Source organism: Talpa occidentalis, unplaced genomic scaffold, assembly GCF_014898055.3.
Source record: "Talpa occidentalis isolate TD23 unplaced genomic scaffold, MPIMG_talOcc4v2.1 talOcc4.17, whole genome shotgun sequence".
NCBI classification, from domain to species: domain Eukaryota; kingdom Metazoa; phylum Chordata; class Mammalia; order Eulipotyphla; family Talpidae; genus Talpa; species Talpa occidentalis.
The window spans coordinates 54,270,920-54,539,923 of NW_023601754.1; the positions used below are offsets into that span (position 1 = coordinate 54,270,920).

Below are 269,004 nucleotides of genomic sequence, written 5' to 3' on the forward strand. Positions count from 1 at the left end.
TCCTTTTCAGACACTCTGACTTCCGAGAGGTTTTCTTTGGATGACTCCCCCATACCCTGCCCTTGCTCAGGCTGGCGAGGGGGCTCAGAGGCTTGGTGGGAAAATAGGTGGGGACACAGAGGGCCTGTGGGTGCCTGGTGCTTGCCCTGTCCCACCCTGGGGTGTTGGACTTTGGTCAATGGGAGACAGTGTGCTATGGCCAGGAGATGTCTGGGCCTCAGACCTGGGCTTGAGTCCTGGCTCGCCAGTGCCAAACCTTGGGTCCAGGGACCCTTTCTTAAAAGTCGAGCTTCCTGAAAGCCCAGTTTGTGGGTTCACTCCTATATCCCCAACTGCAGGACGGTGGTAGGTACCTAGTAGGTGCTCAATAAATGCTGCAGAATGAATGAAAGGGGCCCAAGTCTGCCCACCTCCCCGGGCCAGTGTGGGGAGTCCAGCGGGTGTGAGCTGGCTATGGTCTCAACTGTGCAAGGGAATTGCTGGGGCGAGGCTTCTGGGTGCCAACCACCACCCTCTGGATGCTCCCTCTGCCTGGGGTTGGGGTCTGGGGATAGGGCAGGGGCCAGAGGCTGGGTCTGGGGTGGGGGCAGTGAGGGACCCGAGGCAACTCACCATCTTACAGGTGGAGAGGCGAGAGGCTGATGGCAGAGACACAGGGAGAGGGACAGAGGAGGAGGTCACACCCACAGCCCCACGCAGCCTCTGGGCTGAGAGGCCCCACGCCTGAGCCTCTGCGCGTCCGTGCCAGAGGCGGCCAGGGTTGCCCCACCCCCACCCCAAGGAGGCAGGTGCAGAGAGATTCCTGCCTCTGGGACCCCCGTGGGTCCCGCCGCCCTGAGCTCGCGCAGCCAGCGCTGGGCCGACGCGGGGTCCTGACAGTCCCTCCGGCGGGGGCGTGCGGCGCCCAGCGGGGCGCGGGGCGAGCGTCGAGGGTCCCTCTGGGGCGCGGGCGCTCAAGGCCCCCGGCCGCGCGGCCCGGCCCCGCAGCCCCCCTCCCTGGCTCTCCCCGGGGCGCGGGCAGGAGCCGGGGTACCTGGCGGCGGCTGGCGGCGGGCGGCGCGGACCGGGCGGCTGGGCGGCGGCAGGCCTGGGGCTGGGCGCGCCGCTTTATATAGAGACCCGGGGCGCCGGGGTGGGCGGGGCGGGCGGGACCTGCACGCGGGCGCCCCCGCCCCTCCCGCCCGCCGCCGCGGCCCGCCAGGGGGTCCCGCCTGGGGCGCGCGAGGGGGACCTGGGGCGGGGGCCGGGCCGGGGGCCGGAGGCGGGCGCCGGGCGGGTCGGGGAGGGCAGACAGACGGGGGACGGGGGCGCCCAGAGACCGCTGCGTCGGAACAGGGGGCCAGGTAGCCCCGGGCCGGAGCCGCCCAGACGGCGCTGGACATTGGCCCTGGGAACTAAGAGGAGGTGGGCACAGGGGCAGGGACAGACCCTCCATGGAGGAGACATGGAAAGAGCGGAAGGGCGAGTTGGGGGGAGGGGAGAACCCGAGCCGGCAGAGGCTGGTACTGGGGCCCGCCCTTGAGGGTGGGTGGCCAGGAGAGCGGCTGGGGCTCAGGCGGAGCCGGCCCTTGGACAGAGCTGAGCTCCCCAGCACACCCGGGCAGCTGTCCCGCCCAGCCCAGAGCCCTCGGCCCTGAGGCCGACCTCCCCAGGAAGCCAAGTTGGAGCCGGGTTCTTGCACACCTCCTCAGGTGTGCAAGAGGAGGGGCCCCTTCTCGCCTCCCTGGTCCTGAGAGAGTAGTGGCCACTCAGCAAGATGCCCCCACAGGGGTAGTTCCCTGAGATACCCTCCGCCCCCAGGAGGCCAAGAGGGAAGGGAGTGACCACGCTAGGGGTTCCAGTGGGTGTGAGCACAGGAAAGGGGGTGTCTACTCCATCCAACGTGCCCTGGGGCAGCCGGTCACCCACAGTTATACCCATAATCTCCCAAAGACAAAAATTCTTAGACCCAGGGGCACCCACCCAAACACCCACAGAACCACACCCTAAGAGAGTTGTCTCACTGTCACTAAATCACCCCAAGAAAGAAACCCCAAAACTGACCCTTTCCTGGAGAAGACGCCTAGCTCTGGTGATAGAGCCTGGCACCTCCCCACTCTGGTCTGAAGCTCCATTTCTCCTGCCCAAAATGGGGTTCCTTCTCATCTCACAAAGCTGCGGGACCACGCACCCCGCAAAGGCAAGCTGTTGTTTAACTCCTCCACCTCATGCCTCCAATCTTCCTGACTGCCTTGGGGAAGGAGGTATTGGAGACACCCCTCACTCAGTCCCCAGGAGCCTCCAGGGCTGGGGGAGGGATCAAGGGGCCCATGACAATTGTGGGGGCCCCTTCTGCACCTGTATACAGAGCATTCTGTAAGGACCCAACCACGGGAGGGACTCAGAGGGGAGAAGGGCCTCGTTCGGGGGTTCAGGGTCCTCCAGCCCAGCCTAGCCCACATTCCCCATGTGGCTCTCCAGAGCCGCTTGGCCCACCAGCTCCAGCTCTACAGCGGCTTCCCCCGTGGCCCTGGGATGAGCCGTGGACCCTCCAGAAGATCCATTCTCTTTGCTGCCTGGGTAACCTGAGTGCCAGTGCCACCCCACTGGCGGGGGGGAAGGGGCGGGGCACGGGTGTCACCAATGAGCTTGAGCTTTGACGCCTGGCAAGTGCTAAAAAATAAAAAGCAGCAGCTCTTGCCCTTGAAGACTGCCCACCGTGTCTACACAGACATCTCGTTTCCCTAATAAGCCTTTACCGTGCGACAAAACAAAACAAAATTCAACTGAGCAAATGTAAAGATCTCATTGTCTTTATTCAATGATTCACCCATCGGGCCGCAGCCAGGCGGGCAGCTAGGGGCTGAAAGGCTTTCAAAGGCAGAAGGAGCAGAAAGGAGGAAACTGGCGCTACAGCACATCCTTCCCCCTGACAGCAGGAGACAAGAAAAGCGAGTGGATGATGGCCTGGTCGCTGGGGCCGCCTGACTGGTGCTGAGCGAACAGTCCTGTCGAGCTGCTGGGAGAGCCTCTTTCTGGGGAAGCCTGGCAGCCCCGGGGGCGGGAGGCTGCCCAGCTCCCGAATTGTCTAATAAAGCCAACCAGATCTCTTAACAGCCACAACAAGAATTACTCCATTTCTGGGAAGGCCGAAACTGTCATTAAGTCTCAGTTTTGAGACGTGGGGCTTTTAAGGGAAGCAACTCTCTCCATTTAGGTCCTGGTGTTTCGAACACAATCTGTGCAGCCGCCCGGACTCCGTGTCCTCGCCTCGGGGGGAGGGCAATGCCAGCTTTCGCCTGGGCTCTGGCGGGCAGGGGCTGCCGGGCAAGAGGGGAGCGCTCAGTGGTGGTGCTGCCCGCGTCCCGCCCGCGTCCTGGGTGCCGGGGGTGGGTTTTGTATTCAGGATCTCACGGAATCCTCTGAGGTGGCACTTACACGTCTGCCTGTTACAGAGGAGGAAAGTAAGTCTCAAAGCACCGAGGGGGCAAGCCCGAGGTCACGAGCTGGGGAGAGGTGAGCTGAGTCGGGTAGGGATGGAATGAAGAACTGGGACAGTGGGGGTGGGGGTGGGGATCTCTGGGGTGGGTGGCAGTGTGAGATGGAGCCCATGGACCCTCCCTCCTCAGGCCAAGGCCCGGTCCATTTGCCCTTCCACTTTTTTGCTCCCCCCCAACCACTCCCGTGCCCAGGACTGACCCAGGCCAACGACAAGTCGTAGGGGTGCTGGGGAAATTTTACCCACCCTTCTAGTTCTTCTCATGCTGGTTAAGCAAATTAGTATCAGGCAGGTTAGTAGGAGAAAAAGAACCAATTTAATTACACACATATGGAGAATTTACATGGCTGTAATGGGGCAGAACAAGAGCTTTTTATTCTTGAACTGTAAACGGGATGAGGGCCTGGGGCACCAAAGAGGAGGAGGGGTCTCACGTGACAAGGAAGGGGGGACGCCTGGGGGCTTCTGGGACAAAGACCAGATGCCCTGCCATGAGATAGGTGTCTCCAAAAGAAGGTTATTCTGCAGATGGCCCTAAACCTGGGTAATCATTAAACATTGAGGTAGTTAAGGTAGTGAAACCTGTGGGGCTTCGCTCGACCTTAGCTACCTATGCCAAGGTGATACATTTGGAAAAAGTCCATTCTGAATATCTGGGGGGGCGGGGGGGGGGAGCCTAACCTGTGGGGTCATCTCAGCTCCAATCCCCACAGGCTGGGTGGCTCCCAAGTGCATGACTTGTCTTCTCTGAGTCCTTTGCAGGCAGATCATCAGGAACTGGGGCTGCCAGTGTCGCACAGTACAGTTGTGCAGGTTGCTCACTGCACAAGGGTGCCCCGCTGAGTGGTCCTGTCCCTCTGCCCCCCAGGGCTGTATGTGGTTGGAGGAAGGACATTTTTCCTGCCCAGTGCAGAGATGTGGTAGGAGCTGCTGGTCCTCCTCTGCTCTGAACCCCCAGCTCACTCCTCGTGCAATGCGTTGATAATGGCCTTGCAGAGAGCTGCCCAGAAAATGCTCATGAGGGCAGCGAGGTGTTGGCTCAGCCTCAGCTGGAGACCCTCTGCCCATGGCCTATCTTCAGGGGGACCCACTGCCACCGTGCTCCCCTCCCAGCCTTGTGACAGATTCTGGGGCTGGGGCCAAGGCCGCTGCACCTCTATTCTTCCAGCAAAATAGCTGAGCCCATGGGGGGCGGGAGTTGATAGGTAGAATGCAGCTATAGGCCCCCCACCTGCTGTGGTGCCGAGATTCCATTAGACTCCCCACTCAAGGGCCAAGGCAATGTCTAGAAGGCACAGGAGTCTGCGCTCAGGCTGGCTCTGCCCCTCCGCATCATCTTGGGCTGGGCACGCCCCCTCACTGAGCACTACCCCCCTTTCTCTGAAGAGGTTAGCAACACCACTTGCAGAGAGAGGGTGCCTGGAGGCGGCTGGTCTGAAAAAAGATTCTGTGACCTGCAGGTGCCTTTGTGCAGCGAGGAAGAGAAGGGGAGGGCTTGGGAAGCTCTCTACCCCGCCACAGGTCCCCAGCTGCTGCCTCCCACTGGGGGGACGAGGGCTGAGGGAGTGCATGGGCAGGAGAAAGGCAACCCCAGACCGGCAGACCAGGCTGGGTGCTGAGCAGAGAGCGAAGGTTCATAGCTATGGATGGGTGGTGGGGGCAGGGGCAATCTTGGCTTGGCCATGGCGGCAAGATCTTGGCCAAGTTTGCCCCCTTTCTGAGCCTCAGTTTCCCCAGGGAAATGGCAGAGCTGGGGCTGAGCCCTGCGATGCCCTCCTCCAGGCTTCGGGGGTGGGATGGTCGGCAGAGCGAGCCCCACATAAACACAGGCAGCCTACAACCTGTGGGCCGGGCACGAGAAGCTTCTGGACTTGGGTTCTGAAGTGTGGCCGGGCCTGTGTTCCAGCTCGACCACTGGGACTGCTGACCAAACACGGCACCATTCAGCGGCTCCCACCCTGCCTAGCCACCCACCCTCCATCCTGCCAGGGAGACGAGCACCCAGGACGGGCACAGCGGGGAGGCCAGCTGCGCTGGGACCAGCCCTGTTGTCCTGGCGATGGCGCGGGGCCCAGGCACCCCAGGCACCCACGGGAGCAATTAGCAAGTGTAGGAGGTTTCCATGGAGGCAGTCCTGAGGGGTGCTGCTGGCGCGGGAGGAGGCAGGGCCGGAGGGACCTTTCTCCTTTGTCCCGGGCACACTGGGTCTTTGTCTGCCTGGTTCTCTCTGAGGCCGGAACCAGGACCATGGGTGGGGGGCAGACTTGGGTTAGAGGCCCTCCCCATCCCGACCCCCGGGGTCCTGAACCAGCCCAGGGGAAGGGCAAAATAGGGACTAGAGCCCCACTCCTCGGCCAGCCTCCCTGTGGGGGCCCTCCTCCCACCGATGTGGGAGCCTACCTGCTCCCAAGAGGCTGGGCCAGGGCTCACATGGGCTCCTGATGTTGGTAAACACCTTCTTGGCAGCCAGCGGGCAGCCGGGCGTGCCCCTAGGCAGATTACGGGAGCTAGGACTTGGGGAGAGGCAGCAACGGAGTGAGGGCCAGGGTCATCCTGTCTAGGGCATTTAATTCAACTCCATCCAGGCTTCTGCACAGTCAGACTTTATTCCAGGAAGCCCTTTGGGGTCCCCAAGTCCAGCCTGCGGCCTTAGCCCCACACGCTATCAGCACCAGCTGCGATGTTCGCAGGGGCCCAGGTGCCAGGACAGCTTTGTGGGCTGATGTGGGTCAGGGCCCCCGGCCCCCGACAATGTTCATGCCACAGTCCACAGGAAGGAAGCTGAGCCCCCAGATCGGGGCCTTCAAGCGTGGCATCCGTTTTCAGGGCTCGTGTCCATCGTTCAGGCGATTGAGACCTGGGCGCACTGAGTGCAGTGTCCTCAGAATCGGGTGTCCAGGAAGGAGGTGGAGCCTCGATGAGACCTGGGGGGGCCCTGGAGCGGGGGACCCCGGGCCCGAGTCAGCAACCCATGGAAAGTCTTGCCACGGGTCTGAGGCTTGCGCTTGGGCTCCTCAGGGGGCTGCACCACGATGAGGGGTGTCTCAGGTTTGGCGCTTCCCTGAACCCCAGCCAGCTGCTGGGCCTCAAAGATGGCCTGTGCCCCGGGCAGGCGGGCCTGGGGCCGCGGTGGTGGCCCGGACGCCGATGCGGGAAGCTGTGCCAGCTGGGTCCTGATCTCCCGCTGCAGGTCCTGCTCGGACAGGGCCACGCTGTGCACCTGGGAGGGGGCAGTTGCTGTTGAGTTTGCCCTGCCTGGGGGTGGGGGCGGGGGCAGGAAACCGTGAAGTCCCCACGGGGCGGGCAGCACACAAACCCAGGAAGTGGCTGAGGGCTGAGGCCCTGACAGCCTGGCTAGGGGGCCATCGAAAGTCACTTGAGGCCTGGGGTTTGCTCACTGCTGCTCTCGGGACAGGAACCGAGAGGGGTCCACATTCTGACTTCCTGTGCTGGGGCTCAGTTTCCCCAATGGTGCAGCAGGGGCCGGGCACCGGGAGGGCGGGCAGGGGCACACACCTGGGACATGAAGACCTCCTCCTGCAGCTGTGCAGGCGGGATGGTTCGAAGGGCCCCGAGCGTCTCCAGGAGCCCGGGGCAGGCCAGGCGCTGTTCTGAGGTGCCCAGTGCCAGACGCACTAGCGTGAGCCCCACACGGAACAGCACCTTCACACCTGCGGGACAAGGGCTCGCTCAGCAGGGGGCCAGCACCCCAGTTCTGCACCTGACCCTGCCCTCCGCCAGATGCCTTCCACCCTGCTGTCACTCTGGTGCCTCCTGAGCCGGGAGGAGCGACTGAGGCACTGGAGGGTCAGTCTCAGCAGCTGCCGTCCCTTCCCGGCTGAGCATCTGCCAGGAGCCAGGGGCTACAGATAACGGGGGCTTCATGCCAAACCCTCTCGGGCCTCATTTGGTTCCCACAAGGAAGGGGCAGGCGGAACCTGCAGGGCCTTTCCAGCTCAGCTCTGTGACTTTCTGATTCTGGATTCCACACACAGCTCCTCACCCCTAAACCAGGAGCACAGAGTTCACACATGTACGTGTAACCACGCCCGCTCACACACGGGCGTGCATGCACGCTCCTGGGCCGGCTCTTGGGGTGACCTTGGGCCCTTCCAGGTGCCACTGAACTCCCTCCTGGCAGCCTCCGTTCTGCCGAGCAGAGTGGTTAGGGAACCTCAAGGCCCTGTGACGACTGTGACTTGTAAAGAGACAACAGCAACTATTAACGTTCTCATTTTCGGGAAGGGAAATCTGGCGGTGCTGGTCCAGGGTTGACAGGACGAGGGCAGCTCAGCCCCACTGACAGGGCCCCGGCCCGGCCGCTCTCGAGATGCAGGGCTGGAGGGCAGGTGGCACATGGTAGGTGACTTGGACGGTGAGGGCCAGAGCTCAAAGCCAGACTAGTCAGGTGGGCACACAGCAGGTGCTCAGTAAATACACGGACTCCTACCATTTTCAGGTGCAACTGTACACATCCCACATCGACGAGGATGCAAATGAGTTACTGGGGGCGGGGAGGCAGGCACTAGGACCAAGCCCCCAAGCACCAGAGTCCAGCTTAGCTCTGCCCAGGTGCCCCCACTCTTGGCCTGGCCACAGCTTCTCCCTTCCCTCACCCTACCCTGTCCAGTCGTCTGGAGCTGGATCCTGGGCCAGTGCCCTCGAGGCCTCCCGGCCGCCACCCTGCCCACAGGTTGCCCTCCTCTATGGAGCAACCAGAGCATCTTTGAAAACAGCCCTTTCCTCCCACCACTGCCCTGATGCTCTGCCACAGCTTGTTTTATTTCCTTGGTGGCACTTTCGACCATCTGTATCTATCCCGTTAACCTGGTTATCGTTGCCTCCCATCACCCCATCAGTTCCAGAGCAGCGCCTGGCCCCAGTGAGGGCTCCCCAGGGGTGAGTGCCCTGCTCTGGGCCATGCCCCACTGCACAGCCCTAGAGCTGCTCCACCCCTGGGGTCCCCCCATCCTCTCCCAGGCACTCTCCCAGCACACCCACCTTCTGCTGGTCTCAGCCCAGGGGACGAGGCTGCCGTGCGGTACATGTGTGAGGGACTGGCTCAGCGCCATCGCCCACAGCACCCCATGCACCCCGGCCCAGGCCAGGGTAGGCGCAGGCCAGCAGGGCGGCAGAGTGGGGGTGCCCCCTCCCTTGCACACTGCGTCCCCCAGACCCCCACCTCCCCACTCACCCTCACTGAGGAAGGCGTCCCAGATGCGCAGCACTGTGGGGAAGGGCAGGGAGCGCGCGAAGAGGCACAGGAACCACTCGGGCAGGTAGAGCAGGGGCCCAACGCCCACCTGCTGCAGGTGCTTGTGCACGCGAGGGAGCAGCCGCCGCAGCAGGGCCGTGAACACCTCGGCATCCAGCCGCACGGCCTCCTGCGGCCATGTCCATCAGCACCTCCACTGTCGAGCCCTGGCTCTGCCCCCGCGGTCCCCACCTGCCAGCCCAGCCCTCCCCCAAACCCTCTAGCCCCATGCCAGCCACTCACCATGTGGGGCCCGTAGTAGCCAGGGAGGTAGGCCTCGCAGATCTGTACCAGGCACCAAAAGGCCTCCTGGGGGGTGGGCACGGGGTATGAGTGCCCAGCAGAGTGGACCACGGTGGAAGCGCAGGGCAGGGGGCTGGGGCTCAGCGGAGGGCTGACACTATCTGCAGTTATTCTTATCCAGAGTCTCCCGTTTGCCCAGATGGAGGTCCATCAATGCGTTTAGGGGGCTGGAAGTCACTGGGCTCAGGGCATGGAATTTGAGGGTTGCAGGGTGGGGTTCACTGGTCAAGGGTTGGGAGGGTCCCGAAGTTCAAGTCCTGGGTTCCTGGGGTTGTGCAGTCAGGGGTGACATGTTCAGAATCAAGAGTCATGAAGTCCAAGTGACAACATCCTAACTCTTAAGTACCTGGGGTAAGGGTCAGGGGTCAAGGTCCCAGGTTCAGGAAGTCAAGATCATGGGGCTTCAAGGTCACTGATGGTGGCAGTCGTGAGTCCCTGGGCCCTTCAGATCTGGGAGTCAAGGATCCCCGGCCCCTGAGCATTCCTGAGGTCGGGTGTCACGGGTCCCAGCACAGGATTACTAGGACCCTAGACCATTAGGGTTGAGGATCATGGGTCACTGGGGCTTGGGGCCTTGGGTCTCTGGCCTCTGGAGCAGGGTTAAGGGCACTCACCTCTGGGAGCAGGTGCATGAGCAGCACGGCCGCCACAGGGCCCTGGGCCTGGCAGTAGCCCTGTTCAGGCCGATACACCGTGTAGGCCTTCAGTACCTGCAGGAGCCCTTGCTGCCTGTGCCAGAAGACCCCGTTAGCAGTCAGTCCTCAGGCCTCCCTTCCCTACCCTCTGGTGTGCTCTGTCTAGGCCCCAGGCCCCTGGGCTGGGCTGAATCCCCTGAGATGTAAGCACATAAAGCTAGGGCAGGGGAATGCACCAACGCGCCTAGGGTTGGAGGGGCTGGGGCCCCTGGGCACTGCCGGCCTCGTACCCATGACCCTGGGGCGACACAAACATCTCATGCAAAGGGAACTGGCGGTGCAGGTCCCTGCCGATGGTCTCCATCCACTGCGGGTCTCCAGGGGTCTCGGCCAGGGTCTGTGGGCGGGCAGGCAGGTGGGTGTGAGGGCTCAGAATAGCGAGGGGCGAGGGGAACAGCCAGGGACAGCCAATTCCCTTACCTCATAGCTTACAGGGCTATTCACCCGACAAACGTGGGCGCCACACAACAGGGGCCAGCACCGGGCCCGCAGGGCGGAGGGGATGCCCTTCCGGCACTGCATCTTAACCTGCAGGTGCCAGGGAAAACGTCAGGCCAACTGGCCAGCCTCCCCTGCATCGTGGGAACAAGGCCCAAGCTTGTTCGTTCTGGAGCAGAGGGCCATTTTGGGGGGCAGGAAAAGAAGGCAGGAGGTGCCAGGCACCAGAGGGTAATTTTGTCAGTGCGTGGATTAACGCAGAGGGAGAGGGGCCAAAGAGGCAGGCGGGCCACACTCCCCTCACCTTCTTGTACCGCCGAGACATGGTTTTCTCCCAGTGCGAAGTCATCTCCACCCACTTCATCTCCCGCTGGCGTATGAGGTCTGCAGGAGGGTGACCCAACCTAGGGACACAGGGCACAGGCGTCCAGGTACTGGGGCTCACCTATGCGACCCTCCACGCTCCTAGCCCTGGGACGTCTGGGGTGCCCTGGGGGAGGGGCGACCTGTCACCCAGGAGTTGCCAGCGGTTGTCATGGGGACAGGAAAGGATGTGGCTGGGTTGTGGGCGGAAGCAGGAGAGACTGAAGGGGGTGTGTAGGTGTGTTTTGGGGGAAGGGCTGGTTGGCTGTCGTCCAGGGACAGGGCATGGGCAACTCATTGAACTGGAGCCCTGGCCTAGCAGCCAGGTCCGTTTCTGGTCCGCTGTCTTTTGGCTTGTCCTGTGTCTACACTGGGAAAGGGGAGGGCGGGGGAGCAGTGTAGGTTCTCTGATTTGGATCTGGGATCCTGGGCCAGGATCTGAGACTGAAAGGGGAACGATGTTCAGCCCCCAAGGGCAGGTACAAACCCTTGGAAACTGGCAATGAAAGAGATGTATAAGGATACCCCACCCCTAGCCCTGCCAGTTTAGGATTCCACCCTGTGGAGGGCTGACACTGGCTGAAGCCCCAGACCTGCCCAGGACCCTGAGGTTGGGTGCCTCACTCTAGCCCCACCCGCAATCCCAACACCCTTCTACCTCCCGTCCCTTTCCCACTTACCCTGGCTCTGCAGAGCTGCCCCCAATGAAGCCATAGCGATCTGCCTGGCGATAAGGGCCAGGCCCATTCAGCTCAGAATCGGAGCCCAAAGAGCTGGAGTCATCCTGCAGCTCCAAAGGCTGTACCAGGTCCTCCCCCAGGGTCTGGGCCATGGCACCCCAGACCCCTGCCGCTCCAGGCTGCAAGGTGTGGGGAGAGTCAGTGAGAGAGAAGCTTCTAGTAGCTCAGGGCGTGGGCCCCAAATGCGGGAGTCCCCAGCTCCAGGGCCTGGTTTCAGGGTCAGAGAGGGAGGTTTCAGGTTTCAGGTTATCTCACCAAGCCCCCTCTGCCCTTCAGGGATGTGTGTGGGGGGAACGGGCAAGGCCCTGACTGGCAGAAAGGCCACACCTATCTCAGCGGGTCACTGTCCCCTGTCCCCACCAGCCCCGCTTACCTCCCTGCTGCACCTACCTACCTCCTCCTCTCGCTTCCTCTTCAGCCACGGCTTCAGCAACAACCACTGGGGGGCCCCTCCCAAGCTGGGGGGGGTCACCCCTTCCTCTTCCGCCCTGCCCCTGTGCCCCTGAGCCTGGGCCCCTCCCACCCATGTGGCTATAGGCTCGGCGCCCGCGGGGTGCGAGGGGCCACCTCCAGGTACGGCGCACGAGGCGCTCAGCTCACGGGCCTAGCAAGGGTTATGATGTGCTGCCCTCGGCGGGCACTGCTCTGAACACGCGCGCAGCGCGGCCGCGCCGCCCGGCAGGCGCGCCAGGGTTCGGCGCCGCGCGACCCCGCGGGCCCCGCAGGCAACGAGCCCGGGGCCAGGCGGCGCTGGAGGCCGCAGCAGCCTCGCGGCCCGACGCGCGGGCGGCCTCTGGCCAGCGCCCGGCCTGGGCCTGCTCTGCCCTGGGCACTTGTCCCGCCTGTTTCGGGGCCGGCGCCGGCGCGCTCGCCCCGGGGGAAGGACCGCGCGGCCTCCGCGGGACGAAAACAACTTCCCGGCACTTCCGGGCCCCGAGCCGCGGGGGAGCCGGGGGCGGGGCCACGCTCGGCCCCGCCCCGCCCCGCCCCGCCCCTGCGGCCGTGCGCCCGGCGGCCGGCGGGGGCGCTCGAGAGCGCGGGGGGCGGCGGGGCGGGGCGGCCGGGGCGGGGCGGGGCGGCCGGGGCGGCGGAAGGAGCGCAAGGCCGGAAGGAGGCGGCCGGAGGGCGGGAGGCAGGAGCGGGCCCGGAGCTGCTGGGCCGGAGCGGCGGAGCCGCCATGTCCGACAGCGAGAAGCTCAACCTGGACTCTATCATCGGGCGCCTGCTGGAAGGTTGGCCGGGAGGGGTCGCGGCCGCGCGTCTCGGCCCGGCCCGGCCGTCGCGCGCGCCGCCCCCCCCGGGCCAGCTTGCTCTGGGCGGGGACGGGCCGCGAGGTCTCGCGGCCGCCGCCCGGCCCCCCCGCCCGGGGGCACCCGGGAGGTCGGGCCAGTTCCGGCGGGGGCCGCGGGGGGCGGCGCTGGGGCTCCAGGGCCGGGGGCTCCTGGGGCGCGGGAGAAACCTTCGAAGCCCGGTCCTCGGGAAGGGGTCCTGCGCCTCGAGGTGTGCGCGGCAGGCCCCTGCGCACAGCAGCCCCCTCGGGAGTGTCCTGTGGGTAGTTCGGCCCCGTCCTGGGAGGCTTGAGGCGGAGGTTCCCCGACACGCAGCAGCAACAGCTGCCCCTGGGCCAGGAGGGGCCCAGGAGGCCCACGCGCCCCCAGATATGCCCTTGGGACCACCCTTATGGCCCGCTCCCCCTCCTGCCCGACGGACCAGGGTCCTGACGCTCCCTGCCGCCCCCAGTGCAGGGCTCGAGGCCTGGAAAGAATGTGCAGCTGACAGAGAATGAGATCCGCGGCCTGTGCCTGAAATCCAGGGAGATTTTCCTGAGCCAGCCCATCCTTCTGGAGTTGGAGGCACCCCTCAAGATCTGCGGTGAGACCCTCCCCAGGCCTCTTGGCTTCCTGAGATGGCACCCCTCCCTTTTTTTCCTTGAGCTCAACTCTGGGTCAATTCCAGAGCCTGCAGCCTGTGCTGACTGTTCCCTGGGTCACAGGCGACATCCACGGCCAGTACTACGACCTTCTGCGCCTGTTCGAGTACGGCGGCTTCCCTCCGGAGAGCAACTACCTCTTCCTGGGGGACTACGTGGACCGGGGCAAGCAGTCCTTGGAGACCATCTGCCTGCTGCTGGCCTATAAGATCAAGTACCCGGAGAACTTCTTCCTGCTCCGGGGGAACCACGAGTGTGCCAGCATCAACCGCATCTACGGCTTCTACGATGAGTGTGAGTGGGCAGTGCCTGGGGCGGCCCAGCTCCCAAAGGGGCCCCCTGTTAGTGAGTGGACCCTCCCTCTGGCCTGGAGTAGGGTGTCTCACAGACCAGGAGCCGCGTGGAGGCCGCCTCAGTTCTCATCTCTCCGCCCTGCCCTCCTGGCACCGGGCTGGGCTCCGGGAGGGATCTGAGAATGGCTGCCCGTGTTCGAAGGCAGGGCACTCCCTCCAGTACCTCCATTATTTAAGCATTGAGGATGCCCCTCTGGACTGGACTCCGCTGCCTGCAAGTGGAGATAAGCCAGACCTGGTCCTGCCTGGTGGATGGGGGAGGGAGACAACCCCGAGGGGGTTCCTGTGGACACTGCTGCTTGAGGATGTCTCCTGGGAGGCAGCAGCCCCTCTCCCAGATGTGTCCAAATGGTCAAGTTCCCCAGGTTGAGGGGTGGGGCGCATGGCCTCCTCCCGAGCCACCTCCTTTCTCTGGACAGGCAAGAGACGCTACAATATTAAGCTGTGGAAAACGTTCACCGACTGCTTCAACTGCCTGCCCATCGCCGCCATCGTGGATGAGAAGATCTTCTGCTGCCACGGAGGTGAGGGGCTCTGGGCCTGTGCGAGGTGGGAGCCAGGGCACGGTCCCGAGCCCGGGGCCAGCTGGGGCTGTTCCCAGCTGCCTGTAACAGCTCTGCCTGGGCTTGGCAGTCATTTCTTCCAGGTGGCCCCCTGCCGCCCACTGCCTGGTCCTCTGTTGAGCCTGGTCCTTGTGCAGAGGGTTCACTCAGCTGTAGGAGCTCTGCCTGGAGGGCAGGGCCTTGAGAAGACAGGGGATGCCTTCTGCCAGCTGGGCATTTGAGGAGTGGGGGCGGGCTTGTTCTGAGGCCTGTTTGAGGTGGTGACCTGGTCCTTGTCACCCAGGCCTGTCCCCAGACCTGCAGTCGATGGAACAGATTCGGCGTATCATGAGGCCCACAGACGTACCTGACCAGGGGCTGCTGTGTGATCTGCTGTGGTCGGACCCCGACAAGGATGTGCAGGGCTGGGGCGAGAATGACCGTGGCGTTTCCTTTACCTTCGGGGCTGAGGTGGTGGCCAAGTTCCTGCACAAGCACGACTTGGACCTCATCTGCCGGGCACACCAGGTGGGCTGGCAGTGCTGGCCCGTGAGGTGAGGGGGGGCCCAGGGCTGGCCCCGGTTGTGCTGACAGCCTGTCCTGGTCCAGGTGGTCGAGGACGGCTACGAGTTCTTTGCCAAGCGGCAGCTGGTGACACTCTTCTCGGCTCCCAACTACTGTGGCGAATTTGACAACGCAGGCGCCATGATGAGTGTGGATGAGACGCTGATGTGTTCCTTCCAGGTGGGGGGGCAGGGCAGGGCAGGGCTGGGCCGGCAGGCCTTCCTCTCCATGCTGCTCGGAGACCCTGACCAGCCTTGTCTCTTTCAGATTCTCAAGCCCGCCGACAAGAACAAGGGGAAATACGGGCAGTTCAGTGGCCTGAACCCCGGAGGACGGCCTATCACCCCACCCCGCAACTCTGCCAAAGCCAAGAAGTAGCCTCTGTGGGTCCACCCTCTGCCCCAGGTGGCGGATTGTACAGAATCATGCGGCTATCAGGGCCACCTATGCTGGCCCCCAGGCCCACCTGTCACGGGGAACATGGGACCTTGGTGTATTTTTTCTTTTTTTAATGAATCACTAGCAGCATCCAGTCCCCCAGGGCGCTCTCTGCCTGTGCCAGTGGTGGCTGCAAGCAGGATCCTGGGGCTGAGGCTGCAGCTCAGGGCTAAGCAGGGCCAGATTGTGGGTCTCCAGCCTTGCTTGTCCTCAGGGCTGGCAGCCGGCTCCTGGGGCAACCCATCTGGTCTCTTGAATAAAGGTCAAAGCTGGATTCTTGCCATGCCTCTGTCTCCCTTGTCGCAGACACTGGGTTTGGCAGCCCCTCCACCCACAGCCACTGGGGAAAGGCAGCCTCGGGTCCACGGAGGCTCAGAATCTGAGCCAGGGCCTACAATCACCAGGAAAGCAAGAGCTGTCTGTGCCGTGCAGGCTACAGAGGTGCGCCTGGGGTTTGAAGGAGGGTCAGGTCACTATTGGTAAAGGAGGTGAGTCACTGATTTTTTTTTCCTTAGGGAGGTGGACTGAGAGGAAGCAGGGTCCAGCCCTGGCCACAAGGCGAGGATCCCTGTTCAGACATGATTAGTTGGGAACTGGGAGAAGGTGACAGGACCCAGGCCAGTCACAGATAGCTGGGGGGGCGGAGGGAGGCCAGCAAGGCCAGCCGGCTCGGCGCCAGTCCAGCGCGCCTCTACCTCACCAGGGCAGAGACCTGGTGCTGGTGCTGGGGGGAGGGGTGGCTGCAGTTCCACCTAGGCCAGGGCCTCCAGACACACGTGCGGTTCTCAGCTCAGCCTTCGCCCTCACTGTCTTCGGCCAGCACTGGGCTGGGGCCCTGGGGGGAAAGCGCCGGGGCCAGGATGGAGCCAAAGAACAGGGAGCGGAACTGGAAGAACAAAGGCTGAGTGAGTTCCGGAGGTCGCTGCCTGCCGCCCATCCCTGCCGCCCCCTCCAGCCCCTACCTTCTTGGGCGGAGGAGTCCCAGGCACTGTACTGGGCTCGGTGTCGTCTTCCTCCTCCGCCTCCGAGAGGGGGCCGGGGCTACCAGGGAACTGGAGGCCGGCTGAGGGAGCGATGGAGGGCAGAGCCCGCGCGCCCTCACTGCCCAGAGTGGTTTCCATGGCAATCATGTAAGAGTCGATGTCATCATTAACAAAGTCGTCCACGGGGGGCGCGCTGCAGGCAGAGGTGGTGTCAGGGAAGTGAGGAGGAGGAGGGAGGGTACGAAGGCAAGCCCCCACCTTGGAGGACGGAGAGGGGGCCTCGTGACCACCAGTGATTTCTGGATTTTATTACTTCCTGGTTTGGTTGGAGAGGGGAGGGGGGGTTAAGTGGTGGCTTCCTGGAGGGGGTGGGCCTGGAATCCTTTGATGGGAGTTCAGGTAGGGGCCGGAGGGAGGAGCTGAGGGGGCCGGTTTTCCCTCAGCAGGGGGAGGAGAGCAGCAAGTCCAGAGCTGGGCCGCCTGGGGTCCAAGCCCCACCTCCCCAGGGCACAGGAATTGGAGAGCACTGGGGCCCAGGGACATGCTGGGCGGGGGGCCAGACCCAACTTCCTCTGATTCAACTAGGCTGGGCCCATCCTCCCCAACCCACCTGCCCTTCCAGCCACCTGCTTCCCCCCACCCCCCGGCAGCCCTTTCTCTCCTTGGCCTGGGAGGAGGCTCAGAGGGGAGGCCTCAGGCCTCTGCCAGAGAAGGAAGCCAGCCCTACCTTGGGGACACTTCCCTGGGTGGGAGGGTTCTCTGAGCACAGCTGACAGGGAAGGCTGAGCCTATGGGGCTGGAAGCTGTGAGTACCCAAGGGGCTGGGGCCGACAGGAAGTATGTGCTGGGGGGTGGCGGGACTGGAAGCCGGCAGGCTGGGGGGTGGGGGGCAGCACTCACCTGTGAGCAGGGAGCTGAGGCGCTGGCCTGCGGAGCTCAGGAGAGTGCAAGTTCTGGGACGGTGGGTCCAGCTCTGAGAGGGTGGCCAGGACAAAGTGGCCATCCAGCAAAGAGTCTGTGATGGTGAAGATGGCTGGCCTGGATGGATGACAGGCAAGGGCAAGGTCAGAGCCCTTTGGCTTCAGGCACTTGGAACTCCCCCAACCCCTGCTGGGAATTACCTGCCGGGAGTGTCAAAGTGAATGCTGAGAGGCAAGTTTGCTGACTCTGCAAAGCTCAGGAGTCCCTGCAGGAGAGGCAGAGGGGTGAGGCCCCAAGCAGGGCAGGGAAGATGGGGGGGGGGGGTGGCGCCGGGGGAGGGGGAGCCTCACCCGGAATTCCTTAAGGCAGAAAGTAATGGCCACCCCTTCTTGGGCCTGCAGCTGCTGGAAATCCTCCTCCCCGAGGCTCAGTTCGGTCACCATGGCTTTGACAGTGCTGTCTGGGAAGCAGAACCAGGTGGCCCCGGGGCCCCACCTCCCACCCCAGCTCTGCTCCCTGTCCCAGCCAAGTCTGGCTCCCTCACCTGCCTCCTCCTCCTGGTAGCTGCGCAGGATGACCCTGCGGCCACGGCCGATGCCCAGTGTCACCTCAGCCAGTGTAGGGGGAAAGGGCAGAACAGCCTCGGCCAGGACCCTATGAGGAGGGCCAGTGTCACACCCGAGACCAGCCCTGCCCCGTGGCTTTGCTCTCAGGATCGGTGGCAGGGCAGTGACATGGGTGACGTTCTGGGAGAACGGTCGTGGGCAGGCCTGGTGCCCCAGGAAGGAGGCCCGGGTAAGCAGGACAGGCCCTGCCCCAGCAAAGCTCCCAGGCTGCAATGGGAGAGAAGTCCACGGCCAGGGCTGGGCGGGTCCCCGGGACGCCAGCAGGGAGGTGGCTGTTTGCACCAGACCCTTCAGGGGTGCGGAGCCACATCCACAGCCCCTCTGGATGCTGCCTTGGAAAAAACCCTTCTATCCTTGTAGGGAAGCACAGTGATAAATATTTACAGATGAAATGTCAGCTGGAATCTGCCTCAAGACAAATGGAGCAGAGCTGGCATCTGCTTTTACATGTAAGTGAATCTGCCTATAAGAAAAAGGAAAAATTGCTCGTAAAGCAGAAAGAGAGACCTCCAAGTCCAGACTGGGGGTGACAGTCTCCCTCCTCTACCCACTACTGCCCCAGAAGAACTAGAGAGGACTGGGCCCTTCCAGTTACTACATCCTAAAAACTGAGCAAGCCCAGCCTACCCGAGGGCTGCATGGGGCAGGGGGGGCGGCAGGAGAGCCTTCCTCTGCTGGCCTAGGCCTGGAACCTCTGCCCCTGCTGCCATCTGGCCCCCTTAGTGCCCCGCCTGCCCCAAATGGCTTCATCTCAGCAGGTGCTTGTTTGCACAGCCCTTCTGGACCAGGACCTCCTGCCCTGGCCGGGGTTCCTCAAAGGTGGAGTTCAGGAGGTGGGAGAGGCTGCCCTTGAAGGGGAGCATTCCCAGAAGGATGAGCCAGGGGAGGGTTTTTGTCTAACCCACAAAGACTAAAGAGGGAGCATCAAGGCCGTGTAGGTGCAAGGAAATTTGAAGGCAGGCCAGGGACCTGCCCTCTGGGCATCAGAAAAAGGCCTGAGGGCTTCCCCAGTGGCACAGCAGTTGAGCACCGGGTTGTGAGGCTGCCCGCAGCCTCTGCAGCGCGGTTCAATCCCCAGCCTCCGGGTGAGGGTCCCACATGGTGCGACAGACCTCTCCTGCCGCCCGCTGCTCCCCTCAGCAGTGTACTTCGTCTGCCTGCTCTGCTCCCCGCTCTGGCTCTGGTGAATTCTCTCACCCTTCCGTGCTTCTGACTGTACCCAGTGCTTGTATAAATAAATAAATAAATAAATAGTTTTTTAAAAAAAAAAGAAAAAGAAAAAGGCCTGAGTGGCCGGAGGTGGAGCTGACACTCTGGAGCGGAGAAGACAGGCTGATGAAGACAGTGACAGGAACAGGGCAGAGGTGCACCCAGCCCCTCCACTTCGGCCTCTGCCCTGAGAGCCCACTGGGCTGGGCGAACTGAAGTTCAAAACCCTGCAGGAGGGCTTCCCTGGTGGTGCAAGGGGTTAAAACGCAACCTATGAAGCTATCCACAGCCACTGTAGCAAGAGTTCAATCCCCGGCCAGGGAGCTACCCATATGGCGCAGCAGACCTCTCCTGACTCGAGCACTGCTCTTCTCAGCAGTGTATTTCAGTCGATCTGCCTGTTCTGTTCCCTGCTCTGTCTGGTGAATCCTCCCACTCCCTCCCCCCACATCTCTGGCCTGTACCCCAGTTCTTGTATGTATAAATAAGTAAATCTTTAAAAAAAAGAAAACACCAAAACCCTGTAGGAAAGCAAAGGCGGTACCTTCTCGAGTTGATGCCTGAGGCCCAAAGAAGACCCAGAGGCCCAGGGCTCCACTTGGGGCCGGGGCTGTGCTCACCTGGCTGGGGCACGGAGCACGTGGGGGCACAAGGCGGGATCGAAAACAGCCTGCAGGGACTCACAGTCTTGGAAAGACAGGTTGTGAGTCTTCTTCACCCCTGGATGGACAGACAGTCTCGGTGGGCCTCAGGACCTCCACCCCACGCCCCAGAGCTCCTGAACTAGCCAGCTGCCCACTCACCATACTTGCAGTGCAGCTGGACCACCAGGCGGCTGGCCCTGCCATTCAGGGAGATGCAGCACTTCTCCACGGTCTTCTCCAGCAAGGCCAGCGAGCGGAAGACAGACAGGAAGGACTGCGGGGGAGATGGCAGCTGGAAGCGCGTGCCTCCTGGCCCACGTGGGCCCCGGCCTCATGGGCTCAGCCCCATCACCCAGGAAAGGCCCGGCCACATGCCCAATATTGATGCCTCCAGGCTCTTGCTCTTACCGTCCCTGCAGCTAGGCGTCCAGGGCCTGCTCAGCTTCCCAGGACCAGCTTGCCTGTCCCTATGCTTCGCAGTACCCGGCAGAACCCATCAGCCTCTCCAGAGCTCCACGACAAGCCCCTGCTGTCTTCCCTCCGCCTCTCCCTGCAGCCTGCCCTGGGTCACGCCTGCACACAGCTCCCCAGTTAACATCTACCCAGCGGCCTGGGGCAGACCCTGAGAGAGGAGGTTCCTGGAGCGCGCAGTGCCGCCTCCGAGGGGCCCCCTCACCTTCATCAGGATCTTGCAGCGCAAGGGGTCTTGCCCAGAGGTGGCCGCCTGGTACTGCTGGAAGAACAGCGGGGCGAAGAGGAAGCAAGCATAGGCCGAGCGGGAGGAGTTCACGGTCCGGAGGGAGAGCTGGGCCAGGAAAAGCAGGAGAGGGATGCGGTGAGGGGCAGGGCCAGCGCCGGGGCTTTGGCTGATGCGCGGGCTCCACCTGGTGACCCCTCCCTCTGCTCCCTGTCGGAGGGGCCCGCTCCACCGGGCCTGCCCCCCGCCTCAGCACTGCTCCACCGAGCACGTCAGAGGCCACTGCCCGCAGCTGCCAGCGCCTCTGGGGAGCTGCCCGGGGCCAAGGGACACACACCCCCACCCAAGGCCAGACACCCGCCCCGCGGCCAAGTCTGCCCGCGGGCCTCCTGCCGGCGGACGCGGGACTCGAGGCCCGGGGAGGGGTCCCCGCTGGAACGCCCCGACCCCGGCCCCTCACCCCGTCTTCCAGGGGCTCCAGGTAGAGCTCGTCCCCCATCCGCGACAGGGAGTGGACGGCCTTGCCGAGCACTGCGGGGAGAGCAGAACCGCGTTAGCGCCGCCGCCGGCCCCCCGCGCGCCCGCGGCCCCGGCCGGCCCCGCTCACCCTTCACGTGGCCGCCGGTGACCTCGCACCGCATGCCGGCCGCCCCGCGCCCGGAGGGGCCCCGCCGCCCGCGGTCCCCGCCGCCCGGCCCTTCGCGCGCCGCCCGGGGCCCCGCCCGCGCCGCCGCCTCATTGGCCGCCGCCCGCGCCGCCGTCACGTGACCGCCGCCCGCCGTCACGTGACCGCCGCCCGGGCGGGCCTGGGCCCGCGGGTCGGGGCGCCGGCGCGGGTCGCGCTGTGGGCGTCGCGCCGCCCAGGCCGCCCCCCTCCCGGGATCCGCGCGCGGCGGAGCGTGAGCCCCGAGACGTGCGCCCGCGCCGCGAGCGGAGTGCGGGTTCCCGGCCGCACCCAGACGCTCCGGGGTCACAACGAGATGAAAGGCGCCTCCCTGGTGGCGCGAGGGGTTGAGGCGCATCCTGTGAAGCTGTCCGCAGCCTCTGCAGCGCGAGATCGCGCCCCGGCCTGGGAGCTACCCACATGGCGCGGCAGACCTCTCCTGGCTCCCCGGGGCTCCCCTCAGCCGTGGATTTCTTCAGTCTGCCTGTTCTGCTCCCCGCCCTGTCTCTGGTGAATCCTCTCACCCCCCCATCTCTTTCCTGTACCCCAGTTCTTGTATGCATAAATAAATAAATAAATCTTTTTTAAAAAGATAGAGATGAGAGGCCCAGCTGCAGGGCCGCGGGGTGGGCGGTTCTCTCGCTTCCATGTTCGTTCATTGATTGATTGATTGATTCATGGTCAATCATTGATTTTTAAAAAAGATTTATTTATTTATGCATATAAGAGCTGGGGTACAGGCCAGAGGTGCAGGAGGGTGAGAGGATTCGCCAGAGACAGAGTGGGGAACAAAACAAGTAGACTGAGCGAAATACACTGCTGAGGGGAGCGGCGGGGGAGGCAGGAGAGGTCTGCTGCACCCTGTGGGTAGCTCCCTGGCCAGCCGGGGATCAAACTTGTGCTGCAGAGGCTGCGGACAGCCTCATAGTACTGTGCTTAACCCCTTGCACCACCAGGGAGGGCCCTTGTTGATTCTTAGAAAGCAGAAGAGTCTTCTGGCAGAAAAGGGCAGAAAAAAAAAGAAAGAAAAGGGCAGAAACATGCCCCTGGGTGGGGGAAGTGAGAGTCACAGCTCAGCCCCAGCTTCTGGGGCGGGAAGTGGGTCCCTGGGGGATGGAGGTGCACACCGGGAGGTGCTGGGTCCCGTTCCTGGTAGAATCTTGCTTATGTGGCCATTTTCAGGAGGATGGAGGGTCGCAAAAGGAGGGGGCCACGTATGTAGGCCGTGTGTAGGTCTCGCTGACCCATTTCCTGGGCACCAAGTTTCCATGGCACTGCCAAGAACTGGGGGCTTCCTATTGTCCTTTAGGCCTGGCCTGGCCCCTCCAGTCCTGGCAGAGCTCCTTGCCAGCTGCTCCAGGCCTGCAGTTCTGGGCTCCGCTTTGTCCCTCTCCTTGTCCTTAGCTTCCCTCCCTCACCAGCCTCACCTCTGGGCCAGAGCACTGGTGGCGGTTACTCCTGCCCCTCCCAAGGGGACTGGTGTGGATGGGACCACCTGGCATTTAGGTCGGTAAACTGGGAGTCACTCTGGACAGTTCCTCCCTCACCCCACACGCTGCTGTCCTTTGCCACGTCCTGACCCCTCTACCTCCCAGACGGATGCGGCCGTGGCCCCTGTCATCACCTTGCTGAACAATGAACAACTACAGGGACATCCCAAGGGGCTCGTGCCTCCTGCTGGTCACCACACAGCAGCAGTGTGACTTGCCCCAAATGTCCATCGAGTCACAACGCTCCCTTGTGTGGACCTTCCAGCGGCCGCCAGCTCCATTAGTCGCAACCAAACTTCTTACCCCAGACGTGCCTCCCGCCTCTTCCACCATGTGGTCTTTGCATGTGCTGCTCCCACCTCCTGGAATCCACCCCACCCCCGTTTCTCACATGCTACCTCCTCTTCCTCAGGGCTCAGCTTCGGCTGCTGTCCTCACAGGGTCTCCCTTCCCGACCCCCAGTCAAGCCCTTGTCCACAGACAGCATTGCCACTACTCGATGTTATCTCATATGAGGGCTTATTTATTTATCTCATCTCTGCCCCTCAAGTCAGTCAGCCCCTGAGGGCAGGGACCAGGCTGTTCTGTTTGCAGCTCTCTCCCTGCGCCTCACACAATGCCTGGCCTTCAGACAATCTGTAAATGTGTGAGTGCAGAAAGGCGTGAGCCAGGTGAAGCCTGTGTCTCTGTGTCACTCTCAGCGTGGGGCTGAGGTGAGAGGCACATTCAACCCTCTCCCGCCATGCCCCTCCCTTCATTGTGCCCCCCACATTCTCTGGCAAAAAAACAATAGGACAGGCTTTAGTTTCTTACCTTTTCTTCCTCTTTCGAAGTGTGAACCAGCTAGGCCTTTCCCTGGGCCCCTTCCCCTGGGCCCCATGCTGTTGCCTGGAGCGTGAACTACCACCCATGCCCAGAAGGCTAGAGGGGAGAGCTGTGAACAGTCACAGTGCTGCTCCCCCTAACCCCAGGCACCTGTGGGCTGGGGTTCCGTGGTCTTGAGGTGGCTGGACCAGGCCCGAGGGAGAGGGAGATGTAAACTCCAATTTAGGGCTTTAAAAAAAAAAAAGATTTATTTATCCATGCATACAAGAACTGGGGTACAGGTCAGATGGTGTGGGAGGGTGAGAGGATTCACCAGAGACAGGGCAGGGAACAGAACAGGCAGACTGACGAAATACACTGCTGAGGGGAGCAGCGGGCGAGACAGGAGAGGTCTGCCATGCCATGTGGGAATCTCCCTGTCCAGCTGGGAATCGAACTGGTGCTGCAGAGGCTGCGGAAGGTGTCACAGCGCTGCACTCAGCCCACTGTGCCACCGGGGAGGCCCCATTGCAAATTTTAAAAAGAACTTTCTGGAAATTTCTTGCTTCAGTCATCATTTCTCAGCCAAGGGGAGGTCTGAAGTCATAGGATTCCCCAGACCTCAGTGCAGATCTCCCTTGACTGAGGGTAGGGTGATGGCCTGACAAACCCATCATAAAATGAAACAATTCTAAGTTGAAAATGCTGGCAACACAGTCATCTGTTGAGCACTGGTGGTCTCCCCTTGTGACAGCGGGGTGACCTGGTGCACTCACTGCCTCTGCGCCAGGGACTGAGGCTAGGAAGGAGCAACAGGCCAATTTCGAGGACAGTCCTACTGAACGCAAGTAGCTTTTGTGTTGTTTTTGCTGAAAAACCCCAAGTGGAGCTATTGTAGGCCAGACACTGTTGCTCATTCACTTAACACACGTAGTCGCACGTATCTAGGAAGGGAGAGAACAGGAAAAAAAACCCACTCTCGTGGGCTGCCTTGGAGTGGGGAGAGATGACAATAAGAGAGTCAGTCACACAACATGCGAGAAGGTGGCAGTGCAACAGGGAAATGTACAGAGGAGGCGACTGGGGTGCTGGGGAGAGGGGTGCAATTCTCAACAGCAGCAGCACAGTGAGGTTGCGTCACTAAATGGATGTGAGCAAGGGCCTGAAGGAGGTCAGGGGCTGAGCCCATGGACACCTGGGAAGGGCGTCCAGGCAGAGGCAACTGCCTGTCTGAAGTCTGGCTGGGCTGTTGGAGCAACTGCAAAAGGGGCACTGGGCAGGGAGGGAGGGCACAGCCCAGGGCGGGAAACTGATATCAGTCAGAGAATCACCAACATAAATATGAAACTACACCCAGAGGAAGACCAGGAAGGATGACATGCCGGCAGGTACACCCGGTCAGGGGCGTCAAGGAGGGCTTCCTGGAGGAAGCAGCCGTCTGAGGGGAGTGTGGCATGATGAGCAAGTGGCCTAGAAAAGTGCATTCACTGAGGGGCCACTGAGGGGATGATCTTCCAGGCACCAGTCTGCTCCAGGGGACTAGGCCTCCTCGGACTCGCAAAGCAACGGCCCCCGTGTGGGCAGGGTTTTGCCAAACTGGGATAACTTCTCCTGGCAGCGGTTAGGGCTTGGGAGTTCGCTCTGCTGTTTTGCTCTAGGGTACCACACACAGAAAATGGTAGCGTGTGGTCCCTGGGGTCACAGGTGGACACTGCAGCTGAGCTTTGGGGGTGCTGAGCTGGCGGACCCGTCCCGCACCCCTACTCCCCTCTGTGCAGGCCAGTTGGCTCCAGCGCCCGCCCAAGCCTCTCCCACTCCCCGGCATTTCTCCCAGCAAACAGAACAAGCTTGGCACATGGCAGGGGATTAATAAGAATGTGTGGAGCCACGGAAGAGTATGGGATTCTGAGAAGTTGCCAGACTTGACCCCAGCATGTCTGTCGGGGTAGACAGCGGGCCCCGGGCACCAGCCAGGCTGGCTCTGCATCCTGGCCCCGGCCCTTCCAGGCTGTAGGCAACGGGGCCTGTCGCCGATACTCTCCCTGCCTCAGTTTCCTCGTGAGCAAACTGGGGACGAGGTCATTACGGGCCCTGCCTCCCAGGGCTGTTGTGAGGATGCGCTTAGGCAGCTTCCGAAGCCCGGCAACACGCTCTCGGCATTGTCACGACTGTGCCCGCTGTGTCTGCCCCCTCTGTCTCTCGGGATCGGGGTCGGGACGAGGGGCAGAAGCAGCGCACGTGGGGGAAGCCAGGGTGAGCCCACACCAGCAGCCTGGGAGCAAGGCGCCCTGAGAAACAGGACGGAGGCGGGGGCAGAAGTCAGCCAGGGGAGGAGGCGTGGGGGCCCTGCCCCCGTTCTGGGCCCTGGGTACCCCCTGCCCGGCCGGGATTGCCTGGTGCTAGCTGCTCCGCTCGCTGCTGGGGCAGGGCTGGGGAAACAGCTGTGCCCACACTGCCCCTCGCTCGGGCCAGCGCACAGGCCTGCCCCCCGCGGGGCTGGAGGTGGCGGGAGGGGGATGGAATGTTTTAACGGCGGGGATGGCCAGGGGAAGCTGGGGCTTGTTCACCCACACCTGGCATGCTGGAGTTACAGGGCCCCCTCGGAGCGCAAGTGAGGTAAGTGTAAGACAAATCAAAGGCGGCGTGCTTCCCCAGCAGGGGAGACAGCCATGGAGCTCATTACCCCAAGATGTGGTCTCGGCTGGAAACAGAAATAGCTTCACGAGAGGTTTAGATAAATCCATGGATGACAGCTCGTTCACGGGCTAGAAGGGGATTCCGGGGCTCTTGGGGCCCCTGGCCCCTGGGGGAGGCATCAGGGCGCAGCCTGGCCTCCTCGAGACCACCCCTCGGGGCCCTGTCGGTGGGCTGCTTCCGGCGGCAGTGCTGGTGTTCCTGCAGCCGAGCCAGCCGAGGCCCTGGCCCTTTCCTCAGCCCCCCTCCAATGCTCACCTTCCGCTGTGTGAAGACGCGGGCAACCCCAACTCTTGGAGAAAGCTTCCGGGCCCAGCTGTCCCCTCAGGGACCAGCAGAGGGAGACAGACACCATGTCCAGTCCCAGCTCCCAGAACACAGGCCAGACTGCTCGGCCTTGGGCAGGGCAAGCCAGCCCACCCCTCCACGCCTCCAGACCTACACACACGCACACGCGCATGCACACACACACATGCACGCACACACACACGCATGCACGCACACGTTGCAGCTGGGTACCCAGCGCTGCGCTAGGCACCCGAGGAGGGAAGGGCTGGGAAGCCCTCCTCCCTGGCCCCAGATGGGCTTACTGCAGTGGAGGGGGAAGGGGAAGAAACTTCAGGGAACTGGGGCAGGCCGGGAGGAGGCCACTAATTAAGAGCAGGCCGGCTCTGGAGCCATCTTGCCCTCTGCCCCACCAGGCCCCGAGACCCTGTAGGTCCACACGGCTCCTCGGGGCGGTCTGCACGTACAGGAGGCGCTTCAGAAGCTTGGGGGTGACTGGGCCGCCCCCAGCCTGAGTGGCGGCTCCTCCCAGCCCTGGTGCCAGGCCAGGTACGTGTTCCCCGCTGGGCCACTCGCAGTTTGCTCAGCCCCTCTCAAGTCTTGCTGGCATCTGGCTCCTCTGAGCCTCCATCCCCAGCACCGCAGCCCTGGGGGCCTTCCTGAGTCCTCGAGGCTGGCCTCTGTGGAGTACCTCTGCTCTGAGGAGGACCACGAGGTGGACCTCAGGAAGATGCTGGGGGGCCGAGGAGGGAGAGCCCCTCGCAGACCCAACCAGCTGATTCTCACCACTAGACGGCCGAAACCAGGCAGAGGGGGCCGCCCTGCTCTCTCCACCGGCTCCTCTCATCCCAGTTGCCTGCATCCGGGTCCCTTCCCCTCACCCCGCTCAGGCCAGTCATCTGGACATCAAGTCAAATCCCAGGGAGTCTGTTTATGGTGGGGGGTAGAGATGAGCAAAGGCCTAAGAGTTCTGCTTGCCTGTGGTGGAGGACAAACGGGGGCGGGGGCAGAATGAAAGACGGGGCGGTGCGGCTGTGTGGTGCGGCCGTGTGGCCGCGGGTGCCGGCAGGGGAGGCGGCGCTCCCGGGGGGACATCACCAGCACATGGGAGGCTCGGCCGTGGCAGAGAACAGTCAACACCGTGGAGCTGACTCGTGCTCCTCAGTTGGCCTGGACTCTCGGGAAGGCACCGAGACCACCGGCCCTGCCCGCTCCGGGGGTCAGGCCAGGGGACTTGCCTGAGGTCACACAGCGGGTAACCGCGGCAGCAGGTCACTTCCCAACAGCGCCCGCGGCAGGTGCGTGGGGTGGCCCCGGGAAGGCGCTGTCCGTGCTCTGGCCCCAGGCCCCAGCGGAGGAGCCCAGACAGTCTGGAGAAAGTGGTGAGCGGCCCAAGGAGGGAGGCCGGTGTGGAGGGCGGGCACAGGGCGGGAGGAGCCGGCAGTGACTCAGCAGGGCAGGATAAGGATCTTGCAGCCCAGGGAGAGGTAACCCCACTCCTCTGCCAGGGGAGACGGAGTCACGGAGCCTGCGGCATGGGTTGGCCAGGGCCATGGAACATCCTGAGAGCATGGCAGGGAGAGCTCCTGGCGGGCAAGCGCGGAGCTGAGCCCCTGGGGGTATCCCTTCTGGCCCTGCCCTCCTCACACCCCATCACCCAGACATCCTTGCAGACAGGGAAACGGGGCCCCGGGCTGGGCCGGGAGAAGTAGGCAGCGGGGCCAGGCTCCTCTCAGCTTCGCAGGGGAGCAGGGCGCGGGTGGGCGCGGTGTCCTCAGGAGGGCTGGGCTGGTCCAGGTGTGGGTGGGGGACGCGGGGCAGGGCAGGGCCATGGATGAGGTAGGAGGAGGCCCCGGGGTTTCCGCTGACATCACGGCCAGCTCAGGGTGAGCCAGGGCCGCTGGGTGCCTGCCCACTGAAGGGAAAGGGAAAGTGCACACCCGGCGGCCTCCCCCCCCCCCCCCCCCGGCCGCCTGCCCTCCGTGGCCCCTGCACATCCCCACAGGGGGAGAGGCTGATCCCCGGGCCTGGCAGGCCCTAGCAGCCCAGGCGGACTCAAGTCTGCCCAGCCGCCCCACTTGGCAGCCTGTGGTCAGGGCCCGGGAACCCAGGGAGTCCTGGCACGGGTGGCTCGTGGCTGCCTGACTCCCAGCGCGGCGCTCACCCACCATCCAAACTCCGGCCCGGAGTCAACAGTTGTAGCTGGGGGCGCCCTGAGCGGGCCCAGGGTGAAGGGCAGCTGCGACTGCGGTGCCTGCCCAGCCTCACACAGGGCCTGTCTGTGGTGGGGGTGGGTGGCAGGCAGGAGGGCCCAGCTCCCCTGCCCCGGGCACACGGGGACTCTCATGTGACACCAGCGGCCTTCCTTAGAGTCCTGAGGAAACTGGGGAGTTCGAAAGCTCAGAGCCAGGCGCTCGGCACGTCCTACTGTCTTGAGAGGCTCTCAGCACCTGGCCTCTCCCCATTTCGAGAGTCTCGGGCCCAGAGGTTGCCCCCGGATCTGCGCCCCACGGTGCAGTTGAAAGGTGCTGGAGGCAGGTGGGCCTGGGGCCCAGTTCTGGTTCAACCACTTGTTGGACCTTAGACAGGTGACTTCGCCTTACCAAGCCTCGGTTTCCTAAGGTATAAAATGGGGAACGAACAGCTCTTATCTCGTGGTGTTATTGTAAGAATGAAATGGAGCCGCTCATGCAGGGCCTCGGCGCGCCGCTGACGCCTGGGAGAGCACAGCGCGCTGAGGCCATGGTTCCGTGCGAAGGAGCGATGCGTCACGGCCCTGCCCTCCTGCCCGCACACAGGTCAGCCTCCAGCCTCGACCCGGGGCCCCTCGGGCGCCTGGCACGCAGCAGGCGCTCAGAGAACGCTGGGCGAATGAGTGAAGGAATTAGGGAAGGTTCCCCTCGGGCCTCTCCAACCCCAGGCCCCTGCCCAGCCATCAGGAGAGGCCCCTAATTCAGGCCCCCGGGACACCTGGGGGCCGGGACACCTTCCGTACCGGATTCTGCAGCTGCGTGGGACATGGTGCTTTTGGGCATCTGGAGAGCCTGCCCTAAGGATGCCAGTGATGAGGTGGGTGGGTGGGTGGGACCCTGGCCCGTCCCTGAGCCCACACTGACTCACCTCCACCCTCCTTGGAGGGTAGCTCAGTCATCACCTGGTGCCAGCCCTGCCCCCACCCAGCCACACCCTTGGGGCCTAACCGGATGGATGGTAAAGCAGAGAGCGGTGTCCTCCCCTGCCCGCGCGTGGTCCTCCCCCTCCTGGGGGAAGGGGACATGGCCTACTCTCTAGAAAGAAGAAGGGCCTCTCCCCAGGCCACCCTGGCTAACTGGGAGCCTGGTGTCCTCATCCCCAGTCTGGCCCCATCCAGTCGGCTTCCACTGGAAGCTCTACCGCACCCCCCCAGAGCTCCTTCTCTCACCATCCTCTCAGGTCAGATGAGGTAATGAGTGTCCCTTGTCGTGGGCTGACATCTTGAAGGCAGGAGGGAGTGCCCGTCAACCTCTCTGTCCTTCCCAGGGCCTAGCTCCCAGCAGGCCTCAGGAAATGCCTGCACCACACAATACGGGACAGATGGATCTAGAGCTCAAGGGGCAGGTACCCCTCTAACCTCTGCACTGCCCCCACCGCCATCCCAGACTGCTGGAGCTGGAAGAGGACCCCTTTCTGAGAGTTCCAGGGAAGCAGGGACTTTGCTGGGTCCCCAGCAGATCAGAGGTCAGTCACCTGTCCCAAGACACCCCAAGAAGCCCTGCAGGGCTGAACCTGCTCTGCCTCACCTTTCTCTGTCCCCCACCCCAACTCCAGCAGCCCACCCCCATTTGGGACTTGGCAGAATACAGACACAGTCTTTATTCCAGCCCCCACCCCAACCCAACTGGCAGCTCCTAGCCTGCTGCCTTTGCCCAGACATGGCAGAGGGGCACTGGCAGCTTGGAGATGGAGTTGATTTTCCCTTTGGCAGTGGGGCAGAGGGGGGAGGGGAGAGGCTTGGCCCCCACTGGGTGAGGGGAGAGGGCAGGGATGCAAGTCCAGACAAGAGGCAGAGGGAGAACATGATTACACGACTTTCCCAGCTCCTGGGGTCATGACATTATGGCTGGGGGCGTGGGGGGGGGCAGTCCTGGGTTCCCACTTTAGAGCTGCAGCCCTGGATCCCAGCAAATCTATGCTTTCTAGGCTCCCAGGTGAGCGTCTGCCGGGTGTGGGGGACACGGTGGGCTTCCCTCCGGCCCCTCCCTCCCTCCCCCAGCTGAGCTCTTTCCCTCGCCCACTCCCACCCATTTCTCCACCGCTCTGTGCTGCGTCTCCTCTTTCCTGCCCAGCCCTTCTCTTTCCCCCTCCTCTCCCCTCGGCCCCCACCCTCTTCCTCCGGCTCCCTCTCCCTCTTTCCCCTGGCCCCCTCCTCCTCCCTCGGTGGGGCTGCTTTCTCCCTGACTCAGCAAGGTGCTTTATAAGGTGCTGAGGGGGCTCCGCCAAATCCAAACCACATTGCCTGAGCAGGCTCTCCAGCAGGCGCCGGCTGGAGCGGGGAGCAACCAGGCCGCTCCCCCGGCCTCCCCTCCTGACTCCCTCCGGCTGAAGGGGTGGCTGCTAGGAGGCCTCCAGGCCGGCCTCAGTGCCAGTCACACTCTGGGCATCTGCCTTCTTGACCTTGGCATGGGCATCAAAAGGTCTAGGGCTCATCCGCCAAGAATGTCATTGAAACTCCAGTTCTGGCGGGGGTGGGGGGTGGGGGGGGCGTGGGGGTGGGGGTGGAGGGGCCCCGGCACTTTCCAGAAGGGCCTTCCGAGGCAGGTTTTCTCAGAACCGCCACTGATGGCCCAGAAAGTCCCCGGCCCCCAGCCCGGGCCAGCTCTCCTGCCCAGCTCTTTTCTCCTTGTTTAGGAAAGAAAGAAAGAAAGAAAGAAAAAGAAAGAAAGAGAAAAAAAACCAAACCCAACAACAAAGTCTGTCCCACTCCAGTGAGGTAATTGGAAACAAACTTCTCCCCCACCCCCTTGCCCCCCACCCCATCCTCACAGCACAGGGAAGGGGAGAGCTGCCCGGGACGGCGCTGGGCAGGACCAGGCCGCCCGCTCTGACCCGCAGGAGGGACGCTGGCAGGGTGCCCTCCTGTCTGTGCCGCCGAGGGGCAGCGGGGGTACAGACCAGCCCAAGTGCGGGGTCACCTTCCCCGGCTGGCCCAGCCCTTTGAGGCAACGCATCCACGGCAACAAAAGCAACTGATCACCAAGGGATGGGGTTGGGGGTCTGGTTCCAGGGCGCTGGGGCCCTGGAGCCCAAATGACTGTCCCCCAAGAGAACCACCCGGCGGGGCGGCCGCGCTCCGGGAGGTGTTTTCTTGGGTCTCCTGCACCGCAGTAGCCAGAGGAAAGGGAGACCCTCGGGGGGCTCTGGGCTTGGGGTCCTCCAGGAAGCCAGAACAGCAGCTCCCGCCCCGGGCCCTTGGGGAGGCCGCAGGGAGAGACACCCGGGCCCAGCGGCCCCCGCCCGGGAACACGGCCTCCCCCAACCCCAAAGGCAGGCGCAGCCACCACGCCTCTGTCGGGGCGCTTTCCACAAAGGGGTCGCGGCCCGTGGGTCGCCTCGAAGGGGACTCAGCGCTGGGCCGAGTCACCCCCAAGCCTCTGGTGTGGACGCTGGTCGGCGCCGGGCCGCGTGCGAATTAATGAATGGCCAGGCCCCCCGCCCCCGCCCCCGCCCCGCGGGTTAGAGCCGGGAACCCCGTGACCTCGGGGAAGCGGCCGGCCCGGGCCGCGGAGCCCTCGCCTCCCCGGCGGGCGCGGGCCCGGTTAGTCACCTGCCCGGGCCGCGGAGCCGGCCGGCGGGACAATGGGCAGGGGCGGCCGGCCAGACAAAGGGCAGCAGGAAAAACACCATCACCCGCCGGCCGGCGCTGGCACGCGGGGGGATGGATGTGTCACCGCGGCGCGGGGGGCCGGCGGCGAGGTGGGCGCGGGCGGGCGGGCGGGCGGGCGCGCGCGGGGGCCGCTCGCTCGCGGGGCGCCGCCGGCCGGTGCCCCCGCCCCGCCCCGGGCCCCGGGGGTGCCGCCGCGGCCCCGCCGCACCTCGCCCCCCCTCGGGGCCGGGGGAGGGAGCGAGCCCCGCCGCCTCCCTCCGCCGCCCCGCCTCCCCCACCTCGGGGAGGGCCGCTACAATTTGTGGTTACAGCTTTACACGTCAGAAAAAAAAAAGTTTGCAGAATGTCCCACACCGAAAAAAAAAATCCGAAACCGAGCGAAAAAAACCTGCGAGTGGGCCTGGCGGATGGGGTTATTCGAGCCTCGCCCGCCGCGGCTCGCGCTCCCGCTCCGCCGCCTCCGCGAGAGGAGCCGCCGGCGGCCCCATGGACCTCCGGGCAGGTAGGCGCCGGCCGCCCGCCCCGCCGCCCGCAGACCCGGCCCCGCGCGCCCCGGCGGCCCCGGCGGGCGGGGGCTCGGGCCGGGCGCCCGCGAGGGGCCGGCGGGACGCGGCGCGCCCGGAGGCGGCGGGGCCGGGCCGGGGAGCCGGGGAGCGGGGGAGCCGGGGGAGCCGGGGGCCGGGGGTGCCGGGGGGCCGGGGGTGCCGGGGGAGCCGGGGGGGCCGGGGGTGCAGGGGTGCGGGGGGAGCCGGGGAGCCGGGGGAGCCGGGGGTGCCGGGGGCCAGGGCCGCGCGCCGACCTGGGAGGCGCCACCTGGAGCCCCGCGAGGCGGCGTCCGACGCCCCCGGCGGGGAGAGCGGCGCGGGCCGGGCCGGGCCGGTCCGGGCCGGGCCGGGGAGGCGGGCGCGGCCGGGGGCGCCGGGCCGGCGGCGGGGAGAGGCCGACACCTCGGGCCGCGCCGCGCTCCCCCCGCGGCCCGCCGGGAGGGGCGGCGGGCGGAGGGCAGAGCCGCCGGGCCGGGCCGGGCCGGGCCGGGCCGGGCCGGGCCGCGGGTCTCGGGGCGCCGGGCCGCGCGGGCGGCAGGTAGGGGCGGCGGGCGGCGGCGGCGACCCCCGGCGCGGCCCGGGGCCTGGGAGTGATTAGCGCGGGGGGCGGGCGCCGCCCGGCCGGACCGAGCAGGAAAAAGTCCGTCACCGGCCGGGCAGCGGCGGGCGGGCGGGGAGTGGACGCGCGGGAAAGGGCAGCGGCCCGGCCGAGCCCCGAGCCCGGCGCCCCGGACCCCGCCCCCGCCGCCGGGCGGGGAGCCCCGGGCGGGAGCGGGCCGGGGGCGGGGCCGGGGCCGGGGCCGGGGCCACACAGCGGGAAGGCGCCGCCGCGGGAGGGCACCGGGCCGAGGTCAGCGCCGGGGGCGGGGGCCCGCGGCCGCCGCCGGCTTCTGGGGCCGAGCCCGGGGAGCCCGCGCCCGCGTCCCCGCGCTGCCGCCCTCCGCCCGCTGCGCCCCGGGAGCCCGCCCCGCCGGGCGGCCGCGGGAGGGGCGGCCGGGAGGGGAGGGGGCCGCGGGCCGGCTGGGGGCGCGGACACCACCTCTGGGGCGCTCCAGCCCGGGCCCTGCCCTCCCGACCTCCGCGGCCAGGGCCCCGGGGCCCCGTCCCCCCGCGCCCGCTCGCGGCCCTGGAACCGCGCGCTCCGCCAGCGCCGCCCGAGGTGGCAGCGCCGGGCAGCGGGGCGGGCAGCCCCCCGCGCGGGACCCTGTAATGGCTCCCGCGCCCCTCCCGCGCCGCCCGGCTCAGGCTCACACTGAGCGCGCCCGCCGCCAGCCTCCAGCGACACTTCACATTCCTCCGCACAATCCCACCTGCTTGTTCACACCCCGGCCCGCAGCCCCTCCCCTGCCGCGCTGCGCACCCTTTCAAGCTGCCCCCACGCTGGCCTGGCCGGCGGGGCTGTTTCCTGCACGAGGGCCCTGGCCTCGGCCCTCAGCCGGCGGCTGCCTGCGCCAGCCTGGGCCACCGCGCCGCCCGCCGCACACCGGGGCCTCTGCCTGCCACACCATCCAGAACCCGCTCCAGAAGACCAGCTCCTGTGCCCCTGCTGGCCTCAGGAGGCCGGGAGGCCGGCTTCTTGCCCGACCCTCAGCTGCTTCTCTCATGGAGATTGGAGGAGAAGGGCAGGGAGAGGGCAGCAGAGGGGATGCCCCCCCGGCCCGGTGGAGACCCTTAGCGCAGAGCAGCCCTCCAGCTCCGTCCGGGGATGGGCTGGGGCACAGCAGGGGCGCCTGACTTCTGGGCCCACATGTGCCCACTCACTAAGCCACTTCTCCAAGTCTGGGACACAGAGCGCCAAGGGGCTGGGAGGGCGAGAGAAGAGGGCCGAGTCTGTGGGCCTTTCCCTGGAAGGGCAGCCTGGGACCCGTCCCAAGGAGGGTTCCTATGGTCTCAATACCTGGATCTCACACCACAGTGGACACCGCACCCTGAAACCACTTCCATTCCCCCAGTTCCTCAACAGACTCTTGACGGGATGCAGGTCCTGGTATGGTCTGAAGGCAGGGCCTTGCCTTCTGGCGTTAGCACCTCTGAAGCTGCAAGCCTCCTGCTCTTCGGTCCTCAGCTTTGACCTCTGAGCCCCACCCATGGCAGCATCTCCCTGCTGGCTCGATTACCCAACCTGCCCAGCTCATCTGCACACCGGGCACCCCCTCCTGAGTGAGCTCAGCTGGGGGTACAAGCCTGGCCCTGAGGGGCAGCTGGCTAAAGCCACAGGGCTACGGGTGTGCCTGCCTGTGCAATGGGTCAGGGTGGCCCTGTGCCTGCGTGAGTGGAGGCTGTGTGTACACACACACACACACACGCACACACACACACACACACACACACACACACGGGTGTTCCTGAGGGGGCCTCGGTTCCCAGGGCCCAGGGATCTGGATGGAATTAGGGGCTGGCCCGGGTGGGGGCCAGGATGGGGTGGGGCGCAGCAGGAAACGTGAGCTGTGCTCATTAGCTCCTCGTGCTCAGCGGATTTATAAACACAGGGGAAGACGGGATGTAAACAATCAGTGGGCAGCAGCCAGAGGCAGAGCTGGGCTGGGGGCCGGGCTGGGGGCCGGGGAGGGGAACAGAGCAGAGCAGGAGCAGCCCCCTGGGCCGGTCCACCTGCACACCAGGGCCTGGAGGAGGCTGGAGGCTGTGTGGGGCTCAGATGCCCACCACACACTCCGTCCTAGGGAGCTGCTGGGAGGTTCCAGCGCTTCCCACTGAGCCACAGGTGTCCTGCCCCCCACCACTTCCAGTTTTGCTGAGAGGGGGATCCTGGCCCAGAGTGGCGGCTCTCCTACCGGAGGACAGTGCCTGTCCCCTGGCCTCCTCTTCCTCCTCTCCATGCCTCCCTCTGGATCTCTCAGACTCCGTTCCTCTTTCTGGTTCTACTCATGGGTGGGTCAGTGGGCGCTTCTGCTCTCCCCCTACACCCCCCCAGCCTGCAGCGACACAGTTACCTCAGAACTGAAATATTCCTGGGAACACCGGCCTGGTCTGGTTAATTTCACGAGCCGTTTTTCTGCCCAGATGACTTAGCTCTTGTTTATCCAAAGGCTTCTCCCCCTGCAGTCCCTGTGCAGGGAGCCAGTCTTCCCCAGGGATATCCCAGAGGGTCCAGAGGCCAGGGAAAACCTCACCCCACCCCCACCCTGCCACGCACAGGCAGGCAGAGCCCAGTTCCAGAATCTAGGGAAGCAGGGGTGGGGGAAAGGCCAGCCCAGCTGCAGCCAGGACCCTGGGCCTTGCCATGAGCTGCGAGCCAGGCCAAGCTTCATTCTGAAAGCTGCCTCGAGGCTGGAAGGGCTGCTGCCCCTCGGCCTCCAGCCTCCCCAACTCACCCTGCGTGGTGCCCATAGGGCCCTGGCGGTGACTCGGCCGGATATCCAGGCTGAGGGTGGCCTAGGCCCATGCAGAGAAGGGCCTGGAGTTGCCTTGGGAATGTGACGAATAAGGAAGGAGACGCGAGTCACCGAGAGCTCCGGGTGGAAAGGAAGTGGGAAGAAAGGGGGTGCAGGAGAGAAAATGCAGGGGCTGATGGGGAATGGGAGGAGGGCTGCCTGCCTCCCCAGAGTGGCAGCGTGCCTGCTCCTTCTCTCTTCCCTGAACACACTCCCTCAAACCAGGAGACGTCTTTTCACTCGAGAAGGCTGAGACCAGTGACCCTCCCATGTCCCCCACTCGCCAGTGAGGTCAGCCGGCCAAGCTGACCAGCAGTCAAAAGTGACCAGTCGGGCCCCTGTGCAAGCCCTACCTGATCCCCACTCCTGGTCAGGGGGTCAGGGACATTTTCACAAGTTAATCCTAAACGCCTCCCCATGGGAAACCCTCTCTGAAGCCCTGACCCAGGGTTGTGATGGACACCAAGCCTGCCCTCACCTCAGGTCTTCACTGCCAAACCTCCCCTCTAGTGCACTCACAGGCGAACCCCACGGCCGACTTATTTCTAATGATCAAAGCGAAATGTCACTGCGGAAAATCTGAAAATATAAAATACAAACCACTTGCCCTCTCACACCTACCGAGTTCAAAACCCAGACTGGCCGCGCCCTCAGTGACACACCATGCATCACGCGCCTGACAGCTCCGTCCGCAAATTCGCCAGCCTGAGCCCCAGCCAGGCCCCGCCTGCCCACTCCTGACCACGGCCCCGGCCGCGGCCAGCCAGCCAGTCCCGACTCTGCACCAACCTGGAGCTTTCGAGTAACAGTCTTTTAGCTCACTGACGATCAGTCCTCACCCGACTCGAGCCCTGATTGACTTGACTGGTCTCAGTGCCCACTGGATCCTGGCCTAGTCCTCTTGACCTTGGCCCTCACCGAAAGTGGGGACGATCATGTTTCCCAGGGGCCTGTGTCCAACCTCACAGCACTGAGCCCTGGCCCCAGGCAGCCCGGGATGCCCAAACTGTTCAGTGTCAAAAGGTGACAATCTCAACACATTAAACACCCCCCCAACCCCAAAAGCTAATCAAAAGACCTCATCCTGGTCAAATTCATCCAACACCATAGACGAACGAGGCAGACTTCCACCCTGTGGCCAATCCCTGAGTGTGAAGCGAAATCTCCTTCCATCTAACCCCTTCCTGCGTCCCCACACCCAGGGGTGATACCCACCGCGACTCCAAGCACCGCTCCTGCCTCCTTTAGCCTGACCTCGGGGGTCTGCCCCTCTACCTTGCTTCTGCCCTGTCGGGCACCTTGCCTCAGTGGCTCCTCTCAGACTCTGGGGCGGCCTCTCTCACCACCCCACCAGCTCTGGCACTGCTGCTCCTCACCCCTTGGCGCCCCCGCCCCCCCCCCCAGGCTGCAGTGGGACTGGAAGGCGGGGTGAGGAGTCTGAGGTCGGACTGGAACTGTGGGATATGGGCTTGCAGTCCCCAGGCCTGCCCCCTCCCCGCCCCGCACCCTGTGCCGGTACACACGCTGCAACCCTCTTAGGGGGCGCACGCTCACATGTGTTCCGGTAGCAACTGCAGACACTCACGCAGGCCGGGCCCGTGCCTCTCTCCTCGGCCCCCGCCTCCCATCTGGTGTCCTCCGCCAGCCCAAGGTGGGGACAGGCACCTAAGGGGCAACCAGCCGCTTCCTCAGACCAGGCGGGCCCGCCCTCACCCTCTCGCCCGTCCTGCCCACAGGGGACTCGTGGGGGATGCTAGCTTGTCTGTGCACCGTGCTCTGGCACCTCCCTGCAGTGCCAGCCCTCAACCGCACAGGGGACCCGGGGCCTGGCCCCTCCATCCAGAAAACCTATGACCTCACCCGCTACCTGGAGCACCAGCTCCGCAGCTTGGCTGGGACCTACGTGAGTATCCGGGGCAGCTCGGGGCTGGGAGCGGGTGGAGCGCCAGAGGAGCTGGGGGCGAGGGACTCGAGGGTGGAGAAGTCCCGGTGAATGGCCGGGTGATAAGGAGGGGCGCTTTGGCCCCAAGCGGTCTCGGAGTCTAGCCTACCTCCTGCCCTTCCCTCTTAGGTACTCCCCTGCTCCCCGTGCCTGGCCCCAGGACTAGGCATGTGGGCAGGCCTCGCACCCGCCTTGGCCCGCTGCCCCATTGGCTGCCGGCCCAGCCGCCCGCCTCCCCCCGGGGGCCGGGGAAGTCTCCTCTGTTTACACCGTGTTGTGGTGTCTCTTGCCCGGGTGGGGCTGGGTGGGGTGGTGGGGCCCCACCTCCCGTGCCTGTGTTCCAGCTCTCCTCTGCCCCAGACCTGGGGCCCTGCAGCTCCGGACCCACGGGCCTCCCTTCCGTCTGTCTCGCCCGTCCTGGCTGGGCCTCCTAGGGGGGACTTGAGGGAAGGGGGCTGCAGGGAACCCAGGCCAGTCGTGATGGGGGGGCCGGGGTGTGGACGGAAGTTGTGCCGTAAGGACTTGGGGGCAGTCCAGAGGTGTCCAGGGAGCCCAGGAGAGAAGGAAGGAGGGTCGGAGTTGCCGAGGACCGTGGGGAACCGGCCCCCTCTTCCCGTGTTCCTCTTCCACATCCCAGACCCTACTCTGGAGCCAGGGAACGAAAGGGGAGGAGGGTGGCGGGGGAGCTGGCTCCAGCCCCAGGATACACCGAGGAAATTAGTTTGTCTCTGTGCTTGTCAGCGTGTGAACCTCCCCCTGGGCCCTGGCCTATCCCAGGCCTCGCCCCTCTCCTCCCTGTTTCTCCAGGCTGCGCTGTCTCCCTCAGCCCTTTCCCTGGGCCCCAGGCCTCTCCCCCGAGGGTTGGCAAGGCTCTGTCCTCTTCCCCAGCCTGTCTTCCAGACCCTTCCTCTAGCCCCGCTCAGGAGACTGCCTCAGTCTCTTCCTGCGACTGTGAACCCCTCCAGGGGCAGTCGGTGAGCACAGCCACCAGGGTGGGACGGGGCCTGTGAAAGAGGCAAGTGGACCCCGAGGCCCGCAGGCCTCCGGGCCTCAACACCCGAGTCTTTGCTCACTCGGGTCTCCCCTCCTGAAGGCCTGGACTTGACTGCTGCCCCTCTAGTTCCTGACCCTCTTCCTCCTGGCTTTTCCTGCCAAAGTTCTCGAAGGAGTGGTCTACACCCTCTGTCTCCACTTCCTCTCCACCCACTCACTCCTTAACCCCCTGCGATCTGGCTTCCAGGCCACTGCATCGGTTCTCTCCGAGGCCGCCAGGCACCTCCTGCTGCCGAGCCCGAGTCCTCTCTGAGGCTGTTCCTCTCTGTTTTGCAGCCTCGCTGTCGAGCACTGCTGCCTCCTTGGCTCCTCTCCTTGGCTCTGCACTCTCCTGGTCCACTTCTGCTCTGCAGCCTGGCCGCCTGGCTCCTCACGCTCCTCTTCCTCTCTGCCCCGCCCCGTGGGCGCCCTCCCAAGATCCGCACCTGTCAGCTCGTCCTTCCTGGTACCTCCTGTGGGTCTTCTCTTTCTGCGCCTCTCCATGGGCGAGCTCACCGCCCCCATTACGTCAGCGGTCGCCTCCACGCAAATGACATCCTCGGAGAACTGTCGGGAAGGCCGGGCCCAGAGAAGCCTGTAGCTTGGAGATGGGGCCGGTGTCGGGGGACATGCAGTGGAAGCTCGGGCACAGGTGTCTCCGGGGCCCAGCCAGCTGCTCTGCCCTTCTCCTCCCATCACCCTCTCCTTTTCACAGCTGAACTACCTGGGCCCTCCCTTCAACGAGCCTGACTTCAACCCACCTCGGCTGGGAGCGGAGACGCTGCCCAGGGCCACGGTCAACTTGGATGTGTGGCGAAGCCTCAACGACAAACTGCGCCTGACCCAGAACTACGAGGCCTACAGTCACCTTCTCTGTTACCTGCGTGGCCTCAACCGCCAGGCGGCCACGGCCGAGCTGCGCCGCAGCCTGGGCCACTTCTGCACCAGCCTCCAGGGCCTGCTGGGCAGCATCGCGGGCGTCATGGCAGCTCTGGGCTACCCGCTGCCCCAGCCCCAGCCTGGGACTGAGCCCACCTGGGCCCCCGGCCCTGCCCACAGCGACTTCCTCCAGAAGATGGACGACTTCTGGCTGCTGAAGGAACTGCAGACCTGGCTGTGGCGCTCGGCCAAGGACTTCAACCGGCTCAAGAAGAAGATGCAGCCTCCAGCAGCTGCGGTCACCCTGCGGCTGGAGGCCCATGGCTTCTGATCCCCGACCTTTGCCACCCCCCCTGCTCCCACACTGGGAGGGGGAATGGAGTGCCAACTCCTGTTGAGCCAGGACACAGAACCAGTGACCCGCCGGTCTCCTGAGGACTTGGATGAGGCCCGATGCCATGGGGCGGCCCTCCCCGCTCCCCGAAGCCCTGCAGGTCTGGGGAAGAGGGGCCATTTCCATGGGAAGTAACATCCCAGGGAGCCTCCTGTGTCCCAGGCCCACCCCGGCCCTCGAGTGGCAATTCCTGGAGGACTGCCGCAGCGCATGAGTCTTGCTGGGGTGGAGCCCTCTGGCTGCCCTGCTCCTGGGTGGGAGTCACCCCTTGCCCCCAAAATAACCTGTCCTGTTTAGGAAACAAACACGGTGGCGAGTCCCAGCAGGAAGAGCCTCCCACCAGGGTCACCGATGGGAGAGATGGGGTCTGCAGGGGCTTAGAAAGCAGAAGAGACCACCCTAAAAGCAGAGGGCCAGGGCCAGCGCACCCGGCAGCCACCGAGCCCGCTGGTGGCACAGGGGGCAGCCAAAGGGCTCTCGCCCGCCTCGCAGTGTCTTGCCGGCATCACGGTGCCTCCTCGCCGCCCCATTCCCAGGTGTCTGTGGGTTGCCTAGGCTGGGGGGGCAACTGGAGCCACAGGATTTCCTGAAAGTTTACATTGCAGTAGCATTTCGGGGGGTGGGGGCAGCTCCCCCAGGCCCTGCTCCCCAGCCCCACCACTCATGACTCTAAGTTTGTTGTATTAATATTTATTTATTTGGAGATGTTATTTATTAGATGATATTTATTGCAGAATTTCTATTCTTGTATTAACAAATAAAATGCTTGCCCCAGATCGCCATCTCCTTGTTGGCCAGGCCCCGCCCAGCCCCCTCGTTCTCCCTGCCTTGCCCTCCCCTGGTGCCCGTGGCCGGCGGTGGAGAGCGGGGGGCTCCAGGGGCCTCTCAGAAAAGGCAAAAGCTTGGGGAAGAGGCTTCCCTGCTCATCCACCAGGAAGACGTGCCCACAGCAGAGGCCTGCATCGGCTCTGCCCCGGTGCCGCTCGCCCTCAGCCCTCCCAACACCTCCCTGTCCTCAGCCGGCTTCCTTCCCCGGCCTTTACTCACCTCTCCGGTCTACCTCACCTCTCTAGATTGCTTCCCGGGCTGTACGGGTCTCCCCAAAAGCTCACCAAGTGCCCTCAGCGCTGGGCAGGCAGCTCACAGCTTCCCCAGGGCCCCCACCTGTCCACTCGCCGAGCGCCCACCCCCTCCCCCGCCCGCGGGACCCGCCCCTTCTCAACTCCCAGGGAGAGAGATGGCTGCCGCCAGGGACGGGCCTCCGGCTGAGGCGCCCTCCGCTCCTTTCTCTACCACGAGAGGCCGTGGACTGAGGGAGGAGACGAGCAACCACCGATGGCAACACCCCCCCACCCCCCGCACACACACACAGATGCGACCAGGAGGAGGCCCAAGCTCAGGTCTACCTGCTGGTGACCTGGGAGCCGCTGGTCCAAGCCCTCTCCGCTCCAGGCTCCCCAGCTGCAAAGTGGGGACAATTTAATCCTCTCCTGGGCTTGCTGGCGAGGATGACTAAACCGGGCTCGGCGGTGAGGAGTAGTCCCAGCCTCCTGGACAGGCCAGCCGGCTCGCGTGCGCGCGGCGAGGAGTCGCTGGGTAAAAGGACAGGCTAGCTGTTCGCACGTTACATGGCTAGTTTTCCGTGGGGCTGCTGGAGACGGCGCCTCAGCGAGGAAGTAACAGATGGCAGTAAAGGCCTGGTGACCAGCCCACGGTGGCACTGACTGGTGCCAGAAAGCCCAAACACGTCCCCAGCCCAACCTGACTCTTGCCGCATGCAGCCCGCCATGTGTGGGGGGAGAAGACCGGCCTGTCTGAGTGATGAGGGCGGGGGCGCGCAGGTGGGCCCTGGCTGGGAGGTGCAGTGTGGAGTGCCGCAAAGGGGGAGGCGGGCGGAGGCACGAGCTGAGTCTCTGGGCCCGGGTAGAGGCCCATGCCTGCCCCGAGGGGCTGAGAGGTGTTAGTCCAGGCGTGGCCAGGGCCACCTGCAGGCTGCCACCCACCTGACGGGAGGAGAGACCACTGGCCGTCTCCATGAGGGGGGGCGGAACACGAGCCGCTGCCTGTCCTGTGCTCAGCACCAACCGAAGGTGAGGCGGATACAGGGACAGGAAGGCCGCCACGGCGCTACTCCGTGAGCTTCCTGGGGCAGACGCCGAGTCTCCCTCGCCTCTGTCCCAGCCCCAGTTCGACTCCAGCCCAGAGAATAGAGGTATTGAATAAATGACCCAGAAGACTGGGATCCCTGCCCCCACCCCCAATTCTACAAGGCCAGGTAGAACCCAACCAAGTGCAGAAGGACCGCGGCAGAGGAGGAAGGCAGCCAGGATGAGTGGCCCTGGGGCCTAAGGCCCGGGCGCCTTCCGGGGTCTTGTACCCCGGCGCTTCTGTGGAAGGGCATGAGGAGGGGTCTGCTGCGTCGTGGGAGGACGGGCCAGTTACAGTGTGTCTTCCTCTCAGCGGGTAGCATCTTGAGGGCAGGCGCCACCACTCCCTCATGTTTGCACCCCTACAGCACCTCAGCACACGCTGGGCCCAGACTCCAGTGCTCGGTGGTTCCCTTGAAAGTGATTCAAAGAACGTCAAGAGGAGTGTACCAGAGTCACGGGGAGACTGTTAAGAAGGCAGCTGATCAACAGGGTGCCCGGTAGAACTGAGAGAAAGAAACGGGGAGCACCTGCTGGCCTCGGTGGTCAGGGAGGTGAACAGTTGAGAGGCAGACACCAGACGGGGAGGTTAATGGCTCAGCAGAGCGGAGGGTGAATGGGTTACCCAGAGTGGACGGCAGCCCGAGGGGTCAGCTAGAGGGAGTAGTGGCCCCACCGAGGGGAGCTTCGTTTGCCTGGTTGGTTTGCTGCTGTGGGGTTTAAACAGAAGAGGCCTAAACTTGTCATTGCTGGCTGAGGGGGTGGCGCAGGACAGGAACGGAGAGACCGGGGGTGGAATTGGGACAAACAAGGAGCCAAAGGGTGCTGGCAGCCCCTGGACCCAGGGGACATCAGCAAACACTGGGTGCCAGGAAACACCCGCCTGTCCAGGCTCTCCTGACGAGTCTCTGTCCGAACTGCGCTGCCTGGGTCGTGGTGTCCTCGGCAGCCAGAGGACAGGGCAGAGTGGAGAGGGGGCCCTTCCGAGGCGGGGGGCAGCAAGGCAGGACGACGGCCGGTCACGGTGCCACAGGCTCCAGAGGACCAGACTGTGCAGCAGCGGGGACTGGGGGTGACTGGGAGAGGTGGGGAGCTGGAGTTCACTCCCACTAAGGACACAGAGGATACATTCTGAGGAGGAAGGTGGGGTAGGTGGTGACAGGGGAGAGCAGTCACAGAGGCATTTCAGAGCGAGTTCTTGAACTCTCCCCCGAGGAGCTCCCCACTGATGGCTGGGTCTTGCCGCTGTGGCCTGTGGGGCAGGGAGCCCTGCCAATGAGGGGTCGGCAGTCGTCTCTGTGAGTCTGTCATGGGTTCTCCACCCATAGCTGCTTCAGGAGAGCTCTGAGTTTGGGGTGGTTGCCTCAGGCTTCCCGCCTTCGTTATGGTCTCAGTCAGGGGCTCAGGTGTCAGAGGTCAACTTGAGAACCTGGAACACCTGGGTCCTGCAGAGCCGTGAGGGGGAGGGGGGCGGCGGTCATTCTAGCCCCTTGCTGTTACCAGGAAGGCAAGAGGCACCTCAGGAGAGAGGAGCGGGTCAGGCTGTCACCAGCTAGGGAGCCTGGAGAGCGCCTGGGAGAGAAGAGCTGACTCCCGGGAGGCAACTTGGGGGGCGGGGAGTAGGTCTTGAGGAGGCTGTGGTGGGGGTGGCAGAGGCTAGTCATGTCTTGCCACCTCTCTGCAAAGACTAAATGAATATCCAGGACTTAGGGGCCCTCTTAGCACGTGGAGAGACTCATTCACTCATCACACACACACACACACACACACACACACACACAAGCACGCATACACACACACTCCATTCAGCACCCCCACCAGAGGGGAAGGGTCCAGGGCCTCCCTTCCACGATAACCTAGAGGGCAAGGGCCAGCGTGCCAGGCCTGGCAGCACACTCTGGGGGAGGCTCCATTTCAGCTCCCCCTTCTTCACTGGCGCCACAACTGTCCCTGCCTTTGTCCCTTCAACTGCGGAGCTCCCTGACTCAGCCTGGTTCCCCAATTTCCCAGCAGTGGACAAAGCCCTTGTCAGTGGGTGCGTGGGGGTAGCGAGGGGGTAACGGTGGCTTTAGAACCAGAGCCTGAGCTCTTTCCTCCTCTCAGCCTTCAGGGTGCCTCACCCAGCCAGTCCAGAGGTCATGCTAGGCCCTTCCCCGACTTGCCCCCATCTCCCAGGTCTGGCTGAGGGTGGAAAGGAACCAGGGCCTCCTCCCAGCCGGACAAAGTCTGACACCTGGTGGCCAAGGTCAGAATGGCGCGTCTCAGCTTCCCGGAGCCAGGATGGTCAAGGTGAACCCGGAGGCCGTGGCAGGAGGGTGGGACTGGGCAGAAGCCACATCCAGTGACAGGCGATCCAGACCCAGGGGAACCTCGCCTTCCACCAGGCTCCTGCCCCTTAAGCCCACTAAGCACGAGACCCTGGAGTTGGGGGAGATGGGGTGTCTGGGAGGGTCGTGAGGGACTAGGAGGAGGTGCCTGAAAGAATTTTGGCCCACAGGGTGAGAATGGGGCCCAGGGTGTGTGAGTAGGTGGGGGCTGGGGTGTGAGTCTGGCTGCCCAGAATCTCCAGCTCAGGGTGGGTGGCAGGGCCTGAGGGATGAGGAGGGGGGTGTGGGGGAGAGGGAAGGAGAGCGGGCTACGCCCCACAGCCCGCTGGGGCCCAGGCAGCTGCTTCCCTCCCTCTACCTGCCCCCACCTTCCGAGCTCAAGCTGGTTCTCCCCACAAGCCCCATCGTGAGCTGGGGGAGGGGAATGGGCTCTTAGGGAGCATGCGCAGAGCTGAGGCCCCCCCATCCTGCCACTTTGTCTGAGCTAAGCCAGGCCTAATCCCCCTTCCCCTTAGAGCCGTTGGTGGTGGGCCTCTGCTCTCAGGAAGGTGCTGGGCTCCTGTCCCAGTTCTTTTTTCTTGGTTCTGACAATAATTTGGTCTTGGCCATGAAGTGAAGGCCTGAGTGTCACCAGGTCAAGGCGTAAAGGCCACTCCTGCTAGTTCCATCACCAGCCTCTTAGGATCAGGCTAACTCGGGAACCCGGGTCTCAGGAAATAGCCTGAAGGAGAGAAAACTTAGGCCCAACTCAGAGTTCAGTGTGCGGCCTGAACTGGGCTGGACCCAGGGACAGTAGTTGGGGGGACAGGGCAGGAGGCTGCCTGAGCGGGAACAAAATTTCAGGAAGGAAGGTGAGAGGGGCCAGACAGGGTTGGGGGAGCAAAAAAGGAAAAGACCGGAGGACAGGGGGACCAAAGACCAGGCAGGTACTCAGGAGACAGGAACGGGTCCCGAACCCCTGGGGCCCAAGGAGGAGGTCAAGGCTGCCTGGGGAGAGTACCCTCAATTCCAGACCAGGGATCCAGTCCCGGCACTGGAGCTGCCACCCTGACTCTCTTCCTTGGGGCTGGGGCGGCTTAAGGCCACAGAGACATTTCCCAGGTTGGGTGGGAGAGGCTAGCAGGGCTTGGGCCAGCCAGAGCTGGGGTGGCTGGCAGGGGCGGCCCAGACAGTGCCCACAGAGCAAGCCAGAGTGTCAGAGGAAAGGAAGGACTAGGCCCGGTGGCAGCAGGAGCTGCTGTGGCTGCCCGGCGGCACACCCCATTTCACGCTCCCTGGGCGGTGGCAGGGCCCCACGGCTATCAGCTTTCAGGGGTGGGAGGAACCAGGAATGAGGAGGGGTCTGCCCCACCCATGGCTCCCTACTCCCTCAGGCTTTGTGGGCCCAGTTGCTGGTGGCCACACACCTCCGGAACACCCAAGAGGAGGGGTGGTCGGCCCCGCAGAGCCTGGACACCATCCCCTTCCCCAGAGTGCCTGGGGTCTGCCAGGCACTGGTGGAGAGAGCCTTCCTGCGTCCCTCCCCACCACAGCAGACCCCCCCCTTCACCCGCGCCCCCCAACCATGGTAGCGGACTCTCCAGGGCTTTCTCCCCTTCAGGGACGCCTCCTAACTCTGTGCCCCAGACCCCTGAGCCGTGGGAGAGGCAGAAGGCAGAGGCCTCTGAGCAGGCCCTCGCGCCCTGGAAGGAAGACTAGCAGGCTTCAGGAGAGGGCGATTCTCTGGGCCTGTCCTGCCTCTGATTCCCAGACTCCCACTGGCCAGTACTTTCCCCTGCTGCCAGGAAGTTGGTGCGGGAGGGGGGAGTAGGGGTGAGTCAGCGATGACCGGAGCCCAGGGACAAAGGTCATGGGTGGAGAATTGAGAGACACTGTTTACAATAGCCTGCCTCCTCCAGGAGGTCTTCCAGGGCTGAGCCGGTCCTGTGGTCCTGCCCATCTGGGGCCCACCCCCGCCCCCTCTCCTGTTTGTTAGGACTTTATCCTCTTGCTGACAACTTGTCCCCGTCTGCCCCATGAGCTCTTGGGGGGCACGGAGGGGCCCCGCAGTGTGTTGTGACCGGCACCTGATGAACTGCAGAATGCTTCACCACCATCGCAGTCCAGTGCCCCCGCGGACGGTGCTCGGGAGGGCCTGGGCAGCCGTAAGGCCACGCCAGCGTCAGGGTCACTTTCTGCACGTACTTGCACAGGGGAGAGAGGCCGACTCTACCCGAAGAGCAGGAGTCCACGCACACGCTGGCCTCCCGCGCAGGAGGGAACCTTCCTGACCAGTAGGATGGGCAGGCGCGGGCTGCGAGACCCAGGGAGCCCACAAGGCAAATGCCCACCGAAGCGCGGGCAGTGTTTGGGGGGCAGGCTCAGAGGAGCTTTGGGAACCTCCAGACAGGTCTCCTGGGTCGCTCCCCGGAAAGGGGGATGGATTAGCCCAGCCGGCTCCGGACCTCCAGACCTGCCCCCACAAGGCTCGCGGGCCAAGGGGGGGGGTGGGGGGTTAGGGGGGAGGCTCCAGCTGGACTCTGGGGAGCCACTAACCGGCCACGGGGATTAGTGAGGCTGAAAGAACATTTGCCTAGGCAGGGAAAACGGGAAGTGAGAGGCCGAGGCGAAGCGTCTCCGAGTCCCCAGAGACCCGCCGCAGACCAATGAAGGGCAGCCGGAGGTGGTGCCGCCGGGGCGTCCCGACAGGTCCCCGCCCGGCCTCGCCCCCTCTTCCCCTCGCCCCCAGAGCACAGCTGCGCCGCGGCCCCGCCCCCCCGGCCGCGCCGCCCGCCATTGGCTGGGGCCAGGCCCCGCCCCGCAGAGGCGGCCTGCCATTGGCTGGGCCTCGCGCCGGCGAGCCGGCGGGGGTGGGGGGCGTTGGCGGCCTGGAGGCCGCGCGCTTCCCCCGGCCCGTCTGGTCAGCGCGTCGGCCCGTCGCTGGCCCCGCGCGCTCGCTGGCCCCAGCCCTCGCCCGCGCTCAGCAGCTGTCTCCCGTGCCCACTGGCCCGTCTCCTGTCCCGCGTCGCCTCCTTCGCCTGCCTGGGTGGCCGCCATGGGCCGGAAGCGGCTCATCACTGACTCCTACCCTGTAGTGAAGAGGAGGGAGGACCCCGCCGGGCGCAGCAAGGGGGAGCTGGCGCCGGAGCTAGGTCTCGAGGGGGGTGCGGGAGCCGTGGCCGCCGAGGGCCATGAGAGGGCATGGGCGGAGGTGGGCCGCACCAGGGGAAGTGAGGCCTGGCTCTGCTTCCTGGCAGGGCGGGCAGAGGGCCGGGCCCGGGGACAGCTGTGAGGCAGGCGGGGCAGGGGACCGGCCCGCGGGGCCCAGGCCCGGGCAGGCCTGAGGAGCTGCGTGTCATTGCAGGGGAAGAGCCCCAGCCCCTGAGCGTGGATGTGGACCAGACGGAGCTGGAGCTGCTGAGGCAGTTCGACCTGGCCGGGCAGTACGGCCCCTGCACAGGTGAGAGGCCCCGCCGCCGGGGCAGACCCGGAGCCCGCCCTGTCATCTTCTTGAAGCAAGCCAAGCGCCTGCCTGCCCCTCGGGCACTGTCTCCTGAGACCGAGGGGCGTGGAGGTTCCAAGACACCCCACCACACACATTCTCTGCTTGGGACTCTCCCCTGCCCCTCCACGAAGCCGCAGAGTCTTCTTCTCACCCTGGCAGGGATCACGCGGCTGCAACGCTGGCATCGGGCACAGCAGATGGGCTTGGGGCCTCCCCTGGAGGTGCATCAGCTGCTGCAGACCCACCTCGGAGACCCCCGCTACCAGCACAGGTCAGAGACAGCTGGGAGGCGCTCAGGGGCACCTCCTGGCCTGGGAGAGGGCTTCTCTGACCTCAGGGAGAAATGGCTGCAGGCTGAGCAGGCAGGAAAGTTCCATCCTCTGGCTCCAAGGCAGAGGGTCGCTTTAATATTTGCATCTCTCTGAGCTGAGGTGAGAGGAGGGTGTACCCAGGCCCAAGGGACTATTTACTTAGTAACAAGGGGGTGCCAGGGACTAGAGGCCACGACCAAGAGCTGCAGCTGATGAAATCACATCAAGGGACTTGACTTCCGCTTTGGTTTCTCCCACCTGCCCTGCCACAGCCTCTGGCACCTCTATCCCCTTTGAGGCACCACCGAAGACCTGCCCGCCTCCTGAGATCCTCAGCAGAAGCAAGAGGTGGATGCTGCCCCTCGGCTCAGCTCTGCTATGGAGCACATTCGGCGGGACGGTCTCAGAGGGAGGGGAAAAGGCTGAACCTGGAGGCTGCAAGACTCAACAGCGCTCCCCCGGGGCGCTGCAAGAGCCTTCCCAGCTGAAGCCCGCTCCTCCCAGACGGAGGGTGGTCTCTGAGGACAAGGGCGTGGCCCCAGTGCCCACCGTGCAGCCCCTGGCTCCAGGGATGGTGTGGCAGATTAGGATGGCCGTTGGCAGAGCCACACTGGACAGACGATCTAAGGGGCCAAGACGCACCTCCCCCCCTCCCCCCCACAGCTGGGAGTCTGAGGGCAGAACTAGCTGAACTCAGGGTAAGGGGTTCACACTGCTTATCAATAAAGAACAAGGAGCCTGGAAGCTTGCTCTCCAGTCCTTAACGTGGCCCTGATTTGGCTGGTAGCACCTGCCAGCTGACAAGTGGGAGAGCCTCACCCTGCCTCCTCTTGCCCCCTTTACCCGGCAAGGTACCCGGAGGCCAGCAGCAGCCTCCTCACCTTATGTCTATCTGAAGGGAAGAAAAAGCTAAGAGACCACAGTCCTCACAGGAGCAGGGCGGCCTCTGGCGCCCCCTGGTGGTGCACAGGGAACTTGCTCTTTAATTTCGTTCCTGGGCAGCCAGGGAAAAACACACCTGACCTGCAGCCTCCTGCCCACGGTGCCCATCTCACGAAAATAGGTCCTTTGTTGAAAGTAGGTCCAGGGGACCCATGGTGTATAAAGTCAGACAGACCTACCCATTCCCAGCAAGCACCTCTGCTCCCCACGTTGGGGGCCACCTGTATCCAAAATAGAAAGGGAAGGTCTTAACTGCAGAAACTCCTTCAAGATGGCCACCCTCTGTGGGGCGTGGACACACACACACACACACACACACACACACACAGAGTATGTGTTGAGAAGGGTGGGGTGGTCTCCTTATGCAGCAGCCAGTGCATTCATCCGGGGGCAGAGGAAGGCGGCTCCATGAACTCCCTGGCCTAAGCACCACTGATCCTATCAGCCCCCACTTTGTTGAGTACTGACCAGGCCTCAAGTATGTCAGATGTGTTCCCCCAATGTCCTAATGAGCCATCAGGCAGATTTTACTGACAGGGACCTCGTGCCCAGAGGCCCCGCAAGTACATGTGGCCCAGAGACCAGGTGCAGCATATTAGCTCTTCCCACCAGCAGCAGCCCTGCCCACGAGTGCCCACTAGGTTCGGGTGTCAGAGATCCTCCTGGGGTGTCATTAGTAGTGAGGAGATGGACAAAAACCAACATGTAAATACTGTATCGGGATGGCTGGTGGTAAGTGAAATTGGGGTCAGAGCCCAGAGGATGTCTGAGGCCCCAGAGGGGTGGGCTGGGGAGCCTCTCCAACCTGGTGGCGCTGGACAGATGCTGGTGGGTTTTAAGTCAATAAATGACATAATCTGATCTGTGTTTTTAAAACATTCGTCTGGGGCCTCCCTGGTGGCACAAGGGATTGAGTCTCAGTACTATCAAGCTATCAGCAGCCACTGCAGCACAAGTTTGATCCCCGGCCAGGGAGCTGACCCACATGGCACGGCAGACCTTGCCTCTCTCCTGCTGCTCCCCTCAGCAGTAGATTTCAGTCGATCTGCCTGTTCTGTTCCCCACTCTGTCTCTGGTGAATCCTATCACCCACCCCCACACCTGTGGCCTGCACCCTAGTTCTTGTATGCATAAATAAATAAAAATAATCTTTAAATAAATGAATAAAACATTCCTCTGGCCGGTGGAACGCAGCATGGGTTGGGGGCAGACACGGGCAGAAAGCCAGTTGGGGGCTTGGGGGGCTCGGGGGAGTGGTGGTGGCTTGGAGCAGGGAGGGAGACAGCAGTGGTGAGCAGTCCGTCTTCGTCTGTTTTGAAGGGAGGACTGGCTCGCGAAGAGCTGGCTGTGGGGGAGGGGAGGGGAGCCCAGCATGACTTGGTTTCGGCTGCAGGGCTGGAAGGACAGCGTTCCCATTCCTAAGATGGGAGATACTGCGGGGAGGGCAGGGGTGGGGGCTCAGGGGCACAGCTTGAGACACGTAGGGTGTGAAGTCCGTGGAGTGCAGGCGGGGAGCAGACAGCGGTGCTGCAAGTCTGGAATTCTGGGGAGAGCTCTGGGCCCAAGATCCCAGTGCAGTGGCGCAGTGGCTCAGTGGCGTGAAAGCTGCGAAGCGTGGAGATGACTGAGTGGGTGGAGGGGAGCAAGGGCACCCTGGACAGCGTGGGCCTGGCACACTGGTGGCAGACAGGCAGGCATGCAGCAAAGGAGGCAGGACTGGCCTGCAGGACTGGAGGGAAATCAGGGGGCCTGGGAGGAGAATGTTCAAGCTCTCAGGGCATCTGAGGCCTGTAAGTAGAAGCCTGGGAATAGCGCACACTGGCCTAGGGGGAGGGCACCTTGACCAGAGCCGTTTCCACGAAGGGACATGCTCCGAGTGGGCCTTGTCAGGTGAGTCCCTCTGTTAGGGGGAGAGGATGTCCTGAGCTAATCCCATGCAGGCTTTGTGGACCCCACCCCCACTCCAGACCAAAGCCATCAGGACATTGGGAAAGACAAATCCCGTCACCACCAAAGGGAGGGTGGCTGGGACCTGAGGGTGGAGTTGGGCAGCCAGGTTGGGTATAAAAACCAAACACGTGGGCCTTGGGGGTCTGGCTGTCGCTCGCCTCCTGGCTTCACGGCTCCTGGCTCGCGGCAGCTCTCAGAGTGCCATTTGGGATTCCTGATCGGCGGATCGGGTAGGACGCATTTAAAACTTTGTCTCCCGCTTTTCTCCCTGAGCGGTACATTTCCTCCTTTCTCCTTCCCTTGTGAATAAACCTTTTATGAACCTTTCACGTGTGCCTGCAGTAGAGTATTGATAAGTCCTTTTAAGCGCGGGTGAGGACCCACAGTCAGGCACCCCGTTTTGTATCGGGGCTGCCCTATAACAGTTTGGCGCCCAGCGTGGTTTCCAAGTTACACCCGCGGTGGACCAGCCCAAAGCAACATTCCTTGCGTTGGTCACCATAAGCGCACTAGTTCTGCAGGACTCACAGTGTAATATTTGTCTCAAGACCCACAGTCAGGCACCCTGTTTTGTCTCGGGGCTGCCCTGTAACACCTCCGCTGCTACAGGGAAGGCCGAGCTCAGTCCTACAGGGACAGTGCCCACACCAGGCCTCCCACCAACGGCGGCGCCCGAGGTGTTGAAAGCTTCCGACCCACCTGAGCTCAGTCAGCACAACTGGTACAGGCAGTGACGCAATCACTGCCTCGGGCAACTAGGAGGGGGACCCGGGAGCCAAGCTCTGAGGCAGGCAGCGCCTTCTACTCACCATGACTTTCTCGCCGCAGAATGAGTGCAGACTCTGGGGGGCTGAGGGCACCCTACTCTGGGTATTCTTAGCAGCTTTGTGTTTCACCTTCAAATCTTCCATCAGTGTTGCATCCTACTCCGGGAGGAGTGGCTGTGACATAAAAAGGGATAAACTTACTTGTCAGGTAGAATGAGCCCTCTAAAGGATGACATAATCTGATCTGTGTTTTAAAAACATTCCTCTGGGGCCTCCCCGGCGGCGCAGCGGTTGAGCGCTGGGTTGCAAAGCTGCCCACAGCCTCTGCAGCGCCGGTTCGATCCCCGGCTGCTCCCCGGCCACCAGAGGAGGGTCCCACATGGCGCGCAGACCTCTCCTGCCGCCCGCTGCTCCCCTCAGCAGTGTACTTCGGTCCTTCTGCCTGCTCTGCTCCCTGCTCTGGCTCTGGTGAATTCTCTCACCCTCCAGCGCTTCTCAGTGCTTGTATAAATAAATAAATAAATCTTAAAAAAAAAAAAAAAAAAAAAAACATTCCTCTGGGGCCTTGTGCCCTGGGCTGGGGTCACAGACCAGACCCCAACTCGGGTTACGCAGCCATGCAAAGGCGCCAACAAGCATTTCTTGGAAGGAACTGGGAGGGAAGCAGCCCTTGCCAGGCTGAGGAAAGAAACAAGGAGGGTGGACGTGAGTGCCCAGGGAAGAGGTGTGCAGATGGCACTGCTGTGAAAATAAGCACAAGTTTAGTGTGAACTGTATTTGGCACTGCACTAAGCACCCCCTGTCCTCACAGCAATCCAAGATTATAAAGCTCTTTATATATATTTTATTTTTTATTTTATATATATAAATATTTATGCATACAAGAGCTGGGGTACAGGCCAGAGATGTGGGGGGTGAGAGGATTCACCAGAGACAGAGTGGGGAACAGAACAGGCAGACTGACTGAAATGCACTGCAGAGGGGAGCAGCAGGCGAGACAGGAGAGGTCTGCTGCGCCATGTGGGTTGCTCCCTGGCTGGCTGGGGATCGAACTCGTGCTGCAGAGGCTGCAGATTGCTTCATAGTGCGGTGCTTAACCCCTTGCGCCACCAGGGAGGCCCTAATTTTGATTTTTACTTTATTATAATTACTCTTTTTCTTGAAGAGGAAATTCTGGCACAGAGGTTTCTCATATCAGGGGGGTGATGCCAGAGGGTGGCCTGGGACCAAACACCAGTCTTGAGCCTGGGGCAGGAGAGTCTGGACTTATCTGTGGTGATGAGAGCCTCAAAGGCTTCCAAGCAAGGAGGAGACAGAATAAAAACCATCATTCTGGAGACTGTCTGGTCAGGTGGGAAAGAAAGACTGGAGAGGGGGGAAGCTACAGGGAAGACAGGGTGCAAAGGAAGCTGGTGAGACCTGTGTTTGGAAGGGAAGGATGGCCTGGGGCGCTCACGTTTGGCTGGGAGAGAGGCCACAGGCAGTGAGGGGAAAACAGGAGGGAAGACAGGCTCGATGCTTGAGCTTGGGAGGATGACAAGATGTGCAGATGCACACTTGGAAACCTGGCAGTGGAAACCTGGAGGCCAAGCCCCCCGGAGGGGAAGGGAGGCCATGGTACCTGGCGGGCGCAGGACTGACTGACACTGGAGCCTAGAGCAGAGAGGAGCTCTCCGAGAGAAGAGACAGGAAGCGGGGAGGGGTGGGGAAGACAGGAGCGAAGATGGTGCTTGAGAAAGTTTTCTCTAGAAGGGAAAAGAGGCGCAGCAGGGAGCTGGGCACACGGGGCGGCGGGGTCTGGGGGTGGGTAGTCAGCAGTGTGCAGGAAGAAGCCTTTGGGAGGGACGGCGAGGCTGCAGGGCGCTTGTCCAGATTCTGCCCCCACATTTCCTGTGTCCTGCCCTCTGGACTTCTCTAGCACCCCCTGCTGTCCAAGCAGCTCCTAGCTGCACCCCAGTCCATGAGGGACACATTGATTCACTCCGACTCAGGTGTGGCCACATTTATCCACCCTCAAACCCACGCGAACATACTAGTAGCGTCAAGGCTTAAGCAGCTAATTTACCAAGACACCCCAGTAAACAAGGGAAAGGAACATGCTACTTTCATCCACTAACATGGATTAGTCTAGAAGCAGAGGGAAACCCCAAAGCGCCCGCTGGTGGTGGACCTGGGCTTGCCGCACGCTGGACTTAAGGGCTCCGCCACAGGAGCGCGGCTTTCTCTGCGGCAGGTCCCCAGGTCAGCCACCAGGCTCGAAACTGGAAACACCTCTGCTGGGCGCGAAGAATTTGGAGTGAGAACGAGGATAGATAAGCAGGTGATTTCCAGCCACTGCAGCCGGACAGGCATGAACTTGACCCTGTGGGGACACAGACAGCCTGAAGACGGCCCTCGGCCACGCTCGTGAGGGTGAGCGGGGTCCCCACGGGCAGACATGGTCCGACTCCTTCTCGAACCCGACTTCGGTCCTTGGTCTCGAAGGAAAAGGAGAAGGTGTTTCCTAGAAGCCTCCTTGGGGTGGATGCCTCCTCCTTGGCATGGGGAGGTGCCTCGGCTCTGGTCCTGCCAGCCCCACCCTTGCCGGCCTACTGGCTCCTCCCACAGCCTCCCTGAGAGGCTGAGCACTCCTGCCCTGCCCAGCACTCGCTCCCGCGTGGGTACAGCCCATCAGGAACATGCCCCTGGATTATTCTGCGCGGCTCACCGTCTGCTGCAGGTGCTTCATCCTGGCCGCGTGGACCTCACACAGACCAAGCACTGAAGGCCGACAGAGCTGCCGCCTTCACTCACCCCTACCGCTGGGGCTATGGGTACTGTCCAGCTTTGACCATCATTTCCCAGCCTGCTGTCAAAGCGCTAACTCAGCCAGCGAAATCCAGGTCCTATTAAGTCAGTTCTCCTGGGAGTGTGCGGTCTCGATGGCAGGGGCCCTCTGCTGGCGCCTCCTTCTGAAGCCCCCCTCTTGGCCGCCGCCCCCAGGCCCGCACTGGGCCAGCCCACTGGCCTAGCTGAGGAGCTCGCAGCATCAGACAGTCCCCGCAGCTGAGAGCACGATTCACCTTACATCGTCCTGTAACTTCCTTGTTGTATATCAAAATTACATGTCTTTTACATATTAGATGGTTGGGTATTGGTTTTTTTATTCTGTCTAACTGTCTTTTATTTATTTATTAAAAGATTTTTATTTACTTATACAAGCACTGGGTACAGTCAGAAGCACGGGAGGGTGAGAGGATTCACCAGAGACAGAGTGGGGAGCAGAGCAGGCAGACTGACGAAGTACACTGCTGAGGGGAGCAGCGGGCGGCAGGAGAGGTCTGCGCGCCATGCGGGACCCTCGCCGGTGGCCGGGGATTGAAGCGGCGCTGCAGAGGCTGCGGGCACCTTCGCAACCCAGCGCTCAACCACTGCGCCACCAGGGAGGCCCTGACAAACTGTCTTTTAATTGGAGTGTTTGGGGCCTCCCTGATGGCACTGGGGGTTAGGACACAACCTATGAGGCTGTCTGCAGCCTCTGCAGCACGAGTCCGATCCCCTGGGCCAGCCAGGGAGCAACCCACATGGCGCAGCAGACCTCTCCTGTCTCCCTGCTGCTCCCCTCAGCAGTGTACTTTGGTCAGTCTGCCTGTTCTGCTCCCCACTCTGTCTCTGGTGGGGGGTATGACCTCTCTGGTGTCTCACCCCAATACCCAGGGTATTAATGAAGTATCTCCCCCTTGGGTAGGCCAGAACTCAAATTCTCCAGCAGGCGTGATCTCTAGCATTTCCACCCCTGTCCTAGCCCCAGAGCACAGCTCTGCCAGCACCCACAAAGGCTCACCCTTCACATTTGCAGCCCAGCCCTCAGCCGGGGGCCCATCAGGAAACCACATATGGGCTTCTGGGCACCCTCCCCCTGCATAGCTGCCACCTCTCCAGCACCCTGCCCTACAATTTCCAGATGCCACAGCAGCTCCCAATACAACCCCTGTCTTACCAGCACGGCAGAACTGTCATGCTCTGCTTGGGCTCTACCTCCGTGCTGTGCTCAGCACAACTGTCCCCAGGCAGAGCTCAGGGGCCAGGGTTAATGTGGGGTTTGACTCGTGTGCTTTCCTCCGCTCAGTACTCGCAGTCCTGCTTACTGCTCAAAGCCTAATAATAGCTGCCCTATATAGATTTCCCAGTTTGACTGTTGTTTACAATGGGAGGCCTCTGACTGGGTCAGAAGCAGAAGTCCTGGAACTCACTCATTAAAGCAATTTTGTGTTCTCTGTCTTGAAAAGGTCTAGAAGCAATGAAACCCGAGCAGCAATGAGCATACCCAGAATCGAGATCTGAGTTTCCTAAGATCTTCCTCCATTTAGAGAGAAAGTTTGAGATCTTTAGACAAGTGTCCAGTCCCATATCTGGGGCAGAGAAGATACAGGGTGCAACTGGACACAGTTTTGTGCTGGCAAGCAATGAAGTACTCAAAGACGATTGGGAGCACCCCAAAAGGACCAGGAGCAGGCTAGCGGGAGCACTCACCGGCCCAAAGAAGATTGGAAACTTTCAGCATCTGAGAGAATGGGGTCTCTGCTTATCAGCTGTGCTAATCAGTTCAGGCATCACACTCGCCCCAAAATAACTCCACCTGTTGCCCCTACACCACTTACTCTACCCCCGTGGCACTCGGCCTCTCTCTTCTGGTTGCCCACGCGTGCAGGCAGCCGGGCGTCCTGCTGAGGTCAAGAGCAGCCACGCTGGAGCTTTGGACCCGAGACAACTAGACTAGCTGAGCCTCGCAGGGTGGAGCCTGCTCAGAGGGTCTCTTGAGGCCTTCAGCAGATGGGGTCAGTCTGCCCAGCACCATTTGAAGACACAGCCAGCTGCCGGGAGTGCCAAGTCTTCCTGCCAGGCCCGGCAGCATGGAGAAGAGGGTGCAGATGGCCTTCTCCCCACTTCCCCCAGACTCCAGGCACCCTCCCTCACCCTACCTGTTGCCTACCCCAATGATTAGGTCTGGCTTGAGTTAGGCCAGCACGTGGGGCCTTGTTTCAGTCTGGGCTTGCTCTGGGTGCCCCTCCCTGCCACACCCACCTCCCCATCTTTCCCTGCCAAGCTCACTGGGCCCCGGCCAGGAGCGCTAGTGGGGTGGGGTGGGGTGCAGTGTTGCTCCCAAGACCTGGGAATCCCAGGACAAACCAGCCAACTTGCTTCTCCACCCAGTGGGGGGAGAGCTCTCGTATTCTTGGTCCACTCGCCCAGAGGAAGAATCCCCTAAAGTGTGCCAACTCTCCAGGGTGGCATAACCTGGCAGAGTCAGGGAGCAGCACTAGCTCCAACGTGACCAGCCACCTGGGAACCAGTCGGTGTCTAGCGAGGGCGTGCAAGGAGGAGCGTTTGGACAAGCGTGTCTGATGACAGAGGAGCTGGGTGAGCCTGGCAGATGGGGAAGAGTGGGCAAGAAATTGTGGCTGACATGGAAGGTCAGGTTAGCCCGGGACGCTGGCCTCACCGCAGGCAGGTGACACCCTCAGCGACAGGCCGCCAGGGGAAAGATCTCTGGCTGGAGGGCCACCACCTGGTTCTTGCAACCTAAAAACTCAGATCCCCAGATGGAAAAGTGTAAGTCATGACACAAGACTTCCCAGAGGCTGTACCCCAGGAAGCATCACCACACCCTGAAGAGGGCCGCTGTCACCCCCTCTCCAACACCAGATCTGAGTTATTGAGGCTTCACGTGGCCTTAGTTGCACGGGAGTCCTGGCACGTGGAGCCTGCACTTACCTGCAGCTGGTGGATCCATGGCAAGCCGAGGAGGCCAGATGAGAGGTGAGCAGCCCCTGGGAAGCACGGCCGCAGGAAGATGGCTCACTGTATGTTGAGCCCCAGGAAAAGGAGCAGTGGTCGCCCCAGAAGTCCCAGGCCATCCCACGTCTAGGGACAAAACAGGCAGTCAGTGGCGCCCCGTCCCTTTGGCTGGACCCACATCTCCTTTCTGTGAGCAAAGGACAATCCTTTCCATCTTCTCTGCGTTGCTCTCCCCCAGGGACACCGCCTTCCCAGGTCCTAAGGCCCATCTCTGATCCTGTCACCCCCCTGCCTGGAGGGGTCTGCGTCATTACTAGCTCCTGGCCCAGGGTGGGGCCCCAGAAGTCAGCCTGAAGATGATGACAGCATCTGTTGGCACAGGGTGGACATGGGAAACATATGGGGACAAATGTCTCTGGAGAGGAGTGGGTCACAGAAGAGGGAGCTCCAAGAACAGACATAAACACCACAAGGGCCAAGGGAGGATCCCCTGCTGGTCTCCAAACCGTGGCACCGTCCTGTGCCCTATGGTTCTTCCGCTCACCTCCGGGGAAGGAGGCTCGCAGACCTGCCCACCCACGAGCCCCCATGCCCTGGGCCAGTCCTGCACAAAATATGCCAGTCCTCCGGCCTGGACACCTCGTCGTCTGTGCACCTTCCTCCCTAGAGGAGCGGCCTGAAGAGGGCCTGCTGGCCCTTCACGTGGCCCAGGATTACATTCCTCTCTGCAGGAAACGCACAGCCCCTGTTCCCTCACTAATTTTTCCTGGATGCCACCATGTGCCATGCTAGAAATAAAACATTGACCAAAACCAGGGCCCTGGGCCTCCCTGGTGGCTCAAGGGGTTAAGCGCCACACTATGAAGCAATCTGCGGCCTCTGCAGCACGAATTCGATTCCTGGCCAGCCAGGGAGAAACCCACATGGCCCAGCAGACCTCTCCTGTCTCACCCGCTGCTCCCCTCAGCAGTGTGTTTCAGTCAGTCTGCCTGTTCTGTTCCCCACTCTGTCTCTGGTGAATCCTGTCACCCCCACATCTCTGGCCTGTACCCCAGCTCTTGTATGCATAAATAAGTAAATCTAAAAAAAAACCAACCCAGGCCCTGCCTTCTAGTGGCTCACCCTGCAGTCGGGGCTACAGACATCTCGCCACTCCGTGTCTCATGGCCTAGGGGAGGTGCATGTCCAGGCTTATGTAAATAATAGAACACCCCACTTACTGCATAGCCACTTTCTCCACACCCTCCAAGGCCCAGCTCAAACACTGTCTCCTTGAGCCCCACTCCACAGCTGCTGGGGCGCGGCCTCTCCCGCCTCTGCATGTTCGCGCAGTGACCAGTGCTCTCCTGCACACCGTCAGGCTCCACACAGGCCAGCACAGCCACCAGCTCCTAGCCTGTCATAGCCTCAGAGTGCCCCACATGGCACTGTGCACAGAGCAGGTGCTCCAAAAACACTCATGGAATTTGAGCCTATTGGCTGAGTGAAGCTACTGAGAGGTCTGGGTGTCAAAAAACATTTTTATGATGACTTGAAAACCCCTTGCTGGGATTTTCCCACTTAACACAGCTTGAACTGGATGCAAATAACCCCAGTGCCTTTCTTATAACTGCGTGTCTAGGCTTCGGTAAATGTTTTATTATGTAAATATGATTTGATAATCAGTAGTCTCCTCTATGATTCTGAAGGAAGGGGAAGTATCTTCTGTGCTACCCATGGTGGGTTGTGCACCTTGCCTAGGGGCTGTGTGGCAAGCAGGGAATGCAGACTACAGCTGAAGGGAGGAGATGCCAGCAGGCGCCAGCCTGGAATTAAGAAGACACAGGCCTCCCCACCCGAGCCTCCTGCCTAGGAGAAGGGATCTGCTCAGTGTCAGAGGAGGTGACTCAAGCAATTAGGAATAGGTGTCACCGTAGCTAAGGAATGTTTTAAAAAGTATCAGAAATGATGGCAGGGTCTTGACATGGAGCTTCCTATGAGCAGGCTGCCGGGCTTACAAGTTTTCATGCATCATCTCATGTAATCTTCTAAAACCAGAAGTGGTGCTCTCATCATGCCCGGTTTTGCAAATGAGGAAACTAAGGCTTAAGAGATGTAAACACGTCACCCAAAGTCACACCCCGAGGTTCCGCTGGCTCTGCTGAGGCTCAGGCCACCCGGGTTCCCTCCTCCTTGCGCTGCCAACAGTTCCCACGTGCACGGGCTCATCTTAGTTCTCGGAGAATGAAACTTGGACTCGGAGAGAGAAAGAGAACTGCCCCGGGTCACACAGACCCGGCTGCTCTGGCGCGGATTGGCAAAGGGCATTCGAATCCCGGCCCAAGCCCGGTCGTACCCAGGCGGGAACCGGAGCCCCGGGGAGCTGAGCTCAGGGTCGCGGCCCCCTCAGAGGCAGGGCCGGATCCGACCCCGGCGCTCCAGTTCCCTGCCCCGCGCGGCCTGCTCTTGCACCGCGCCCGGGGAGTACCTGTCGGCGGTGCGCCGCCCTCGGCGGGGACCACCCGGCGCGGGCGCGGGGGCCACGGCAGGCCCCTGGTCTCGCCACCCCTGGGCCCCTCCGCCCCAGACCGCCGAGGCCCGGGGCGCGCGCGGACGCCGAAGAGAAGCGGAGGCACTGGTCCGGGGAGCCGGCGCGCCGGCGTCTTCTCCTCAAGCCCCCTGTCTCGCCGGGTCGACGGCGGGCGCACCCCTCCACGCGCCGGGGTGTGGGGGCAGGGTCCAGCCGCCCGGGCTAGCGGTCGTGCTGGTGGGTGTTCCCATGGAAACCAGAGAAGGCACGTTGCGCACGCGCGGTGGCGCTAGGCATTCTGGGAAATGTGGTTTCCGGCCCACCGGCCGCCGGCCAGCGAAGTGGACGCAAGATGGCGCCCGAGTGGCGCGGTCTGTGGGCTCCGCCGGCGGCCGGGCTCTCCGCGCTGCCGGCGTGGGAGAGGCCGTGGAGGCCCGAAAGGTAGTTTCTGGAGGCAGGTCGGCTCTGAGGCGGCTGGGCTGCCGCGTGACGGCGCGGGGGCGCCGACTCTTCGGCTCGGTCAGTGTGGCCCGGGCCACCCCGGGCCGAGCCGGGCCCGACTGAGCGAGAGCGTCCGGAGGCGGGAGGCGGCCCAGGCGGGACCGCTGCCCCGTGCCTGGCGCCTCGTCGCACGGTGTCTCGTCGCGGCGGGCCTGGGCGCCGCTCCGGCTCCTGAGAGGCCACGTGTTGGTGGAAGGGCCCGGGCAGAGCCGTGGGGTCAGTGCCTCCTGCCGGGCGCCTTCGCCCCGCGATCCGCCCCCGGGCTGAGAACCTGGACGCCTCCGCCCGAATTCAGGCTCCCCCAGAGACTCGGCTACTCCCCTGCGCCCCGGTTCCTTATTTCCACAGCCCTGGGACTGTGGCGCCTGCTCTCGCCCTCGCTGGCTGTCGCGGGGTGCCTGGCGGGCGGAGGATCGTGGGGTGCGGGGCCGGGCCCTGGGAGCTTCTCGGGAGGACTCGAGGCAGTGCCTGTCAGAAGTGAAGGCGCCGTCTGCTGCAGCAATTCCAGAAATGTGTCCTGGAGGGTGAGTGGCCAGGGAGTGCCCCAGAGAGTATACACAGTGTGCTTACTTGCAAGGGAAAAGATAAACAACCTTATGTTCACGGGTGGAGGCTATTAAAAAAGATTTTAAAATAAGAGCGGTTCTGTGTTGATGTGCAAGTCTGTGATGTGAAATGGTTTGCAAAGTGCAGAGTAGTATGTCACTATGCTACGATTTCTATTTTACGCGAATACACCTCCTGTTTCATTACATCAGCTTGGGATGTCCTCGGAGGGGCTCAGGGAGCAGGTAAGGAAGGTTGCCGTGGAGGAGGGGCGCGGCAGGATGGGAGGGAGACATGCCTTTTATATCTTTCAAGGTTTGGGATGTGTTTTGTTTTTTTTTACCGCCCTTTTACCAATTTGTGTGAGTTTTGTATTCAAAAAGTCGTTCTTAGTAGTGTGTCTGCCTTTTTGCTGTAAATAGTTTCACCACCAATATCTGTCCCCCAGCCACTCTCCCCGGAAATGAATTCTTTTCAGGTCCCACTAAACCCCCAGCTCTGAGCTCATGATTGCACCCTTCCTGCCCAGCTGCACCCGCTGCAGGAGGGCAGGCCCTGGCCTTGGCTTCCCTTCTGCACCGTCACCCACGAGCCCCTGGTCCCAGCCTGACTCTCCTCAGGGCTGTCTGGTGGGGCTCCTGGCTGTAGGATGGCAGCAGCCCCCCGGGCTTACTCAGCAGAACGGACCAGCCAAGTGGCTCCACAGCAGTACCCGACGCTGTGACTCTAGGCATATCACCCACGGACAGGAGTGTTTCCTAGGGAGCATGGACAGGCTGAATTCTTGCAATGTATGAGTGACATGTGTTGTTAAAACATCAAAGGGGGATGCTTAGGGATTTCTTGGTCTAATCCCTTTGTGCTACAGAAAGAAACAAAGATTCAGGGTGAAGGAATTTGTAGGTGCTTAAGCCTGGGCTGCAAGCCAAGTCTCCTGCCATGGGCACTCCTTGGGCTGTGCTGGCACCCCCACCAGGTGTCCGTGAGAGCTGTTCTTCAAAAACTGGGCAGAGGGCCTCCCCGGTGGCGCAGCGGTTGAGCGCTGGGTTGCGAAGCTGCCCGCAGCCTCTGCAGCGCCGGTTCGATCCCCGGCTGCTCCCCGGACACCGGAGGAGGGTCCCGCATGGCGCACAGACCTCTCCTGCCGCCCGCTGCTCCCCTCAGCAGTGTCCTTCGGTCCTTCTGCCTGCTCTGCTCCCCGCTCTGGCTCTGGTGAATTCTCTCAGCCTCCCGCACTTCTGACTGTACCCAGTGCGTGTATAAATAAATAAATAAATATTAAAAAAAAAACAAAAAAAAACTGGGCAGAACATTCGAGGCCAGCTTTGGGGGAAGGGGTTGGGCCCCTCCCCCAACCTCAACAGTGTCATGTGTTTGGATCCAGAGGATATGATCTTGGGAACAGGGGACAGATGTGGAAAAGATGGCGCTACCTGCTCAGCTGAGCACTCAGATGGAGTGGAAAGGACCTGAGGCCGGCGGGCGGGTGCTGAGGGCCTTCCTCTGTGCCATCCCGGGCTGGCTCGGGCAGTCAGGCTCTCTTGAATCATGGCAGGAAGAAAAGTGCTGAAGGACCAGCATCGAGTGTCCCCAAGGTGCCCTAGCTCCAGGGGCAGGTTTGGTCCGGTCTAGGTAGGTGTCGGCTGCTGCCCCTTCCTCCTGGGGAACCCCCTCCGGCTGCCCCTGCAGCGCCAGGCACCTGCCCTAGGAGATGGGGGAAGAGGGAGCCTCCCCTCTTCCCCGCTCTCCCGCCGCACCCCAAACACTCCACTCCTTCAAACACGCCTGTCACGAGGCTCCTGGGAATGGTGAGGAGCCGGGGAGGGGTGGAGAGGCCACGCTTGTGTAACCAGAGACAGAGTGATGGGCAGATAGCTTTACCACAGAACTGGAAACAATACGAAATGTTTTTATTCCCAAGAACAAAGCCAGAAACTGCTAAGACTGAAAAACTGGCCGGTGCGAGGCGTAGAAGGGTGCGAGGAAGACTCCCCGCGCGGCCGTGAGCAGTGCAGGGACCCGGGCACAGGGCCCAGGCAGACTCGTGCCCTTTGGGGAGTGCTTGAGAGGGGCAGCCCTGCCAGCCCCTCAGCGCCCCAGAGAGCCGAGCCGAAGACTGAGCACTGGGGTTCCCTCCTTCTGCCTTGGGGGCCACTGGTCTTTGGCCTGCAGGGCAGGAGTAAGTGGGGGAGGGAGCGTGAGCCTTTCTCTCAGGGACACTTTCCTTTAGCATCTGGGAGGGAGTGTCTCCGGCCATAGCTGAGCATGACGCTAGGGTGCTGCCGCCCCCAAAGACATCTCCAGTGTCCCTACCCCATTTACAGAGAAGGTGTTGAGCCCTTGCACAGGGGGACACGGGCCCGAGGCTGGAGGAGATGAGGCTGTAGGGTTGCGGGGGCGGGGGTTGTGCTTCCTGGGGAGCAGTGGGGTGTCGGCAGGCTGGCGGAGTGAGGGGCTGACCCAGAAGCGTGGTTCCGGCACCTCTATCTGGTGTCTGGGGTGGGGGGGTGCGGGCTCAGGCCTCACCCTCCTCCCCCCTGCCACGGATGCTGGCCTGCCTCACCACCTTCCGGGTCCTGGGCGTGGGGGAAGAGGCCGCCGGCTCCCTCTGCTTCTGCTCCGGCTCCGGCTCCTGCTCCTGCTCCTGGAAGGCCTTGGTCCGGCAGGCCACCAGGGCGGCGCTGTTGAGGGCAACCACTGACTGGCGGGACTTGAGGGCAGGCCAAGGCCCCTTTTGGACCTTCCTTCGGCCCTTGGCCTTTGAGAGCTGAGGACAGGGCTGTGGGGGGGTTTCTCCTGGAGACTCGCTCGAAGAGAAAACCTGGTGATGAGCATCGAGACAGGGAGTCAGGGCACGTCCTTGCAGGGCGGGGGGGTGGAGCACGAGCCTAGAAAAGGCCAGTGCGGGGCGTCTGTGGGGTGACTACAGAAAAGCCCAGCTGTTCCAGAGGCACCTCCCCCAGGAGGGAAGGCAGCGCCTCAGCCCTGTGCCCCTGCTCCTCGGCCCTCACCTGCCTGCAGCCTCCTGAGCACCCCTGCACCGGCTGCACCCTTGAGGCCCTCTCCTTGTCCTCCCGCCCCCTTGCCTTGTACCCTCGGTCCCAGAGCCACAGCGGGGAGGCTGTCCGGGTGCCCAGTGAGGACACCCCACCTCAGGAAGGCCCACCCACCACCGTCCACTCCTCCCGTCCTCTGCGCCCAGCGCCGCCTGCAGAAAGCCTCTCCCTCCGCACGGTGCTCGCCCTCCTCCAGGTCAGCGCCGCGGCCTGGCGTCCTGAGGGCCTGGCTTCCTAAGCAAGGGCCGGCGTCCAGTCCTCCCGCATGCTGCCCGCTCGGCTGGTACCGTGGCCCCCACCCCTCCCGGGAAGCATTGCCCCGCAGAGAGCTTATCCACCCCAACTCAGGTTGGGGCTCCGGCTGCAGGCCTGGGGAGGATGCTCGCTCCAGGCTGGGCCGCGAACCCTTCCTTCAGGCCCAGCGCTGCCAGCGCCCTCAGCCTGCAGCCCGTGAAGACGCCTCGGGCCCAGCGCTGCTCTCCCACACCCGAGGCCCCCGCCTGCCCTCCTGGGCTACTCCGAGGGGCCGAAGGGGGCTGCCCAGGCGAGGTGCCCCCTGCTCAGGACTGAAGGTGGAGCACCAGTCCTGGCGTCTCTCTGTCCCTCCCGCCCCCCCGCCCCCGCCTCCACTTGGGTCCCGTCCTGAGTATGGCCCTCACCTCTGGCAGGTCACTGGCCCCTGGGGCACCTTCCAGCCCCATGGGGGGCTCCAGGAGGCTGATGGATCTCATGACCCCACGCAGGTTGATGCGGGGCCGCGGCCCAGGCTCTTCCTTGGGGGCTGCCTGGCTCTCCTCCGGTCCCGTGACCTCCACCGCCTCACTGTCCCCTGGCTCCGGCAGAAGAGGCAGCAACAGCGTCGAGGCCTCGAGGGCCAGGGGTTCCTCTGGGGAGGTCCCCCCTGCTTTCTGCTCCCAGACCTGGCTCTGCCGGCTGTGAAGAGGTGGGCTGAGTCAGCCTGAGTATCCCGCAGGCCACCCCCACGCCCGCCCGCCCCCGCTCGCTCGCCGCCTTGCCTGGCCGTCAGGATGCCCTGGTAGGTCTGCAGCTGGCGCAGGAAGCCGGGGTTGGGGCGGGCGATGGGCCGCAGCTCCTGCACATGGCGCAGCGCCTGCTCCAGGCCCCAGCCGTACTGCTTCATGGAGTAGGCCACCACCGTGGCCGCCGAGCGGCTGACGCCCATCTTGCAGTGCACCAGCACCCGCGTGCCCTGCGCTCTGTGGAGGCACAGCCGGTCAGCTCCCCCTCCCCGGGGCCCCTGCAGTATAGGGGGAGCTACCCAGAGCCAAGGGGGAGGGCCAGGGCCCCAGAGCCAGAAGAGGTCCCGGAGCTCCGGGCAGAGGGCTGGGAGGCGCGGGGCCGCTGGGAGCGGTGGGGCGGGCGCTGGACCTGGCCGCCTCCACGAAGCGGTGTGTCTCCTTCCAGTGGGGCAGCAGCTGGGCCGACTCCTCATCCCAGAGGCGCACGTTGTGGTAGGTGAAGTGCTCGGGGTAAAAGTTGTCGATCTCCCGGGCCATGTTCAAGATGTGGCTGACCCTGCGGCAGAAGGGAAGGCCCGGCTGCGTGGCTGGGGTGCCGCCCCGGCTCCAGCAGCCCTGGCCACCTGGGGGTCCTGTTCCTCTGCGAGTCAGGTGGGGGCAGCACGGTGGCAGATGCCTGTCCTGTGGCCCTGAGTGGATCATGTCACCTGTGGGGCTCGAGGCCCCCCCGCAGCTGCCGGGGTGACTGCAACCCCAACCCTCTGCTGTCTCGCAAGTTAGGGAGAGAGCAGCTTCTGAGCTGCGCTGAGCTTGGAGGCCCTGCAGCAGCCAGGTGAGGGCCAGAGCAGGTTTCCCAGAAGCCCACGGTGGGCGATCCGCAGCCACGGGTGTGGGCATAGTCCCTCTCTGGAGAGGGCACTTCCTTCTCCCCGGGTTATAGCCAGGAGGAGAGGAGCTTGGCTGCCAGGGCAGACCTGCAGGGTTCGCCCACTGCAGCAGGTGAAGGGCCTGATTTGAGGTTCACGGTAGGGGGGAAGCTGGGCCAGGGCGCCCCAGCAGGCCAGCCAGGTTGGGCTCACCTGAGACCCATGAGGGGAGCAGCCCCGGCTGAGCCGGAAGCAAGGCCGTGCCAGGCGCCAGGTGCATGGTGTTTCTGGCGTTTCTGGCCAGGTTGTCCCTGGCGGGGGGAGGGGGAGCTCAGAGAAAGGGCTGCTGGGAAGCCTACCCGTTTCTCTGCAGCTCCTCCAGGTTCGCTGCGTTCCACTCCGAGCCCTGTGGACGGGGAAGCATCAGCGCCTGCCCTGCTGGCAGCGGTGCCCACCCGCCGGCCCGCGCTCACCAGGTAGAGGTGCGGGAAGATGAGGGAGGCCCGGTCTCGCTGGGCCATGAGCAGCAGCATCTGGTTGTCGATGAAGTCGCGGTACTGCTGGAGGGGGCACGCCAGGCGCAGCTCCAGGGCCTGGCGGATCTGCAGGTGGGCGGCACTGAGAGGCTCAGGGGCGGCTCCTAAGGCCCCACACCCACCCTTCCCTCTGGGGCCAGTGGGGCCAGTGCCCTTCCCACCCCCGCTGAGGCGGGGCATCCAGGAGGAAAGCCAGGTGGGAAGGCTCCGGGAGAGGAAACCGCCAGCCCCCAGCGGGGTGGCCCCCACCCGGCTCCCTCCCAGCCCTCGCCCCCTGCCCACCTCTTTGGAAGTGACGGTCTCCAGGTCACTGGTGTCCAGCACCTCCCACAGCCCATCCCGGATTGCCTGCTCCATCTGCTCCTGTTCTGAGGGTCTGGGGGCCAAGTCCGTGAGCCCAGGGGCCCCTTCCCTGTTCCACCACGACCTCCCGCTTCCTCCCCCGCTGCACTGACCGGTCGGGCTCGGGGCTGGGAGGCCGCAGAGACTCCAGGTCAGCCATGGCCATCCACTCGCTGAGGCAGCTCTGGTCAGAGCTCAGTCTGCCCTGGTAGTGGCCGGCCCAGGTGAGGGCACTGCCCCCAGGCACGAGGCCGCTGCCCAGGGCCGCCTCACATGCCTGGTGCAACACCTGGAGCGTGGCCCTGGGGGAGAATGGCAGCTGAGTCACACTGTCCTCCCCGCTGCCCCCACCCAGACCCCAGGCCACCTGACAGGGCCCCCCTGGTCCTTACCACATGCTCTGGATGGAGATGGGCTTGAAGATGCGGCTCTGCCCCCCGGACGTCACACTGAAGCCCCTGCAGAGGACCGGTGCAGTGGAGCCCAACTCCAGCCTCTGCGACAGAGCCCACCCACCAGCCCCTCCTGAGGCCGCACCTCAGAATGTGCACCTATCACCTGAGCTCCAAATAAGTCCTGTTTGCTAGATATGGGGGGGACTGAGGTCCAGAGAAGTTAGGACACTCGCCCAGGATCACACAGCAAACCTGAGGTGGAGCTGAATAAACCCAGGCCCCAGCCTGAGTTCTGCTGCCTTCCAGGGCCTGCCCCGGTGCCCATACATCACGCTGGTATTCCAGCCTCCTGCCCGCCACTGCTTACCCATCGCCATCGAGGTACACCTGAGTGTCGCTCCAGAGAGGCAAGACCAGGCCCAGGGTGCAGCTGGGAGAGCTGGCAGAAGACAGGAGAGTCATTGTCCCCCCCGGACCTCCCTTCCTTGCCCCTTCCCTTCCTCTCCCTCTGCCTCCTCGTCCCACCTGCTATCAGGGAAATCTACCCCCAGGAGGACGGTCTCCTGGCTCAGCAGGTCTCTTGTGGAAACCACCAGCAGGTAGCGGAGCCGGGGGGGCCGTGCTGCCTCCAGCTGGGCTGCCTGGGGAAGAGGCAGGGGAGAAGCCCAGGTCACCGTGGCCCAGAAGACCCCGCTCCCCACACCCCTCGAGCACACACCCCGGCCCAGATCAGACCCCACCACTGCTCACTCCTCCGCCCCAGCCCCTCCCCCGAGTACCAGACCAGCGCTCGCAGGCTGGTGGCTGCCCGCTTTGGGATTCAGGATCCCACAAGGTGTTTCCAGAGCATTTTCTGAAAGGGCACATGAGTGGGTGAAAGGGGGAAGGGGCCCGACGTACACAACCCATGTTGTATTTCTGCCTAGGAAGGAGTTCTTAAAAGACCCTTCCTCCTGTCACCGCCAAAAGCGTCTCTCACCAAAGAAGCCTGAGGGGCACAATCTCACCACAAAGACGTTGCTTCCAGAGGGCAAGTTCCGCCTTATGAAAGACCCTCATCTTGTTAGCCCCTTTTTTGCTACAGAAGTGGCGATGTCTCCACAGCCTCTGGGCCCTCCTGCAGCACCCACCCAGGCACCAGTCCACGCCAGAACCACGTGCCTGGCAGGGCAGGTTGACCAGAAAGCTGTGTCGTGTCACGCCTCAGCTGGGGGCCTCATCTGACCCCATGGGCCCCGTCCTCCCCAGCCCTCTAGAGACCTGAAGACGTCCTCGCCCTGGCCACACAGCTCTAGCTGAAACATCCCCCAGGCCCCCACTGCTCCCAAACACACACATGCACACTCACACGCACTAGTGCCTTTGCTCCACCCTCCAGCTCCACTCACCAGGCGGATGTCGTCCTGCGGCCTCAACAGCTCCACCATGACCTGCAGGTGGCGCTTCTGCTCCTCTTTACTCTGCGGCCCATTATCTGTCCTGTTCTCACCGGGCGGCTGCTCACCCGGAGGCTCCTCACCGGGCGGCTCCTCACCGGGCGGCTCCTCCTCCAGCTCTGAGCCGGCCTCAGCTGCATCTCCATTGTCCCCTCCGTCCTGAAGCCCCAGGACAGCCCCACGGAGCACTGCGAAGCTCTGCCTGGGGTGGGGGGATGGTTAAGACCCCTCCCGGGCCCTGGGACCCGGCTGAGTCAGGGTGACCAGGAGGGGTGACTGAAACAGGTTCCCTCCTTGGAGAGTCGGCGGAGGGCATCACCTGACAGAGGGCATTTCTAACCCATTCCCAGGGATACTGCCGCCATACTTGAGAACCCCTGCTTCAGAGTCTCCAAGGCCCCATTCTTGCCCGAGGGGGGCAGACCCTGCTCCTTTCCCATTCACCTGCCTAACTCAGGAGAGGCAGTAGATTTGATGGGAATCCTGGAGTCATCAGGCTCTGTCACCCCATCCTGTCCTTTGGCTTGAGACCCCTGGCTGAGCCAGACTCCAGGGGAGTGAGTGGAGGGGTGCAGCTCATGGGGGGCCGGGGGGCAGGACAGGAAAAGAAAAGGTCTGGGCAACCGGCCAGCCAGCCATGCCCATGAGCATATTCAGTAGCTGGCCTAGCGGGGTACGACCAACGCCGGGTCAGGCCCAGCAGCAGGTGGGGTGTCTTGTCCAGCCTGGCGCTCACCTTCGCTGGAGTTGGCCTCTCTGCTTGGACGCCTGATCCTGCCGAAAAAGTGGCCCCAGGGGCAGTGAGATAGGACATCCAGGCCAGGGTGACTGGGGGCGCGGCAGGTGTCCGGAGGGTTGCCCCAGATTTGGGCTGGAAAGGGGGTGGGGCCTCCACAGACTGGACAGTCCAGCCGGGGCTCTTGTCTTGGTCCCAGTTCCCGGGAGCCTCAAGATCTCCCCGCCCTGGGGTTCGGCCCCCCACACCCCGGGGCCTGAGGGGAGGCTGCCCGTGGGCAGGACTGGCACCCCAGACCCAGCTGGCAGCTAGCTGCGTGGTCAGGACACAGCAAAGCGGGACTCACCGAGGGCCCCATCGGCGTGGCTGCTGCTGGGGGCGAGCGACTGACGGTGACCAGGGCCATGGGGCCAGGCGGGGCCACCAGGGTTGGCACCGGATGCGACGCCCGCCCCAGCCTCACGGACGACGGCGGCGGCTGCCCGCCTGCCCGCCGGCCCGCCAGACCAGGAAGGAGAAACTCGGGGACCCGGGCGCCCGCCGCCAGGCACCTCCTCGCGGGCGGCCCTTAAAGGGCCAGGCGCGGCCAGCCCGGCCTGCGGAGCCGGCTCCCCGCGGCCGCCCCCCGCCCTTCGCGTCCCCGCGCCGCGCCCCGCCTCCGAGCGCGCGGGGGGCGGGGCGGGCCGCAGGTGGGGCGGCCGCGGGGCACGCGCCGGGTTCGGTCGCCGAGGTGGTCGTCGCAGCGCGGGCGGTCTGGCTGCCGGCCCCCCCGCCCCCCCCGGGCAGCGCCCGCCCCCCCGCAGGCCGCCCGGGCTCGACTTTGGGCTTCAACCCGCGTCGGGGCGGACTCGGGGCGCGGGGAGGCGGGGCCGGAGACGGGGTTGGAGACGGGGTTGGAGAGGTGCCGCCGCCGTGGGCCTTAGGTCGGGGGAGGGCGGCCCCGAACTTCTCTGTCCCTGCGAGTCCACCTCGCCCCAGCAGCCCCCGGGAAGCCGGGAACCGCCAGGGGAGCCAGGCGGTGAGACCAGCCCGCGGCCCCGGGGATCCCGGCTCACCCTGCAGCGAGGGCAGGGCCGAGGCGGCGGCAGTTGTGGCACCGGGAAGTGAGTTGGCGGGGTCAAGGCTGAACCCAGACCTGGGGGTGCGGCTCGGGGCTCCTCCCAGCCGCCTGGGAGTGGTCTGGGGGCCTGGACTCTCCTCCCAACAGGTGCAGGGGTGGTTCCCCAAAACCAGCCGCAGGGCCAGGAGAAAGGCGGTCTCCTGTAGGCCAGACGGGCCCGTCTGGGCAGAGCACCGCCCTGTGCGCCCGCTCGGAGAGCCCAGCTCTCCTGTCCCAGCGGAGGACCCGGCTGAGGGGCCATGGCCCAGATTCCAACCCAGGTCTGGGGTCACGGCCGACAGCCCCGGCCACCCCCGCTCACTGCGCAGAGCAAGCTTGCTGCCGAAGGTCTCTTTATTGCCATCCTGGTCTGCGTCATAAGCCCCCCCACCCAGAGCTCCAGGCCCCCAGCTCAGCAGCAGACAGTTTATAAATAAATAAGTTACAAAAGTGGGTGCGGGGTGGCCCCCTCCCAGCCCGCCAGGGCCGCTCAGTGCTCTGTGAGCGACAGGCGCAGGATCCGCTGGAAGTCCTCCTCCTCCTGCTGCCCCCGCCGCTCCAGCTCCTCCTGTTCCCGTGAAGACAACTCCAGGGCCAGGCGAAGCTGCTCCTCAAAGCTTGTGGGGGCCGGGGCCGGGGGAGTCCTCTGAGGGGATCCTGGGCCCCCAGGCTCTGTGGATATTCGCAGGCTTTCCTGGAGGGCCCTTCCAGGCACAGCGTGAGAGGGGAGAGCACAGCGGTGAGGAGCCGGCTGGGGCCTGGCTTCAGGGGCGAGGACAGACAGGGCAGGTGGGCCTGGGAGACCTGAGAGAAGCAGCAAGGCCCCGCCCCCACCCCCCATGCCTCCTGCGGTGGTGGGCGGTGACAAAGGGCAGCCCTCGGAGGGTCTGGGCCTGGGACCAGCGCCTGCCCACCCACACCAGCCCGGGGGCCTCACCGCTCCAGCTGAAGCTGCTCCTCGTAAGCCACGGCCTGCGGAGGAGGGTGGGTGCCGGGCCGGGAGTTGGTCAGAGCTTCCCAGACAGTCACCTGTGGCAGGCAGAGTTGAGGCCTGTCACCTCCACTGTCCGATGGCAGCAGGGGCCAGCACCCGCCCCTGCACCCCACCTGCTCGGCCTCCGTGCCCGCCTCCAGCAGGCTCTGCTGGATGGCAAACTGCAGCAGGTCGTCGTCCTCGTCACGAAGGGGCTCGCTGCGCTCCGCACCCAGCACGCTGTACCCCTCAGGCACCTCAAACACAGCGGGGTCCACCTCACAGGGGAAAGGGCTGCCCCCGGCGGGGGTACCCGGAGCCGTGACGGCAGAGCCGGGGGCCGGCACCCACACGGAGCTCAGGGGCTCATCACAGCCACACAGGTTGCTGAAGGTGATGCGGGCGTTGAGCACGTGGAAAAGGGGGATCTCTGCGCGGAGACAGCTGAGCCTGAGTACCCCAGCGAGACCCACCTGTGCGCGGCCCCCACACCTGCGCCGTCCCGGGGGCTGCCGGAGGCCCCTCTGCCGCCCGGTCCACCCTCTCACCGATCTTGACCGGGAAGCCGGGCGGGAGGCGCAGGGTGATGAAGTCTCGCAGCTTGGCGAAGTGCGCGTTGCTGATGGCCATGAGGTCGATGATGGGCGTCACCTGGTCGCCCAGGGAGAGCGGGTGCTCCTCGCTCAGCCACAGCGTCGCCTTGAACCTGCCGGGCCAAGCGCAGCGTGTGGGTGAAGGACGCAGCCCCTGCTGGCCCCGCCATCCGAGCCGCCCCCAGACCGTGGGCCCAGGCTGGCTTGGGCGGGCTGCTGGCTTCCGCCCGGGCCTCCTCCGCAGCCCACCGCGGCCGGCGCCCCCCACTCCACCGTGCTTCCGTGTCCGGTGCGGCCGGGGTGTGCCGGGTCCCGCTCCCAGCCCCCACACCGGGTGGCTCCGTGTCCATGAGGAGCCTCGTGGGCAGGCACCAAGTGTGACCGAGGAGACCAGACGCCGGAGGGGAAGGCCGTGCCCCATCACCGCGCCAGCGCTTCGGACTCTGCCCACTTGCGACAAGCCAGCCCCACGGCCCAGCGGGTACCCGTTCGGTCTCCTAGAAAGCCACGTGCGTGTGGTGCTGCCCCGCCAGCCGTCTCCCACCCACCGTTCACCCCGGGAGAGTGCCCAGCCCCAGGTACTGGGGGCTGAGGACTATGGTTCAGACCCGGCTCCTGGCCCCAGGGGCGGCGTCCAGAGGGACTCCACTGGGTGAGTGGGTTCCCCCTCCCTAGGAGAGCCCCCCGCCGACCCCCAGACCTCACCTCTGTACTTTACTGGACATCTCGATGGGACGGCCGATGTTGCGGGACTCCAGGCTGAAGTTGGGGTCGAAGTACTCGTCAGGGGAGATGGCCATGGGGTTGGCGGGGCTGGCTGCCGGCTGTGCAGGCCCCTGGGTGGGCCGCAGGACTGGGCTTAGTGCTCAGGACGCTGCCTACCTGGCCCAGGGTCCCCTGCAGCCAGCTGCCGCCCCGAGCCCAGCCCCGCTTACCCCGTTGTGGGAGGAGTGCTGCTGGGCCATTCCGAGGAAGGACTGGAATGGAGTCTTCCCCCCTGAGGAAAAGGGTGGGAGCCATGAGGGGCCTACCCCAGACAGCCCCCAGAATGCCCCCCCCCCAACCGCGAGCCTCCGGTCAGACGTGGGCCCCCAGCCGGTCCAGGACACTCTGGCCCAACCCCAGACCAGGGACCCCGCGAGGTGTGACTAGGCAGCAGGCAGGCGCACCTGGGTTTACCTTTGCTCCTCGACTTGTCCTGATCAGAGAGGTGCTCCGTGCGTGTGCGTGTCACCAGCTCCACGTTGGTGGCACTGTACACCTGGGGAGCAGGGGGAGATAGGGGGAGCTGGGGGCTCAGAGCCTGTTCCCCATACTTAGCCTCACTGGCACAGGCCCCAAGTCCTCCGACCGCTGGGACAGGGGAGGCTGTGTTTCCCAGAGTGCAGGAGTGGCGGGGTCTGAACCCCAGGGAGTCGCTAGTGAGGGGGAAGTGCTCCTCGTGCCTTCTTGGTACCTGGGTGGGGATTCATGCTGTGGGTGATCCCCATGTGCTCGGCAGGGGCTGGGTGCTCGGGCCCCCCGGGTTCCCATGGCCGCGGTGCCTCTGGAGCTCACAGGCTACTGTCTCGAGGTGGGGTGGGTGAGGGGGGTACAGTCCTGGGCCTCGTCTCCTTCCCCCACCCCCACCACTAGCCTCTCCTGCCTTGGCCTCGTAGCCGCTAACGGTTTCCATCTTCTCAGACCGCCAGCCCCAGATACCACATTTGTTCCTGAAACAGATCAAAGAGGAGCTGGTGAGAACCTTGGCCAAAGACCTCCCTTCCAAGGACCCCTCCCCTGCTGGAGAGGACGCCCGCACAGCTGGGGACACTGGGACGAGACCAGGGACCAGGAGGCACTGAGGAACTGTCACTAATGCTGTTAGGTGTGAGAATGGTGTTTGGCCTGAGTTTAAAACATGTTTGCTGTGGGGATGATACGGTGTCTGCCTAGTCCAGGGAAAAAGCAAAAGGACAAAGGCTGAGGAAGGACAGTCCCAATGAGAAGGAAAATGTGGGGCCTGCTGGAGCTGGGTGATCAGCTCTCTGCCTGTTCTCTCTTCTGCCAGGTTTGACATTTTCCATAATAAAAGGTTGAAAACAAAAGTATGTCTGATTCGATAGCTGGAAACGTCCATATTCCACTTTCCAGTAGTGGAGAGAAAGAATATGTAGAGATCAACGAGGAAGGCGGGAACCTGAACAACATTATGAACTGGGTTAACAGACATCCTCAGAACACTCCACCCAACAGGATGCACGTTCTTCTCAAGTGCACACGGACATTCTTCCAGACAGACTGTATTCTAGGCCATAAAAGTAACCTCACGCAAAGCGAAAGGACAGAAATTGCATCAAGTGTGTTGTCCAGCCACAATGGAATGAAATGATTGATCAGTAACAGAAAAAGGATTTGGGAAACTCACAAATCTGTAAAGTCAACCACTCTTCTGAAGACACAATCATCCAAGAATAAAGCAAAAGAAGCCAGGAAGTACTTGAGATGAATGGGGATGAGCAACACTATATCAAAACATACACGTATATATCAAAATATATCAATATTGAGCAATATATAAAGCAGTGTGCAGAGGGAATTTAATAGGTGTTAATATTAAGAAAAGAAATACCGGGCCCTCCCTGGTGGCGCAAGGGGTTAAGCACCACGCTATGAAGCAACCCGCAGACTCTGCAGCATGAGTTCGATCCCTGGCCGGCCAGGGAGCAACCCACATAGCGCAGCCGACCTCTCCTGTCTTGCCCGCTGCTCCCCTCAGCAGTGTGTTTCAGTCAATCTGCCTGTTCTGTTCCCCACTCTGTCTCTGGTGAATCCTCTCACCCCCCATGCCTCTGGCCTGTACCCCAGCTCTTGTATGAATGAATAAATGAAGCTTTAAAAAAAAATTGCATAGTAAATTAAAACAAAAATCACTTTAAAAAAAAAGGAAAGCGGGGCCTCCCCGGTGGCGCAGCGGTTGAGCGCTGGGTTGTGAAGCTGCCGGCGACCTCTGCGGCGCCGGTTCGATCCCCGGCTGCTCCCCGGCCACCAGAGGAGGGTCCCACATGGCGCGCAGACCTCTCCTGCCGCCCGCTGCTCCCCTCAGCAGTGTGCTTCGGTCTTTCTGCCTGCTCTGCTCCCCGCTCTGGCTCTGGTGAATTCTCTCGCCCTCCCGCGCTTCTGACTGTACCCAGTGCTTGTATAAACAAAACAAACAAACAAATAAATAAATAAAACATGCCTCTATTAAAAAAAAAAACATAAAAAAAAAAAAGAAAGCTGTTTCTTTGGGAAAAAATCAACAACATTGACAAACCTTCGGAAAGGCTAGCAAGAAAATAGAGAAGGTTCAAATTACTAGAATCAAAAATGAAAGAGGGGGTATTATTACTGATATTACACAAATGAAAAGGATTATAAAGGACTTTAATAAATGATTGTATCACAACAAATTAGATCACTAGATGAAACAGAAAAATCCCAGAGGGACAAACTACCAAAACAAACTCAAGAAGTAACCAATAATTTGAATAGACCTGTAACAAATGTAGAGACTAAATTAGTAATTTTTTAAAAAGATTTATTTATTTTTCTATAAGAAGTGGGGTACAGGCCAGAGATGCGGGGGATGAGAGGATTCACCAGAGACAGAGTGGGGAACAGAACAGGCAGACAGACCAAAGTACACCGCTGAGGGGAGCAGCGGGCGAGACAGGAGAGATCTGTCCCGTTATGTGGGTTTCTCCCTGGTCGGCTGGGAATCGAACTCGTGCTGCAGTGGTTGCGGATTGCTTCATAGGTTGCATCTTAACCCCTGCGCCACCAGGGAGGCCCTAAATTTTTAATTTAAAAAAAACACAAAGAAATACCCAGGTCCAGGTGGCTTTACCAATGAATCCAGCCAAACATTAATAGAAATCACAGCAATCATTCACAAGCTCTTGCAAAACTCAGTCAAGGAAATGACACTGCCTTGTTTTATTCTACAAAGGACTGGCCAGGTACTAAAACTAGACAAAGAAATCACAGGAAGGGCCTCCCCGGTGGCGCAGCGGTTGAGCGCTGGGTTGCGAAGCTGCCCGCGGCCTCTGCGGTGCAGGTTCGATCCCCGGCTGCTCCCCGGCCACCGGAGGAGGGTCCCACATGGCGTGCAGACCTCTCCTGCCGCCCGCTGCTCCCCTCAGCAGTGTCCTTCGGTCCTTCTGCCTGCTCTGCTCCCCGCTCTGGCTCTGGTGAATTCTCTCACCCTCCCGCGCTTCTGACTGTACCCAGTGCTTGTATAAACAAACAAACAAACAAACAAATAAATAAAATACGTGCCTCTTTAAAAAAAAAAAAAAAGAAATCACAGGAAAAGAAAATTACAGGCTGATATATCTTATGAATATGGACACAAAATCCTCAAAAAAAACACAAGCCAACCAGATCTAGCAGCATGTAAAGAAAACTATACATCACGATCCAGTGAAATTTATCCCATGAATGCACAGTTGGTTCAACATTTGAAAATCAGTTGATACAATACACATCAAGAGACTAAAGGGCCTCCCCAGTGGCACAGCGGGTTGAGCGCAGCGCTGTGAAGCTGTCTGCAGCCTCTGCAGCGTGGGTTCGATCCCTGGCCAGACAGGGAGATTCCCACATGGCGCGGCAGACCTCTCCCGTCTCACCCGCTGCTCCCCTCAGCAGTGTATTTCAGTCAGTCTGCCTGTTCTGCTCCCCACTCTGTCTCTGGTGAATTCTCTCACCCTCCTGTGCCTCTGGCCTTCTGACTTTGCCCCCAAAGGTCAGAAACAAGATAAAAATGACTATGTGCACCACTGCTATCACCATTCCACTGGGAGGTTCTAGTTGAGCAATTGGTCAAGAAAAGGAAAGAAAAGGTGTCCAGATTGGAAAAGGAAAAGTAAAACTATCTCTATTAACAAGTGACAGATGTTGTTACCTAGGAAAAAAATCACAAGGAATCCACTAAAATCAATTAGAACTGAAAAAAATATATTTAGCAGGGATACAGCTCTAAGTTCAATACACAAAAATCAATTGAATTTTTAGAGATTTGCAATGAACAATTAAAAAGTATAAATAGAAAGTAATTATATTCGTAATACCATCACAGATAACACTTAGAATGAACTTAGAAGTACTACCAACCTTGTACTCTGAAAACTACAACCATCATTGAAAGAAATGAAAAGTCTAAGTAAATATGCCCTGCCCGCAGATCGGAGGAGTCGGCACTGTGAAGATGCCAGTACGTCCCAACTGATTTACTGAGTCAGTGAATCCCCCTCCTGACTTCTTTGTGGAAACTGATAAACTGAACCTGGAGTTCCTATGAAATCACAAGGGACCTGGCATAATCCTGAGAAGAACAAAGTAGGAAGACTCAGACTTTCTGATTGTAAATTTTACTACAAAGCAACAGTGATCAGGAGTGGAGTGCTGGCTCCAAAACAGACATACAAATCAATGCCATCGAATGGAGAGCCCAGAAATAAACCCATACACCTATGGCCAACTGACTGTCCACAGGGGAGCTAAGCCCATTCAACAGGCAAAGAACAGTCTTCTCAATGAATGGTGCTGGGCAGCTAGACAGTCACATGCTGAAGGATGAAGCTGGAGTCCTGTCTCTCTCCATTAACTCAAAAGGGATCAAAGACCAACATATAGGTGCTAAAACTATGAAACTTCCCCGGGAAAACTACTAATGATCTTGGATTTAGCAAAGTATTATTAGCTATGATAATCACATCATGAAAGTATGAGTGGGGTTAAGTCTCAGGGCTATCACCTCTATGGCCTGGGTTCGAACCCCGGCCAGGGAGTTACCCACATGGTGCAGCAGACCTCTCCTGTCTCCCCGCTGCTCCCCTCAGCAGTGGATTTCAGTCCGTCTGCCTGTTCTGCTCCCCCACTCTGTCTCTGGTGAATCCTCTCACGGCCCCTACCTCTGGCCTGTATCCTGGTTCTTGTATCATAAATAAATAAATCCTTAAAAAAAAAAAAAAAAGAAAGTGAAAGCTAACCTACACGGCAGGAGAAAGTATTTGCAAATCACTGCTCTGATAAGGGGCTTATATCTAAAAAAATATAAAGAGCTATCACAACTCAATAATAAAAAGCAATCCCAACTTTTTAAATGAACAGACATTTCTTCAAAGGATACCCACAGCGGCCAAGGAGCAATGACAAGACACTGTCAGCCCTGAGGGAAACGCAAACCCAGCTACAGCGGGGCGCCCCTGCACACCCGCGAGGGCGGCCGGGAAGGGCTCCCGGGCAGGCGCTGGGCAGGGTGGAGAGGCTGAGCCTCCGTCACCACCAGTGAGAACGGAAGACGCTGCATCTGGTGCTGCCCAGCCTGGGAGGCCTTCAGATAGCCCCACCCAGGGACCAGAGCCGGTCAGTCCACTTCCGGGCACGGACATGTCCACACACCACAGCCCACCGGCTGTATGGCAACAAACACTGCACAACTCGTCAAAGGGTGGAAACGCCTCAAATGCCCACTAGTGGACACGTGAACATCCAGCCTCGGCTGGCGCGAGGGAGGCGGTCCTGCCCGGGCCCTGAGCACGCTGCTCGGAGGGCGCCGAGAACAGACGCCCACGGGCTGTAGCAGGTGGTTCACGGGAAAGCCCAGAGGAGGGAAATCTAGAGACAGAAAGCATGTTAGGGCTGCTCAGGGCAGGGGCACCCGGGATGGGGGGCGAGATTGTTCCACAGTGGCTGGAGCGCCGCGATCCGTGGCCGCGGGCCTGTGCAGCGGGCTGAACCATACCTCAGTTAAAGCTGTTTCCGTGCTCTGGAAGTCGATTGTTGGGGCTGGGTGTGTTATCTGAGAAACAGCACCCCAGCCCACAGGGTCAGGCTCCCAGGGCACCCCTAAAGGACTCTGAGAAGCCAGCACAATGCAAACAGCTGCCCTGACTACAGCCTAAATCCTGGTTTCTATGGGCAAGCGTTCGGCGTCAGCAGTCAAGAAACGGGACACCTGGCCCAGCCCCTCCCCAGGGAGACGGCTGCCGGGACAGATGGGCGCAGGAGGCTCGGAGGTTACGCGGGGACACCGCCCTCACGCAGTGGCCCTGCTGAGACACTGGGCCTGCAGCCGGCCGCCCTTCTGCACACCAGCGCAGGGGCCGGCCCCGGGGGCGGAACCAGGAGCCGCAAGGGCCCTCAGGGCCAGGCCCCAACTGACCTCTCGAAGGCGACGTTGCGAGTGTCCAGGTGGGTGGAGACAATAGGAGAGGTGAGGCGGCTGGCCACGTGCTCCTCACTGGGCCGCATGGCGGCCAGCAGCGCCTCCGGCTCGTGCAGGGCAAGCCCCAGCGTCTCCGTGTGCACCACCTGCCGGTCGTGATCCACCTCCATGACCAGGGCGCCTTCCTCTGCCGGCGGGGAGGAAGGGGGACGAGTGGGTGCCCGGCCCAGGCAGCAGGGACGGGGCCATCAAGGCGTCCTCGGCCTCCGTGGCCAAGTGGGTGTGGCCTCAGCCCGGGGTGCCCCTCCGTCCTCACCACCAGCTGCGTGTCTGGAGCGAGAATGGCCCAGTCGGGCCTGAGGGCCGCGGCTGTCCCCCAGCACTCACCCTGGCCCTTGAAGATGAAGCTCCGCCGGCCACGCTGCCAGGTCATGTGCTCAAAGCCCAGGAGGCTGGTGTCTACCCGCAGGCTCTCGCCCCGCTTCCACACGCGGTACACATCACTCGGGCACATCTTGGACACGAGGGGCACTGCAGGGGCGCCAGGTCATGGGGGCTCTGCCCCAAGGCCCCGCCTACAGACCCCACCCTACAGACGTGGGAGCCGGGGGTCCACACTCACCCCAGCTGGTGAACTCCCACTTCATCTCCACATAGAAATCGGGGGCCTGAGAGAGACCAGAGTGCCCATCAGGGACAGGCCTGCAGCTGGGGGCCAGTGGGCCAGGAGCTCCTGTCTGCAGCCCACTCCTGGGCCCCAGCCCTTCAGCAAGTCCCAATGCTGCTGGGGCCCACGATACCCCTACCCCAGCCACCCTGCCCAGGAGAGAGTAGGCCCAGTGGGTCCTAAAATGGTCCACCTGACGGGGTTACAAGCCCAAGGCCTGGGGGCCAGTCTCAGCCTGTCCCCCTTCAGGTCCCAGAGTCCTCATCTGCCAAGGGGACAAGTGGCCAGGGTAGGGGACACAAGGTCGTGTGCTCTCCCAGCAGGTGCCCTTGTGTGCTTTGAGAAGGGTGGACAGGAATTCCTGGGGCCCGGGCCACATGCACCCAGTAGGGTGAAATCCTCCCTTCAGGCAATCTGCACTCCCTAGGAGGCCCATGGCCAAAAGCTCTGCTGGGAATTCTGGGACTGGGGGAACCTCAATGCTGGCAAAGTCTTTCCTCTCAAAGGACCCGATCGACCCAACGTCATCCACGAGGGCCTGGGTGCCTCTTCCATGGCCAGACTGGGCCAGGAGAGCCAGACCTCACCGACGTGTGGGAGAAGCAGGCTGCACGGGCCGAGGGGGCCTTCTGAGGCCAGTCCTGGCATGGCTGACCAGGGAGACCCCGCACAGTTCGCCACAGCCCCCTCAAGGCACCACCCACCCGCCGCGGCCGGCCATCCCTCTGCGCCCTGCTATACCTGACGGAGCTTGTCCAGCAGTTCCGGAATGCCAGCCAGCCTCTGGGTGGCCCTCTGGTAGTCTCGGTACTGCAGCACCAGCTGCACCATCTCAGGGTCCCCGGTGCTGACTGCCTCCTGCAGGACTGGGGGACACCAGGCTGCTGCGGGGCCCTCTCTTGATGGCCCCGGGCCTGGCTGCTTACTCCCACCCACCCAGCCCGCTGCCAGCCCCAGGGGAGCCCCTGGTGTGCCGTACCTGCCCAGCCCTGGCAGCTCTCTTTGCCCACATTGGCATTGTGTCGAAGGAGGACTCTCACAGACTCCAGGTTCCCCAGGGACACTGCCAGCTCCAGGGGGGTGCGCCCCCGGGGGTCCTCCTGTTCAATATCGTGCTGAGGGAGATGGGACTCTCAGCACAGGACGAGGAAGGAGAGGAGAGGCAGGAAGGCCGCTGGGTGGAACAGGGCCGGGAGTCCCTGCGGGGAGTCAGGAGGGCGGACAGGCCGGGCCGCAGAGGGTGGCCGCGAGCCCCAGCAGGGGTGGGGTCCGGTGGGAAGGGCCCGGCCGCCTTTCCTGCCTCTGCCAGGGGCTGAGCAGGGGCCTGGGAGGAGGGGGCTGGTCAGGCAAGGTGCAGGGAGGAAGGGGGGCGGTCAGGCCGGGGTGCAGCGCTACGTGTCGAGAGTTGGGGGCCCAGGACCGGGCTCGCTCGGCTCAGCGGTGCTGAGACGCGAGCCCCGCGACTGCATGGCCGGGGCGCGGCCGGCGCAGGGGGCCCAGGCCGGGGGTCCGCGAGCTGCAGGGGACCCGGGCTCCGGGTCGGAGGCGGGCCGGGGCGCGCGGCCTCCGGGACGGGCACCGCAGCTCCGGGAGGAGGCCCGAGCGCGCCCGGGGGCCCGGCGGGCCCTACCTGGTGGCTGTGCAGCGCGGCCTCCAGTTCGCGGTGCCGGTTCGCCCAGACGAGCCGGTGCAGCGGGAAGGTGGGGCCCGGGCCGGCCATGCTGGGCCTCAGCGCCGCATCCCGGGCGGGCGGGCGGGCGGCGGGCGGGCGGGGGCGGCCCGGCCCGCCTGGGCCTGGGCCTGGCGCAGCCCCCTCGGCTCCGGTCCGCCCGCGCCGGCGCTGCGCCCCCCGCAGCCCCCGGTCCCCGCGGCGGCGGCTGCAGTGGCGGCGGCGCGGGCGGCGAGGGGGGCCGGCGAGGGGGGCCGGCGGAGGGCGGGGCGGCGCGGGGCGGGGCGTCGGGCGCGCCCCCCCCGCCTCCCGCAGCCATGGCAACCGCCGCGGGCCCGCGCGCGCCGGGCCCGGCTGCAGCTCCGCCAGCGGCCTGCAGGGGGCGCGCCAGGCCAGGGGACCCCCTCCGGCGGCCCGGAAGCGGCGGGAGGGGCTCCCTCGGGGCGGGGCCGCTCGGCGAGGGGCGGGGGCTGGGCCCGGGGGTGCGCGAGCGGGCGCCCCGCGTTCTCCCGCAGCCCTGCCCTTCCCGCCCCGCGCCCCCCGCGCCGCTGTGTGCGGGCGAGACGGGAGGTGCTGGCGGCCCGCCGGGCCGTCTCGGAGAGGCCGCTGAAGGCTGCGCCCCCCGGGACCTGGGCCGGACTGGCCCCGCCCCGGCGACTCGGGGAAGCAGCCCCCCCAAGTACTGGAGTCAGGAATGGGGTTGGGGGAGCCGCCGTCAGCCCCAGCCCCTCTCTGCCTCCATCCACTGGGGCTTCACTGCAGAGGCTGCTCTTAGTGTCAGGATCGGCTGAGGAAGGAGCCTGGAAGTCAGGGCCGGGCCCCCACCCACACCGGAACCGGAACCGGTGCAGGCCTCAGTGGGCTGAGCTCTGCCGTTGTCACCCCAACTGGAACCCGGGCTCAGTCCTGGTGTTTTGGTGTGAGGCAACCGCTAGGCGCAGAGGCGGCCGGCTGGGCCCGCTGTGCTGCTTGGAAAATGAGTTTGATCTGCCTCTGGCTGGGAGGCCCTGGTTGCCACTCTTACCCGGTGCTGTCAGTGTAGGCAGTGGCTCCTGTGCTATCTGGGGTCACTCTGCTCCCCCATGCTATGGTGGGTGGCACCAGGTCATTGTCACGCCCTCAGATCTACAGCAACTCAAAGGCCTCTGAATGCCCGGAACTCAAGCACACCCCGCCCCACGGCTGCGCCCCCTCCAGCCTCCACCAGCCCCCTTCGCCGCCTTCGCCGCACATCCCAAGACTCTCCCGGGCCAGCCTGTCCCGATTCCTGCCCCTGGCCCTTCATTCCTACTTCCATTGTCTCCGCAGCCCGTTTTTCTCTTGGAGAAAAAAGGGCCTCTAAAGGGCCTCTTGGAGTGAAAGCCTGACCCTGTTTCAGCTCCCTCTGGGTCATCTCCGGCAGCTGTTCTGTCACAGAGAACGGCCTCTGCAGAGCCGGCCGCGTCGGCTCCCTTCCCCTCGGCCAGCTCCGCTCCCTGGCGCGCGTCACCTGAGGGGACACCATCATTGGGACTTTTCCTTTCTTCTCCCACCACCATCGCTAGGGCTGTTCTCCCAGGGTAGAAGCAGTGGCCCCAAACTTGTCCCCTGCCTCCTGTCCACCTCCCTCCACACGTTAGTCCTGCAACCCATCGTCAGAGGCTGGTTCTACGGTAGCCCTCGCCTCCCGGCCTGGTCCCGAGCCTTCAGGGGCTCTATGTCCATTCCCAGCTTTGTCCTGACAGGCTGCCGGCCAGGTTCTCTGGTGTCTGGGGTCCCAGCCTGTGCCCTGCTTGCCTACCTGGCCCAGCCCGGCCTCCCCACCCCATGCCAGAGGTCCAAAGTTCATTTCCTCCAAGGCTCTGTGGTCTCCCCAGGACATCCCATTACCACAGCCTTCCTGGCTCACCTGCCATGCTGGTGGGGCTGCAAGCCCCTCAGCTTTGCCCAGCAGAGCCCCACAGGGAGTGGGCATCGCTGCAGGGCCTATGGGTGGGGACATGGGGGAGAGAAGTAAACCAGAAGCCTCTGGGTACACCAGGGGCCTGGTGCTAAGGGTCCCACAGCTTCCGGTCCCCTAGTGGGGCTGCACAGCGGGGCCAAAGGGAAGGCCAAAGCCGGAGAGGGCCCAGGGCCCACAGTGCAGGGCGGCGTCCGGCTGTCATGAGGGCACACAGGGCCTGGCGAGCCGGCAACACCAGCCACTGAATTGCAGGACCCGCACTGGCTTCCCAGGAGGGTGGGCACCGAACACTCCTCTCTCCTGGGGGCCAGACAAAGCTTCTGAGTGTGTGAGTGGGTGGGAGACCCCTGACCCGCCATTCCCGGATGACTGCCCTGGGGTACGGGGGGCCTGGTGCCACCCAGACCCTCGCCCTACGGTGGCCGCCCAGTGGAGGCTGCGAAGCGTCACCAGGCAGAAAAGAGTGGCACGCGAAGGAGTCAGGCACCATTTTTTATAAAAATGCAATCTCATTTTCCACTCTGTAAAATCACATTCAGATATCGGCAAAGTAACGCCCCGAGGTGAGTGGAGGGGAGGGAGGGCTCGCCCACCGGCCGGGAGAGGGCGGACACCACACACGCAGCGACTGGCACGAGGGGCATGCGCGGGTGGGGCGGCGCCCTGCGGGCAGGGGCGCCACAGGGCGTGGGCTGTGGGGCAGCCGGACACACTGGCTGGCCTGGGGCGGGTCCTGTGGCCCAGGGCAGAGGAGGCCTCACCCCCCGGGGAGGCCTGGGGACCTCAGACCCGGGAGGCCAGTGTGGCGTCCCCCGTCTCCTCTCCGTGGGCCCTGAACCCGGTACTGGGAGGAGGGGCGACAGCGAGGGCAGCAGCACCCGCCACTGAGCCGCCTTCCCTGTGGAGCCCGTGGCGTCAGGGCAGGTGGGAAGGGAGATGGCCAGTGACCCGGGAGACAGCGGCTCCCTCCACCCCACTGGCGGGGGCGGGACAGTGCAGGGCTGGTCCCTGTGGCAGGTGGGCCGCGGTGGGGAAATTCAAGTGGTCTCCCTGGGCTGCGGCCTCCCCTGGGGCAGGGGACGCTGGTGGCCGGCGGCGCCGTGGGCAGGGACGCCGCCCACGCAGCCTGAGGTGGCACAGCTGGGGCAGCATCCCCCGGGCGGGGCGGAGGGCGGCCGGGGCTGCTGCTCCTCCACAGGAAGACGCTGGGAGCGGCCGGCTCCCGGGGTCGGGGCTGAGGGTGCTGGGTGGTGGCTGGGGGGGCGGCAGCGGGAGCCAAGGCAAGCGGACCCCTCCCTTGGGGCTGGGCCAGGCTGGGGCCACAGGAGATCACAATAATTACAAAATAAAACTTTTTCCGCTTGGCGGGAAAACAAATAATAAAAATCCGACAAAATAAATTAGAGGTTTATAAAAGGCGGCGGTGGGCGGCGGCGGGCGGGGTCAGAGGCCGTTGGCACTGCCTCGCTGGATCAGCGGCACCTTGCTCAGTTCCACCACGGGCGAGCGGGGCTTGTTCTTCATCTTGGGCACCCTCTGCACCAGCTGCTGGGCCTCCCGGTAGGCGTCGCGCAGCTCCTTCTTCCACTGCACCAGCTCGGGGTCGCTCTGCGCACGCCCCGGGGCGGTCAGTCGGCCGCTGTGGCCAGCCCACCCCGACCAGCGGGCCCCCGCCCCAACTCACGTCGCACTGCAGGACGAACTGCTTCCCGCCGCGGATCTTGAGCAGGAGGCACTTGCGCTCCTTGATCTGCGTCTCCTCCACTGACTGGATCTCCTCCATGGTCAGCAGGCTCTGCTGCGGGCGGGAGGGGAGGGGGGCCGTGAGCCACGGGAGGGCGGCTGCCCGGCCCCCACGCCTGGCCCCAGCAACACTCCTTACCGGGGCCTCGCCCTCGCCCCGCCACTCCAGCCGGTTGGGGAACAGGTAGAAGTAGCGCCGCTGCCACTGCGTCAGGAAGGGGTTGCCCATCTTGGACATGTAGCCGTGCATGATGCAGTCCTTGCCCAGGGCATAGTCTGCGGCGAGAGAGCGGAGGGGGGCTTAGCGCCCGCCGCCCCCCAAGCTGGGGTCCGGGCTCCGCACCGTCATCTGGGGCGGGGTCCTGAAACCCCCGTTTCTCGTCTCTAAAGCAGGCGGCACCTGCCCCGCAGCCCGGACGCCTCACCTTCCTCGTGGCCCAGCTGCTTATTTTTGGTTTTCTTTCGCGTCTCTAGCCGGTCCGTCTCGGTGTTGATGGCGTCGAACACGGTCTCGGCCACCTCCTGCTGCCACCGCTCCGAGATGGTGAGGGGGAAGTTGCGGTAGAGCTCCTGGTCACTGTCCAGTAACTGCCGAGTGGACGGGGCAGCGATGTCCATCAGCCCCGGGCAGGCCCAGCCAGAGGAGGCCCGGGGCAGGGCAGGGCAGGCCCACCCCCCACCTCCTGGGGGTACAGAGGAGCCGCCTAAGGCCCAACAGGCTGGCGCACAGGGCTGGGGGTGGTCCCGGAGGCTGAGGAGGCCGCAGGGCAGAGCTCGGGGCTCTGGTGCAAGAGGCCAGGCGGGTCCAGTACCTTGATTCCTTTGGTGTCCTCCTCATCAAAGGAGCCGATGTCGAAGGCGTCGGCCGCATTCACCTCCCCTCGTGGGGGGATGAGCGGGGGAGGGTACTGCAGCAGAGTGGGGACTGGGCATCAGCACGGGGCCGCCTACAGGCCACACCCTCACCCCCAGCCCTGACCCCAGCTTTTACCTTCTGCAAGAAAACCATCTGCCAGTCCAGGGAGCGGAAGAAGGGGCTCTCCTTCACCTCCTGAGCCCTGTGGGGAGAGCGGGTCACTGGGGCTCACAGCACCCAGCCAGCTGGGGCCAGGCCCGGGGGCAGGTGGCCCAAGGCGAACTCTTGGCTCAGCCACTCTCTGGCTCTGTGACCTTGGGCAAGTTCCTTAAACCCGGGCCTGTTTCCTCATCTCTGAACGGGGAGCAGCAGTCCCACAACGGCCCAGTGCCACCGGGGCTCTGCTAGCTGTGAATCCTGCGGCCTCACGCCCAGCACCCGCTGGACCTTTAATAAACATCAGAAGCTGCCGTCATCGTCCTTCTCTGACATCACCACCTTTGGCCCAAGGCCCCTCGGCAGCCGCACCCCCAAACAGCCCCCCAGCTGGAGAACACTGGATGGGACAGGGGGCTCTTGACGAGACACAGCCCCTGGTCTCAAGGGCGCCCCGGAGGCGGCCAGGTACTGGAGGATGACCCGACGCTCGCCTGAGCACCCAGGCCCGGCTGGGAGGCGGGACCTGGATCTGGACACTCACCCTTGGCCCCGGCAGCCCAGTCTCCGGTTCACATCCCTCTGCAGAAGCCCCTCCAGCAAAGAGCGGAGCTCGGGGGAGAAGGAGTCAGGCAGCTCCACAGCCTACAGGGAGGACCAGACGTTGATGGAGGGAGAGACAGGGCCCCCTTCCTGATGGCCCCCCGCAGTCATGTTGGCTCTGACCACTTTGGGGGCGGGGTGGGGAGGAGCCTATGGGGCAGGAGGTCAGAGTAGGGCAGGGTCACACGAGATCTCTATGGAGAACCAAGAGCCCTGACCTCAACCCCCACTGCGCCCCCATCCCACCCCAGCCCCAGCATCCTCACCATTGTCAGCGTCATGCGGTCGATCTCATGCTTGTCTTTGGTCTTGTGCTGCCGGAAGGGGCTGTGCCTGGACAAAGAGGCCAAAGTTCAAGGTCAGAGGAAGAGGAAAAGTGGCAGCGCACAACCCATGCTTGTCCAGAGTCAAGATGGTGCCGCCTGAAGCCCAGGCGTGGCCTCCTCCCGCCCAGCTCCTCGCGGGGGGCAGGGAACGGCCCACTCACCCCCGCAGCAACTTGAAGAGCATGCAGCCCAGCGAGAACCAGTCGGCGCTGCTGTCATAGGCCACGCCCTTCTGCAGGACCTCGGGGGCCATGTACCCGTGGGTGCCCCTGTGGAAGAGAGGCCGTGAGCACTTGGCGGAGGGCACGGGAAGGGAGGGTGGGGCCGGGCACTCACACGCTGGCGTGGGGCTTCTTCTTGGAGAAGTCGCAGGCCAGGCCCAGGTCTGAGATGCGCACATGGCCGTGCTCGTCCAGGAGGATGTTGGCCGGCTGCGGAGGAAGCCCAGTGAGCCACCGGGGGCTCAGTCTGGCCAGGCCAGGTGACAGCTGGACCCCACTTTCCTCTAGAGGATGATGGTGTCCAGGACAGGCCCTGGGGGGGTCCTTCTCCCCCCAGACACAACCGGAGTCCAGAAATGGCTCAGTGGGAGGGAGGGCCCCTCGGCAGGCAGCAGGAGGGGGGCTTCACCTTCAGGTCCCGGTAGACAACGAAGCGGTTGTGCATGTGCTCCAGGCCCAGGATGATCTCCGCGGCATAGAAGCGCATGTCCGCCTCGGAGAAGACCCCGTGCTGGGAAAGGTGGTAGTGCAGGTCCCCGCCTGGGGAGGCAGCCCAAGTCAGGGCGCTGGCCTCAGAGATGGGCTCCGCCCCCCAGCCCCCCCAGGCTCCGCCCCCCAGGCTCTGCCCCCAGCCCCCCAGGCTCCGCCCCCAGCCCCTACAAGCTCCGCCCCAGCCCCACAGGCTCCACCCCAGCCCCAGAGACAGGAGCCAGCAGACAATCAACTCACCGTTCATGAGATCCAGGATGAAGCTGAGCTTGTCTGGCGTGTGGAATGCATAGGACATGCAGACGATGAAGGGGCAGTCCTGGGAGGGAAAGGATGGGCAGGCAGGTCAATGGTGGGTGCCCAGGTTCCGGGACGAATCCTACTCCGCCCGCCCTGGCTGCAGCTCACCCCTGTGCTGACGAGGGACAGCATGATGCGCTCGTTCAGGGCCAGGGTCTCCCCCTGCTTCATCTTGATGCGCTTCTTGTCCAGGCACTTCATGGCGTACCTGGGGGCGGGAGCTGGTCAGTGGGCACACCCCCACACAGAGCCTCGCAGTGCAGGGAGAGGGAGGGGTAGTCCTCAGGAATGGACCAGACCCCAGGACAGCATGTGGTCCTCATCAGAGACAGACAGAAGGCAGGAGGGCGTGCTGGTGGGCCAGGGGCTCCGTGGGCCTGCCTTCGTCGGCGGGTGACCGCACAGAGACAGGAAGGCGGGGGCAGGTGGTGTGGAGAGAACAGCACTGGCCCTCTGCCGAGGCCTGCCAGTCAGGGCTCGCCCCTGCCCTCGGCTCCCAGGGTCCCCTGCCCAGGGCATGGATCCCCCACCGCTGTTTCAGGCCCCAGGGGCTCTCCCGCCCCGCAGCATCCCACCAGATGCCAGGGCTTACATCTTGCCTGTGTCGGCCTTCCGGCACCCATACACCTCACCAAAGCCCCCTCGCCCGATGATGCGGTGCACGCTGAAGTCGTTCATGGTCAGCTGCAGGGGCGGCAAGAGTCGGAGTTGGGGACGGTGGCCTGGGCTTGGTCCCCGGGCAGAGGTGCCTGGGCAGCCAGGGCTGGTCCATGTGGAGGCCCCGGACCCAGGCTGCCTTCACCATTGCTTCTCTGCCTTGAGTTGTCCCGCTGAGATCCTGGCACCAACCCCACGGCCACCACCCTGGGGCTGAAGGGCAGACCTCCTTCCCGCCCTACCAGGCCATATGCCCAGTCCCCCAGGTATATGGCCGCAGCCGCGGCCCCCCCCCACGCCCACCCAGCCCACTCACATGGATGTTGAGCTCCACGTTCTTCCACTGGCAAAAGCGTGTGAATTTATCACTGCAAGAGAAGAAGCGGGGGCTCAGACGAGCCTCACAAAGTGGGGAATGACGCTGATGGAGCCCGTCCCACTGCACCACCGTCTTCAGGGGCCCCGAGCCTCAGCATCCTCTGGGCGGCCCAGGAAGAGCAGTGGCCCAGGCTGGCCACCTTGGAACCACCTGGGGCCCACACAGGGCCAAGCCGCCTGTCTCTGAGTTCTTGCAGGGACTGTACAGGCTTGGAGAGGGGCCCAGTGTGCCCCCAGCTGCTGGCGCCTGTGACCTTGATACTGCTGCCTGCTCGCACGCCTCTGGGGACACGGTACCCACTCCATGGTTGGGCAGCCGGGACCCTTGGGCAGCTGTTCCTTACCTACAAATCCCACCCACCAGACGAGGCCTGGCCGTGAGGGCCCTGGGGCCGTGTGCCCTCTCATGCCTGGCCCCACCCTGTGGTCTCAGCCCAGGCGGGCCCAGCCAGGTGCTGGGAGGAACGATGCCAGGTGGCCGATGGGCTTTGAGATGCCTGGTAGGGCAGGCAGAGGTGGAGGAGGTGAGGATGGGAGCCGTCTGACCTCGCAGCACCCCTGCCCGGGGCTTCTGGCTTCCGGCCCCCGCAGCATCTACACCACTTCCCAGAGCAGCCTCTTCCCCTTCCTCTCCCGCCTGCGCCCGCCTCACCTCTCGATGAATTTCTGGAACACATCCCCTCGGAGGTTCTGACAAATCTCTTCAATGTATGGCTAAGGGAAGAAGCTGGAGGTTGGTGACCGAGCCCCGAGTGGGAGCCGACAGGCCCCTGAGCTGGGCCGCCCGAGGGGACCCCGGCCGGGCTGGGAGGCCGCGGGAGCAGGCCAAGCACGCACCTGGAAGAGATCCGGAGGCACCTGCTTCTTCACCAGGTGGCCCTGAACGTGCTCAGTGGCGCTTTTCGAGAAGGGCTGGGGAAGACAGAGGCAGCGTGACCTGGCGTCCCTGCCCCAGCCCAGCGCAGAGCGCCCGGGGGGCCAGCGCGGGCACTCACGTGCGAGCAGGCCAGCAACTCCTTCATGATGTAGGTGTCGAAGATCTCCCGGCTGCGGGTCAGGCGCTCCTCCTCAGTCTCGAGCTTCTCGTATTTCTTGATCTAGAGCCACGACCCCACAGGCGACATGTGGCACCACGGCCAGGCGTCTTGGGTCAGCAGGGCCCCCAAGCCCCTCCCCTCTGCAGAGCGCCCGCCTCACCTCCTCATAGAACTCCACCAACGGCCTGGCCTCCTCCAGGTGCTTCAGGCAGAAGTCGCGGAAAAGCATGTACCCTGAAAGCAGTGAGCCCCTCAGTCTTCCTATCACGGCGGGTGGTGGGGGTTGGTCCCAGACAGGGCCCAGCAAGGGGGCCTCCACGGGCTGCCAACCGAGGACTAAGCTTTGGGGTCGGGGTGCCCATGTTTCTCCCCCTCCCAGAACCTGTTTCCTTGGTTGGTGGCTGGAAAGTGACAGGTGGTGGCGAGGCAGGGGCAGGCCTGGCTGGGGCCTAGACCCACACACTGCGGCCCAGTACTGCACCACCTCTGTGAGGGCGACACCCCCACTTGGTGGTCTGCGCAAGGGAGGGAGGTCCAGCGGGCAGTCGGAGCTGTAGCCCGGAGCAGCAGGGCAGCCCTGAGAGAGGACCAGGTAAGTCCCTCTGCCTGGACCTTGCACCACTCCATCATCTGGCTGATGATGAGACTGGGCAGCCTGGGCGAGTGGGTCCAGTTGGGGAAACTGAGGCTTGGAGAGGCCTGTCAGACAGGCAGACATGAGAACTCAGGTCCCCTCTACCCTGCTATGGGTTCTGGGAAGAACAGCCCCGGGGGAGGGCTCACAGAAGACCCCAGGAAGTAGAGGCCAGAGGCAGGGCAAAGCAGGAGGAAGGGCAGCCCTGCTTCCTCCTCGGGCCTCTGGCTTAACATGGGTGACTGGGCTCTTGCTGGGTGGCCTCCCACGCTGCCCTCACTTTCTGGGCAGCTCTGCCAGAGCTCACAGCTCTCAGACACCACCTCACTAGGCCTCCCGCAGTCCCGGGCAGCGGGGCTCCTGAGCCCGAGTCCCCAGCCGAGGACACCAGCAGGCTGAGAGAGGGGCGGCAATGTGCCCAGGGTCACATGGCACAGGCAGGGGACCCGAAATGCCTGCTTCCCGATGCTCTGGCCAGAGCCCGCCAGGCCCCTCCCCTCTCAGAGTGAGACCCAGTTCTCCAGAGGCCTAATCGGAGCCTGGTGTCACTGGAGCCTGCCTCCACCCTGCTGGCGGCCCGGTCCAGACGGCGGGCCCAGGGCCTTCCACGAGCGGACAGGAGGAGGAGGCAGGTCCCTCACAAAGAGGCCGTGGGGGCGGGTGCAACCACAGCGGGCGCCACAGGAAGGGCCCCGCCCCTTCCTGTCAGTTCCACCACCGCTGCCGGCAGCTGCCTGCGCCAAGGGGAAGCTGCAACTCTCAAAAACAAAAAACCCAAAGGAGGAACTTCCCCTGTGGCCCTGGAAGGCGCTGGGCCCCCACCCCCTCTGCAGGCTCCCTGGGCCCACACTGGGTCACAGCCCTGCTGCCCGGGCCAGGGGCTGCTTGTCCCGCCTGGAGTGGATGGGACTGGGGTGGATGGGAGGCCGACCTCCGACCTGGGGGGAGTGGAGGGCCAGCCTGGCCCCTGAGGCAGGGGCAGGGCAGAAGGGAGGCTGGGTCCTCCCCCACCACACTTACCCAGCTTCTGGGAGAAGATCTTCTCAAAGGTCACCTCGCCCCGGTCCTCCAGGTACTTCTGCATGACACTGCGGATGCTGAATGACAGAGGTGCCTCGGTGACCCCCAGCTCCCGGGACCCCCAGGGCTCCCTCAGGACTCGGCCCCTCTCTGGCCCAGCCCTCCTGGAAGGTGGCTCCTCTCTGGAATCAGGAGTGGGGGGCACTGTGGTGGCTGCCACCCACGGGGGCTGGGGACTGAGCCTGCCCAGCGTGGTTCTGTGCTCAGCAGGGAGGGGCCAGCAGGTGGCTGCTCAGAAGTGGGGTCCCAGCACTGCTTCGTGTGGCTTTGGGAACCTGGCCAAACCCCAAAAGCCAGGCCTCCACCACCAGCGGATGATGGATAGCCAACCTGTGACCATCCTGCCTGCGGGACCCCCCAGCCTGCCTTGGAAAGGCACCAGGCCTGGCCACACGGGTAGGCCACAGTACGGTTGGCCTGGCTCGCGGCCGGCAGGGGAGTCAAGCCAGTCAGAGGCCGCGGTGCCGGCGCCCATCCCGTCAAACTTCCAGAAGAGGCCAATCTAAACAGCAGACGCGGGTACCAGGGGGAGGGGGCAGGGCACGACTGCCAGTGGACTGGGGTTTCTTTTGGGGATGGTAGGATTATTCTGGAATTAGAATGAAGGTTGCACAATACAGAGAATGTTCTGAAACCAACGGCTGCACATGTTAAGGGTGATCTGAGCATGGGAACTGTATCTCCACTTCAAGAAACAGTAAATAAAAGAAGCCTCCACCCCCCGTGTCCCTAGTCCTGACTGACATATGCCCTGACCCTGGGTTACTTGGAGGGTCGCAGGGGCAGGGGCTGGGCCTTGCAACCTCAGGCCAGACCCCAGCTCCCCATTAGCTCAGCCACCCACTGGACACCGCCTGGAGCAGCACCATGTTCCACCCAGGCCTCAGAGCACCTGCTGTCCCCGCATCCCTGCTCCTGGGCCCCTTCAGTCCACCCTGCTGGCCTAGCCCTCTGGCAGCCAGCTGCAGTCACATCTGGACTCCTGAGGGATGTTCTGAGCTGCCCAATTGAGGGCCATGCTGGGCAGTCACATCTGAGCCCATGAAAGGCTCACACACCTGCAGGAACTGAGGTCACCAGGAGGCTGTGGGGAGACCACAGCTGGCGAGGAGAAGGTCGGGTGGGGCTGTGTGTGCCCCCGCCTCTGTCCTGGAGCCCAGCTTGGAGCCTGGCCATTCCCTGTGAACCTCCTACTGGAAGATCATGCCCTCCTGGCAGGACCTTCTAGGGCACAGGTCTGTGACCCAGACAGCCTGACAAAGCCCCAGGAGGACACGGTCAGCGCGAGAAGGGAGGGGAGACCTGTTCTGGGTACTTGGGGAGGCTGAGAGAAGGTGGGACAGCCCCCCCCCCCACGCCGGGGCTCCGCAGTGCAAACAGGATGCTGTAAGGTGTGAAGCCAGCGCCAGTGTGAAGGGCCCTGCGAGGATGAGCAGCAGGCTGAGGCGGGGAGGGGGCTCAGGCCAGGGCGGGGAGGGGACAGACTGTTGGACAAACCCATGGGAGGTGACCCGGGTGGATGGAGCCCCTGGGCCAGGAAAGAAATGGGTGGAGAAGGCTCTGGCCTTGAGACAGGCAGGAGAGCTTATGAGCCGGCTGGAAGGCAGGCCAAGTCTGCAAGGCCTCGAGGCTGTGGGCCAGGGGTCTGCGTGAGGCAGTCATGGAGGGCGGGCTGCAGCCCCAGGACCTGGGCTTCAGGGCTGGGGCCTCCTGCCCTGTCCCTCAGTACATATCCAAGCCCAGGCCAAGGCCCAGGTTTGAGCCACCCGAGGAAAGGCCATGCAAGATACAGCAGTGACACGGAGCTATCAGGGCACCCTCCCGAGGCGGGACCCCCTCCTACCTCCCTGCCTGGGAGACCAGGAGACCCGGCCTGTGGAGCAGGGGCCCCAAACCGTTCCTCACAGAACCAGGGGCCTCAGGAGCTCGGTGCAGATACCCCGACCTTCTCGGAAAGCTGCCACCAATAGTAAGAAGGAGCCGGTGACCAGGATAGCCCTTCTGTGACCCCCATCCCGAGACTCCGGTCAGGAGAGGGGCCGCTGCCGGCCAGGCTGCCAGCACCCCCCAACTGGCAAGGGTGCCGAGACCTGGATATGGCCCTTACACCGCCACACGCTATCCTGGGGGCCGCACCCCAGTTCAGGCCCATGGGCCACCATCAAGGACATGCACCCCAGCCCATGGGTCTCATCACAGCAAGGCCTTGGAAAGTCTGGGAAACCAAGAAAGACACAGCCCAGGCCCGAGCCTGCAAAGATCAGAGGCCCAGGTGGTGAGGGGTGTCTGCACTGAGCTCCTGAGTCCCCTGGTTCGGTGAGGAACGGCTTGGGGCCCCTGCTCCACAGGCCAGGTGTGGGGGCCTGGGTGCAACAGAATGGCCAGGTAGCCGAGTCACGGTGCAGTGGCCGGGTGCCCGCGTTCCACCTGTGAGCCAGGGGACCAGGAAGGCTGGCCCCTCACACCCCCGGCTCAGCGCTCCATGCCCCACACCTGCAGCAGATTCCTGAGCTTCGGGACATCTTCGGGCTACTGGGAGAGGATGAGAAAAAGCAATAAAGAAGGGAAATAACACAAAATGCCCCCTGGAGGTGATGGTAGGTGTGGTCGGGGGGAGGTACAGACAGGTGAGCACATGGGGCAGGCACGGCAGCTCCAGCCCATCGGGTGACCACAGTGGACAACGGGCATAAGCAATAGGTACCAGGAAGCTCTCAGAGCTCCAAACTTGCTTCCTGGGAACTGGCAAGACTGGCAGCAGCTTAGCAAAGGGGATGCATGAGAACGCCCACCCAGGAGCCCGGGTGCAGCCGCTGCCACCACTGCCCCCACCGTGGGCCTCGGCCCTCAAAGCGGCCGCAGCTGGACACGCCAAGGCCCCCCCCTGGGGAAAGGGTCTGTCTCCTGGGACTGGGGGCCACCAGGGACGCCCCTTCTGGGGCTGGGGTGGCACTTGGTGGCCCATGCCTTCTCCCTTTCCTGCTCTGCTGTGGACTCGGCACGGGGGTGTGGAGCAGCCAGGCCCGCCCTGCCTGTAGCCGCCTGGTGGGGCAGCCACTGCTTCTTCCCAGCCTGTGGCCCTTCACTCTCTTCCTTAAAAAGAAAACATTATTTTCTACATAAAACAAACCACCCCCCAAACCAAACACGAGGTGCGGTCAGACAGGAGCAGGGTTCTCAGAGGGAAGGTCCCCAAAATGGCAACATTGGGGCTTCCTGTCTATTCCCACGGGGCAGGCAGGCGAGGGAGCTGACAGGTCAGAAAAACCGTGTCACAGGGGACACCCCCGCCAGGGCGGCAAGTACTTGCTCGCTGGGCGGCCTCCTGGACCAGGTCACCTGCGTCTCCAACACCGGCTCCCTGAGACTGGCAGAGTCTGGGCGGCAAAGAGCCCCAGGCGGCACTCCTGCCCCCCAAGTCAATCGCCCTGAGCAGGAGCATGTGGCTCCTGGACCAGCTCTGGTCCAGGACGAGAGCCAAAGGCCTGCACCTGCCCCAGCCAGGGGGCCCTGGGCTACACAGAAGGACCTCGGAGCTGCCTGCATTCCCGCTGTGCAGTGACATCCAGGCCCGGCTTCCACCTGGCTCTACCCCCCAGGAAGCGAGGCCAAGCCACAGACTTTCAACCTGCACCTTCCCCATTTGTAAAATGAGGATGTCCACAAAACGCTGAATTGCCACCTCCGCGCTGGCCATTTAAGAAGCCTGAGTGGGGTCCTCCGCTGGTGGTGCAACAGTTGAGCACTGGGCTGTGAAGCTGCCCGCAGCCTCTGCAGCGCCGGTTCGATCCCCGGCTGCTCCCCGGCCCCCGGAGGAGGGTCCCACATGGCGTGCAGACCTCTCCTGCCGCCCGCTGCTCCCCTCAGCAGTGTACCTCGGTCCTTCTGCCTGCTCTGCTCCCCGCTCTGGCTCTGGTGAATTCTCTCAGCCTCCCGTGCTTCTGACTGTACCCAGTGCTTGTATAAATAAATAAATAAATCTTAAAAAAAAAAAAAAAAAAGGCTGAGTGGAAGCCGGGGAGCTGTCCCCAGATGCCAGCCTCGCTAGGAGGGCTGCAGAGGGCCCTCCTGCTGGGCTCCGGCAGCTGTGCCTCCTCGAATGCGGTCCTAAGCTGCACAGTCCTGAGGGGGTCTCTGTCCCAGAGGGCAGGGTCTGTGGCCAGCTGAGCCCTGCTGGGTGGGCCCATGGGCACCACCCTGCGCCAGGAGTGACTGCAGCCCCACTCTGCCCCCAGACCAGCCTGCACACTCCCACTCCTGCTGCTCAGCTGGGGGCCTGGCAAACTACTGAGGGCCCCTGAGCAGGAGGCCACCCGCTGTGGCAGAGAGCAGCCCAGCTGCTCTGAGGAGCAGACCCGGCCTAACAGCAGCAGGGAGCACGGCCTGGGATGGCAGTGGTGCCGCAGGTGGGTAAGGGGAGAACTTCCGGTACTTTCTGGCTCTGCCTGGCTCAGGGGCTTGGCAGGTCACCACAGGGGCCCTCCCCTCCATCATGGGACCTCAGGGATCCAAGGCAGCACTGGTCTTGCTGGGGGGAAATCTAGGCTGAAAGCACAAGCAGCTGCCCACAGTGCCTCAGAGAGCCACTGGCAAGAAAATATCCCCATCTCCCTGAGAACAGGCCTCCTCGCTAGGCTGGGGCCTCCTGTGGCAGGGCCTGGGGGAGGGCTGGTGGAAGGGGTCTCACAGGACCCTGCACAATGGGCCTGAATGCCCCCCTTTGCCAGAGGCGCAGGCAGTGGCCTTCCTGGGAGCTGATGTGCCAGGCTGGGTGCCAGTGCCCGGTGTGACGGAGACGCCGGCAGCCCCAGGACAGGTGAGCTCCGCACGGCGCGCTAGATGGCAGTTAACAAGGCCGCAGAGGGGAGGCTGTGGCCGCAGCTGCAACACTCCTCTGTGGCATTTCCAGACCTGGCACCAAGGTGGCAGCGGCAGGAGGAAGTACCCTGGGCTTATTAGCATTTCTCCATGACTCTCCCTGGGGCTGACAGCACCCTCCGTGCACCCAGCCACGCGGGGTGGGAGGCCAACCCAGAAGGTCGCCCCCTGAGCGAGCCCCGGTGCGGAAGAGAAAATGACGCCTGACCTGGCACACAGAGCCCCCCTGGAATGTCTGCCACCCCCTAGGGCCCCCATGAAAAAGTGGCTCCTTTCAGGGGTGTTGGGAAGTGGCACTCTGGAGGGTTTGTCACAACCGCCACTGCGTGAGAACAACTGCCGTTCCCAGAGGCGGCTGCCCTGCACCCCAGCCCGGTGGCTTCCCCAGCCAGAGGACAGAGCCGCTGCTGCGTGCACACCAGAAACCCCCGGAGAAACCTCCTGCAGCCCCGCCTTCCCGCAGCCCTCCCGCAGCCCCTGGGGGGGACGGTTACTGTTTCCGCACAGGCTGCAGCCACTTAGAAGCGCCACCTGGGCTTACGAGGGCAGCAGGGGGCTGGGCCCAGCTCAGCTGTGCTCCTGCTCTCCGGAGCTGGGGCGCCAGCTATCTGCTGGAGGCGGGAGCAGACCCGGGCGCCCCAGCGGGCGGCGGGGGGCCGCCGGTGCACGCTGCCTCCACCTGACGTCACTGCGAGTTTACTACGGGTTGGATCGTGCCTTAGTAGGACACGTTCTCCCTTCTCCGCGGGCTGACGAGCCCAGATCCCGCTGCAGGATTCCACCTGCAGCCTCGCGCTCCCTTCAAATCCGTTCTCCAAGGGAGCGGGGCGGGCGGCGAGCAACTTAATGGGAAAAATGTGCAACCCCACGCTCTGGCGAGAACAGATGGGAACAGACGTCCCAGAGACCCATTCCCGGGGAAAGTGGGGCTTCACAGGCCCAGCGGGAGAGACGCGAAGAGATAATGGTGCGGGCAGGAGGGAGCGCCTGCTGCCAGGCAGAAAGCTCCCCGCGCGGGATAGAGGCTGGTAGCAGCAGGCTTCTGCTGGTGACGGGGGAGTGCAGGGAAGGAAAGCCCTGCCCAGTGCCCCTGCCCCCCCAAATCGCGGGCAGGAAGTCCTGGATACAAAGAGTTAATAGGAATGAAGAAGCAGCAGAGGAAGAGCGGCGGGTCTGGAGACAGGGAAGCCGGCGAAGGGCAGGAAGGAGGAAATCCACGGTGGGGGAGGGACCGGGATGGAGCCAAGAACGGAGGCTGCAAGAGGCACCGGCTGACAATCTGCTGCTGGGGCTCGCTGTCCCCCAGGAGGCCAGGGGCGTCTCCTGGGAGCGCCAGGCGGGGCTCCTCAGCCAGGAGCCTGGAGATTAATTACACGCAGCCTCCGCGGTCTATTAAGCAAACGACGATAATTACAGGATGGGCCGCTGCTGGCAAAGGGGACGGCAGCCCGAGCAGGCAGAGGGTGGACCTGGACCCTGAGAGCGGAAGGTGCGAGGTGCGGGGCGGGTCAGCCCAAAGAGGCAACCCCGGGGCAGAGCTCTTGCCAGGAGGGCCAGAGGCAGGGAGGAGGCCCCGCGGGGTCAGGGCCTGCCCTCCCGTCCGCAGCCACAGCGCTGCCGCCTTCCCCAGGAGGTCAAGAAGCGGGTCTATTTCCTGGATTCCGGAGAGTGACAGAAGGGGGGGCCCTGTGCCAACTCCAAGTGGCCCTGTGCCTGCCGGCTCCCGCTCCCCAGCCAGTGCCAGTCAAGGCACAGGCCGGTTCTTGCCGCAGGGAGGCTGCCGGGGTGGAACGGCCCAGGTGGGGGCAACTCCAAATCACACCTCGGCGCAGACAAACCCAGTTCTTTCTCCCTGACCCTGACCTTGTGGGTGATGTGGGCCGGGTCCCTGGCATGGAGCTGCCTCCTCCATGTACCAGCTGGACCAGGACAGCCCAGTTCTCGGCCCCGTCAGTGAGGAGGGGGCCCAGCCTTGAGCTGACAGGGCAGGGGGCTGCGGTGCTGCTTCTAGGCCACCTCCCCAGGCCACGGCCCCACTGGTATATTCCACAAAACATGGATGGGGTGAGGGTGGCGGTGCGGAGGGGTGTGGAGTAAAGGCAGCGTCGCAGGGAAGGGGCCGCCGGGAGCCAGAGACCCGAGGCCCAAGTTCAAACTGCAGCTGGCCTCAGTGGGCAAGGCAACGCCCACTCCCAGCTTCAGCCACTTCCAGGACCAACGGGGAGAAGCGGCTTGCTGTGTCCGCCTCCCGCAGCTGGAAAAAGGCTCAAATGGAGTCAAAAGCACTTTGCAAGCGGGAAGACGCACCAGGCAACGGAGGCTGCGGCGTGAGGCCGTCAAGTGCTGGAGGGATCCACCAGCTGGGTGGGGAAGCCGCAGCCCAGGCGGCGTGTCCTCAGGCCCAGGAGGCCCCACACGCACGGCCTCAGCCCCCGCAGGTCAGAGCCCCCGTTGCGGGCAACGCCCCGCGGCCCGCTGCCAGCTAGTGACCCCACAGGAGAGGCCATGGCACCTGGCTCTCGGCCTCCAGTGGTTCCCCTAAACTCAGCTCCCCTGGTCTCGTGACTCAGTCCACCCTGGTATTTCTTGAGCAACTACTACCTGGGAGGCCTGGCCTTGCCAACTTCACAGATTGAATTTTAGATCAACCGAGATGACAGATGTCAAAGTAAACAATAAATTATTCGCATTTCTACCCTCGTGCCTATCACCCCCATCACTCCTGGGCACAGCAAAGGGGCCCGAGAAAGAGGAACATCTTGTTCCTCAGGGTTCTGACACCTGCAGAGCCAGCCCAAGGCGGGGCCCAGCAGCAGCAGTGCACTCTGGGGAGAGATTGCCCAAACCCCGAATGCAGAGTTCCAGAAAAGGCCCCGCCTCACACTTCGCGGGACTCCAACCTGCAGGAGGGTCTCGAGGCAGCCCTTGAGCAGCCCGGGAGGCTGACTCCCTCTTCTCCTGTCAGCTCTGAGCTCATTTTTGTTCTAACTGTGGCTCGCCCCTGAACTGCCCCGGCTGATAGTCAGCCCGGTTCCTGTTTTGAGAAATCTGATGGCAAATGTCTCAGAGAAAAAGGGCCCCAACGGCCCTTCCACACTGCAACTGGCTTTCCTCTCCCGGGCTGGCGACCCAGTCAATCTGAAACCCAGAAAGCGGGGTGTGGAGAGGGTGCAGAGGCGCCATGGCCCCTGCGCCCGGGTCCTGCTTCAGAGATGAGGGGCACACGGGGTCCCGGCTCTGCTTTCAGGCCACCCACGTTTCACACATGAGAAAACCAAGGCCCCCCGAGGACGGGAAGGGACTTTCCCGAGTCACATGGCGGGGCCCTGGCTGACAGCAGGCCCGGGCTCCGGGGTCGCAGGGCACCCATGCCAGCTCTCCCGCCTCCCCATGTGACGCAGGGCCTCCGGGCAGCGGCCGGCTCCAGCCAGGGGGACCCAGCCAGGGGGACGACACCGCTGGGGTCTGAAGCCGGAAGCTCCGAGCCGGTGGCCGGGGCGGCTTCCCCCGGCGGGTCCACCTGTGCGATGCCGGGCAGGGACTCGCCTCTGGGGCCTCAGCGTCCCCTCCCTTCCTCGGGGCCCCAAGCACACCTGCCCGGGCCCTGGGGCTGCCCGGGGCCCCGACAACCGGGGAGCACCCCAAACGCCAGCGCCGCGCTCGGGGCGCCCCTCCTGTGCACTCGGGCGCCCACAGCCTCGGCAGCCGAAAGTTTGCTGCCGAGGCCCGCGTGGCTGTCCCGCGGGGAGGCGGCGGCCGGTCCCGCGGCGCGGGGTGCTGGCCGGTCCCCCGGGCGCCCGCGGCGGGGCGGGGCTGGGCCGGGCCGGGCCGGGCCGGGGACCGCGCGCCCCCCGCCCGCACGGGGCCTGCCCCCGCCGCTCCCGCCACCGCGCCGGCCCGGGGCACGTCCAGCCCGCCGGCCGCGGCCCCCAGAGGCCCCGGAGGTCCCCGCCGCGCCCAGGCGACCGGGCGGGCGAGGGGGCCGCGGAGCGCGCGGCGGGCGGGGGGCCGGCGGCCGGCGCCCCCGGGGCTCCGGGCGGGGCGGGGGTCGGCCGGGCCGGCCGGGCCGGCGCCTCACCTGGGCTCGGGCAGCAGGATCTTCTTGCTGGCGCGCGCGGCCGGCGTGGCCTTGCTCTTCTCCATGGCCATCAGGTAGCTCACGTCGGCCAGCACCGCCTCCAGGTCCGCCATCTTGGCGGCGGCGGCGGCCTGTCCCGCCGCGCGGCCCCGCGCCCTCCGCTCCGCGCCCGCCGCGCTCGCGCCCCCCGCGCCCCGCGCCCCGCGCCCGCTCCCGCCCGGGGCGCCGCCGCCCGCCTGGCCCGGCGCCCGCGGCTCCGCTCGCCGCGCTCACAGGCGGCGCCGCCCCATGGCGCCGGCTCGGCCCGGCCGCGGCTCGCTCCGCTCCCGCCGGGACTGCAGTCGGGCCCGCCGCCCGCCCGCGCCCGGAGCCGCCGCGCCTCCGGCCCCGCCTGCCGCGCACGGCGCCAGCGAGCCCGCCCGGGGCCGGGCGGCGGGCGGGCGGCGGCGCCCCCTGGAGGCCGCGCGGGGCCCGGCCCCCGCCCCCCCCCCGACCCGGCCGGGGCGCCCGAGGAGACCCCCGCCCGGCCCGCGGCGCCGCCACCCGCGGGCCCAGGCCCGCCGGACCCGGCACCAGCCCGGGGCCTCCGGGCCCAGACCCGCCCTTATTCCACCGAGGCCTCGGAAGGCGGCCCCGGCCCCCCGCACACCCCGGCCCGGCCCCCCCCCCGCGCGCTCCCCGCCCCCGAGAACGCCAGGGTCGGGGTTCGGGCCGTGACCTCAGGGCTGATCCCCGCCGCGGACTGTGACCCCGACCCGCCCCGGTCCCGGACCCTAGCCAGAGCCGGGCCACAGGGGACCTAACCCGCCGACTGGGCCGGGGCCCACACCGAGGCCGGGACCTGGGCTGGTCCACCCTACTCCAGGGTGCCGGGCCCAAGGGCTGACACTGGGCCGCAGGACGCGGACCGAACCCAGAACCCGAAACGTGTCCTCCGGAGCCCGGCACCCACGGGTGCAGTCAGGCCCGGGGCGCCGCAGCCCCAGCCCAGCCCCGCCTCCTCCTGCTCCAGCCGCGCCCCGCGGCCCCAGGACTCCCGCTCAGGACCTGGCGCTGGGCTCCCTGGACTGGCTGGAGCCCCTCGGCCCGGCGGGCACCCCAGACCTTCCACCACGGTGGGCAAGATGGGACGGAACCTCTTCCCGCCGGCGTCACAGGGGTCTCAGCGCTGAGAGCCCACGAGGGTGGAGGGGGCTGGGGTCCACTGCTGCTCAAGCCAGCACCCCGAATCCCAACATGCCCCTCTCAAGAGCCTCTCTCTACTTTCCAAGACAACCAGATCCTCTCCAGCCCTTGTGCCCCTTGTGCCCACTTCATGCCAGCTTGTGGGCCAGTAGCCAGGGCCCGTAAGCAGAGAGGGTGCCCCCCTCCCCCAAGTACTCTTGCCACCTTCCGAGATCAGCCTCGACAGACCCCGGGGCGGAGGGCTTCAGAGACAGTGTGGTTCCCTTCTCGGGGGTGACACCACTGTTCGCGCATACCCTAGTCAGAGCTCCAGGCCTCACTCTTGACCTTCCCTCCCCCACCCCCAGTCTCTCAGCCCACCCTCCTGCTTAGCCTGCTGAGAATCTTCTGGAACCTGTCGACGTCTCTGGGTCGTGTGGCTGCTGCCCCAATGCAGGCTCTGACCAAAAAGGCCTCCCCCCAATCTAGGTCTGATGAGGTCACAGGGCCGCTGAGAGTGTGGGAGCAGCACCCCTCTCTGCCCAAAGCAGACCAGGTGACCAAGTTGCTGAACCTGCAAGTCATTGCCTTGGATGACTGGACACTGCTCCCCTGTCCAGCTCCCCTCTGCGCCTGGGGACCTCACCTGTGCCCCCATCTGTTCTGACCTCCACCCATGGCTGCTCCCCGTGCCTGGGAGTCCTCTGGCTAACTCCTGCTCATCCTTTCAGACCCAGCTCCTCCAATCCCTGGCCCCCGCACTTCGTACAGCTCTGATGCCACATTTACCACCCATTTCTTTGATTTGAAAACATGAGTTGCAAGATGCATCATTTCAAGCTTTTGACAGTGTGAGCGGGGAGGCGAGTGTGTGGGGCCTTGTGTGTGTCAAGTGGAAATGCATCCCCATTGGGAAATGCTAACTGTTGTTTCAAAAAGAAGGATCCCTACCATCTCCAACTGCAGGTGATGCTCCTGCCTCTTCTCTTACCCCTGCTGGCCACCTCAGGACTGTGGTCATGTCGGAGGAATGACTGAGGGAGGAGCAGGGAGCACCTCTCCCAGGGCGGGCGGCCTGGGGCTAGAGCAGAACTGGGCCAGAGGCAGTGAGGATGCCTCTAACCTCCCCACTTCCTGCCCCACCCCCAACCTTTGGGACTCGGCAGCCACACGCCAGCCTGGGTTTTCTGGACCAAGTCCCCATTTAAAAAAACTCCTGCCTGATGAACTTGTCAGACCAGCATCCTCGTGGGCTCAGGAAAGCCACCTGCTGCCCTGCTGCAGCAGGCAGCCGGCCCCAGCAACCCCTGCACCCGGCGTCTGAAGACTGCCGCTCGCACCCACAGACCTGGAAGGCCTGAAGTCGGGCCCTTTGAGAGCGTCGGTGTCCAGGTGCCCCTCACTCATTCCTGGGACCCTGGAAGGGCGCCCTTGGAAGCCCCGGGTTGGGCAGAGGTTGGTCCCAGTCACTGGCCTGCGAGAGGGGACTTTCTGCAGTGGTGCTGCCCTCTGGTGGGCTGCGGAGATGGGCGCAAACGTGCCTTTTCCAGGGACTTCCCTCATTGCTTCTCCCAGTCCGGTGCCCAGACTGAGCCACCCTTGGGCTGGAGGGCAAGGGGTGAAAGAGGAGTGAAACCCCGTCTCTTCCCAGGGGCAGACCGGCAGACACATCATTACCCGATGACTAATAGGCGTTGTGAACCTAAATCGTCCCCCACGCTCGCTCCCACCCCCTGCCCCTGTCCAACCTGCTCCTCGCCCACCTCCTTTCTCAGCTAGGGCTCCTCCATCTTCCAGGAGTCACCCTTGACTCCTCCCTTCCCCACCCCCCCCGCCCCCACCCAGACACTGGCAGGTCCTGTGCCGGACCTGGCGCTTGTCTCTAGCCTACCCCTAAGCGTCCCACAGTGCCCTCTAGACCCAACCCAAGCCCATCACCTCTGCTTGCACCAGTCTCCTGAGAGCCTCCTGGCCACTCCTCACGCCAGAGTTTTTTGTATTTTTAAAAAGTTTTATTTTTATTTATTTATGCATGGAAGAACTGGGGTGCAGGCCAGAGTTGGGGGGTGAGATGATTCACCAGAGACAGAGCAGGGAGCAGAACAGGCAGGCTGACTGAACTACACTGCTGAGGGGAGCAGCGGGGAGACAGGAGAGGTCTGCTGCGCCATGTGGTTGCTCCCTGGCCAGGGATGGAACTCAGGACACAGTGGCTGGTGATACTTTAACCCCTGCCTTACCAGGGAGGCCCACCGGAGTTTTTCTAGGCCTCAAGCTCACCCCACCTCTGGGAAGTGCCTCTGCACTTCAGAAACAGCCCCCCTTCTGTGGCCTGTAAGCCCTGTCCAGCCTGACCCTTCCTCAGCTTTCCTCAGCTCTCCTCCATGCCCTCTGCCCTTCCTGCCTCCAGCCTCTCTGGTTCTCTGTCACTACAAGCAAGCTCATTTCTACCTCCGAGGTTTTGATTTTACAGTTGCCCTCACCTAACTGCCCTTCCCCTCCCTGGGGTGTGTGAGGCCTCTTGCTCCCCTGCACCTGGGGGGCTGGGAGGTTCCTGCTCAGAGGGCTCTCCCTAGGTGCCCTATTCATCCTGGTCACTTGCATCCCTCACACCCAGCATGATTCCTGGGCCACAAAGGGAAGCAGGATTCAGTGGTGACCCAGTGTGTGGGAGGCCCCTAAGAGTATGCCTCCAGTTAGCCTGATGCTTGTTATAATGGGAGGAGTGGAGGTGGAGCATTCGGAGAAGCCAGTCAGGGGAAGGTGGGAGAGGGCAGAGGAGGGATGGGGAAGGTCTTGCACTTGACCTTGTGTGCATGTGAGTGTGAGTGAGTGCCCAGCTGAGGGCCAGCTCAGGTCAAGGCCCATTTGTGCACTCAGTCTCCATCTGGGCTTGAAGACCCAGGAGGATGAGTTTGGGGGTGTCTCTGACTTCACCAGGGATGTAAGGGTTGACCAGGAGAGACTCCTGCCTGGCAGGGACAGTCCCTCTCTGATGTCTGGGTGAGACAAGGCCAAACTCTGGCTGAGAGGCTGGGAGCTCATGTCATTCTGTCCCTCATTCAGCCGATATGATTTGTGGAGCTGCTACTACAGGCCTGGCCTGATGCTTGGCTAGGGATACCACGTATGGAGACGCAGTGAACTTCTCTCTTTCTCTCTCTCTCCCTCTCTCTCTCTCATATAGATAGATAGATAGATAGATAGATAGATAGATAGATAGATAGATAGATAGATAGATATAGATAGATAGATAGATCTATCTATCTTATATCTTCAAAAGGTCATGTTTATTATAAAAGAGGTTCTTACTATGTGCCCCTTAAGCCCTGATGATTTCATTTCATTTATTAATTTAAGACTCAGGGCCTCCCCGGTGGCGCAGTGGGTTGAGCGCAGCACTGCGAAACTGTCTGTAGCCTCTGCAGCGCCGGTTCGATTCCCGGTTGGCCAGGGAGAAATCCACATGGCGGGAGAGCAGACACTCTCCTGTCTCGCCCGCTGCTCCCCTCAGCCGTGTATTTCTTCAGTCTGCCTGTTCTGTTCCCTGCTCTATTTCTGGTGAATCCTCTCACCCTCCCGCACCTCTGGCCTGTACCCCAGTTCTTGTATAAAAATAAATAAATCTTTAAAAAGAAAAGACTCAAACCATTCTGGGCCTCCCTGGTGATGCAAGGGGTTAAGTCTCAGCACTATGAACCTATCCGCATGAGTTTGATCCCCGATCCCGATCCCGGGCCAGGGAGGTGACCCACAGCAGACCTCTCCTGTCTCCCCGCTGCTCCCCTCAGCAGTGGATTTCAGTAGATCTGCCTGTTCTGCTCCCCACTCTGTCTCTGCTGAGTCCTCTCACCCCCCACACCTCTGGCCTACACCCCAGCTCTGTATGCATCAATAATTTTTTTTTTTTTAAAAAGAATCATTGTATCAGGCAGGTGATAAGTTATCACAAAAGCCAGGTGCCTCCTCAGGTGCACAGACCACAGGTGTACAGACCACCCAGGTAGTCTGGAAGGGCATTTTCTGCCAGAACCAGGATAGGAGAGAAACAGCTTTGTCAGGGGTTAGGGAAAGGAGCTTTGCCGGCCCATGGAACAGCAAGTAAGGAGGCCCTGGGGGAGGCGTCTGCAGAAAGCTCCAGGCCCAGCCGCAGAGTCCCTCAGCAGCCCCTCTGCCCTCAGGCAACGCCCAGAGCCCCGGTCAGGCTTCCAGACCCCTGGCTGAGCTCGTCTCCCTTCTCCAGAGCAGAGCCTGCTCCTGCCGCCCTCCCGAAGGCTCCGCCTGGGAACCTCAGCCGGGCCTTGGTCCCGCCCCCCGCCCCGGCCCCGCCCCGCCCGCCCCGGCCCCGCCCCGCCCGCCCCGGCCCCGCCCCGCCCGCCCCGGCCCCGCCCCGGCCCCGCCCCGCGCGAGCGCTTCCAACGCGCATGCGCCCCGGCGCCTCGGCGCTGCCTGGCCGCGAAATCCGCTGTGTCCACTGGGCGCGCGTTTTTGCCTTGACCCTCCCGGCCCGCCTGTGAGTGTCCGAGCCGCGGCCCCGGCGGCCCCGCGGGTACTGGCCGGCGGGAGTGGGAGGCTGTGTGCGGGGCCCGAGGTCAGGGGCCCGCACCTGCTGCTGCAGCCGGCCGGGCGCCCTGGGCGCGTGGCCTCGCCTCTCCGAGCCCTGCCTCCGCGCCCGCGCCCCGCGCCCCCAGCCCGGCCTCCCCGCATTGCCCGGGGACTGGGGGACGCGATGCAGGTGCAGCGTGGGCGGAGAGGCGGTCTGGGGCGCGGCCTGGACGCGGGAGGGGCTGGGTCCGCACCCGTTTCCCTCCGGGCCGCTGCTCTCCTTTCACGCTCCCCCGCCCCCCACCCCTCTTTTCCTGCCCTTCTTTCCCGTCCTTTCGGGGTGTTGTCTTTCTGTGTGCGTCTCTTTCTGACATCGCGCCCTCCACCCCCACCCCCGTCTGGCCTCTGGGGAACAGCAGTCGGGCTGCCCCGCCCCGGGGTGAGGGAGGCAGAACCTGGGGGGCAGCCTTGGCTGAGCGCACGAGAAGCTGCTCCCTGCCCTGGCGTGCCTGTGTCACTGTTCCCGCGCACACAGGGTGTTGGCCCGGAGGCTTCCTTTTGGGCCCCAGGCACCCGGGAAGGTGAAGGTGGGACAGGTGCCCTCTCCAGCCAGGGCCAGGCCTGCTCTGCAGGTGGCCACGCCGGGGCACTTAGCACCAGCCGGCAGCAGAGAGCAGGCCCCCCCCATCCCCGGCAAAGGGCCCCTGGCGCAAAAATGATGATGAAATTCAGGAGGGCAGAGCCTGCGGCTGCACAGGAGGTCACTCACCCCTGCCGTGGGGCCTGCCTGCCCGTGCTGACAATCTCCTGGGACAGGGGACGGGAGGCAGAGCTAGCTAGGCCAGCCCTGACCTCGGGGAGCCCAAAGGGCCCTGGGAGAGGGGGTGGGCAAGCTCAGCGGGTGCTCAGCGGGACCCCAGTTCTGCAGCGCCAGCCCCAGTCTCCCTATGTCCCAGCTCTGCCACTGAGCCCAGCTCTGCCTGGGCCTTGGCCCTGGTCTGGAGCGAAGACACCGCCCGCCGTGCGGGTGGGAGCTTGAAGGACAACTGCCGCACAGAGAAGCCAGAGAGCCAGGTGGGTTGGGCCGACAGGAGCCGGGTCGCTGCCAGCATACCGTCCGGGGCCGCAGCAGCTTCTCATCTTGAAAACGAGGATGATGACGGCGGGAGTCCGCGTGTAAGTGCTTGGAACAGTGGCCAACGTGGGCGGAAAGAAGGTCCCTTGGATGCCAGCCGCTGGCGGGGCTGGCGCCTAGAAAGACTTAGGAGGCCCAAGTTAATCCCCTGTGGCGGGAGGGAGATGGGGAACTAGTTGTTGGAAGGGAGGACAGACCCTCAGAGAGGGAGCGTGAGTGCCCACAGGCCTGCGGCCAGCGGCGTTGGGTTCCGGCCTCAGACCCACCGGCGCGTGCCAACCGCGTGCTCCCCAGGTGCCAGTGGCGGGGTGAGTTTAGACGCCACCCCAGAGGGTTACTGAGGGTGTTTGTGCCACACGAACTCATGTCTGGATGCAGCTTACGTTGGCAGAAGGAAAAAGGCTGGTAGCATTGGCATAGGAAGGGGGGAGATCTAGGAGGTAGCGGAATTCAGAGAATGCGGCAACAGATTCACTGCATGGGGCGGACGGGCCTCGGGGCTCTGAGCCTCCGGAACATCCACGCCACTGTTTCTGGGACATCTACTCAGTGCCAGGGTCTGCACCAGCCGGTGGGCAGAAAGAGCCACTGTCCTCCTGGAGTTTCCGGGCCAGCGGGGAGACTGACTAAAGCAACCCCAAAAGCCAGCCTGGTCCCGTGGGAGCGAGGGACCCAGCCTGGAGCCCAGCCTGGAGGAGGTGGCCGATGGCTCCCCCGAGGAAATGGGTGTAAGCTGAGGAGGGCGGAGCGGCCGAGGAGCGCGGCTAGCTGCGGGTAAGGGGCAGGTGGGTGACGGGCGAGGGGAAAGCCCAAGGACCTGGTGGGCTCCAGCCTCCTGAGGGGCGCACACTGGTGGGTGTCAAGGGGGGCAGTCAAGTCTGCCTTCTAAATGTTCTGGCTGCAGGTGTGAGGGACTGGGGTTGACTGGAGGCCAGAGAGGTCACTTGGGGCTCCCAAGGTCAAGGCTCAGGACCATGGTGACTTGAGCCAGGGTGGCGGGAACGAGGGTACTGAGGCCGGTGGGTTTCTGTGATGTTTAGGAGGCAACATCGACACCCTTTTTTGGCAACATGCAAACATGGCCACAACTGTATCCATCTTTGGGAAACCAACATGGAGTCAGCCCATTGGCCAAGACCTGGCCTTTTTCTAGAACTTGCAGAACTGAAGATGGTACTTTTCGGGCCGCTAGTTGAGTGGGCCGTGCAGGCATCCCCCGGCTCTCCTGAAGGTAGCAGTGAAAGCAGGCTCGGTGTCCTGGGGCGGACTTGAGCTCTCCAGAGCTGCTGCCCCAGGGCGAGGAGGCAAAGGGAAGCAACAGCGCTGGCTGGGAGGCTGGAGGCGCAAACCCCCGCACCCCCAGCTAAGCATCCGCAGCAGCAGGCAAACTGCCCGGGGCCCTGGCGCAGGCGTGGCCTTTGATAGTGGAGTCCCGCTTTGGTGATGAAGTGTCCGGGCCCAGTAGTGGACCAGCAGCACCCTCCCTGGCTCCCCCCAATGACTGCAGGGCTGCTCTGATCCCCCTCCGGGGGTGGGGGAGCAGAATCAGGTAATCCACATTGAAAATCTTCACACCCAGTAAGAAGCCATTTGGTGAAATGGCGTTTCCGGAAATGTTTTTAGGTGTATTTTTATTTATTTTCAAAAATATTGATTTATACAAGCCCTGGGGTACAGGGCAGGGGCACGGGAGGGTGAGAGGACCCACCGGAACAGAACAGGCAGACGGATGAAACACACTGCTGAGGGGAGCAGCGGGCGAGACAGTCTGAGAGGTCTGCCGCGCCACGTGGGTATCTCGCCGGCCGGGAATCGAACCAGCGCAGCGCTCAACCCGCTGCGCCACCAGGGGAGGCCCGTTAGGTGTATTTCTACAAGGAAAGACAAGCACAGAGTTCTGCGGCCCTGCCCAGCGGGAGGTGCGAGCCCTGGCTGACCTTGGGGACCCCCCACCTGCCCTCCCCGCGCGCACACATACCGAGGCAGAAGAGGTTTTGTTTTTACTTTTGTTTTTAAAGTCTTTTTATTAAAAAAAAAAAAAAAAACCCAAATCAAAATAGTTCCCATTGGAGGCTATTTCTTTTTTTGTCTTTTTAAAATTTTATTACACAAATATCTCCATTCCCACGTGTCAGAGGAAAGGTTTCCTTGCGCGCCTAAAACCAATAGTGGAGAACGTTTAGAAAACAGAAGTCCAACTAGCTCCCTCTTTCCCTGGCCCAAAGTAACCCCAACGCGTCCACTGAGACCGCATGACTCGTCCCCTTAATGCTTACATTTAATTTAAAATTTCTTAGCACAACATTGGAGATTGACTCTAAATCGGCAACAAAAAATATATATTTACAATATTTCTCCGAAAAAACAAAAAACACAACCAAACCCTTTAAACATAGTGACTTTAGGAGTTTTATTTATGGAGCAGTTATTTTTTTTAATCACCAAGTGATTTTATATTATATATATATAAATTTTCTTCCTTTCCTTTGTGGTTTTTTGCCCCGGTGCTCGGAAAGATGGAGGCAGGGTGTCTGGTCCTGCGGTCTGAGGCGGGCGGGCTCTCCCGGCGAGGCCGGCGCGAAGAGCAGGTCGCGGGGAATGCAGCGCGACTCCGGGTCCCTCTGTCCCCAGACGGAGACGTTTCTCTCCTCCGCACAGACCAACCCTCACCCCTGAGGCCAGCTCCCCCTCAGAGTCCCAGGGAAAAGGAAAACCCAGCAAGGGCAGCGGGTCCGTCTGCCGCCGCGCCAGGGCTGCCCTTCCTGCTGACCGGTGGACGTGCGTGGTGAAAATGCTGGTTTTTCCAAACCCCAACTAACCAAAATAAAACCCAAAACAAACCACCAGCTTGGAAAATCCTGTGGATGAAATGTCCCAAAGTCAGAGGCACTCTCCCGGCACAATCCCTGCTCTGAAGGGGTCTCTCCACCTCCCCTTTTATAAAAAGTCAACAAAACAAAACAATCTTCAGTATTTTTCCACAGGAGCAACCAAGACAAGGCAGGAAGCTTCCAATTATAGATCATTAACAATAATATTAATAAGGTTTTTGCTCGATACCCAGGGTTCTTTGCAGAGAAGTCCCCTAACTGAGGCACTCTGGAGTAAGTCACTGGCATTTCCTCCAAGTCTCAGCCCCAGGTCGCTGGGGCCTGGAGCCCAGTGGGCGGGGTGGAGGGTGGGGAGCAGACTGCTGCTTTTAAGGTGCAGCCAAGAGAATCAGCAGATTGGAAGAAACAGACACAACGCCACCCCCTGCGGGACCCAGTTCTCTCTCAGGCGGCCAGCCGGTGCCAGGGTCAAAGCGGTGCTAGGTGGCAGAGGGGCCCCGTGGCCTCTATTGCTTTGGAAGTGGCAAGGGCAGAGCTGGGGCCTCTCCTCGGGGTGGCTCACTTCAGAGCCCTGGTGCCTGGCTCCTTCCCCTCCCCCGAGGGGCTTCCGGAGGAGAGCCTGGGACTGGGCAGCAGGAAAGGGGCCAGCGAGGGGTGGGGCGGGAGGGCGAGGAGGGGCAAGGTTGTGCTATCACTATCCTTACAGATGGGGAGCAGAGTGCAAATCCGCGTCGATCACTTCTCAGCTCTTGCCGCAGGCCGCTGCTACGAGCATCTCCTCACACGCTTAAATATTGACCCAAAAGAAATTCCGACCTTTCTTTTTTTTTTTTTTTAAAGTGCAAAAAGCTCTCTGCTGCCCTAGAGAGAGGATCTTTGGACAGGCCGTTCAATGCAAAGTGAAAGGGGGCAGCTGCTGGGGCTTGACACAGGGCGGTGGAGCAGAAGACGGACGCCCCCCACGCCTAACACACTCGGCCACACACACGAGGCACATGCACACCCCCTTCCATGGCTGCAGGCAGAGGGCAGGAGGCTGGCTCCTGAGCAGGACCTCCCTCCCCGAGCCTGTCGAAGGTGCCAGATCAGTGGGCCACTGGAGCTAGACATAGCCCCGGGCTGGGGGGGTGCCGCACCAGAGCAAAGCCGGGAGCCCGCTGGGAGGCAGGTGGAGCATGTGGCCCAGTTCTCTGCTCTCCCCCCACCACCCCCACACTGGGGGAGACAGGCTGCTCCCTGTGAGGACACACATCCGGGGCAAGCCCTACTCGGGCAGGAGGAAGGGCTTGTGGGAGGCGAGAGGGGGAAATGAGATGGTGCCTCAGAATCTGACTAGGATGCAAATACAGGGGGTGTCCCTGGGCCCGACAGTTCCAGCTCCTCTGCAGAGCCTCAACCCCATTAAGTGCAACAAGGACCTCACAGAGACTAGCCGGCATCCGGGGGTGGGGCCTCATCATGGGAACCATCACAAGCACGGACAGGATCAAGTACAGGGCGAGGAGAGGGAGCGCAGACGTGGACGAGGTCTGAGACACCTCAACAGCACCGTGTATTCTGGATGGGTCTGGCGTTTCTGGGGCTGCTGGCCCCTCCTGCATAAGCCGGGAGAGTGTGACGGAGGAGAGACACGCACTGGACACAAGGAGAAGCTGGCCACAGAGACAGGGCCACTTTCTTCCCTGGGAGTTTGCTCAGAACCAGGCACTGCTGGGGCCCTTGGGCAGGGAGGAGGGCCCCAGGGCCCAGCACAGATGACAGCTGCAGACACCCCCAACCTAGAGCCTGGCCTCCTGGCGGGCGGCGGGACTCGCGAGCAGGCACCTTGACAGCACACGCCTGTGCTTCCCCTCGGAACAATTTGCTGCTCCCTTCTCCTCAGGAGGGAGAGGAGTGGGCGAGCCTGGTGTCCACCGCCCTCTCTGCCCCGTCTGCAGGGGAAGGGCTCGGGGGCAGGAGAGCAGAGAGGGAGTGTGACGCTGGCCTCAGCCCGTGCAGGGTCGGGAGAGAAGCTCTCCTGGCTGGGGAGTCGGGGAAGATCGCTCTCCTGGTCAGCCTCGGCGTGTCTTAGCTGATCTTCTGTATCAGCTTCTCATCAGACAGGCAGTAGAGGCTGCTGATGGACAAGTCTGAGATGAAGTGCTCGCAGGCTTTTCGAGTGATCTGCTTGCATCCTCGAAGGTCGATCAAGGTGACATTGGCGATGCGTCGTAGGTAGATCAGGGTCTGGTCTGTCAATTTATTGCAACCTGTGGGGAAAGTGGCCGTGAGGACAATGCTGTGGACACAGCCAGGGGCCCTGGCCCTGCTGCTACCGCTTGCCCTGGAAAAAGCTACCCCAAAAGCCCACTCTGCCCCGCAACTCTCTGGCCCTGAGACCAGAAGTGCCACCAGCACGTGCCGTCAGAGGCCCCGCCTGCAGCCTTGCACCCTGGCCCGCCGCAAGGGCCAAACTGCAGCTGGGCGGGCCAGCTCAGGCACTGCACACCGACTCGAGCTCCTGGACTCTCAGCACGTAAAAAAGGACGCATGTCCAGGTGTGGAGACCAGCTGACACGATTCTTTCTGATCACCTGGGGAAGCTCTGGAGAGGGCTGGGGTCTTGGGGAGGAGCACGGCTCACCGGCAGAAGTCGCAGCGGCCTACCTGCCATGTTGAGTTCGGTGAGGGAGTAGCGAGTGGAAGACCCGACGGCGGTGAGGAGGTTGGAGGACTGGTCTGTAAGGTGGCTGCAGTGACTGAGGTCGAGTCGAGACAGGAGGGGCATGTGGCGAATGATGAGGCGAAGTGTGGCATCCGTGATGTCGAGGCCGGCCAGCCGGAAGTCAGTCATGTTCCGGAGCTTGCTGCGATTGTCCTGACCTGCCGGGAAGAAAAGAGCCCAGACCGATACTCTGCATCCACTCAGGCCGCAGGCAGCTCCAGCTACTTACTGGCCAGGGCCCCTCGCAAGGGTTAAGCGGAACTGCCCACACCCAGCCCTGCTTCAGGGAGTGAGCAGCGTGTGGGGGCAGTTTCTAGGAAACCAGACACGATTTTTCTTCCCAGATGCTAGCTTGTGCCTCACGTACACAGCAAAAGGGTATGCGTGGAATGCTCTCCCTGCCACACTCCCACACTTGCCTACACCACACGTGAACAGTTCTTAGCATTCTACCTCGACCGTGAAGTCTTCCCAGACTTCCACGAGCTACGCCTCTCGGGCCCCAAACGTGGCTCTATCCTGTTTACTGGTGGGTGGCGGGCTGTGAACAAGGAACCTATATCTACTGTGTGCACAGGGCATCGCTGTTTTCTGTTCTTCCACAGTGCCACTGCTGTGGCTCCCTCAGCTTCTCCCTGACGAGTACAGAGACGCCAGAGCGTACCTGGTTTATCAGCCGGTGGAGTCAGCAAGTCCCGAATTTGAGGGTCCTTGATTCCGACCGCCCACCGAAGATCAAGGGTCCTGAGAAGGGGGCAGCTGGAGGTGCTGAGGGCAGAGACTGCAGACCAGGAGCAGCCCGCGAGGAGGAGGTCCTTCAGTCCTGCAACGAGAGACGTGAAGTAACCTCCGTCAGCCAGTGCGCCGAAGGCCTCCACGACCTGCGGGTCTGACCAAGATAAACAGACCCCAGCCTGACAGGGGAGAGGGACCGTGTCCTACTCTGCTAGTCATCGGTCCAAAGACACCAGGGGTCCCCCATGACCTCTACTTTGGCAGCAACAAGACCGACTGCATAATTCCTACCAGAACAATGTTAAGTGTGAGCGAATTCCTGTCTTCCTGACACCTCGAAGGGCTAAAGGGAAGCAGGGCTTACAAAGGGCTGATTAAGGCCGCATCTGACTCAAATGTCCTCTTGGTGGCTCTGCTGAGAGCACCTGCAGGGCTGGCAGCGCTGGCTGTGCAATGATTGGCCTGCCAGTCCAGGGGTGCCCTGGGGACTGCAGTTACGGTGGCCCAGGGTAAATCTGTCACCAAGCAGGAAGGCAACAAAGGCATGGGAGCGCTGCCATGAGCAGTCCTGAGAAGCGATGCTCCTGGGCCATGAGGACTGTGGTAGGACGCTCACCTGGCAGCCTGTTGACCAGCCACGTCAGTTGTTTTTTGGAGATATTGGTCCAACTGAGGTCGAGGCTGACTGGCTGCCTCTTGATGATGCCGCTGAGAGCCTGAGGGACAATAGCCTTACACCTACTTAAGTCAATTTTTGTCCAAAGTCTCTTGTCGCAGCACCTGTGACAGAGGAGAGAGATCTGTCAGTAACCCGATACCTCTTGTCACAGGAACTCCCCTTACAGGCGGCCGGAGGCTTCTGGGAAATGCTAGCAGGGCATCCGGAGGGTCACCTTCCCTGGGTGCCTCTACAAGCTAACAGGGGTCAAAACCCGTTGTCGCCTTTCTTGCCCTCTATGGCAAACCCAGGAGAAGCCAGGGAAAACTCAGCCAGTTTGCCATGATTTACTTGGGACGGCTGGTGCCCAACTGCGCAGGACACACAGCAGACAGTGTAAGCCCTCACTTGCATTAAAATGGCTCCTACCAAGGCACATGGAAGGGAGCATTCACACATCTCCCGACTTCTTCTTGCAGGAGGTTGAAGGCTGCCCTCACGCTCGCCCTGGTCGGTCATTCCTGGCGCCGGGGCCGTAGGGCGCTCCCTGGCACACCTGTAGCTTGTCCTGCTTTCAGCTTTAGAACGCGCCTGGTACAGTATCAGGCCGAAAGAGGCTCTTTTATCAGGCCTGGGAGGCCTGTTCTACCTCGGCTTTCTCTCGGTGCTATCTTTACATTTCCCAGCCAGGCCAGACCAGAGCCCAAAGGAAGAGGCCTGCGTTTCCACCGTAGTCTACGTGTTCATAGGCCACAAATAGCACTGCAACATGCAGGCTTCTGTTTAATCTTTTACAGCCCCCGCCCCCAGCCAGGCTCCGAGTCTGGCTGGCAGGGGAAGGTGGAGGCGGCACATAATGGGAGTCTTATGCGGCTCGGCCTGGAAACCAAGGGGCAGCACCAGGCGGCCCACTAGTCCCACAAAGAGAAATATTAGGAGAATTTAGGTAGGTCATGTATTAATTCAGATTTGGGAAATAAACTTGTGTTCGCAAAGAATGGGTTCCTTATTCAAAGACTGAAAACATTTCACGGTGGCACATGGAATTTCTATGGCAAAGACAAGCAGCTTACGATAGAGCAGTGGACTTCAAGGTAGACTGGGGTCTCCTGGAGAACAGCTGCGGGGCCCCCCCCGGCCGAGGTTCTAACACAGGAGGTCTGACAGGTCCTGAGAACCTGCACTTCTGACAAGGTCCTGGTAAAGCCACTGGCCCAGGAGTCTGACTCTGAGAGCTACTCTGACAGGCCAGACTCGGATCTGAAGGACTCAAGAGAGGACCCAGGAGTTTAAGGAAAAACCCACAATGCTCTCCGGGAATCTCTGTTCATCACCTCCAGGGTTTTGCCCCAAGCGTCTTAATGTCTAACTTGGGAAGAAACGGTATAGGTCTGGTTAAAAAGGATGACTAACTCTCAGGAAGTTTCAAAGTACGATCTTGCTTGCTGGACAAAGGAATTCCAGTCCAGGTTTGGGGAATGAGGAATTAAAACTATGAAAACTTGTGAGCACCTTCAATTCTTTGGAAAAGCCACGTGTGCTTCTCTTGTTCACTAGAGGCAGCTGAGGCAGGGGCTTAGCGGTGTGACCAGCACCAGGCGAGTGACTGGCACCTCATGGACTCTCAGGAAAATGGGACGAATTCTGCTGACTTGGGGGAACAATCTTCGGCTCTCAGGGTACTGAGCACCAAGTGTACAAACCCACCTCCCAGAACCACTCCCCATGCCCAGCTGAGAGTGGGGCAGCACAGAGCAGGGAGGAGGCAGAGGGCCCAGGCTCCCTGAGGACAGCGGCAGGCTCGCCTGCCCACGCCTCTACCAGACCCTCCACAGCCCAGGCGGCTGCCCCCTGAGGAGCGGGCAGGCCTCCAGAGGCCAGGACACATGCTGTTCTCACACCGACAACCTGCCGCCTGTCCCATCCCCCTAACTCTTGATCCCTGTATCCCTGCTCACCATTTATACCACGTCTTGCACACTCGCATACATTCACAAAGTTCTCTGCGGCTGAGGTAGCGGAAGACAGACATCCAGACCTCCCGCTGCATCCAGCTTTCGTCTCCATCCTGAGCCCAACTGCCCCGGCCATTCAGCCTGGCTGCACCCCCCTCCTCTGCACTGTCATCTTCCTCCTCCTCCTCCTCGTCCTCCTCATCTCCCCCCAGCCCCTCCTCATCCCCACGCTGTGGGGTTCGGGCTGGGCAGTGCTGCACTAGCACACGGGGGGAATGGCGAAGGTTGGCAGAGGAGGCCGTGATGGCCTGCAGCTTGGGCACAATGGATGTCCCGTGGAGCTCTTTGGTGGGCCTCTGCAGCGTGACCGTGAGGTACGATCCCCGGATCTTGGCTTTCTCAACTTCAGACAGCTCCTTTTTGCCGCTGGGGTTGTTCTCCTTTTCCCGTACCATGGTGCGCTCTGTGGCCTGCAGCCGCAGCAACTGCCGCCGTTTGAAGCGCTCATCGCGGCTGGCACTGTGGTGGTCGCTGGGGCCAGCCCCAGGGGAGGACCGAGTCACCATACCCCGAGGGGAAACCGGGTCGTGGATGAGCTGCAGCATGGAGGTGGGTGAATGGGGCGGGGGCGTGAGGGGCTCGTCACAGCTCCGCAGGGGCCGCAGGACTTTGGCTTGCACAGCTTCTTCATCGCTTTCTTCCATTTTCCGCTTCTGCAAAACAGGCCCCCAAAGCAACGTCAGTGCTGCCTTTCTTCAAAATCCTCTAAATGTACAGAGAGAGCCTCACAGTGGCTCTTCGGGGACTAGAGAAAAGCTCCTTTGTTGTGGGGTAGGAACACTGCCTGCTGATGGGCGGCGTCTCCTCAGAGTCTGCCGCAGGCCAGACTCAACTCTGCAGGAGTCAGCACACCTGAGCTCCCACCCGTGCAGAGAAAGCTGATCACAGAACAAAATCCTCAAAATAGGTCATTTGGGAAATCTACCTGTGACAGAGAGGCTGGCGCCAGAGTACAGAGTGGGCTCCAAACCGGGCTGCATGTTCCAAAACCCACCTTATTACTCTTGTCCCAATTTTGCGATTATAATTCTCTGGGTAAAAACATCCTTTAAAGAGGTCACAACTCCACCCCTATGTAATCTGACCATTTTTAATCCTGTCTCTAAATTAGCTTTCACCCAAGAGACAGTTCTCATTTTAGCGGCAGAAGCAAAGTGGCCTGCACAGGCCCTCGGCACTAGGACGCGGGGTCTGAGGCGTCAATGGCACGACTGAGCTCTCCCAGCGTCTGGGCTTGACTCTACCAGGCTGCTGCTTCCACTCAGCACCCCACCCTCTCCCTTGAGATCAACCATGTGGGAGAGATCGAGCAGAGAATGAGAAGCTCTGTGAGAAACGGCAGGGCTTCCCAAGGCCTACTCAGGAGAAAATGAGGAATTCAGGTCTGGTGAAGCCAACATTCTATAAAGAACCATAACCATCCCCCTGCGACTTGTGCTCTGCAGCCCCTGGCCTCTCCCGCTGCCCCTGTCTGTGCGGTCACCACAGCCACATCAGTGTGTTCCGCTGGGCGGCACAGCAGTTCCGACTTTCCTTAAGGAGACATTTTATGTCCCTAAGCAACCATCCTGTTTCCCTTCCTTCTTACGTTCTTAGATCACCATGATCACTACGGTTGCAAGAGAACAACCACCTTCTGCGTGCTGATTTTTACAACGTGTCAGAGGGCAATCTAAACTACAGCATCCCCCAGCCTCCCTGCTCCAGCAGGGAGCATCATCACCGCCGCAGCCGCCACCACCGAAGACGAATGGAATCGGGAAGAGGACAAGGAACTATGTCCTGCCCCTGTGGTATGCCCGAACGAGGCCTGATGACTGATACTAGGCCTGCTGCCTCCTCAGTGTGTGTCCCGACCAGGCTGTGTCATGCCCATCTGAGTAACCGGAGTCCTGCTGGCCCTTTGACATGACTGGTGACCACTGGGCCAGCAACCACAGCTGCTCTGGGCCAAGGTCATGGCACTGGTCCCCTCTGGGGGAGTGCCTGCCTCTGGAGGACATAGTTGGGCATGAGGGCAGGTGCTTTCTGGGAGGCCATAAAGGTGAAATGACAAAAAATGTGAACCTGCTTGACTGGAAATGCTAGCACACCATTGTGCGTCCCCTCAGGTTTCATTCCTCAGGACCAACCCTGCTCACCCAATGTCCCTCCTCAAGCAGCCCAGCTCCGGTTCCTCTTTCTAGGGCCCCAGATGGTAAAAAGGACTTCAGGAAATTGCAGATCCCAAGTGAAGTAATATTTAATACAAAACAAAAACCAAAAAAACATTAAAAAACTCAAACAAAGGAAAACATCATTAACCAAGGTGAGGCGGGAAATGTAACATAAAGGGAAAAAAAAAAATTTCCTGGGCCTCCCTGGTGGCGCAAGGGGTTAGGTCTCAGCACTATGAAGCTATTGGCAGCCACTGCAGCACAAGTTCCATCCCTGGCCAGGGAGCTACCCACCTAACACTTCTGTCTCCCCGCTGCTCCCCTTAGTGGTGTATTTCAGTAGCTCTGCCTGTTCTGCTCCCCACTCTGTCTCTGGTGAACCCTCTTATCCCCCGGACCCTCTGGCCTACACCCCAGCTCTTACATGCATAAATAAATAAAATAACTCTTAAAAAAAAAAAAGGAAGAAAAATCATCTCCCTGGTTCAGAAAAACTGTGCGTGAAACAAGTTGCAAAGGCAAATGCCCCTGAATGTAGTCTCTTAATGTGGGTCTCAGTCAAGTTCGCCTTACCTGGGCTTTCTCTGAGCTGTCCTCCTGGTAGCACTTTGGACACTCCCAGCAATTTGGCAATTCCTCGTTAAGCAGCCCCTCTCCATCCATCTGTCGGCAGACAGGGATGTTAGAAATGTCTCATTTAAAAGAAGAAAGTCACATGGTAGGAAGAACCTGGAGGAATTACCCATTTCTGTGGATGGTGGTCCACAGGGAAGAGAAACTGGGAGCCGGTCACCCTCACTTAAATGCTCACTCCATCAAAGTGAAGCTCCACAAGGAAACCCCAGGCGTCTGGGTTAATCTGGGGTCTCTCCTCCTGACAAGTATATTCTTCTCAGGGCACCATCCCCCTCTGCAGAAGGAACTGAACACCCAGGAATGACGCCAGACATGACCCTCACAGTGGAGCACGCTAGTTATGGCAGCTTGTGTTCAGACTAGTGACCTAGTCTCAGTGACTCAGGGTCTCAACTGAGGTCACCTTTGTGGCCTCAGAAAGCATCCTGAGGGGCCTCCCTGGTGGTGCAAGGGGTTAGGCACCGTACTCTGAAGCAATCCGCGGACTCTGCAGCACGAGTTCAATCCCCGGCCAGAGAGAAACCTACATGGCGCAGCAGACCTCTCCTGTCTCGCCCGCTGCCCGCCTCAACAGTGTATTTCGGTCAGTCTTCCTGTTCTGTTCCCCACTCTGTCTATGGTGAAATCTCTCACCCCCCGCATCTCTGGCCTGTACCCCAGCTCTTGCATGCCTAAAATGTTAAAAAAAAAAAAAAAAAAAAAAAAAAGCACCCTGAGGCTAGATAACAATACCCACCTTACAGGGTTGGTGAGGTTTAGGTTTAAATGAGTTACATATAAAGGAAAGTGTTCATAGAAGTGCCTGGCAGATATTAAAATCTCTCTATTAACCACTATCATCATCATGGAGATAATACCCTATTTTATCAATTCTAAGATGCATATTTTTCACTTTCTAAAACTGGGCTGCTTCTTATAATTGATGATGTCTTATAACCATTGGCAGTCACGATAAAGCTGATACCTCTGGGAAGATCAATAAAGTACCAGCACCAGTGTCCTTTAGAGTTACAGAAATATGAAAAAAGCAGGCGCTCCCAACTTCTTAGGGTGTCCTAAAGATTAACTGAGAGAAGGCACATGAACACTGGCTCTTCACCCTGGCTACACAGTGGAATCACTAGGGAACGTCTGAACCCACGGAGGCCCAGGCCCATGCCAGAGGGGATGATGCAGCCTCTGAGGCTGAGACCTGAACTTCTGACTACTGTTCAGATGTGCCCTGAGCCTGACCTTGACCAGGTACTCATTAAATGTCAGCTCACATTACAACCTGCCTTTAGCAGGTAGCAGAGATGCCTAAAGGTGCGAAGCACTCCAGAACAGACAGGATGGCGTGGGGACCCCAAACACACCCTCCAGAGGTCAGACCTTCAGGGTGGGGGCCAGGGCTATTTTGTGGTCAATTCTTACTTAGCATCTATCACGGATGTCGGAATCAAGGGTTGAGGGCACAAGCAGATGGCCCCCGCAGTTGGGATGTAGGAGCCTCAGGGACAGACACCCCACTCTCCTTTTGTCGCCTCTGTCACTTAGACACACTCTTGTTGACATGTGAGGGTCCCTTAGGCCTCTCCTCACCTGGAGGCAGCCAGGATGAACAATCTCATTACAGATACAGCATTCCATAAGTTTCTTCTCAAAGTCTTGTGTCTCCTCATTTTGATCCACCTCTCCACAGAGGGAACATGTTACGGAGTGGGGCAGCCTGGGCTAAAGGGACAAAAAAAAAGAAACCAAGAAGACAGCAGACTTAGATCCTGATCATTTCAGCGTCCCTTTAGCTGAAGATGAGCAGTCTGGTTCCTGCGGTTCTCCCGTCCTCATGGAGGGAGCATGGAGACCGTGTGGGGAAGAGGTTTTCGGTGAGAAAATGGCTGAGGAAAAGAAGATGGGGGAGAAACCACTAGCTGGGCTCTAGAGACCAACAGAGAGACCAGTTCATTTTCAGTTGGCCAGTCCTTGGCCTCTCAAGGCCTTCTCCGCTAATCCATTTAAAGAGGGGACAGGCAGCAGTGATTTGCCCTTCGCATGCTGGTCTCTCATTTGAAAATTAGGCGAGGCCAAACGACTGAGTCAGAGTGTTCTGAATCTGGGGGGAAGGGACAGATGAAGAAAGCTACAAAGAGCACACAGCTCCTCCCCCTCCCCCCACCCAGTTCTGGCGTCTCCCTGGCTGTTCCCTTGTGTGGGTGAGCCCTTCGGGCACTACTACCCCTCCCCAAATCTTTACCCAGCAGACCACTCACTGCTAAGCACTGCCGGAGGACACAGGACTGCTTCATGCGGCCAGGGCCCCCAAACTTCTTCATGTCCCTGCAGTAGTGGCACACACCGCACTCCCCCTGCACACAGGCCTTGCACTTCCGACACCGCACGCGTCTCCGCCGGGCCCCCGACACTATGGGGGAGGCTGCCGCAGGCCGCACAGGTGTTAGCCGTGGAGCTGGCTTCATAGTGTGAGGCTTGGTGATGGGGATGGTAGGAACCCGCACCTTTGGCCTGGTGGGGAATTTAAGCTGGAAAGAGAAAGTAGTGAGGTCAAATAGATCAGGTGGCTTTAAAGGCTGCAAAGGGTGGAAGATTACACGACTTGGCAAACTGCGAACGCGGGGCAAATCTGCCTGCTGCCTGCTCTTGTAAATAAAACTGTGCTGGAACAAAGACGCTCATTTGTTTACATGTCACTTATGGCTGCTTTCATGTTACAAGATCAAGGACCACGTTTTCTACTTATTTCCCAATGTGGCCTGAATGCCTTTCTGACACAAAACACTCAATAGCCAGATAGGACTAAATTATCTTGAGGTGGTCTCTGTGGCCGAGGAGAGGCCAAGTGGGACTCCGACACCTTTGGAGGAGGTGGTTCTCTCAAGACCTCTTTCACCACACACCTTCACATTCTTCCTAAACACCCTGCAATGTGTGATGGCTTTGCCAGTTTCAGCTGGGAACATCAAAGAAGGACCGAATATATTTGCCAAAATCAGAAAGCTAATCACTTATTTAATAAATAACCTTGACAAGGACAATATGGGAAAAAGTTATACAAGAGCTAACTTGAAGTGGCAGGAAAATTCACAGCTGATGATTTAATAGCTGATGCAAGGTTCCTTCCTTCTCTTCTCATTTCAGTTCACTACTAAAAAGTCCACACGAAGGGGAACCCTGAGAATGTGGTCCAACTCCAACACACCAGCACTGGCCTTTTAAACGTGTGTATGTATTTCACGTAGTTTTAAATCCTAGATGTGCAAATGACTGCTCCTCTGGGGCAGAAGGATGAGAAGTGATCCCCTCTGTGATCGGTTTACTTGTTTAAGTCAAGAGAGTCTATTGAGGGAGTCACCTCCAAAGATGTGATGGCCAATTATCCTGACCTAAGAGTCAGAGCAGAACTGAGGAATGACACTCTGTCAGTTTATATTCATGCACTAACAGCTGTCTGCTTCTAGTTCTTTTTCTTCCCAGAATGGTAATGGTTGACCAGCAATGCTTCAGCAGCCTGAAGTTCAAGAACAGTTTCTTACCTTATCCCTTTTTGGCCACTGTACTATAGGAACTCCAGTGAGGGCTAACTTGGGGTCGCTGTTGGCAAGCTCCTCCAGCAAAATCTACGAGTAGGGCAGGAGAGAAAAGGGAACAGGAGAGCACAGTGAACCAAGAGCCAGGCACTCCCAGTGGCATCTAGATTTAGGCAGAGTCCCCACAAGCACCGTGGGAGGGCAGGTGGGAGGGGCAGGACGGTGTCTGTGTTTCCCTTCATACACTGACTGACTGTGAAACAAGTAAAATGAAGATGAAAGAGAAAACTCAAACTAGAGCAGTACTATCAAGACGGTGAGGGGCCTCCCCGGTGGCGCAGTGGTTGAGCGCTGGGTTGCGAAGCTGCCTGCAGCCTCTGCAGCGCCGGTTCGATCCCCGGCTGCTCCCCAGCCACTGGAGGAGGGTCCCACATGGCGCACAGACCTCTCCTGCCGCCCGCCCGCTGCTCCCCTCAGCAGTGTACTTCGTTCCTTCTGCCTGCTCTGCTCCCCGCTCTGGCTCTGGTGAATTCTCTCACCCTCCCGCTTCTGATTGTACCCAGTGCTTGTATAAATAAATAAATAAAAAAAAAAAAAAAAAAAAAAAGACGGTGAGTTTACCTTTGCTCCCAACCCCCCACCCATGTAGCCACCTCAAGAAACACAACTTTTAGACACAATTCTATATAGGACAGTAAACTTTGTATCACCCCTTCACTTTTCTGTATCAGTTAACAGATATGATGAGGTAGTAAGGATTGGCTTCATTGTGCAGACGTCAGCAAAGTGGCCAGAAAAAGAGAGTGGCTAATACTGAATTAGTAAGACGAACAGCAGAGTCTTAATATGTTGATTCAGTTGACGGATCTGTTCTTCCAATGCTGATTACAGACATCTCAATATCAAATCTCTCTCTCTCTACACACACACACACACACACACACACGCAGTTATTTGCCTTTATTCTTATAACTGGGGCAGGAACTATCTTAGGGGCTGTAGCTCTGCCTTTAATCAATCTAGTGTGAATGGCTTGAGAAACAATGTTACAGTAAGAAACTTCCACTTAAGTGATTCAAGCTGGTTGAGTGTTAATTTGAAACAAATCATTTATGTTTCAGACAAGAAATTTCTGAAGCCCAAACCCTCTACTAGAATGAAATCTGACTCTGACCTCATAATCTCTAAAGCAACAGCAATAAATAGCAAAAGAACACAAATCCAGAAGACAAGACAAGCTTCCTCTCTGCTTGCCTGAGGAGCACACAGGATATTAACTGTTCCAGTGGAAACAAAACTTTGATCCTGGACAGGCTGGCACACCTGGGTCATCACTAACACTCATCAATTTTGGGGCCTCAGCCTGGGACTTTTTTGGGAAGCATGAGGCAGTTCTTTATCAAGTGTTGTCATCTCTTCAACCTAAGGATCCTGCTCCATATCCCAGAGTTGGGTCACAGAAAAACTCTTTAATTTGCACCCCAAAGCTCCTCCATGAAGATCCCCTCTGCCAAGTCTCCAGATGCTTCTCACCCTCCCCCAAACTGATTTCATTTGCAGCCGGTTTATTTACTTCGAGTTGCTATGGCATCCTATTCTGGAGCCTCCTGGTAGCACCGCACTGCGTGGGGGTGAAGAGGCGGGGTGCGGTGCCACGTGGGACAAGGCTCTAGGACGGGCTCCTAACCTCCCTAGGGTGAAAAATCCAGGTCCATTCAAAATGTGTGCTAGGGAGCGCGGCGCTCCCTTCCCCCACCTCCACCGCCGACCAGCAGGACTCTGCCCATTTCCTCCGCCTGAGAGAAACGGGCTGTCCACAAACAGGGACTTTCCACTTTCAGCAAAACAGACCGCACAGAAAGATCCACGATCGTTTAAGAGAGTAGAAAAGGAAGGTAACAGTCGCCCAAAAGCCGTCTCATTCGACCTAGCAGATCTTTGCAGGGGGCCTCGGAAGGGTAGGTGGAGAAACTGTCTGCATGGGGGTGGGGGGCAGCTGTTCACACGCACACGCCTCGGTTGCTGGGGTCTGTGTGGGTGTGGAGGGAAATGCAGATTTCCTTCCAAGCCTTATTTCGCTGGGGCCCTACAACCAAGCCCGCCCTGCCTTCATCAAAAAAGGCAGACTCCAGCTGGGGCCCTTCAAGAAACCATATAAAGCAGCCACCACCCTTCACCAGAGGGGGTTTGGGACAGGAGCGGGGGTGGAGTGCGGAAAGGCTGACGCCTATCTAGGCTCCCGGCAATCGGGGAGAACATTCAAACACAAGCCCACACCCCACACATCACAGGAAGGGGAAGAGAAACGCGGGGCTGGGCAGAGAAGGGGGAAGAATTCCCCAAAGCCAAGCGACCCAATTCGAAAGCACATCGCACCGGGCGAGGGAGTAAGTGCAGGACGCCAGGGAGCCGGTGACCCAAGCATTGTCCTGGGCTGGCCCCGCAGGCAGTTCCGCCGCCTCTCCGGGAGGCAGCGTCCCTCCAGGCACACAGACCCCGGCAGAACGCGCTCTCCGCCCGCCTGCCCGCCTGACCTTGTGCTGCTCGTCGCCCTGGCGCTGCCGAGGCTCTTGGTTGAAGTTTCCCCGGCGTCTTTGTTATGTTTTCTGTATTGGAAGTTGTACGGAAGGAGTTGGGTTTTCTGCTCTAGGAAAATCCCGATGTACTTAAAAATCCTGGAATCCCCCCAGTACTCGAGGCAGGGCCGTCCGGCCAGAACCCTTCCGGCTGCCCGGAGGGAGCAGCGTGCAGTGCGCTGAGCTCCTCCTCGAGCCTTCAGCTCAGCCGCGGCTTCCTGTGCCTGCGAACAATGCTGCTGCGTCACCCACATGCAGCTCCCAGAAATGCTTTGCAACGGAAGATGGCAGGAGGGGGAGCAGAGCTCGAGTGAGCGAGCCAGGCAGAGGGCCCAGCCGTCCTGCTGCAGAGTCGGAGGGAGGAGGCGGCGCGCCGCGGGCGCCCGGGCGCCGCGATTGGAGGAGCGGCCGCCGGCCCAGCCCGCGCCGCCCCCGCCCTCCCACCACTGCAACCGGAGAACCCTGGGCCGGCCCCGAGGCTCCCGCTGGCCGCCTCCGAAGGCGCCAGGCTGAGGGCGAGCTTTAACCCGTTCCGCCTCTGGTTTGGCGTTTGTCCTTGTCTCAGTCCACACCCTTCCCCTCAGGGTCACCTCTCATTGTTACCGCCAGCGCTCTCCGGCTGACTGCGCCCCACTCTCCCAGCTCCCAGGCAGGCAGGGAGTTGCCCGAAGTTCGACCTCGGTGGGTGAGCCAGGCACCCCACCCCACCCCACCCCGCCGGAGTTACCTTCTCCCCAGTCCCGGCCGGCTTCACCTGCCCTCACTGCTGTTCTCCCACCAGGAATCCAGAACCAGAAAAACCAGGTTCCCAGAAAAACCCTCAGGAATGACACGTTTCAACCAATACTGAGCTCTTGGATACAAGATGTCTGTTTAATATCAACCACTGCTACAACAGACGCCTGCCTCTGGTTATGACCGGCGCTCCACGCCAAGGAAGCTCTTGCGGCAGATCCACCGAACCCTGGCCACTCTCAGTCAAACAAGCAGAGGCCCAGTTCGGGCCTGGGAAGCAGGTGCAGGCGGCATGCACTCCACCTGCCAGCTCCACACCTGCTGTCTGGAACCCCCACAAAGGCGCGGCCTCTGCCCCTAAGGTTACCCCACCTCCAGGACAGCACTCCTGCTCTTCCTCCTTCCCCTCCGTGTTTTGCCTGCCTCCTTCTTGACATTCCCCAGAGTAAGCTGCCAGCCCTGCCTCCCGTCAGACACACCTCCTTGCCACTCAGATGCCACTTAGAGACGTGTCACCCACTCTTTGTGCACTGACCCAAGGCCAAGGTGAAGCTCAGAATGAACCACCACACTCTTGGGCCACAGTGTGCTGTATTTTGTGTTTGAATTTATGTAATTTTTTGACTCACACAAATGTAACTTGGCTACTTGGGAAATTTCAGATGCTGCTTTGACATAAAGATCACAGGCCACTGAGATGCCAGCTCTTACCCCTGGAGATGGCATTCTTCTTTGCTTCCAGCACAAAGCTCCATTAGTTTATGTGTACAGTCAAAAGCCTAAGGTAAGAGGCCTTCTGGGGCCCGGGCTTTGCTACCAGGGGTTGTATGTCTAAATTTTTACAGTAGTTTACCAAGGAAAAGAGACTTCCTTGCTCTTTGGTGGAGCTCTTCCTGGAAATGTTTGTATGGTCATCCTCCTGCGCGCACTTTTATCAGAGACTCAAAGACCCAGCACAACTACCTCATTGTGTTTGGAACCCCCCCCCCCCTAGCAGTATGAGAGGTCTTGGAAAATACTTATTTTGGTCTTAATGCTATCTAATCTTCAGAGAGGGTAAAGTACAAATACTTAAGAGAAACATGTTATCCCTAATAAAAATACAAGTTCAAGTTGCAGCAAGTGTAAATCCTAGAGGTCACTAGGAAAGGCTAAAAACCAGGTAGGTCATTAGGGAATTCATTCCAAATGAGTTTCCAAATCATAAATCAAACAAGGCATAATGTTTTCTCTATATATTTATCTATATAGTTGTTGCCAATCTTGATAGGCAACAAAGATTAGAATTATTAAGAACATGACATTAAGGATAAAAACTTTTTAAAAGAATTATGTCTACTTTAACCTAAACACATATGCCTTGTAGCTGAGTTAAATTATTATTTCAAACTTTTTACTGGGTGAGATGTGTGAATGATTACAAATATCCTGTTAGTAAAAATCACAAGTGAGGTCTTATTTTTACAGTTTGCCCCCATCTGTTTTAAAGGATTAAGTTCTAATGACACTGGGTCCTCTATTGCTTTATCAGTATCAGATGAAGAAAATTTCTGGTTAGTGTTTCTGTATGTATTTGCAACATAACTCTCTGCTTCAGTTCCATCAGACTCCTGGGATGGAGCCTAGTGTAAGTTTTGAGCTCACAGCTAGAAAATAAAATGTTAGCACCTTAAGATCACAGCAGCAGTATCCACTGCATCACAAAGAACAATGTTCAAATTTATAACGTTTATGTAACAGTTCGGCAATCAATTTGCACCATCCAACAGCACAGTTGATAAACCGGTGAGATAGGGAGACTGGCACCAATTTCCCTTAGGCAGAATTTCGTGCTTGCTGGGTGCTCACTCAGGCCCACCCTGCACAGCACTGCCCACCTAGAGCTTGGTTCGCCTCTCAGGCCCCAGAACTGCTGGCTCCCTACTGCTGGGCAGTAAGCCCCTTGAGGGCTTGCTAGACAGCATGTTTGCATTTTTACCCAACACTCAGCCTGGTTCTGGGCACAGAGCCCGACAGGGATTATTCACAGTAGTGGAATAAATGAAATTCACAGAATTGTGACATCTGCTTTTTTTTTTCTGTAATAATGATATTGATTCTTAGTATCATTAATTTTCACCACAACCCCACTTATTTTATGTAAGAGAAAACCGACTAGTTTCCTAAGTATGTTTGCCAAGCTTATCAAAATCTTTTAGAGAAAAAGGGAAAGCAGAAAATACTCAACACTGAATTTGGTTCATTAAGAGAGCTGGGCAGCCAAATTTATCAATATAGTAAAAGTGCCTTTTAATATATGTGTACATACATTACAAGTTCCTTTATTACCAAAACAGACACAAACAAAACTGTAAGCCTGGCCTAGCTGGACCAGCTGTCAGCAGCTGGGCACCCCCCGGCCCCTCTGCACACACACACTCTTCTCACATGACTGTCCTGCCGCTTTACTGGACATCTATCAAGGACGTGACTTGTCAAGTTTAGAAATGGAGAAAAAACCTCACATAGGAGAAAACTCCATTTTATTTACCTTTAGCTCATTTTCAGGAGTCAAGGTCACCCACACATGCCCTTTATACACACTGATTACTACCTCAAACTCTCCCAGAGCTTTTTAATGCTCCGTCTTTCATCAAATCATCTTCTAACTCTATAGTCTATGATTCTTTCTTCAACATTTCAGAACTTAACAGCAGAACCTTCAAAGCCCATTTACCTTATCACCAAAACTGACTGTTCTTCCAGGGAATATGTAATGATGGTCTATCTCATCTCACCACTTCTCCTCTGAGCTCTTCCTGTGAGCTGTCTGTGACAGCCATGCAGGTTACGACAAGAAACAACTCCTCTCTCTGCAGGAAGGGTAAGTGCTGGGCTTGCTCGTGTCCTCCACTGCAGTGTTGCCTTCTATGCTACCAGCACCAAGTTCTCTAGCACTGCAGTCTCCAGCTGTGCAGTGATTCGGCACCTACCCAAGTTAATGCTTTCTCTCTTTGGGTGATGCTCAGATTTTTATCAGATGCAAGCTCTAAACTCACTACTTTGTGACTCTCAGATTAAACAAATGGTCAAATGTAGGAATAATTAACCCATTTGATCTTAAGTGAACCTACCTGCAGAGTGGGGATTTCTATCTGCTGTCTTTTCCTAGCAGTTGCATTTTGACTATGGAACCGGGTAAAAAGAGGTGGTGTGAACACGCCTCTGCAGGGAGAATTCACACACTGTCGGCCCAGGCAGTCATTCCACTGGCCGCTCAGTCCTAAGGTTCTGGCCACTTTCTCTAAACTGGATGGCAGTCATGTCTTTTTATGATGCCTGAGAAACAAAAGGAAGCTTCTCTCTAGACACTTCTCATAATACTAAGAATTCTCTTTAGATGTCTCTTTTTAGTTCATTCCCCTTCTTGTCGTCTCCTTTTATTCTGCTCAATATTTGACCCATATCTTTCTACATTTCTCCCCAGGATGCTGCTTTACCAACTGTGTCTTCTCAAATATGATTATTTAGATACTTTACTTAAGGGAGTCTGTATATTTTTATCATGAAACTTGACTTCATACAACCGATCAGTGGATTATAATATGGCTTCCTACACCTGGATTAAGTTGGATCTATAGACATAGAAGACTGAAAAGGTATTTTTCTCTTTCATGAATTAGGAATACAGATACCCAGGACAACAAAATGTCAGTGACATATGAACTCAGAAACCTTTCTTTTTAAGGTTCACAAAGGCAATTAAGCAAGTTAACAAGTCTCAAAAGTCACAATTTAATGTTTCCCACCTGTATTCATGATGGAATAGCTACAGAAAAAAGAAACTTCTATAGAAAAAAAGATGTTTTACTCAACTCTCAGGATCACACAATTACATATGCCTCTTCAGAATGGAAAAGGAAAAATGTTTAATGTCATTTGCTTACTCAAGGGCAGGAAGTGAATCTGGGATATGGTCTGTGAGTATAGAAAGGTATGGCTAAGTTTGTTTGCTGCACATTAATCATTATAGAAATAGAGCCACACCTACCTGGGACTTTGTCATTTCCTTTCCTAAACATAAGCTGCATGCATACCACCTGCCTCTTTTAGAGCAAACCTTATAAAACCAAACTGTAAAACTCACCATCCTGCTTCTGTTATTGGCCCTCTCCTTTCAACCTCACCAGGTTACCACCCCTTTTTATTCTCTTTACCTTTTTCACCTTTTCAGTGATGCATAAACAGTAAGATACAATTTTACATGTCAACCTTAAAAAGAGAGCCACAAAGTTGAGATCCTACCCCAGTTTTTGGAATTCTTTCCTGAGAGGGCTTGTAGAAGGTAGGGAACACCTCAGTTGATTATATGGTAACCAAGGAAAAACATGAATCAGAAATCAGGGATAGAAAAGACTACTACTATGAAGCATTTAGCCCACCTTCCTTAAGTGCACATATAATTATTTCCTGTAAATTCTATGATGTGAAGTAATCTGATAGATTTTTAAAATAACATGTATTACAATTGTGTGCTAGCTCTCTAATACACAGCTTAATTCCTGCACCCAAGCCAGTGTTCTAACACTGATATTAAAAAAAATCATTATTCCATAATTTATATTTTTTGGTGTTCATGTTAATGGTTTACTTTTGAGGAAAGACTCATAATTAACTCTCTCCAATTTAAACCACTCAAACCTGGATTCCTAAAAACAAACAAACAAACAAACAGCTTTTTTCTTTGAGATCAATACATGAGGGTTGGCTAGGCCTTGAAGATTACTAAAGCCAGGAGACTCTTCGAAGAAAAGAAAAATATACAGTTAGAAAAAACTTGACACTTTTCTCAGAAGTTGCCCTGGATGTCTTCATACTAGATAAATTTGAAACATGGTAAAACCCTACTCAACATAACCCCACATAGAACCATTTCTTTCATGTCAATCTGGTTGGGATGAGACAGCTATAGACTTGTTATCAAGCTACTTTTGTTCTGAAATAGGCCTCTTTATCTGAGGGTAAAACTTAAGTTTAAAATAGTATTTCTTAATTACAAACACCTTTTCAGGTTCTCCTTTATTTTTAGGGTCAGCCAGAAGCCTGTGTTTTTAGAACTAAATTTAAGTCCTAACTGAACATACAATGTTAGTATTTTCATAATAGGGACCTAACCTCACTCCATTTGAAATACCGCAGCCCCAAAACACACCTGCACACATTAACTTCTCTCTGACAGAACCAGAGTACATCCCAAATCGCTCTACTTTCTCTCCTGGAATCCAAAATCTGACCGGCCTGGCCAGATGAGCAGGTGTCACGCAGCATAACCCAACCTTACCTTTACATCAGCAATGAGGGCGTCTTCATCTTCTATTCCCGTGGGGACACATTTCTTGTGCAGTGGCAGAGACTCCAACTTATCTACAAGGCAGCGAAGGCCTTCAAGCTCAAAATGGGTCAGATGCACCTGCCTGTCCTTTCGGGGGCTACACTGTGGATCCCACACCTGGCCATTGTGGGAGCCCCGGCTAGAGTCAGAGGATGAGTCCCCAGACAAGGTTTTCTTCAGGCTTGGGAGACTTCGGCAAGTTTTGCCCAGTCCGTCATAATCCAGGTTGACGCCATTGGCTACAGGGCTAGTGAGGATGGAACGCCTACTGCTCAAGCGTCGGGGTTCTCGATCCACGGCTTCCTCATCCCCGTTTCCAGACTCCAACCCATTTAATTCCAAATCTGCCAGTATGAAGAAAAGATGCAATGAGAACATGTACTTTGGTCACAAGGAGAGAAACTGGAGTCATGGGCGGGGGCCTGGAAAGTCATAAATGATGAAGCTGTCTCGTTTTAGAAATGGCCTCTCCTTATTCCAACCCATTTGCCTGTTGTTGAAAATCTTATCTACAGGCAAAAACATGATCCTGACCCAAGACAACTGGGGTAATTGTCATTTGGGTTTTCAAGAAAACTGGGAAAGGCCTAGTCTTTGAACCGTGTGCTAGAAATAAATTACCTATGAAAATGGCTGTAAATTAGTTTCAAGTAAAGCTTAAATTTGAGATTGTTTCATTATGTTTTAAGAGAACAGACTGTATAAAATGCATATATTTAAAAAGTAGCTTTGCTCATAAATTAAGCTTTGGGGTTGATGCTGCACATGCAACTCTGCATCCTGCTTCCACATACTGGATGAGTTATTTTATTTTCAAATGAAAATATAAACTATTCTCTGTGGAAAATGCTAAAGTAAAAAACATCCACCTTTTGCACTGCAGTTACCATGAAATATGTGTCTGTAGGATATTATAATGTTGGCTCCCCTCCATTTCAGGACAAGGAACACCCTAAAAATGTATAAATGAAACTGTCCTGCCAGTCAATAAAAATATTTCTTTTAATAGAAGTTAGGGATATATAAAAGTGTAGAGGTTAAGGATATATATTAAGGACATTGAAATCTTACCAACCTAAGTTGAGCTGTGCTTTCTCATTTATTAATTGTAAGATCATAAGACAAGTTTTTACATCTCCTTAAACCTTAATATATTTCCATTTGTAAAATGAGGATTATAATACCTGAACCTCACAGGTAATACATAAACTGCTTAGTATACTGCCTGGAATATAGTAAGAGTTGTTATGATGATGATACATTTCTAGTTTTTATTGAGCACAAGATCATTCTTTGTACAATTAATACATATTTGACAATAATCTCTTCTGAGGAGCTAAGTACTAACAATTCAGACAAAGATTAGACCCCAAGTATAGGTTTCTCCGCTCTCTAAAAGTAGAAAGTTCTACTTTCAGGTAGTGGGGGAAACCTGTACTTCATTTAGTCTACTAATTCACATATGAGTAGGAGATCAGCTTTGACTAGTGTTTTATTCCAGTGAATGAATTTGGTATTTCCAGGTAGATAAATAAAAAGCCAAAAAAATAAAAACAGAGCTACTGAGCAACAGCCTGCTACGTATTCCTGCTGTCCCCGTCAGGTTTGCAGAGAGTCTTGAAAGTTCATGCAGACAGAATACTTACCCATGTTGAGGGACTCTTTCTGAAACTCCTTAGTCAGGTGAGAGCGGTTGGTTATACAGTACACATAGCGCTCCAAAACGTACCAACACATCTCATAATAAAATGGATAGCGAAACTTATTTGGAACCTACATAGGAAGAGAAGGAGAAAGGCAAGCTAGTAATTTTCAAGGGAAAGAAAGTAAGACAAACTGAATCAATGCAATAATTAACCCTGGGCGAATTCTAAGTCAACCTGCAAACCCAGGTTGGCATTTGGGGCAAGATTTTAAGAGGATCTGTCAACCTAGGAAATGTTGTTCTTAGAAAACAATCACTAAAGATAAAAGGTACTTGGAAAAATTGTTCAGAACCACCAAGAAGCTGTCTTGGTTAAGTGGGAAAGCATCAAAGAGGTTTTGGGAGAGAGAGTAAGATGTTGAGAGTAAAACACATTATACTTCAGTGAAAAAAATTGTTTCAGAGGTCTTAGGACACAAAAGCATGTGTGCCATGCACTCCTGCCTTTACTGCAGTTTTATCCTGGGGTAGAAGGCCATGGAACAAAGACTCTAATGAAAAAAACAGGAAATGAGGTGAATGCATGTTTTATTATGTCCTTACATACATGAAATTACTGTGTACACATATGTAGAGACCCAATGAAATATATTTTTTAAAGATTTATTTTATTTATTTAGGTATACACGAATTGAGGTATAGGCCAGAGGTGAGGGGGGTGAGAGGATTCACCAGAGACAAAGTGGGGAGCAGAACAGGTGGATCTACTGAAATCCACTGCTGAGGGGAGCCGCGGGGAGACAGGAGAGGTCTGCTGTGCCAGGTGGGTCAGTTCTCTGGCCAGGGATGGAACTCGTGCTGCAGTGGCTACAGATAGCTTCATAATGCTGAGACTTAACCCTTTGTACCACCAGGGAGGCCTACCCTAATAAAATCTTTTTTTAAAATATATTTTACATCGTTCTTTTTTTTTTTTTTTTTAAGATTTATTTATTTATGCGTACAAGAGCTGGGGTACAGGCCAGAGGTGCAGGGAGGTGAGAGGATTCACCAGAGACAATGGGGGAACAGAACAGGCAGATAGACTGAAATTCGATGCTAAGGGGAGTAGCAGGTGAGTCAGGAGAGGTCTGCCGCGCCATGTGGGTATTTCCCTGGCCGGGGATTGAACTCATGCTGCAGTGGCTGCAGACAGCTTCATAGGTTGCATCTTAACCCCTTGCGTCACCAGGGAGGCCCCACTGTTCATTTTTTTAAACAATGTTTGCTTTTTCTCAGGTGTAGTTTGCATAGAATTTCCACTACCAATTCACCCATGCACCATCACCACAGTCACCTGTGCTCCACCCTCCCCAAAAGAAAATTTATAGAAACACAGAAGGGTTCCTAATCTGGAATAAAAGAATTAAGCTGCACTTAGGAAAGCTGTACTAATACAGTGGTTAGACACTGAAAGTTTGAGTTTTCAATAAACAAAGTCTAGAAAAATTATATTGGTGAGTCAAGACCCTTTTCACACAGACCTAAGGCATTCATTTCATCTATGCTTTTCTCTCTTTCCTCAAAATAAGCAACAAATAAAGTCACGTTTCTAATAGCATAGCAGCAATCTTTAGCCAAAAAAAGGGAATGCTCTCTAAAAACTAATTTGCAGATTGAATCTTATAACAATGAGATGGTAGTAATCTCTTCGAATGAATTTGGTTACATCAAAGCATTTTACTATGAAATTATGTAATTTTTCCTCTTCTGAACCACTGGAATTATATTATTACAATTTCAAACTTACTAAGTTATTCTTTTGTAGTTGTATTTTGTAGCACAGAAACTCACTTTTATAAAATTTATTTTATTTTTTTAAAAAGATGTATTTATTTATGCATACAAGAACTGGGGTGTAGTCCAGAGGTGGGCGGGGCTGAGAGGATTCACCAGAGTCAGAGAGCAGGTGAGGTGGGGAGACAGGTGAGGTCTGCTGCACCATGTGGGTCAGCTCCCTGGTCAGAGTTCGAACTTGTGCTGCAGCAGTGGCTGCTTATAGATTCATAGTGCCAAGACTTAACCCTTTGCACCACCAGGGAGGTCCTGTTTCCTCCCTTAATGTGACCAACAGAACAAGTCCTTATAACTCCAATAATACAACCTTGTGTTTGAGATAACAGGTAGCTCTTAAACCAAAATGTTTCCAAATAGGCACCATAATGGACAACTGACCATGTGCAGAGTAAACAGCTCAATGATCATTCCTTACACTTTGTAAATTCTATCTGCTATTTTCTTTCTTTTTTCTTTTTTTGCTATTTTCTAATTTTGAAAACAAAATTCACATCGAAAACTTCTATATTCTCCGATATTCACCTAACAGTAACATTTCCTCATGTTTACTAATATTTAGTCATATACACGCTATTATTTTGCTGAACTACCTGAAAGTTGTGAGCATAAGGACCAGTAAATACTCTATACACACTAACACTTTAATTGCTCTTTTAATGCCAATACAATTTAAATTTTAATCATATATAATTCAGCCCTTACCAACTAGGGTTCTGGTAAAGAAGTAAGTCCTATTTCCCTAGGGCACAGGTACGTCAGCAAACAGCAGTTAGTGGGCTTGATTTGCTGCCTGTTTTTGTAAGGCCTTTGAGCTGCGTGTTTTTTACATATTTTTAAATGGCGGGAAAGGAACGTAAGAGAGCACCTTATAACACAAGAAAATTATGTGACATTCAAACTTCTGTGTCCATAAAGGAAAAGTTTATTTTATTGGAGCCATACTGGTATAAGTATTTCAAACTACAAGGCATAACTAAGTATGCATGTGGTCCACAAAGTTCAAGTATTTACTCTCTGATCCTTTATAGAAAAAGTTCGTCAACTCTTGCCTTAAGATAGCAACAGCAGGCTAGGACTGGGGGAGTCGAGGCGGGGGAAGATGACAACAGCAAATAATGAGCTAACATTTTCCCTATACATCCAGAATGGTATCAGCTTTGTACATCCTAGGGAAAACTAAGAAAATAAGATACACAGGCCTCCCCGATGGCGCTGCGGTTGAGCGCTGGGTTGCAAGGCTGCCCGCAGCCTCTGCAGCGCCGGTTCAAGCCTCTGCAGCACTGGTTCGATCCCCGGCCACTGGGCGAGGGTCCCACATGGCACACAGACCTCTCCTGCCGCCTGCTGCTCCCCTCAGCAGTATATTTCGTCGGTCTGCCTGCTCTGTTCCCCTCTGGATCTGGTGAATTCTCTCACCCTCCCAAGCTTCTGGCTGTACACAGTGCTTGTATAAATAAATAAATTAATTAAAAAATAAGATGCACGAATCATTGTCTAAAGGACTTAACTGTCTCACCGGAACCCCTATTGAGAAAGACTGTATACATACTAAGTATGATAGCTGGAGTGTTAAACTGTAATCAAAGTAAAGAAATATATGTGAATTTAAAGTTGTGAATCTTGAACTGATAAATTGCATTATGCCAAATTATTCTAGGACATAAAACTGAAAAACAAGGGTCAACAGATTAGCAGACATCTATCCCATGCCCTATAAAAGTCCTAGGAGACACCAAAAACCTCAAAGAATTGGGAGTCCCCAAAACCAAGCATATAGATTTTGTTAAAACATTTTTCTCAGTGTTACTGAAATGTGAATTTTAACCCAAAGAAAAACTGAAGTTTTGAGACAAAATCTCTTGTAATATCGGTCTTAAATGGAGTAAAACTCTTCATATACTCCTGTTACATACGATTACTTACCCGTGTCCGATCTTCAATGTTGTATATTCTTAACTGCATAGGAATATTGAAACTATGCAGGAAATTGCCTCCAAACACTAATGTGTCTGTAGGAGTGTACACAGCATGGATCCAGCCTAGAAGAAAGGCAATGGAGGGCAGAGGCTGTAAATGCACATGATAACACCGCTCTCTCAGAGAACTTAGTGGTCTCTCAAGATCACATTTTTACCCTGATTCTGCCTCTAAGTGATTGATCAAGATACTTAATCTCCTGAAGCTTCAATATCCTTTTTAAAACCAGGATAAATTATATGGGTGTTGGGTAAGTTTTCAATGGTGAGAAAATGCAGGTGAAATGCTTAGCATGTAATTAACTTTTAATAAATGCTACTTCCATTTATTGGAGCAACAACTAGAATCCAGGTATAGCACAAGCATTTACATGTATTCTCATTTACTCCTCACAACAAAATGAAACTCAACGAAATTTACATTTGACTAATGTGGTATCACTAGATAAATAAAAACTCAGAGTTCTAACACAGGTCTGTGATTGCAAAGTCTATGTTCTTTCTAAGCACTATTGTTGGAGCCAGTGACTTGATCAAAAATATTACTGATTTAGCACTCTGGTCTTCAGAGCCATCTCTTAGAAGAGCAGGTAGTTCTTAATTATGGGATATGTATCAGTGGTTAAGCAGCCCTTGTACCTAGAGTCTGCATATCTGAGGTTAATGTGGAACCCAAACATGCAGGTCTGAAAAGTCTCCACTGGCAATTCTGATACACACTTTAGTGGAAAAACTACCTTTATTATTTATTATTTTTATTTATTTATTTATAATTTATTTATACAAGAACTGGGGTACAGACCAGAGGTGCGGGAGGGTGAGGGAATTCACCAGTGACAGAGTGGGGAGCAGAACGGGCAGACGGACTGAAATACACTGCTGAGGGGAGCAGCGGGCGAGGCAGGAGAGGTCTGCCATGCCATGTGGGAATCTCCCTTGCTGGCCAGAATTGAACCCGCTCTGCAGAGGCTGCAGACAGCTTCACAGCGCTGTGCTCAACCGGCTGCACCACTGGGGAGGCCCATCCTTTATTATTTTCTAAAATAAATTCTCATCATCTATTCCACAATGAAAGGAGAGGAAAGTAATGTATTCTGCCTACCCTTGCACCATGGCCAATCTTGGTGGAAAGAAGGAAAAAAAAAAAGGCCAGACAGCCCACTTTTCCCCATCTTGCTTACCTGAGGGAATGACGAAGGTATAGCCCTGCTTGAGCTCAATGCGTTGACAATCTGACACCCGGTCACCCAGAAAGATGTCTCCCTGTTTCCCTGACAGCAGCCAATTCTCGTACAGCTCCAGGTTGTGGGCTGTAGGGGGGATGAGCCAGAAGACCTGTGAGTTAAAAAACTTCAGTCTGTTAACAGCCATTGACATGACCCAGTCATCTCCCTCAACTGATAAACTTGCACAAAGTTAAAACCAACAGGCAGAATGTGACACACAATTCTCCCAGCCTACAGAACTTGACCAGCAGGGAATTGTAAGGAAGCAGATTTTTTTTGGTCTTCTACTTGATCAAAGAGCAGTTGGGCTTCCCTGTGGTTTGACTGTAGAACCCAGAATTCAGTAAGACTAAAAGGGGGAATGTGGCTTGTTACAGAGCCCTTATTCACCCCTGGCTGTTGGGCTCTATAGTTCTAAGAAGCACAGTTAGGGATAATGTCTGCAAGATTCAGGCCTGGGTTGCTTTGTTACAAGTAGTAATAAAGGCCAAAAGGACAAAACTTAAGACACCACTTTTAAATGGATCCAAAGTAAACAAAATGATTTAGATTTGGAGGTAGAGCTGTTCTGGATTAGGACCTCAGATTTTAAAAGCATGTTTTCATTCTAGTTCTATACTTTTCTCTCACAAATACATTTACTTTTAGTATGGGGAAAAAAGCAATGATAAGAGTATTATAAACCTCTGATAGTAATTCTAGATTTCTCTTCTCACATAGCATAACATTCTGGTGAGCTATAATACAATTTATCAGCAATCTTCCACATTTATATCCTCAGAGAGCATGTAAAGTCTTCCTGTGGCCGCATTTCAGACCAATGCCTCCACATAGGGAAAGGTGTGGGTTTGGAACCAAATTTACTGATTTAATTGTGAATCTATCAAAAATTTGTGTTTCCTTCTATTTTATTATACCATCCATGTAAAGAAATTACTTGGTTCTCTTAAAACCATTTTCCTGTTTTCATTTGGAAAATTTTGCTTCGGAATCTAGAAACAGTATTGAGGTTTACTAAGTACAGTGCAAATACTGATGTAATGACAGTGGACTAGATATATACGAACTCCTACTAATTCTAGCCAAGAAGGGAACTGAATCTATGGTCTCTCCAAATATAAGTAGGGACAATCTCCTAATAGATTCATTTTTAGGGTCTTTTAAGCATGCATGAACTGAAGCAAACAGCTCCAGGTTCCAACCCCCATCATAACTATGACCATACCTTTCCCCCTTGATGGATATGATACCAAACAGAGGTACCACCAAAGTCCACATGGAAGTCAGTATAGCAGCCTCGGACACTCATTAGACAGTACCTGACCCAAAAAAAGCAGTATTGTTAGTGCACTGACAAGAAAAAGACATGTCTCACCCGATGCCACACTCTCCCCTTGTGTACGCCCCCTCCCCCTGCCCATCTTACCCCAGATCAATTCCCAGAGAAGAATGAAATCTGAAGACACTACATTACCATACACCCTCCACATCCCCCTTTAACAATGTGATCATGGGCTATTGAACGCTCATGTATCACTTCCTTTTTGGACCTACAAAGTCTACTCTTTAAATAATGCTTTCTTTTTTAAAACCATTTAGGAGGACCTCCCTGGTGGCACAAGGTATTGAGCACAGCACTGTGAAGCTGTCCCCGGCCTCTGCAGCATGAATTCGATCCCCAGCTGGCCAGGGAGCAACCCACATGGTGCAGCAGACCTCTCCTGCCTCGCCCACTGCTCCCCTCAGCAGCGTATTTCAGTCAGTCTGCCTGTTCTGCCTCCCACTCTGTCTCTGGTAAATCCTCTCACCCCCCACACCTCTAGCCTGTAGCCCAGTTCTTATATGCATAAATAAATAGATCTTAAAAAAAAAAAATTTAGGACATGGTCCAAGGCTCCTAAGGGAGGAGCTACTCATTGCTATCACTTTGGTCTCTGGCAGCAGGCTGAAGAAAACACAGGGTGAGCTGCTTACTTCTGCACTTTAGGGTACTGCATCTCCAAGATGGCATTGGTTGATTCAGTCTGACTTTCCTTTAAATGCCTTGGCCACATGTTGTCAACCCAGTCAATGAAATCCACCTTTAAAAAAGAGGAGGAAACATTTAGGCTTCAAAAGAAGGGCTGGCATTAAAGACAATTTTAAAGCCAAGAAAAACAGAGTATCTCAAAATACACATGGAAAGTCTACAACTTAACTAAAACAATCTGTTGGTGAATCTTGTGAAATGAGAATGAAGACTGGCTCCATCAACATGATTATGGACAGAACTAGTGCAGTCACTCAATGATAGAGTAGTATCCAAGCAAACCGGCTCTCGTCTGTCACTACTCATATATCGGCTCTAATAGAAAGCACTGTTGGGTAGGTACCTGTTAACCCACTGAAAGATACCATGCTGTTAGAAGACCTCAAATGCCGAAAGGGAGGAAGGCAAGGAGGAAGGAAGGAAAGAACTAAAGGCAGAAAGAGAGAGAGAAAGAAAGAAATCTAGTAGTATTTAAGACCTGTACGAGCAATGTGCTACTGGATCTAAGGCAGGAATCAGAAGGTCTAGGCCTGTCACATTTTCTCAAGATCACATGCAAGGCCCTGGGGCTCATTTGAGGGTAACTACCATTTCTTTTTAGGTTAAACTTCAGCCTCTAGGTGGGCCTTTTTTAAAGTGTCTTGATCCATAAGAAAGCAAGTCTCCACTGGGGATAATCACCAGTTTCTAATTGTTCTGTACCAGTAGCAGGTCCAAACTGGCAAAAAGTCCAATACCTAGGACCTCGTCTATTCACTCATTGTGCAAGCTCATGGCCTTCCATGAATTAATTTCCCCATCACCAAGCAAATATTCATATTGTACCCTTTGCTGTTTTTATCTACCTCTTAGTTACTGCTGGGATGACAACAATGAACTCTCTCTTCTCACCAGAGAACCTCACTTTATGCTAGCACCCACAGTGAGCACTGAAATGTTGCCTACTTTACAAATATACACTGGTCCAACCACAATAAAAAAGCGCTGTGGAGGTTCCTCAAAAAATTAAAAGTAGGGCCTCCCTGGTGGCGCAGCGGGTGAGCGCTGGGTTGCGAAGCTGCCCGCAGCCTCTGAGGCGCCGGTTCGATCCCCGGCTGCTCCCCGGCCATGGGAGGAGGGTCCCACATGGCGCGCAGACCTCTCCTGCTGCCCGCTGCTCCCCTCAGCAGTGTACTTCAGTCCTCTGCCTGCTCTACTCCCCGCTCTGGCTCTGGTGAATTCTCTCACCCTCCCGTGCTTCTGACTGTACCCAGTGCTTGTATAAATAAACAAAAAATAAATCTTTAAAAAAAAAAAAAATTAAAAGTAAATCTAGCACACAATCTAGTAATTCTGTGTCTGGCTACATACACGAAAGAAATGAAAACAGGATTTTGACAAGATACACATGCTCTAATGTTTATTGCAGCATTATTCAAAATAATTAAGATATGGAAACAACCAAACTGCCCAGAAATAAATGAGTGGATAAAAAGGATCTCTCTCTCACACACATGCGCGGGCATGCACACACATACACACACACACACAGAGGAATATTTTCAGCCACGAGAAAGGACAATAACCTGGCATTTTCAACAAGAACCTTGAACACACTGCTAAGGGAGATGAGTCACCAAAGCAAGACAAGTGCTATGTGCTATCAGTTACATGTGGACATGTAGAATCCGAGAAAAGTCAAACCTGGAAAAGACAGAATAAAACGGTGGTCTATCAGGGGATGGGGCGGGGGTTATGTGTGGGAAGATTAGATTGATGGTGTTTACAATGGATACAACTCAGCTATTAAAAAAGATGAACTTGAGCCTTCCTGCTGGCGCAGGCGGTTGAGTGCCGTGCTGTGGGGCTGTCTGCAGCCTCTGCAGCGTGGGTTCGATCCCAGCCAGCCCATCGGCGAGAATCCCACATGGTGGGGCAGACCTCTCCTGTCTCGCCCGCTGCTCCCTTCAGCAGTGTGTTTCGTCAGTCTGCCTGTTCTGTTCCCCGCTCTGTCTCTGGTGAACCTCTCACCCTCCCGCGCATCTGGCCTGTACCCCGGTTCTTGTATAAAAATGAATAAATCTTTAAAAAATAAAATAAATAAAATAAAAAAGATGAACTCTTGTCACCTGCAACAACATGGATGGAACTAGAGGGGATGCTAAGTGAAAGAAATCAGGAGGAAGACAAATGCCGAGTGGCATCACTTAGATGTGGAACAGAGAGAAACAAAACAGGTTAGATAAAGCCAAACCAGTAAGAAACCCGTGAAATCTGCATGTAGAACTAAGGCCACCACATGGAAAGGAAGAGGGCTGGCAGAGGGAAGGGAGCACAGTGGACTATGATGGTGGACCGTGGGTGCTTGGGTGGTGGGTGTGGTGTGGTAACAACACCTAAGGGAGGAAATCTTACCCTCTAAAACACAAGTATTGTAAACCAATGTTACCGCAATAATAATAAATAAGAAGACTGATGGTGTTTAAAGGTACAAACCTGTAATGAGTAAGTCACAAGAGATCTAATGCATGATATAATGAAAACAGACAATAGTGATGTACTATAAATATGTAATGTGATAAATGCTGCTACAAATATAATCACATTATAATTTATAACTGCATCAAAGTAACAAGCTTGTCTCCCTTAAATTCATACAATGTTACATGTCAAATTTATTCAAGTGACAGAAAAAAGTTACTCACCTTCCGCTCCCCCTGGCACTACTTTTATACATCCTATTCTTACACTTAGTATTCCTTCCGTCTGGAATTTTAGTTTTCCCTCTCTTTGCTTTATGATTTTCTCCACGACAAGTTTAAGTATTATTTCCTCCAAAGAACTTCCCCAAACTCTCTTCTAGTTAAGATTAGGTGAGTCCTTCCAAAACACATTTTTATTCACTGGTGAAGCATTTACCATATTGTAGTTTACATAAAGGCCCCTTACTGTCTTTCTTCCCTGTAGAACACTAAGCATTTTGAAGACAAGAATTATCTTATTTTTCATGGTACTTCTAGCACCTACCACAGAACTTACCATGTGGCAGGCTCTTGAATCAACGTGTTAACTTTAAAGGTGTGAAGATCATTGTGAACAAAAGATTACACAAATGAATACATTTCAAACTCATTGAAATGTATACTTTAAATGTATTCACTTTATTGCATATCAAAGGTGCCCAGTAAAGTTTTTTTTTTTTTTTTTTTTTTTTTTTTTACAGCGTTACTGGGATACATTAGAAAGGACCTAAATAAACCGAGGGACATGTAGTGGGAAGAAAAATAACCCAGTAAATAAATAATACTTCAGCAGAATAAGCATGCTTTGTTTACATAGTGACACCATAAAAACCTTGTCTGCTTTCAGTAGGTGACTTAATTTTCCCAGCTATGTTCTAGGGACCTAACATATACTGGTACACTGTGATCTCTGCCCTATAGAAAGTCCCTCATTTCTGAGACCTTCCATAGGTTCTATTCCATTTAACAGGGTGGTATTTTTCTGATTTTTATAAAATAATGTACTATTAAAAGTAGAAATAGAAAAATAAATTCAGAATGATACAAAGAAAATTTCATGTGTGAGTAACATATCTCCAAACTTTAAGATTGGAAAAGTATAATCCAGGTCAAATTTTACTTTTAGCTACAATCACAGTATTTTTAAATTAAAATTCTGAAAGTACTAAAGTGCACATTTATAACCAATGTTATTATGAGCCCTCTCTTACTAAGTAAACAGATTGTGTCTGAATAATAAGGCTAAATTCTAACTACCTGTCTTCCTGTAGTTCTACATGACAGAACAAATGATAATTAATGTAAAAAAGGATTTTTGTTGATATAGGTGGGGAAAGTTTTCTTAAGGAGGAATTCTGTATTTAGTTCTAGTATCTCCAAGATGAAATGACAAAAAGTTAAACTGTTTCTACAGATAACACTGAAATACTACAAACATTTTCCTTTTGGTTTGTACAGATTAATGTGCTAGTAATAACTATGCAACTTAAGATGAACTATGCAACTATGCAACACATACATACGCATACACACAATAACATTATAAGCAACTCTATATTCCAATTTTGAATTTAAACTGGTAATTTAAATAGAGATAGGGTAACACTGAGAATTGACTTTTAAAAAATGATCAGAACATTCCAAATTCTGCTCCTCCAGGTGGAATATTTGACTCGTGAGTACTGAGTCAGGAATTAAATAAATAAAAATGGTCCAAATGATTAGGTATAATCCAAAAGTGAAACCAGTTCCCCCCAGGGAAATAGTATTCTTTTTTTTTTTTTTTTTTTTTTATAGAGGCATGTTTTATTTATTTATTTGTTTGTTTTTTGTTTATACATGCACTGGGTACAGTCAGAAGCGCGGGAGGGTGAGAGAATTCACCAGAGCCAGAGCGGGGAGCAGAGCAGGCAGAAGGACCGAAGTACACTGCTGAGGGGAGCAGCGGGCCGCAGGAGAGGTCTGCGCGCCATGTGGGACCCTCCTCCTGTGGCCGGGGAGCAGCCGGGGATTGAACCGGCGTCGCAGAGGCTGCGGGCTTCGCAACCCAGCGCTCAACCGCTGCGCCACCAGGGAGGCCCGGAAATAGTATTCTTAATATCCTATAGTATTTTGTCAAGGGATGGGTTAAATCAGTACCGTCAGAAGAGCTAAGCATCAAAATCAAATTAATTTTCCCTTAAGATGGGTTGTCAAGGGCCTCCTTGGTGGTGCAAGGGGTTAAATCTCAGCACACAAAGCTATCCACAGCCATTGCAGCACAGAGTTCCATACCTGTCCAGGGAGCTGACTCACATGGCTGACTCACATGGCGCAACGGACCTCTCCTGTTTCGCCCACTGCTCCCCTCAGCCTGTTCTGCTCCCCACTCTCTCTGGTGAATCCTTTCACTACCACCCCCCACCTCTGTTCTACAAGGTTCGCCCAGCTCTTGTATACATAAATAAATAAAATAAATCTTAAAAAAAAAAAAAAAAGATGGGTTGTCAATTTATCACTACTAGTTATTCAGTAGAATCTACTCAAGAAATCATCTCAAAAAGTGATCACCTGGCTCTAAAATCAGTTTTTCCCCAAGCTTCTTAGCAAGTGCAAACCTATAGGATAGAAATTTATTATGCAAAGTTGCTACTTAAAGTTCTTATGAGAGTGATTTTTAAGATGCTCCTGTGTTACATCCAAAGGCCAATATTCCTAAATTAAGTTGCTGGTGATAAAAGCAGGATGACCCCTCTCTCTATCCTGATGAACCTTCTAAACATTCAAGTCATTCTTACGAAATTGTTTTGTTCATCTTCATCTTGGTATATCCAAAAAGTTATACATCCTCCCGGTAAATAACAATCCTCTCAGTGAAAACAACACATGGAGAAAGTGATCAGACTAACCGTAGAAGGCCTCTGCACCATGTTTTCCAGCCTGGTGTGGCTAAACTCCAGGCTGATAACATTATAGAGCTTTTCTCGTTCCTCCTCTGGGGTCTCATAGTAGCGAGTCCACTGAGCCATGGTCATTTCGATGCCTTTCTGGGTGTTCACATCCATGACATCCACCATGCGACGACTCCCTGCAACAAAGGATGCACCAATCATCTCAACTGAGCCACAAATATCCTTAAATATATTAAACATATAAAACATAAAAGGAAGGAAACAAACTATCCTTTCTATTGGGGGTATTCAGTAATGAAAGAGTTGTCATTTGAGACAGATACACAAGAGAAGAGAAAATCAAGTCAGAGGATGGGAAAGACAATGGGTAACATACTATCACTCCTAATGGCATATTTACTACATGATCAATTTACTACATTGTATTTCATATTCAGTATCTTGCTCAAGCCTAGCACTTATTTTTTTTTTAATATTTTATTTTATTATTTTTTTAAGATTTATTTATTTGTGTATACATACAAACACCGGGTACAGTCAGAAGCGCAGGAGGGTGAGAGAATTCACCAGAGCCAGAGCGGGGAGCAGAGCAGGCAGAAGGACCAAAGTACACTGCTGAGGGGAGCAGCGGGCGGCAGGAGAGGTCTGCGCGCCATGTGGGACCCTCCTCCTGTGGCCGGGGAGCAGCCGGGAATCGAACCAGAGTTGCAGAGGCTGCAGGCAGCTTCCCAACCCAGCGCTCAACCGCTGCGCCACCGGGGAGGCCCAAGCCTAGCACTTATAAACGCCAAGCACTGCTCTCCATGCCAGGATGAGACACAGGTCACCTGCGGGACAAGAGCCCTGGCAGTCCAACTCGGGCCACTGCTCTGGATCCACGGAGCTACACGGGTTTGATGCAGGTTTGAAGACTGACTTGATCTACTCCACAATTTGAATGAGAGACCCATTATTTTGTGACTATTAGATTAAATTTACACCCATTTATTCTTTTTTAAAAAAATTGTTTGTTTATTTATTTATACATACAAGCACTGGGTACAGTCAGAAGCGCGGGAGGGTGAGAGAATTCACCAGAGCCAGAGTGGGGAGCAGAGCAGGCAGAAGGACCGAAGTACACTGCTGAGGGGAGCAGCGGGCGGCAGGAGAGGTCTGCGCGCCATGTGGGACCCTCCTCCGGTGGCCGGGGAGCAGCCGGGGATTGAACCGGTGCTGCAGAGGCTGCGGGCAGCTTCGCAACCCAGCACTCAACCGCTGCGCCACCGGGGAGGCCCTACACCCATTTATTCTTTTGTTTAAAGGGTTATTTCCCAAACCTGTCAAGTATGTCTAATATAAACCTCCCTTTTTGTTCATACCACAAATATTTACTGAATGATAAACATACCACGAGGGACATAAAGATCTGTATCAGACTCTCAATGAACAATAACAACCACAACAGAGGGCAGAAGTGCCACAAGAAGCGGCATAAATCAGTAGGGGGGCGGGGAATAACAGCTCTGGATTCAAAGGAACCTAAGTTTATTATTATTTTTTTTAAAGGGACCTCAGTTTAAATCTCAGTTCTAATATTACTTGGGCAAGTTATTTACTTCTCTGAACTTTAATATCTTCCACAACTTGGGAACATCATCACCTTATGGGCCATCATGTTGATTTAGTCAATGAATTATACACTAAACAAAGTAGATGCTGAATCAAACAGTAAAAATGAAAGGGCAATATAATTTTTTAAACAGGCTGACCAGAGAAGGCTTTTAGGAAAAGAGGGGAAAGAAGAAACATTTGAATTGGGCCTTGAAGAATAAACAGAATTTCGGTCTCCCTGTTGGTGCAAGGGGTTAAGCACCGCAGCCTCTGCAGCATGAGTTTGATCCCCAGCCCGCCAGGGAGCAACCCACATGGCGAGGCAGACCTCTCCTGTCTCATCCGCTGCTCCCCTCAGCAGTGTATTTCAGTCAGTCTGCCTGTTTTGCTCCCTGCTCTGTCTCTGGTGAATCCTCTCACTCCCTGCATACCTGGCCTATGCCCCAGCTCTTGTATGCATAAATAAATATTAAAAAAAAGAATAAACAGAATTTCATTAAGAAAGATTCAACAGAGAGAATTTCAAGCAGCGGCAGATGCCTATGAGAAGATGTAGAGAGGCAGTAAAACTAAAATGTTTTAGAAATGGTGGTTAAGGTAAGAAGAAAAAGAGTATGAAGCTGACATTGGAATGTTAGGAATATTGTTCAACTTGTAAGAATCTAATAAACACCTACTATACATCTGGCCTTGCTGGATATACCGAGTTGTATTAGGATCTCTGATTTCAAGGAGTGTTGAAGTAGGTATGGACAAGGAAACATAAAAATACAAATGATAATGTAAGGCAATGTATTACACCTACCCTTCCTATCTGAAAGAAAAATCGGACACTCAATAAAACTGCCTTGAAATACCACTTCACACCCACTAGGATAGTGATAATGAAAAAAAAGTTTAACTAGGAAAAATAACAAGTGTTGGCACAGATGCAGACAAACTGGACTCTTCAGACTTTCCTGGCAGGAATGTAAAATGGCGCAGCCACCATGGAAAACAGTTCGGAGGTTCCTCAATAAATTAAACACAGAGTGACTACATGACCCAGCAGTTCTACTTCTAGGTATATATTCAAAAGGTTTGAAATCGGATTGCACATGAATGTTCACAGCAGCTCCAGGTGCAATAAAAGGGTGGAAATAACACAAATGCACGTCAAGAGATATGTGAATAAACAAAATATGGACTAACACCTGCACAGCAGGGAATGCATTAGCACTGTGAAAAAGGAATGAGATACTGTTACATGCTACAACACAGACGAACCTCAAAAACATCATGCTAAGGGGAAAAAAAAAAAAGCCAGACACAAAAAACTGTACATTTTATGATTCTATTTATGTGAAATATCCAGAAAGGGCAAATTCACAGAAAAAGAAAATACTAGTGGTAGCCAGGGCTGAAGGAAGGAAGGAATGGGGAATTACCACTTAATGGGCATGGAGTTTCTGTCTGAGGTAAAGAAGAAATTCTAGTATGTACTGGAGATGGTTGCACACTGTAAATATACTTGATGCCACTGAATTGTATACTTTGAAATTATTAAAAAGTGAATGTCTTCTTTCAAGAACATAGATCAAAGCAAAAGCAGTTCCATTCTGCCCATGCTGCCAGAGCACTCAGCACTCTGTGCGTGCACCAGGGCACTCAGGTAAGAGGACAGTCATAGTAATAACTAACATTCATTGAGCACTTTTTATGTGCCAGACAGTGCTCTAAGCACTTCACATGTAAGTGACCTGCCCAAGGTTGCAGAGCCGGTAATTAGTGAGATGGCATGTGAACCCAGACAGTTTTATTGAAGACCACTCTCAGCCAATATATCTATTAAAAATTGCAACCAGACGGGAAGCTCCCTAGTGGCGCAGGGGTTAAGTCTCAGCACTATGAAGTTATCCGCAGCCACTGCAACATGAGTTTGATCCCCAGGCAGGAAGCTGACCCACAGGGCGCAGCAAACCTCTCCTGCCTCCCCGCTGCTCCCCTCAGCAGTGTATTTCAGTCAGTTCACCTGTTCTGCTCCCCATTCTGTCTCTGGTGAATCCTCTGATCCCCTCCACACCACCCCCCTCCACACCACCCCCCTCCACACACATATCTCTGGTCTACAACCCAGCTCTTGTATGTATAAATAAATACATCTTTTAAAAAAATTTACACCAGAGAATGGTTTTCTTCTTTTTAGAAAATGAACTGGCAATGGAGATGTCACATTCTACTTTAGGTAAAAAAGATTAACCAAAGTACCCACAGTGAAAATGGATTACTGTAATCACCAATATTTTGTTTACTACATAAAACACAGCTACACTTCATACAACCTGGACATCAAGCTAGGCATCAGTTAAAATTTCTGGTAAGCCTGTTAGTTAGATATAATCATTCGTTTATTTCAAATTACAGCAAATATCTGTGACCATCCACATGTCTATTTGGAAAATACAAGGTTACGAGGGGTTGCAAAAATCATTATTAGTAGTAAACATACTATAAAGAAAATGAAAAAGTGGTTTGGAAGTGGGAAAAAATCCAAAAGGAGACTAATGATTAAGTCCTTATGCCTGTATAGCTCAGAAGGTGGAACACTACAAGTCTATAATGGTATCCAGAACCTATATTTTTAATAAGTATCACAATGGTTCTGATAGAAGTAATTTGTGGACCACGAACCATAAACACACCTGACCAACAGAGGAAAGGCTGAGGTGGTCCATTAACTTAGAGATCTAGGAAAAGGAGTGAAGCGATGGACTGGTGAGTAGAGTTCTGAGACGTCTTGTAATTTTAATCACTCAACAGATTTATTGAGCACCTACTGTTCTCGAGAAACCGCGCTTGGTACTAGGAAATACACAGTGACAGGCAGATAGATGGAATCTCACAGAGAAACAGTGAGGGAATGAAAAAGGCAGGGAATTAGAAAAGGTTCCTCTACCTAGGCTGTGAGAGTCACCTCTTGATAAATGAAGAGTTATTGAGCTCTCTGGGAAAGGCCCTCAAGTGGCCATGAGAAAGCAGTGCAACACTTGTCTCCAGGGCAAGAGACTGCGCTGCAGGAACGGCACAGAGGGTAATGCTGGGAGACAAGCGTCAGGAAATGCGTATCCTGTCCTGTCCTGCTGGAAATGTTTCTGAAAGATCCGACTCTATCCCACTGTCTTATTACGTACAGGACAGTGACCATCTCTGAACTCTTAAGGACCCTAGTGTGTCTCCGGGTCACATTGAACACCAAAGGTCTGCAGAAAACTGAGCTGAACCTTTAGTGATTCCTGAAATCTTTTTTATTTAGATTGTTCTCATTTGTTCTCTTTTCCTAAATTTTGAAATATAAATCAGATTAAAGACTCACGTGGACCAGTCATTGATGAAGAGAAATTTTAATTTTATCTATTTCTCATCTTACAAAGTTTCAAATCTTGGCCAAGTTAACCAAATGTAGTGGTGGTGGAAATTTACCTATTACTTTCAAGGAAAATTAAAGAATAACAGATATGAAAGAAGTTTCATTCGTGGCTTAGATATACAGAATTTCATTTATCTGGGTAGGCTGCCCTGGTAAGTAGGCTCTTTGTGAAGAGGAAGCAGTGATAAATATGGTAGGCAGGAAAATAGAGGTTCAAATGTTCTATGTCTAACAAGTACAAACTGAAACAACTTTTGTAACTCCCCTTCAGAAAAGCCTTAGTTGATAATGAAATAGTAGTTTCTAATCAAGAACTACTTCCAGTAGTATACAGTTCATTCAAAAATATGCCGAAAGTTAAATCTCAGTCAGAGGTATAGGTCTAAGTCTTCAATCTTTGCCTCAAAGACTCAAAGGGCATAAACTGGATACTTACCCACACACATTTTGACATCATTCACAGTGAAGTCTGGATCTGGCATCCTGGGAAACAAACACCATTAAGTACAGACAGGAAGCACCACCTATCTAATCAATAGAAAGGTTTTTTTTTTTAAAGATTTGTTTATTTATGTATACAAGAACTGGGGTACAGGCCAGAGGTGTAGAGAAGAAGAGGATTCACCAGAGGCAGAGTGGGGAACAGAAAAGGCAGATTAACTGAAACACACTGCTGAGGGGAGCAGCGGGCGAGTCAGGAGAGGTCTGCTGCACCATGTGCTCCCTGGCTGGGGATCGAACTCGTGCTGCAGAGGCTACGGACAGCTTCACAGCTTGCATCTTATCCCCTTGCGCTACCAGGGAGGCCCCACAATAGAAAGTTTTTCTGAGTTCTATCCCCGGCCAGGGAGCTGACCTACATGGCACAGCAGGCCTCTCCTGACTCGCCCGCTGCTCCCCTCAGCAGTGTGTTTCAGTCAACCCACATGTTCTGCTCCCCATTCTGTCTCTGGTGAATCCTGTCACCCCCCCCCACACCTCTGGCCTACACCCAGTTCTTGTATGTGTAAATAAATCAATTATTAGCAGCAACAACAACAACAACAACAACAAAAGAGCTAAGAATGCTCCAGTTAAGATACATAATCCTCATATTTATTTAAAAATACAAATGATGGCATATGTAAATATTTACATAGGAAAAAAGAATATACAACAAAATCTTACTAGTGATTATTTACCTCAGGGTCGTAGATTTCAAGAGATCAAATTTGTTTTCATTAACCATGAATTGTTTTTGTAACAAGAAAAATACATACTCTTAAAATTAACTGGGAAATTATTTTCAATTTTCTTTGGGTTGGCTATCAATACACGGTCATTTTGCAACCACATCCAATCGGGGGACACTTACTTTATTCCAAGTCCTTCAGAATTCTTAAAAATCAGAGGGTCTCTTAAGCCACCTCGCTGGATATACTCTACATTAAAATCTGTCATAAGAGGAAAATACTTGTTAGAAAGGCAAGAGGTATAGCTGGGAAAAGATAAATGGAACTTAAAAAGGACCCTGAGTCACAGGAGGGGTGGGGTTTGGTATTCCCGGGTATACAGTTTTGCTCTGCTGGACAATACACCATCTCTCAGGACGTGGGGAGCGCATGCTAAGAAACAGGACTCAAGGTCTGCTGTCCGTATCTCCACGGTAAACCCAGCAATTAACAAGAGCAGGCAGCAGCAGTAATGAGAGTCAGTCATTTCATAAATCCTAAGCAAAAGTGACCATCAGCCTGACTCGTAATAGTCAAAAAATTCAATTCTATCGACTGCAATGCATACCATGACATCCATGTCAGTCGCCCAGGAGCAGAGCTGCGACGTCCATATGGATTCCCACCTCAGTGGGATGGGACAGGCATCAGAGGGTTTTTATTGTACTATTCTTAATTAATCCCAAACCAAGGGATGAGAGAGGAAAAGAAGGAAGAGGCCTTTAGAGACAAACTACAACAATGCTGCTGCCCTAACCAAAGCTTACTTCCAGTAGAGAGAGCTGACTGGCAGAGTGGAAGTGGGCGGGGGGAGAGGCCAGTGGAGGCACCATAGTAAGAGAACATCAAAGTAAACACCTTCATAGCCTCAACAGGTAATGCTCTAGCTGCACTGGTAGGCCCACGGTTCCCAGAGTCTAACCTGCCCTGTATCAAAGGGCTACAGGTTTGAGCCAAAGCAATACTGACCTTTTCCCTCCATAAAAGTAACAAAATTTGCATTATATTTGTTGGTGTGGAGTTTTTCTTCCAAGTCAAAAGTTCTCTTCCCTTCAATTTCATCATCGGAAATGCCATCGTCTTCATAGCGCCGCCGCATGGTACCACGCTGGGGAGAAAGGCAGAGTAAGAATGAAGTCATGCACTTCTCCACACCTGGTACAGCGCCATGCAGCTCAGCTGCCATGTCACGCATCAGTTTTCCTTGCCTTATAGATGTTTCCCTTAACTAAAGGTCAGCTAATGTTCTCAGAATATGTAGAATAAAACAAAATTTTGATAAGCCAATTCTTTGAGTGGAGATATAATAAATTTACAATAAAAATGACCAAATATCATCTAAACATTTTATTTGTCTATCATTACTTATCAGAGTGGGACAAACTGACTATAGATATCTCAGATCAGGTTACAAAAATATCATTTTTTAATAGGGGAAAGCTGAATCTAGATCGATTTTCTAAAATAAAGCTTTAACAATATATGGAAACAGGGCCTCCCTGGTGGTGCAGCCGTTGAGCGCTGGGTTGAGAAGCTGCCCGCAGCCTCTGCAGTGCCGGTTCGATCCCCGGCTGCTCCCGGCCACCGGAGGAGGGTCCCACATGGCGCGCAGACCTCTCCTGCCGCCCGCTGCTCCCCTCAGCAGTGTACTTCGGTCCTTCTGCCTGCTCTGCTCCCCGCTCTGGCTCTGGTGAATTCTCTCACCCTCCCGCGCTTCTGACTGTACCCAGTGCTTGTATAAATAATAAATAAATCTTTTAAAAAAAAAACAAAAAAAAATATGGAAACAAAAAAAAAAGAATATATGGAAACATTTTAATTAATGAAGCAAAAGCTCTTTTACAACTCAGATAAAGGAAGACTATTAATCTAAACAATGGTGTTCTTTTTTTTTTTTTAATAGAGGCATGTTTTTATTTATTTATTTGTTTGTTTGTTTTGTTTATACATGCACTGGGTACAGTCAGAAGCGCGGGAGGGTGAGAGAATTCACCAGAGCCAGAGCGGGGAGCAGAGCAGGCAGAAGGACTGAAGTACACTGCTGAGGGGAGCAGCGGGCGGCAGGAGAGGTCTGCGCGCCATGTGGGACCCTCCTCCGGTGGCAGGGGAGCAGCTGAGGATCGAACCGGCGCTGCAGAGGCCGCGGGCAGCTTCGCAACCCAGCGCTCAACCGCTGCACCACCGGGGAGGCCCTAAACAACGGTGTTCTAAACAGCAGTCCACCAGATACTTCGCTTTAAGGATATCTACCAAAGAAGATACACAAATGACCGAAATGCACCTGAACTGGTGCTCAATATCACTAGTCCCCTAATTAGTCATTAGGGGAAATGCAAATTAAAACCACAATGAGACACCACTTTCACATTCACTAGAATGTCTATTATCATCTTTTGGGAATGATGAAATTTTCTGGTATTGTATAGTGGTGATATTACCAAAACTGTGAATATACTAAAACCAAATGAATTGTACACTTTAAATAGGTGAAATTTATGGTAGGTAAGTTATGTCTCATAAGTTGCTATTTTTTTTTTAAGATGTTACTTATAGTTCATATTTGCCTTTTAGGATATTTTGCTTCAACCATATTAAAACTAGCTGAAATGTTTTACATACATACATACACATTGGAACAATTGGTATGGGAGTGACATAGGCAAGGCTGAAATAGCCCTATGTGCTACGAACCACCAAACCTGGACTTTAAAATTAGATGCTGATGATTTAAAATGAACTACACAGCTCCTGAATTTACATAAATACATTAGAAAATGAGACACTGGAGAAAGGCTGCTTACGGGATGTGTGTCAGGGAAGAGCAGAAATGAGTTGCAAGAAGTAAGAATTAATAAAATTGAGTTATACATCAGAGGAAAACACGTTCAACTTTGTAGTTTTAGGTAGAAACATTGAGGGATACCTGATGGGTTTTTTTTTTCCATTTGGCAAAATGTCTTCTAATATGCCTACCTAGCACCCCTACTGTCCTAAGTCACAGTTCAAAAGCAAAAAGAAGACTTCATTTTGGTCGTCCTTTCACTTAGTCCAATAATACCATCATGGCTCAAAATATTTTTAGGCATCTTTATTGGGGAGGAGGGGAGTATTTTCACTGACCATTTCTTACATTTTTTTTAAACGACATTACTCAGTTTTCTTCCTCACCTTATCTCACATATGCGCCCGTGAAGAGACCTCTGAAAGACGAGTTCCAAGAACGGAGAGGAAGGATAACACCGTCAGGACAAATGCAGTTTCCCAAAATAAGCACTTTCAGAACTCATTTGCACCCTAAGTTCTAATATGTCTGACAAAAGCATCCCAGTAATGTTTTCAAACATCAACCTTTCCCAGGTCTGCTATTTTACTGATTATCCCAACATTTCTAGCACACTAGCCAAAAGTTCCTGCCTTTCTTTTTACGTGCTTTTCTTCTTTTTCCTGTCCTCATGAAGAATCATCCTTCTAATTAACACTGTTAAAACGGTCATCCTACCCAAGGCAATATACAGGTTCAGTGTAATCCCCATTCTAGGCTCCAATGGCACTCTTCAAAGAAACAGAAGGGAAATACTGAAATTCACATGGAACCACTAGCCAAAACAATGCTAACAAAAAAGAGGAAGAGTAGTGGTCACACTCCACACTTTGTACTACAAAACTACGAGATTCAAAACAGTATGCTACTGGAGCAGAAGCGCACACGGAGAGGGCTGAAACCAGACTGCCATCTCTCACCTTACATAAAAACTCAAAACGAATTAACAACATGGATGTAAGACCCTGAACTTAAAATACACTGGGGGGAAAAAAACAGGCAAAACACTCCTTGACATTGGTTCCAAGATGTCTTTGTGGGTTCATCTCCAATTGCAAGAACAACAAAAGTAAATATAAACAAACGGGACCATATTAAACTTAAAAGTTTCTGCACAGTGACAGGAAATATCAGTAAAACCATTTTTTTCCCTTCTCAATGGGAGAAAATATTTGCTCATCATATATCTGACAAAGGGCTGATATCTAGGGGTTAAATCTCAGCACTATGAAGCTGTCCATAGTCACTGCAGCACAAGTTCGATCCCCGGCCAGGCTGACCCACATGGCGCAGCAGACCTCTCCTGTCTCCCTGCTGCTCCCCTCAGCATGTATTTCAGTCAATCCACCTGTTCTGCTCCCCACTCTGGTGCATGCCCTCACTACTCCCCACACCCCCGCACCTCTGGTCTACACCAGTTCTTGTAATGCATAATTCAATAAAATAAAACTTTTTAAAAGGGTTGATATCTAATAAAGAACTCAAGCAATTCCAAAAAGAGAAAAGAAAAAATGTGCAGAACTAAACAGACATTTCTCCAAAGATGGCCAATAGGCAGATGAAAAAATGCCCATTTTCGCCTCCCTGGTGGTGCAAGGAGTTAAGCCTCAGCACTATGAAGCTATTCGCTACTAGCTAACTACTGCAGCACAAGTTCGATCCCCGGCCAGGGAGATAACCCACATGGAGCAGCAGACCTCTCCTCTCTTGCCCGCTGCTCCCCTCAGCAGTGTATTTCACTCAGTCTGTCTGTTCCGCTCCCCACTCTGTCTCTGGTGAATCTTCTCACCCCCTGTACTTCTGGCCTGTACCCCAGCTCTTGTATGCATAAATAAATAAATCTTAAAAAAAAATGCCTATCTTCACTTATCAGGGAAATGCAAAACAAAACCATAATGAGTTACCATCTCATAACTGTGAGAATAGCCCATATAAAAAGGACCAGAGCAACAGGTGTTAGTAAGGATGTAGAGAAAAAAGAACCCTTGTACACTGTTGGTGGGCATGTGGAATGGTCCAGCCCCTATGGAAAGCAGTAAGGAAATATCTCAAAATATTAAAAATAACTAGCCACATGACCCACCAATTCCGCTGCTAGGTATCTATCTGAGAAATGCAAAAACACTAATTCGAAGGGCTATGTACGCTCCCATGTCCACTGTAGCACTACTTATTTTTTTTTTTAAGATTTTATTTTTTTTTTATAGAGGCATGTTTTTATTTATTTGTTTGTTTGTTTATTTTGTTTATACATGCACTGGGTACAGTCAGAAGCGCGGGAGGGTGAGAGAATTCACCAGAGCCAGAGCGGGGTGCAGAGCAGGCAGAAGGACCGAAGTACACTGCTGAGGGGAGCAGCGGGCGGCAGGAGAGGTCTGCGCGCCATGTGGGACCCTCCTCCGGTGGCCGGGAGCATCAGGGGATCGAACCAGCACTGCAGAGTCTGCGGGCAGCTTCGCAACCCAGCGCTCAACCGCTGCGCCACAGGGGAAGCCCTGTAGCCCTACTTATTGATAATAACAGTCAAGTTATGGAAAGTGTCCAACAATAGAGAAGTAGCTTAGAAAATGTGGTGTATATACACACAGTGAAATACTACTCAGCTATTAAAAAAAGATGAACACTTGACATGTGTGACAACATGGGACTGGAGGGGATAATGCAAATACTGGATGATTTCACTTACTGTGGAATAGGAGTGAGAAACAAAGCAAAGAGCAAGGAAAAAAACAAACCAACAATGAATCCTAGAAATATGACTATGAATGAGGCTCTACGTGGGGAGCAAAGAAAGGAGGGGACACAATGGGCTATGGTGGGGGCTGAGGATGTCTTGTGGAAGGCATGGTGTGAAGACACACACCTAAGGAGGTATGAATCCTATGCCTTTAAATCACATACAGTGTTGCAAACCAATGTTACCTCTCCTATGCAAAATTCCTCCTATTTGCATTTTCAACATACAGCAGACACAGACATAAGAGGCTCCCACAGTGGCCAAGGCATGTCTATTTTTTGAAGACAACAGAAAAGTGAACCTGAATAATGCAAACATGATTTGCGTCGATTTTCACACTGTCAAGGACGGGAGTTGTTTTTTTCCCTATCTCCCATCTTAATGTAAATTTTGGTGAAAGTAAACATCTGCAACAAATCTCTAAGCACTTTAAAAACACATTCAATCTTTGCAGTAAGGTGGGAAATCAGCAGGCCACAACACAGTCTGCTGCAGGTGAACCCAAAAGGTCCGGCCACTTTTTTAACAGTAAGGAAAGCAGCTGGCAATCTTCTCCAGTGCAGCAATATTATCAAATATCCCAAAATGTTTTATTAGTATGTTACGCCTTTTATCCTAGGTGCTTTTTACACAGCCTGTAGCAAGTTATTGGTCTCCCAGAGATACAGCCCTCACTGAACCAAGCAGCACAGTATAGAGCAGACACAAATGAACGTTGAAATGTAATCCAAACATATTTTCATTCAAAAGTAATTTTAACTTTGCAGGGTTAACATAAGTTGTACTCCTGAGTAACCAATCACTACATTTAACGATCAAATTATATAGCAAATCCATGTTTTCCAGACTTCAAATAAAAATTATAAAATTGTCTTAAAAAATAGTCATCACTCTTGGTTAATTGGTAACTAACTATACTAAATGGTGAAAATGGCCATATAAACAAAAACTTATATTAACGCTAGTGCGGACAGATGTGCCAATCTGAAGAGATATGGATACTAGTTATACTATGAGATGGTAGAGATGAAGAAAAGATGATACCAAGACTAAATATAAATAATAATCAATTATTACACAGAAACTTCTGGTAACCTTTCTTCTAGAGCTGCGGTTAAAAAAAAAAAAAAAGGTCAAAAGTATTTTCTCAAAATGTTTTTATACCTAAAAAGTAAAAATAATAGTCAGGAAATCAGGAATTTTGAGCAGGAAATATTCACTGGTTCAAGTAATCATTTTCCTCTCTTAGATATTTGGGGGAGTGGAATGGGGTGAAAAAAATAATTTTTTAAAAGTCAGATAAACCAGATTTATCATATAGGAAAACAGTCGAGTCATCCACAGCCACAGTCTCTGGTGAATGTAATGTGGTCATTAATATGCTTATTACAACAAACAGCACTAAAAAATGCTTATGAAATACTAAGTTTGAAAAATCAAAATATGATTTATTATTATGCCTATAAAACTGCAATGTTGTTTTCAAAAAGTATGCATAGAAAAGAAGCAATAAAAGACAGAAGTCCCTATTTACTGGCTTCTAAGTGACTGGCTATGGAGCTGTGAGTCCTCAGGCTCTAGACACAATGCTTTTCCTACAATACTTGACTTTCAGTAATGCTGTTATACAAGTGAAGTGAGGAAATAAAGGACAAAAATCATACGATCACCTCAAGATACAGAAATAGCATCTGACAAAAGTCAGGACCTCCCCCCCCACCAAAAGTCAGCACTTTCATGATAAAAGACATTCAAAAAACTAGGAATAGAACTTCCTTCAGCTGATAAAAGGAAATCTACCAAAACCCACAGCTAATATCACATTTAATGGTAAAAGAGAAAGAAAGCTTTCTTCCTAAGATAAAAAATAAGACAAGGATGTCTGCTCAAATCACATCTATATAACACTGTGTTGGAGGTTCCAGTCAGGCAAGCTGGCAAGAAAAAGAAACACAAGTTTGGAAAGGCAAAAGTAAAACCACCTCTATTAACAACTGACATGATCTTGTACACAAAAACGTGTAAGGGATCCATAAGAAAAGAATCTTACATAACTAATAAAAGCAGTTGTTTTTCTATACACTGGCAATGAAAAATTCAAAATTAAAATTCCATTTACAATAGATAATAAAATACCAAGAAATAATTTTAACAAAATAAGACAAAGTTTTGTATAGGAAAAATACAAAATGCTGTTTAGGGAAATGAAAGTTCTAAATAAACGCAAAGACATCCTGTGTTCATGAACTAGAAGACAGAAAAAGGGCCAATAAACACACGAAATTAGACATGGTACCATATGGTGATTCTACTTCTAGGTATCTATCCAAAAGAATCAGAAGCAGATACTCAAACAGATACTTTTTTACCAATGTTCAAAACAGTATTGTGTGTGATGGTTAAAAGTGGAAACAATTCCAGAGGTCCGCTGACAGATGAATGAACAAAATGAGGCCTATGCAATGGAATATTATTCTGCCATAAAAAGGAATGGAGTAATGATACATGCTGCAACATGGATGAATCTTGAAGACATTATATTAAGTAAAATAGGCCAGACACAAATGGATACATAGTGTACCGTTCTACTTTTGTGTAGCACCTAGAAGAGGCAAATTCATAGGTGGTCAATTAGAGGTTCCCAGGGACTAGGGGAAGAAAAATGGTTACTATTTTGTGGTCATAAGCTTTCTATATGGGGTAATGAAAAGGTTTTGTAACTAAATAGTAGAGAACAACATTGTGAAAGTAATTAATGACAATGGAGTGTACACTTATATATGATTAAAATGGCAAACTCTGTCATATTTTACCACAATTCAAGAAATTCATAATATACCCAAAATCACTCTTTGAGAACCACTGTGTGATTTTATCATTTTATACTTTATATCAAAGTTTTTCTTGCCTAAGATAGTCACTCTGTGAGAATCAGGAAACATGATGGTTCTATTTTTACAACTAAAGAAAGGTATAATTGACCTACTTTAACCTTTTTTAGATAACAGCAGAAAAATAAGAAAGCAAAGTGCCCATGGGGATAACTCATCTAGTGTCAATTCTACTATTACTACTTTGCTCTGTGGTCTTAGGCAGTTAAGTAAATCATTTAACCTCTTAAATGATTTTTCCCTTAGAGGTTAAGTAACTTAAGGTCCCTTTGTGTTCTAAGATAAAGTCTGATAATCAGATAAAATCTGATTCCAACTAAGATCTCAGTCCGATTTCCGTTTATAGTACACCATACTGAAAATTTGCTACATACCAGCCTCCAAAGAACTTCTAATGCCAGACTCAGGGTTCTCTGTCTTTTTTAAAAAAAAAATTTTTTTTACTTATTTATGTGTACAAGAACTGGGGTACAGGCCGGAGGTGCGAGGGTGAGAGGATGTACCAGAGACAGAGTGAGGAACAGAACAGGCAGACTGACTGAAATACACTGCTGAGGGGAGCAGCGGGCGAGTCAGGAGAGGTCTGCTGCGCCATGTGGGTAGCTCCCTGGCTGGGATGGAACTTGTGCCGCAGAGGCTGGGGATAGCTTCACAGGTTGCGTCTTCACAGGTTGCGCCAGCAGGGAGGCCCTCAGCCTTCTCTGTCTTGACCAGGGACTCAGAGAGGGCCCTAGGGGTGGGTTAGCAGGGCAGCCCTCCTACAGATTTCCACACCTTCCTCTTCTCCTCCCACACACTCTCTCCATCTTAAGCAAACTTTCATATACACACCAGACTTTAGAAGCAGCTCTTCCTGGAGAGCTTCAGCATCTCCCACTCCTCAAGGGGGCACAAAGGAGTCAAAGGAAGAAGCTGTTTAAGTGTAAAAGGACTGCTGCTATTTTAAATGACACCCATAGGCTGGCTGTCTGAAGGTGAACTATGCTGCCAGGGCAAAGTAACAGCAGCAACAGCAGGTCTATAAGTACTATTCATGTAGTAACACATTTAAATCCAAAATCCCCGTATGATTATTATTCTCTCTAAGAACAAGGAAAATAATAGAACTTGCCTAAGGTACAACTTAGATACAACTTGCCTAAGGCCCTACTAACTGGGGCCTTCCAGGTGGCGCAGGGGTTAAGTCTCAGCACAATAAAGCTATTGTCAGCCACTGCAGCACAAGTTCCATCCCTGGCCAGGGAGCTGACCCCCTGCAACAGACCTCTCCTGTCTCCCTGCTGCTCTCCTCAGCAGTGATTTCAGTAGATCCGCCTGTTCTGCTCACCACTCTGTCTCTGGTGAATCCTCTCATCCCCCTCACCTCTGGCCTGAACCCCAGTTCTTGTATGCATAAATAAATAAATCTTTAAAAAAAAAAAAAAAAAACAAAGCTGGGCCTCCCTGGTGGCGCAAGAGGTTAAGACACAACCTATGAAGCTGTCCGCAGCCACTGCAGCACAAGTTTGATCTACATGGTGTGGGAGACCTCTCCTGACTCGCCCGCTGCTCCCCTCAGCAGTGTATTTCAGTCAATCTGCCTGTTCTGCTCCCCGCTCTGTCTCTGGTGAATCCTTTCAGCCCCCACACCTCTGGCCTATATCCCAGTTCTTGTATGCATAAATAAATCTTAAAAAAACAAAAAACAAAAATAAAGCTAGAAACTGACACATGTAGGATTTGAACTTGGGCGCTGTGATTCTATGATCACCCATTTTAACCATTGCTCTGCATTACTGAAATGGGTCTGGAGAGAAACTTCAGTCAGATCAGGGGGCCTCCCTGGTGGCGCAAGGGGTTAAGCATCAACACTATGAAGTAATCCCCACATGGCGCAGCAGACCTCTCCTGTCTCACCCACTACTCCCCTCAGCAGTGTATTTCAATCTGCCTGTTCTGCTCCCTACTCTGTCTCTGGTGAATCCTTTACAAGGATTCACACCTCTGGCCTGTACCCCCCACACCTCTGGCCTGTACCCCAGTTCTTGTATGCATAAATAAATAAATCTTAAAAAAAAAAAAAAACCACTTCAGTCAGATCAGTAGATTGAGACAGCTGGAAATAACTGTCAAAGGATGGCAACCCCAGACAGTTGAAATGGTTCTGGCAGAGAAGGAAGGTGAAATGCTGGGACCTGTTGGTAACAAAGAGACTGTCTCTATATCAGAAACCATGCTCAGTACATGGAGGATTAGCAAAGGCTCTTCCTCAAGGTGGGAAGTTTCTGGTATTCACTATGGGGCATTTCTAGCTAGGCCACTGTTTAATTTTTTCATCATCATCATCATCATCATCATCATCATCATCATCATTCTAGACTTCTTTTTGCTTCTCCTTCCTATTTCCAATTCTAATTTTTACTTGACAAAATTATTTTACTATCATTCTGCCATTCTGACTGAAGTTGAAACAAATTTCTATTCCTAACCAGAGACCATTTTATGTCAGAGTGCTCTGAACAGTATACTTATTATATATGTGCTTTTAAAATTTGTTCTCACTCTCTATTTGCAGTCAGTGACATTACACACTTTCTGTAAACATAAAATCTATTTCCCCCAAAATTCCGATGCATCATACGCCACAACTTGAGAGAAAACATTTAATTATAGAACGTCTTCGTTGTTGGGCCTCCCCGGTGGCACAGCGGTTAAGATGCAACCTATGAAGCCAGCCGCAGTCACTGCAACACATGTTCCATCCCTGGCCAGGTGCACATGGTACAACAGACCTCTCCTGTCTCGCCCGCTGCTCCCCTCAGCATTTTATTTCCATCGATCTGCCTGTTCCGTTCCCCAATCGTCTCTGGCGAATCCTCTCACCGCCCCCCTCTGCTCCTCTGGCCTATACCCCAGTTCTCACATGTATAAATAAATCTTAAAAAACAAAAAGTCTTTGTTGATGGTATAAGTCAAGTAACAAAGTAACAATTGGATTTTTATATCCTATCTCATGATGGGATATAAAAAAAAGTTTGAGGGTATATTTAAAAAAAAAAAGTTTGAGGTATATTTTTATAAATTTATAAAGCTTATAGATTAAGTCTGAATCTTTGCAACATATACCAAACCCCCCACCCTCCATTCGTATAGCAATAATGTGAACTTAAACACGCTTTAAAGGAAAAAGTTCAGGTTCTCATCTTGCCCCTTCACAAACATCCCAGAAATCAACTGAACTTTAAAATGTTGTTCTTATTTTCTTTCTTTCTATGCTTTTGAAAACCCGACATTACCACAAGTCACACACTGGTGCAGACACAGGTAGCTAGATGGCTGTGTCCCCGTCTGTGGCTGTGTGTATACTGTAAAAACCATTACTGAATACATATTCATTCATAAAACAGGGACCCAGGAATATGGAATAACAGCCAGATGCTCTGCACATGCAGATATAAAGGATGTCCTGCTCTCAAAGAGATAGCTGGCCAGTAGGGGGAGACAGACATGTAAGAAAACTACGGTGTTCCAATTCAATGTGGCAGCAAATAAAAAAAGTAGGTGCAAACATTGCTGGCGTGCAGGGGAAGACAACTAATGGAGGGATCCTTTTATCAGTAACATATAAGACCTTTTTTTAAATTTAATTGTTTATTTATTTATACAAGCACTGGGTACAGTCAGAAGCGTGGGAGGGTGAGAGAATTCACCAGAGACAGAGCGGGGAGCAGAGCAGGTCTGCGCGCCATGAGGGACCCTCCTCCGGTGACCGGGGAGCAGCCAGGGATCGAACCGGCGCTGCAGAGGCTGCGGGCAGCTTCGCAACCCAGCGCTCAACTGCTGCGCCACCAGGGAGGCCCAGATATAAGACTCTTACATCAACCCAAGGGCTAAGGCCACAGACTCTGTCGCTCCTCTACAGCAGTGACCACATCAACGTTTTTGGGCTTTCCTCGTGCCCTAGTCAATTTCTCAGTATCCCTAATTACTGAGAGATAAAGAGGAGCAGAGGGGCTCAGCAGCGGAGGGAACAAAGAAATACACCATTTATTAAAAATAAGTTTTTTTAATCTTTGTTTAGAAAATCCGGTAATTTAATTATACCTCATGAGGGATTTTAATGGGAACACCCCAAGATAGTCAAAAACAGAGAGAATCACTGCCTTATAATGACTGAATGTTGGGCCCAAATTTTTATCTTTTGTTCTAGGTATTGCTCTGAAATAAAAAGAGGCCTGAGCGCAAGAACAGAGGAAGAACACTGGCTTTGTTGTTGTTGGTTTTTTTTTTTTTTTTTTTTGTGGGACCCTCGCCGGTGACGGGGATCGAACTGGCACTGCAGAGGCTGCAGGCAGACTCGCAACCCAGCGCTCAACTGCTGCACCACCAGGGGAGGCCCCACAGGCTTAGTTTTGTTTTTTGTTTTTTTTTTTTAAAGATTTATTTATTTATTTTTAAAAGAGGCATGTATTATTTATTTTTTTGTTTTTTTGTTTTGCTTGCTTGTTTATACATGCACTGGGTACAGTCAGAAGCGCGGGAGGGTGAGAGAATTCACCAGAGCCAGAGCGGGGAGCAGAGCAGGCAGAAGGACTGAAGTACACTGCTGAGGGGAGCAGCGGGCGGCAGGAGAGGTCTGTGCGCCATGTGGGACCCTCCTCTTGTGGCCGGGGAGCAGCCGGGGATCGAGCCGGAGCCGCAGAGGCCGCAGGCAGCTTCGCAGCCCAGCGCTCAACCGCTGCGCCACCGGGGAGGCCCGATTTATTTATTTATTTATACAAGCACTGGGTACAGTCAGAAGCGCAAGAGGGTGAGAGAATTCACCAGAGCCAGAGTGAGGAGCAGAATAGGCAGAAGGACCGAAGCACACTGCTGAGGGGAGCAGCGGGTGGCAGGAGAGGTCTGCGCACCATGTGGGACCCTCTGGTGGCCGGGGAGCAGCCAGGGATCAAACCGGTGCTGCAGAAGCTGCGGGCAGCTCCGCAACCCAGCGCTCAACCGCTGTGCCACTGGGGAGACCCCACAGGCTTAGTTTTAACACAAGTGTTTTAATGTATTACAAAGGACATGTACCAGTAACTGACATGGCTGAAAGAGCTTGCATTTCTTTTGTTGAAAGTTCAGCTAGATCAGCCTTCAAATATTTTCTGAGCTGGGGCCTCCCTGGTGACGCAAGGGGTTGAGCACCGCACTATGAAGAAATCTGCAGTCTCTGCAGCACAGGTTGGATCCCCGGCCAGCCAGGGAGCTACCCACATGGCGCGGCAGAACTCTCCTGTCTCGCCCGCTGCTCCTCTCAGCAGTGTATTTCAGTCAGTCTGACTGTTCTGCTCCCCACTCTGTCTCTGGTGAGTCCTCTCACCCCCCGCATTTCTGACCTGTACCCTACTTGTTGTATGCATAAATAATAAATCTTTAAAAAAAATATTTTCTGAGCTAACTTACAACTTAGATCAAACAGTCCATAGAACACTTTATGTATGAAAAACTCTAGCAGACCATAGTAATTCAAATAAGATAGTTATCCATAAAAGGAAACAATCACACACAACTTGGCAAGTTTATTCACATTTAATCTCTTTTGATTAAAAAGAAAAAAAAAAAAAGACCCCTGAGAAGACTGCTCAGAAGCAGCAGGATAAACACAAAGTGAATTTTCCCTGCAAAGTTCACTCAGGATTTACATCCAATACCAACAGAGCCAATGTAAAACTCTGTGACTAACAGGATACCTCACCTGGACCACAAATACACCCTCCACAAAACCAACTGGCTGAGAAATGAGTTAAAGTGCTTTATCTCTTCCACCCTGCTTTTCTACATACCATTTAGAGTAACCAGCTCTTCAGTTTGTTCACTGCACATTTATTTTTTTTAAAGATTTATGTATTTATGCATACAAGAGCTGAGGTACAGGCCAGAGATGGGGGGGTGAGAGGATTCACCAGAGACAGGGTGGGGAGCAGAACAAGCAGATCGACCGAGGTACACTGCTGAGGGGAGCAGCGGGCGAGACAGGAGAGGTTTGCTCGCCATGTGGGTAGCTCCCTGGCCAGCTGGGGGACTGAATTCGTGCTGCAAAGGCTGCAGATTGCTTCATAGTGCAGGCTGAAGATTGCTTCATAGTACAGTGCTTAATCCCTTGCACCACCAAGGAAGCCCCTCACCGTGCATTTAACCGTGGTATTACCACAATTCTAAAATGGAAAAAACCTGACAAGTAGCAAAATTATTCTCTAAAATTTAGAATGAAGATAAAGGCATCTCAACTTCATCTTGAAGAGAAAACATCTGAGTTCAGATGTTCTATCAAGAACACATTTTTGTTCTTCCAAAAGTTTTTGCTAGAATATACATGTACACTCTTAGATACCGGCAAAGAGCACTCAGCAATATTACACTTTCCATCGACATGCAAATGTTCAACCAGTTTATCCTCATATCAGCCAACACATCAGAGAAACTAGAAATAAGCAGGTAACAATAGCATTTGTCAATGGCCATCTCGGGATTGCATTTTTAAGCAACTGCAAAGCACAGATGCCAGCGCCTCGCTCGACCTCCACCCCATTCGTTCAGGTCTTCACTTCCCTTTTGCAGCTCCAGAACAATTCTTAGACTTTACATTCCGAGGTTTAAAAATGAGCTTAAGTGAAATCATATACCAAAAGGAATATGAAATTGTTGCCTTTTCTAATTATTTTCCTCCTAGAATAGGAAAGAAGATAATTTTTGAGGGCCTAATCATTAGGAAATAGTCTTTAAAAATGACTTGCATGCACACAATAAAAATATCATCCTCTAAAAATGGAAACAGTAATGAACTCAGAAATATTGCTCCTCTCTCAAGTCAACCAATTTCTTTACTTTATTTTCATTAGCCAATGAATATCCACTGAGATTCAAATACTCCCTGAACACATCTGTTTACTGCCTGATTGGTTTCCATAGCAACAGACACCCAGAACATGGAAACAAAGATAATGCCCAGCATTTTTGCCACCTTCGTAACTGATGCAACTGTAAGTCATTAGTATGATATATGGTGCAAGTCATCAAGTCATGCCATTTCAGTTCCTAGAAGGTAAAAATTAGTAGATGTTCGGCAAGAACAATTTACAGAAAAAGTAAAAGCCCCTAGAAGTTTATTATACATCTAAAGGGGAAATAAGAGTGACTTTCTGCCAGTACTATGAGCCTTAAAGGACGGCTTGTTCTAAAAAATGCTCACTTTATAGACATTTGCTCACTAAATGATATATGTGTCTCGCATGCCACTTCTCCTAAGTCTTCAGGTGAGTTTAGGCTGAGAGCGAGCAGTCACTTGAGGCCGAAAGCTATTCTATACATACACCTATGTCCAGTCTTGCTACACTTCTCTCATCACAACGCTTTCCTCCCTGACCCTTTCCTCCCTGACTCTTGGCGGTGGAGTTATGATTAATGTTTTGATTCACAAAGGTCAACCTCTTAACCAATGTACGACCTGTTTTTCAAACTATCAAACGAGATTTAGAAGAGTCCAATTTCATGTCAAGGAGTAGAAGCCCTAGAAGGAACTGGCAAAAGATCAAAAGCTGGTATTCCAGACTCTCAGCCCCAAACACACACACTCCTCCCTCCCGTTGTCCACAGCCACGATGATGTTAGGACTCTGGCAAGAGCTCTTTCCTTCTCGGCTTTCAGCCACTCAACTGTGCCAACAAAAGTTAAAGCAACGAAAAGTATATTTTCGTTTATGAATATGCTAAACTTGAACCTTGAATAAGAGCACTAAATCTGACCCACAGCATTAAATAGCAAAAGGAATACTTAATAAATAAAGCAGTTATAGGGTCTTCCTGGTGGCGCAGGGGTTAAAGACACAGCACTATCAAGCGATCTCCAGCCACTTCAGCACGAGTTCTATGCCGGGCCAGGGAGGTGACCTACATGACGCAGAAGACCTTACCTGTCTTGCCTGCTGCTCCCCTCAGCAGTGGATTTCAGTCGATCCGCCTGTTCTGCTCCCCACTCTCTGGTAGATCCCTCACCCCAGCACCTCTGACCTATACCCCAGTTCTTGTATGCATAAATAAATAAAGCTTTAAGAGTAAATAAAAAAATAAAGCAGTTATACTCAAGCTACCATAGAAACCTAACGCAAGTTAATGATCATGTCTGTGCTAAATTTCTCCAGGCTTACACATATCACATCTAAAATAGTACAAATCACTTTCAACCAAGTTAAGACTTAAAAAATTCTCCTTCAGATATCACCCTATTTGTTTTATATGTGTGTGTGTGTGTGTGTGTGTGTGGGTGTGTGTGGGTGGGTGTGTTTGTTTATTTTTGGGGGGGACAAAGCCAGTTGAAACTTTATTTTGGAAAAAACACTCCAGAAATGACGTTTAATTGGGAGCTTCAGCAAGAGGCGGGTAGGTGAGGCTGGGAGGGTCTGCAATGGCCATTCACTTGGGCAATACAGCAGTTGACTTGGACACTTGACTCCCACCACAGACAGAAATTCCTACCACCGCAGAGGAGCTGACACGGGTGAAGGAGCTGGAGCCCCGCTGAAGTCAAAGCTGGACTGGATGAAGCTGCTGTGGAGACCAGGGCTTGTGAGATCTCCAGAGACCTAGCTCAGCCCATCTGAGCAGCCAGGTGTTGGTATGGGTACTTAGGTTCTGCATCCCACTTGCAGTTCTCTTTGCCCTCCAGCTTGCAGTAATCATGGCAGCTGCTGTGCCATGCCCTGCTTGGCCCCAGCATGGAGATGGCATTCTTTTCTTTTTTTAAAAAAAAGATTTATTTATTTACGCATATAAGAACTGGGATGAGGTCAGAAGTGCAGGGGTTGAGAGGATGCACCAGAGACAGAGTGGGGAACAGAACAGGCAGACTGACCAAAATATACTGCTGAGGGGAGCAGCGGGTGAGTCAGGAGAGGTCTGCGCCATGTGGGTGACTCCTGGCTGGGGATTAAACTCGTGCTGCAGTGGCTGTGGATAGCTTCACAGGTTGTCTTAACCCCTCGTGCCTCCAGGGAGGCCCCTTGGAGTTGGCATTCTTAATGGCCAGCTTCCCCCACTGCTCAGCCATCAGTGATGGCAGCCTCCAGGGAAGCTCTGAGGCCTTCAATCTCAGTGTGGCGTCTGCTAATGCTCTGGTTTATCTCCGTCGTCTGTCCTTGTGTGACAGAGGTCATCCCCATGCTTCCCAGACAGTGCAGGCAGCTCCTCGTACTTAATCTGGTACGTGGTCTCGGCCTCAACCCTGCTACAGTGGGTCATCTCCTCATACTGGGCCTTGACTTCAGCAATGATGCTGTCCAGGTCCAGGGATTAATGACTGTCCGTGGTCAGGACGATGGATGTGTCTTGAGATTTGAACCTGCAGTTCACAACTGCCTGATCTCCTTGGTCATCTCTTTCCCAGGCAGAACTCCAGCTCTACCTTGCTCATGTAAGATTCATGCATGTCCTTCTTGACGAGGGCACATTCGTTCTCTGCATGTTTGCTGATCTCATGATCACACTTACTCTTGAAGTCCTCTACCAGGCCCTACGTGTTGCCAAGCCCCACCTCCAGCATCTTCTTCTCCTGGCTCAGTGTATCCAGCTGCGGCTGAAGGTTGTTGAGGCAGTTCTCAAACATGTTATCTGTGTAGCTCTGAGCTGTCCTCTGCTGTGGCAGGAGGCTCCATCTGGTCTCCAGAATCTATTTCTGCTGCTCTAGGGTCCACACTTATCAACGAATGAGGCAAACTTGTTGAGGATCTTGATCTGCTCCTTCTTCTGGGACATTAGGTCCCACCACCTGTGGGCTCTGGTTCACCGTGACAGTTGTGTTGTCCCCCATACCTTGCCGAAGCCCCCAATCAGACTCATGTTGGTACCCAGGCCACCCTGGAGGAAGGCCAAGTGAGTGTCAGGTACACTCAAGTTAAGAGTGGCTGCTGAAGACCCAGGGGCCAAAGCTGGACGTCTTGTAGGACTTCTGGGTCACTCGACAGAGATGGTGGAGGCTGAAACGGGAGTGAGTAGGCCGAAACAGACAGAAATTCAAGAAGGGGCAGAAAAGCTACTTCTCGATGGGGGACCTATTTGTTATGATTTGTTATCTATTATGTTTAGCAAAATATGTAACGAGGTCAAAGGAATTGGAGTCAGACTGAATGGCAAAATTTCATGGATGGAATTAGGGGGTTGGGGGAGTTTTGCTTACACAAAATACAGCAGATGATGAGAGACAAATATAGATGACTTCACTAATGTGGAATATAAAGGAACAAATAAAAGTAACAGACAAAATCAAACTAAAACCTTTGAAATTTGATTGTAGCTCTGAGATTACCAGAAAGGGAGGGTTTAGAGTGGGGTAATGGCAGTTCAATGGACTATGGTGGAGGATTATTAGTGCTCTGATGGGGGGTGTGATGTGATTACATTTGAAGAGGTGTGAACCTGTATCCCTAAAACATACATCATTGCAAACCAATGTTACTTAGATTAAAAAAATTCATAATACAGGCCTCCCTGGTGGCGCAAGCGGTTAAGCACTACACTATGAAGCAGTCCGCAGCCTCTGCAGCATGAGTTCAATCCCCAGCAGGCCAGGGAGAAACCCACATGGCGCGTCAGACCTCTCCTGTCTCGCCCGCTGCTCCCCTCTGCAGTGCATTTCAGTTGGTCTGTCTGTTCTGTTCCCTACACTGTCTCTGGTGGATCCTCTCACCCCCCGCATCTCTGACCTGTACCCCAGCTCTTGTATGCATAAATAAATAAATCTTTTTTAAAAATTCATAATACACTTGAAAAATAAAACAGAAGCCACTCCACATAACTATATGAGGATTCAATGAAATAAAAGACAAAGTAGCCAGCACAGGCTCAAAAAATATTAGCAATTTTGTGTGTGTGTGTATAGAATAACTGGGGTGTAGACCAGAGGTGTGGGTGGTGAGAAGATTCACCAGAGACAGAGTGGGGAGCAGAACAGGTTGATCTACTGAACTACACTGCTGAGGGGAGCAATGGGCAAGACAGGAGAGGTTTGCTCTTCCCTGGCTTGGGGTTGAACTCAGGCCGTAGTGGTGATAATGCTGAGACTCAACCCGTAGGCCATGAGGGAGGCCTAGCAATTGTGGTTTTGAACATGAATCAACATTGGACTGGGAAACCAACTATCTTTCCCCCCAAAAAATGGCTTGTGTGGCTGGAGACAAGTCATACTTCATATGACTTTTCTCAAATACCATTAAACATCAGACAAGATGGCATCTATTAAGTTTTCCATGTCTATCCCTTTCAGGAGCTCTTTTACAATTTCACCATTTTTAGATCTCTGCACATCAAATGTCTGAAATATTATGATAGCCCAGGGATGAAATACTATGATAGCCAACAACTGTGTCCTCTTTACTTCCACACTGCCAACAATTTAATATGACGTGGTCATTTCTAGAAGGTGCTATTTGGGAGAAGCACCTGATCTAAGAGGTTGAGTTGGTTATAGCATTGATTTCTGAGTAAAGGAAGCTCAAAGGAATAGTCACATGTGAACAGGGGCAGTATAGAGCCAGAAGACAGAGTAGTAATGTGTTTGTACAAGAACCAGATTCCAGACATCAAGACTGCCACTAGAGCAGAAGGTTGAAGACAAAGAAGTGACCAAGAGAAGTGCAAGATTTGGAAGGCAGGTCAATTTCTGAATCAAAAACAAATCCACACATGCTTCCCTGTGTTGCTCTACATCTCAGAAGGTGCTACAGTTGAATTATTAAATATATTTTCAAAGAGAAAGAATTGTACTACTTTGAATTACTGGGGGCATCTATTGATCTCATTCTCTTGTATTGTTGAGCTGTAATGAGAGAAAACCCAGTAAAAAGTATGACAACTAAGTCTGAATTTCAGATGGCCAAGAGAAAGGGGCTTCACCGAAGAAATGGACATGATTTGATTTTCTATGGATGTGTGTCTACATATGGGCATGCATAGTCATTCTTCACACTGCTTCTTAGAAAGCTGGTTCAGTAGTGAAAGAAAGAACCTCAGATCAATTACCTAAAAAGTTCCTTTCCCATCGCCTCTGCGGAGGCATTCTAAGCCTGTATGTCCCAGGCTGCTGCACTAAGACTTACATGTCTTGAGCACTTGCTACAGGTTGAGTACTGTCCAAGACACAACAGAAAGAGGAGAGAGCTGCTATTTTCAAGAACCTCACCACGATTCAGAAAACAAAACCTACTTAAGTAAGAAAAGTCTAGAAGTATAGGCAAGATCAGAATGAGAACAAGATCTTGAAATTTAAACAATTTAGTTTCACACAGGTTGTGTTGCCAAGAAATGTGGTAGTTAAATATCAATGTGGCTACATGTTACTATACCTTCTATCACAATAATAGCTAACTTCTTTCCTATGAGCTAAGCATTTCCAAGTCCATTTTTCTAGTTCACTGAACCCTCACAACAACCTTGTGAAGTTAAATGTCAATTTTAGTTAGTAAGAATCAAAAAGCTTGGGTAGCCTAAACCAGGATGACTAAAATAACCAAAATGCAAGGCAAGAGAGGTTAATCTCTGTCAGTCACAAAAAAATGGGTCCTCTTTACTTCCCTCTAAATAGAGCTCTTGCTCTTAATCACAGGGCTTACTTTCCAAATGAGGGGCCTGCCTTCACAGCAAACTGGTCAACAATCACTTTGCTGTCGGCATTACAATCATTGTTCTCATGCAGAATCTACAGGATTTCTTGGGTCAAAACGGCAGTATCCCAAACAAAGGGTCAAGTGGTAGATCGCTCTCAGGATCCTGGCGAAGGAACAAATGGCAGTGGAAGGCAGAGCCTGTTGTCACCCACAGATAAAACTCCCTATAGCCCAGAACCACCCAGGACACCAGGGATCGCAACAATGGTCTCCCTGAGAATCTATAAAGACAGCAGGTAGAGAATCTATAGAAACAGCAGGTGAAATGCAACATCACTGCCTTTTTCTTTTTACTAGAATTAAACTATAGGATTTTATTTCAGAAAGTTTCTCCCCTAAATAATCTAAATATACCAAGAGGAACCTTGATGAAAATTATCAGAGAAAAGGCAATGAGACTGGGCTGAGTTAAGTGATACACCACAAAGGCATATATTGTGTGTGTGTTAACATACTTAAAAAACAGATTTATAATTTTAACCATTTTTTGGAAAGATTTATTTTATTTTTATGTGTACAAGAGCTGGGGGTACAGGCCAGAGGTGTGGGGTATGAGAGGATTCACCAGAGACAGAGTGGGGAACAGAACAGGCAGACTGACTGAAACACACTGCTGAGGGGAGCAACGGGCGAGTCAGAAGAGGTCTGCTGCACCATGTGGGTTGCTCCCTGGCTGGGGATTGAACTCGTGCTGCAGAAGTTGCTGCAGAAGTTGCGGTTAGCTTCATAGGTTGCATCTTAACCCCTTGCGCCACCAGGGAGGCCCAATTGTAACCATTTTTAAGTGTACAGTTCAATAGCCATCTCCAGAAGTTTTACATTTTCCCACACTGAAAAGCTCCACATTCAATAATTCTGCTTTCATCAACTTACTCTCAGCTATGAGCCCCCTCTCCAAAGATGGATCCATTCCCACTACTGTCTTCAAACTTGGAGGGGAAAAAGGGAATTTTGTGAGAACAGAAATCTTTTCCTTTACTGCTATCTCTCCAAAACCTAACACATACCTGGCAAACAGTTTCAAATACTCACTACATAGCTAAATTACTACTCCACAGATTATTTAATAATTTCAATGGGTAAATACATTGTTATATCGAAGACCTGCTGCTGGTGGCTCCCCCAGCCAATCCTAACCATCACCACCAGGGGGACAACCTAGTACTATGTAGCTCCTGACCTGATACAATGCGAAGCGCTCCACCAACCAAGAAGCATTCCTGGCCATGTGTTTAACATGAATCTCATTCTAGACCCAAGTCTCAGTTTATGAGGAAAACAGTTTAAGAAAACAAACTGTAATATGCACTGGGAAAACAGAAACATCCAGAACACAGGATATATTTTAAAAGACAAGGTTACTCACACAAGTATATTTTACTCAACTGATGTTTGACAAAGAAGCAAAGGCAATCCAATGTGGAAAGGACAGTCTTTCAACAATTGGTGCTAAACCACTAGACATTCATAAATAAATAAATAAATCCTTCTGCCCAACTTAACTCAAAATAGATCACAGACCTCAATGGAAAACCCAAACTATAAAATTTCTAAAATTTAATAGGAGAAAACCTAGCTGTCACCTCAGGTTTAGCAATGAGTTTTTAGATACAATACCAAAAACACAATTCATGGGAAAAAATTAAGATGTTGGGCTTCATTAAAATTAAAAACTCCTGCTTTGGGAAAGCCACTACTTAAGAGAATGAAAAGATAAGCCACATGTTTGGAATTTGTAAAACATTTATCTTATAATATACCAGTATTCAAAATATACAATGAACTCTTACCTCAAAAACTTCTCTGAAACCCTTTACCAGAAAAGATACACAGATGACAAAGAAGCATATGAAAAGAAATTCAACAATATGGGGCCTCCCTGGTGGCACAAGGAGGTTAAGACACAACCTATGAAGCTATTCCGCAGCCTCTGCAGCACGAGTTCCATCCCCTACCAGGAAGCCACTCACATGGCGCAGACCTTACCTGACTTCCCACTGCTCCCCTCAGCAGTGTATTTCAGTCAGTCTGCCTGTTCTTTCCCCCACTCTCTCTGGTGAGTCCTCTCACCACCCACACCTCTGGCCAGTACCCCAGTTCCTGTATGCATAAATAAATAAATCTTATTAAAAAAAAAAAAGTTCAGGGCCGCCCTGGTGGCACAGCAGTTAAGCGCTGGGCTGCGAAGCTGCCCGCAGCCTCTGCAGCTCCGGTTCCATCCCAGTTCAAACAGTTTTACTGATAATTGCCCAAACTTGGAAGCAACCAAGATGATATTCAGTAGGTGGATGAATAAACTGAGGCACATATAGACAATGAATTACTGTTTAGCACTAAAAAGAAGTGAATTGCCAAGCCATGAAAAGACATAGAGGAAACTTAGATGCTTATCAGTAAGTAGAAGAAGCCAGTTAGTTTTATTTTTTTTATATAAACAAATATATTTTATTTTATTTTTTTAATAATAAATTTTATTTTTATATTCCCCATACAATTGCAACCCCCCCATTTTGACCCCAATCCCTCTCCTTCCCGCCACCCACCCCCCCAAAAGTGTCATAGATTTTTGTTGATTTTGATTTTCACTTTCTTATAGTTATTCATTTTCCTGGTCCCTTATTTAAGTTTTCTAGATTCCTGCTATGAGTGAGACCATCCGGTATTTTTCTTTTTCTTTCTGGCTTATTTCGCTGAGCATAATCCCTTCCAGCGCCATCCATGTTGCTGCAAATGGCATGTGTTTATCTTTTTTGAATGCTGAGTAATATTCCATGGTGTATATGGACCACATCTTCTTGATCCAGTCATCTATTTTTGGGCATTTGGGTTGTTTCCAAAGCTTAGCTATTGTAAACAGTGCTGCTAGAAACATAGGGGTGCAGGTGTTCTTTGGAATGGATGTTTCTGTGTCCTTTGGGTAAATACCTAGGAGTGGAATTGCTGGATCCTATGGAAGCTCTGTGTTTAGTAGGTCCAGAAATCTCCACACAGCTCTCCATAGTGGTTGGACCAGTTTGCACTCCCACCAACAGTGCAGGAGAGTTCCTTCTTCTCCACACCCTCACCAACATTTGTTGTTGCTAGTTTTTTTAATATGTGCCATTCTCACTGGTGTAAGATGGTATCTCATGGTAGTTTTGATTTGCATTTCCCTGATTACAAGTGATGTTGAACATTTTTTCATATGACTGTTGGCCATTTGCATTTCTTCTTCAGAGAAGTTTCTTTTTAGATCTTCTGCCCATTTTTGACAGGATTATTTTCTTTGTTGTTGTTGAGTCTCATCGGCTCTTTGCAGATTTTTGTGATCCGTCCTTTATCATTAGTGTTGTGTGCAAAAATGTTCTCCCAGTTGGTGGGGCTTCTCTTTGTTTTTGTTATTGTCTCTTTTGCTGTGCAGAAGCTCTTTAATTTGATGGAGTCCCAGCTGTTGATCTTTGCCTTCACTATCACTGCTTTGGGTGATGTGTCTGTAAAGATGTCTTTGATGTGCATATCCCGTAGTGTTTCGCCTATATTTCCTTCTATGTATTTTATGGTTTCAGGTTTTATGTTTAGTTCTTTAATCCATTCTGAGTTGGTTTTGTGTATGGTGTGAGGTAGTAGTCAAGCTTCATTCTTTTGCATGTAGCAACCCAGTTTTCCCAGCACCATTTATTGAACAAACTGAAGCCAGTTAGTTTTAATAACTGGTTTTTACATTTTACTTACATAGATAAAGCCATGCTAACTCATTTATGTTGTCTATAACTGCTTTTTTCCTACACCATGCTACAGTGGTAGAGTTGAGTAGCTGTAACAGAGTTCCTATGTCCCACAACACTTTTATGAACACGCTATATAAATCACATTCTGGAAAAGACAAGACTATAAAGCTATAAAGGGGTGTGTAGCTGCCAGGAGCGGGGTGGGGGGGCATTCGGGGCAGGGGGAGACAAGAGGAGCATGGAAGATTTTGAGGTCAGCGCATCCATTCTGTATAGTGATATATGTCATTATACACGGTCAAAACCCAACAGTGATAGGGCCTTCTCTGGTGGCGCAGTGGTTGAGCGCTGGGCTGCGAAGCTGCCCGAGGCCTCTGCAGCGCCAGTTCGAACCCCGGCTGCTGGCAAGGGTCCCACATGGCGCGCAGATCCTGCTGCACACGCTGCTCCCCTCAGGATTCATTGTCAGTGTTTATTGTCAGTCTGCCTGTTCTGTCCCCCGCTCTGGCTCTGGTGAATTCTCTCATCCTCCTGCGCTTCTGACTCTACCCAGTACTTGCATAAATAAATAAATATTTAAAAAAAAAAACCAACAGTGATAACACCTAGAGTGAGTCCTAATGTAAACTATGGGCTTTGGGTAGTAAGTTTGGTGCCAATGTAGGTTCACCAATTCTAACAAATGTACAACACTTATGCAAGATGTAAATAGGGGAACTGGGTAACAGAAAAGGGTATGTGGGGAACTCACTATACTTTCTGCTCCATTTTGTATACATTTAAAACTGCTTTAAAATTAAAGGTCTTGGGCCTCCCTGGTGGCGCAGGGGTTAAAGACACAGCACCATGAAGCTATCCTTCAGTAGGTGGATGAAGTGTGAAGCTATCACACAGCACCATGCAGCCACTGCAGCACAATCCCTGGGGCTAACCCACATGGGGCAGCAGACCTCTCCCACCTCCCCGCTGCTCCCCTCAGCAGTGTATTTCAGTAGAACTGCCTGTTCAGTTCCTCACTCTGTCTCTGGTGAATCCTCTCACCCCCTGCACCTCTGGCTTACACCCTAGTTCTTGTATATATAAATAAATCTTTTTTTAAAATACAATTAAAAGTCTTTAAAGAAAAAAAAGTCTTTAAAGAAGTAAATATAAAAAGAGGGACTCTTCAGAGTCAGCAAATTTTTTTAATGGTGAGGGAGTGTTTCATAAAAGCATTGTGGGACATAGGAACTCTGTTACAGCTACTCAACTCTACCACTGTAGCATGGTGTAGAAAAAAAGCAGTCATAGACAACACAAATGCGTTAGCATGGCTTTATCTGTGTAAGTAACCATTAAAAAACGTCAAAACCAGTTATTAAAACAAATGTTCACAGCAACACAACTCAAAATAACCAAATAGTGGGGCCTCCCCAGTGGCGTAACGGGTTGAGTGCAGCACTGTGAAGCTGTCTGCAGCCTCTGTGGCGCAGGTTCGATTTCTGGCCGGCCAGGGAGATGCCCACATGGCGCAGCAGACCTCTCCTGTTGCATCCGCTGCTCCCCTCAGCAGTGCTTTCGGTCCGTCTGCCTGTTCTGCTCCCCACTCTGTCTCTGGTGAATCCTCTCAACCTCCCGCGCTTCTGTCCTGTACCCCAGCTCTTGTATAAATAAATTAAAAAAAAAATAACCAAATGGTAGAAGGAACCTAAATGTCCAGTAACAGGTGAATGGAAAACAAAATGTGGTCTATCTAACCTATACAATGGAATGTTAGTCACAAAAAGAATGAAATGCTGATATATGCCACAATGTGAATGAACTGGGAAAGTATGCCAAGCGGAAAAGCCAGATACAAAAGGTCAAATAGATGATTCCTCTGTGTGAAAAATCCAGAATAGGTGAACCCTCACAGATAGAAAGTCAACAACCAGTGCTTATCAGGAGACTGCTTCATGGGTACAGGACTTCTTTTGGGGATGCCTAAAATTTTAAATATCTTGAAACTAGATGGTGACACATCAAATTGAATATATGCAATATCAATAAATTATATACCTTAATATTGTTATATGAATTCTTAAAATTTTAATGTTTAACTTTACTTGAATTTTATTGTCATTTTTGCTCTTCCATATGTGCACATGTTCCACTCACCCTCCACCTAATCACCATGCCGATACGCCCCACTTCTGGCTCTCTCCCCTCCTCCTTCTCCCCCTCCCCATGGTTACCATTCAATTCTTCTACTAAGTCCAAGACTATTATGTGAATTTTACATCCATTTTAAAAAACAGTGTATAAAAAAAAATTATTCTTATCTGGTGGGCTGTACTAAAACAAGCAGCTACCGAAATTTGGCACATGGATTGTAATATGCCAACCTCTAATCTAGATTCAGAGACTAAAAGGTCAAAACTGATCAATGCCCTTGCTGTTAGGAGAGACATGCTAATATATTTAGGGTAAGATGTCATGATGTACAAACTAGTTTCAAATAATTCAGCCCCTTTATGTGTGTGTGTGTGTGTGTGTGTGTGTGTGTTTAAGTAAAGAAATGTGGCCATTGTTTTAAAACAACTGGGGGGCCTCCCCTGGTGGCGCAGAGGTTGAGCGCTGGGTTGCGAGGCAGTGCCAGTTCGATCCCCGGCCACCGGCAAGGGTCCCATGAAAAAAAAAAAAAAAAAACTGGGGCCTCCAGGTGAAGGTGATACTCATTATACTACTTTTTCAATTGTTCTTTATTTGAACTTTTTCAGAATAAAAGTTTTGGGGAAAAAATACATTTCATGAATACAGAAAACTGGTTCTAGATAGCTAAATACAAAGTTTGACCACATATTAAACCTCATGTTCTGCATTTCTTAGAAGTAAGGGGTTCTAAGAACTGGATTGGGGAAGATACCTGGAGATTCCAGGACCTTTTTCTGGGACAGGCATATTAATCAGGTAGGAAGAATGGCAGGACCTGTTGCTATGGACATGGGTGTGAGGAACAACATAAGCACTATAAAAGAAATTCCTAAGATAACATGGATACTTGCATGCATGTGAGCATACACCTCATACCACATGCCCCAGTATATGCAATATAGTATCTTTGCCAAAAGGTTTAACTTGAATCTAATCACCTAAAATTCCATTATCTAAAATGTCCCTTTCTCATGTTTTAGTCTCAGTTTAGTTATTGTAAGAGGTCTCTGGGAAGACCCCTAACAACCCCTACAGGAAATGCAGTGGTAGAATAAGTATGGCTTTGGAGCCAGACATACCTAAGACTGAATCCTGGATCTGAAGCCATGAGCCTCATTTTCCTTATCTAGAGAAGGAGTCTGTGTAAAATACTACCAATTTCAGGGGCCTTCCTGGTGGCACAAGGGATTAAGTCTCAGCACTATGAAGCTATCCGCAGCCAGTGCAGCACAAGTTAGATCCCCCACCAGGGAGCTGACCCACTTGGAGCAGCAGACCTCTCCTGTCTTCACACGCTGCTCCCCTCAGCAGTGCATTTCAGTCAATTCGCCTGTTCTGCTCCCCACTCTGTCTCGGTGAGTCCTCTCACTCCCCCCTACCCCCTGCACCTCTGGTCTATACCCCAGCTCTTGTATGCATAAATAAATAAATCTTTAAAAAATAATAATAACAACACTATAATCTACAATACTGCCTGGCATGTTAGAGCTTTTCAGTAATGTGGTTGCCCTGTCTTATGTATTTTTTCTTCTACAAAGTGTCATGGCTAACAAAAGACTTTTATATACACATGGTGTCTAATCATCTGATCATTTACTGATCACAAGTCAGTAAAAAAGAATACAATGGCATAAATCCTTCTGCAAGGAGGTAATCTCATATTATAAAAGGAGGTAATCTCATATTATAAAAATCAAAGCATTTACGCTCATCCTACATGCTCTTTACACAGTAGGACTTGTTCTGTATGGTTCCAATATGCTCAAATTTTGGTTACCATAACTTAGCTAAACAGCACCAGTCCTCCAACAACAGAATTCAAATTCCACTGTATGCCAACTGTAAGTAGCTGCAAACTTTACTGCTAGTTCGTCAGTTCACAAATTACTCCGTAAATCACCTCAATTCTTTCAAAATTTGTTGGTGATGAGTCAATGGACATATTATTCAGGTCACACAGAAATAGCACAGCATGTGGCTGTGTTGCCTCCTAGTCTCCCAGTGATAAACCCACACGACATTTTACAAAAATGGACAGTCAAAAGACAAATTTGGCCAACAAAAATGAAAATGAAGCAAAGAGATTGAAAAGTGATAATGTTGGAAGCAAAATCTGAAGAGAATAAATGGAGAGGCATCAGAGGAACTTAGTGCAGGGATACTTATAAATATAAATAAAGACAGTGATGATGATGAAAAGGAAGAAGATGACCCAGAGGGAGTGACGCCAGGACACAAACTTAAAGGAACTCTCAAAGACACTTCATGACATTGAAAGTGCAGGTGTGGGCCTCCCCAGTGGCGCAGCGGTTGAGCGCTGGGTTGCGAAGCTGCCCACAACTTCTGCAGTGCCAGTTCGATCCCCGGCTGCCGGGCGAGGGTCCCACATGGCACGCAGACCTCTCCTGCCGCCCGCTGCTCCCCTCAGCAGTGTACTTCAGTCCTTCTGCCTGCTCTGCTCCCTGCTCTGGCTCTGGTGAATTCTCTCACCTCCCACGCTTCTGACTGTACCCAGTGCTTGTATAAATAAATAAATCTTAAAAAAAAAATTAAAAATAAAATAACACACTTAAAAAAAAAAAGTGCAGGTGTGGGAAGTCGAAGAATCCGAAAGATGTCTGCTCTCTAACATAAATTATTATATGGCAAGAAGCAAGTAAGCACTGTTCAAACTACTCTTGGTAAGTTTTAACAAAGAAGTAAAACTCTTTAATATTCAATGTATCTAATACTTTAAGTTACAGTGTGCCAAATAAAGTTAGTTTTACTATCTTTTTCATTTCCTCACACAGTCGTATAAGCAACAATGAAAGTCTTTAATATTTTAACCAAAAACCTTAATGCTCACATCATAATTTTTCCCACTGATCATTTTGCATGGTTTTAGCTTGCAAGGTCATTTTCACAGACCCACACTATCATGCAAAGGGAGAGTTGCCTTTGCAACATAAATGTGGATATAAACGAGTGTGTGCACATTTTTTTCTACTCTCTCCCAAACCATCTGAGAATAAGTTGCACATACCACAGCCCTTTACCCTTAACCACAGAGCGGTAGTTGTCACCTTCAGTACATTCTGTAAGCTACTTTTTAAGAATCTATCTACATCTTAGAATGAAAGATGGAATCAATGCCTGCTGGCCGAAGATAGTAGCTATGGAATTTTTTTTTTTTTTAAGATTTTATTCATTTATGCATACAAGAGCTCAGGCACAGGCCAGAGATGTGGGGGGCGAGAGGATTCACCAGAGACAGAGCGGGAAACAGAACAGGCAGACTGACTGAAATACACTACTGAGGGGAGCAGAGGGCGAGACAGGAGAGACCTGCTGTGCATGTGGGTTGCTCCCTGGCAAGCCGGGGATCGAACTCATGCTGCAGTGGCTACTGACTGCTTCATAGTGCGGTGCTTAACCCCTTGTACCACCAGGGAGGCCCTAGCTATGGAATTTATAAATTATTTTTCAACTATAGTATCTTCCTGGCAATTATAAAGTTAAAATTGAAGTTTAAGGCATTATCTGTAGTTAAAGTAAATGAATAAAGTAAATAGGTAAAGAAAACTTTCCATACTTCTCATAAGCTGCTCAAATATTCAATAATTTTTAATACTTTTTAGGTACATAGGAAATACAAAATGTTTATAACCTTCACGTTAAAATACATAGTAACCGGGGCCTCCCCAGTGGCGCAGCAGTTAAGCGCTGGGTTGCCAGGCTGCCCGCAGCCTCTGCAGTACCGGTTCGATCCCCGGCTGCTCCCCGGCCACAGGAGGAGGGTCCCACATGGCGTGCGGACCTCTCCTGCCGCCCGCTGCTCCCCTCAGCAGTGTCCTTCGGTCCTTCTGCCTGCTCTGCTCCCCGCTCTGGCTCTGGTGAATTCTCTCACCCTCCCACGCTTCTGACTGTACCCAGTGCTTGTATGTATGTATGTATAAATCAATAAATCAATCAATAAATAAATCTTGAAAAAAAAACAAAATAAAATACATAGTAACCCTTTAAGAAATTCAACAATCACAAATGAACAATGATATTATATAAAGAATGTTAAACTAAATCCACCAGAGGGTCTGTACGTGGTACAAAAATATCTGTCACAAGCAGACAGGGAGAGAATTATATTCAGTTGAATTCACTACATTTTTAGCATCTACCTTGTGCCAGACACTACCAATATTCTGGCAAATAAGACTATCCTGACTCCTCCTCCCAGTAGCTAGGGGAGTGAGTGGAAAGACAACCAGAGTATTATTAGTTATGATAGCAGAAAAATCTGACGTTGAAGAATTGGGGAGAAGAGGTACCTTATCTAGCAGGAAAGGAGGGAGATGTCAAGAAGTTCCCAAAGAACATAACCTCTAAGCTGAAGCCTGATAACCTAATGTATAAATAAAATTAAAAAGAAATGGTGGCCTTGGGGTTAAGTCTCAGCACTATCAACTCTGTGAACTCAGTTTGATCCCCCACAAGGGAGCTAACCCATATATGGCGTAGCAGACCTCTCCTGTCTCAGCTGATGCTCCCTTTAGTTGTGTATTTCAGTAGATCTGCCTGTTCTGCTCCCCACTCTGTCTCGGTAGAGCTTCTCCACTCTGTCACCTCTGACCTACACCCCAGTTCTTCTATGCAAACCCCCCCCAAAAAAAAACCTTGTGGGGTCTTCTATAACTCTGGGCAATATCGGACTTGAAATGAATTATAGTATATCCAATGGCTTCTGGAGAGTTGGAAAACTGGGTGTTGTGGAGAAAAAAACTCCATACAGTTGGTGTTAATAATAACAGTGTTGCAAATAAAAAAAAGAGAGAGAGAGAGAGAAAGAAATGGAAAAGCATCCAACTCAGAAAGAACTACATCTACAAGGGCCCATACATTAAAGAGGGCATAGAACGCTGAGAAAAGAGAAAGTGGCTGAGTCTAGTATCATTTTCAGGTAGTGGGAAAAGTGAAAGGGAGAATATAGTGTAATGGAAAGAAATTCAACCTGATGTAAAAAGACCTGGTCTCCAGGAATTCGTTCTGCCAATTATTAGCTGTACACCTTCAGGACCAGTCATTTTAGTTTTCTGGACCTCTATTTCCTAATGAGCCAAATGGAGATACTACCACAGTCCCCTTTCAAAAGGATGTCTCAAGAACCAAATTTTAAGAATCATGTAACAAGTCATTAAAGAAGAAAAAAACTGTTTAATTCTGTCGCCAAAATATACCATTAAAAAAATAAAGCAACAGGGGCCTCCCCAGTGGCGCAGCAGTTGAGCAATGGGCTGCGAAGTTGCCTCCGCAGCACTGGTTCGATCCCCGGCCACCGGCAAGGGTCCCACATGGTGCACAGACCTCTCCTGCTGCGCCCACTGCTCCCCTCAGCAGTGTATTTCGTCAGTCCGAATGTTCTCCCCACTCTGGTGAATTCTCTCACCCTTCCGTGCTTCTGACTGTACCGGTGTTGTATAAATAAATAATCTTTAAAAATAAAGAAATAAAGCAACAAAGTACAGACTGGGAAAAATATTTGCAACAAATACATCCAATAAATATATCCAAATACCCAAAGAACTACAAATCAACAATTAAAGATAAACTCACTAATAGAAGAGACAAAAGACTTAAGCTGACACCTCATCGAAGAAGATACACAAATAGTCAATAAATGCATGAAAAGACACTCATCGTTAGAGAAATACCAATTGAAATCATGAGATGCTACTTCACACATATTAGAATGGCTAACATCAAAACCCAAATGTTGACAACGGTACGAAGCAAGTCAACTCTCATATGCTACGGGTGGGAGTATAAATGGAATAGAGTTTTAAGTAGCTTGGCAATCTCATCGAAGTTCCCCATAACTACGACCCAGCAACTACTCCTTTGTATTTTCTCAAGAAAATGAAAACACATCCACATCAAGAGTAGTACAGGAACATCAGTCTTAGTCATACTAGCCAAAACCTGAAAACAATTTAAATATCCACCAGAAGGAGAAATGATGGTGTATATACACAGTGGAATATATTCAGCAATAAAAAGAGATAAACTGTGGAAACACAAATCTCGAAAACATAAAGGTGAAAAAGCCCCTTGGATAAGAGCACATGCTGTGACTCCACAGACAGGAAAACCAAACAGGCAGCCTCATCTATGGTGACAGAAGTCACATACGGGGTTAAGGGAAATACTAAATGCAAAGGAACTGTCCATGCAGGTGGAAATATTCTCTGTATCTGGTTTTGAATAGTGATTACACTGTCAAAACTCACCAGACTAAACACAAGAACTGTTCCATTTTACTGAATGCTACATATATCCCAATTTTTTCTTTAAAAAATGACACCGTGATATGCAATTAACAAAATTCAGAAAGTAGGCAAGTCTATGGGACAAGTGACCAGATTTTTCCATAAGAAAAGGGAAAAAGGGCAGAAGTAACCCAAAGGTTAAGAGACTTCAGACATGTGTGAACCATCCACAGCATATGGGTGGAGCTTGTCTGGCTCATGATTCAACCAACCAATCATTTTATTTATTTTTTTTAAAAGATTTATTTATTTATTTATACAAGCACTGGGTACAGTCAGAAGCGCAGGAGGATGAGAGAATTCACCAGAGCAGGGAGCAGAACAGGCAGAAGGACTGAGGTACACTGCTGAGAGGAGCAGCGGGCCAGACAGGAGAGATCTGTCGAGCCATGTGGGACCCTCGCCTGGTGGCCGGGGATTGAACCAGCGCTGCAGAGGCTGCGGGCAGCTTCGCAGACCAGCGCTCAACCGCTGCGCCACCGGGGAGGCCCCAACCACTCATTTTAAAAAAAGCAATCAGACAATTAGGAAAATGTGAACAATGAACATACTAAGAAAATGGTCGCTGCTTTTCAGTGATACTAGTAACATGGTTATGTTTTTTAAATCTTTACATTATAGAGCAACATGGATGAATCTCACAAATGCTGGGTAAAAACAAAAGCATACATACTGTATGCATTATTCTGTTTTCCTAAAGCTTAAAATCGAGTAAAATGAGAGGCCTCCCTGGTGGCATAGGAGTTGAAGTCTTAGCACTATCCCAAGCTGTCGCCAGCCACATGGTGCAGCAGACCTCTCCTCTCTTGCCCACTGCTCCCCTCAGCAGTGTATTTCAGTCAATCTGCCTGTTCTGTTCCCCGCTCTGTCTCTGATGAATCCTCTCACCCCCTGCACCTCTGGCCTATATCCCAATTCTGTATGCATAAATAAAAAATATTTTTTTAAAAAAATAAAATATAAAATCAAGTAAAGTGAAATGTTAGTGCTAGAAGTCTCCACTGGGTAAGGAAAACCAGATAGTGCTTGGGTGAGCCTTAGGAAGCTGCTGAGGTGGTGAAAACACCAAATCTTAATTGAGCGGTACTTACAAGGGTATCACTTTGCAGTCATTCATTGAACTACAAATTTATGTTGTTTGTTCCTTATTATATACTTCACAGTGATACTAAAAACCTTAGATATATATAACTAAAGTACATATATATGAAATAAGTAAAAGTACTTGGGATTTAATTCAGAATAAATGAGAGGGAGTGGAAGACACAGATGAAAGAGGAGTTCCATGTTCTGATGACACTGAAACTGGGGTGGGACATGGGAGTTCAGGACTTGCATTGTTTCTTTGTGTGTGTTTAAATTTTTCCATGGTAAGCTTTTCAATGTCCATAAACCTAATTACTGTACTTCTAGGGAGGATAACGATATATTCAGGAACACAGAAAACAAATACAAAATTAAGTCCACTGTATTTTTATTTTTAATGTTTCCCAAGTAGATACAATCTAATGTCTAGTAACAGAGAAATAGGAAAATAAACTATAAGAAATTACAGCACAACTTTTATAAGATATTTATGTTTTTAGTGAAATGGGAAATTATTATAATTTTAGGAAACAAAATATAAAATTAATCAAGCATAATCTCAGCTATATAAAAATACTTTCATGCATGGGAAAAAACTTGAAGGAGATAAGCAGTTAAAAACAGTAATGTTGGGGGCCTCCCCTAGTGGCACAGCAGTTGAGCGCTGGGCTGCAAAGCTGCCCACAGCCTGAGCAGTGCCAGTTCAATCCCCGCCCACCAGCGAGGGTCCCACATGGCGTGACAGACCTCTCCTGCCTCACCCGTTGCTCCCCTCAGCAGTGTACTTCAGTCCTTCTGCCTGTTCTGTTCCCTGCTCTGGCTCTGGTGAATTCTCTCACCCTCCCGCGATTCTGACCGATTCTGACCGTACCCAGTGCTTGTATAAATAAATAAATAAACAAACAAACAAACAAACAAACAAATCTTTTTTAAAAAACCAGTAATGATGGTTAAGTTTGGGATTATAAATGACTTCTTTGACATATTTTTCAAACAACATATATCACCAGAAGGGAGGAAGTCCTTTAAGGTTTTCCCTCACTTAACTAAAATATCAATTTTATCAAAGTAAGGGAAGAAAGCAAATTGTGGAAGAGTCATCAGTGTAAAGACTGAAAAGTATGGAAAAAGGCAAACGAAACTTTGCCCCTGGGAAAATCCTATTTCAATTTTTCTCAAGTCCTTTGTATTATCCAATAGGTGTCTTTTTAATATCAAATTAATCCCACAATACAACAAGCCAAATGAATTACTTTTAGAATTTAGCAGCATATAAAAAAGCATTATATCCCAAGAAGCATTATACTACACAGCCACTGAATAGACTCTGTCATACCTAAGCCAGCCCTCCTACTTTAGAGTCCTGTGCCAACTGAACCTATCACATGATTGTAAAATGAACAGACTGATCTGACTCAAATGGACAAGTGTCAGCTTGCCACTCTATTCCCACTTCAGTTAGCAGAAGCCAATGAGTTTGATTAGTATGGGTAGGCATATATAAGTCACTCAAATGACTGTTACAATAAAACAAGATTGAAAAATTTTAGCCCATAGTTTTCTGTTTTCAGACAGGTCTTAAAATTAAATCTCTCACCAAATTAAGGAAATGTAGCTAGGTAACTAAAAAACTCCCAATCCATGAAAAATGAGAGAAGACTGTTCTTATAGGAAAGGCTGTAGGAGAGGCCCAGAGAGGTTATGCCTTTCCAGATCTGAAACTTAATACTTAACTATGGTGTTGGAAACTTCTATTCTACTTTTATCCAGTGGAGTTCCTGGCTCATGGCTGGTAACTGAGAGCCCCTTCAAAGTTCCAACTTGAATTAGGATGGCAATTAAGCATCAACAGGGGCTTTTCCAAATGTGCTGTTACAATTGTAGGTTACAGGGATTCCATAAGAGGAAAAACTCAAGAAATATCATTAGAAAAATATTTAAGGAGACTTCACTATGGAATTTTTAGGATAAAGAATCTGGAAGAGGGCCTCCCTGGTGGCGCAAGGGTTTAAGACGCAACCTATAAAGCTATCTGCAGCCATTGCAGCACAAGTTCAATTCCTGGCCAGCCAGGGAGCAACCCACATGGCGCAGCAGACCCCTCCTGACTTGCCCCGCTGCTCCCCTCAGCAGTGTATTTCAGTCAGTCTGCCTGTTCTGTTCCCCACTCTGTCTCTGGTGAATCCTCTCACCTTCCCCTTACCTCTGGCCTGTACCGCAGCTCTTGTATGAATAAATAAATAAATAAATAAATAAATAAATAAATAAATAAATACTTTTAAAAAAATCTGGAAGAATTTGTATCAAGTATGAAGAACAGATGAAAAATAAATAATGAACAGACGTAAATGGTGCCTCCAGATGTCTGTGGTGGCCACAATGCAATATGTGGGACAATTCCTATTATTTTTATTTATGTTTACAAGAGTTGGGGTATAGGCCAGAGGTTTGGAGGGGGGAGGTGAGAAGGCTCACCCGAGACAGAGTGGGGAGCATAACAAGCGGATCTACTGAAACCCACTGCTGAGGGGAGCAGTAGGCAAGAGTCAGCCATGTAGGGCAGCTCCCTGGCTGGGGATGGAACTCATGCCACAGTAGCTGGAGACAGCTTGATAGCACTGAGACTTTAACCCATGCCACCAGGGAGACCCAACAAATCCTATTATTTTCTTAAGACATTACAGAAGACAATACAGTGATATTCCAAACAGAGGGAGTTAGACTGAGAAAGAGCTTAAAAAGCTAAGTGAATAAGCAATAATATACTATTTGCCTCTGACTTAGGTAAACATCAGGCAAAAGGCCTAAAGAAAATTTGATTTATCCACATAATAATTAAAATGTAATGGTTTCTAAACCAGTTTTACCTAATCTAACATCATTCAAATCTATAAATCGAGAGATACTTTATTATGACATTAATCCAGAATCTCTGGTAAAAGACTCAATAAATAATTGGTAAATTAAGTATGTTACTATTGACATAAAGATTAAATCAAAATACCACCTTTGTATAAAACCACAGTATTCTCGGGGCCTCCTTGGTGGCACAAGAGGTTAAGTCTCAGCACTATGAAGCTATCACAGCCACTGCACCACAAGTTTCATTCCCAATCCCCTGGACCCCCCTCCTCCCCCCACCACCAGGGAGGTGACCCACATGGCGCAGCAGACCTCTGCTGTCTGGCGTGCTGCTTCCCTCAGCAGTGTATTTCAGTCAATCCACCTGTTCTGCCCCCTACTCTCTCTCTCTGGTGAATCTTCTTACCCCCGCACACCTCTGGCCTGTACCCCAGTTCTTGTATGCATAAATAAATAAATCTTTAAAGAAATAACAAGCCATAGTATTCTCTCTCAATTACTGCTACCATCCAGGAACTCAAGACAAGATAGAATCCAGGAAAACCCTCCACTCCAAAAACATCTTATAGGCTCACCAAGCCCCATCAACTCTTCCAAAATACTTTGACTAAACCTCTCCTCCCGTCCATCTACATTCTTGGGAACAAGGCTTTAGTTGTCCTAGCTTTCTAAACTATTACAAAAAATTCTTATCTTGTTTCCTCATCTCTGCAATTCTTCCCTTGTAGTCTATCCTCCATAACCTCCTCCAAGGGCAATCTTTCTAAATCAGAAATATCATCTGGTCTCCTCCATGTTCACAGTCCTGCTAATGTCTTCCCATTACCTCCTGCACAAGGTACAAACAACCTGATACAACTGAGACTCTGCATTTCAGACTTCCACCCCACCCTCCATTCTTATGTTCCAGTAACACGGAACCACTGGCAATGCTGTTCTGAGCGTGTAGCGGTGTTTCACACTTCTTTGCCTCTGAACATACTGCTCCTCTGCTTGGAATTGTCTTCTTCATCCTCTGGTCCGCTCAGACAACCCTTGATTCCCAATATCCAACTTAGTAGCAACCCCTGCTTTGAACACTTTCTTTATTCCTCAGTCACTTCCTCCTTTCTCTTGCCTTTGTACTCTGTACCTCCTAAATTTCATTTATCACATAGCATAATGATTTATGTGACTCTTATCAGAATGTGAACAAGGCACAAGGTATTTATTTTTGTATACCCAGCATATTCATTAAACATCAACAGTACATCCAACAATTTTTTGGATTCTTCAGTTTGCTGAAGAAGTGAATAAATGAACAAAAGATCAAAAAGAACTAAACTATGACAATTATTGTAATTTTGGTAACCAGACTAAAGAATAGTTAATAGTTATAAAATATCTGTAGAAAGGCCATTAAAATAATTCAAAGAGGGGGAAAAAAAGCAACTTCCATGTGAGGAAGAAATACAGTTCTTCAATTTAGTCTGAGATGAGTTATAGCTCAAGGTATGAGAGGCAAGTGGAGCAAATGTGATACAGATGACTATGTCCTAGAAGCCTTCGACCAGGCAGCACTGCTGGGTTTCACCAGGAGTCCTTTTTAGGAGTTCTAACAGAATCTCTGGTAACAGAGATTTATTTAACAAAGAGTAAACTCAAATCTCAGAATTAAACCAAAACAATGGTGAAGTAGGTCACAGTAAAGCATTCAGCCAAGCACAAAATATGCATCTGATAAATGCTATTTATCAGATAAGTTATTATTATGGTTCTCATAAGTGTGCAAACTCCCTCTACAGGAAGTAAAAGAATACCAACAACAATCAGTGCTTCTCAGTCCACAAAGACAACCTGCACGGGTAACACTGAGGCAAATATCTACTGCTAAGAAAGTTCCTTAGCAAAGGAGGTAAATAAGTACGTGTATGTGCTACTGAAAAAAGCAACTTCTCCTTTCTGGTACTTTTTATTCTGTCATACCACTCATTAAAGTCTGCAAAAATGCGTTTCCACTGAAAGAAAAGGATGTAGATCTGCTAGATGCACATATACAGGTGAAAATACACACGTACACCATTTTATTCTGTGCAGTGTTTTGTTTTGTTTTGTTTTTTCACATTTTGAAAGGACAGATTTATTAGGAAAAGGAGAAAGGAAAAAGAGAGACACTGGCCTAGACTCAGATGGGCAGTCTTGGGATGAAAGCTGCCTGTTTTGCGCAGATTTCAGAGCAGTCTTCAAACACTATTGAATCTACTACGTACTCTGACGTGAAGATATTTTCCCTATCTAGCTATCATTAGCAGCTCAGAAAAGTGTCTACCAATTCAACTGACAGGCAACATGTATGAAGAAAAGCATTAAAAATAATCAAAAAAAAGGTATAAAGTTTAAGATAATCAACTAATTTGGGGGAGAGAAAAACAAACTGCTAAAACAATTCTGGCCGTGCTCACACTTTCCCCAAGTCTATCAGCATCACGTGGTAGGCTTGCTGAAACACAAGACTGTTGGGCCACACTGCCCGAATGCCTGAGTCAGTATGACTGGGGTAGGACCCCAGAATCTGATGTCTAACAAGTTTCCAAATAATGTGATCAGGTACCACACTTCAAAAACAATTATTTTAAACTATTAAAATTGAGAGGGACCTTACAAGTGAATAAAACAAAACTTAAATAAATAAGTAACACAGGTTTCCTAATTACTAATCTGAGGCTCTTTCCATTGTTAGGGTTCCATTGTTAGGCTGTTATTTATATGTATATGTACACACACACACACACAAACACTATTTTTAGGAAATGCCTAACACATTTTTATGCAATTCAACAGGCTTCTTTGGAACAACTGAATACGACATGGTCCTTTCATTAAAGAAGTCTACTCTAGGTGGGTAAAGAGACTCATGGTGAAATAATTGCAATACAAAGTCACTGGTCCCACAAAAGAAACACATACAAAGTATATTGGGAATGCAAGTGAGACGCACTCAAGAAAAGCACAACATCTGGGGGGCATGGAGAATAAACCAGGCATTTACCAAGAGGACAGAATGAGGTGGGAAGAACATGTCAGACACATAAATTCACAGGAAAAAAAATCCATCAAGTACCTACTGTGGACCAGACACTGTGCCAAGCATGGAGATGAAATGATGAGCAAAGGCACTGTAGCAGTGTTTAAATGATGCATATACTCTGACAGGGGAAAAGACAATCAAATAATAATCCAAATGGATATAAAGTACCAATTTTGAAGAGTGCGAGGCATGCCAGGCACATCTTGCAACAGGACAACCTGACTTAACCAAGGAAATGCTCCCCTGAGAAGGCCTGGGGTGAGGTGTACGGAGGGTGGCGCCTCGGCATTCCACGCACCGTGTTCAAGCCCTCACAAGCGGGTATCTGTAGCCACCACTGCTGGGCAAAGGATATCCGGCTTCCCACAAAGTTCAAAGCAGGGATCTCGGCAGGCTGGCATCCACCTCTGCAGGGCACAGGGCCTCTCGCAAACTGCACAGCTCAAGGCCCTGCTGTGAATGCCCACCCCCGCCACCCAGGAAGCACATTTCCCAGCACCAAGGCGCAGGGGACGAAAGGAATCAGGAAAGCAGTCTGTGGGCACAGCACATCCCAAGGGGCACTGGGTGACCTCGACAGACACCAGCAGTCCATTCCTCCTTTCTCTGATGACCAGATCAAGTGGGATAGCGTTTTATTCCTTGGCTCCCCTTCTCTTTGACTCCAGCCTGACCACCACAGTCCTGGAAACCAGAGTGTGACTGCTGGCACGCACCCAGAGTGAAGTAACAGCATTACATTCTACTTGTCTTCATGACACCACACATCCAGACAGCACGTGACGTCAGGGTCTCCATGACAGAAACGACCGTGCTGTGTGTGCACACAGGAAGTCCGGTCTGGTCCTCAAGGAGCATATGGGGACATAACTAAACTCCTGACTCCAGTTAGATACCATTATTAGGGGGAAATGATGAGGATTGGGAAAAGGTTTCTTTCAATACCTGAGACCAGGAAAATAATACGGCACACGGGCTTGAGAGGAGGAGAACCAGGGTAGAGACAGGGAGAGACAGAACACGCAGGAACACACACGAACACACACGGCAGGTGATAAAAATCAACTGGGGCCTGATCAGCAAACTTAGGAGTTTGTGCCTACAATGGCAAAACCTTTCAAGTTGACCAAGCACTCACAGAATACTCTCGAAAGGTAAACTTTATTTTCGCTATACCGTGTATGAAAAAATTAAAGTTCACGATTAAAGTAACTTGCACAGGATCAGACTTTCTAAGCTGAATTCAAAGCCAGGTCTCGTGAACCAAACCGCAGTGTCCATCCCACACCACCAGTGGCTTCACGGAGTGGGACTATCACAGAACCTTGGAAGCACAACATTAGAGATAATGGACAAGGCCCTCCCCCACCCCCAAACTGTCTGCAATAGTCCAGACAAGAAGTCAGAACTAGGAGTAGCAGAGGGAAGGCCAGCGAGACGAGTATCAGAAGTCCAGTGGGCCTCAGCAGCAAATGTAATCTGGAGAATAACAGAGGATGGTCTATGAGTTAAAAACACCATTAACAATCACCGAAAATGTGCTGCAGTCTCATCTTAAAACAACAGCGGCCAAATGAACCTTCCAAGTTTCAGTGCACTTGTAGGGTGACTTGCTCCCCTTCTCCTGGCACAGGGAGACTTCACTCACTCACTGTTCAATTCACATTTACTTTGAGGAATGTTTTCTGCCCCTGCATGTCACTAAAATTCCCATCGAAAGTCACCAATAACCTCTATGCTACCAAATCCGAGAGAAACCCTACCGTCCACATCGTATCCTGGCTAGGGGATGCTGACCACACCCTCCCCCTGGAAAGGCTATCAGTATGGAGTGGTGTGTAAGAAAACAAACCGGAGCCAGACAAACCTGAGCGCAAAAACCCACTTCTCCAATTACTACCTGGTGGTCTTGGACAAATTACACAGTCCCTTCTCGTGTTGTTTTCCTGCTCTAAAAAATAAAGAATAAAAGCACCTACACTTCACTAAGTCACGAGCATTAGACGAGTTAAAACAAATGCTTAGACCAGTGTCTGACAGTGAGTGCTACACCGTTCCTTGGATTCCAAGACACCACTACCTCCTGACTCTCCTCATGTCTCCCCCACTCCCCCTGACTCCCTCGGCACGCCACTCCACGTCTGCCCAACTTCACTCATCACGTATGTGCCAGTGAGACCCAGCTTACTATGTGCCAATAAGCCCTTCCTGACTGCCAGAATCCTACCCACTCAACCTACTCAATAGTTCTACCAGGGCGTTTCACAGGTTCTTTGTATTCTACCTGTCCGAGCTCACTCAAAACTGGTGAACGTAGGCTCTCCCCTCAATCTCCAAACCCACTCCTACAACACAGGTCACTCACGCGAGAAAAACTTAGAAGTCATGCTTATATGTATCTCCTTAACCCCATGCGCCACACACCCATGGAACCAACCACACCTTATGGTTCTGTTTCTCAAGTATTTCTCACAACCTCTCGAACCCTACAGGCAGCATTTTCAACGACACTGCCACCATCATACCTTACCTGAACCACTGCCACAGCCAAACTGGTCTCACCAAATCTATTCTTGCTCTCTCCCTGATCCTTTATACTGCAGCTATTGGTAGCAGTCCAAACATACTACTCTTCTGCTGAATTTCTGCCACCCCACTGCCCTTGGGGTAGATAAAGCCCCACCTGCCCTGGCCCCTGACCACCTCATCCAGATTTTAACTTTCTCTGCTCAGTTAACACCAGTTACGCTGTGCCTTTTTGGATTTGGTTGGCTGGTACGTTCCTCAAATGTTAAATTCCTTCCAACCTCAGGATTTTTGCATATGTTAATCACTTCTCCTCCCCCCTCCCCCTCCATCTCTTACCCTACAGGACTCAGCTTTGAAGATTTTCTCAAAAAAAGTGCCCTCTGTTGCCTCCTCTCACTCCTGAGGCATAGATTAGGGCACCCTATTATGCACTCACTGTACAATGTATTTACCTTTGGAGTCCTTTGAGTAACTATAATTAACATTACGAATAAAAGTATTTGCTTAATACCTGACTTTCCAACCAGAATTAAGCTTCATGACCCCCCGCCAGGGACCAGGCCTGTCATGCCTCATCAATGTATCCCAAGAGGCTTACAAGGTGTCTGACGCATGGCGAAGTGCGACGTTCTCTGATTCCTGCCACAGGGCTCTGTGCAGCCATCCTTCCACCTCGAGCTCCCTTCACCCAGGCTGGGTCCCCCTCAGCCCTGGCATTTCCCAAGATTGGCTCCTCAACATTCAAGTCTCAGTTACAGAATGCCGTCTTCTCGGGAAGTCTTTAGTGATCGCTCAGTCTCAAGGAGTGATCCTTCCCCATAGGCATTTCATCACTCTCTTAATTTCTTCAAAGCAGTCAGCACTATCTGAAGCCACAGTATTTGGAAGTTTTAAAAAAGAAAGGCCCTGGGCCTCCCCAGTGGCGCAGCGGTTGAGCGCTGGGTTGCGAAGCTGCCTGCAGCCTCTGCAGCTCCAGCCACCGGAGGAGGGTCCCACATGGCGCGCGGACCTCTCCTGCCGCCCGCTGCTCCCCTCAGCAGTGTACCTCGGTCCTTCTGCCTGTTCTGCTCCCCGCTCTGGCTCTGGTGAATTCTCTCACCCTCCCGTGCTTCTGACTGTACCCAGTGCTTGTATAAATAAATAAACAAATAAATCTTAAAAAAAAAAAAAAAAAGACCCAAGTAAAATGCCTGGCACAGGTTAAGCACTCCATGAATATTTAAGTGAATGAAGCTCCTGAATGAGAAAAAGATGACTTGGGGAGCACCCTGAATTTATCAGCACAACAGTTACAAACTGTGCTCCAACAAAGAGGAGCCAGGAGTGCTTAGTACGCCTGGGAACCAGTCTGCCTACAATGAAAACCTGCTCTATCCCTTCTTTGCTAGAAAACGTCAGACAAGTTACTTACTTAACTGCTATGCCTGAGATTACAAACTAGTAGAATGGGAACCACAGACCATCTCAAAGGATTGCAGAGAATGAAAATAGTTAATACATGTGAAGTGCCAGTGCATGTAACACACTCACTGACTACATACACAGCATGACCCATCACAACATAGTAGCACATGCCCCAAGTTCCAACACTCCCTAGACTTGTGATGATCAAAAGGTTAAGATGGTCAAAAGACACGAAAAACAGAGAAGTGCTTTGGAAACTATAAAAGCAATATAAAAAGATCACAATATTTATGAATCTACATTCTCTTCAAGTCACCATCAGAAATAAGAGCAGGTGGGCCTCCCCGGTGGCGCAGCGGTTGAGCGCTGGGTTGCGAAGCTGCCCGCAGCCTCTGCAGCACCAGTTCCATCCCCGGCTGCCACCGGAGGAGGGTCCCACATGGCGCACAGGTCCTTCTGCCTATTCTGCTCCCCGCTCTGGCTCTGGTGAATTCTCTCACCCTCCAGCGCTTCTGACTGTACCCAGTGCTTATATGTATAAATAAATAAAAATAAATCTTAAAAAAAAAAAAAGAAATAAGAGCAGGCTAGCCAGATTATTATCTTGACACAAAAGAGTTCCTAACCTCTGTGATTGAGGGATATACACAGATAGCTATAGATTGGGACTACCTTGAATTCACACTGAGGGCCACAACCAGCTCATGGGCTATTTCTCAGAAAAGGTTACAGGTTATTTAGCAACAGGGCAATTCATAATATCCTATTTGCGCACACCAACACCACAGCTTTTATCTCATTTTCCTACCTTCAAAGATAGTATCAAAAGGAAATTTCTTGCTATAACTTTATTGATCTCAAGATAGTGAATAGTTACTTTGATTTCCCAGGTAAGCTGGTCTCAGGATAAGTTAAAAGAGTCATAAGGCAATCTGCAACCTGGCTGAGGGTTTCCCATGACCATGAAATCGGCTTTTGTAGAAATTCAACAATGAAAAAGCCTTCATGCTTAACTTTGGGAAGGCTTTGCAAAGCCCTGGGAAACAGACCGAAGGGTGTTTCAAGGTGTTTTGTGTTAGACTTAAAATTCTGTATGAACAGAGAAACAGGATACGAACATAACAGAACCCATCTAACTGGACGTTTCCCCATAGATGAGGTTTTCAATCTCACACCGATGACATCTGGACCAGATGTGACTCTTTGTTGTCACAATGACTTGTGTGGTTAGGATGTTTTAGCAGCTTCCCTGCCTCTCTACTCATTAAACACCGGTAGTTTTCCTCCCTATGGAACATCAAAAATGTCCCCAGAGACCTCCTTGGTGGAGCAAGGGGTTAAGTCTCAGCACTATAAGGCTATCAGCAGTGATCCCCAGCCGGGGAGCAGCCCACATGGCTCAGCAGACCTGTCCTGTCTCATCCGCTGCTCCCCTCAGCAGTGTATTTCAGTAGATCTGCCTGTTCTGTTCCCCGCTCTGTCTCTGGTGAATCCTCTCACCATCACCCTCCCCCCCTCCACACACACACATCTAGCCAATACCCAAGCTCTTGTATGCGTAAATAAATAAATCTTTTTTTTTTTTTTTTATAGAGGCATGTTTTCTTTCTTTCCTTCTTTCCTTCTTTCTTTCTTTCTTTGTTTTGTTTATACAAGCACTGGGTACAGTCAGAAGCACGGGAGGGTGAGAGAATTCACCAGAGCCAGAGCGGGGAGCAGAGCAGGCAGAAGGACCGAAGTACACTGCTGAGGGGAGCAGCAGGCGGCAGGAGAGGTCTGCGCGCCATGTGGGACCCTCCTCTAGTGGCCGGGGAGCAGCCGGGGATCGAACCGGGGCCGCAGAGGCCGCAGGCAGCTTCGCAACCCAGCGCTCAACCGCTGCGCCACCGGGGAGGCCCAATAAATAAATCTTTTAAAAAAAACAAAAGTCTCCATGTTTTTGTGTCAGGTGCCAAGGGGACGAAAGTGCACTCCTGCCCCCACCATGAAAACCCTGCTTTAAACGAATCTGTTCCATTGGGCTAAAGTATCCACCTTGGGGCCTCCCTGGTGGCACAGGGGTTAAAGGCGGCTCTATCAAGCTATTGCCAGCTACTACAGCATGAGTTCGATCCCGGTCAGCCAGGGAGCAGACCCACATGGCGCAGCAGACCTCTCCTGCCTTGCCCACTGCTCCCTCAGCAGTGGATTTCAGTGGATCCACCTGTTCTGCTCCCCACTCTGTCTCTGGTGAATCCTCTCACTGCCCCCCACCCCCACCCCACCCTTCCACCAAACCTCTGGTCAAGATCCCAGTTCTTATATGGATAAATAAATCTTTGGAAAAAATAATAAAAAATAAAATATCCACCCACATTCTCCCCTCCCTCTTTCAAAAATCTCTTCTTCCAGTCATCCTGGTAACCTAGACTTAATTCCCAAGTCCACCTTAAATCTTCATTTGCCTTTCCCTCCAAAACTCTCAGATATCACTTAGTACAACTCCCTCAAGGACAGGTCGAAACCACAGCTGGTGGAAGGGTTGATACTAGGACTCAAAGCCCATGATCCCCAATTAAGCAAGCATTCTTTTCCATTATAACATACTGCAACCAGTCACCAAGTTCTGTCAGTCCTTTGCTGCCCACGTGTCTTGCTTCTTATCTCTTCCTATTCCTACCGCCTATACCCCAGAGCAATTGGTTCTCAAACTTTTGAATGCTTCAGAATCACCTGGCTTGTTATAATGCAGACTGCTGGGTCCCAGCCAGAGTTTTTGACTGAGTAAGCCCCCAAATCTGCATTTCTAACAAGTTTCCAGAAACCCAGATGTTTCTGCTGCTAGTGAAGAGACTACACTTTGAGAACCACTGCCCTGGAGTTCAGGTACCTAATACCTCAAGAGCTAATAATTTCAATTTCCTTCAGTTCCCTTACAGACACCTTCCTACAAATGCATGTTCCTAAAACACCACTTTGATCAAAGAACTGTTCTAGTAAAAAGAAAGCACAACTTCTAATGCCTCTCTATGATCCCTATCTGGCTGACATATTGTTTAAAATGTGTTCCCAGCATTATCAACTGTGACTCCCAAAACAAATTTTCTAGTCCTCATAATCTAATGAGTGTCCTCAGAACAGGTTGTACGGGCTTCCCACCACAGTAGAGCTTGTGCTGTCTTTATCTCCTAGGAGGCCACCCTCCTTCCCTCCTCTTCTCTACCTACCTGAAGGCGGCCTTCACCACTGTATTTGCCAAAACCACTCGTTTGGTCACTATCTGATGCCTTTTATCTTTATGGTTTAAGCTTTTACCAAGTACTCACAGATAGAGAAAACCCCCAAGAACCTAAAATTTAAAACAGAAAACAGTAATATGAGTGATAGGTATACATAAAAGGGTTGACATATATACAAATACTGTGGTTTTAGCAGATTAAGTACGATAAGTTCAAAGTTCAAAATAGAATGTGCCAATTTTTTTTAAAAAGCATGATTAAACACCAGCTATCACATATTTGCGGCTAACTCATCGAAGATGTTCAACAGACGTGTTGGGGAAGAACCATAAAAAAAGGGAAAGTACTCAGTCTGTAACTTCCCACAATAAGAGCGGGTGTCATTTTTTTCTGTGTGAAATACACCGCAAGAGAGATGACATGGTGTGAGAGAAGAAACATGGCTGGTCTCACCCCACATGGACTCTGCAGTCTTGGACAAATCAACGCTCCTCCTTAAGCCTCCATTTCTATACTAATAAAAAAATAAGGTTTAGACCATACCCTACCTTGCGGCGTTATTCTGCGGATTATATGAGGTACCGTATATGAAAGAAACCATCCCAGTACTTGGCACATGATAAACGTTTACTGAATTTTAACCTTTGTTGATATGAAAGCACAGTACAAAAGCACAGTTACTAGCCAAAAATGAGATAAACAGAGCAATTAATGAAACCTGATCAAGGATGTCCATTTCCCAAAAAGGAAAACAGAAAGGACACAAAATAAAGAATGTATGCACCTCTGGTTGGTACATGTACCAATTCCCTGACTTTACAGCCCAAGCCAAGACATGGGAATAATATAAACACCGTCACCTCCAACTTCCCAACTTCAAGGTTGCTGAAGAGTCAGCAAAAACATGGACATAGAGGCTTTAGAACATGATAGAGATAGGATTTAAAATTCCAGGTGAGAACCTCCCCGATGGCGCAGTGGTTGAGTGCTGGGTTGCGAAGCTGCCCGCAGCTTCTGCAGCGCCGGTTCGATCCCCGGCTGCTCCCCGGCCACCGGAGGAGGGTCCCGCATGGCGCGCAGACCTCTCTTTCCGCCCGCTGCTCCCCTCAGCAGTGTACCTCGGTCCTTCTGCCTGCTCTGCTCCCCGCTCTGGCTCTGGTGAATTCTCTCACCCTCCTGCGCTTCTGACTGTACCCAGTGCTTGTATGTATAAATAAATAAATAAATCTTAAAAAAAATTTAAAAAACAAATACATAAAATAAAATTCCAAGTGAGCTTTTAAAGTTAACTAAACATTTTCTTATTTGTTCTAATGGCCCAAATACTACAAGTGTGTCCAGGTGCACGTATAACTTTGTGTTACCAGGTGGCACGTATAACTCTGTGTTATAGCTTAGACCTTCTGGTTCCTGTGTATACTGCAAGACCCAATACCAGGGCCTCCCTGGTGGCGCAGCGGTTGAGCGCTGGGTTGCGAAGCTGCCCGCAGCCTCTGCAGCGCCGGTTCGATCCCCGGCTGCTCCCTGGCCACCGGAGGAGGGTCCCACATGGCGCGCAAACCTCTCCTGCCGCCCGCTGCTCCCCTCAGCAGTGTACTCGGTCCTTCTGCCTGCTCTGCTCCCCGCTCTGGCTCTGGTGAATTCTCTCACCCTCCCGCGCTTCTGACTGTACCCAGTGCTTGTATAAATACAAACAAAAAAAAAAAAAAAAAAACCAAACTTCAGTCCTTAAAAAAAAAAAAAGACCCAATACCAGATACTTTGCTCATCATCCCTTTACATCAAACTCCTCCATTCTAGTGATCTCTCCTTAGCACTCGAGAAAACTGGTAGCAAAGGTATTGGGGCTTTCAACAATATTAACAAATACTTAACACTTTCTATGGTGTAGACTGAGGACTTTCTCCCTTTTTGAGGCGTCATATTGAGCACTGTCTGTGTCAGGTACTATTCAGTATATACCCAACTCTCAAGAAGTTCACATTCCAACAAACTAAAGTATGCTAATGATTAGTTAGCTAATGATTTATCAGCAAAATAAAACAAGAGAAAGTGATAGTGCTTACTTAGCTATAGACCTCATTCTGGGTCCCTAAGATACAGCTTACTGTGAAAAATTGATGCCTAAGAATAAAAAATTTGTTCCCACATTATCTGTATTTTGAGTTGCCCAAAATTTTCTACATCATCAGGAATGAGGCTTTCACCTGAAGAAGACTGTATTCCTCTAGCAGCACAGACCGCTGGGTAAGTGTGCAAATGCAACTATTCAACAATTTTGACCACATACCATTTTTCTAGTTATTAACTATGTGATGTCTTCTTGCTAAAGAAAAGATGGCTTAACATTTTTATTCTGCCTGGTTCATTCCTGGTCAGAAAGATCTTAGAATGGGGTCACTCAAAGTGGGGTTGTTTATAATAGGGGTAATCTGGTATTTGCTGCTGAGTCTTGGGAGATAACTTCAAGGGTAACCCAAAGAAAAGTGAAAATCTCATCAAGACTTCAGTACCCCCAGTTTATTGCAACAAATAAATGATTAAGCTATTTCAGAGAGACTCAAATATAAGGCACATTGACAAGACTGAACATCTGATAGTACAGTAACACCCTTTAGAAAATCTCAATCTCATCATCAAGAGTGACAAGTAAATTAAATTCTGAAGTAAATCAAAATTTTCCCTTTCAGGTAACACTAGGCTTAGGTAAATTCAACAGAATTTGCATAACTTCTCACTGTCTTCACTTTCTTTTATGCTGAGCTAGCATTTATTTCTACAAGTGCCTATAGCAGGGATTAGTCGATTTTTTCTACATTAAATGTAACAGTATAAACAATATACTAGACAGGTTGAAGGCAGGTATTATAATTCAGTATATTAAAACACAGAATAAATATGGTGATTCACGGGAAATAGGGTGACAGGAGAACTATGGTGTCTACACCTGAGGGAAGAAACCAACTACAAAAATGAACAACAATGTAAGAAAAAAAAATTATCAATATGAAAAAATAAAATAAAATGTGTAACAAAGGTCATCTTTTCCAACAAAGATGAAAAAGTCCCAAGTCAAAACTAAAGGTCATCATACTATATAGCAGAGAAATGTTGGGCATTTACTTCAGATTATTTTGCCCTTGATTTTCTGTTGCAGTAAGGATTACCCAGTACTGGTGTGATTACAAAAATCTCAAAGATTATCAAATATGACTGCTAAGGATTTAATGAACATTTTAGAACAAGAAACTGTTTAAGATATTAAGCTGCACATTCTCTATAAATGGTTACGTCTACATGGACACACTGACCGACATTCAAAACTACTTTAACACTTTGGCTCCTGGAAAGAAATGAAAGGGCAAATTTCCATCTTCAGCGCTTATCAGTGTTTCAGTAAGGTCCTACATCTAAATTTACCAAAATACAACAGTAAACCAACTTTACCTCAGGACAACCAAACATCAAAACTGAAGTTTCCAACCTTCTCACTTGAATGCCTCCTCAGGTATATCAAGTTGTTTTGGAAATATATCTAGCTTTGTTCTAGGAATCTACACATTACAAACCACTGATCTTTTTATTTAAAAAAAAAATCTGTCTTGCTGGGGAAAAGCCAAACATTCTCCCCCCCCCTTTTTTTTTACAGCACTGCAAAATAAGTATTCTAATTCCAGAAATTAGATTTTATGCCCCAAATCTTCAAAGGCACAATTCTCTTCCACATGTAGCAGGCAAGTAATAATTTGGCAAAAGACAAGCCAATTTTTTTAACCCAGCTATTTCTGATTTTTAAAAAAGTCCCATCACAAAGATGACACAAACACATCAAAATTTACCAAATTCAATTTTCGCACTTGAAATAGCTATGTCAGTAAAAAGCACTAAAAGGGTCTACTCAATCATGAATAGTATACTCCTTGATAAGAATATAACTTTTTTTTTTTTAACATATGTAAAGGGTCCTGGAAACAAAAAGTCATTCTTGTTCCAAAATGAGTTTGGAGTCAAGATTTTTAATACGGGGAGTGTGTTTTCTCTCCCAAGAGGCAACTGTGAAAGTATGTCACAGAAGGGGTGACCATTAGGTTTTTGTCCCCAAAACCTACGAAAGTAACAGTTAAAGGAGATTTGATTCAATTTGACAAATAAGTATTATATGAGAACCACTCAAACTTTAATCACTAAGCCAAATTAATAAGTCTGTTGCTTTGTCTCTCTTTCAAACTTTATGTTCCATGGCCAATAAGTGCCAAACGAAAGGTAGTTCTATTTTAAATACAGGTACAGTTTGTTTGCATACACATTTAACTCCTATAAAAACTAGCCTTTATATCCTTGTGTTAATTTTAATATTCTTCAAGTAAGAACTAACTTGATAGCGAATTCTGAAATGAGTATATACCACAAAGACATTAAAAGTTAGGTAGGCAGACTGCCAATCAAATTAGGCACTTATATGGCTTCATATCAAAAGTTAAGTTATAGAAGGGGTTTACACTTAAGATATAATTTCATCTTAGAAAGGAAAACAGACATGGGCCTCCCCTGGTGGCGCAGCGGTTGAGCTCTGGGTTGCGAGGCTGCCCGGAGCCTCTGCAGAACCAGTTCGTTCCCCGGCCACCCGCAAGGGTCCCACCAAAAATAAAAAATAAATAAATAAATAAAAAAGGAAACCAGACATCAGCCACCCTAAACTTCGCGATTATTACCCATAACCCATGATGTACCCTCTTAGACAACACTGCCACAACAGCACATAAACACAAAGAATGCTGGGCCTCCCTGGTGGCACAGCAGGTTGAGCGCAGCACTGTGAAGCTGTCCACAGCCTCGGCGGTGCTAGTTCGATTCCCAGAGGCCAGGGAGAGTCCCACATGGTTCTGATACCTCTCCTGTCTCGCCCGCTGCTCCCCTCAGCAGTGTACTTCGGTCCTTCTGCCTGTTCTGCTCCCCGCTCTGTCTCTGGTGGATTCTCTCACCCTCCCACGCCTCTGGCCTGTACCCCAGTGCTTGTATAAATAAATAAATAAATAAATCTTTAAAAAAAAATAACAAAAAGAATGCTAAATAAGAAAGCATTGATGTGCGCAACAGGTAGCAATCACTACAATATAAAAAAAAATCTTATCAACAGAAGGACAAAAATCAGGGATTGCTTGGATCTCCTGACTGCTACCTCCCCACATTGTTAAAAAATGAATAAACTCTTGCTTGCTGAAAGACCCCCTCCCTTGAAAGATTAGGTCCCAAGAACCTCCCCAATACTTTATGTAACAATTCAACAATCCTACAAGCCTGATATGATAAAAATGAATTCCATATAGTGAAACTACCTGGAAAGAGTTTTGCAGCATCCTTTCTTTTCTTTTCCAAAAGAAAAATTGAATTCAAAAAACGTCAACACAAAAATAAATCCCGAATGTACAAAATTGCACTGATATAAATGTATATTTTTTAAAAGCTCTAACTCTTTTAAAAGTTAGAGCTAAAGAATTGTAATCTCAACATATGAATTAGGAGGCAAGAGGCAAATCTCTGAAATAAGGCTTGCCTGAACACATACCTGCTAGATATAGTTGCTAATACACTGCACACCTTTTTAACAGTCACACTGAAAATAAAAACAAACCCCCAAAAGCAGCCTTTCCTCAAAAAGATTGGATACCATCAGAAAATGGATTAGAAAGTCATTATTTTTCCTTTCAAACTAAGTCTAAAACACGGAGCCAAATAAAACCACCATAAATTCCTTTACTAAATAATCTTCTAGGTCATTCAGTGCAGCAATTTTCATATAATACCTACCATTCTATGGCTTTCCTCATGCCCAACTCCACAAACACAAATTCAATTTCTGAAGTGAATATATGTGAGAATATTAATAAAGCATTCTTTGACTAGGGAAAAGAAAAATCAAATTCTTAAACTCTAACAGGGAAACCTTGAGAGAAAGCAGGACCTACAGGAACAAGTATTCACATGTATACACATCCCCTCCAAATCTTCATTAAATAAAAATTTCTATCAATGAGATATAGCTCATATATTACTCCCAAATACAAAATACTGAATTTTATCACCGTCCGGTATTCCATCTTTTCTCAATCTCCTCAACCCTCCAAACCTACCAAAGTGCTGATTTATAAAGAAAGAAAATAATCCATAGTTCTACTCTGCAGTTCCAAACCAGCACAATGTAACTGAAAAAAACTGTATCCAAGTTTTATATTCTAAACTAAAACTTGCATTCTAAACTCAGATTTATTACACAGTCAATATTGCAAAATTAGGAGTCCCTGTCATGTTATAATCTGCAAAATCCTTTGCTTTACAAATGGCTTCTATGTGGTCAAAGGCTACACCTAAGTCAACCTCCACACAAGATGAACACTGAGATTCTTACCAGCTGGCCTAAAAACCAAATGAGATATTAATATACCTTCCCTCCTCCACTGATGCACAAAGCCACCTGAAAAGTTATGATCACAGTATTTTCACAAATGGAAACAAAATAGTTATTCTGCTTCAAATGGGGAGGGGGGGAGGGACCAAAAAAATACTAACCAATCTCTGGCTGTAACGAATCCTTTCTTCTTCAGGTTCCATCTCTCACTCTTCTGTTGAAATTACTGTAAAGAAACCACTCCAGGGCTGCCTTCCTCTTCCTCCTTAGGAACCAGATTGTAACACTAAAGAAAAATGACAGGAGCAGAGGTAAGAACTTATCCTCAAACTCAAGCTTTGTTTTCACGGAGAGGAGTATTTAAAATGTGTGCAAAGGCTCTGGGAAATCTGGCCCCTCTTCACTTTGCTCTTGGGCAAGCCGTTCCATGACAAGATCAAAATCACCTTCTAACTGTGGGCGGCCTAGGCAAAAGGAGAGGTTGGTTTCAGTTCCCTGAGGATGGGCCACACCACTTGTTTCTCCCCATAGGATTACAATTAGCAAAGTTCCCCTTCCTGGCGGCATCAGGAAAAAAAAAGGGGGGGGCGGGGCACCAGACTTTTATCTCTGGAGAGCTGACCAGGTGAAGGAAGCGGGGAACTAACGTGGATCCTAACCAAATCAGTTCTCTCACCGGTAATTAGAAACTAAAAGAAAAGCAGTCAGGCTAACAACCTAAAAAGAGAACAGGAAATTAGGATTTAAAGACCCCAAAACAATTCCCCTTGGCCCTCCAGCGAAGGGGCACACAATCGCCGCCTGCCTTCCAGACGCCCCGATCTTTTCCTCCAGCCCAACACAAGACGTGTGCAACTCTAAAACAAATTCCAGAGAGTTGCAAATCGGAGACAAAAATTCCATCAGAGCCTCTGGGATACGGTCATCAACGACCCCCCCCACCACCACCACGGGCAGAAGGAAAATCCCCCGTTCCCAAAAATCACATAAAGGCCGGGCAGCGCGACGGTCAAGCCCGAGCGCCCAGAAAGGTCTGTCTTTTTCCTAAATATTCTCCCAGCTAATGGCTTCCAGAGGAAATGCAGATTTCTTTTTCCCTTTTTGTAGCTACAGCACGGCCACGTTCACAGCATCCTTTCAGAACTGCTGCGCGACCAGGGCGCCGCTGACACAGTTGGCGAGAGCAGCTCGCGGCGGAGCCCGCCCGGGGCCGCCCGCCCGGCCGAGGGCAGCGCGTCGGCAGCCGCGGGCGAGCCCCGCCGGGCGGAGCGCCGAGGCCGGGAGGGCAGCGCCGGGCCGCCCCGGAGAGGGCTGCGGAGGTGCCCCCGTCGGAAGAAGACAGGGAAACTTTACATTGAGTCCTCAGACGACGCAGCCCAGCAAACTTCCAGGGGGGAGGGGGAGTCTCACCGGGGATCTGGCTCCTGAGTTCTGGTCCAAGTGAGAAGTTCAAGATTCCAACAACTGCGAGGAAAACGAGATCCCGAGCGTCGCCTTCGGCTTTTCCGGGGATCAAGCCCGGATCCAGAGCGGGTCGCAGCGGCCCGGGGAGAGCGGAAACAGGCGCCGGGTCCAGCCCCCGCCGCTGGCTTCGGAGCCCGGGGCCGGAGGCGTCGGCAGCGCGGAGCGCGACCCCTGGGCGCCGAGCCCGGGCGCCCCCGCCTCCCCCGGGCCGGCGGTCAGCGGCCCGAGCCCGAGCCCCGGGCCGGCCCCGGCCGCGGGGAGCGCCGTGCCCTCGGCGAGCAGCCGCCCGGCCGCCTCCGGAGCTCGGGAGCGGCGGCCGATCAGCTGAGACCGGCCGGCCCGAGGCGCCCCGCGCCGCCCCGGCCCCCCGGAACGCGGGCCCCGGCCCCGGGGGGCGGAGAGGGCGGGAGCGGCGCGGCGCGCCGGGCTGGGGGCCCGGGCTGCCCTCGCGTCTCCCCCTCAGCCCGGACTCCGCGCTGCGGGACGAGCCCCCGGCGACTCCCCAGGCGCAGAGGAGGGATTCCGGGGGATGGGCCCCCTGGCGTTGCCCCTCCTCCAGGAGCGCCCCCTGCCCAGGAGAGACAGAGCGGCGACAGGCCCGGGCGCCGGGAAGGTGCTCTGCGAGCCACCGCCGCCGCCGCCGCCGCCGCCGCCGCCGGGGAGGGGTGTTGTTTCCCTCACACAGGAGGAGCCGCTGAAGCAGCCGCCGCCATTTTGAACCCGTCAGACTCGCACATACACACAGCTCCTCCGCGGCGCACTGCGCAGGCGCCGCCTCCCCACCCCTCCTCCGGCTGCCCTCTCCACCCCCACCCCCACCCCCTTCAAGCCTCCCTCGGCTTCTTACCGCTCTCCAGGGCGCACGTGAACGCGCACGCGTCACTCCCCTCAAACGCGGACACTCCGCCGGCGCGCGCACGCGCGGATGCGTCGGCCTCGAATCGCCCGCGCCCGGCGACGCCGACGCGGCTCCCCGCCCCCCCTCGCGTCAGCCCGCCCGCCCTCTCTCCCGCCGGCCCACCGCCCCCGCTGCCCGCCGGCCTCCTTCCAGGGCCCCGGCCCCGGCCGCGGCTCGCGCCTGCGCGCAGGGCACGGGTCCTCCTCCGCGCGCGCGCCCTCCCCCGCCCGCCCTCGCTGGAACACACACACTTCGCCTCTGTGACCCCGCCCCTCGCCGGCCAGCTGCGCCGGCGGCCCTCCCCCACCGCGCCCGGGAGGGTGGTGACCCCCGACCCCCCACCAAGCACACCCGCCCCCCCAGCCGCGGGGCGAGGCGCCCGGCTCCCCTTCAACCGCCCTCTGCCCGGTCGGCCCACCACAGTCACACAACCCGAGGCCCGGGCCGCCTGGGCCAGGCCGGCCGTGGCCCGCCCCAAAGCGGGGTCTCCCGGGGTCAGGCCGCGGGGCCCGGCCGGTCCGACCGGGACGCCCCGCTCGGGCCGGCCCACGGCCAGGGGCGCCGGGGAGGGCCGCCTCCCCGCCCCTGCCCGCCCCTCGCGCGCCGGCCGGTGGGCCGAGGCCGACCTGCCCGCCATCCCCGGGCAGGCCCCGGCGCCCCCGCCGCGGAGCCCGGCCGCTCTGGGCTCCGGGGGCTCCTCGGAGCAGCGGCCCGGCCCCGCCTCACCCACTCCTCGCCGCTCCGAAGGGGCAGGAAACGGGAGCGGCGTGTCTGTCGTGGGCCCGGCTCCCCCGGGGAGCTCCAGGCGCCGGCCCCCGGCGTCCACCGGCCCCCAGCTCGGGCGAGGTCTCCGCGACGGCCCGGGGCGGCGGCGGCCGGCGCGCCCACCGCGGGCCCGAGGCACCGGAGGAGGCCCGCGAAGCCCCCGCTCCTCGGCCACGCTCGGGTTTCCGCCGCGCCGGTGCCCCCGGCGGCCCGGGGGAGGCGTGACCCCGCCCCCGGCGAGTCGGGGCGCCCCCCCAGGGAGCGGGGCGCGGGCCGCCCCCGGCCCCGGGCCGACCCGGCGGCCCGGGCCGCGGCAGGCGCGGGAGGCCCGGCCGGGAAGATGTCGCCTCTCGGTGCGCGCAGCTTCGCGCGAGGGTCAGCGACGGGGCAGCGGCCGCCGGGGCCGCGCCGGCCCTCCCACGAACGGGCTCCCGCGGCTCGACAGCTGCCCGACGGGCTGGCGGGCTGCGGACGTCGACGGAGCCCGGCCGGAGGCACCCGAGCACCGCCATGCGAGCAGCCCGAGCGCGATCAGGGCATCCCCAGCCAATCTCGTGCTCGGGGGCCCGTGTCAATGATAAATCCCGTGCAGGACCGTGACTCGGCGTTGCGCCCGGGGTGGGCCCCGCGGGCGTCCCTGCGCGCTCGTGCCGAGAGGCGTCATCCGGGGCTTTTCCTCCCAACCTTGGTTTCCCACTCTTTGACCTGGGATTCCGGGGGTCCCGGGATGGGGCAAGAGGAAGGGCATGGAATGAGCCATGAAACTTCCAGCAACAGCCTTCAACTCTTGGAGGACGACTTTAGAGAGAGACAATTGAAATAATGATGCCTTCTGTTTCTAGCAAGATCTGAACTCCAGGAAAAGGCACTGTGTAAACCCAAGGTAGAAGTATTTATTGCCCACACAACCTGAGGTGAGGTTTTTCTATGTGCAGACTTTGGGGGTTTTCACACACATTCTCTATATGTTTCACAACATCCTTGGGAGACCAGCTCGAGTGCCCCGTAGCATTATATCGTTTCAAAGACAGGCAGTTGAATCAGAGAAAGGTGAAACAGGAGACCCTCGCTCTGCAATAGCAGGCTGCCACATCTCGCAGACCACAAAAAAGGGGGGGGGAAAGTGTGTTAATATGGTATCACGTTCTTGCATCCAATCCCTGGGAAATTAATTTCTTTTTTTTCTTTGTTGAGACTTCTGAGGTTTTCAGAGCCTGATAGACTGTCACCAAAACTTTATCAGGTCTCAAGCCTCTAAGATATCTAGACTATAGTAAAATATATTGTAAAGCAGCAGTCTTTTATTCTGGCACTACCAGATGTGGCCCCAGAGGTGTCTGATGCTCGGTAGGTATAGAAAAAGGAAGCAGCTTGGTTTGTTTTGTTCTTAAGTAAAAGAGAAAGACTTTTGCAAAGTCCCTTAAGTAAGAGTTGGGCCTCATTGCTATTTGCAAAATAAATGACTTTCTTTCCTTCCCTCTCCACATATCACCCACAGAATTCTTGGGGGCAAAGAGAGAGAAAAGGAGGTTGAGAGCAGTAGCTCAATTTGGTCTTGCTCTGTTTCTTAAGGTCCAGAGCCCCTTAAGTAATTAACCAACAAACTTGAGTGGCTCATCCTCAGCAAACAGATGCCTCCTACAGGTTTAACTCAGGTGGGCATACTGGGAGGAATCCGGGAGCCTCTGAGAACAATAATGGACAGACTTATTTTGAATAGGGCTGCAAGTGAAGGTTTGTCAAATTGCAGCCAGCTCTTTTCCAGTTGACACCATGTGTCCGTGTTGGGGGGAACTAACTAGTCTGCATTGGTGGGGGGGGGTGGCGTTTTAAATAGATACACACAATCGTTTCTCCACAGGCAGGCTTTGTTAATATTCCAAAGCAGATGTGCAGGGTCAGATAGGAGATAGGCAGATGGCTAGTGATCCCCGCACACACAAGCACGATGGCTCTGGTTGGCAAGGGCATATTGTGAGGCTCACTGTGTTGCCCTAAAAGAGCCATTTTTGAAGAGAATAGAGCTTGGGGGATTCCCCAAGAAGGTCACCAGAACTATGAACTGTATGGTTTCAACTAAGAGAGAGGGACAGTGCTAGATGGGAAAGGGGGAGGGGTGGTTCCTTCTAGAGACATTGAGACGAGGATCCCTGACTGGAATAGCTGGTGCCTTAATAAGATATAAACAAATCTCTGCCTTCGTGAGCAAAGCTCAAACCCATCAAATGTTGGATGTCAAAAGTCCAGATCACCCACTTCTTTTGGGAGACTTCAGTGGGTAGAAAGAGAACTCTAGCTCGGTGGACTAAGTTTTCCAACTTCTCTGCACTCCTGAAATGCTAACAAGGAAGGGGGGATGTCCTGAACACTGGAGGTCTAAGCCAAGAGAGAGAAGTTGGTCTTGAAGGTCCCCCAGGCAGCAGCATAACCAATGCTTGAAGAGCTTTGGCATCAGACACCAAAGGTCCGCTCTGTTGGCTACTAGCTCTTCGGTCCTAGTGAGTGCTTCACACACCTCAGTTCTTCATGTCTACAGTGGGAACAATACCTCGCTCTCAGGGCAAAATCTTGAAATCTTAGTGGCTGATGCATAATAACCACCAATGATGATGGTTCATGAGCATCTACTGTGTTTCTGACCTCCAGTTTTGTTTTGTTTTTAAGATTTATTTATTTATGGGCCTCCCCGGTGGCGCAGCGGTTGAGTGCTGGGTTGTGAAGGTGCCTGCAGCCTCTGTAGCGCCGGTTCGATCCCCGGCTGCTCCCCGGCCACCAGAGGAGGGTCCCACATGGCGCGCAGACCTCTCCTGCCGCCCGCTGCTCCCCTCAGCAGTGTACTTCGGTCCTTCTGCCTGCTCTGCTCCCCGCTCTGGCTCTGGTGAATTCTCTCACCCTCCCGCGCTTCTGACTGTACCCAGTGCTTGTATAAATAAATAAATCTTTTTTTTTTTTTTTTTTTTTTTTAAATAGAGGCATGTTTTATTTATTTATTTATTTATTTGTTTGTTTTGTTTATACATGCACTGGGTACAGTCAGAAGCGCGGGAGGGTGAGAGAATTCACCAGAGCCAGAGCGGGGAGCAGAGCAGGCAGAAGAACCGAAGTACACTGCTGAGGGGAGCAGCGGGCGGCAGGAGAGGTCTGCGCGCCATGTGGGACCCTCCTCCCGTGGCCGGGGAGCAGCCGGGAAACGAACCGGCGCTGCAGAGGCTGCGGGTAGCTTCGCAACCCAGCGCTCAACCGCTGCGCCACCGGGGAGGCCCAATAAATAAATCTTTAAAAAAAAAAAAAAGAGCTGATAGCACGGTGTAATTCTCCTACTATCTTTCTAATGCTAAATCTCTCTACTTTAAAACAACAATGCAATATAATAAAGTCATTAAAAAATAAATAAATAAATAAAAGATTATTTATGCATACAAGAACTGGGGTACAGGCCAGAGGTGCAGAGGGTGAGAGGATTCATCAGAGACAGAGCGGGGAACAGAACAGGCAGATTGACTGAAACACACTGCTGAGGGGAGCAGCAGGCGAGACAGGAGAGATCTCCCGCACCATGTGGGTAGCTCCCCGGCTGAGGATCAAACTTGTGCTGCAGTGGCTGCAGGCAGCTTCATAGGTTGTGTCTTAACCCCTTGTGCCACCAGGGAGGCCCCTGACCTCCAGTTTTGTGAAAGGATGTTTTGAGTAAAGATGCTTCAGTATTTCAGCAATTTGCATAGAGCATAAGTAGAAACTTAGGCATTGCTCCTCTGTCCTTTCGAGCTCCTAGTCTCCCCACCCCCCCACCCATGCCTAGATTCTCTGAGCTCCATTTTTCTCTCTTCTTTTACTCTGTCTGCCTCTCTCATCATCACCTGCTTCCTGAGAGCTCCTTCTTCCCACCCTTCTCTCCAGCACCCCGCTGCTCCCCGCGAGCTGTGTGTCCGTTGCCACCACCACCCCACCACCCCCTCCACCCCCCACCCCTGGCCTCACCGGCTGTCCTCTGTCATCAGCAGAGTAACCTGCTTTACTGTAACTTCCCTTTAACCATCCACTTGGGGCACTTAATCACATGCTGTCTATTTTGTAACTTAATCATTTCCTGAGCTGCTCCCTCCACCACCTTCCACTACATTCTAAATTCTTTGAAGGCAGCAATGGCCAGGCCACACTTGCAGCCCTCCAGAGAACTTCCAAAACCATACACTTACTGTGTCAACCCCAGGAGAGACAAAAACTAATGTGAGATGAGCTGATGATGAGTATTCAGGGAAAGAAAGTTTTCTTTGGAATCGCAGAGTAATATCTGAATTGATCAGGGAGAACAAAAGAAGACAGAAATGCCCTGCAGGTTCTAGAATCACTGAACCTGGTTGGCACATGAGGTTCTTAGAAGTTTCATGGACCACGGTTGTCCATTTCTTTGGGACTAACAGGCCCTCCCTGGCCCAGTGCCTCCTTGCTGCCATCTTTTCCAGGCATCTGGCCTTCCTTTGTGCAGACCCGCCTCTCCCGAGTCTTGGGGTTGACTGTGGCTTTCGGGCAGCTGCAGCAGCATCTGGGATCCACCTGCTCTTTTAACAGCCTTAGCTGCTCGCCTTGGGGCTAGGCCCTCCTCACTTCCTCCTTCTAAAACGGGCTTTCTACCCTTCTCAGGAGTGGTCCTGGAAGGTGGTGCCGAGAGCCCTGTACGTCACTACACCGGTGCTTGGTAGGGGGCATTTTCTGGGTTACAGGCCTGTATGTTCACTGCTGGGCTGGGTTGTGCAATGCTCCATTCATACCCCACACGGGACGTGGCACCCCAACACTCGGATCTCTTCAGGTATCCTCCCAGAGGGTCTGACCTTTGCTCATCTTCAAGGGCATTCACTGGCTTTGTCAGCTTCAGTCAAGGCCCCATCAGCTGCTCAGTGCGGGTTCCCAGTCCCTAACCTATCAGGAACCCAGTTCTCTCTTTAATGAAACAGAGATGATAGCCTTTGCCTGTTTCCTCCTAGGATCATTGTGGAGTTGAATGAACTGGTGAAAGCTGGAAGAAATCTCTAGAACGGGTCGTTGGTTGTTATCTTATTTATTTTTCTTTCCTACATAAAGGGTTTGTTTTGTTCCTGGATATCTTGTGTGTCCAAACACTAAATTAAATGCTTGGGGTGAGAAAGAAGATTTGAAAAATTAGAAAACTTGGCTTTTACCCTTGGAGACCATGGGTAGAGCCCTCCACCATGGAGGAAGGCCACAACGATGTGATCTGATGAATAACTCCTAGGCCGTGAATTGCTAGAAGGCAATGTGGCAGTGAGAACCGGATATAGAATCCCCTTGGATGTCGGCTCTGTGGGAAGGAAGTTCAGTTGGTCTGTTCGTGTTCCTTACTTCATCCCCAGAGTCTAGGGGCCTGCCAGGGTGCTTGGCATACTCGGTGGGCACTGAAGTGCTGGATAAAATAGTGCAGTAAGGACTTCCCTGGTGGCACAGGGGTTAAAGTCTCAAAACTATCGAGCTATCGCCAGCCACTGTGGCATGAATTCCATCCTGGGCCAAGAAGCTGACCCACATGGCGCAGCAGACCTCTCCTGTCTCCCCGCTGCTCCCCTCAGCAGTGGATTTCATAGCTCTGCCTGTTCTGCTCCCCACTCTGTCTCTGGTGAGTCCTCTCACCCCCCACACTCTGGCCTACACCCCAGTTCTTACATGCATAAATAAATAAAAATAAATCTTAAAAAAAAAAAAATAGTGCAGTGATGCTCTTGAGGACTAGAGGGCTTTGAATCCTTGCAGAGAAGTTTGATTTTGCTAGAGTAAGACAGTATGTTCTGGAGCAGAGGGTGAAGTAATAGCACTTTTTCCAGGTAAAATGTTCTTGCAGTTGTTGCTGAAGTTGAAAGGGGGGTAGTCGGACTGAAGCCCCTACTCCAGCAAACCCAGACAGGAGATGAGTATTTCAGTCTTGGGCCTCCCTAGTGGCGCAAGGGGTTGAGGTGCGGCTTGTGAGGCTATCTGTAGCCTCTGCGGCACAAGTTCGAGCCCTGGCCAGGGAGCTACCCACATGGTGCAGCAGACCTCTCCTGTCTCACCTGCTGCTCCCCTCAGCAGTGTACTTTGGTCTATCTGCCTGTCCTGTTCCCTGCTCTGTCTCTGGTGGATCCTCTCACACACACACACACCCACACCTCTGGCCTGTACCCCAGCTCTTGTGTGCATAAATAAATAAATCTTAAAAAATAAAAAAAAGATTATTTCAATTTTTTATTTTTTGCAATCTACCCAACTGGACTTTATTAAACCTTACTCCAAAAAGAGTATTCCAGTCTTGGGCGAAATTCATCTCGCTCTTTTTTTTATTCCACCTTCTCTTCCCATCTAGTCTTTCTGTTCCACTTCTCTTTGCCACCTCCAATTTCTGGGTGCTTTCTCTGTAGGCTCCCTGTCAGAACACAGCTCTAGCTGAATCTGTTTTCGCACTTTCTGGGGACCCCCAAGATAATATTGACTGCATTTAAGGAGAGATTTCCATATTATGTTTTTTGCACTAACGCTACTTGCACAGCTTGGAGTTCATGTTTTCTGTGGTCATAATTGCTAGAGCTGCTTTAATTTTGGTCTAATTCTTCTTATTGGTGAACTGCATATTCTTAGTTTTCTATTCCTGTATAATTTTAAGGGATATGAGAGATCATCTGTCCTTTAATACTGAAATCGATCACAAGTCATATCCATGTATGTTTTTAATGCATATGATTATATTGGTGCAGGTTTACATTCTGTGGAAATATTGGTATTTTCTATAATATATTTTAGCATTTTGTTTTATTTTAATATTTAGCATTTATCTACTGTGTCCTGTATTTTCTGTAGTCCACAAGTTCAGAAAAGTGGGAAAATTGAATTCTCAATTCTGGCTTGGTGGAAGAGAAACATGGAATCAATGATGGCTTCCTTTTTATCCATTTCCTTTTTTCCTCTTGAAAGGGTCTTATTTTGGGCCTCCCTGGTGGTGCAGGAGGTTGAACGCAGTGCTGTGAAGATGTCCACAGCCTCTGCAGTGCCGGTTCGAACCACCCCGGCTGGGGAGCTACCCACATGGTGCAGCAGACCTCTCCTGTCTCGCCTGCTGTTCCCCTCAGCAGTGTGTTTCAGTCAGTCTGCCTGTTCTGTTCCCCACTCTGTCTCTGATGAATTCTCTCACCCTCCAACACATCTAGCCTGTACCCCGGTTCTTATATAAATAAATAAATCTTAGGGGGAAAAAAAGAAAGGGTCATATTTCTTTCTGTACGCGCTTTCTTTGCTCTTTAATACACAGACATGTCATTTGGATGCTGTTGCTAGTAGAACAATCCCTTATGCCCACTGCTTTCTTTGTTTTCTGGTGTCCTCCCATTTAACCCCTGGTCACGTTGGATTGAATCTCTGCATGACCATTCTCAGCATCGACCACTAAAGACATGCAACTTCTGCCTACCTCTGGGTCCTCAAGATTTAAAATATAAGACTTCTCTTCCTGTCCTCAGGAAGAGAAGTTAGGGGCATGACTTCCAAAATGCCACCGAGCGACAGCATGGCCGAGCCGGCGAAGGGAGGAATGAAGACTGTGCCTACACAGCTTGGGAAGTCGTAGCAAGGCCCCCCTTATGACTCCTGGCGTGTTTGGTTGGGGCTGCAGTGACTTCTACAGTGTCTGCTAGGTCCTCATCTATTAAGGGATATTGGTCCTCATTCACAGAATCTTAGAGTTGGCCTGGAGCTCTGTGGTCATGTTGTCCAACCTACTCATTTTAAAAACTGGCAGTTTGAGCCCCAAAGATGTTAAGCAGCTTGGCCAAGGTCATGCAGCTAGTTTTGTAATGAAATTAGAACCATAAAGCATGTCTTCTGATGGCCGCTCTCTCTGCTGCTCCTCAGATTGACGGCGTGTTTAACCATTAGAGCAAATGTTCATCCATCCATCCCTTCCCCAGGAAGAGCAGCTGTCTGTGGGGCACCCTGTGGTTGGCACTGGGGCTGCAAAGTGAGTAGGCACAAGACCACATTAGGGGCAGGGGAGGCAGGTGACTGTGTCAACTGGTCTCCAGAGTGAGATTCTTTGAAGGAGTGGAAAGTTCTAGTAATAACCTACACATGAGGTGTCAGCCAGGAAGCTTGCCATGGTGGATGTCAAGTCTATGCAGGGTCTATATGCAGTCTGTGAGGATGCTGTGAGGGCACAAAGGTGGGAGGGATCACCTCTGCTGTCAGCCCCCACCCCCTTCATGGAGGCAGTGAAGCTTGACAGTTGCAGAGGTCTTGACCTTCACCCAGACACCAGTTGAGGGGGGTGGGGTGGAGGCTAGTTTTCATGCCTGGCGTGCTCCGCGTTCAGCAGGTGGCTGACTAGAGCTGAGCCTGCCCAGGGGGATCCTCCCACCACACTCAGCAAGGACTTGGGCTTCTCCCTTGTTGGAAACTGGTATTTGAACTTCAAGGCAGCACATGTTTATTATCCAATAGGTGGCAGGCCTTGCTGTAGGCTTTGGGGATACCGTGGATGCAACACACAGATCCCCCCACCCCAAGACACCACGTAGCCCGTGGGACCGAGAGGCCCCCGCCCCTTTCCCGGGGCCGTCACGTCTCCTTGCTCAAACCATCTGGCTCTCGCCTTTCGGGGTTTCGGTTCCTCTTTTGTGAAATGCGGCTAAGTCTCTCCTTCGAGGTCCGGGTTCGATTCCGCGAGCTAAGGGCCCCGCGGCGCGGGAGCAGCCCCGAGGCCGGCGCGGGCCTGTGAAAGCTCATCTGCGAGACACAGCAGCTGCGAGGCCGGCCGCGGCGGGGCTCCCCAGGAGCGCCCCAAATGGCCCAAGAAGGCCCTGGGCCGCCTTCCCGGAGGAGGAGGAGGTCGCGAGGCACCTTCTGGGCGGCGGGAGCGGCCGAGCCAAGGCCGCGGCGGGAAGGGGCGCGGGGGCTGCGAGGCGCAGGCGAGGCCGGGCACCCCGACGCTCCCGAGGCAGCGCAGGCCAAGGTCGATGCGGGTTTCAGATCCCGGGCACCAAAGCACATCGGGGTGTCCCGGGGGAGACGAGGCGCTGGCCTCCAGGGCCGAAGGGTCTAGCGGTAGCGGGAGAGCGGAGCCTGGAGCCCGACCCCGCGGGGTGTGGACGCGCGTGGGAGCGCGGCGCGGCCCGGCTGCCTTGCGCCTCCGCTGCGCCCTGACCACGACCGCCGCGGACACCAGGAGACGCTGGGGGAGCGGCCGCGAGGTCAGGGCCCCCCTGGCTGTGGTTGAGGCGGAGGGGCGCCATGAGGAGGGGTACAGGTGCGCCCCATTTGGCGGCCCAAGAATCCGCAGCACCAGGACAAGATGGCCCACGAAGGCCGGGGAGCAGGCGGCCCGGATCCCCGGGGTGGGGTCCGGCTGCGGAGAGGAGGCGGGCGCCTGCCTGGGGGCTCCGCAGCTGGGGACTGCGGCTCAGGCCCAGAGGCGGGACAGAAGGAAGGCCCTGCATGGGGAGGGTGAGCGGGCGGGCGCAGGGGTGAGTCCCGGCTGGGAGAGGAGCCACTATGACGTCACTGGTGGCCTTTGCTGGCCCGTCAGTGCAACTGCGTTGGGCGGGCGGGATCCAGAATGCAAGGAGCCAAGGATGACCGGGAGAAAGAAAAGGTGGTGGCGACTGCTTCTTTCAAGGACAGAAGGGGGACAGTGACAAGAAAAGGGGGCGACAGCATGGGGGCCAGCAATGGGACAGAGTCTGGGTGGGGGTGTGGCCTGCAAAAGGGTGTCAGGAGAGAGAAGACTTGCACTAGAACCTGGAAATATGGGGGAGAGGCAGAGCAGGACACGCTGGCCCTGGGGTGAGCTGCAGCTGAGAGCAGATGCTCTTCCTCTCAGGGTGGAGAGAGGTTGTGAGGGCTGGAGAGAGGTGTGAGGGCGGTGCCTGGACAACCTTGGGAAAGTGTGGGGGCCGACGCTGAGGGAGTTTGTGCTTGAAACCCCCTGGAATAATCTTGGGGCTGGGGAAGGCAATGCAGCTGAAGTAGGTTTTGAATTCCAACCTCTTCCTCAGTGACAGAAGCTTCATCTTATGCTCTTCTTCCTACTTTTTCTCCGCAGTCTTTTTTTTAAAAAAAAGATTTTATTTATTTATTTTTAACAGAAGAGCTGGTGTCAAAGCCAGAGGTGCGGGGCTTGAGAGGATTCACCAGTGACAGAGTAGGGAGCAGAGCAGGTGGATTGGCTGAAATACACTGCTGAGGGGCGCAGCGGGAGAGCAGGAGAGGTGGTTCAGCTACTCGGCCAGGGATCCAACTCAGGCCATAGCAGTGACAAGGTTGAGACTTAACCCCTAGGCCACCAGGGAGGCCCTTGTGCAAAGTCTTACACCCCTCAGAGGTGGATGCAGCAGTCGGTGTATTCTGGAAGCTGAGTGAGCCATCCCAGGAGGCCACCTTCTGTGACTGCCCGCCACGGCAGCGGTCAGGTAGGACCTGGGCAGGTGCCCTGCGCAGGAAGCAGGCCCCTGTGGCCCCAGCTGATGGACACCGGGGCTTCTGCCTCGCTGGGGCTCAGCCTCTGCCTCCCCTCCCAGGGTGGCCCTTGAGCTTTCTGCGAGGTCTTGGCCCTCGGTCCTCAGCAGCTCTTCCTCTTGCAGTCCTCATTTATTCTGCTAACTTCAAATAACATCCCTGCGGGGGCGCCCCCTGGCCACTGTGGCCTGGCCCGTCCTGCCCCACAGGGCCAGCGTCTTCAATGTTGGAGTCTCGCCTGATGCCCCTACAGCAGCCTCAGCCTGTGTCCCCTTCTGTGCCCCAGGCACCTCCGAGCGCGGAGAGGCGCTTCTGGCGTGTGCTCGTCCAGGAGCGTCCGGACACCGTGTTCCCCCGCAGCGGAAGCTTCCTGAAGACTGGAGCTGGCCGCGCGCTTATTTCCTCCACTGGGCCTGGAATCAGGCCTCGAAAACAGTCATTTCCTTACACACCAAGTGCTGGTGGAGGGGCCGGGCGAGCTGGCCTCCGCGGGGTGGCTGAGGGCACAGGGCCACGGCAGCCAGCTTGCGGGAAGAGGTGGCATCCGTGAGAGTCACTGCAGAGGACGCTGCCGGCACTTACAGAGCTCGCCTCTGAGCAAAGACTCAAGTACAGCCCCTCAGCCTGTGTCCCCTTCTGTGCCCCAGGCACCTCCGAGTGCAGAGTGGCACTTCTTGCGAGTGCTAGTACAGGAGCTTCCCATACGCCTTGCTGGGAGGGGATGTTGAGTCACCTTGCCGCGGAGGCCCTGCCCCTGGACTGTGCAGCGGGAAGAGGAAGAGCAGCCAGAGGCCTTGGGCAGAAGGCACTGGTGGCGAGCCCAGGAAGGGAAGAGTTGGCCACCAGGAGCCCCCGAAGGCTTTGGAAAGAAGTGCGTCCTACGCCCAAGGATGATCTGGAAAAGCACACGGCCCCACGCTGGGTGCCTGGTAGGCCCAGGCGGGAGGCTGGATCCCCAGGGAGGATCCCCGGTGGCGCAGGGGTTAAGCCTCAGTGCTATCAAGCTAGTTCCAGCCACTGCAGCACGAGTTCAATCCCCGGCCAGGGAGCTGACCCATGGGGCTCAGCAGACCTCTCCTGTCTCCCCGCTGTACCCCTCGGCAGTGTATTTCAGTCAGTCTGCCTGTTCTGTTCCCCACTCTGTCTCTGGTGAATCCTCTCACCCCCTGCACCTCTGGCCTGTACCCCAGTTCTTGTATACATAAATGAACCAATCTTAAAAAAAAATGAGAGAGTACAGGCCTGTTAAAGGTTGAGAAGACTCTGATTCTGATGCGGAGCAGAGGAGAGTGTGTGCCAGACCCTCTGGAACGACCAGGGATCCAGAGGACACCCCAGGCCCTGGTCATAACCTCAGCAAGCTGGTTTGTTTTAATTTGCATTCACCCAGAAGCAAACCCTGAGACCAGAATTCCAGTGCCTTTAGTTTATCTGGGATGCCGTCCTAGGACGCACCCAGGGGAGTGGGGGAGTCAGCCCAAGGAGAGGCCAGCAGAGGGGCCTTATCCAGCGCCGGCTGCTGGGAGCCCACAGGCTGGGGCGTCTGGGAGGCTGCAAACAGACCCCCAAGTTCATTTCTCCCCCGGCCTCCTCTGTCAGTGCACAGGCGGCTTCCAGAGGCTGGTGGGCTCTGGCTGCTTTCTCCGCCCTCCCCCACACCCCCGCCACGCCTGCGGAAAGAGTGGCCTGAACAGGAGCTGACTGGACTGAGGCACAGAATGGGCCTGCCGGGGCCAGGCGTGTGCACAGCTGTGGAATGCAGTGGAGAGCTCTGTGGGTGCTCCAGGGAACTAGGGCCGGACGGCGGGCACCAGAACGGCGCGCAGTCCCCGAGAGACAGGGACTCTGCGCTGAGGCTCCCCAGGGAGGATGGGTTTTGAGTTTGAACTTGCAGATGTGGCAGAGGAAGGCCAGCTGGAAAGAAAACCCGTGCCAAGATCCCAGCCCAGGAGCGGCAGCCAGACCAGGACCAGGACTGGGGCAGAGGCAGGAGGGAAGGGCGGGTCGGTGGAACCGGGGGTGTGGGGTGTGGGGGTGTGTGGGTGTGCCAGCTTCTCTCCAGCCTCCCCACTGGGGCGTCTCCACCAGCTGCCAGAGACGCCCTTTAAACCAGGAGCTTTTATGGGGGCCCAACCCTGTCCCAGCCCTTCACGTGGAATCCATGACTCCCTTGGGAAGTGTGGGCTCTTATTACCCCACTTCAGAGACAGGGCGAAGCGCGGGGAGGCCAGGTCCTGCCCAAGGTCATGCGGCTTGAACAAGGTAGAGCTCGAGCTTGACCCCGAGCGGCGGGCTTGCCCGGCCTGTGCTCCCAGAAAGACCATTAAAAATTGCAGGACAGGTCGTGCCCGTCGACACAGAGTAGGCCGCGCGCGTGACCGGTGACCTGGAACCCACGGATGCGGTGGCGGGCCTCCCCGGGAAGGGGCCTGCAGGGCGGCGGGCATGATGTGTGCAGGGTGAGAGCGATGCGGAAGCAGCTTCCCCGGGGGCGCCAGGCTGGGGCTCGGCCGGGGACGGGAACAGGCCCCTGCGGCCGGGGAGGAGGTGGTCCCGGTGAAGTGGCCAAGGAGCCCACGGTGGGAGGCCCCCTTCGGCCAGCCTTTTACTACAAAAAGTGAGGAAGGCCCTTTTGCCACAGGCCCTTTGCCTCGAGCAGAACCACAGTCCAGTGCAAGAGTCAAAAAGCCCCGAAGTAATGGCGGAGGGAGGTGACCTTGCAGGACCGGACCGCAGCCCGGGGACAGGGAGGAGCCGGGAAGCAGGGAGGCAGCAGGTTCCAGCTCCTTCTGGGAAAGACAGGCCCAGCCTCACCCTCCACGCACACTCCTCCCTCCTGCCAGGTGCTCCTACCCCTCCCCCAGCCCGCCCAGAGGCACCTGCCCCCCCAGGCCCCAGCCCAGCTCCTCCTCGCAAGAGTCAACAGGTTGCAGTTAAGGAACTGCCAGCTCCTGCTGTTTGTCAGCAGATAAATGCCCCCAGGTGGTCGATGAGCTTTGGGTGGCCGCTGGGGGGGTGGGGGCAGTGGAGTCCTGGGGCTCAGTCTGTGACAAGTCCGAGGACATGGCTTCCTTTGGGGGCAGCCCAGCGCTTCATGGCTGAGCTGGGGCACAGGGTGGCTCTGGGTGCTGAGGAGGCAGGAAACCAGCTGCCGCCCAGGGGCCCTGCGCCCGAGTTACTTTGGCCCTTGTTTCATCGGGAACGTCTCCAGGGTGGGCGCGAGCCACGCTGCAGTTCTGCTGCTTTCAGGAGGGCCCACCAGGGCTAAAGAGACCTTGTGTAAACCCCTCACCGACTGCGCCTGGATGGCCTGGGGGTCCAGGGAGGGATGGCGATGGGAGGGCGACCCTGCTGCAGGAAGGCCCCGTGCCTGCGACACATTTACCCCCATCTTGCTTCCCAGCAGCCTTCACCTTGGCCAGGACGGGAGAAAGGAGGGGGCTGGCTTGAGCACCCCCAGTCTGGGCAGGGTGGCTTGTCCTGGGGATCCCACTCTGGTCCCCCCTCTGTCCCGCTCCACCCTCAGCCCAGCTGCAAAAACTCTCCAAGGTTCCTACCACCTGGCTTAGCTTTTAATCCTTCCCTCACCTCCACCACGGTGCTCCATGCCAGACTGCCCCATGCGCAGGTGCCCACAAGCATTGCCCAGGAACTGGACTGGGCAGGACCTCAGCCCAGGAGGCCGGGACCAGGCGAATGGAGAGGCTGGGGCTTCTCCTGGTCAGTGGACAGCAGAGCACATGTCCGGCTGCCCTTGCACAGGTCAGGCAAACTCTGCCGCACCCTGACAGCCTTTTAATACCCACCGTCCACGTGCTCTTCTTCTGATGAGGCTGCCTGGGGCGGGAGGTGGGCTGGCGTCCCGGGCCCTCAAACCAGAGCCACTCCCTCAGACAGGCTGTCGGCCCAGGGCGCCCGGGTGAGCCTGGAGGCTCCGATTTGACCTCCTGGGACGAAGTCCTTAGTCCCAATTGGAAACTGGGTTTGGATAATTTACTGCCAGGAAGCAGCTTCTCCTGATTGCCGGCCTCGGCCTCCTTGGGGAACCCGGGCTGGGGCGGACAGTGGGGTGAAAGGGAAAACGTGTCCGCAGACCCATCAAGGGCTGTTTACATTTCTATTGTCAGCAGCCCCGCAGCTGTTTGTTTAACCCCCAGGAGGTCTTCCCTGGTTCGGTGGGGGTCTCTGCTCCAGACCAAAACTTGAATTTCGCAGGTGGGTGTGACTCACGCCCCGTGACACCTGTCTGGCCTGACTTGGAGCTGTCGGGACAGGACAGCCCACCTGCGGGTGGTGGGTGTTACTGGCCCAGCAGGAAGCCCAGAAGGGGTGCGGGGGCAGCTCTCAGCGGAAAGATTAAGGGGCCCCAACCCCAGCCTAGATGATAGGCGGGCTAGCGACTAGGAAGATGGCTTTTGATTTTTCAGATAGCTTTGTAATGTTAGAACAGTTTTAGGTTTACAGAAAAGGTGTGAAGCGAGCACAGAGCTTCCGTCACCCCTGCCCGCGCCCCTCCACCCCCGCCAGCCATTAATAGCATCTCACATGAGCCTGGCGCATTCGCCAGCGAGGAGACGACCCCACCTTCACTGGTAACCAGCAAGTGCTTCAGGCGGAGCCCCTGGTTTCTGCCCCCGTCCTTCCTGGCCAGGGTCCCGTCCAGGCTCCTGAGCGGCTCTGGCCACATGACGGCTCAGACTCTCCCGGCTCTGGTGACCTTGGCCCCTGGGAGGAGCACCTGCGGGTAGCTCGGAGATTGCCCCTCACTGGGGATCAGATGACCTCTCCCGATTAGATGGGGGTGATGGATTTGGAGCAGAAGATAACAAAGGTAAAGTGCTTTGAATTTTTTTAATCAAAAATTAAAGTTTGATATAAAAATCAAGTTGGGCCTCCCCTGGTGGCGCAGCGGTTGAGCGCTGGGTTGCGAAGCTGCCCGTGGCCTCTGCAGCGCCGGTTCTGTTGTAGAGCAACCCCGATACAAAACGGGGTGCCTGACTGTGGGTCCTCACCCGCGCGCTTAAAAGGACTTATCCATGCTCTACTGCAGGCACACGTGAAAGGTTCATAAAAGGTTTATTGACAAGGGAAGGGGAAAGGAGGAAATGTACAGCTCAGGGAGAAAAGTGGGAGACAAAGTTTTAAATGAGTCCTACCCGATCCGCCGATCAGGAATCCCAAATGGCGCGCTCAGAGTTCGCCGCCAGCCAGGAGCCGTGAAGCCAGGAGGCGAGCGATCGCGAGCCAGAGAGAGACCAAGGACCACGTGTTTGGTTTTTATATCCAACCTGGCTGCCCAACTCCACCCTCAGGTCCCAGCCACCCTCCCTTGGTGGTGATGGGATTTGTCTTTCCCAATGTCCTGATGGCTTTAGTCTGGAGTGGGGGTGGGATCCACAAAGCCTGTATGGGATTAACTCAGGACATCCTCTCCCCCTAACAGTTCGATCCCCGGCTGCTCCCCGGTCACCGGAGGAGGGTCCCTCATGGCGCGCAGACCTCTCCTGCCGCCCGCTGCTCCCCTCAGCAGTGTCCTTCGGTCCTTCTGCCTGCTCTGCTCCCCGCTCTGGCTCTGGTGAATTCTCTCACCCTCCCGCGCTTCTGACTGTACCCAGTGCTTGTGTAAACAAACAAATAAATAAATATTTAAAAATAAATAAAAATCAAGTTATCTCCAAAATTGTTTCTTTTCCCTCCTCCCTTCCCTTCCTCTCTTTCTTCCCCAGGGAACTGCCTCCCTGTCCCAGGTGTGTCCTGCATTTCTCTGTGGGGGGTGCAGGGCACCGGACATGGCAGAGCAGAGGGGTAGAGGGGCTCAGTGGGCCAGGAGAGGGCCCCAGGGGGTTACCACCCCAGACTTCTGATTTCAAACCGCGGGGGCCTTGCACTCTCCACCTGCGTTAAGCTAATCCACCTCCTCAGAGTGATGGGGCACTGCAAGAGAATGGCCAGGCAGACCTGGAGCCAGCTGGGTCCCACAGCGTCTCAGGGCTGGGAGATGAGGCTCTCCCCCTGTAAAGGCTCTTCAGGGGCCTCCCTGGTGGTGCAAGGGGTTAAATCTCAGCACTAGGTATGGGCAGCCACTGCAGCACGAGCTCAATCCCCAGCCAAGGAGGTGACCCATAAGGCGCAGCAGACCTCTCCCGTCTCCCGCTGCTGCTCTCCTCAGCAGTGGATTTCAGTAGATCCCCTGTTCTGCTCCCCATTCCATTTCTGGCGAATCCTCTCAACTCCCTCTCCCCCCAGATCTCTGGCCTGCACCTTGGCTCTTGTATGCATAAAAAAAAAAATCTTTTAAAAAAAGAAAGGCTCTGGGGCCTTCCTGGTGGCACAGGGGGATTAAGACACAACCTATGAAGGTTTCCACAGCCTCTGCAGCACGAGTTCGATCCTCAGCCGGCCAGGGAGCAACCCACATGGTGCAGCGGACCTCTCCTGACTCACCTGTTGCTCTCCTCAGCAGTGTACTTCAGTGGATCTGCCTGTCCTGCTCCCCACTCTATCTCTGGTGAATCCTCTCACACACACACACCTCCCCCCACCCCCGCACCTCTGGCCTGTATCCCAGCTCTTATATGCATAAATAAACCTTTTAAAAAATAAAAAAAAAATTAAAAAAAATAAAGGCTCTTCAGCAGAACTGCCCTCTGGGCTGGAGGTGTCACTAGTGACCGTGACAGGTGTCTCCCTGGAACACCCACCATGCTCCTGTCTGCTGAGCCCCACCAGGACAGGCACTGGCCTCATCCAGCCCTCACAGGAAGGTGCTGTCATGACCACCGCTTAGCAGTAGAGGAAACCGAGGCCCCGCCCACCGGGTGAGACCCGTGTGCTGATCTCCATCTGACAATAAATCCACGCAAACAGGAATGTCGTGGAAAAAAATCCAAAAAATGTGTTTCCTTCTCTAAAACCTTTCTCTTCTAGTTGACTGATTGCTGCTCCCTCGGGCAGCGCTGACAGGACAGTTTCAATTAGGGGACAGTCAGGATTTAGGAGCAGGAAGACCTTAGCTCCAGCCCCCGCTCTGGCTCTGTGCCCCACCAGCACTGCATGACCTGAGTGGTGTGTGTGCATGCGCGCCAGTGTTTTGGGGGTGATGGTATTTGCAACTGCAGGGCTGTTACTGAAATGGCATTTGTTGTTTTGGAATAAGGTTACTAGCTGAAAAACTAGAAACAATGCAGATGTAAAACAGCCATTAAGTTGAAAAAACAGAAAACAAAAAACCGTCTTAGAGTATTCACTGGATGAAACAATACGTAGTCAAATAACATTCACCTGAACGCAACGTGGAATCCTGGATTGGATCCCTGGATCCAATCTCTTCCTGGATTGGAACAGAAAAGGGACATTATCAGAAAAACAGGAGATGTCGAATAAAGTCTGGACTGTACTCAATAGTATTCATGTCCATTTCCAACTGTTGATAAATTAATGTTAACACGAGGCGATGCCAGTACTATTTTTCGTTGTTGTTCAAAAGTTTAAATAAAGTTCATTAAAAATCTACAAATCACAATGTACCATGTACTCATTTTGTGGTTCTTGCTCCAATCTAAAATCATTCCCCATTCCCCAAAATGTTGAATAACATTCACAGGTAATATTCACGTCGTCTATTCAGTGCTGCCCAAGGGAGCCCAGGGATCGGTCAACCAGAGGAGAAAGGTTAGAGCAGGAAACGAATGGTTTGGATTTTTCCATGATGTTCTTGGGTGCGTGGATTTGCTGTCAGAGGGAGATCAGCAAATGGAGCTCACCTGGTGGGTGGGGCCTCGGCTTTCTCTTCCGTAATTTGAAATATTCTGTTTGGAGTATAGGAATGTTTAAGCCACAATGTTAAATGAAAAAAAAGAAAAGCAGAATATTTTTCTAGGTAGTGTGATGACAACTAGGCAGAAGTTTTTTTCTTTAAAAAGAGAGAAAAGATGTGCAAACGATCAACAGGTGTTTGGGGCGGCCATGAAACTGACAGTAACTTAAATCCTGCTGTTTTTATGTTCCCCAATGTTGCCATCACATGGGCTCGCGCCCTCAGAGCCCTGCAGAGGCTGCCCGGCCCAGAGGGGCTAGCTGATTTCAGCAGGACAGGTCCCTGGGATGGCTGCCCGGTCCGCCTCAGAGGCCCCTGGCGGCTGGGGAGCAGCCCTGAGCGCTCGTGGGACCGCACCCCCATCCACGCCTGGAGGTGCGTGCACCAGCCCGGTTTCAAATCCCAACTGTGTCACTTACTCGCTCTCGATCTGGGACGAGTTGCTTAACCTCCTGGCTCCCCGTCTGCAGACGGGGCTGCTGACTCATCCCCCTTGTAGGTGGTGACAAGCACTGGCTGAGTCTGGCTTGCAGGGAGCTCTGAGTACTTATTTAAAAAAATGCAGCTGGTGTCCCTGGAATGAATTTAAACTTCCCTTTTTGTCTGTTGCCCCAGATTCACAGCGGACCAGAAACCAGGGCGGCGGCCGGTCTGGGCAGGAGGCGGGCCTTGTAGTAAGCGCCCTGCCAGGGCTGTTGAATGAATGGGCGGGCGGTCCCTGCAACCCTCAGCCAGCTCGCAGGGGGGAGGGTGGGAAATCGAGATGGGAGGGGGAGGAGCTCCCAATGGGGTGTCAGAGGTGGCCCCTGGGGAGATGGGAGTCCCAGGGTGGGGGGTGGGGAGGTGAGGTCACAGGAAGTTGCACAGAGGAGGATCTGGGCACGTGACTGGTGACAATAGTGTCAAATTCTGTCTCAGGCCTTTTCTCTTTCCACTTGGCGGGGAAGTGAAAGATTATAGAGTGCAGGGTGTCCAGCGCGGCAGGGAACCCCTGGGGGGTGCCGCCTCTTGGCCCGTGGAAGTGAACCTGTGTCCCATGACCCAGGGCTGGCGACCTTGCCAGGAGAAGACTCTTCCAAGCTGGGCTGGGGCAAGGTCTGGGGCCCCTGGTGGGCTTGCTCTCTAGAAGGATCCGCCAGATCCTTTCCTTCTTGCCCTGACACCTCCTCCTGCTAGCCCCCCAGGATTGCCGGCCCGGGGGCCAGCCCACAGCACCTCACTTCCTGAGCGCCTTCTCTTGGGATTCCTTGTCATTCTTTTTTTTTTAGTATTTTATTTTATAGAATTCTTACATCATTTTTCATCTTTGCACAATGTATGCATTTTCGTTTTGGTTATATTCCCCATACAACTGCACCCCCCCGTATTTTGACCCTAATCCTTCCTCTCCCTGCCCACCATTCCTTGACATTCTTAAGTACTTTGACCACTGCCCCCTGAACCGTGGTACAAACTCTGGGGTCGGGGGAGGAAGACAGGGGCTGCGACCCCCCCACCAAGTCCCAGCTGCCTCAGGTGTAGCGGAGACAAAGTGAAGCCCGGGCCGGGGTGTCCCCCTCCAGCCCCCGGTCCACACACTTGCCGCGGCCCCCGGGCCCCAGGGCAGACTCCGGACAGCACGACCCTCACCCTGGATCGGCCGGGCCTGGCCGAGGGGTCCGGTCACCTGGCCTCTCTGAGCCTCGTTTTTTCTGCAGTGACTTGTTGGGGTGGGCGCGGCCGGTGGGCGGGGGCGGCGGGGCGGGGGCGCAGGGGCGGATCCAGGCCGGGCCCGCCGGCCGCACCCCTGCCCGGCCGGGAAGGGCTCCTGGCCTTGGGCCTGCTGCCCCCTGCTGGCCGCGGCCCCTCCCGGCGGCCCCGAGGCCCGGCCCCGCGGGCGCTGCCTTCGCTCCGGCCTGAGGCTTCTGGCGCGGTTTCCTCGTCGGCAGGGGAGGGCAGGGGAGGGGAGGGCAGGGGGGGAGGGGAGGGGAGGGCAGGGCAGGGGGGGAGGGGAGGGGAGAGCAGGGCCGGGCAGGGCGAGCGGGATGTGTCTGCGGGTGGTGCTCCCTCCCGACGCGGGCCCCGGCGAAGCCCCTCCGAGGGCCCCGGGGGCAGAGGCCGGACGGCCGGGACCCCGCCCTGCTCACGCCCCTCCACTTGGGGCCCGGCCGGAGCCGCCGGACACGACTCCCCCCCCCACCCCCGCCGGAGCCTGCGCCCCGCGCTCCCCACCGGACCTGGCGGGGGTCTCCTCCCCGCGGGGGCGGCCCTGGCTGCCGCCCGCCGTCTCCCCGGCCCTGCCAGGAGCCCCCGCCCCGCCCCGGGCGCGCCGAGGCCCCGTCCTGTCCCGGGAGGGCCTGCGCCCCGCCTCTGCCCCCGGGCCTGGCGAGCCAGGGCGGGAAGCGGGACAGGGTCAGACACACGCGCTGGGCCGCTCGGCGGACCCCGACGCCCCCGCGTGACCGAGGCCTCGCGCAGGGCTGGCGACTGTGTGGGCAGGTCGCACCCACGGGGTCCTCCCAGTCACCCTGGAGGCGTCGCTCACCCTCACTGCGTAGGTAAGGACCCCACCCCAGAGTCCGTGCACCCCGTCCCGGGTCAGAGCGGGTGGATGACCAGCGGCCCGACCCAGAAAGAGCCCCAGCTCCCGGCACCCAGCCCCCTGGTCTGACACAGCTGCAGGAACGCAGGGGCGGGCGGGCGCTGTTCCACTCTGTTTTGGGGGTCTCTGCTACTCACCCTGGCCCCAGACTGGGTCAGTTTCCTAGCTGCGGCTTTGGGATGACTTCCTGGGCCTGAGTTTTCGTCCTCCAAGGGGAGGGCCCAGGAGCCAAAGGAGGCCAGAGAGCGAAGGAGGGGGTTCTGACCTGGGTGATCTGCCAGTCACCCTCCCCTCTCCGCACCCAGCTGTGGGCTCGAGGGTGCTCTCTGGGCAGAGGGAAGTAGAGGCTTCATGACTCAGTGTGGGCCCCACCTTTCCCGGCCCAGGAAGCCAGGGAGTGGCCTGTCTAGAGGAGGTGACTTGGGGTCCCCACCCCCGCCCCTGCCTTCCGGGCAGACAACCCCAAGGCTCGGTGGAGATGGACAAACAAAGCCGTGGTGGTTTGTGGCTCTTGGCCCCAGCAGGTCCTCCCTGGCTCCCACCATCTGGCTGTGCCTTACCTTGGAGGAGGGGGTGCTAGGGGGCAGTGAAAGGGGGGCTGGGGGTGAGGAGGAGGAGAGGACAATATCAAAAACCAACACTCACAACCAGCCCCTGAGCGGCTTGCCCGCCCTCCTTTGACACCTGGGGTGGCATGGTGGGACGGCAGAGGCGTCCAGTGTGTCTGCGCCCCCACGTCTGTCGCTGGCTGCCTTCTCAGCTCCCCACGGTGGGAAGAGGCCTGCGTTCTTCACTCTCGCAGGGACCCCACCCTCCCTACAGGTCTCTCACTGCTGCCGCAGAGCTTCCCAGCCCAGAGTCCCCGGCCTTGAGGCCTTGGCATGTGGTGGCTTGTTTCTTGTGTCTGGACGTCTGCAGCGACCGGCCTGTCTCCTGCCGCCTCCGCGCCCGGACTCCTGCCCTCCTGCCGCCCTGGCTGGCTTCTCAGAGTGCAACCCGGCCTCCCCACAGCCCGGAGCAGCTGGCTCCACCACGGAGGGCCTGGCTGTGTGTGGGGTGTGTGAGCGCTGGAGAAGAGGGTGTTTGACTCTGAAGGGTTTGGGGTTGGGGGTGGGTGGTGAACAGGCAGCGACCAGAGTGAAGGGCTTGTCTAGGTGGGGAAACAGCTGGGAAAAGGCAAGGCTGGTTGGGCTCCCTGGTGGAGCTAGTGGCAGGCCACAGGGTGCAGGCTGGGGTGGGGGCTGGGGCTGGCCAGGCCTGCTCCTCTGGGCAGAAGGGCTGTGGAAGGCTCGAGGTGACGAGGTTACAGGTCACATGAGCTTTGGAGAGAGCTGTGCTGGGGCGAGGGGAAGGAGGCCTAGAGCCTGGACACAGGAGACTCCTGTGACCAGGAGGGCCTGAGGGAGGGAGTGCTGAGTGTTTCCGACGTGCAAGGCTCTGAGAAGTGGGTCCTGGCAAGCCCGTGTTCCCAGGGAGCTGAGAGGACCATGGCAAATGGTGATGAGGAGGCAAGAGAGGAGGTGAGGCTGAGGAGAAAGTGCGTGCATCCTCCCCTGCAGGATCCCTCCCCTCCAGCCTGCCCCTGCCTGCTCAAGGCCAGGCACCTGCAGCGCCCCCTCCCCTGCCTCCACAGGCCTCTGGGTCCTCTGCTCCCTGACCTTGACCTCCCAGCATGAGTCTTGGATGAAGCCCTCCCTCTGGCTACGGGTCCCTCTTCTTGGCAGACCTCCCTCTACTGAGGTCACCTGATGTAAACGTCTATCACGTCCGAAAAGCCCCTTCACAGCCACACAGAGGCCCGTGGTGGACCAAACCACAGGGCGCTGTAGCTACTCCAGTTGCACGTGGCTTTAACCTTAACGCCAATTTATTTCTCCATCTGATGACTGGTTTGCAATATTCCTGACACCGCCCAGAGATAAGCAACAAGGCGGAACTGATCCCTCCCACTTATCAGGTGATGGACAGAGACCACTCCAGGACCACGCCCGCTTCTTATCCACTGCCTTATTAATACTCTCCGCCTCCTCGGTGCTCATCCTCGGTCTTGCCAGCCTGTCCAAACGTCACATGGCATCCTGGGACTCTGTCGGGTCACATGAAGGGACTCACCACCCTGCTTCCTCCACCCCGCTCAGGGTGGCTTCCCTCGCCTTCATTCTGGGTCAGCCTGTCCTCTGGGCTTATCTTACAAACAGGCCAGTTTTGGGGGGGCACAGCTGTGGCGTTCCCTGTGTAATGTCCCCTGCTCTTGTCATAGTGTCAGGCACATTAGTCCCTCTGTTGGAAGAACAGCGGATTGAGTCCCTGGGCATCTCAGGACCAGCAGCATGTAGGGGCCTGACATCTGGGTTGACATCTGTCCTCACGCACAGGACGCATCCCCAGCCTGGCTGGGCTCCCTGCCACTCCTGCGTTTCCTGCATGCTGCCCCTCTGCCGTCTGGGGCTGGGCACCTGAGCAGCATGGCACCCCTGAGGTGGGGCTTGGGCCAGTCCCCATGGCCAGTGGGAGATTGAGTTTTGAGGAGTGTAGCCCCCTTACAATGGCACTTCTGTGTGCAAACCCAGATCTACTCCTGGCTCTCGAGATGGGACACCGTGATCCACCCCTTCCACCAGGGGCTCGGCACAGACATGAGGTGGCAGGATCCTGACTTCACCGAAGCTGAGGTCCTCACGCGAGAAGACTGTTGAGCAGGGCCGAAGTCAGCGTGAGGGTATCAGGCAAAATACCTCCCGAGGGAGCCAGGAACACTCATTTTTGGGAGTTAGAGATGGCTGAGCTGGGTTTCTCTCTCTGGGATGAGGGGCAAGGAAGGGAGAACAGGGAAGAACATTCTGGACAGGGGGTGTGTTTTGGGAGGAGCCATCTGGCTAGAAATCTAGGCCAGGACAATTTGCCTCCCGTGTCTGAAAGCTTATACTAAACCCCTCGGAGTGGATCCCGTAATCCAAGGCGGGGTGGGGGGGGGTTTCTCAGCAGCTCCCTAACATCATTTCACCTGCCAGAGCTCAGTCCTAAAACCTGAGCCCTGAGCCCTCACCTGGCGGAAGTGGTCCCGCCCCTGGACCAGTTTGGATGAAACTGAGAAAGGGGTTGGAGGTGGTTTGGCTTCATCAGGTCATTGAAGGCTTTGAGAAAAGACTGAGGTTTCCCGAGGAAGCTGGAATTCAAGTGCATGACCCAGAACCCGCCCGATTTTCTGGCCGGCCGCCCTGCAGGGTTTGGACTGAGACTTCAACATCAGCTCAGCTGGTCTCCAGCCTGCCCAACAGGTTTGAGATTTGCCAGCGCGGCGCCTGTTTACCGATGACTGTGAGCCTTAAAAGTTCTCTCCCTCATGTCTCTCTCTTTCTCTCTCTCCCCCCCCCCCCGTTCTGTTTCTCTACAGAACCCTGACTAATTGGTAATACAACATCATCTATTGAATTTGCAGGTAAAATCCTCGTGAGCCTTTGTGAGCACTGGCCACGGGCCAGGCACCTGCTAAGCTCTCTGCACGTAGCTCCGTGGCTCCGTGACACAGCCCTGGTTCACGGATGAGGACGCGGAGGCCTGGATAACTTGCCTAAGGTCCTGGTGTGGTAAAGCTGGGTTTGGATTCAGGCTGTTCCACTCCACGCCTCCACGGGGTGGACTCGCATGTAAGATGGAACTGGAACGGTGTGAAAAGGCATTCAACACAAGAGGACAACAGGGACCAGAGATGTCATTTCAGTTGTTAATTACTGGGGGATGGGCCTGGCCGAGAAACACGCCAGGGGAGGCCAAGTCCCGAAGGTGCAGTCCCGGGAACAGCCATAAGGGGGCGGCAGGTCCAGGATGTGCCGTCCAGGGCTGGGAGCTGGGACTCCTGTCTGAGATTCTATGGGAACCCATGACTGCCTGCCTCTGGCGGGGTGGGCCCCAGCGCCCCTTAACCCAGGCCTCAGAAGGGATTCACTCCAGTCCAGGGATCACCTCTGGGGTGGGTCCGACCTCGAAGGGGTCCACCTGTTTGAAGTGCAGTTCGGAGGTCTGCCTGGGGGTGGGGTCCAGTCCAGCCTAGCCAACTGGGCAGAGGGTCAGTGCCAGGCTCCTTCGGGTGCTGCGGGTGCGGGGAGGGCCCCAAGCCGGGAGTCAGGTCACCACGCAAAAGATCCTCCGGGTAATCCGCCGCCAGATGTTGCGACCGCGGCTGCTGAGGGCCACCTTGGCCGCCTCCTGGAAGACGGCCTGGACGTTCTCCTGGAGCAGAGCTGAGCACTCGAGGTAGGCCACCGCGCCCACCGACCTCGCCATCTCCTGGCCCTAACAGGGAGAGAACGGTCAAGTTGCAGGGAGCTAGGGGCCGCCACCCCAGGGTGTCTGCAGGACAGCAGTGGAAGGTCAGTTTTTCTCCAGGCTGGACCAAGCTTGCTCACAGCTTCAGCGGGGCGCCCCTCAGTTCCTGCACTGGGTGTCTGTTTCCCAAAGCATCGACAAACCAACCAATGAGCTTCCAGCCTGACCCTGGCCTGCAGACTGAAAGCTGGGGGTGCCAAGGTTCCCCATCTGTGAGGTGGGTGGGTAGGACTATCTGGTGTATACACCACTCCCGGCTTGGCCTCCCACTGGCAGAAATTTCCAGAGTATTCCAGGTACCTTTCCAAGTATCCCTCCACACCCTTCATACCCTGAGTGTGTGGGTGATCCGTGCTGCCGAGACAGAAGGCTGAGTCCCAGAGGTTCCCTCTGGGGGACCCCCTCCCCTGCCGGCCAGGCCGCCTACCCTGTGATAGGTCACTGGCTCCAAACGATTCTTCCGCAGTTTCTTCACCAGCACCTTGTCCTTGCGCAGGTCAGTCTTGCAGCCCACGAGGATGATGGGCACCTCCTTGCAGAAGTGACTCACCTCTGGGTACCACTGTGGGGCAGGGTGGCGAGGGCATGTGTGTCAGCCTGGAGGGTGTCCCTCTCCACCGATGGGAGGATGGGCAATCCCCCCGCCCAGGCATATGCTGGCCATGATGCCCAGCAAGGCCAGCTTCGGGAGCAGAGCTGAGCCAGGCGCTAAGACTTACAGGGAGGGGCTGGCCAACCCCACGAGTGCCCTCCAAACAAGTTCTAGCATCCTTGGTAACCTGGGCTCAGAGAAGGTGCTAGAACTTTGCCTCGGTCACACAACTGCAAGTGGTCTGATCTCTGGAGGTGGGGCCCCGAGCTCTGCTCCCAACTACTCCTGAATCTTGCCCCTCTCCAAGGTCAGGGGCCCCATGATCGCCTCCCAAATTGGGTAAAACATGAAGGAAATAAGTGATCTTTTCAAAATCAAGCCGCTCATGCAGCAGCTGTGGGCCTGCTGGACGGGGCCTTCCTGCCCTGTGTCAGCTGCTCTGTGGAATGTGAGGCCCTGGGGCCTGGGGGTTTCAGCCAGGACTTGGGGGCGGGGGGAACCCACAGAGGGGGCTTTATATCTCCAGCAGCACGTGCCTGCTTAGTTTCAGAAAAATGTTGGCATCAAACCATTTGGCTTCTGGAGACAGATGGGGTCCTGGGCACACGCCCCACCCCTCCACTCTTCAGAACCTGACCTCGGAAGGGCCCCTTCTGTGACCCCTCCTGGGGGACCCCACAGTGAATGCTCAGCCCTCATCCCACCTGAGTGCTGAAACCTCCTGACCAGGTCTGACCCTCCCAGACCCCACCCCCCAGGTTCCCCAAGCCCCTCCCCTGCCCCCTCTTTCCATCAGCAGCGCCTACGCCTACCTGGTTCTGTCCAGCCTGGCCCTGCCCTCTCCCAGGACCTGCAGACTCAGATTTCTCCCCACCCCCTCCCCGGGATGTCTACAGTCCTCGATTCACCCCACCGGGCCCAGCTCACTCCTTCTCATGGTGGGAAAGAGCAAGTTCCACTGTCTCCCCTCCGCAGGCCGCTCCCTCTGCAAATCCCGATCTCGCTGCCTTGCAGGGTCCGGAGCCACGGCCCCTCTCCGCCAGCTGGCATCCTGGTCCTAGTCCCTACCGTCTTGCTGGGCCCTCCGTGCCTGCAGCTGCGCCTGGCACATAGTGGGGCTCAGTGGGGACTTGGGGGTGACTGCGGAGCAGACCGCCTGGGCTCCAGTCCTGGGGCGGCCACTTCCCTGGAGTCACACCTGGGCGTTCACCACCCTCCCCAATCTGGACATAATATTAGCACCTACTCTTAAGGGGACTGGGGGGAAGCCCGGAACAGCACCTGGCACACAGCGAGGCTTCAGCACAGGCTTCCATCATCCCCATAGTGACTGTCTCTTTGTGGCCCAGGGGTCAGCTGGCACCCATGCCTTGGCTGGAGGTGATCCCAGCAGAAGCACTGGAGGGACGCCATCTCTGATGCCCAGGGACAGCCTAGAGGACCCCTCATATTCCAGGGGGACATCCTGGAGGCAGTGGCCATGCCAACAGTGGCTGGAGTTAGGGGTTCATATGTAGCCCTTGGGCAGATCCAGACTGGGGAGATACGGGGCCTCTGGGACATGCCAGGCATGGAGTCTGCAGCATGGGGCAGGTTGGGAGCACTGGACTTGGGTGTCCAGGCCAGACCCTGCCACTGAATCCCTGGGGTGGGGGGCAGGGAAGTTGCTGTCGGGGCCTCCATGTCCCCATATATTTGCGGGACTCCATGTCTTCCAGGGCCTGATGTGCTCCAGGCTGGGTCAAAGGTGTGGGTGCAGGGAGCAGCCTGGCTTCCGGGTGTGCCTCCCAGTCCAGTACCTACCCGGTTAGGGATGTTGTCAAAGCTGTACGGGCTGGTTACGTCGAAGCAGAGGAGCAGGACACTGGCATCAGGGTAGAAGAGGGGCCGCAGGCGATCATAATCCACTTGTCCTGGGCCGAATGGGGTAGTCACGCCCTCTGGCTCTCTTGCCCACCCTCGGCACCCTCCAACATCAGGGAGATCATTCCACCAGATGGGGGTCGGGGCCAGGACCCAGTTCTGTGTCTCAGGGTCTGACCCAAATTTGACACCAAGGGGCCCAATTCCACCTGAAAGCCCCCAGCAGCGCTGACCCTGCATGTACAGCTCAGCCCAGCTGAGAGGTCCTGTTCTGGAAGGAGTGGGAGGCCAGGCAGAGGCCCAGCCCTGAGGAACAGGCCGCCATGCAGAGCCTGCTTTGCCCTGGGCTTGAGGGGAGGGAGAAAGAGGCCCCTCCAAGGTCAGGGGGCAGCTGGGGTACCCTCATGTCAAAGGAGGCAGGAGGGCAGAACTTCTAGAAACTGAAGCCAGAGTGGAATGCTTAGGAGGCCTGGGACAGCCGCCCCTTGGGAGCAAAGACCTCTGGGCGCTCCTGTCTCTAGGACCTGGAGGACGCTTCCCCAGGGCAGGGGAGGCAGAGGACACAGGCACAGGAACAATGAGAGTTCGGTTCCCTGGCCCCCCACTGCCTTGGACCTGTTCAGAAGGAATGAGGGAAGGGGGTGCTCGGCCCCACCCCGCCCCCAGCCCCGCACACCCACCTGCTGTGTCCCAGATTTGGAGGTGCACAGGTTTGCCCTTCATCTGCAGATTCACACTGAGCCGCTCGAACACTGTGGGGGTGTAGCTCTGAGGAAGAAGGGGGCAAAGGGGAGCACTGTGAAGACAGTTTCTGAAGGGGGCAGGTCCCAGTGTCACCCTCTCAGCCCTCTTGGGAGCCCAGAGCGGGCAGTTCTGGGAAGAGGCTGACTGTGGTTGAGGCTCAGAGTTTCCCAGCTGGGACCCCTGCAAGACAGGAGCAGCGGGCCTCCCAGGACATCGTCGGGCCTCCCAGGACATCGCCGGGCCTCCCAGGACATCGTCGGGCCTCCCAGGACATCGTCGGGCCTCCCCAGGACATCGTCGGGCCTCCCCAGGACATCGTCGGGCCTCCCAGGACAACTTCGCAGTTCTACCCTCAAAGCCCGGTGCGCTAAGGCCTCAGCGCGGTGCTCCGTGCCCTGCCGGGACCTTAGCCCAAGGCCTGGCGCGAAACAGACACTCTGCAGCCAACTCCTGTTTTCACCGTCGTGTGCCGAGATGGGGAGATGACCCCATTCCTGAGCCTGCCTTCACGCTGCTCGCGGCTTGCGCCTTCTTCCTCCTTCGCTGCCTCCCCACTCCCCTCCACACTAGCATCTGCCTGCGGTCTAGTTCTGGGTGCTGAGGAACAAGCAACAAGCAGAGCTCAGTGCCTGCCCTGGGAAGCATGCCGCTTTTTGGGGTTCGTCCTTTGCCTCTCACACCCAACCAAGTCCACGTTCCCCAGACAACCCTCTGGACACACCCCATTTCGGCCTCTCATTTGTCTGGTCTCCCAGAGGTCACCCAGGCCGGAGGCCTCTCGCCCTGGGTTTGCTGGGCCCATGCTCTGCTTTCTATGGAGCCCTAACAAGTGAAGGGACGGGGCCTCCCTGGTGGCGCAAGGGGTGGAGCACAGCACCGTGATGCAGCCTCTGCGGCATGAGCTCCATCCCCAGCCGGCCTGGGAGCTGATCCACGGGGCGGGGCGCAGCAGACCTCTCCCATCTCCCTGCTGCTCCCCTAAGCAGTGCATTTCCGTGGATCCGCCTGCTCTGCTCCCCACTCTGTCTCTGGTGAATCCTCTCACCCGCTCCCCACCCTTCACCTCTGGCCTGTACCCCAGTTCTTATATGCAAAAAAAAAATAAATAAAAAACCCGGGCCACAGCACAGGCCCTCTCCCCAGGGTCGCAGTGGAGGGCTGCTCACTGGGGGCTGGTTGGTGGGGTCACAGCCCGGGGGTGAGTGGGGAGACCCTGTCCCTCCCCCGTCCTCTGCTCCACGCCGGGTGGGGCTCCCACCTGCCTGTGCCCAGGAGGACTTGGAGCTACTGATGCCCGACCTGGGAGGGGCGTGCCCTCTGTGGTGGAGTGTGGGCCACCCATTGAGCCTCAGGAGGCTGGGGGGACGGGAAGGAGAGCCCCAGAGAGGCAGCGGGGACTGGGCTGCTGGAGAGGCGGAGGATGGCCTTGGGGTAGCCGCTCAGCCCGCCCTGCCCTGGCGTCCCGCCCCTGGTCACTGCCTCTGCCGAGAAGAACAAAGGTGACCCCCAGACCCCCGCCTGCCCGGGCTCCTCCCCTCGGGCCTTGGCCTGGTAGGGCTCAGTGTGGCACCCCCGCTAGGACTGCTGGCTTGGGAAGCACATATGCCTGGCTTAGGAGCTGGTGCTGGCACACACTGGCCGTGTGGCCGTGCGCCGGTCCCCTCACTGGTCATAGCCGAAGCGTGTCGCTCCCTAGTGTGCCGGGAAGACTGGCTGGTGCCGGGACCCGGCATAAAGGCCGCCCTTTTAGAATGCTGGTTGCCAGGCAGTGTCCGACCTGGCCATTGGCCGGCCCTCCAGATGGTGTCCCCTGCCTCGGCGCTGCCAGCGCGTCACCCACACCTCAGCAGAAAGGAGGCGGCGCAGGGCTCCAGGGAGACACTCATCAGGGCTCCACCAGTGCCCGCGGAGATGACACCTTTGCCCGAGTCCTCCGGGGATCAGCTGTGCATGGCCTGTGAGCTTCGCGACCTTGGGGAGCCACTGCTGTCCCCCCCATGAAGGCGAGTCAGTACTGTCCCATTCCTGAGGACGCGGAGCCCAGAGGAAGTGACTTGCCTGAGGTAACCACTGGGACAGCCGGCCGAGGACAGAGCCAGGCCTTTGGGCCGCAGAGGCAGGCTCTGTCCTGGGCAGGAGAGAAGGAAAGCCGCACTTCAAGGTGCGGGGCTGGGGGGCTCCTCAGGCTTAGAAATGGCACAGCCCCTCCCCCTGATGCTGGAACGTCACCCTGGAGACTGTCCACACCTTCTGTGGTGTTCTTTGGACCCAGAGGCAGGTCACTCTGTGCAAAGGCCCAGCGGGGCTCAGCCTTATCTGTCAGCTCTCCGTAGTCAGAGCAGGGCTGGGCCGGGCCGAGCTGGGTCAGCCCGATGACTCAGGCTTGGTCTGCTCTCACGAAGCTCACAGACGGTTCCAGGATGGGGGACACAGAATGGCAGCACACTCCTGGGACCCGCCCTATGTGAACTAAGAAGGACCCAGCTGGTCCCGGAAGGCTGCGCTGGTGCTCCCTGCCCCCTCCCGCCCCCACCTGCTGGGGGCCCCTGGGCTTTGGCCCTGTGGGAAGGTTGCTGCACCTACTGCCACCAGGCCCAGGCAGGGACTGGAGGACCCCTCCCACAGGAGCTCTCTCTACCCTATGCCCCTGCTCTGAACCCAAGGTTGGGCCACAGTCAGATGAGGGTCCCCGAGTCCCCTCCAAACCCCAGCCTGCTTCTGCTTTGTGCAGAAGGGAGTGAGATGGACCCCAAGTCTCCCTTATGTTGGCCCTCTGGGCTTGGAGAACTGCCTGGAGGAGGAGTCCAGAGGCAGGAGGAGAAGACTAGGTTGGATGGGCTTCAGAGGGTATCTTGATCAGGGCTGGGGGTCACTGTTGGTCCTTGACCCCAAGGTGAGATGGTCTCTCTGGCTTCTGGCTTCTCAGCTACCAAATGAAGGCCTTTCCAGCTCTTGGACCTTGGGGTGCTTTCAAAGCCAGAGGGGCTTCGCATGCCAGGAGGGGGAGGAGCCCCAAGGAATCCAGGGTTCCCCAAACAGGAGAAGAGCCTAGATAAGGCAGGGTCCATCCCCTGGGGACAAGCATGGTTCTCTGTCTCCTGACCGGCCTCAGCATGTCCTTCAAACAATCAGCAGCATGATACCCACCTCCGCAGCGAAACCTGCCTGAACCCGGTACACCCCCCCAGACCCAGCCTGCGAGGTGCCCTCTCCCGGGCCCTGGCTGACCTGGCCCCTCTGTGGGACTCTGGGTGGTGCCATAATTGTTGGTTTCGCGGGGCAGCATCTGGGGGCCCGGAAACACGCCCCCTCAGCTTAAACCAAATGTGCCTGGCCAGCGGAGATGACATCAGCTCCACAAACCACACCAGAGCAGGCTCAGGGCTGCCACCACGGGAGCAAGGCCTGGCCTCTCCTGCTCCTCCATGGACTCCCCGGCACCAGCACTACCCTGGGGTGTTGGCAGACACTGGAGTAGGCAGGGGGCAAAAAATGCTGGAAGCAAACCCTTGGGCTCCCAGAACTGGGCTGAGAGGTAGGTGCCAGGAGGGTGGGTCCAGCCCCATCCTGGCCCTGGCAGGTCCCGGTGCCCAGCAGGAGTGCGCTGGGGGACCATGGCAGCCAGCATGCCGGAGGGGTGTGGCCGTGCCCGGGCAGGCGCAGTGGTCTCTCCCCCTCCCCTCCCCCTAGAGTCCTCTACCCTGTGTTTGCGGGAGGAAACGGGCTGGGAGAGGTGCGCAAATTACTCAGGGCCACACCTTTGGTGCCGAGGTGCCACGCCAGCCGTGGGCCCCGAGCCTGGCGCGCTCAGGCCAAGGCAGAGCCCACGATGTCCACTGCCCGGCAAGAGCTGGGGGAGGAGAGCCTCAGTTTCCCCAGAGTGACCTTTCAGAGACCCCTGGGTCTGTCTGACTGCCCTCCCGGGGGCCCGGGGGCGAGCGCCGGCCTTACTCTCACCAGGCGAGAAGGCACCAGGCACAGCAGGGCAGGGCTCCCCACGGGCGCGCAGCTCTCAGTGGCGAGGGGACCCGACCCCAGCCCTCGGCTGCGCCCCGGTGCTCTCCCCGGCCGGCGGCCGACGCCTCTCCGGGCAGCTGTGCTGCTGCCCTCCCAGGCGGTGCCGCGGGCCGGGAGCCCCGGGCCGGCCAGGGCGACCCCGCGCCGGCCCGGCGAGGCGGGCGCAGCGCCCAGGGCGCGGGCACTCACCTCGGGGAAGGCCCCTTGGGCGAAGACCATCAGCAGCGACGTCTTCCCGCAGCCGCCGTCGCCCACCAGGACCACCTTGGCCGAGCGCGCGCCCGGCGGCGCCTCCTCGCCCGCGGGCTGGGCCGCCCTCATCGCGGGCCGGCGGGACCGGGCTGCGCGCGGGGCGCCCGGCGGGGCAGGAAGGTGGAAGGGGCGGGGCGGCCGGAGGAAGTGCGGCGGCGGGCGCCGGCCCAGGTGAGGGGCGGGCCGGCCCGCGGGCCCCGCGAGGAGCAGCTGGCGAGCACCTGCTGCGTGCGCGCGCTCGGGACAGCCTCAGCCTCGCGCTCGAGGGCGCCCCGTCTGTTGTAGGGGGCACAGGTAGCCGGTCAGTGGAAAGGGGGCAGGGCGAGGAAGGTGGCGTCAGGCTTGTTGCCCCACCAGCTTAGTGAGGACGGGGGCTCGGTCCCTGGTGCCCGTCGGGCGCCAAGCAGGAGCTGGGGACTCCTGGCGCGTGCATGTCTGCAGCCAGGTGGGAGCCGTGACCCCTTTCGGGTTAGTCGCGGAAGCTACCAGCCTGGCCTCCCCACCCTCAGCACCAGAAGTTTCGCTGCAGGCCGGTGGGTGCCTGGTCCCACCTCTGACTAGTCTCTGGGAAGTGACGGAATCTTCCAACTATAAAGAGCTGGGACAAGACCTGGCACAGGGTTGGCACCATGTGCAAAAGATTCTGATTATTTAGTCAATGCTGATGGACCCTGTGTGCCCGGGGACCCTGTGCCCAAGGGGTGGGGACCTAGAACTGTTCAAGACAAAGGCCCCTGCTGGGAAGCGCAGCCTGGAATGGCGGCAGGCAGGGCACAGGAGTGAGCCCCAGGGTCAGGAAGAGGTGCTCCTCCAGGGGCTGAGGGTCAGGGGCGCTTTCCAAGAGGAGGGGTCAGAGGCTTGAGGAAAAAGGGAGACACGGTCTGATGCAGGAGAGGGAAAAGTGTTCCAGGCAGGAGGAACAGAACATGCTAAGGCAAGAGACAGTGGCGCACTCTGGAGTCAGAAATACACAGAATTAAACGAGACGCTCCGCCACGTGACTGCTCACCCCTGTTGGGAGCCAAATTCTTTTAAAAGTGGGTTCCAGGGTTTTCCCAGATCCTGGACGGGGTGTTTTCATTGAAGCTCAAAGAAACAGGGTGGGAGGTTTTGGGTTTTGCAATGCTCCCGCCACAGGTCATGATGTCATCTTTTGTGGATTCAAAGGCAGGCAGGTGCAAAAGCACCCTCTGCCCCCATCTCTCTGTGACCCAAAAGGGCAGCTGTGCCCCCCCCACCTCTGCACTGGCACAGAGGCGGAGCTCAGATCCTTAATTCTTACTCCAGCCTCCCCCAGGGTCATAGTCATCAGGCTGAATGAAGCCTCACTGAGTGGCTGGAGCACCCCAGACACCCCACTTTTCAGGTGCCCCTTGTTGCCCGAAACTGCTGCGGGGCTGGGCAGTCACCGGGCACTGGGTAAGGTGTAGAATTACGCAGGTCTCCCCGCCCCAAGGAGTGGTGGGGAGGGCCCCCTGGTCAGTTGTCAGCTTTGTCACCCCCAGTCCTCTGCACTGCTGCTGTCATCGCCTCTGAGCGGCAGGGCTGGGTGGCAGGTGGGGCCAGACTGCGGGTGGAGGGAGCCGAGAGGCAGGCTGAGGCGGCAGGCCTTGGTTGCCATAGCGACACTCACGCGGATGACACCCTTGATGTCTCATCATGCTTCACAGTTTCACTGAACATCTGACACCAACAGCCAGGCTGGCTAACGCGTGCGGGCGCTGCCCCTGGCGGCAGGAGTCGGCCCCATTTCACAGATGTGGAGCCTGAGGCCCGGGATGGTGCCAGAAATTCTCACCTAAGTTCTCCAACTAGTCAGCAAGTGGCAGAACCGAATTTGAACCCAGGTCTGACCCCCAAACCAGATGTGTTATTTCATTCCACACTCAGGTTGGGGGGCGGGGAGCAGAGCAGGCCATCTGCTCCCTGCTGTTCTACAGATTTGGGAATTGAGGCTCAGAAGGAGGGAGTGACTCAGGCCAACCAGACGTGGAGTCTGGATTTGAACCCACATTTCCTGCTGTCAAGCCCCAGCCTCACCCCACTTCCTCTGCCAGAGCAAGGCTCGTCACTAGGCGAGGAGAGCGGCCCTGGTGGCGGGCACTTTCCCCGTGTCCCACACGTCGCTGGGCTCTGGCCAGCGCTGCTGACCTGGACTTAATTTTCACACGAGAGTTGGGCCGGTCGCGGTCTGCTGGGTGAGGATTCCGTGTACTGTGTTCCTGTGGCTGCTGTTTGCCACCAGCCTCTGGGTGACTCAGTCCCTTGGGGCCCACGGGCTCCAAGCCCAGAGTCCTGAGGCACCTCGCACACTCCAGGACAGCAGAGGGGCCTCCCGGACCTTCCCCCTTGGGGACACGGGTGGTCAGGCAAGACCTTCCAGCCCCAGGCAGCCAGGGACACAGCAAGGGCTGGCACCCAGCGTGCTCCAGGGTGCTGTGGGCAGCTGACCACCTGACTGGACAAGGAGGGGAACGGAAGGAAAATGAGGGAGCAGGGGGAGAGGGAGACCGGCCACTCGCGAGCATAGACCAGCTGAAGTGACTAAAGGAACAAATGATTGCCCGGATGAGCGAATACAGTGCGTGGCCAGAGTGTGGGTGCAGCAGACGGGTGGCCCCCCAGCCCCACCTTCCATTACTCCAAGACACACCTGGTCTAGATCCCCCCCCCCCCCCCCCCATTTTCTGGCACCTTGCCCCTCCCTCCCTGGGGCTGAGTGCCCCCTCCAGCGGGCCGAGTCTTTGCTGCCCCCGTGTGGCCACTCTGCTCCCCGCACTGTCATCACTTGGTTGTCTGCTCTTGGCTTCTTGGCTCCGGTGTGGGGTGCTTCCGGGTGGGGGAGCAAGGGCAAAGGGAGTCCCTAGGGGGCGGGAATTCAGAGGGTTACTCCTGCCCCTTGGGATTCCTTGGTGGGTACACAGGCCTTTGCTCCCCATGCCCCCCCAAACACCCATCCCACCCAAACACCCCACCCCAAACACCCAACCCAAGAGCCTGTCTACCCAAAGCCTGGGCCTCATGCTTAGTGAGCACCTTCTTGGGCCAGACACCTGCCAGGGGCCACCTCATTCCCCCCCATGAAGCATGGCTAAGTCTTATCCTCCTCTGACAAATGGGGACGCTGAGAGGCTCAAAGGTAATTTGCCCAAGAGCCCACGACTGTGGGAAGATCTGGGGTTCTAACCCAGGCAGCCCCCACACACCGGAATCCCCAAACACCAGAGGTGTGGTGGTCTTTGGAGGCCTTCTTGTCTATTAAGCCTATTCTTCACATGGGGAAACTGAGGCTTTCGAGAGAAAGGGACTTGTCACACAGCCAGTGAGCGGCTGACCCAGGTCTATGGCAGGCAGAAGGGCCAACTCAACCACAACTGCCATTTAGGTCCAGGCTCCTTGTTTGCCCATCCCCGACCCCCCCCCCCAGTCTTACAGACCCTTCTGGGTGGCTCCAGACACTTGAGACACCTTTGGGCAGGCAGTTCCTCTGCCTGGAGTCACCTCTCCCTCCTCCCTTGCTGCCCTCCCTGCCTTCCTCTTTCCATCTCCTCCAGGAAGCCTTCCCTGGCCTGTACCCTTCAGGGGCTCCTGAAATAGCCTGTCTCCCCAGTATGGGGTGGGAGGGTGGGGTTGCACAGAAGCCCTTCTCGGTCAGGCCCTGTGGTGGGCACACCTCCTGGGGGCTGCTGGGATCTTCCGGGACAGGGGAGGGGAGCAGAGGGCAGAGAGAACCCGAGCAGCCTGGCATCTAGAGGGACTTCTCTGCTGCCTCCCGGCCCCACCCTGGAGGAATTAGGGAAGGGGCAGCGCGGCCAGATGGCCTGAGCGAGCCTGAGACTTTCTGGCTGTGTGACCTCGGGCTAGTGACTTAACCTCTCAGGGCTTTAGTCTCCACATCTGCAAAGTGGGGGTGACACCAGCCCCCACCTCAAGTGTTGGGGGGCTACCATCTTCACTAGACTCAAGAACCTGCTCCCCTCTCAGCCTTTCCCCTGACTCCCCTCTCCCAACTTTGTTCTAGTAAGGTGGGCGAGTTGGCCCAGGCGCGCCTGCTCCTGCCATTTCCCATGTGTTTTTCCCTCCGCTGGGAACGCAGCTGCTGCCAGCCCGCCTGCTATTCTCCTCCTTGACCCAAAGACTCAGGTCAGCGACACCCCCAGGAAGCCTTTGCAGACAGGCCTCACGGCTGTCCCCCCACCGGCCTGGCATTGGGCCCCTTCTGGGAGACTCCCACAGCCTGACGGCCGTGGTCCTCCTGAGGGCGCCTGGCCCACGTAGGGGCTGCCCCCCTTCCCTCTGGGCACCCAGCAGGGGGACAGGAGTCACTGTGGGGAGGCCTGAGCCCCAGCTTCCTGGAGAAGAGATGAAAGTGACTCAGGGCTAGGCAGGGCTCCCCAGAAGCCCCCCTCTCCTGCCCCAGCTTTATTTGGTTCTAGTATCATTCCAGTGGGCATCCTCGGTGCCCGCACCGTCCTCGTGCACAGCCACGTTTCATGCAGTTGGGGGGGTTGGGGAGGGGCGGCGTCTGCTCGCACAGCTGGGGGGGCGGGAAGAGTCAGGAGTCTCCCAGGCTGCAGCAGGGTGGGGGCCCGGCCCGGGGCTGCCCTGGGCTGGCAGATCTCTGGCTGATGACCACCGGGTGGGCAGCCTGGCTTCTGGGGTGGGCCAGGCAGGGGCCAGGCGGGGGACGCCACGTTCTGCCTCCAGTCTCATGACCACCCTGGGCCACCCACTCCCATATCAGGAGGACGCCTGGTTGGATCTGGGTCTCCAAAGCCCCCCAGGATGACAGGCTGCCATGCGCTCAGCTGTGGGTGGCCCTGGAGAGCAGGTGCTGCTGCTGTGAGTGGGGGCAGGCGGGGGAGCATCCCTTTGACCTGCAGGGACTCTATCCCCCACCTCTGAAGGGCACCTGCTCCCCCCAGCCCCCCAGGGCTGCCATCCTGGGGATGGAGCTGACTCAACCAGTGACACCCCACAGGGTGGGGTGGGCAGACTCATGTGGGGGGGTAATGGCTTAGCTTCCCCGCAGGACCTCTCCTGAGCTCCCCACACCACCGGCAGCCTCTCTAAAATCAGAACTCGCTTGGCCTCTTCCCTTGCCCCAGGCGCCGCTTCTCCCTTGGGGGGAGAGGGGGCTTGTTCTCTTTAACTCTGCCCGGGACTCAGAGCCCCTCTGGCTGAGCCCCTCCAGCCCTCCAGGGCCAGTGGAGGACGCCAATGAACAGCAGGTTTGTGTGGGGCTGAATGCGAGGGCCTGGGGCCCCAAAAGGGTCTCCATCAAGGGAGTGGATTCCCAGCAGGACAGGGTGCCTGTGCCCGCATGGCCTGCCCGGCTCTGTCCGCCTGGTCTCCCCCGTCTCCTGCTCAGAGAAGGCCGCAGCGCCCACCCGGTGAGCTGAGCCCAGGGATGCCCGTGGCCCTGCCGTGCTCAGGCGGGGCCGCCTGTCCGGGACACTCTTATTTCTCTGCTCCCCCTCAGAGCATAGCTCCCCCTGGTCCTCCCAGCCCCCAGAGTGCTCCCCAAGTCCTGAGTTCCATCTGCAGGGCCAGGGCCGGCACCCAGCCCTCGGCAGGTCACCACTGTGGGGCCCTCGTCTCCTGCTGTCCTGGAGGCTGCGTCTTGTTCGGTCATGCCTGCCGGTGCCTGGCACAGCGCTGGCCCCCAAGGTTCCTGTCCGGGGGAGGAGGCCCAGCTGGGCCCTGGGGGCCGGGGCGCCTACCTGCCCTGAAAGTCAGGCCCCGCCCCCACAGCTGAGGGCAGATCCTCCTCGGGGTCTTGGCCTAGCCTCAGCTGGTCCCGGGTGGGAGGAAACCCCGGGTCCCTGACACGGAGCCAGGCGGCTCCCCCACGGCAGTCCGGATAGAGAGGCCGAGATGACCGGGCTCCAGGCGGCTCCGTGCCCGCCCTCCCTGCCGGGCTGCTAGTCTCGCCGGAGGGTATGCCACATGGACACCGGCCTGCGCAGTGTGGCTAGCATCTGGTTCCAGTGCGTGGTGCCCATGCCGCTGGCCGACGAACCGATGATGACGTGGCCCACGTTGTCCCCGCGGCCATTGCTGCTGCTCTCTGCCACCGTCACACGGAGAGACAGGTCCTGGGGAGGAGGTGACAGGGTGCTGGGGAGCAGGGCAGTGCCAGCAGACCTCCTTGGCTCCTGGGCTCCAGCTTGCAATCCTAGGGGTGCCTGGCCTGGCTCTGCCTCCTCACCGCTGACCTGTCCAACCCCACGGTTATCTGCGGCCACCTCCCTACGTGGCCACAGCACCAGATGCCCCAGTTCAAATGCCAGCCTCACTACCTCCTTGCTGTGTGACCGTGGGCTCACTGCCTCAGTTTCCCCATCAGTGAAATTGGGCAAGAATAGTTCCGACCTCTTCTGGGAACTAACAAAACTGCAATGTGTAATGTGCCAAGGGGGTGCCTGCAGCAGGCAGAGAATTTTAGGTGTCAGCTGTGTTTCCTGATGGAGTATGTCCAGCTTGTGACAGACGAGGGGAGAGAACTTGCTGGGGAGCAAAGCTGTGAAGCTGCAGCTAGAACCTGGTCCGACTCCTCTCCTCTTTCTCCCGCCCCTCCCCCAGGGTCCCGCGGAGTCTCATGCCCTCACAGGCTGCAGCGAGGTGGTACTGTGACCCCCCCAGGGGACACCTAACCCATGAGCGTGGCAGGACCAGGCCAGGACACCCAGGACAAGCCACAATGTTGGGCTGTGTGTCTGCATCAGGAACCCCCAGAGTGAGGCTGAGTTCCAGGTTTGCTAATTTAAATGGGGTGTCCCAGGAGGGGAGATGAGCCCCATGTATAAGGGGGCAGGTTGTGGCCCCAGGCACTGGAGGACTTTCTCATGATCAAGGACGCCCGCAGGTGGAAGCCGTGATGGTGGTGAGCGCCCCGTCCTTGGAGGCATGTAAGCAGAGGGTATTGGCATGGCCCAGGCTGTGTCCTCTGCAGCCCCCACCCTGGGGTCTGTGAGATCTGTGCCGGGAAGGGGTCTCCCGGGGGCACATTGCTTTCTTAAGGCTCAGCAGGGTCCCTGCAGGTAGCAGCCTGGGAGGCCTGGGGCCCTCAGCTTAGCCCTGGCTCCTCTCTGGGCCTCTGTGTTTCCTTCCACTGGGAACTTCTCCAGATCTCAGCGCAGCTAACCCTTGCCTGACCCCCAAGTCTAGCTCATTCTCCGTGGATGAGGGTGATCGGGGGACTCCCCTACCTGTCCCTCATGAGTGCCCATGTCCCCAGCACCTCCCACAGGGCTGTGCCTAGTGGGCACTGGACCAGGCTTCCGGACTAGAAAGATAAGGGCTTGAGGTCAGCCGTCCACTTGCAGGGGCCCTGAGCCGCCAGGCCGGCCACAGGGGGCTGGTGGTCGGGCCCCGTGCCTGCGCCCCCTCACCTGGAGCGCGATGGCCGGCACGGAGAAGATCATGGCTTCGTTGAACACTGGGTTGGGGTCGTCCCTCTTCACTGCTGTCTTCTTTTTGCTCATTTTCCTCCCATCCTGCAGCAGGTACACCTTGACAAAGGGGTCTGGGGGGGCAGAGTTGGGTGAGGGCCAGGGCCACACTCACCGTGGCAGCCCTGCCCTGTCCCGCACGGCCGCTGCCCCAGCTGCGCTATGGCCATGTTCTCCCACAGTCCTGCCTGGGTCCTTTATTTTGTTCCTATTTGACAGATGAGGAAACTGAGGCTCACAGGCGCGTCAGGAGGAGCGCTGGGCTCAGGACTCAGGCAGCCACCTCCCAGCTACTGCAGCTCCCCTCCCATGACACTCTGGGGAGCTGGGCAGGCCTCCCACTTTCCCTTCTATAAATGGCCTGACGCAGATGTCAGCCCGTGTCCTCGCTGCCTGCTCAGTGGAGCCTGACTCGGACGTGCAGAATAAGTCGCCGTCTGCACCCAGCGCCCACAGGGTGTCGGGCTGTGCCTGCCTGCATCCAGCCTCCCCCAGCGCCCAGTGCCCTGACTTAGTTCCCGAGGCAGCAGGTCCACCTGGCTCCACCATCTGCTGCCCTGGTCCCTTTAATGGGAGCAGGATGCACCCAGCCTCTGGGCAAGGAGACGCCCCATGAAGCCAGGCCTGGAAAGTGGGGCACATCATGCTTCCCTGACCTGGCCCCATGTGCTGCCTATGCTCTGACGTCCATCACCCCCACCTCCCCCCCGGCTCCCTGCACCCTCTGTGGCTCCCAGGTTTCCGTGTGGCTCAGCCTTCCTACCAGGCATGGCTCCTGAGTCCAGCTGGGAGGGCTGGCCCGTGCCCACACCTGCTGAGGCCTCTAGGTGCCTGGGCTTAACAGCTGGGCCCCGGCCCCCCAGCCACAGGGAGCCAGGCTGCCGCAGGTCCTTACCTGCTGTGGTTTTGTCATTGGTCCAGATGAGGTTCTTGGCCTTCACCACCACCACGGTGAGGCGCTCGGCGGTGGGGAGGTAGCTGAGGGACAGCAGGATCTCCCCCACTGCGTCAGCAGCCTGGAGGACAGATGGCGGGGTCAGCGGGCTTGTGCGCCCTGGACGTGAGGCCCAGGGAGAGGCAGACGCTTCCTTCCCCATGGGGAAGTTGTTGCCTTGAGGATCCCTCTGATTAGGGTGCCAGGCTGGTGGGATGGAGAAAGGGACCCCTCCCTGCTCCGTGGAGCACAGACCACCCTCCTCTCCGGGGGGCAGGGTGTCCAGCAGTGGAAGGAGGCCGGGGGTGCCTGTGGAACATAGCAGCTGGATGTGGTCACGTTCCTTTCCGGACCAAGGAAAGCTGGGCAGCGGGGCTGCTGCGGGCAAAGTGGGGGCTCAAACAACCACGTCGCCCCCAGGCTGGCCCCGGGGGACCCTGGCGTAGGCCGTCCTGCACCGGCTCAGGTTCTCTTTAAATGTCCTCAAGGTGTGGGTGCTTTGCACAGCGGGGTCTGTGCTTGGAAGCCCCCACCGCGGAGCCCCAGGGTGCGCGGGGTGCAGACGGACCTTGTTCTGGTCCTGCAGGTAGAGCCAGCCGCCGAAGGGCTGCCGCGGGAGGTCGAGCTCCGACAGCCTGAGCTCCACCGCGCCGGTGCTCACGTTCCGCTCGTCCTCGTCGACGCCGAGCACGGAGAACCGCAGGCTCTTCTCGTCCAGCGCCGCGGGGTCCAGGGGCACGGAGAACTTCTCGTCGAAGAAGATGGAGCAGGCGTTCCGCTGGATCTGCGGAGAGAGGGCCCGGGGAGGGGGCGGCACGCTGGAGGGAGGTGGAGCCCCGAAAGGAGAGATCCCCAAGGGGGGTCCAGAGAGCTGGGCTCCGGTCCTGGCTCTGCAGGCCCCACAACCTCACAAGCTTTCTCGGGGGTCTCAGCCTGGACGATGGAAGCCCCCTCATACTCCTCTCTGCATCTGGACCTTCCACAGTCTGACCCAGCCAGTTCCGTGCCGGTGCCCCCGGCCTCGCAGCCCTCCCGGCGCTGGCTGAGCAGCGCGTCTGTCCTGCCTGTGTTCAGTCCCGACTCGGGCCAGGCGTGCAGGGGGCAGAGGATCGTGGCGTCCAGAGCCACTGATGTCCGGGCCAGCCTGATGCGGGACGGATAGGAGGACACAAGGATGATGGGTGGATGGAAGGAAGGAAGCAGAGAAGGAGGGCAGGAGGCAGGGAGGCCTGCTGGAGGGAGGGACAGGTGGTAGCGGGGAGGGGCTGGGCAAGGCTGGGCAGACTCCCTTCCCAGCCCAGTCCTGCCTGGTGGGAGCCACTGGCCTCCTTCCCAGCACTGTGGGCCGCCCTGGGAAGACACTCTTGCAGCACCGCCCCCCTCCCCGGGGAGCTGCTTAATAACTGCCTGGCAATATGAAAGAGACGAGTCTCCATCCCTGGCACCTCGCCTGAAGTTCCGGGCCGCCCAGCCCGGGCAGCACCCACTCCTGGGAGCGGCGGGAGGATGGTCACAGCCTCCTTCTCGGAGTAAGTCCAGGGAGGGCTCTGGTTCCAGGAGCTGCCCCACCCACCGGCCTGGGAGTCAAGGGCGCCTCCCCCAGGGGCGCCCCCTTTTGTGGGCACTTGGAGTCTGCAGGGCCCTCTGCCCTCCTCTGGCCAAATTAGCCTCGCTGCTGCCTCTGCCCGAGGGCTCCCCCCACCCCGCCCCGACGCTCCGTGCCCTGTGCTGTGTGAGCATGAGGGAGAGGAGGAGGGGACCGGGCAGAGCCCCGATGCCTGCTCACAGCTGGGGATGTCCTGGGCAAATTCCCTTCTTGTGCCTCGGTTTCCTCAGCAGTAAGATGCACTAACGGTCCCTCCCACGGGGGCCGAGGAAAGGGCCGCGGGTGGACTGGCTCTGGAGCGGGCTGTGTGGCTGCTGACGCCCCCCTCACGGGTGTGACCAGGCCACCTGGGCCGGCCACAGGCGCGCGGGCCTAGGCCAGATGAGAACGCCTCATGGGCCCAAGACGCTTACCCGGAATCGGGGTTACAGAGGAGTCTGCATATATTAACCATCCCTTCCTCAAGAATTATGCCCAGCTGACAGATGGGAAACTGAGTCACAGAGCACTTTTATGTCTTGCTCCGGGACATGTTGTGAGGATTCAAAACGAGGCATTTGGGTTCCTGGGTCCTGCTCTTGACCATGCCCTGGCCTGCCTCTCGGGAGCTGGGCTGCCCTCTCGTGGGGCTCACAGGCCCCTGACTGGTCCGCTCCAGACCTCCTGGAGGGGGACTGTCCAGCCCTGAGCGTCAGCTAGTTCCAGCATGCATGTGGCTGGATGCTGTGGGTCTGAGGGGTCAGAGGCACTTGCTCCAGCAGATTCTGGCCTCCTCCTGCCGGGTCAGAGGTCAGAGGTTGCAGTGTGCTGACTGTCCCGCAATCCAGTGTGGAGCTACTGCCCCCCGTTCTGGGTGGCAGGGTGTGTTTTGTGTTAGCTTTGCTCCCTCTTGGCATGGAGGGGTGTGGGGGGTGAGGTTGAGAGATGTGGGGGGATGCTGTTGTCTCCCTGACCCCTCTCTGGTTTACTCTCTGCCCGGCCCCGCCCTGAGCTGACCTCCACGGCCTGTTTCAACAGGCTCCCTTGACCTCTGGTTTCTGGTGAGGCAGGTCAGTGGGGCTCACCAGAGGAAACCGGTCAGAGGGAGGTTGGGGTGCCATTCCCCCAGGACTTCCCTGAGGTAGGGTGGTGGGTTGACCATGTCCCTGGACAGAGGGCCCAGCACCTGTGGAGTGGCCCGTCCTACATGCCTGTCTCCTTTTGGATCCGATGTCCTCATCTCCACCCCAATCCCTCAGACCATCCCTGAGGTCACCCAAGCCCCCCATTATTAACAGTCCTGTTGGCAAGCCCTCCCGCAGTGAATCAACTTGAGCGTGTCACCCCTTTTCTGCCAGGTCCCCAAGTTGACACCAGGGGCAGGTGTGGAAACGGACAATGTCCACACTCTGGATTTGAGGGTCGGATGCTGGCACTGCCATTGTTGGGAGCTGAAGGTGGAGCCCCAGACTTGGGGCTGGGTCCTCCCTCAGAATCACCAACCAAACCGGCTCTCTAGCCCTGCCTAGGGCGGACCTGCAGAGCCCGGGGTGCCCTCTGCCCACCCCATGCCGGCTCGCACTTACCCGAGAGATGCCCATGATCTGCTCCTCAGGCAGCAGGCTGACGCGCACGAAGCAGGACCCGAAGCCACCTTCCTCCCGTTCCAGCAGGTCCTTGCCCTCCAGCACAGCCACGTGCAGCGTGTGGGAGGCGCTGTCGTAGTCCATGCTCACCTCCACCTGGCCCAGCGTGAAGTCCTGCCCGAAGGTGTTGCTCACAGAGGAGATGGAGTTCAAGGAGTCAGCCGACTGCGACTTCCGGAGCGGCCCGTATGGGGCCAGGTCCAGCTCCCGGCCCATCAGCTCCAGCGGCCCCAGCTCGCTGAGGCTCTCAACGGTGTCCTCGAAGCTGAGGCTGCCTTTGCGGCTGGACAGGCCCTGAGCGCTGGCCCGCTGGGCGCTCCAGGCAGGCACTGTCTGGGGTGAGAAAGGAGACATGGGAGCATGCAAGGGCAGTGGGCATGGTGTGGTGGCAACAGGAGGTGACACGGTAAGTCCCCTCCATTCAGGGCAATCCAGGTCCCCCTTCTGCAAATCTGGCGCATGCCTTAGGAAGACACTTGTTTAATACTATTTCATATCCCTGACCAGGATGTAAGAAAGCTTTTTCTCAAAATGTTTGTTGATATGGCGAGGGATCCACAAATAAAGATGTTCATTGCAGTGAGGTTTATAAAAAGGGAACGTCCTAATCTAAGTGTCCCGCAGAAGGGGACTGGGTAAGAATACTAGAGTATAGCTACTCAATAGCAGACCCAGCAGCCTCAAAGGACGTTTACAACAATGTTTACAACATGAGAGAGATTTCCTGTGGGGCAACAGTTGCCTTAATTTCATTTTTCTTTTCTCTAAGTCGACCTTGGGACTTTAGAAGACTAAAATATTTGTACCCTAAGCATCTCCCCTGTGGCTGCATAGTCTTTAATGCACCCCCCACTGGCCACTGAGTAGATAGCCATAATTTATGTTAGGGCTCCTCTGCTGTGGGCACCTATGTTGTTTCTATTTTTTCACAAAGATAAATAATGCAGCATCAAACAGCTTTCTTAAAATCCTGGCTCCGAGCACACAGTCCTTTGGAAAGCTTTTGACACCTTGGCCAACAAGTGGTGTCAATTTCCAGTCCCAGAATGGAGTGAGAGTCCCTCCTGACACCCCAAATGAATGAGCACGTGGGACCCTAACTTGGTAACAGATTCTGATAGTGCTCTCTGAACTCTACATGATGCTAGAAAAATTCTCTGCCAACTGGCCAATGATGAAACTATCAGTAATATCAATTGAAAGCCCTAAAACGTTGAGCCTCCCTAATGCAGTAATTCCACATCTGGGCATCCATTCCGAGTACGTAATCCCACACGAAGACAGCATTCAACATATAAAACACCCACCGCATTGTTTATAATGGCGTTTAGGAAACCATGACACGCACTTAAAAAGGAATCTTGCGCAGTCATTAAAATGATGTTTACGAAGGATGCTCAATAATATGGGAAACTATTGCAGTTATAAGTGTGATGAAAAGAGCAGGGTGTGAAATTCTGTGCAGAAATGACCCTTGTTGTGTAGAAACTATCCGTGGAGAAGAGACTGGGGGGTGGATTTAATGTGCTGGAGAGGAATATTTCAGAACGGGAACATCTCCCCACATCACCACCCAGAGGCAAGCAGTTCACAGTTGCTGGTCGCTGGGGGTTGGCATTTTGGGAGCGATTCCTCTCTCCCCTCCTCCTTCTCCTCCTCCTCCTTCTTTTTTTAAAAGATTTATTTATTTAGGCATACAAGAGCTGGGGCACAGGCCAGAGACTCGGGGGGTGAGAGGATTCACCAGAGACAGAGTGGGGAACAGAACAGGCAGACTGACTGAAACGCACTGCTGAGGGGAGCAGCGGGCGAGTCAGCAGAAATCTGCTGCACCGTGTGGGTAGCTCCCTGGCCGGCTGGGGATCGAACTCGTGCTGCAGAGGCTGCGGATTGCATCATAGTGCGGTGCTTAACCCCTTGCGCCACCAGGGAGGCCCTTCTTCTTTTTTTATTGGGGTAACATCAATTGACAACACGGTATGGTTCAGAGAGGTGTTTTCTTCTTGATTACCCACAGAATGGATTTGAAAATGAAAAACATTCATTCATTCAACACATATTCACAGATGATGCGCTAACACTGCGTGATGTCGGAGGCCTGCAAGAGACAAGCCCTCACAGCGGGAATTCACCAGGAGGGAGCCAGGGGTGTGGAGGCGGGTCCCGCGTGGACGTGGGGGCATGGGGGCACCGCTTACATGCACCTGGGAGAAGGCAAGCCTCACCTTCTGCCTGGCCTCTGCGTAGGTCTCCCCGTACTTCTGCTGCAGGTAGCGGTAGTCGTAGTTAGGGAACGGGGAGGGACTGGGGAAGCTCCCGGATGTCCAGAGCTTCCACAGGCTCACGGCGGCAATGCCCAGCAGCACCAGGGTCCCTGCCGCGTAGACACCCACCTCCCAGCCAGGCGGGCTCTTGATGACTGCAAGGCAAGGGCAGCCTCTCATTAGCAGGCACTGGGAGCACCCTCCTCCCCAGCCCCGTGTTCACAGACCCAAGGAGCAGGGAGCTCAGCACTGACTTAGTCACTGAACAAGCACTTATTGAGAGCCTACTATGTGCCAGGCTCGGTGCTGGGTGGGGGGGTTCAAGCCATATTCTCTCTGCAATTTCCGCTTTAGCCTCTTTTCCACACAAACGTGCGTTTCTCCCAGGAGCGAGGCTTGGCGGGAGCAGATGAAGCCCTGTGAACAAGGGCTACTCATTCCTTAGGCTTTAAACCAACAGGGTTGCTCTCACTTCTTTGAGGCCTCAGAGGCCCTCTTGTTTCCAGATAATCAAAGCAGCCGTTTGGGGAAAAGGGAGGGGTGTGGGGGGAGAAAGAGAAATGACTCCATTTTGCCTCAACCTCATCTAGAAGGATCTAATCTCCATCAAACAACGAAGAGAAAAATATAGCACATCCAAACATTGGAATATTATTCAGCCGTGAGAAGGAATGAAATACAGCATGGACGGGTCTGGGAAAGATCATGTGAAGGGAAAGAAAAGGCCACCGGCGGTGGGAATCTGCTCCTATATGAAGGGTCCAGGCAGGCAAATTTGTGCAGACAGAAGGTAGGTCGGTGGTTGTCGGGGGCCGGGGAGAGTGGGGAATGTAGAACGTGGGATCTCTTTGGGGAATGATGAATATATTGGAAAGCTTGATAGTGCTATTGGGCACACAATCTACTAAATCCACTGAATTGTTACACTTTAAGTGGATAAATTGTAGGGTATGTGAATTTTATCTCAAGAAAGCAGTTATTTAAAAAAAAAAGTCCTCAACCACAATTGAGAAGTGATTCAGGCTATGCGGATTTTGGGGGGCAAATCCAGGGGCACAACTGCTTTTTCTCCACTGTTCAGCAAGTGACTTTCCTTCTCAGAGCCTTACTGTTCCCCAAAATAGTGACCCATGATGCCATCCCGTGTGGCCCCTGGCAGGACCACCCTGTTGAAAAGTGTGGTCTCGCAATGCTTGGAAACCCAGCCCTCCATCCCCAAAGCAGCCAGTGAGCCGGTGGACTCCATTTTGCTAGTCACACTTGGAAAATACAGTTCGCTACACCATCCTCAGTGCTGCCTGAATGCCCACTTCAAATAGGGAAACCGAGGCTCACAAAGACCTTGCCTGAGTCACACAGCCAGGAGGGTGTGGTGTTGGGATTCCAACTCTGGCAGCCAGACTTCAGAGAAAGCAAGGGTAACTGCTGCCCCACCCAGCCTCCACCCAGCTTAGTCCCCTGGTAGCAGGTTGAGAGAGGTGGGTAGGGTGTTTCAGGGGCAGAGATTTAGCGTCATCCATCCATTGAGCACCTACTGTGTGCAAGCCCCTGTGGGGGTATAAGCCCCAGGCCCAGGCCCTTTATAGGAAGTGAGGTGAAAATGAATAGACAGAAAGGGGTGATGGGAATCAAGATGGAGAGGACTTCCTAGAGGAGGAGGAATTTGCATTATAAAGGAGTAAGTAAGTCACCAGGGACTGGGAGGTCGGGCAAGAAGAGGGGGCGGACAAAGCCTGGAGCATTCGTGGTGCCCAGTGGGGGCGTGGAACACTTGAAGCTAGAGGGGCCCTTCCTCACTGCTTCCCCAGGCCTGGTCACTCAGGGATAGTCACACAGCAGGGGCAGCCCCTCTGGTGGCGGGAGGCTTCGGCCTGCCCCTGCTGTCCAGAGCCAGCCACGTCTTGCCAGAATCCACAGCTCACTCTGGAGGTCAGGGCTCGTCCTTCAGCCCTGGCATTTATCTGGCATTTACCTGGCATTATCCCGACTCCACTTTCCAGAAGAGGGAAACTGAGGCTGAGAGAGGCCCAGGAATACATCTATGTGCCAGCGCACGGCCACAGAGGTGAGGGCGCTGGCTGGGTGCAGGCTCCCTGGTTCCCGGGCAGGCCGCCTCCTCTACTCTCTGGGCCTCAGTCTCCACATCAGGAAACCGCGATGAAGACAGAAACAGCCCACCCATGGGCTCATCCTGGGGACTTATTCTAAGGAGAGAACCCCCGCAAGAGTGATGTCTGGTGTGAGTCATCGTGGCTGTATTTTTAACTGGGAAATCTGGAAATGGCCAGAAGGTCCCACAAGGGGGCCGGGGTGGGGGTGGGGGGGCTGTCCTGGGGAGGAATGTCACTGGCCTCTGAGAATGACAATTGAGGTCATCAGCAGGTCCCCATGGCTATGCAGAGACACCTTTCGGGCACTGTTAAGAGGAAAAAATAAATCACTCTCCAACATGATATAACCACACGATTTTGATGTAAAGATCACAGGGCGTGTGGGCCGGGGCGGAGCGGGGGGGGGGGGGGGGGGGAGGGAGGCCATGAGAACAAGCGGTGGTGGAGCTGCGAGCAGACCCTCCCTCTCCTGACCTCTGCGCTGAAATGTCATTTGTGAGCTAAAGAAAACCACGACCAAGGGGACCGAGGACCGTGTGAGAGGGGCTCCCGCTGGCCCGGCGGGCACAGCCGGGCAGGGCTAGGAGCTGAACTGGGGCCTGAGGCTTGAACGTGGAAAGGTGGCAAAGCAGAGCCAGGTCCCCCCAGCGTGAGGACCCCTGGGGCTGCCGGAAGCTAGTGCTCTTGGCAGGAGAGGCGGGCAGGGCTGGGGCCCCTGCACGGAAAAGCCCCAGGAGGTTGAGACGAAATGATGACAATTAATGCTCATTTATTTACTCAGTTTATTGAGCACCAGCCTTGGGAGGCGGGGACGCGCTCCCAAGGGGGCAAGGTCTCAGCTGAGACCAGCGGAGGAACGGGAGGAGGCGCCTCCTCTCCATGGACTACTTGCCAGGCCCTGTCCTAAGCCTTCGCCCGTTCGCCCACTGCGTGCTCAGCACAGAAGGCTCTGACTGTGCCCCTTCACAGATGAGGGAGCTGGGGCTCCAGATCGCTCTGTGACTGTGCCCCCTTTCTGATGAGGAAGCTGGGGCTCCAGCTCCGCACTGGTAACCGCCGCACCAGACATGAGGACGCAGCCAGGCGAGGCGGAGCAGGCCCAGAGGCGAGCACCGGGCGTGTGTGCCCGTGGTGGGAGGCCTGTGGTGGGGAGGCAGTGGGGCTGCTCACGAATCTCCCCAGCAGCCCTGAAGGGAGGCCTCACCACCCCCTCCCCACAGGTGAGTAAGTGGAGGCTCGGGGGTTGCATGGCCTGCCCAGGTCACGCCAGGCCTGGGTAAGTCTTGTGAGCTGGTGAGCTGCCGTGCTCGCTGGGGAAGAGTGAGGACCCCTCAGGACCCCAAGAGCCCAGCTCTCATGTGACTGGGGGTTGTCTTGGGAGAAGCTGGTGTGAGGGGGGGCACCGGTGGCTGTTGGGGAGCTGGGAGCCCTGGGGTTTGTGCTCCTTCCCTTTCCCACCCTCCTTCCCTCTGTAAGTAGGGAGGGGAGACGGCGTGGGTGCTGCGGCCGATGCTGAAGCGCAGTTGGAGCATGTCTGGGATCTCCAGGCCACACCCCGAGCCCATGCCTGCCGGGCGCACCCTGGAAAGCGGGAGCTCCTGCCTGTCTGGGTGACATGACCAGGTGATCTGAGTGTGACTAGCTGCTCAACAGGGTCTAGGAATGGCCCCAGCTGAGTGGCTCCCGCCCTCAGACTCATCCTTAGGGAGCTGTGGGCCACGGGCCTCAGGGCAACCCACTCAAGTGACATGGAGAGAGTCGCTTCCATTGGAAGGGAGCACCCTGACCAGAAAGATGAAGGCCTCAGGCTGGTCCCAGCTGGGTGTCCCCAAGGCTGTGTGACCTTGGACAGGTCACTGACTGTCCTTACCAGTATTGGGGTATTGGTATCCCACTGACACCCCACCCCGGCCTGGTGGGAGGGCCCCTGAGGTGGCAGACTTGCCGCTGCACTCACCGCTCAGGTGGTACTCCGCCACGTCCACGGCCATGGTGCCCATTACAGCGGATGGCACTGGAAGGGAAGAGAGCCAGCAGAGAGGGCTTCAGGGGGTCACCCACCCCCCTGGCCTCCCTGGGGCCCATGTGCCTGTCGCTTGGAGTGGTGAGGGGGGCCAGGCAAAGGTATGTGGTTTTTAAAAATAGCATCTTTAAAAAATGGCATTTGAAGTACCTTTCAAGCACTCCTAGACCTCACTCCCGGGTTGCCAGTCAGCGCACAAGATGAATTTCACGTTTGTGTTTAGTGGTATGTAGTACATCCCAAACTCCACGTGGGATACACTTATGCTGAAAAAGTATTCATTGTTTCCCTGAAAAAGTGACCGGGTCTCCTGGATTGGTATTTGCTATTTCTGGCACCCTCCTTGTTTCCATGCGAACAACAACAGGCTGACCAGGGATCCCCTGAGGCTGTCCACAAGCTCACTCCAAATGCTCTTACTTAAATCGGAAGGAATGAAGGCCTTCCCACAAATTCTATTATCAGTCCTTCACCGCTTGGGACGGCTTCCAGCCCACGCCCCAGCTTCCACGCCTAAGTTTTATGAATTGATGAAGGTCTGACTAAGTTGTTCTAGAAAGACCTGGGAGCTCATCAAGCTCTTACCTGAACCCAGGTGACTGCTCATTGATTAGTGGTGTTGCGAGGAAGCAAACCTGCCCCCCAGACATGTTCTACGTGTGTGCGCGCGTGTGTGCGAGGTTTGGAAAAGGGAGGCTGGAGTGAACTGCAGGGTCCCAGCCCCAGGGTCAGAGACAGACAGACGGACAGGATAGCCCCCACGCCCGCCCCTGTGTCCCGGGAGGTTCAGAGAGTTGGTCCTGATCAGCTGAGGGAGGTAAGCGGGCGCCAGGGAGGGCTGTGAGGCCGCGGTGCGCTCGCCCACTCAGGGCAGCAGCTTTGCCGTTACCTTGGGAACCCAGCATTATCGGCTCTTCTAGTTCTTTAAAGAAAAGCCAGATACCTGGACTTCTGACCGGCACTGCCAGTTCACACACACGGAAATGTAAACACTGTTCAGACACAGCGGAAGGCTGTGGCCAGCCAGTTGGCATTCTGTGGGTTCCCTTTGGGACACAGCCAAATCAGAGCATTTCCGGACTCCTAGGGTCCCCCCCATCTGTCGTTCTAGAGCCAAGAAGCTGGGTGCTTTCAGGCAGATAGGGTTCCCGAGCGCCCGTGGGAGGGTGGTAGGTCCCAGGGCATGGAGCCTGGGGAGCAGGTGGAACAGCGCTCGGTGGGGAAGGGGGAAGCCCGCCAGCAAGCTCCCCGGTGATGCCCCACTCCCACGGGTGAGATGCAGGTTGTCATGGTGACGGGAGGGTGGTGCCAACCCAGGCAGGGCTTCACCCAGGCTGACTTGAGGGGAAGCGAGCTCCTGGGACGAGGCTGATGGGGATGACAGCTGCCCTGGCTGAGCATTCGCACGCATATCACCTCATTTAATCCTCCAGTGACCCCAGGAGAGGGGACTACTATTATCTCTGGTTTGCAGAGAACTCCTGAAGCCTGAAGGTAAAGTCATTTACCCCAGGCCACACAGCGAGAAATCCTCTGACTGCTCCTATCCCCTGCGCCTTCCCGGTGGAGCGCTCGGCTTCAGAAGTTTCCCAAGAAGCCTCAGGCCAAGCCCCAGAGCAGCCCAGCTCCTGGCAGAAGGGCCTGGACACTCAGATGCTCATGTCAACGTGACCCATGGTTGCAACCTGCCTCTGCTGGGGCCTGGTCATGCCCTGGCAAGCCGACTCTGAGCCAGAGAGGCTACACAGGAGGGCTGCTGCTGGCCACAGGCTGAGCCGGTGTGGGCTGGGTGGGCACCTGTGGCAGGTCCAAGGAAGCTCCCTCAGTGGTCCCCAGAACCTGTCTGAGAAGCGGCAGAGAGGACTTGGGGGAAGGAGAGTGGGGAGCAGCCAGCACAGAGTTAGGAGTCAGCCCTTCCGGCTGGGAACCCCAGAACTATCCCCTCACTAGCTCAGTGCCTCTGCTGTCCCTTCTGTAAAATGGGCCCGCGACTGCCTTTCAGGGCGCTGGGAGGGAGGGCCAGGAAGTCTGTGGTCGGCCTTGGCCGGTGTCGGCTGCCGCGGTTCTTGTCCTGGCAGTGGTCCAAGGCTGGCTGGCCCTGAGCTGGAGCTGGGATGGGGGGGCAGGGGGTCAGCTCGAGGATGTTTTATTTGCCTTAGGGTGAGCGGCCAACATTTTATAATTGGGAAATGTCCCATTCAAGTGGATTTAAAAAAGATGAATTTCCAACTTCTCTTTTAGTTAGATGTAGGGACAGCGGGCATCCACTCCTGCCCCCCAGCACTGCTAGGGCTGGATCTAAGAAGGCCGGCCCCTCTGGAGGGGCATTTGCTCTTCAGGCACCTCCCACTCTCCCATTTGCTTCCAGAACCTCCCGCTTCTGGGAAACACCTCCATTCTGATGAGCTAGGGGAAGTCCAGAGGGGTTAAGTGACTTGCCCAAAGCCCAAAGTCCAGCCAGCAACGGTGGAGCTGGGCCTGGCAGTCATGCCTGCCGCCTGGCCCGCCGCCTCTTCTATGAGCAGCCACACTGCGGAGCCAGACTTCACAGCTCCTGTTATGGTCCCCACTGCACAGAGGAGGAAAGCGAGGCTCAGAGAGGAGCCCGAGCTCACCCGCCAGTGAGCCGGGAAGGGAGCCCCAGCCAGAGCTGCCTCTGCAGCAAGGGCCCCTAAATGGGTTTACTCGCCATCTGCAAGACGCTCCAACCCCAGCAGGCGCCTGCGGACAGCCTGGAGGTCTGCCAGGCCGAGGGGCTGGGCTCTGGCTACCAGACAGATGCTGATGAGGCACACGCAGGCCAGGCTCTCCTGTGACCAGAGCTTCCCCGAGCCTCTGACCCAGAAAATGGAGCACAGTATGGTTCAGAGCTGCCCTAAGCCCTCAGTCAAGCTCCTCAGATGGCACGTGCCCTTCCTGCCCCCCTTCCCACCCAATCTATTCGTTCTGGCCCGCACCCACACACCCTAGCTGCATGGAGCTGACTCACTGACAACAGCTCCGGGTTCAAATCCAGGCTCATGCATCTCCACCTGGCGACACCAGCCTGTGGCTGTAAGAACTGACGTGACGTGCTAAATGCTCAGCGCTGTGCTGGGCATGGAGCGGTCACACAGTTGAGACCTAATGATCAGCGGATAGACAGATCCCCATTTTATAGGCGAGGAAGCAGGGCCCTCGGTCAGTCAGCATATGAGTAGCAACGCCAGGAGCAGTGCCAGGGTGGGAGGAATCTGGGCTCCCGGCCACCACGCTGCCTCCTGACCGGGCCTTTTGGGGGTGGAGGTGGGTGGGAAGAAGAGCCACTGGCCTTACTGGAATCTGACCACAGTCAGCTCCCCTCCTGGACTTGTTGGCGAAAGGACTTTCCAGGAATTTTGTACCTCTGCAGGGGAGAGGGGCCCTTGTCTCTGCTCCCCCACCCCAGTCCCTTGCACACAGTCCCCACGTCACATCTCTGGCCTGCAAGGTGCTGGCTCTCCTGACCCTCAGCTGGAGGCCAGCAGGCAAGGGGGAGGCTGGGGGCAGGGTTACAGGGGAGCCCGCTCCAGGCTGCAGCCTCTTTTGGAGCTTTAAGATTGAAATGCCTTTCAAGTGTCGCCCCTCTCCTGAGATAACCACTATCCTTCCCAAATCCCACAGAAACCCCAGCACAGACTGGCTGGGTTTTTAGGGTACCTACTATGTGCCAGGCACTGTACCAAGCACTTGCTGTTATTTCAACAAAGCCTCTGTGCGGCCCGCTGAGGGGCTGCTGCTCTGCCACTGTGCTGGTAAGAAAACCGAGGTGCAGAAAACGGCCAGCCCATAGTCACCAGAGTCCAAGCTTGAACCTGGGCTGGGATCCCCTACTTTCCAGAGCGCCTGGGGAAGAGTGCAGATTTCAGAGTGAGGAGGCTGGGGCCCTGGGTACTGTCTTGACCCTGCTCCAGACTGACTGTGTTACCTTGGGGGGTTCTCCTGCCCACCCCCTTGCTAGTGGGAAGCACACTTGCCTTTGCTCTCAATGCCCTGAGGGGCAGGGGTGCGGGGTGAAGGGGCTGATGTTCCAGAGTGCAGCTTCCTAGGCTCTTTGGGGTGCAGTGGCTTCAGTGACTGAGGAGGGGGCACGCAGGCCCTCTGCAGTCCTCAAAGGGTCTGCTGGCTCAGCGCTCCTACCCCCCACAAGCCTGCCTCCAGGTCCCCAATTGTTGCTCCACTTCCATCACCTCCTCAGCCCAAATTGACAGCCCCGTGGCCCTGAGAAGGGGCACAGCTTCCTTTCCCAAAGGGTACGAGTAGCATCAAAGTTCCCTAGGGGACCCTGGAAAGCCCCCACTCATGCTGATAAATTCCCACAGACACTGAGGATCCTCTTAGGCTCCCGGGGGCTCCGAGGGACGGGTGCGACATGCCTCTCAGTACTGGGGCATCTCCAAGACCCGTCCCCAGGGACTCGGGAGTCCCTGGGGTATACGGGCACGGGGTGTAGTGGGCTCATTACTGAGCCGGGGGCGGGCGCGAGGCTGGCAGGGGCGTGGGGCAGTCAGGGTGCTGCGTGTGAAAGTGGGGTGTGTGTGCGGCACGGGCGCCGGGGAGGCGTGCAAGTGGCCGGGCAAGCCGCGAGTGTTCACTCGCGGGGCGCGATGCGATGCGCAGTGCGTGGAGTGGCCCGGCGTGCGTGTGCAAGCGCGGCGTGGATGAGCGGTCCAAGCGAGTGCGTGTGTGTGTGCGCGTGTGCGCGCGCGCGTGTGCGCAGCGCGCGGAGCCTGGGGTCCGCGGGCGGGGAGGGGGCGCTGCACGCATCTCGGGGCGCGGACCCGGCGCGGGGCGCGGCGGCGGGGCGCGTACTCACCCGGGCTCCGCCGAGGGGCCGCCGCTCCGGCTCGGGCTCCGCTCCCGGCTTCGGCCGGCCTCCCGCAGGGCGCCCTCCCCGGCGCCCCGCCCGGCCGCCGCCCGCGAGGCCGCCCGCAGTGCCGCCCGGCGCGGGTTCCGCGGAGCGCGCGGGGCCGGGCTCGGCCGGCCGGGGCGGCGGACTGAGCTGCGCCGCAGTCCGGGCACGCTCCCAGGCGCCCGCCGCGCGCGCCCCGCCGCCCGCCGCCCGCCGCCCGTCCCTCTGGCTTTTAAAGTGACAACCGCGTCGCGCGCCCCGCGGGCTCCGGGGCCCAGGCGAAGATCCCCAAGCGCGCCCCGAGGCCGCGGGCGCCCCGAGGCCGAGCCTTCCCGCGCGCCCCGGCCGGAGGGCCAGGGCGGGGCCGGGCCGCGCGCCCCGCGGCTCGAGCGGCCACGGAGCCCCGGGCGCGCCGTCTGCAGGCCCCGCCCGCCCCCGCTGGTTCCGCTCCCGCTCGCGGCCTCAGTTTCTTTTCCTGTGCAACGGCCCGACGCGGGTTCTGCGCATCTGCGGGACCCGCGGAAGCAGGCGGGGCGGCGGGAGCCCCCTCCGAGCGGGAGCGCACCCCCGCCCCCCGCGCCCGGTCCGCGGCCGCCGCGCAGCAGCGTCTCGCGTGAGCCTCACGGCGCCTCGGGGGCGCTTGGTTTTTTACCGAGGGAAACTGACTCCGAGCGGGAATGACCTCCCCGAGCCACAGAGCCCAGGGTCAGGGCCAGGACTTGACGCCCAGGCCGCGGGACGTGGGGGCGCCTGCTGGGGACCGCGCAGGGCTCGCGCTCTCTCTCCCCGAGGAGTGAATGAATCATTCAGGAGAGTCAGGACGCCCCCGCCGGACTCCGGGCTCGGCGCCCGTGTGGGGTGTGGGCGAGCCTGCCTCTCCCGGGAGCGGGGCGCAGCCCCCCGCCGCGCGGCCTGGCGGGGAGGCCACTGGCACGAGGTGGGCTGGAAGCGTGGGGGCAGCGCCCGAGGGCGGCACAGTAAACGGGAGCGGCTCCGTGGGCACCTGGGATGCCTCCCCAAGGGGGTTCGGGGTGGGGGGTGGCAAGCGAGTGTGTGGACTTGGCAGTGGCCCCTGTAGAGCGACCTGTGGGCACTGCCCTCTCGGTGGGAGCTGGATCTGCGCAGGTCTTCAGGGAGGGGGGCCTCGAGGGGGGACCCTGGGGAGCCAGAGAGGCAGCCTCACTTTCACCACGGGGGACGCCCTTGTTTCCATCCATCTTCAGAACCTGAACGGAAAAGGAGAACTGGTATTAATTATGCCCCTTGTGGGGAGGAGCTGGGCACGGGCCACAGGCTTTTCTGCCATTTCCCCTTCCGCTTAGTCTTAGGGGGCTGGTGAGGGTCGAGCCCATCCCCATGTGCCCACAGGGAGGCCTGAGGAATGCAGAGCTCCCTCTGGGAGGGGGGGGGGCTGAGTTAGGCCCTCAGCCCATGAAAGGGCCCGCTGTGATGGGGGGGGGTCTTCTAGTTGCATCCAAAAGATGAGGAGGAAGCCGGCCTGGCTCTAGTGCCCGGCCCCCGCCCCCGGCCCCCGCTGTGCAGGCGCTGCAGTGACAGGACATCTCGCCCATTTCAGGTTGAAAACCCTTCCAGGGGCAGAACCCCCGCACGTGCACCAAGACAGGAGACTCCAGTGCCCACCAACAGCCGCGGTGTGGATGATGTGGTGCAGTCCCAGGGCGGCACACGTCCAGCAGAGAGTAGAGCCCGTTACCCGCTGCTGCTCAGAGGGCGAATTTCGCTGCTAATAGACACGAGGAGCCAGCACTCTGCACAGCGCGGCCTGGTTCCATTTATAGTTTAAAAAACAGGCGAATCGACTTTTCCCTAGTACTTTGACTGCTATTAGCAGGTTACCCTGGGGTGGGGCAGGGGTGACAGGGAGGGGTCGGGGGTACTGGGGGGATGTTCATGGTCTGCTTTTGATCTCAGCCCAGGTGTGTCCACTTTGAAAATTCTTGGCATTGCATCCCCAGGGTTTGTACACTTTTCTGTGTGTGATATGCCTTCATGCAACTTAAACCCCCACCCCCAGTGCGCGGTGCTGGAGTAAAAGCCACACTCCTTTCAGTGCTCTACCTGGGCTGACCTGTGCGCCACCCCCTCCCTCACCCCCATCTCCCTCCAGCCTCTTGGGCCTTCTGGTGCCACGGAGAGTTGCCAAGCCATTTTCTGCTTCAGGGAGTCCCCCTTGCTGGTCCCTCCGCCTGGAAAGTGCTTTCCCTGCTCTTGCCAAGATACAATGTTATAAGCCACTGTTACCTCAATTACAAAAGAAAGAATAAAGCTGCTGTAAATTTTTTTTAAAGATTTATTTATTTATTTATACAAGAACCAGGGTACAGACCTGATGCGCTGGAGGGTGAGAGGATTCACCAGAGACAGAGTGGGGCACAGAACAGGCAGACTGACGAAACACACTGCTTAGGGAAGCAGCGGGCGAGATGTGGGCCCCTCGCCGGCTGGCTGGGATCGAACCAGCACTGCAGAGGCTGTGGACAGCTTCACAGCGCGGCGCTCAACCGCCTGCGCCACCAGGGGAGGCCCTGTTGTAAATGTTTTGAAGGAAAAAAAAAAAGGTTGCTTCCTCCACCCTTATCACCAGAAGAGTCACCGTCAGAGAGACTGCCCATCCCCATAAGCCCTCCATCCACAGCACACTTTATTTCCTTTAAAACATTAGCCATCACCTGTAATTAGTCACAGTTTTCTGCATCCCTGAATAGAGTAATAATTGCAAGCATGCAGCATACTTGCTACGTGCCCAGCATTTTCGAATATCGAAGGAAGATGCAGCATCCTCACCCCAATCTCCTTTTTGAGATGGAGGCAGTTGGCACTCAGAGAGTTTCTTTGACTTGCTCATGGTCACACAGCCAAGATTTGAATCCGGGCAGCCTGGCATTTAATATGCTCTGCACCACCACTGACTCTGCACCACTCTGTACATGACATCCTCATTTCTTTTTTTTTTTTTTTAAAGATTTATTTATGCGTACAAGAACTGAGGTACAGGCCAGAGGTGGGGGGTTGTGAGAGGATCCACCAGAGACAGAGCAGGGAACGAAACAGGCAGACTGACTGAAATACACTGCTGAGGGGAGCAGCAGGCGAGTCAAGAGCAGTCTGCTGCGTCATGTGAGTAGTCCCTGGTGGGGGATGGAACTCGTGCTGCAGTGGCTGCGGACAGCGCCATAGGTTGTGAAAAAAAACCCTGCACCACCAGGGAGGCCCAGCATCCTCATTTCTTATGTATTTTATAACTGGAAGTTTGTACCTCTGGACCTCGTCACCCATTATGCCCACCCCTCCGCCCCCTTCCCTCTGGTAAACTCCATTCTGTGTCTGAGTTTGGTTTTGGTTTTGGAAATCTATACTTGGATAGATCAAATCTCTCTTCTTCCTTGTAGTGTGTCTGGGACAGTGCCTGGCACAGTGCCTGGCACACTCAGGTACTCAGTAAATATGTGTGTGTGAATAAATGAATGAATGATGCCTACTGTGCTAGTGGGAGGTAGCAGGAAGCTTGGATCTCAGAATGGGTGTTGCGGAGAAGGGGGTGCAATGCTATCTGGATCCCCCAAAGCAGGGTAGCCAGGGAACCAATGGCAGATGGAGGTTCTGAGACATCTGGAATTAACTGCAAGTCAAGTCCCTACTTGGGTGGGACACACCTCCTACCTCAGTCAAGTCCACTTCCAGCCTCCCGCAGGCACAGAGACCCTTCCAAAGGGGCTATACCCTATCTAAGGGCCCTGGCAGGTGATGCCACCCATCAGGCAGTGGTGGCCCCAGGAGAGTGACACAAATCATTGGAACCACTGGCCAGAGTCTCTCTCACTGGACCCAGGAACCTCCCCAGGGATAGGAAGATCCCAAACAACCTGGAGGCCAGTGGTGGCTGCGGGACCAGCTGGTGAAGGCCACCGCCTGTGTCATCATGTCCCTTGAGCCTGCCATCAAGTCCCCAAGCTCCAGTCAACTGCGTCATCAAATCCCAG

General features: G+C 55.7%; 11 protein-coding genes and 2 long non-coding RNA genes across 22 annotated transcripts; 5 read left to right on the top strand and 8 right to left on the bottom strand.

Moving 5' to 3' along the window:
- Nucleotides 1-5,824: 5,824 nt before the first annotated feature.
- On the bottom strand, nucleotides 5,825-15,838 carry TBC1D10C (TBC1 domain family member 10C). Of its 3 annotated transcripts, none has more exons than XM_054697444.1 (10): nucleotides 15,811-15,838; nucleotides 11,212-11,390; nucleotides 10,473-10,572; nucleotides 10,151-10,258; nucleotides 9,961-10,067; nucleotides 9,650-9,764; nucleotides 8,976-9,041; nucleotides 8,673-8,862; nucleotides 6,995-7,149; nucleotides 5,825-6,698 (listed from the first exon to the last, which is right to left on the bottom strand). In XM_054697444.1, the coding sequence occupies exons 2-10, from the start codon at nucleotides 11,361-11,363 to the stop codon at nucleotides 6,360-6,362; spliced, it is 1,332 nt and encodes a 443-aa protein (XP_054553419.1). In that variant the 5' UTR covers nucleotides 11,364-11,390; nucleotides 15,811-15,838; the 3' UTR covers nucleotides 5,825-6,359. The 3 variants fall into 3 exon arrangements, with proteins under 3 accessions (XP_054553419.1, XP_037373368.1, XP_037373369.1); XM_037517471.2 differs by lacking the exon at nucleotides 15,811-15,838 and adding an exon at nucleotides 11,666-11,936; XM_037517472.2 differs by lacking the exon at nucleotides 15,811-15,838 and adding an exon at nucleotides 11,662-11,936.
- On the top strand, nucleotides 12,373-15,376 carry PPP1CA (protein phosphatase 1 catalytic subunit alpha). Its single transcript, XM_037517476.2, has 7 exons — nucleotides 12,373-12,503; nucleotides 13,012-13,143; nucleotides 13,265-13,495; nucleotides 13,974-14,078; nucleotides 14,401-14,624; nucleotides 14,706-14,840; nucleotides 14,928-15,376. The coding sequence occupies exons 1-7, from the start codon at nucleotides 12,449-12,451 to the stop codon at nucleotides 15,036-15,038; spliced, it is 993 nt and encodes a 330-aa protein (XP_037373373.1). The 5' UTR covers nucleotides 12,373-12,448; the 3' UTR covers nucleotides 15,039-15,376.
- Nucleotides 15,839-15,879: 41 nt separating the features above from the next.
- On the bottom strand, nucleotides 15,880-60,375 carry RAD9A (RAD9 checkpoint clamp component A). 4 transcript variants are annotated; one of them, XM_037517474.2, is made up of 13 exons: nucleotides 60,336-60,375; nucleotides 57,845-57,994; nucleotides 52,133-52,264; nucleotides 20,639-20,709; nucleotides 20,158-20,286; nucleotides 19,641-19,755; nucleotides 19,458-19,557; nucleotides 17,547-17,656; nucleotides 17,353-17,462; nucleotides 17,203-17,267; nucleotides 16,982-17,119; nucleotides 16,061-16,274; nucleotides 15,880-15,984 (listed from the first exon to the last, which is right to left on the bottom strand). In XM_037517474.2, exons 4-13 carry the CDS (start codon nucleotides 20,675-20,677, stop codon nucleotides 15,889-15,891), a joined length of 1,116 nt encoding a protein of 371 aa, XP_037373371.1. In that variant the 5' UTR covers nucleotides 20,678-20,709; nucleotides 52,133-52,264; nucleotides 57,845-57,994; nucleotides 60,336-60,375; the 3' UTR covers nucleotides 15,880-15,888. The 4 variants fall into 4 exon arrangements, with proteins under 4 accessions (XP_037373371.1, XP_037373372.1, XP_037373370.1 ...); XM_037517475.2 differs by lacking the exon at nucleotides 60,336-60,375 and having other exon boundaries at nucleotides 57,845-58,011; XM_037517473.2 differs by lacking the exons at nucleotides 52,133-52,264; nucleotides 57,845-57,994; nucleotides 60,336-60,375 and adding an exon at nucleotides 20,786-20,835.
- Nucleotides 32,277-40,949, top strand: CLCF1 (cardiotrophin like cytokine factor 1). Its single transcript, XM_037517478.2, has 3 exons — nucleotides 32,277-32,480; nucleotides 37,652-37,818; nucleotides 39,605-40,949. The coding sequence occupies exons 1-3, from the start codon at nucleotides 32,465-32,467 to the stop codon at nucleotides 40,097-40,099; spliced, it is 678 nt and encodes a 225-aa protein (XP_037373375.1). The 5' UTR covers nucleotides 32,277-32,464; the 3' UTR covers nucleotides 40,100-40,949.
- Nucleotides 47,560-50,559, top strand: POLD4 (DNA polymerase delta 4, accessory subunit). Its single transcript, XM_037517479.2, has 4 exons — nucleotides 47,560-47,767; nucleotides 47,980-48,075; nucleotides 48,280-48,391; nucleotides 48,704-50,559. The coding sequence occupies exons 1-4, from the start codon at nucleotides 47,671-47,673 to the stop codon at nucleotides 48,726-48,728; spliced, it is 330 nt and encodes a 109-aa protein (XP_037373376.1). The 5' UTR covers nucleotides 47,560-47,670; the 3' UTR covers nucleotides 48,729-50,559.
- A 2,960-nt stretch (nucleotides 60,376-63,335) lies between the features above and the next one.
- Nucleotides 63,336-70,215, bottom strand: SSH3 (slingshot protein phosphatase 3). 2 transcript variants are annotated; one of them, XM_037518252.2, is made up of 15 exons: nucleotides 70,118-70,215; nucleotides 69,772-69,809; nucleotides 68,988-69,237; nucleotides 68,125-68,240; nucleotides 67,967-68,038; nucleotides 67,597-67,662; nucleotides 67,318-67,506; nucleotides 67,145-67,238; nucleotides 66,800-66,928; nucleotides 66,686-66,732; nucleotides 65,870-66,016; nucleotides 65,497-65,697; nucleotides 65,140-65,413; nucleotides 63,988-64,245; nucleotides 63,336-63,590 (listed from the first exon to the last, which is right to left on the bottom strand). In XM_037518252.2, exons 1-15 carry the CDS (start codon nucleotides 70,175-70,177, stop codon nucleotides 63,513-63,515), a joined length of 2,019 nt encoding a protein of 672 aa, XP_037374149.1. In that variant the 5' UTR covers nucleotides 70,178-70,215; the 3' UTR covers nucleotides 63,336-63,512. The 2 variants fall into 2 exon arrangements, with proteins under 2 accessions (XP_037374149.1, XP_037374150.1); XM_037518253.2 differs by having other exon boundaries at nucleotides 63,548-64,245.
- A 993-nt stretch (nucleotides 70,216-71,208) lies between these two features.
- On the bottom strand, nucleotides 71,209-82,012 carry ANKRD13D (ankyrin repeat domain 13D). Its single transcript, XM_037517480.1, has 14 exons — nucleotides 81,923-82,012; nucleotides 81,272-81,407; nucleotides 81,034-81,158; nucleotides 80,248-80,293; nucleotides 80,013-80,156; nucleotides 79,623-79,812; nucleotides 74,082-74,148; nucleotides 73,616-73,697; nucleotides 73,372-73,433; nucleotides 73,142-73,272; nucleotides 72,392-72,549; nucleotides 71,978-72,273; nucleotides 71,808-71,899; nucleotides 71,209-71,574 (listed from the first exon to the last, which is right to left on the bottom strand). The coding sequence occupies exons 1-14, from the start codon at nucleotides 82,010-82,012 to the stop codon at nucleotides 71,361-71,363; spliced, it is 1,833 nt and encodes a 610-aa protein (XP_037373377.1). The 3' UTR covers nucleotides 71,209-71,360.
- A 2,350-nt stretch (nucleotides 82,013-84,362) lies between these two features.
- GRK2 (G protein-coupled receptor kinase 2) lies at nucleotides 84,363-101,690 on the bottom strand. 2 transcript variants are annotated; one of them, XM_037517482.2, is made up of 21 exons: nucleotides 101,340-101,690; nucleotides 92,324-92,400; nucleotides 90,830-90,903; nucleotides 90,628-90,729; nucleotides 90,470-90,544; nucleotides 90,285-90,346; nucleotides 89,571-89,622; nucleotides 89,190-89,281; nucleotides 88,706-88,805; nucleotides 88,538-88,616; nucleotides 88,218-88,348; nucleotides 87,924-88,018; nucleotides 87,749-87,856; nucleotides 87,528-87,594; nucleotides 87,203-87,303; nucleotides 86,638-86,704; nucleotides 86,459-86,554; nucleotides 86,072-86,234; nucleotides 85,786-85,922; nucleotides 85,588-85,701; nucleotides 84,363-85,511 (listed from the first exon to the last, which is right to left on the bottom strand). In XM_037517482.2, the coding sequence occupies exons 1-21, from the start codon at nucleotides 101,450-101,452 to the stop codon at nucleotides 85,347-85,349; spliced, it is 2,070 nt and encodes a 689-aa protein (XP_037373379.1). In that variant the 5' UTR covers nucleotides 101,453-101,690; the 3' UTR covers nucleotides 84,363-85,346. The 2 variants fall into 2 exon arrangements, with proteins under 2 accessions (XP_037373379.1, XP_037373380.1); XM_037517483.2 differs by having other exon boundaries at nucleotides 85,588-85,698; nucleotides 101,340-101,474.
- Nucleotides 101,691-110,208: 8,518 nt separating this feature from the next.
- On the bottom strand, nucleotides 110,209-208,530 carry KDM2A (lysine demethylase 2A). Of its 2 annotated transcripts, none has more exons than XM_037517484.2 (21): nucleotides 207,721-208,530; nucleotides 206,472-206,596; nucleotides 153,405-153,543; nucleotides 152,579-152,657; nucleotides 151,661-151,707; nucleotides 146,226-146,404; nucleotides 140,782-140,888; nucleotides 140,033-140,126; nucleotides 138,763-138,916; nucleotides 137,529-137,644; nucleotides 133,771-133,897; nucleotides 132,074-132,468; nucleotides 123,449-123,532; nucleotides 122,168-122,437; nucleotides 121,500-121,631; nucleotides 119,856-119,945; nucleotides 117,070-117,779; nucleotides 115,070-115,233; nucleotides 114,383-114,541; nucleotides 113,661-113,876; nucleotides 110,209-113,263 (listed from the first exon to the last, which is right to left on the bottom strand). In XM_037517484.2, the coding sequence occupies exons 2-21, from the start codon at nucleotides 206,511-206,513 to the stop codon at nucleotides 113,082-113,084; spliced, it is 3,486 nt and encodes a 1,161-aa protein (XP_037373381.1). In that variant the 5' UTR covers nucleotides 206,514-206,596; nucleotides 207,721-208,530; the 3' UTR covers nucleotides 110,209-113,081. The 2 variants fall into 2 exon arrangements, with proteins under 2 accessions (XP_037373381.1, XP_054553421.1); XM_054697446.1 differs by lacking the exon at nucleotides 207,721-208,530 and adding an exon at nucleotides 199,893-200,014 and having other exon boundaries at nucleotides 206,472-206,505.
- LOC129146109 (uncharacterized) lies at nucleotides 126,545-130,330 on the top strand. Its single transcript, XR_008552599.1, has 4 exons — nucleotides 126,545-126,699; nucleotides 126,800-127,537; nucleotides 129,499-129,616; nucleotides 130,220-130,330. It is a non-coding gene; the product is annotated as an uncharacterized LOC129146109 (long non-coding RNA).
- A 14,728-nt stretch (nucleotides 208,531-223,258) lies between the features above and the next one.
- LOC119250512 (uncharacterized) lies at nucleotides 223,259-225,373 on the top strand. Of its 2 annotated transcripts, XR_008552647.1 has the most exons (4): nucleotides 223,259-223,687; nucleotides 224,053-224,140; nucleotides 224,376-224,756; nucleotides 225,098-225,373. It is a non-coding gene; the product is annotated as an uncharacterized LOC119250512 (long non-coding RNA). The 2 variants fall into 2 exon arrangements; XR_005126300.2 differs by having other exon boundaries at nucleotides 224,053-224,756.
- Nucleotides 225,374-234,006: 8,633 nt separating this feature from the next.
- On the bottom strand, nucleotides 234,007-242,185 carry RHOD (ras homolog family member D). The gene is made up of 5 exons (XM_037517485.2): nucleotides 242,054-242,185; nucleotides 237,784-237,871; nucleotides 237,044-237,153; nucleotides 235,076-235,210; nucleotides 234,007-234,615 (listed from the first exon to the last, which is right to left on the bottom strand). Exons 1-5 carry the CDS (start codon nucleotides 242,183-242,185, stop codon nucleotides 234,445-234,447), a joined length of 636 nt encoding a protein of 211 aa, XP_037373382.1. The 3' UTR covers nucleotides 234,007-234,444.
- A 5,846-nt stretch (nucleotides 242,186-248,031) lies between these two features.
- Nucleotides 248,032-260,119, bottom strand: SYT12 (synaptotagmin 12). The gene is made up of 7 exons (XM_037518254.2): nucleotides 260,068-260,119; nucleotides 255,961-256,154; nucleotides 253,676-254,068; nucleotides 251,073-251,288; nucleotides 250,466-250,586; nucleotides 249,511-249,644; nucleotides 248,032-248,214 (listed from the first exon to the last, which is right to left on the bottom strand). The coding sequence occupies exons 1-7, from the start codon at nucleotides 260,108-260,110 to the stop codon at nucleotides 248,041-248,043; spliced, it is 1,275 nt and encodes a 424-aa protein (XP_037374151.2). The 5' UTR covers nucleotides 260,111-260,119; the 3' UTR covers nucleotides 248,032-248,040.
- Nucleotides 260,120-269,004: the final 8,885 nt, after the last annotated feature.

Excerpts from the sequence above, each read along its gene's own strand:
- TBC1D10C (XM_054697444.1), bottom strand. The coding sequence starts at position 11,363 with ATGGCCCAGACCCTGGGGGAGGACCTGGTACAGCCTTTGGAGCTGCAG. Across the intron at positions 10,068-10,150 it reads ATAGCCCTGTAAGCTATGAG|ACCCTGGCCGAGACCCCTGG; the intron begins GTAAGGGAATTG and ends GCCCGCCCACAG. Across the intron at positions 8,863-8,975 it reads GCTACTACGGGCCCCACATG|GAGGCCGTGCGGCTGGATGC; the intron begins GTGAGTGGCTGG and ends ACATGGCCGCAG.
- PPP1CA (XM_037517476.2), top strand. The coding sequence starts at position 12,449 with ATGTCCGACAGCGAGAAGCTCAACCTGGACTCTATCATCGGGCGCCTG. Across the intron at positions 13,144-13,264 it reads GGCACCCCTCAAGATCTGCG|GCGACATCCACGGCCAGTAC; the intron begins GTGAGACCCTCC and ends CCTGGGTCACAG. Across the intron at positions 13,496-13,973 it reads CTACGGCTTCTACGATGAGT|GCAAGAGACGCTACAATATT; the intron begins GTGAGTGGGCAG and ends TTCTCTGGACAG.
- RAD9A (XM_037517473.2), bottom strand. The coding sequence starts at position 20,819 with ATGCGGTGCGAGGTCACCGGCGGCCACGTGAAGG. Across the intron at positions 20,710-20,785 it reads CACCGGCGGCCACGTGAAGG|TGCTCGGCAAGGCCGTCCAC; the intron begins GTGAGCGGGGCC and ends CTCTCCCCGCAG. Across the intron at positions 17,463-17,546 it reads CTACCAGGAGGAGGAGGCAG|ACAGCACTGTCAAAGCCATG; the intron begins GTGAGGGAGCCA and ends TCTGCTTCCCAG.
- CLCF1 (XM_037517478.2), top strand. Across the intron at positions 37,819-39,604 it reads GCAGCTTGGCTGGGACCTAC|CTGAACTACCTGGGCCCTCC; the intron begins GTGAGTATCCGG and ends TCCTTTTCACAG.
- POLD4 (XM_037517479.2), top strand. The coding sequence starts at position 47,671 with ATGGGCCGGAAGCGGCTCATCACTGACTCCTACCCTGTAGTGAAGAGG. Across the intron at positions 48,076-48,279 it reads GCAGTACGGCCCCTGCACAG|GGATCACGCGGCTGCAACGC; the intron begins GTGAGAGGCCCC and ends TCACCCTGGCAG. Across the intron at positions 48,392-48,703 it reads GACCCCCGCTACCAGCACAG|CCTCTGGCACCTCTATCCCC; the intron begins GTCAGAGACAGC and ends GCCCTGCCACAG.
- SSH3 (XM_037518252.2), bottom strand. The coding sequence starts at position 70,177 with ATGGCCCTGGTCACCGTCAGTCGCTCGCCCCCAGCAGCAGCCACGCCG. Across the intron at positions 68,241-68,987 it reads CGCAGGACGACATCCGCCTG|GCAGCCCAGCTGGAGGCAGC; the intron begins GTGAGTGGAGCT and ends CCTCTTCCCCAG. Across the intron at positions 67,239-67,317 it reads CCCAGCCCCGAGCCCGACCG|ACCCTCAGAACAGGAGCAGA; the intron begins GTCAGTGCAGCG and ends CTTGGCCCCCAG.
- ANKRD13D (XM_037517480.1), bottom strand. The coding sequence starts at position 82,012 with ATGGCCGGCCCGGGCCCCACCTTCCCGCTGCACCGGCTCGTCTGGGCG. Across the intron at positions 81,408-81,922 it reads CCGCGCTGCACAGCCACCAG|CACGATATTGAACAGGAGGA; the intron begins GTAGGGCCCGCC and ends CATCTCCCTCAG. Across the intron at positions 81,159-81,271 it reads GAGCTGCCAGGGCTGGGCAG|TCCTGCAGGAGGCAGTCAGC; the intron begins GTACGGCACACC and ends GGTGTCCCCCAG.
- GRK2 (XM_037517482.2), bottom strand. The coding sequence starts at position 101,452 with ATGGCGGACCTGGAGGCGGTGCTGGCCGACGTGAGCTACCTGATGGCC. Across the intron at positions 90,545-90,627 it reads AGTTGCTGGCCTGCTCGCAC|CCCTTCTCGAAAAGCGCCAC; the intron begins GTGAGTGCCCGC and ends TGTCTTCCCCAG. Across the intron at positions 85,702-85,785 it reads GGGGCGAGGGCGAGGCCCCG|CAGAGCCTGCTGACCATGGA; the intron begins GTAAGGAGTGTT and ends TCCCGCCCGCAG.
- KDM2A (XM_037517484.2), bottom strand. The coding sequence starts at position 206,513 with ATGGAACCTGAAGAAGAAAGGATTCGTTACAGCCAGAGATTG. Across the intron at positions 140,889-146,225 it reads TGGTGCAGAGGCCTTCTACG|GTGGATTTCATTGACTGGGT; the intron begins GTTAGTCTGATC and ends TCTTTTTTAAAG. Across the intron at positions 123,533-132,073 it reads CCCTCATTGCTGATGTAAAG|ATTTTGCTGGAGGAGCTTGC; the intron begins GTAAGGTTGGGT and ends CCCTACTCGTAG.
- RHOD (XM_037517485.2), bottom strand. The coding sequence starts at position 242,185 with ATGAGGGCGGCCCAGCCCGCGGGCGAGGAGGCGCCGCCGGGCGCGCGC. Across the intron at positions 235,211-237,043 it reads TTGACAACATCCCTAACCGG|TGGTACCCAGAGGTGAGTCA; the intron begins GTAGGTACTGGA and ends CCTGCCCCACAG. Across the intron at positions 234,616-235,075 it reads AGCCAGTGACCTATCACAGG|GGCCAGGAGATGGCGAGGTC; the intron begins GTAGGCGGCCTG and ends TCTCCCTGTTAG.
- SYT12 (XM_037518254.2), bottom strand. The coding sequence starts at position 260,110 with ATGGGCACCATGGCCGTGGACGTGGCGGAGTACCACCTGAGCG. Across the intron at positions 256,155-260,067 it reads GGCGGAGTACCACCTGAGCG|TCATCAAGAGCCCGCCTGGC; the intron begins GTGAGTGCAGCG and ends CTTGCCTTGCAG. Across the intron at positions 251,289-253,675 it reads AGATCATGGGCATCTCTCGG|ATCCAGCGGAACGCCTGCTC; the intron begins GTAAGTGCGAGC and ends CTCTCTCCGCAG.